Source organism: Panthera leo, chromosome B1 (assembly GCF_018350215.1).
Source record: "Panthera leo isolate Ple1 chromosome B1, P.leo_Ple1_pat1.1, whole genome shotgun sequence".
Lineage (NCBI taxonomy): Eukaryota > Metazoa > Chordata > Mammalia > Carnivora > Felidae > Panthera > Panthera leo.
The window spans coordinates 45,458,690-45,747,047 of NC_056682.1; the positions used below are offsets into that span (position 1 = coordinate 45,458,690).

At 39.0% G+C, this 288,358-nt stretch overlaps 1 protein-coding gene and 1 pseudogene across 1 annotated transcript; both read right to left on the reverse strand.

The window, feature by feature from the left end:
- Nucleotides 1-55,301: 55,301 nt before the first annotated feature.
- LOC122218365 lies at nt 55,302-72,538 on the reverse strand (annotated as a pseudogene).
- A 753-nt stretch (nt 72,539-73,291) lies between these two features.
- KCNU1 (potassium calcium-activated channel subfamily U member 1) lies at nt 73,292-222,115 on the reverse strand. Its single transcript, XM_042936667.1, is given in 28 exon segments — nt 73,292-73,392; nt 73,395-73,702; nt 76,203-76,315; nt 78,090-78,281; nt 86,998-87,137; nt 89,819-89,890; nt 94,463-94,649; nt 96,020-96,244; nt 99,725-99,821; nt 143,996-144,110; nt 168,815-168,912; nt 169,047-169,136; nt 172,672-172,740; nt 173,094-173,206; nt 177,759-177,911; nt 180,963-181,032; nt 182,352-182,434; nt 183,523-183,628; nt 185,981-186,091; nt 187,945-188,036; nt 189,152-189,322; nt 195,379-195,454; nt 196,648-196,723; nt 197,711-197,822; nt 199,628-199,718; nt 200,808-200,869; nt 218,914-219,033; nt 221,921-222,115. Coding segments are annotated over 28 exon segments (3,390 nt in total). The 5' UTR covers nt 222,068-222,115.
- Between the last annotated feature and the right edge of the window lie 66,243 nt (nt 222,116-288,358).

Consider the following 288,358-nt stretch of genomic DNA (forward strand, 5'->3'; position numbering starts at 1 on the left):
ATACAGAAAGTTTTAGGCACTCTTGACAAGGATAATTAGAAAGAGAGGAAACTGAAGGCTGGGCACAAAGGGCATAAAGCAGAAGAATCAGCAAAAGAATAGGCATAGGGATTTCTAAACTGCTGCTTTAAGAGACGGAAAGAAAGTGTAGCTGAACTAAACCTGGCCTTTGGAGCACATTCTTGTCCTCCGAGGAAGGCGGGGTCTGAGACTCGGGAGAGAGGATAGGATGGGCGGGAGTAGGTCAGGGTGTCCCTCTCGTGCTCATGTGTGAAGTTAGCAAGGATGGAACAAAGCTCCACTGGGGAGCAAGGGGGTGGACTGATAAAGCCTGACTTTTTCCAGTGCAAGAGTCCAAGTTCCTCTGCATCTCTAGGTCAATGGTGAGGAAGTCAATATCTGAGTCATTAATAGATGGGACCTTGACCGTCTGGATAGAGGAGGAGCCACAGAGAGAAAAATCCTGTTGATATCTGTATTATCTGTGACTAATTAGAAGACATTTATATGCATCCCACTGAAACAGAGAACCTGAAAATATTCCAGCTTGGGGTAGTTGGGGGTGGAGGGAATGGTAGAGTATATGGAAATCAACTGTAAAGTAGCCAATCATAATAATTAAACATCTGCAAAATTTTTTTGATAGTTTCTTTAGTCTATTGTCTTTGTTATTTTAGCAAATCTAAAAATAGTCTTAAAAAAGGCCTCCATTATCTTCCTTGTCCCTTCTATTTTTCTCATAATATTTTAAGCCTCTCATTTACAAATTCTCTTACTATAGAGATTTTATGGCTTGGGGAGGAAAAACTACAGACGTCTGCCCTGTTATTTTCTTGGTGGCATAGACGGGTAACATGCTGCTGAACAGGTCACCCAACAGCTAGTGGAAAGGTAGATATGTCACCAGCCATCCTTAACCTTCTCTGGACTAGGCCTATGACCTTAAGCCAATCATTTAACCAATCACCCCTCTCCCTGCACCCTCCCCAGATACCAAGCTTCGGTCACGTATTTTAAAATCCTGATATACTGCTTTCGCGGGTTGTTGAAAAATGCATACAAATTTCTTAGCAGTGTCTGGCTCTTCCTAGAAATGGTTTCTATTCTTATTATCACATTCCTGTGACAGCAGTCATCAAGTACAAATGGCATGTCTAGAGCTGATATGTTTTACTTGAGGGTGAGTAAGAGAAAAGCCAAGCGGACTTGGGCATTGAGGCAAACCATCTCAGGAAGACATGCTACCATAATTTATTTCCATACAGCAGTTAGCTGATCTCTCTACCTGGTGCCAGGGATGTGGAGGTGAAAAGATACAGACCTTGCTTTCACAGTCCAGTGGAGAAATCAACACAAACGTGCATCCCTTTTGGGGATAGGCACAGAAGAAGAGAGCAATCCGCAAAGAAACACTGCCTACAAAGCCTCTGGGGCTGTCTCATATGGCCCTCTCTTTGATCTTTGGACAGCTAGGAGTGGTATGGTCATTTGCTACCAAGAAAAGAGAACTCTCTCTTGCTTTTAGCCCAGAACTTCTAAGTCCTTAGTATCCTCCTGGGACAAGTCTCCATTAGGCAGGCAGCTTGCTTCTGGGTCCCTGAAGTTCATTTGGTGGACTCAGCTGTTTGTGAAGCCCAAGGGAGTTATTCATTAATGCCAGTAAGAAATGCTTGACTAACATCTGGCTTGTTGGGGGCTGGGTTTGGTTAATTCTACTTGGAACAACACCAATATTAGTTCTGCTTGGATTAACACCAGAACTAATGATGACATAAGACTCTTACTTCATTAGCCTGATGAAGGGAAAATCTTGCATGTTCAGCCCGAGCCAAAGAATAGAGCCCAGGTCCAAAACTCAGGAGCTGAGCCTAATGAGTGAATCAAGCTAACTGGACAGACGAAATGACCCAGCATAGAGGGAGGTACAGTGCTATATTGCAAGGGATACCCTGAGCCCAGACAGATGTGTTCGGGACACCTAAGTGTTTTAGAAGTTAGAGGGATTGAAGGCATACTGACCAAGTCTCATTTTTTTGAGGATAGTTACAACAACCAGAGAGTTGCTTTCGTTTTTATTATCAAGTGTTCAAATGCCTACTGACAAGGGGAGAAATGGCCTGTGCTCAGGAAAGAAAACCGTCAGCAGTTTGGATTTGGAGTCTTTCTCTTCCTCCCTATGCCCTCTCCCTACCACTGGGCTCAAACACGTATCTACTTATAGACACAGTTTGCCCATTTTCCACTCAGACTGCAAGTATTTACCAGGCATGTGCCGTAAGTCTTGGGAGGTACCAGAGCTATAGAGACAGATGAGGTAGATGTGGTGCCCTTGATGGAACTCAGACTAGAGTCAGGGGTGTACTGACAAGTAAGCAGAAAACTGAGCATATCGAGGTCCTGCTGATGGAAGAGAATCTCGCTCAGACTTGGGCAGGACAAGGACTGAGAGAGGGAAACCCCTGAGGCTGGGATGAATAGGAATTATTCAGCAGAACGATGTCCTGGCAGAGAGAACGGCTATTGAAGACCCTTCAGAAAAGGGTGCCCGGGGGCTGTGGGGACAGAAAGCCCTCCAGTGGGTTCTGAACCAGAACTGGCAATAGTGAGAGCAGAGTGGAAGAAACCAGCAAAAATCTAATCATAACCTGCCAGTTGTATAGGACAGTTTATCAACATATTCATCTCAGATGACAGCTTTGAGACTCTCTAACCTGGAAGCAAGGTCATAAATTCATTTCAGAGACGATCTATGAAGTCTTAACCAGCCCACACGTTCCTACTATTCTTTCTCATGTTTCAGATATTTACTAAGCTTGTGGCTTTGTGGTTTGAGTTCAGATTCTGCTATACTTCCTTCTTTGTCCCAACCTGAAAAATGACAAATGTTGAGAGCAGTGGTTGTGGTTTTGCTGTCATTCTGACCCAGGCGTGAACAGGACACTCACCAATGGCTGCCAGACCAAGATGGCTGCCAGCCCAGAAAGCACTCTCAGGTCAGGGGCTCCCCTTGGAGAAAAGAAGTCCCTTCCTTGGGGTTTGGCTACTTTCCACCTGATACTCAGCTGTCCAGAGTCACCCAGCGCTCAGCCCCAACTTAATCAAGTTTTATTCATCTCAACTGTTTACATAACACTTAAGTCTCTGCTGCATGGCTTTTTTTTTTTTTTTAACTTTACTTATTTTGAGAGAAAGAGGGAGAGGTGGGGAGGGTCAAAGAGAGGTAGAGAGAGAGAATTCCAAGCAGGATCCACAGTTTCAGCGCAGGGCCTCACGTGGGGCTCTATCCCATGAACCTTGAAATCATGACTTGAGCTGAAATCCAGAGTCAGACACTTAACCGACTGAGTCACCCAGGCACCCCACTTTCTTTTTTCTTTCTATCTTTCTTTCTTTCTTTCTTTCTTTCTTTCTTTCTTTCTTTCTTTTCTTTCTTTCTTTCTGTTTTCAAGTCTCTGCTGCATGTTTATGCAAAGATATAACTGGGCCACTGTTTAAGGAAGGGAGACAGTCAACAAACTGGCTGTGACCATTTTATCTGCTGCCATTAAGTGCTTCCAATGCCACAGAAAGTATTTCCCCTTTTGTGTACATATCGCATTGAGTCACTAGCTATAAATGAATCAAATAGCCCCACAAGCTCAGCCTGGGCTCCAGATCTATAGCAGCCAGAAGAATTCATTAGCTCAGGGAGAGGCTGCAGTCTTTTTCCAGAACCAAATATCTAGTTACAGCAGGATTCGAAGACTACAGCTTAATTCCCCTGAACAAACAGAAAACAGTTTGCTAGTAAAACTTCGTTGAGTTTATTGCAATTGACAATATTAAAATTAAAAGAAAAAATTGTTTTCGCTGGCTTTGCTTTTCACTGACCTGACAAAATGGAAAGGGACAGTAGGCAAAGGCTGGCGATTTTGTTTGTGTTTTTGTCTCTGAGGCAGAGAGCTGAGGTCTGAGGCCTTTGCCTGTTCCCTTGGCAGTGAGAGGACTGGGAGGGGGCTGCTGGGAGCAGTCACGGGGTGAAATTCTGGGCTCTGAGTTCTCTTGCTTTTTCTTCCCTTCATTGGCTGCTAGTCCCTGAACAGGAGGTTTCCACTGCCCTGTGGCAGCCCCAGGTAATAAAGGAAAATGGCTATAAATGATTAGTGGGGTCCCTGCAAATGTAAAATTTAATGAAGACATCAAATGAGAAAAATAGAAAGTCCAGTTTTAAATCTGAGTTTTCTTGGCAGTAAGAAAATCTGTTCTATGAGGTCTGGTTTAGGAGGTGAAAGGATCAGTTTAGATTTGGAACAAGGAGCAAGAGGTTTGAAGGAGGTAATCGCTGTTGATTAAGGAGAGCAAGGTCAATTCTGAGCTTCCCATTTACAGAAGGCCATCTCAGATATTACTTGGGTTCCACGTGATGCTGAAGCTAATATTGCTTTCCAGGAGCTCTAACGTTGATTGAGTGTGTATATGAAATGAAATATATACATCATTTACTTAGTTCTGAAACTGTGTAAGTAGACACAGGCCATTCTTATAGAAGAGAAAGGTTGGGCTCAGAGAGATTAAGTAACACAGAAAAGTACTGGAGCTGGGACTTAATTTGTCTGATTACAAAACTTAGTCCTTTTTCACTACACTTCCCAAAGGGCAAGGGGTGATGTGACGGGTTTTAATAAATACTTTGCTTTTTAGGTAATCTGTGTAACCGCCCTTTTTATGTTGTTTTCTGGGGAGAGAAAGTGGAAGGACCAATGCTATGGATTGTCCCACTGGATTGACCTTTGTGGGTAGACACCCCCTCCCTCCATAGACTCTGGAGGGGTTCACCCTGTCCCTGTTCCAGATACTGCCTCGGCCACCCGCTTCTGCAAAGGGAATGCAGACGTGCACGCATGCACAGGCACACAGACACACACAACTCTGAATGACATTTCACAATCATTTTTCATTAGTCTGAGTTCTCCCAAATCCCTAGATTTCTCCCCTGGCTGCAGGAGAAGATATCAAAGGGGTGTGCCTTCGAGGGAGGTGTAGAGATCATAGTCCCATCATGGTTATAATCCTCTGCTTCCAAAGTACCCCAGAATTTTAGTTCCCATGCTTTGCTTTCATTCTAGTGTCCCAGGAGAACTCAATTTGGAATTACTTTCTGAGTCAGCTAGTGTAAATCTGAAGGTATTTGGTGTTGCATATCGGATGTTCTCATGATCTACACATTCTGGATTTGGTCAAGGGTTAGATCCTCCAGAGTCTCCCTCTCTGCAGACTTTTGGTACTTGACTCACATGCTAATCTCACCCATCTGTATGACTTTCCTAGAGCTGCTATAAAATACACTACAAGCTTGGCATCTTAAAGCCAGAGAAATCTATCCCCTCACAGTTCTGGAGGCCAAGAGTCTGAAACCAAGGTGTCAGCACGGTCATACTTCCTCCAGAGTCTCTAGGGGGGAGCCTTTCCTTGCCTCTTCCAGCTTCCGGTGGCTGGTGGCAGTTCTTGGCTTGTGCTGAATCTCTCTTTGTTCCATCTTCGTTCACCTCTCCTCTGTGCATCTGTCTCAAAACCTCCTCTGCCTCTCACCTAGGAGGATACCCGTGATTACATTTAGGGTCCACTGCCCTCCCCGACCACCCCCCCCCCCCCGCCAAAAAAAAAACCAGGAAATGCTTCTCCTCTAAAGATCCTAAGTTTAATCACATCTTTTGCCATATTAGGTAATATTCTTCGGCTCTGGGGGCCACCATTCAGCCTACTACACCATCTCTGCTTCTTGCATTATCCCCACCTCCCGCCATCAATCCTTGCAGCGTGGCACGTCTGCTCCTTCTTGAGCCCCATTGTTGAGTGATTTACGATCTACTGCTCCAGGGGGCAATGGAGCACATGTGTGCCTGACAGTGGTGGCCACCCTCAGTCTCTTCATCTGTTTGTTTTTCTTTCTTGTCAATCAGATGTTGCATTCCAAAATGCAAAATCAGAACCTATGGTCCCACATCCATAGGGCTGTGATATACTGTATCTCCCCTTCACTGATCCATCCCATCCTTTGCCCTGCAAGAGAAATGGCCATTTTCCATGGCAACACCATCCAGACAATACGAAATACTGCAGTACTAACCCAAAATATCCTTGGTCCCAGAGGAGGAACATCAAGAAAGATTAGGAAAAGAAGCAACAAATATATTAAAGACCACTTTTATCTTCCTTAAAGCCAATGATTTCCCCTGAACTAAAATGCATTAGACACAACGTGTAACAAATGTCTAGTTCATGCAGAGCTATCAGGTCTTAGAAAATAAAACCCTGGCCGGTGAAGAATTCTCAAGGTAGACAAGAAGTTCTCTAAGATCAGGGATTGAGGAGAAGCACAATCCAGCAACAACAATTTACACCCAGCATCAAGAGACCTGGGTTCTAATCTTAATTCTCTCACCAGTGAGTTATATACCTGGTAAAGTTGCTGTCTCTTTCTGGGTCTTAGGTGACCCATCTGGAAAATGGGGTTACTGGTGTCAGCCTTGCTTGCCCCACAGGGTTATGGTGAGACTCAAATGACAGATGTAAGAATGCTTTGAAAACACCACATATGGTGTGTGTCTTCCTTCTAGCAAGCAGACAGGAGCTTGGGCTTGCTTCATGTAGACCAACCTCCACTTTGGCCTTGGGATGCCTGATGCCTCCTATCCACTTTTTCCTCAGTCGGTCATTAGATTTGGAGTCTGCAGGCAAGGATATGAATCCTTGCTCTTAAAGTGTGCGTGAAACTGCAGGTGAATATGACTATATTTGAACTTCAGCTTTTTCTTCTGTAGAATAGGGATTCTCATCCTTCTCCAATTTAACCACATAAAATAATGTGTGGAAAAGGCCCTTTTTGAAATTACAAAGCACTATGCAGGTTGAAGTTCATGTTATTAAGATGACTGAATGCCCATCCTCCTTCTCTTCTGATGCCCAAAGAATTGAGACAAGCCAAGGGATATAGACCTCTTACCCATGCTGGCCCCAGGAGCTCATGGTTGGTGCCATACCCCTCCTTTACTCAGCATGACAGTGGACATGGCAAAAGGGCACACCCAAGATTTGTTTTCTTTTGTGCATCTCACCAACTAAAGTGGTATGTCAGTCAGGCATACAGAACAAAGGACTATTTCTTTCTCGTGTCACAGTCTAATGCAGGGTGGGGAAAGAAGGCAGGGGCTATGACTGCTTCCATCCCGTGGCTCTGCCACACCCTCAGACCTCAAAATCCTCCAGTTTATTCTATGCATCCAGCCTGCTGATGAGCGAAGGAGAGAGTCTAGAAGACTATATGGGACGATTTAGAGGTCCATCCTAGGGATGAGGGACATCACTTCTACCTGCACCCCACAGGCCAGAACTCAAGTACATGGCCTCATCTCACTTTAAAGCAAATGGGAAACATAGCCCAGTGATGTACCCAGCGGGAAAAAGAGAAATACGTATATTGGTGAGCCCTAGCAGTCTCGGCCAGAATGGAATCCTTTAGGATGATTTAAAGACATTTAAACTAGGATCACTTTTCCCTGGTGCACAGCCAGAGACAATAGACTAAGTCTAAAAGGTATTAGGCATTACTCAAAGCAAGTGTATGTGTGTGGACACACGCACATGCATATTCCATACCTAATGGACGGGTGAGGTTCTTAGGATTTATGCGTATATAAGTCAGTTTAAAATGTAAACACATTTCGTATAAAACCAGAGTAAGTTGTAGAGTGTATCAGTTAACGTAGGAGACTTGGAGTCAGATCGCCTCGTGCAAATCCCAAATCACCATTAACCAGCTGAATAGCCTTGATAAAGTTACTTAATCTAGTGGCTTTCAAACACTATTGGATATGCATACACACACACACACACATATATATATATATATATATATATATATATATATATACCGTATATATACTTAATACATATACATGTGTATGTATATATGAGTATACATAAATACATGTGTGTAAATGTATATATATGCTGTAATGCATATAGACCTGGTGGAGTCGACGTAATTGACTTTATGCCTAGTGATTGGTCATGACCTTCATCTGAAACAATTGACTGGATCTCATTCGTTTCAGTTTCCTCAAGGAAAAATAGGCTTATTTCGCCAAACAAACTAATGCTTAGAAAGGATGACACAAAGTGAGCATTTAATACTTGTCAGCAATTATTACAAGGATGCCATTTTTACGCATTTACTTTTTAAAGTTTATTGATTTTGAGAGAGAGAGGGAGTGAGCGGGAGAGGGGCAGAGAAAGAGGGAGAAAGAGAGAATCCCAGCACAGAGCCCAGTGCGGGGCTCAATCTCACGAACCACGAAATCATGACCTGAGCCAAAATCAAGACTCGGATGCTTAACCGACTGAGCCACCCAGGTACCTGGATGACACCATTTTAAATGATAGCTTGCCAAAATTCACACAACCAGTGAGAGGTAAAGACAATCCAAACAAGGAATTGTTGCCCTCTTTCCATGTTAGCATAGTAGGATCATTTAATTAATATTCCTTTTTTCCTCTCTTCATTCAGCCAAACGGGAAATATTTATTTAGTGCAAAATATGCTCCAGACATTGTGATAGCACTGGGAACAGATAATGAATAATCATGGCTGCTGTTCTTATTCCGCTTGAATATCTAGAACTGTGCTGTGCAGTGCAGTGGCCATTCACCATATATGGTTATTTGCATTTACATTTCAATTAATTAAAGTAAAGTAAAATTTAAAAGGCATTTCCTCAGTCATACTAGTTATATTTCCAGTGTTCAACCACCATATGTAGCTAAGAGGCTGCCATATTTGACACCACAGGTATTTCCACCATCACGGAAAGTTCTGAAGTATGATCAAAGTGCCTTGATAGGATAGGTATTTTCTTCAAACTGGGAGGATGAAGACAAAGAGAACTCATGTGAAATGGCCTTCACCTTCTGGGGAGACTTGAGGACTTCTCAGACATTTCAGAATGTCGCCCATGAATGCGGCTCAGTGCAGCTCTCAGTTTGCCCTGGTCCCACATACCCAGACAGGTACTTCTGTTGTGTGAATCTCTTCAGCTCTTTGCTGAGGGAGGTATTTCTCACAATATCTGAGCAGCGGTACCTGGGTTAGAAAATAGAGCCCTATGCAGGAGGAAAGACAAAGACACGACTGATTCTAGATACAGATGTTGCTCACAGTTGGAGTCACTATCTGTGTGGCCCTGCCCAGTGGCTGGATAGAACAAATCCCTTCCTCTGAAGCAGTGAAAGCCAGACCTGGTGTTTCCCTGGGAGCATCTTGTCCACCAGAGTGAAGGGCTAAACAGTGTCCGCAGTTGAACCTTACCCGAGAAGCTTGCCGAGCATGGGGCTATAACCCCCTAACCATCACTGTGTGTCAACAGAATGACCAGATCCTGGTTCCTGTGGGAAATGAAACTTCCCTGCTCAGCCAGTGAGTTTGATCTCTGCCTGACAACTTCCATCCCTTGCTTTTAAGGGTTAAAGTCCCTGGCTATTCAGCAGCCAAACCCCACATTAACTTGGACAATTTTCCCTGGACATGTCATCCTGATAGCTTCCTGATACACAAGCCTACCAAAGCCTAGAAGCATCTATCCTGATATGCTATCCCCACCTGAAGAGAGCAACCATGTCAGGAACTACCAGGGAGCAGAAACGAATCCGATTTGGGCATGGTGACTTCGTGTGGACGGGATCCACTGTATCTAATGTAATGGAAAGAGTGAGAATTTTGGAAACAGGCCTGGGTTCAAAATCACAACAATTTATGAACCGAGAGCTTAAATAAGTTACCCATTCACTCTTACCGTTAGGCCCTTGGATCTGTAAAACAAGGATCAATGTGGAAATGCAAACTGTCTGGGATTTAATGAGGTAAACAGGTGTAAAGGGGCTTACACATAGCCGGTATAGCTTTCTTGTCCCCTTCTTCTCTTCTTCCTCTCCTAGAGGCTCTCCTATCCTGGCCGTGGCTTACTCTGCCTTTGAACCAGCTCTCCCCATGTGCTCTGTTCCCCGGTCCCTACCTTTCAGACAACGAAGGGGTAGAGTGATGCAAAACCCCATCTAAGTGAGGGCTGGTGTTTCGTTGCCTAGCACAGTGGGGGGAAGCTCTGATCTGGGCTAAGACTCCGGCTGGTTTTCCGTCTTTCATGTAAAGGATAAGAGCCTTTTACCTCTGACGGCAAGTTCACATGAGACCGTAGAGCTTGTGAACCAGGAAAGCAGATTATGAGAAAGGAACCCTTATGGTTTATACAAGCCGTCTGTTTATTTGGAACTCTGCAGAGAACAGACCTTTCATGTGGGGCTGAGAAACATAAATGAATTCCCCTTTGGAAGGAAGTATGAGAGGGTTGGCAGATGCATTACTAGGGGTCACGCTGGTCCTTGTTCAAGTCTTTAAACACCCAAGCCCTTTCCTACCACACGATCCTCACATATGCACCAACTCCTTCTGCCAGGCGAGTTCCTCTTCCCCCCATCCCACCCCAGTAGGTTTTTGGCCAGCCTCTAACCGACACTCATTCCTCAGCTTACAATGCCGCCAATTCAGATACTCCAATAAAAACCATGCCGCCTGCCTATTCTACCTCATACCACACGCTTTCTTCATAACACTGATGAAAATGTGGAATTACTATATGTGTTCATTTGCATTATTATTTGATTTGTAGCTCTTAAACTGTACTATGAGCTCCATGAGACCATGGAAACATGCTCTAAGCATGAGATCATGCTTGGCTTTTTCTCTTCTGTATACGCAGCAGCATTGTTCTGGTCTCAAGGCGTGCTGGTCCTTGACAGCAAGGCGGCCGTGGTCCAGGTGTCCTTTGGTCTTTTTTGTCCACTCGCATTCTGAACTCTGAGCTTTGATATAAAAAAACTTAGAAGGGGTGATCCAGGATCCAAGAGTGAATCGATGTAGGTGTTGATAGGCAAATCTGGAGGAAGATTTCATGGGATATAGAATTAATGTGTCAGATGATGACCTTGCAGGGAATTGGCGATCTCAGTTAGAGCTTAGGAGGAGCAGCGTCACTGCACATCAGTGAGACTGTGTGGGGGGCAGCTTGCTAAGGGACAAGCTTGGTTTGCCTGCATTTACTAGTGGGAGAAACACATTCCTCCTGGCCGTGTCCTCTTAAACCTATGACTGGGAGTGTGCTTGACCTGATAAATATTTGTTGAATGAATGGTAGAGTTCAAATGGCCTTGAACTAAACTAAAAATTATGTATACTTTAAAAAGTCCGCGAAAATAAGGGCAGAACAGAGGTTTCACACACTTTGGCATAGATGGGAACATCCAGTCTTGCACCACCGGCTGGCTTTTTGAGGGAGGTGGGACTGGATGCTTTCTGAAGGCCTTTCCACTCAAGTCCTTTCCAATCGTATCTTACATTCATTATAAACACTGTTTCAGCGAGAAAGGGATTCTGAGTCCCAGCTGAGGAAACTAGAGCACATCTCCTTCCTGTGGAATAGAGGCATTGATGAGGCTTCTTCCAGGAGGAGTAGAGGCTCTGTTTGGGCATGCCCTGACCCAGCTTCCTCCAGTGAATTCTGAGGGATAAAGAACTATTTCTCGGAGGTGTTAATGAGGGGTGTAGATGGGAGTGAAGGGGGTGGCTCCAAAGACCAACTCTGACTCCCTTCTCCCTCAAGAGCCATTTACTTGGTGTTTGTATGTCTGGGGATGCCTCTTCAAGGAGTGCAATGGAAGTGCTGGTATTTCATGTTTTTAACTGATGACTTCTCATCAAGCTCCATCTGGGACCCAAGGAAGCCAACTTCTCCCCCATCCTTCCAGATCCAGTTCAGTTTGCTGGCTCTTCTTTTGTGATTGCTCATCTCAGCGCTTCCACACAAGGTGTTCTCTCCCTCCCCTGACGTCTTAGCATTTGCTACACCTCTTGGTCTTTCACTAGATCTTAATCACAGACAACCTCGTGGCAGCGTTTGCCTGGTTGAATCATACTGGCCAAGGGGGCTACCCACTCAGGACACTGAAGCAGACAGAAGGGTGACCGCCACTGGTGTCCCGGTCCTCTTCCCTAGAGCCTTACATGACAGATGGTCTTTGTGGATTATGATTATGGTAAAGATTATGATAAAGATTATGGTAAAGATTATGGTAGAGATGGCGAGATTATCCTAGCTTATCTGTGTTGGCTCCAAGTAATCGCACGGGTCATTCTAAGAGGGAGGCAAAGGGATGAAGTCAGGAGACAAGATGGGGCAATGGAAGTAACGAGCTTTAAAGATGGAAGAAAAGGCCAGGAACCAGGGATATAGGTGCCTCAAGAAACTGGGAAAGGCAAGGAAACAGATTTTCTAGACCTCCAGAAGGAATGCAGCTCTGTTGACACCTTAATTTCAGCCCATAGGGTCCATTTTGGACTTCTGACTTCCTGAAGTATAAGATAAAAAATGTGTGTTGTTTTAAGTCATTAAGTGTGTGGCAATTTGCTACAGCAGCAATAGGAAAACAAATACAGACATGCTCAGCAAACACTTGTCTGCCTGGATTAAAGCCTTGTGGGACAGTCTGCAGGCTGATATGCAGTTTAAATCTATTTGGAAAGCAATGAAATGGATGTGAAATTTTCATGTAATCTATAAGGAAAGGGTGGTTGACTATGAGAGCCCCAGAGGCTAAGGATGCAGGCAGCCCAGCTTTCTCTAAAGAGGCTACAGACCTTAGCTGTTCCCCTGGCGCAAGGGGCACTTGGTAGTTTCCGAGCGCTTTACAAAGAGAGTCTTATGTAGCCACTGCAAATCTGGGAAGGGGACATAGTTCATAATTTAGCTCAAAGTGGGCAAAGTCTCTGCCACTGACATCGTGTGGCCTGTCTTAGCCAAATGGGGCAGCCTCTCCTTTCCTGCTGGATGCTCTCCAGGGCTTTGGTAGAGGCAACGCTGTTATCCCTGTGGAAGAAAAAAGCCAAACTGCACTAGTGTTGAAGGAATCCAGTTCTGTCTGGCTCCCGAGTGAGATGGTGGTAGTTAAGCAGATTTCCTCCAAGCCAGAGAAGCACAACTCTGCCAGGGAAATCAAATTAAAACAGGAAGGTGGAGAAATGATCTTCATTAAAAGCATACCTGCCACACTATTTCTCCAAGCCAATTTGGCACGGAACCTGCCTCTACTGCTTTTAATAGGTGTGAACTGATGTTTTATTTAACTGTCCACCTTCTCTTGGCTCCTGATACTGCCTAGAAAAATAAAGGTTTTAAAATTTATTTCTGATTTAGCTGGCCATGAGTCCAGGCTATTCCCAGTGCTACAGCCTCGGGAAAACATTAGAAAGAATCCTCTTTTTTTTTTTTTTTTTTTTTTTCAGAATTAGTTATTTTCATTCAAAAACTACTGAGCTCCTATGAATCACATTTGGAACTGTCTGAGCTCTGTCTTTTTTTGAGGGCGTGTGTGTATTATTTTCATTTTTGCAATACTCTTGATTTTTTCCCCCAGGGGTTATTAATCAATTTAAATGTTCTTACTTTCTTGAACTAATTTGTGTAATTTACATTTCTCAATAAAATCTTTATTTGCATCCATTCTTCAATTTTACTAGTGTCGTATCATTTTTCAAAACGTCTTCCAATTTCCATTAAATCTGTGAATATACCTCCTTTATTTTGTCCAGTATTGTATATTTGTCTTTTCTTTTTTAATTTCTTGATAGACAAGTTAGTAGATTCATCTGCTTTGCTGTATAGATCTTATAAAACCCTAATTCATTGAGCTTTTAATTTATATATTTTCTTGAGATTTTCCTACTTATTCTTACAACTTTTTGAATTAAATACTAATTATTTATATCAGCTTTTGTTAAGTAATGGTGTTGTTTAAGGCTATATATATAAATCTTTCTCTGAGTACAATTTTGTGGCTGTTCAGTAAGTTTAAATGCGAAAGTTTCCTTTATTGTTATTTAATGTTTTAATTAAGATATTGACATTCTATTTGACCTGACGTGTTTATTAGAGTTAAAATATTTCAGTTTGTGAATTATTTGTACCTGTGTTATTTCTCTTCTTGGAGCCTTGTGGTCAAAGAGGATGTGGAGTTCTTTGGCATTTAATTAGAATTTTCTTCACATTTTATATAATCAGCTTTTTTAAAAATGGAGTGTTTACACATAACAAGTATATATATTTTTATCAGATATGGAGTTTGATATATAGAACTTGAAATGATACACATAACTCTATTGATTATATCATTCAGAATAGGTATATTCTCCGGAGAACATTAGTTTTTCATATTTGACTTGAAACAGTATTTAAAGTTCTCATTCCCATTGAGGTTCAGTAAAATTTTCCTTGCCTTTTAAACAAATTTTTATTTTATATAGTTTATTTTATGCATATAGTAGAAGATTGATACACACACAGTGTGTCATGTCTTCATCGTTAAAATAGGAATCTCTCTGTCCTATTTAATCCTTGGATTTTGTGGGGTTTTTTTTAAATGTCTATTTATTTTGAGAGAGAGAGCACATGGATGCATGTGAGCAGAGAAGGGTCAGACAGAGGGGGAGAGAGAGAATTCCAAGCAGGCTCCACTCTCAGCCCAGAGCCCAATATGGGGCTCAGTCTTGCAAACCGAACCATGAGATCATGGCCTGAGCCAAAGTCAAGAGTCAGACGCTTAACCGCCGAAGCCACCCAGGTGCCCCTAATCCTTGAATTTTGAATTCCGCTTTCCAAGATGTAACTCTTGAACCTCTGGTTCCTCCTGTTTTAGTTGTATATGGTTTTGTTTCACTTTTCACTTATCTGTGATGTATTTGCACATCATTTGGTTTCAGCCTTAATAAATACCTGTTTTCTCGGCATATGTTTTGTAGACTGAAGTTATGTCTTTTTTTAACCCCAATCTGGGAATTTTTCTTTGAATAGGTAAATTATCAGTTTACATTTAGGCTTATAAAATATATGTTTGATATTATTCTGTTATCTTATGTTTCTGCTCTCTTCTCTTCTCTTTTCTATGTTGTGCTATTCCTTCCTTCCTGCCTATTAAAAAATATATTTACCGTTCCCCATGATTTGCATTTGCTTGTGTATCTTTTGCTATATATTCATGATCCTTGTTGGGTCTTTTTTTTTTTTTTTTTTTAAGGACTGTATGCTCTTTCTTCTGGTTGTGAATATTTGATGTGTTTAACTAATGTGCCCAAACTTCTAATGGAATTGAGACAGTGAATAACATTGATATTTTCCCTATTAAAGGTGCAGAAATTCAACCTTTTAGACTTTGCTGTCTGGGTTTTGTCATTATATTCCTGTGTGGTTCTCTTAGCAAAATTATTATCGCTACATTAAATTATTAAATTATATTTCAGTTATTATTTTCTCTTATGAAGAATTAGATACCCAGTCTTCTCCTTCAATATATCTGGCAAAATTACTTGAGCCCAACTAGTGTTTCCATACATTAGATGTCCAGCATTAGCTTTTCCCAAATATTCTTTATTCATGACCTCTTTATTTTGATTAGTCTCTTAATTGGTTAGACTCTTTCCTCAGGAAGGTTTCTCAGGAAGTGCTATGCTTCAGTCTTTGGGTTTTTCTTTCTGTTGTCAACACCCATGAATAGAAAATTGGCTGCATATAAAAATTCTTGGTTTCCATTCTCCCACCGCTTTAAAACTCTACAGATATTGTACCGTTTCCTTCTGGAATATTTTGTTTTTGAGGTTTGGCTTTGAGGTCAGTCTGATTGTTTTCCTTTGTAAGTTATTTTTGCCTCATTCCTTGTAGCTTTTTTTTTCCTTTATTTTTGAAATGCGAAAGATTCTTTAGCACATGTCTTGAAGCTTAGTGAAAATTTCAATAAATTACGGTAAATTCTTTCAGTCTGCAGATTGAAATCTTCATAAACTCCAGGGATGTTTTCTTCTGTTATGTCTTTGATTGTCCCATTTCTTCTGTTGACCTCTTCAAGTCCACTTGTCACTTGCATGATTATTTTCTGTCTATTCTCCACATATATTTCTGTTTTATAGTGTTTTGTGATTTTCCTCTATAGTTTAGGTGTTTTTGTTTTTGTTTTGTTTTGTTTTGTTTTGCAGGCTTACCCTCCATATCCTTGGTTCCATTGCTGTATTATTAATTCCTACCTTTCCTGGATCTTATGCTATTTAAATGCAATGGCATTATCATATTACCTTTTATTATTTCTTTTTTTTTTTTTTAAGTTTATTTTTGAGACAGAGAGAGACACAGCATGAACGGGGGAGGGTCAGAGAGAGAGGGAGACACAGAATCGGAAGCAGGCTCCAGGCTCTGAGCCATCAGCCCAGAGCCCGACGCGGGGCTCGAACTCACGGACCACGAGATCGTGACCTGAGCCGAAGTCGGACGCTCAACCAACTGAGCCACCCAGGCGCCCCATACCTTTTATTATTTCTAATAACACTCTCTTTAAAAAACTGAATCTACTAATCATCTACTAATCTACTAATCATCTCCCTTTTAATTTGTTACATAGTTTATTTTCCTTTTCCTTGAAAGTGTGATGCAGTCTGTCTTTTTCTTACAGTTTCTTATTAATTTCATTTTCATTTCTGGGGTGTGCATTTACCACCGCGGGATTTTTACATGGGTCTTGTGTTTGCTAGTTTGATTCGTTTTACTGGTCAACATTTTTTAATGTGAGAAATTTCTGGCCTTGCTATTTGCCCAACTAAAGTGAGTTTCTCTTGTTTCCATTTTCAGTGTACTAGCACACCATTTTAACCTTCCCTTTATATTTAATCTGGGGTCCTGTGTGTTGGCTTGAAATGATAGGTTTAGCTGTTCAGGAGTCCATGGGTGAGGAAATCAAACCATGGGCAGCTAAAGAGCTTGGTGTGTAAATTCGGACTGTAGTATCTGAATAACCGTCCCAGGGTTGTTTTTGCTTCAAACTGTATTTATCCATATTAGAAGGCTTGTCTGGGTTGCAGAGTCAGCCTACAAAGTCATGTTAGAGAGAAAAACATCTGGTATGATTGTGCAATCTTGTAACCTAACTGTTGGGTTTATAGGGTACATTTGACCTCAGTCAGAAAAGAAAATCTGTGTGTTTAGTTTTTTGCCTATGGCCAGTTCAATCTTCGTTTTAATAAATTGGGGGTTTGAGACTTTACAAAATTATTATAGGGGCGCCTGGGTGTCTCAGTTGGTTAAACATCCAACTCTTGATTTTGGCTCAGGTCATGATCTTCTGGGTTGTGAGTTCAAGCCCCGTTTCAGGCTCTGTGCTAGCAACATGGAGCTTGCTTGGGATTCTCTCTCTCCCCACTCTCTTTCCCTCCCCTGCTCATGCTGTCTTTCTCTCCCAAATTAAATAAACATTTAAAAAATAAAATAAAAAATTATTATATAGAATCTCCTCATCTTCCCACAACACTTCATAGATCTCTTGGCAAGAGAGATCTTGTCAACACCCAAGGGGGTGGGTTGTCAACCTCTGATGATTCATTGCAATTTGGACCAGATTGTATCTAACACATATTTCTCAGGGCTTCATAATATAAAGTAGGGATCATTTCTTTGGTGTAGCAGTAATAAAGTATTTTTCTCTACTTTGCTTCTTTTTGTTTTTGGGGGGCAGTATACGGGAGGAGGTTTTGTGAACCTTCATTTACGTTACCATCTTTGCCAAAAATTCTCCATGGGATTTTGCTCATTACTCTTTTTTAAAGTTTATTTATTTATTTTGAGAGAGAAAGATAGCATGTGTGGTGGAGGGAAAGAGAGAGAGGGAGAGAGACAGAATCTCAGGCAGGCTTCGCACAGTCAGCATGGAGCCCAATGTGGGGCTCAGACTCACGAACCTTGAGGTTATGACCTGAGCCAAAGTCAAGAACCCAATGCTTAACTGACTGAGCCACCCAGGTGCCCCTATTTTTTCTAATGTTTGTTTATTTATTTATTTATTTATTTATTTATTTGTTTTTGAGAAAGAGAGAGAGAGAGAGCAGTGGAGGGGCAGAGAGAGGGGCAGAGAGAGGGACAGAGAGAATCCCAAGCAGGATCCATGCTGTCAGCCCAGAGCCTGACACAGGGCTCAAACTCACGAACCTTGAGGTCATGACCTGAGCTGAAATCAAGAGCCTGACACTTAACAGACTGAGCCACCCAGGAGTCCCTGCTCATTGCTTTGCTAATCAGCTATTAACACAATAATCTCTAGCGCCTTCTCTCTTCTCTTAACTGAAACTCAATGCCTTTTCCTTTCCCTTGACTAACAACTGCCTCCCTTCTATGTCTCCACATTTCACATGTCACACAAGACCCTAACAGAGTCTCGCTTACTAGGTGAAATCTTTCTTGAACCCCACATCTTGTGTTCATTTCTCCCCCCTCCAACATCTTACGTTATAATCGTGTGTGCCTGGAACATACAAAGGTATAATATCTTTCTGTGTGTTCTCTACTGTCTCCCAGCTATATTTTAATTGCCCACCATAATGCTTTGCACATAATAGGTTGAGATAAATTTTTGATGCTTCCTAAGAAACAGCTTTTGAGCAGGTAAAAGAAAAACTGTCTTTTCAGATCCCTCTCCAGTAATGACCCTTGCTCAACTCTTCTTAATCTGACCACCTGGATGAGTTCAGTGTCTAGAAAATAGTCTTCATTGCTCCAAAGTTTATTTGGTTTTAAAATTTTCTCTGAAATCTCAATTTAAAGGGTCATCCTCAGGTCAACTGTTTAAATATCTCCACCAGCAATGTAAACAGTGAATCAAATTACCTATTCACTCAGGAGCCCCTTAATTTCTTCTACCCCTTCATCACGCCTTTGCTTTTTATTGTTCTCACTCATTTTATCCCTGTGGCAAGAAAAGTTAAATGAGACTGAAAAAAAAAAAAATGCAGCTGATTAGGGCAGATGAACAGAGCCCAGGGAACTATCTTCCTAGGCCCCATCAAGTCTTTACAACAGATCAATTTTATTTTCCATAGACAGCCTGGCACCTGAGGTATGGGTGACTTTAAAACCTCATATGTTTTTGCTTTCTGGCTCAGCTTCAGGTTTCTAATGCCAAATTGAGTAACGGCAAAGAATAAGGAAGAAGCAACATTTTTTCAAGTATTAATACTTTTCTGATTTCCTATACCTCACTCAAAGATCTCTCAATAAATCATTTCTAGGGGTTTTTCAATGTGATGGCCCCGAGGGAGCTGATGATTCATAGCAAGATCAGTCAGAGAGGGAATAGAGATGGTGAACATAACTCTATACTCTATTTGCAACACACACACGCACGAGAGCAACAGTGTAAACCAACTTCTCAGTGACCTGATGAGTCAGGACCAATCCTAAGATTACTGCTACTGGCTTTGGGATCCCTTTGGTAGTTCGCAGGCACCTGCTACTCTTGCACAGAAAATATTTGGGAATATACATTCGGCCTTTCTTTGTCTGTCCCAGCCAAAGGCCTGCATTAGGATCTGGCACTCTTCAGAAATTGTGTGCCCAGGGTGTTGAGCACGATCTTTTCTCAGATGAGGGAGGGGGTGAATGAGACCACAAACTGGTGATGCTCACACGTGGAGATAAGGCCTGGAGCTTCTGATGGCGCAGCCAGCAGAGAATCTCAAAGCCCCATGGACAAACTGCGTGTGGAAAAACCGCAGGCTCAGGGTCCACCATTCACCACGTACAGATTGCCTATCAACAGCCACTATGCTGAGGCTTCAGGTGCCCGCACTGGCTAGAGGAGAGAGGATATACAAGGAACTACAGCCTATAAATAGCATGTACGAGGTAAAGTCTCATCAGATGTATGTGTATGTAGCCATAAGTGAAATTACGTTCTGGGGAAGAAAATATGCAAAACAAATAGAAAAACAAGTCTCCGGTGATGAAGTAGGGTTCCCCACCCAACCAGAGAATGTCATTGTCCTTCCTGATCAGTGGCTACAAGTTTCTGTCTCAGTATTTCTGGGACCCCCTCAAATGGACAAGGTCATTATCAGGGGGCTCTGGAGAGATGATAAGGAAAGTAGGAGCTCCCCAGTGACTGATTCCTGAGATTGTGGGAGGGGGAATCCGATTATGGCTATTTTGGTGTTCGCCTTCTACCCTTCCAGGCAAGACTTGACTTAAATATCCCAGGAAGGTCATAGGGCAGCAATTCCAATGGAGCTGAAGATGATGTGTCAGAAGTGAGGAAGAAATCAGATTTCAACAATTTGGAGCAATAAAGTGTGGCCTCTGCTAAAATAGGCAGGTTGAACAGGTCAGGGCAGTCACACCGAAGATCTCTTGAGCAACAACATCCGGGATATGTTATGTGCTCAAATGTCCTGGAACAGTGGAACCCTTCTGAGGCTCAGTAGATGAGTTAGAGGTGCTGACATATTCCCATCTTCATGGCTTGCTGTTATTATTATTTATCAGTTCTCCTTTCAATTGCTCGCTCCTTATTAATACTCATTATCTCTTGCTTTCCCCCTTTTCCTGTTTGTTTCTGCTTGTACATTTGCCTAGAGTGGTAATTCCCAAGTCTGGTTTCCAGACCAGCAGCATCAGCATCACCAATGCAAATTATCTGGCCCCACATCAGACTTACTGAATAAGAAACTCTGGGGCTGGGTCTCAGCAGCCTGTGTCTTAATAAGTCCTCCAGGTGATTCAGATGCCTGCTAAAGTTGGAAAACCACTGGCTGGGAACTGGGGTTATCCTAGGCAGTAGAAGATCGTAACTCTCAGGAAAGGAAGCCTGCCTGAAGGTATCAATGAATATTTATCAATGGACTTTCTGATATTGCCTGTGGTGGAGACTGTTAGTTGCCTTCCAAATATTTGTTTTAATCTTTCCCTCTATCTTCCATAATTTCTCACAGTAAATTTGACCTTTAGCTAGAGACACTGTTCCCTGACTAAAGACGACATTTCCTGATGTCCTTTGCAGCTAAGAATTGTCATCTCAGTTTTGACCAAAGGTCAGCAAGTAGATGGATCATGTGGAAGAGAGCATGCTTTTCCAACTCTCTTTGTCTATCCTGCTACTTGGAAATGAATGTGATGGCTAGAAATATGGCAACTCTCTTGGACCAAGTGGACAAAGACTATATCCGGGGTTTTGGAGGAACTGTAAGTAGGAAGGAACTTGGTCCCATCCAAACAACTTTGGAACTATGGTATGGGTCTTGGACTTAACCTACCTCCAGCTTCTCATACGTGACAGAGAAATACACCTCTACCTTATTGGAATTACTCTTTTCTGGGTCCCTGTTACTTATAGACAAATATGAATGTGCAAAACAATGCCCCTTCTTGTACTTCTGCTTCCCCAGTCCTTAAAAAAGAGGAGGTGATTTCATATTACTTTGCTAGTTGTCTCACAGGAATGCAGAGCATTTGGCAGAAAATTGTCTAATTCATCCATACAGTTTGGGTTTAGCTTATTGACTGTTAAATGAAGCAGTGGATAAAAGTAAAAATAATTTCCTCATAGGTTACTTTTCATTCTGCAATGCAGCACAGGTTGCCTTGACACATACGGGAATATTTAGTTTCTCAAAAAAGGATGACAGTTGTTTTGACTAACAGATGAACAAATCAAGGCTGAGGACATTTTAGTAACTTTTTTTGAGATGACGTAACTGTACTATAAGCTCCTTGGGGGTAAGGATTGTGTCTTATGTCTTGCATGCCTATAAAAAATGCTTGGGAGATAGTATGTCTTCAATAAATTTTGTTAAATGAGTTCATTAAATAAGACAGAATTAGAACCAAGGGCACCTGAGTGGCTCAGTCAGTTAAGCATCCAACTCTTGGTTTTGGTTCAGGTCATGATCTCACGGTTCATGGGTTAGAGCCCCTCAGGGGCTCTGGGCAGACAGCAAGGAGCCTGCTTGGGATTCTCTCTGCCTCTCTCTACCCCTCTACCCGCTCACATGCTTTCTCTCTGTCAAAAATAAATAAATGAACATTAAAAAAAAGAGGGAGAGAGAACTAGGGCCAAATTCAGTCAATCAATTTCAGTCAGATAAATCAAAAAGAGATGAATTCTGGTGACTTTCTAAACAGTTTTAGCCTTAACTTAATTTTAATTTGGAGTACTGGGGAAGAGGAGAAAGAAATAATAGGAAATGCAGAATTTCCAAGAGAATGGATCTGGTAATTTTATTATCATAACAGTTGAGGATCTCTTTTTTGTCTTAGTTTTGCCTGTAGTAAGCTCTGGTAATTGAGATGTTTCCAGAAGATTTGGTCTAAATTTTACTTGTTTAGTCAGATGCTACTCTTTCACTTTTTTTTTATTGTGGATTGTGTCAAGAAGAAAAAGACATTTTGATATTATTCGTCTCATCCTTAACCCCACCTAAGCCAACCCCATTGTGGAACTTTGTCATTAGCCCATTCCTCTCTCTCCATCCCTTTTTAGGGTGAATTTCCCTTCATTTGGAAATTGCTTCATTGATGTGACACTGTGCCAAGATCGTGAGCCCAAATCTTTAGTTCTAACTGGTAGGCTAGTTGAGAGATATCTGGTTTTTATTTTATTTTATTTTATTTTATTTTATTTTATTTTATGTTTGTTTTTGAGAGAGAGACAGAGACAGAGAGAGACAGAGAGACAGAGTGCAAGCAGGGGCAGGGCAGAGAGAGAGGGAGACACAGTATCTGAAGCAGGCTCCAGGCTCAGAGTTGTCAGCACAGAGCCCAATGTGGGGTTCAAACCCAGGAACTGCAAGATGATGACCTGAGCCAAAGTTGGACAGTCAACCAACTGAGCCGCCCAGGTCCCCCTAGAGGTATCTAGTTTTAAATGCTGGCTTTTAGCTCCTAGCTTTGTGTCTTTGGATGAGGTATTTAACCTCCTTGGATCTCTTTCTCCTCATTTTTCATGTGCAAATAATTATACCACGTTCACAGGGTTGGTGTAAATATAAACTAAAAAACATTTTGAATTACTGATTAAGGAATTTTTTTCAGCTTCCTTAACGTGAGCAAGACCCAGAGACTCCATGTTGATAACATTTGTGCCTCTGGAGATGTGTTTTCTCCTTAAGGACTTATCACTAATTTCTACTGCCACCACCACTACTCACTTTTAATTAATGCTTAAGCCTAAACTCATAGGCTAAAATATTTTTAAACAACCAAATAAAAGAGGAGGGGGGAATGTAGCATAAAAAATAATGTGCAATTACCTCGTATGGTCTAGCTTGTCTGTCTTCATACACTTGCCCATACTTGTTCAGTGTCCACCAGTTGTCAGACACGGTGTGAAGTCCTTGGCTGCTAAAGCTCATGGATGTACAAATCTTTGATCTTATGGAGCTTATGCTCTGATTGTCTCCCTATCTCATTTTCAACCTGTCCTTTGTGGGAGGGATCATCATTTTCCTACCTTCTGGAAATACAATACAAGTAGAGACTGAAGAGAATGAAGGACAGGGGAAGGAAATTTCCTTTCTCAGTAGTTTCAGACAGGTTCCGGTTTGCTTTCTTTTTATTTTTGATTTTTTTAGATTTTTTAAAAAAATATTTACTTATTTATTTATTTTGAGAGAAAGAGAGAGAGATATCAGGGAAGAGGCAGAGAGAGGGAGAGAGAATCCTCAGCAGGTTGCCACGCTGTCAGCACACAGCCCGATGGGGGTCTTGATCTCACAAACTGTGACATCACGACCTGAGCTGAAATCATGACCTGAGCCAAAATCAAGGGTCAGGCGCCCAACAGAGTGAACCACCCAGGTGACCCCCCCCCCTTTTGCTTGCTAAATCTGCCTCTTACACTGATAACTTGACATTCAGAAAGTCTACTTGACTCAGGTAGAGACCCACCCTCAACCAAAGGCTACTCCCTATATTTTACAATTGTCATGTCAGAACACAGCCAAAAGTAGAACCACAGGTTATTTCCATTACATGTCGTCCTGAGCTCACCATGTAACCCAAATAATGGATTTTAGTTCCATTGCTCATAAGAAATTAGAATCCACATAACTTTGCTTTGGAGTCCTGGTCTACCATCTGGTCTACTTGAACTCTCTGGGTTAGCTTAACTGGGCTACGTATTGTCCCTTCATCAAACTGTTATTTTTGTTCACATATTTATTTCCCTACCCACAAATTCTCTCATTTTTTATCTACTTCTTTCTTTCTTCTTCCATCAAGATCAGCTCAATGTTTACTCCTAGGAAGACTTTCTAAACTGTCAGTCTGGTAGGACCACATCCTGCTCAGGATTTGTGATCATATCACTTGGTCAATATTTATTTATATTGTTGCATACTGTGGTTTATCTGTTATGGTTAAGACTTATTTGTCCAAATGGACTATATCCTCCCTGAAGGCAGATGACGAGTGTAGGGCCAAAAGAGCAATACATTCTCAATAAATTTTATTTATTGATGTTGAAAATAAATTCTTTAATTTTTTTTTTAAAATATTTTATTTTATTTTTGAGAGAGAGAGAGAGAGAGAGCACGAGCAGGGGAGGAGCAGAGAGAGAGGGAGACACAGAATCCAAAACAGGCTCCAGGCTCTGAGCTGTCAGCATAGAGCCCGACGCGGGGCTCGAACTCACAAACCGTGAGATCATGACCTGAGCCAAAGTCGGACGCTCAACCGACTGAGCCACCCAGGGCTCACCCCTGAAAATAAATTCTTAGAGTGTTGTATGGTGACAGATGGTAGCTACACTTGCGGTGAGCACAGCATATAGTATATAGAGTTGTTGAATCACTATGCTGTACATCTGAAGCTAATGTAACATTGTTTGTCAATTACACTTCAAAAAATTATAATAGCTCCCCCGAAAAAACTACATAATTAGAGATGGTCAAATATCCATCACAATCATTTGACTTCTTGTCCTACAATAGAGTATTATATCCACAGATATGAATAAACGAGAGCTGCGAAAAAGACAATGGATAAATCTTAAAATATTGAGCGGAAAAATTAAAATCAGAGATGACCTACAATTTGCAACCATTTTTATAAAGCTCAAAAACAAGCAGGAGCAAACAATATGCTGTTTGGAGAACATATATGTGATAAAGATGTAGTGAAAATAATGTTAGATAGCCATCAACACATAATGGAGGACAATGGTTGCCTCTAGGGCAGGGATGCTGGGAGTATGGGAAAGAAGGGAAGATACAGATGGAAGCAACAGTCTTAATAATGTTCTAATTCTTAACATGGGTGGTCAGTCCAGGATGTTCATTTTGTTTGTGTGCATTAGTACTTCAATGCTATTTATGGCATATATTATTTGTATATGTCAGTCGCAACATAATACCTATTTTTTAGAAGGAAAAAAATCCACTGGCGAGACTTAACAAATTGGAGATGGTGTCTATTAAAGATAGAGCAATAGGGGAGCCTGAGTGCCTCAGTTGGTTAAGCATCTGACTTGATTTTGGTTCAAGTCATGATCTCACAGTTCATGGGTTCAAGCCCTGCCCCGGGCTCCACGCTGACAGTGTGAGAGAGATTCTCTCTCTCCCTCTCTCTTTTCCCCTCCATCCCCCCTCTCTCAAAATAAATAAATGAACAAACAAAAAGAGCTGTAGACAATATCCAATCTGAATAAGACAGTGAAAACAAAACAAAACAACCCTCCCCTAGCAGAAACTTAGTGATGTGTGAACCAATGCAGCATTAAGAGGTCTCACCTTCTTAGAAGAAGAAGAGAAGAGAGAGGAGAAGGAGAAGAGAGATAACGGAGCAGAAAAAAAAGATATGTGAAGAAATAATGGTCGAAAATTTGCCCAGTTTGGTGAAAGACATAACTTTAAAGATCAGGAAACTCCATGAACTCCAAGCAGGATAAATACCAAATCAAAATAAGTAAAAATAACCATATGCTGTATTCAAAATGCCGAAAACCAAAAGAAAAGAGGAAATGTCGTTGAGGTAGTACCATTATTCGTCTGTATCAGCACGTTACTTTTTGGAAACTCAGATTTTGGGTATCAGAGCTGAAAGGGAAGGGCGAACACAGCTGCTAAGAGTATGGATGCAGTTGTGTGTCTCTCTTGGTATTCTCTCCGATTCCTACTTCACCGCTTCTTGTTCTCCGGTTTACAACATGGCTCTGGGACAAAGTCAATTTGCTACATCCAATAGGTAGTCTGTTCTCATCAATTATCATAAGTAAGGGGGGAAAATACCAGAATTCAGAGACGTCATGACGTCTTCCCTGTCTGATCTCTGCAAGAACGAGGTTAACATCCAGGTGTTTCACAGGATCCCTGGAAATCCTCAATTTATCATGGGGCTTTCATCTGGATCCTAGGAATTCAGGGAGTGTCCGTCAAATTAACCTCTTGTGAGGAGAACCAGGAAATATGGGGTCTGGCCATACTCAACCTTTCCCCAACTCCTAAGCCACAATGACATCATAAATCTTACTCTGCCTTTCCTTGTTTTCTTCATCACTCCAGGCCTTTCATTCTCCAAATTCTTTATAATTCTAGCAACACTTTTCCTTCCCATATGGCTGTATGGTACTTAATGGCTGACACTGAGTGGGCTGAAAAGGCCCTGAGGGGCCAGAGAGGGCCCAGTGACTGGCATGACCATGGCAGAGTGTAGCAGAGCTGGAGATGGGAACCAGGGGGTGAGTGGGGCCAGAAGGAAGCAGAAACCAACCTCCTCACAAGATGCTGGCCTGTAGCCCGGGGGGCTTATTGACTTTGCTTAAGTCTTCATATCAGCATTGGGTATTGGGTCCAAAGTTCTATTTCTTTCAATATGCATATTATGAATTTTATCCCCCATTGTTGTCGTGACCGATGTGTCAGCTTCTGTGAATGTTTACGGGCGGGGCATGCAAAGAAGAGAACTTTCATTGTGAAGGCACACCCCAGGGCAGCTTATACTCACTTCCCCTCACCTAAAACTTCCCAGAAGCACACTTTCTTCTTTCCCCCACCTTGTCAACCACTCCCCTCTTCTGCCCAATAGCTCGCCTCCACCACCCTGAGTGAATGCTTCTTTCAGCGAGGGGAGTTTTCCACCTGGTTGACTTGATGAAAGCTTTATGAGTTGACATTGTGAAAAAAGAACAAAGTGAAGTCTGTGTGTGTATGTGTGTGTGTGTATGTGTGTGTGTGTGCAGGGGCAGGGGTTGCAGCAACTAAAAAGAGCTGCTGAAAACTTTATTACAAACTAAGAGACGTTAGAAGCAATAAATCACTCATGTGTCTGCCACAAGGCAACAGAAAACAGGGCTGGCTTTCAGGAAGATTGGACATGGATGTACCTCTTCTGCTAACAGGGGTCCCATTTCCCCTTGCAGCTGGCCTGGGCATTGTTGCAGACCTCTTCCTTTTTCCAGTTCTCACTCTTTTCTTAACCCAAAGAATAAATAAAATCACTAGAAAAGCATGGCATAAAAGGAAAAGCCATTAGCTGCCTGGGATGTGGGGCTTTTAGTCCTCCTCCCCCCACCTCCCTGGCCTGCCTGCTGTGGGAAGGTTAAGAGATTAGGCAGTAGGCAAGCTTCCTCAATCAGCTGTAGGTTTTTCGATTTGTTTCCATGGGCATGTGAGCATGCGAGCGGGCTTCTTGTGGTTGAGTCTTCTTAATTTTTTTTCTTAATGGGGAAGACAAAAACACTTTGCCCTTACATCATGGCAGGTCCCTTCCAAAGAACACCAGTCTTCCTCATGACCTTCACCCAGACTTTGAAACAATCCATAGAAGTGATCGAGAGAGAGTGCCACACGCATTATTCTCCTACTCATCTGTCACCCCTTGACGTGGTCCCATCTCTTCCCTTCAGGCTTCTGGAGAGATCAACACCAAGGAAGATTTACTCAGCTGATTACAAGGGACCAGGGGTTCTGTTCAACGTTCCTCTGTAGCTCATTCTTCAGAAAAGTTCTAAGCCTCCCTGGACGCCAATACTCTCATCCCATAGGGCTCTGGTTCTGTACATTAACTAACCCACCTGTTTAATTAAACAAGGAAGCCATTAGGCTGAGATGGCTTTTGTGCCTTAAGAGCCCACAAGAGTAAATCAACGCCTAAGCCTGAAATGCCTCAAGGTTAAGAAATCAAAACCTAAGGGCTGCCAGTCACAAACAGCCAACCAGACTTTTCCAAATAAGGCAAATGCTTAAGCTGTAACCAAATCAGATCATTTCCTTGCTTTGCTTCCACATCTTCATTATAAAATCTTTCCCCTAGTTCCTGTCTTTAGAGCACTTCCCACCATTTCCACTTTGCCTTATCCGATTCAAAATGATTTTTGCTCAAATAAACTCTTAAAATGTTTCATATGCCTCAGTTTACCCTCCAACACACCTCAGGCTTTCACCCTTCTCAATCCCTTCAAATTCTACTCACTTGAATTTAAATAAATAAATTTATTTATAAATAAAAAAGAAACTGAAAGGGGAAAAAAAAGGAAAAAAATCCTTTCCTAGTGTGCTTGCCATTAGGAAACTGGTATGTGTTCATATTCTTCTCTGATTTCTTCAATTTCCTGTGCTAGCTGAAGACTGGCTGCCCACAGGGCACGGTGCTCTTAAGTGGGGGCTGCTTTTTTCCTCCCAGCAGAGCCTTGGGCTTGACTACGAGCCACCTTCCCCACTTTGCAACTTGCAGGCGTTTGTTTTTACCTGCCCTTGGAAGCACACACCATCTGCCCTTCAGTCACAGACTGTGCTCTGGAGTTTCCATTTTCATTTCTGAAGATTTAGCACTGCTTCCTCCCTGCCCCTCCCCCACCAGGGGGGGCTCCCCTCCCCCACTGCTTTTGTTTTCATTCTTGGTCACTTCAACTTTAAGGTATGAATATCCATCTAGAACCCTGGCCTCTCGGTTCCTTATCATCCTCCTCAATATGGAGGCATCTCTACTCCCTTTCAGCCACACACTCCCTTGGTCATGGCTTAGTCTTTATCATGATCAAGGATAGTACTATCCCCCAATCTTGGCATCCAGCCTCCCACCCTTTGATCACCACTTCCTTCCACTTCTGCTTGTTTCTTCTAAGCAACTTAATTCCAACAAGTCTTTGGGTTAATGAGGATTGCCAATTTACTGAGCCCAGTGCTCTTTTCACTAATTCTTTTTTTTTTAATATTTATTTATTTTTGACAGAGAGAGAGAGAGACAGAAGCATGAGCGGGGGAGGGGCAGAGAGAGAGGCAGACACAGAATCCGAAGCAGGCTCCAGGCTCCAAGATGTCAGCACAGAGCCCGACGGGGGACTCGAACTCAGGGACTGTGAGATCATGATCTGAGCCAAAGTCGGACGCTCAACAGACTGAGCCAACCAAGCGCCCCTTCACTAATTCTTTAGAGCCCACGACCCACAGTAAACTCATTTTACTGTTACCAGCTTAGATTCCAGGGTCCATCACTGCAATTACTTTCTTGTATGCACCCTTAATGCCCTTGCCTTCTCTCTCTTCATAATATTAACCCAGCAACACCCAACCCTGAGGCGGTTCTACTTTATCCGTACTCCAAGCACTTCTGATTTTGTGCCTGATTTTACATTGATATAAAATAGGCCCTTACTCTTTGGCTAAAGATCTGTAAAGGAAGGGGAAATACAAAACTATTACGGGTTCTGGAAGAAGTGAGTGGCTCTCTCAACTGGCATTTCCCAGATATCTTTAAGGAAATGGACACCTCAGGAAAAGACTCTCCTTTGGGTTAAAGGGCCACTGAAGGCTTTGAGTTAAAAAAGAGACATAATTGTAATGGAGAGAAGAGCCTATCCTTGGACAAGATATGGGCCTAACTCAACCACAGCTAGGGACAATTTTTTTTGTTTTTAATATATTTTTTAAGTTTATTTTTGAGACAGAGAGAGAGAGAGAGAGAGAGACAGAGTGTGAGTGGGGAAGGGTCAGAGACAGGGGGAGACACAGAATCTGAAGCAGGCTCCAGGCTCTGAGCTGTCAGCACAGAGCCTGACATGGGGCTCGAACTCACTAATGGTGAGATCAGACCTGAGCTGATATCGGACACCTAACCAACTGAGCCACCCAGGCGTCCCCAATTGTAATGTTTTTTTAATATAATTCAAAAGAAAAATACATGCTCATTGAAGAACACTTACAAAAAAATTACATATACATATTTATTTACATATATATGTGTGTGTGTATATATATATATATATATATATATAGTGCCAAAAATCACCCATAATTCCATCGCCAGAGATACCCATTGTGTCTCTACAACATGTATTGTATGTTGTACGGCCATAACACTTACAAATATAATATTTATTTATTTATTTATTTATTTATTTATTTACTTTTATTTTTTATTTTTTTTTAATATATGAAATTTATTGTCAAATTGGTTTCCATACAACACCCAGTGCTCATCCCAAAAAGTGCCCTCCTCAATACCCATCACCCACCCTCCCCTCCCTCCCACCCCCCATCAACCCTCAGTTTGTTCTCAGTTTTTAACAGTCTCTTATGCTTTGGCTCTCTCCCACTCTAACCTCTTTTTTTATAAATATAATATTTAAACCAATGCTACAATGGAAATCATTTTTGTGGTAGTCTCATAAAAGACTGCCCAGTTTCTTTCAAAACTTTTCTGACGCCCTCTAGAGACGCTAAAAAAAAATGGTAAATGAACCAGAGTGAGTGACTCTTCACTGGACAATTTTAAAGGATGCAGTAGAGTTTGGTTCAGAACTTTGACATCTGAAAGTGCCATTTGTAGCTAGTGTGAACGGAACACTGACCCAGCCAAGTCCATCATGGAAAGGGAACTTATGGGAGAAAATTCTTCAGAGTCAAGAAGAAAGCTGAAGTTGCTGGAGAATGTAGTTCCTTTTTGACAGGAGATTTATTTTTATTATTACCAATTCATCCTGTAATTGTTATTACAGTTACAACCTCCATTCACCTTTCAAGTGTGAGGTTGGGTTACAAGGTCTCACTATATGCCAAGTGCAAAGCTAAATCTTAGATCTTTTTGTTTTGTTTTGTTTTGTTTTGTTTACAGAACCAGTGCTTTTCTGTGACACACCTGCCTCACTGGATTAACACATGACAACTTCCAAATTGCATTTGCCCATTTTATCTAATTTAATTCTTACAGAAGTTCTTTAGTTATGCATTACTTATCCTGGGTTCTGTCTGATAGGAGCGTCTGAGACCTGTTACATTAAGTGCAAGAGTAAGCCAGTGACCTTCCATTTTATGTCAAGAAAAACTCCCTTCCACTATTAAAAAAAAAAAAAAAAAAAAAAAGCAATGTGCACAGGACATGTGGATTATCTCCTAAAACTCTGTTCAAGGTTTATCCTTGGCTCTCTGCCAGCTCTCCCAATTCTCCAACAGAGCCAAGTTACCCCTGGAACAGCTCTCTTAATCCAAATGTCCATCACTGTCCCTTCACTCCCAACTTCCCTGCCCTGTAATTATCAGCACAGCCAAATTGCCAAGCAAGGTTTTCTACAACCCTCATTCAAGGCCCCTCCCTCCTCCTACACAGGGTCAGGCTGCTGTGCTCCATGTTAGCCCCGCCTGCCTTCACCCTGTTCCTGGTCTCTGGGGCCCTCCTCTCTGGGATGCATTTTGCGACATAAGCTATTCTCCTGCTCTGTGAAGCAAAGCAAAGAATTAAAGACAAGCCCGAAATTAGAGCTACCACAGCACTGGGATTCAGAGAATCATAAAATCATAGGTTTTTTTTTTTTTTTCCAGTTGGAAGGGACCATAGAGGTCTTATCAACCTGCTGATTTTACAGAATAGGGAAATGGAGGTGGGTACAAAAAAGAGAGTGTGGAGGGAATCTTAGAACCAGAAATATTCAGTCCTAGTGGTGATAAGTTGTGGACCATGGGGTGGGAGACCAGGTTGGGAAGAAGAAGGATAAACATGCCAAGTATAGGAATTTTCTAGCTAAAGTCTGAGCGCTTAGTCGTTCATGAAGGTTCTGTGATGGAGAGGGTAAACATTTTATTTTATTTTATTTTTTAATTTTTTTAAACGTTTATTTATTATTGAGGAACAGAGAGAGACAGAGCATGAGCATGGGAGGGGCAGAGAGAGAGGGAGACACAGAATCCAAAGCAGGCTCCAGGCTCTGAGCTGTCAGCATAGAGCCCGATGCGGGGCTCAGACTCACAAACCGGGAGATCATGACCTGAGCTGAAGTCAGATGCTTAACCGACTGAGCCACCCAGGCACCCCTAAAGGGCTAAACATTTTAGAGCTGGAAACTGAATCACTCCCTTACTTGCCCACCACACACCATTTTCCTTTAAAGTAAGATGGTTGAATGTTTTCATCCTTTAGATCTGGGTAGAAAAGGGAAATTTTCCTGAATATCATAGCATATTAAGATTGCCTCATTTATTTGTGTTTTCAAGCAAAACTGGAAAAGTAAGGAGAATGCTCTAAGGGGGGGGGAGTATTCTGATGTTTGCAAAGATAAAAAAAACACAAAGATTAATTTTTTTTCTCCTAAGTTAAGGGACTGAAGTTACTTTCAGGGAATGTGGCTTCCTTTATTTTCAGATTTTAACTTTTCCTAAAGGCATTTCCACAGAAATGTCTCACTATCATCTGAGATTTTATTGCCTTTCTGTTTCTGCCTCATGAAAAATCAAGTAATCAACTAAGCTTCCAGAAGGCCTCAGGACAGTGAGAACCCATAGGTAGGTCACTGAGGCCCTGAATGGTTTATAAATTTCTGTATATTTCACATTTTCCCAGAGAGTCTTTAGCTTTCAGCACCTTCTCAAAGGGGCTAAAAGAACTCTAGCTCAGACCTCCTTGTATTAGTTTGCTAGGGGCTGCTATTTTGGGTTCTGGACTCAATTCCAGCTTGTGGAGGGCGGGTTCTCCACACACACAACCAAGCTGTACTCAGGACACCAGTTGTGTGTCCTACATTTAACTCAATTCTGACACTATCTACCTAGAGCCGGCATCAGATGCTCACAAGACTGCCCCCACGTCAGATGGCAGTTGCAAGCCCAGGTTGTTATCTGTGCTTCTGACCGACTGGCTATAAATCAGAGGTTCCTGTGACCCCCTCCTTGGGTTCAGTTAATTTGCTAGAGCAGCTCACAAAACTCAGAAAACCCACTCACTCACTAGATTACTGGTCTATTACAAAGGATATTAAAGGATACAAATCAACAGCCAGATGAAGAGACACATAGGGCAAGGTCCTGGACAAAGAGCTTCTGTCCTTGTGGAGCTTGGGGTCTGGCATGGTGGCACATGGAAATATTCTGGTTTCCCAGCCCGGAAACTCTCTGAACCACTTCCTTCTGGGAGCTTCGTTACACAGACATACTTGATTAAAAATCGTTGACTATTGGTGATTGAACTTAATCTCCAGCCCTTCTCCAATTCACTGAAGTCAGGAGGTAGGACTGAAAGTTCCAACCCTCTCTATTCATGGTTGCTTCCCCTGGCAACCAGCCCCCAATAGGTACTTTCCCCAAATCATCTCATTAACATAAACCCAGTTGCGGTGGAAAGGGTCTGTTATGAATAACAAGACATCAATTTCACCTTTATGGCTCTGAAGATTTCAGAATCTGAGAAAAAGACACCAGATATTATATTAAAAAATGCTTCCATTGTCCTTATTTTTTAGGAAATTCCAAGGGTTCAGGAGCTGTGAGCCAGGAACTGTGGATGAACAACAAATATATATCAGAAATACGTTTTGGTCATCTGAAAAAATATTTCTTATAGATCACAATTATCTCAGCTGCCATATAAAGTACCACAATTTGGGTTGCTTAAACAGTAGAAAGTTATTTTCTTAAAATTCTGGAGGCTAGAATTCCAAGATCAAGATGTAGTAGAGTCTGAATGTTTGTGTCTCCTCTGCCCTCCAAAACTCATATGTTGAAACCCTAACCCCTAAGGTGATGTATTAGGAAGTGGGGCCTTTGGGAGGTGTTAAGCCAGGAGGGTGGAGCCCTCGTGATCGGGATTAGTGCTCTTAGAAAAGGTCCCAGAGAAATCCCTATCCTTTCCACCACATGAGGACACCAGAAGTCTGCTGCCCAGAAGAGGGCACCATGTTGCCACCCTAATCTTGGATTTCCAGCCTCCAATAGTACAAGAAATAAATTTCTGTTGTTTAGAATCCACCCAGTTCATGACATTTTTTTTATATATACAGCAGCAGAAACGGACTTAGGCTTGGTTTACTCTAAAGCCTCTCTCCTTGACTTGTACATGGCCCTCTTCTCCTCCTTGTATCTTACATAAATTTCCCCCTGTTTCCCTCTGTGCATGTCTGTGTCCTAATCTCCTATTCTTATAAGGACACTAAACTAATGACCTCATTTAATCTTACTTCCTTTTTGAAGACCCTATCTCTACATATAATCACATTCTGAAATAATGGGGTTAGAAATTCAGCATAGAAGTTTAGGAGAGGACACAGTTCAGTTCAGAAAATTCCCCACTTCTTTCCCTCATTGTGTAGGTGGGGACACTGAGTCTTGGAAAGGCTCAGGAGTTGACCTTGAGCATTTGGTAGAATCCAGGCCAAAGCCCAGGCTCCCCACTGGCCCACACCCATCCTCAAAGCCCCGGTCTTCAAGGGGGTCAAAGTCTAATAAAGAGTGACTGCCAGTGCACACTATAGAATGCCATCGTGTGTGTGATGCTGACATGGGTAAGACTTTGCCGCAAAGGGACCAGGATGACTCCTGAGAAGGCCACAGGTCCAAAGTGCTCCTGAAAGTTACAGTTACTGGGTCTCCTTGCTCCGTGGGGAGGCAGGATATACGATGAAAAAGAAAACTGGGCTGAAAAGCTGAATATCCATGTTCTGGATCAAAAACACCCCTGCCATGGCACTTTCTGGAGACGGGCTGTTGAAGGTGGGAGTGGGAAGGAGTGCGGGGAGGGACAAGCAGGCCTCAGTCACTAGCCAGGGTGGCACATTCATACTCCAGGCTTGCTGACAGGTCCCTGATCCTGCAGCCTGATTTCAGGAACTTGTTCTTGGCTTTCGCTTTTCTCAGGGTAATGAGCTTCAGCCTCACGCTTGCTAACACTAACAAATGAGGCCAATCGCAGCTCGGCTGTGCATCACCTTTCAATAGTGGGTTGACAAGGAGAACAATGCGTTTGTTTGCGGCTGTAGAGTCTTCAGGGAGGATCTGTCATCATTGTGGTGAGTGTCAAAGGGGTTTCAGGCTTCCCGAGACTGTCAGAATAGAACAGAGAAGGAAGGCGAGTTGGAACCTGCTGACATTTCTCGGGTGAAACTCGCAGCCACCTTTTCCTCTTCTGAGTTTCAACAGGAATAAACTTTGTTCTAGTCAAAGAGGCTTTTAATTATAACAATTGCACACTGCCAATTAGTGGTTGGTTTGTTGTTTTTTTTTTTTTTTTTCTCCTGAAGGGTAGCTACCCTATACAACATGTACACATTCATGGCTCCATGAGGAAGGGTAGCTGCCTTCCATATACAGAAGTATACATTAATGCCTAAGTAGAGCAATTGTTCTCACCTTGATGCATCTGTTGATATTTTCTGGGCTAGAGATGGTCTTGTGCCTCTTGGAAGATTCATTCTGGCCATTTGGAGGGCAATAAGCAGAACGGCATGCCTACTACCAAGCCTCTGGTGCAGCTGCCCTTCTATTGGCCGGATGACCAGGTGGAAGAACCGGCAGGGGTCTCAATTATTAGGAAACTTGCCCTGAAGCTCTGGACATAACCCACTGACATGAAGGATCCTCAGCATTATTCAGAGGACGGGAACTTGACGGCATCTGCAGAACTGTACAGAGCACCTGAGGCAGGGACCTCCTCAGGTGACATTCCAGCCTCCAGTAGGTTATCTATTGGCAACCCCCAGAGGGAGGCATGGGGAGCACTATTTACAGTGAAGCCCCTGCTCAGAGGGCCTCTGTCTCCCTGTGATGCTCTGAGGCAACTGTGATATTATTCGTGAGTTGGGTACATTATGTCACGGTTCCTGCTTTCAGATGCCATTTCTGCCAGCTTCCTATATGACCTACTTTTTTTGCAAGACCATTAATTTGAGTGTCTCACAATTCCTATCCAGTTGGATGTGACAGCACCTGCTTATCACTGAGGGATGCATTTTAAAAAGATGGAAATCGAGAGAAAACACAAAAGATGCTTTGAAGTCATTTAAATTAATCCCACACTTTCTCTCCCATCTACTTTTATGAGGTCACCGTTCAAAACAAGTTGGGTGTTTTTTTTTGTCCTTCTAGATTTGATGGAAAGAAACTTCAGCATCCATCAAGAAGAGATGCTGCACTATGGAAAGAAGAAGAAAAATTACTGGGATGATCTACAGGCAAGCATTTCTAAAAACTAAAGAGGAAGAAAAGTAATTTTGATGATCCAGCTCCTGCATTAGGTGCAGGGTCCTCTTGGGTGGCACTTGGCCTGCCTTCCACAATTCAATCTAAAGACTGTTTATCCTGCAGAGGAGCCTTAACAACCAAAGCTGTCGTGGTTCCCTTAGTCTGAGGGTGAGATTGTCCAAATTTTGTCTCTCCTGATAAAAGAGCAGCCTTCAAAATCCCTCTCTTTTTCCTCCCTCCAGTTCACCAAAGACAGGGCTACCTCGGAAGCACTTTATGTTTCAACAATCATAAAGTACAAAACTTCTCACCTCAAGCAACTGAGGCACTGGCTAAAGGTCCTTTGTCTATTCTTTATTTTCTTGAAGGAGCATTCCTTTAGGAAGTCAGGGGATGGGGTCTGCCACCAATTCACGATCATGAAGGTATTAAATAACTCAGTTTTTCAGGATTTTCTCACCACAAAAGTTCCATCAATTCCCCTCTCTGAGTGCAATTTAACCCCCATTTTTCACTCAGTTCCAATCCCAATCCATTAAGTTGCCCAGGCAGTGTGCCCTCGCAAGTCCCCTTTGTTTTGTGTGCCCCTCCTTTTTGACATGTCCTATCTTTTCCCCTGTAGTATTTAGGAACACTAAACACATCTGTCTTCTCGGACGATCAGCTCACTGGTCACTGGCAGCTGCCAGCTCTGCCGAACATGTCTTTGACGGAAGGGCTTCGGGACTGACCCTGTGGAGATGTGGTGTCGGAGGCGCAGGGGCTGGTGTTGCTCATGCTCTTCACTGTCGATCTTCATCCGTTCTGTCCTCCAAACAACAGCAATGTCTTTCTCCACCTCAGGATCACCACGTTTGCTCTCACTAATGAAAACTGACTGGGAAAAGATTTTGTAAGCTCTCTGAGACCGTAGGATGACAAGTGCCTTGGTGGTGCCATTTGAGGGCCGTCATTGTTTTTGAGGAGAGAAATGCCCTTGCAAAAGAGTCCAGGCATAGGAATGAGATAGGAAAGCATGACGACCCGAAGATGGACGCACAGCTTGTTAGGATTTACATCTTCTCTGGGCCCCCACTTACCTACTACCTGAAAGTAAAACAAGGGAGGGCTCCAGTTACAGGAAATTCCTGATCAACAGCTTGGAGAGGACTTCTGAAGGATGTCTCCATTGCCTTTTGGGACTGCTGCCTTCCTGTGTGTCTGAATGGCCACAGGCCTGGTGAGCCTCAACCCCAGCAACTTTTTTTTTTTTAATTTTTTTTTCAATGTTTTTTAATTTATTTTTGGGACAGAGAGAGACAGAACATGAACGGGGGAGGGGCAGAGAGAGAGGGAGACACAGAATCGGAAACAGGCTCCAGGCTCCGAGCCATCAGCCCAGAGCCTGACGCGGGGCTCGAACTCACGGACCACGAGATCGTGACCTGGCTGAAGTCGGACGCTTAACCGACTGCGCCACCCAGACGCCCCAACCCCAGCAACTTTTAAAGGAACCTGAAACTTCTTGCTCTCAGGGTTGGGTGGTTGTTTCTGGGAGGGGTGGATAAACTGATTTCCATGCTGTGACTCTAAAGCGAAGCTTTATAGGGGCACCTAGTTTTGTAGGGGCACAGTTGGTTAAGTGTCTGATTCTTGGTTTCAGCTCAGGTCATGATCTCATGGTTCGTGAGATGGAGCCCCAAGTCAGGCTCTACCCTGACAGTGTGGAGCCTGCTTGGGAATCTATCTCTCTCCCCCTTCTCTCTGCCCCTTCCTTGCGCTCTCTCTCTCTCTCTCAAAATAAATAAATGAACATTCAGAAAGTGAAGCTATATTCTTCTAAAGAAAACATTTATAGTATTTTGCTAAGTGATGACTCTTTTTGTGTTTCCAAAGTAAAGGAGTTTGGCCAAGAAATCCTATAGAATAGGGGTTGGAAAACTTTTCTAGAAAGGCCTAGACAGTAACTAATTTAGGCTTCCAGGCCACAGAGTCTGTGTCACAACTACTCAGCTCTGCCATTACAGCCCAAAAGCAACCATAGATTATGCGTAGATTGAATGAGTGTGACTATATTCCAAAATACCCTTCACTTATGGACACTCGCAGTTGAACTTCATAAAGTTTCCATAGGTCATAATGTATTCTTCTTTAGATATTTTAAAACCATTTTAAACTGTAAAAACCATTCCTTGCTCATTGCCCTTAAAAAAATTAGGCAGCCGACCAGGTTTAGCCCATGGGCCATAGTTTGCCCAGCCCTGCTATAGAAGAAAGCCATTTGCTGTGGAAATCTGTGTCTCCAAGCACTGGGGGCTTACACTAGCCCTGGTCCTGACAGCCAAATTACGGTGTCTCTTCAAATCTGTGCAACTAAATAAATGAGGGCAGGCCCCTCTTACCATCTAGAATGCGATGTGCGTACATTGGTGTTATTTCACGTATCAGATCCCTGCACGGAAAACACTGTCATGCCATTAATAATCTTCCGAGGAACACCTTGAAACTTGACTCTAGGAGGGCACATTGCAAATGGGCTCTAATGGCTTTTATTTCTCATTCTTGTCACCTCAGATTTAATCAGCTGTTTTGTCATTTTTAATTCCCATTTGGCGGGATTCCCCCACTTCCCTGGCCTTGTAGGTAGATGCTCAGAGGAAAATGGGGCCCTGGGCCTCTGAGGGCTTGGGGGACACAACAGGGAGATGGGCGTGTGAGTAGATGGTGACCTTCGATCCTTGGCTGAATCAGGAGGACCAGGAAGAAACCCAAATCCCAGGATAATCTCCAGTCCTGCCCTCCACCTCTCTTCTCTGGTTCACTCATGTCCTGAAAGTGCTTTCTCGGGGGGGAGAGATCTCCCACTCCTCCATTAGGAATGAAGCTCAGAACTTATTGGCTGGGAAGAAGATGGCGCTCTGAACTGGAGGGCTCTCAAATGTGTGGCTCTTTCTTACACAAAGCAACTGAGCTGTGGTCCAGTTCCCCCGAAACAGAAACATACACCCCCATCTAGCCTTGAGACAACAAAGAGCCACCTTAGACCATGACTCTACCTCCCTTGGAAGGCAGCAAGGCGTTGTGAATAATGAAAAGTAATCCATTCGATAAAAATAAAATTGCAATTAAATATGTAACAATTAAAATCAATCAATCAATCAATCAATCGAAGAAGAGCTAAGTAGTTTCTAGTGTTTGCATGATGTTAAGCATCTTACTTATATTAACAGCTCATTTACTCCTTATTGTAACTCAAGAATGTTACTGTTTTCATTTTGTAGGTCAGAAAAGGAAGCCCAGAAAGCAAGCCGTTCCTCCTGGTCCACGGTTGGAAAGTAGCAGAGCAGTTTACAAATGCAAATATATCCTGCTTCTGAGTCTGAGTCCGTAATTATAAACACCCACCCACGAGGTGGCTGTGCATCTTTGCCAAACCAAGTCACCTCTCTGAGCCTCAGTCCTCTCAGCTCTGAAGTGAAGCTTAAGACCATAAAATCTCTAACCTCACTTTCAAATCAAACTTCAGATTCCATTATTTTCAGCGTTCCCCTTTCAGGAGGGGAAAAAATAAACAAATAAATTCATATGGTAACTTTGTTAAAAAAACAAGAACTAAATTTCCAGGGTGTATCTTTGAGTCAGTATTTACTCAGTACAATCTCCTATACCTTTTCTTTTCCTTTTTCTTTTTTTTTTTTTTTTTTTGTTTAGTTTATTTTGAGAGAAAGAGTGAGTGGGGGAGGGGCAGAGAGAAAGGGAATGAGAGAGAATCCCATGGAGGCTCCAACGCGGGGCTCAGACCCATGAACTGGGAGATCATGACCTTAGAGTCGGTCACTTAACCGATTGAGCCACCCCGGGCACCCCAATACCTTCTTTATATAAACCTATGGTACAATTAGTACTCACTCTTTCCTAGACTTGGGGAGGAGACAAAATGGGGGTCTCCTTAGATCTTTGCTTGCAAGAAGCTTATAAACTATCTTGAAGGTAGACATAAATCAGAGCATAGAGTTTTTCAATCAAAAATTCAAGATCCTGAATTATTTAAAGAAGCATTATGCTTATTACACTATATTTATTAACACAGAAAAATAGTTGATAGCAAGGTTTTACACCAAGGATTGAAGCTTTAGGCACTTTGGAGTTTAGCAGAAACTTGTTTAATTCATCGTTTCAATAAGGAGTATTTCTGTTTAATTCCGAAACCTAAGTAGCCAATTAACTAAAACTCCCATTCCTGGGGTGTTCCAATATTGAGTGTCAGAGACAGATGAAAGGATCAGGGCTGGGGTGATAAAATCCAAAGCCCTCCTCTGAATACTTGCTGAACAAAAGATTGGAGCAATTTCTTTCCAACCAATTAAACCCAGAAATCCAGATCTGTCCCAGCGGAGGCATGGGGGACATGAGGACAGTGAGATCCCTAAATCCAACCCAGTGATGCTATAGCCAATTGGCTCACAGGGAGAAAGCATCACCAACCTCCCCGTAGGGTATAAGCTGTGGCATTAAAAAGAGTCAAGAGTATCTGGAAGAAAGGCAGCCCTCCTCCTTCCTCCTTCCCTTCTCTATCTTACGGGCCCTAGCAAGAGTGACCTGACCCAAATTCATTTATACGCCTCATTTTGGTCTTTCAAATATTGATTTTCAAAATATTCTTCAGGAGAAAGCCACTCGGGGACCTTTACGCTGGGGTTCACAAATGACGCATGCCCAGATGCGTTTATTGCAGGATGGAAATAATAGACTTTTCCCTCTCCTCCTTTCTCTCCACCTAAGTATCTCTTTATTCATTACTTTAATTACCTAATCGTAAATTTCTTTAGGGGTTACTTAGAAAGAAAATTAGCATCAAAGCTTGGCAGTAAATTCTGGGGCTTTTGGAGACAGTCCAAGCTGTTTCACCTGTGATTAATTAGATGGGTTTTTTGTTTTTTTTTTTCCCTTTAAGTGCCAGAAGGCTGTTGAGGTCTTTAAGCAGTTACATGACTGCTGGCAGTGCTGCAATTATGATGGATGCATGCGTCTGGAGTCTGGGGCTGCAGCCCAGCATTTATCGGGATGTGTGCGCACGCGTGCGTGTGTAGGAGAGAGACAGAGACAGGGACAGAGACGGGGACAGACTTGGAAAGCACAAGTTCGGGAAAACTCCAAGGGTTTAAAACACACAATGAGGTGCTTCTTTAATACTCTTGCAAGTGCAAGTCTAGAAGCTCCTGGCCAGGATCTCCTATCAAAATACCTTGGCAATTCCAGTAATGTTGGCTTAGCAGGCCTCTTCCTCCCCATTAGTCACTGAAGTCCTCTGTGGGTCTTTGCATAAGCTCTTTTATGGCATGCACTAAGGAATGCACATTTTCAGCAATCCTTTTGCTATATATAAAGCAGAGCAGTCACACCTGTTTTAACATTTTGCCCTGGTGAAAATCAAGACGGGGAGAATGCTGTCTCTTTGGGTAATTCGTTGGGTATAAAATGATCCCCAAACACTGGCATAAAGGCAAAGCTACATCTTGGTGTATTTGGAAAAAAGTTAATACTTCCAGTCACAATGAATATGCTATCAAGGATGCAACAGAGAAATGTGGTGACTGTTTTATTACAAGTACCAGATTATCATTTTCTTCCTTTATTCTCTGGGTGAGTGAGGGAGTGAAAGAGCCATCTGACTCCGTCAAGGTAGCAGAAAGTTTAAAGTTTTTGCCAACTTTTGCTGAAGTGTCTGTGTAAACTTAGAAAACTCCTAAGCTCCCAGAATTGAGATCAATGTCATCTAACATATATCGCTCCGTCTGCCTATAACGTCCACCACAGTATTTAAACAGCAAATTAATATCTGGTACTAACTTGCCCTCCAAGGGCTGACAGGCATGTTAGCCACATGGGCTGGTTACAGAGATTCCTGCCTAGAGCAGGGGTCTGCCGGCTCTTTCCGTAAAGAGCCGGAGGGTAAATGCTTTAGGCTTGCGGGACATTAGGTCTCTGTTGCAACCACTCGAACTTGTTGTTGGGTGAAAGCAGAATAATCAAGAGGCAAATGAATGGACGCCCTGTGTTCCAATAAAACGTGTTGGCTGACCCCTGGCCTACAGCTTCTCAGACTTTAACGGGCCTACAGAACACCTGGGCATCTTGTTACAATACAGATTTCAGTCCAGCCGGTCGGGAGCGGGCCCTCGATCTGCATCCCTAACACCCGACCGAATGGCAGTGATGCCGCTGGTCTGCAAACCTCACTTTGAGCGGCAGTCCTCCAGTGTCTCCTTGAAATGCATCCAGGCTATTTCCAACAACACAGGCTCTGAGAACGGAGATGGGCATTTAGCTCATTAGGAATATTGCTGTAGGAGTAGTATTAGGTTTATACCCTTCAGTCTATGCGCTTCAGAGAGTCTTCTGGCACGCACCCCTTGGGAGAGCCCCGGTTTTCCTCTCCTGGATGCTATCTTCCTTCTTTTTCACCTTTAAGATTGGTTGTTAAGGTCTTGCATTCCTAAGCAGACAGATGGCTCCGGCTGTGGTGCAGATGTACACACAGTTCATCACGGTCATTTATACCGTCTCTGCCGCCCAACTGCCAGCACCTTCCCAGCCTCGGCGTGGAGGGCTCTAATGGCCAAGCAAAGGGCCCTCTGGCCCCCGCCTAATTGGCTGCAATGCAAGAGCTAATGTAGGTTGAGAGACCAATTAACTGGGCTTGTTTCTACCAACAGTGCATCTGAACATCAATTATGCTAAACACCACGCTATATTAAGACATTTCCCTGCCACTATCATTTGCTACGGGACACCTCCGAGCAGCGCGGAAAGGAGTTGCCTCTTACTGCCTGTCTGAAGGGTTTCTCTCCATCAGTGCAGGGGAGCACAGCTTTAGAACCAGAAAAACCACAACTCAGGGACATATCTGACACTAATTGGTTACCTTCTCTGGGCGTCAGTTTCTAGACTATGGGGATTTAGGTCCAAGAAGCCAGAGAACAGGATGGGTGAGAGATCATGGTAATCCTGTATGACCCACTGATCCCCTCAAGAAATAGAAGACATTACACACTGGGATGCTCAAAGGATACTTCCCCTAGAACTGGAAAAAAGCGAATAACTGGAAGCTGTTAGGAGGAGGAAGTGATACTTTCTTCTATAGGTTTAGTTAGGTTTGCATTCCATTCCTCCTCCGTTATTTCATTGCGAGCTTCTCCCTTGGAATGACCTTCTTCACTCACTTTCACATCGACACTTTGGTCTTGAAGCAGCCCAGTTCATTTCAATTCATCCTGATTGTGCAGCTCCTGTATACTGAAAATGCTGAGGCCCGCCCAAATTTATGACCCAGCGGAGTTTACAGTTCAGTTGGGAATATTGGGCTAATGCCGATAAGTACTCATTTACTCATTCACCCGTGAACAAATATTTGTTAATAACCCATTATACTTCAGGCACTCTGCTAGGCTACAAGTACTGTTCCTCCTCCCGTCTAGGTTTATTGCAACATGGAAAGGCAGGTGATCAAATGAGCAACAGTGACGTGGTGTGAGATGTGCTATTATGTCTGCCAGAGTGCAGATGCTCTGGAGGCACAAACTGCACCAAAAACAAACAAAAACTCTGGAATGTAATTATACCTCTGTATTAAAGCATTAAAGTGTAATGTATGCTTAAAATCCCCCATTCCGCACAGTGCTTATTCTGAACAAGAGAAAACAGAATATTAGGTACAAGCTCCCTCAAGTTCCAGCAATCGGAAAGCTATGTTTGCATTTATTCTTGAACCCATCCTCCTGGTCTTGCAGGAAGAGATGTTATTTCTCTCATTAAGGTCCTTCCCTCCACCTGTGCTCTTGCCCGACCCTCCTGTCTCAGCTGGGACCTTCCTGCATCTGGGACTCCCTTCCTCCTTCCCAGATCGGTGACTTCATCTCAACTGGTCCCTTCTGCATAGTGTAAAATTATGATCAAGTCTGTTGTCTATCTTAAAAATAAAGTCCTCCCTTGATCCTGCATCTCCTTGCCCTTTATTACCTCCCAAGCCCAGAATGCTTGCTTCTTCGCTTGTTTTCTATTATTTCCATCCTCTTCTCCCTTGTTCTTCAAACACCTGCGGTCTGGCTTCCTCTGTCCCTGCATGCCCAGACGCTGTTGTGGCAAAAGGCTCTAACAATCTTCCCAGCTAAACCTGATGCATTCTTCATCTGATGTCATATTTCTTTATCTTGACCCCAAATTTCACATTAATGACTATCCAGTTCTCTCTTTTCCTTCTTTGCTTCTGTCCTCTCTCCACTACTCCACTGACCAATCCCTCTCCTGTCCTCTGTTGACTCTTACTTCACTGTGTGTACCTTAAATGTTGTGTTTCCCATTTGTTAATCCTTGGGCCTCTTCTCACTTCATACTATCCCTAAATGGCCCCTGATCACCCCTGTCACCTGACACCATCTGCTGACTGTCAAAACGCATTCTGGTCAACTCTGCTCCTCTGAGCTTCGGCCCCCTCTACCTGCCTCCCAGGCATCTCTGCTGGTTCTAAACATAAGTCTTCGGTTTTCCACCAAAGTCTGTCTTAGTGAATGGTGAGATCGTGTGCAACCTGGATGTTGTCGTCTACTCTTCTTTTTCTCATCCCGACACCCAATCGATCGATAAGTCCTGCCGACTCCGTTTCTCTACGATTTATTCATTATATCTGTCCTCGCTTCTCCTATTCACTGCTCCTGCCTTAGTTCAGGTCTCATCATCTTTTATATGGACAAAGGCAATTAGATTACCATCGGATTCTTTTGCCTCTGCAAAAGATGTTATCTCTGATTTTATACCCTTTCAGTCTACCCAACACACTGTAGTCAGGGTTACCTTTCTAAGATACAAATATGATTGAAAATAAAAACACACACAAAACCTTCTGTGGCTGGCCACTGCCGGAAGCAGTTGTCAAACTATACAGGAGAGGTTCGGCTGAGACATTTGAGCAAGGCTCTATGATAGGGGATAGAGGGGTAATTAAGGACTTTGAAATCCAGGCTCCCACGTTCTGCTCCTTGTACCTCATCCAGCATTGTGCTGGCAAGTGTTTACCAACCAGCCCTCAAACGGTAAAAACAAAAACCCCTATTTGCAGAGTTTGATGATTTCCATGGTGCAAGTACTCCCACTATGGCCGGTTTCAAGCTACGAACATCCCTGGAGCTGGGAAGAAATGTTCACCACTACATTTCACAAGACCACAGCTCTTGTTTCCTTCCCACACTCTATGGTGGGGAGCAAGTGAAAATGCTTCCCTGCCCATGTCTGGCCCATTGTGGGGGAGGCCTCTGACAAGCCTCACCTTGCTACAGACTGTGCTGGACCTCAGAGAGGAGCAATGGCATGCAGAAACCAAATGCAAACTGACGAGATGCCCAGACTCCATAAACAGAAGGTGAGGTGGAGCTGATGCCCACAGCAACGCCATGCAGCTGCTCATGGGAATGCCCACTTCTCGACATGGAGGATGGGGGGACTGGATAAAGGGATGCCCTTGCTCATGGACTGGCTCACCACATGCTGACGCCCTGCAGCTGGCCTGCCTGAAAGCCACCCTCCCAGATGGCACTGCCTCTGTTCCCCAAAGCAGCACACATGGAACTTTTTTGTAACCGTGACCGAATGGATTACTCCTTTCTGCACAAGAATGTATGTCGTTGTCAACATCAAAAACTTCCCTGCTCTGCTCTGGCAGCACCTGCCTTTTAGATTGGGTGCCTTCTGAACAACTCACACAAAGCATTTAAACCTGTCTGACTTCAAAAGTAAGGTAAGACAAGCCACGCTGAGCAGTATCGCACACACCTAATATGATTATTTCTCCTCTCCCTGGCGATAATAGAATTATGCAAAAGCCGCCCTGACCCAGTAACGGTTTGCTCTTCAGAATCAAATCTCTGCTTTCCCCAAACTCACGACTCCTCCCCTTGACCCCCATCCCTGCTTGCTTTCTACTCCTTTGGCATTGCAGCAAGTGTCTGTGCAGCACACGTCTGTGCACTATCCTGCAAATCCAAGAGTGTCTCCCTGGCAAAGTACAGCAAACTAATGAAAGATGTGGCCAGATTTATCTAGTAGGTAAATGATGAAGAAAAACCATCCACCTCCGTCTATTAATTCATTCTGAAATGTTAATTATCTCCGGTGTGACTTACTCCGCTCAGCCACGTTTCATTTAACGAGTGAGCCTTTTTACAACTTTCTCAGGATTCCTCCAGTTCTTACTGTCCTCACGTTGTCTGAATCCTGGGAGGGGGCATGTTCTGCTACTGGGCTCGAGTAACAGTTGATTGACAGACAGCAAAATAGAGCCCTTGAGGGAAGATCCAGAACAAAGCAGCCTCCAAATACCAACCACCTCCAGGCACGGGGCCTGCACTTTACCTATGGACACCGTCCCAGAGAGAATATGCCTATACTTCACAAGCACCTTGTCAGGGAGTCATTATTAGCAACCTCTCTTGGGTCAAAAAATGTTCTGAGAAGTTAGGCCACTTCTCCAAATTCATGCCAGACAAATCAGCAGAGCCAGACCTGGAGACTGGCCTCTCTACCTTTAAAACCAGATTCTTTTCTTCATCCTGCATTTCACACATAACTGGTGCTCAGACTTTCTTTCACTCCAGGAGGAAGACAACGTTTGCCTAATGAGGGTTTATGAGGTTATTTTGTTTGGTGGGTTATTAAGAGGCAAGAATAAGATGAGAATGCAGTGAGAAGGGCATCTGGGAAATGCTGGAGTGACTTAAGAAAGCGGTAGGTTCTCTTAACTGTAGAGCTTTTAGTAATCTACTCTAAATGTATGGATTACAAAAGGACACACTTCTTGAAAACATTTATTTATTTATTTATTTATTTATTTATTTATTTATTTATTTATAATGTTTATTTTTGAGAGAGAGAGAGAGACAGAGAGAGACAGAGCATGAGCGGGGGAGGGGCAGAGAGAGAGGGGGACACAGAATCTGACACAGGTTCCAGGCTCTGAGCTGTCAGTGCAGAGCCCGACGTGGGGCTCCAACTCACCAGCTGTGTGATCATGGCCTGAGCTGAAGTGGGACGTTTAACTGACTGAGCCACCCAGGCGCCCCCAGAAGAACATTTTTAAAAAAACAATTCTTTCCAGAATTCTTGGGGTATGAACTTCAAGCACCGAGTTACGAAGACTTCCTCTGAGTCTCAGGTTAGAAGCCCATGTGTGCAGATGCCCAGACCCAGAACATCTTTGGCAACAACAAAACAATGAGTCTCTATTCTTCTGAACTGCTTTTGCTCATGCCTTTAGTGGTATCAAACTTCAGGACATATGTTCCAACAACAAATTATAAATTTATTTGTGAATGAAGTGAGATTTCTGTAAAGCTAGGCAAAGTTATTCCTTTGGTATGAAATCTCATGTTTATTATTAATTTCTCCATCTAATATCCATTCAGCACCTAATGTGTATGAACCGCTAGTCTAAGTGTTGAAAACAAAGCAGTGAATGGGGCAATGAGTCTTTTAAAAAGATCTCACTTAAAACAAATTTACTTAAAATAAGATCTCTTAGGAGGCCAGGAAACACTGTGAAGTGAGGACCTAGGTGGTGGCAACAGGGGGGCAACAAGTAGATGAAACCAAGACATGTTTTAGAGGTAGAAGTGACAGAACTTGCTGATGGATTGGATATAGATTGGAGGAAAGGAGAGGTGAGGATAAGGCCTTCCTCATTTGGCCTGAGCAACTGGGTACATGTGGGTGGAGTGAACTGAGTTGCAGTCCCATGGAAAAAGAAAGGACTGGGGCCAAGGGAATGGTAGAATCAGTAGTTTTCTCTTGATCATATTAAAATTCACATACTATCAGACATCCTGGTGTTGAAATTAATAGATGCATGGGACTCAAGACATACAAACGGGTTGAAGATACAAATTTTAAAGTTATCAAGATCTTTAAAGTTAGAGACTTGAATGAGGTTACTAAGGAAGGTAATAAACATAGGGAAGATGAAGCAGCTTAGGTTTGAGCGCTGGAACTTTCCTACACGAAGGAGTAGATAATGGGACCTATTCAATATGACTGGAAGGAGTGACCAGTGGAAAAGGCAGAAAGCCCAGGGAGTGAGGTGTCATAAAAGTGAAGAAGGGGTTTTCAGAAGACAATGATAATCTATGTAAAATGATGCTGAGAGATCTTATGAAATGAAACAGGAAGTTAGCCCCTCTACTGAATAACATGCAGGTCACTTGGGACCTTGAGAAGAATCGTTTCTAGGGTGTCATCTGGCAGGAAGGCCAACTGGAATGAGTTGAAGAAATGACTGGGAGTAAGGAAATAAGTCAAACAACTAGTAATTACTTTGACGGAAAAAATTATGAGGACTCTCAAAAATCTCAGCCACATGATGAAATAAATATCCCATATGTCATCTGGAAAGTGATAGAGACTTCTAGAGAAGCCTCTCAAAAAAAAAAAAAAAAAAAAAAAAAAAAAAAAGAACTGGTCTAGTGTTTAACAGATTGGAAAGTTTTGTTCTAAATGAATGGCAAGTACCTTAGATTTCTTAGAACCAGATCTGATATGTGGTTAGTATGTACTTGTCTGGCGATACTGTTTGGTACAATACTTCCATGGTGGTTGGTAAACAGTCATTACCTTAAGTAACCCCATTCCCCTTCCACCATACCAAGTGACCCAGCCTTCTAGACCTATTCAAAATATAATAATGATGTAACCACTAGCAATGTCTGTGATCAAGGGCCCTGTTCCCTCTATGTAGACAACATCTGATATGATTTTTGGTGTCTGTAATCTACATTTTTTAGATAACATTACTGCTTAGATCCATGATTTCAAATGCCAGTAGCAATACTAAGTATTGATAATTTTGTAGAGACAAGTCTGTTTCAGTGTATGTTACTTTCTGAATGTCTCTCAGTGGAGACTTTTACATCAAATCTCTAACTACACAGGCCCCGTTAGGAGTCAGAGTTTCTTCTTTTGCCCCAGATCAAGCCTCTGGTCCCTTCAGGAAACTCCAGGGCTTATTGGGCATGTGTTTTCTAGCTTTACAATTGAAGTGAAACTTATGGCAAGGCCAAGAAGCCAGGACAACAAAAATTCAAAATAACAGAACAGTTCTTGCTGTGGTGGAAGACAGCCAGATATAGGGTGCCATGAACTTAGCCTCTTCCTAGCTGCAAAGGCACTAGTTTGCTCCTCCAATATCAATTCCACTCAAGTCATGGTGAAGAGACCAATAACCTGGAACACACAGCAATGTGAGAATTATATATGTACAGAGTTATAGATGCAAATAAACAACTTTATGGCATAAGCTGTATGTGCTCCCTTTACAAAGTCAGTATTCAATCTGACTAGCGAAGTCACTAAGCCACTATCTGTGCTACAAAAGCCTTCTATAAGAAGGTCCATGTAGATGCCAAGAGTGTTTTTTTCTTTCCTAGTCTCTCAAACTGTCACTCCTCATAATGCCAGATAGTTTTGAAATTCACAGATAACTGAATTCACTGGCCTCAACCCACACCATCCCTGTGTCATACTTTCACCTGACCCCTCCATAGCACTGCTTTTGGCCAGAGTCTATCAGAGCTACTCATGAAAACAACTCATTTGCTTTTTAGCCAAAATAAACTAGAACTCTTGCTTCTGTCATTACAGTTGATAGGTGTTCCTGAAGGGCCCTTTCACTGCAAAAACCAATACACCTTGCATAGGAACTATGCGTTGAGGCATTGCTGGCTGCATAAGAGATAGAGGAGTTCTCCACAGACCACACCTTAAAACAGAGACACAAACATACAAATAAAAATCTGTATGTTACATTCAGGAATGCAGCAGGTTGTTGAGACCAAATACTGGACATCCTGCATGGATGCAATTGACCTAAATAGATGACTGTTACAAAGGTGCTATCAGGAGGTAGAAAGCTGAGCTTGGAATTATGCACTAATTGTTGTGTGTGTGTGTGTGTGTGTGTGTGTGTGTGTGTGTGTGTATGTGTGTGTGTGTTGGGAGAGAAGAGTGGTTGATAGGATTGAAGTGATTCCAGTCAGTGGTGCTTTCTAAATACTGGAAATGTTAGAAACAAATTCTTTCTCGAAGAAAGTTTCACAATTAGATCCAAATGATTCCACAGACTAAGATCAATAATAAGCTTGAATGAAATATCAGCAAGACCAGAGAATTCAGGTGATGATGAAAGTCAGAAGAAACAAAAAACAAAAATTAGATTTCTAAGGACTAAAACATTGACAAAACATTGTCAGGCATTGTATGTATAAAATGTTAACCTAAAATTAAAGGATACAACCACAAATATGCACAGTAAAAAGGATACTATCAAAATTAAATGCACAGAATTGAAAAAGAAAACAACTATAATGTGTAGAAATCAAACATTAATAGCTGGCTTTTTAAAAGTCTGAGTAGAAGAATTAAATAGAGGCTATTAATAGGTGAAGAGACAATTAGTAAAGTGAAAAATACAGTCAAAGAACTACTCAGGGTACTGCATAGAATGAACAAAATGAAAGACACATTATAATATATAGAAGCCATGTCTTAGTGTAAGGGCCAGAAATAGATAATAACAGGGAAGAAGGGTAATATCTAAAGAAACAATGGCTATAAATTTCCTATTATAAACAAAAATCTCACTAGAACAATGCATTCCAGGCAAAATAAATAAAAAGCAATTCATATCTGGGGCCATAATAGGATAAACAAAGACAAATAAAAGGTCTTAAGAAAGACATCAAGAGCAGATATTTGGAATTACATCACACTCCTTAAAAATAACAGTGTAAGCCAGAAGACAATGGAATAATAACTTCAAAGTATTTAGAGAAAATAACTTTCAACAAAGAATTTTACACCTAAGAAAGTTTTTTCCATAATGAAGATGAGATATAGATATTTAAAGAGACATAAAAAACTTTGAGAGCTTATCACCATACACTTGCTAAAAGAATTTCTTAAGGTATACATCTAGAACAAGAAAAATGATTATGGAAGAACATTTTGAAATGCAAGATGATGTGGTACAGATAACCTAGATAAAATAGATAAATTCCTAGAAACATACAACTAAGACTAAGTCAAAGAAATAGAAAATGTGAACAGACCTAAAACTGGTGGGGAGATTTAATTAGTAATCAAAAAAATTCCAACAAAGAAAAGTGCAGGGCCAGATGGCTTCACTGATAAATTCTACCAGCAACAACGAAGAAACAAAAAACGAACAACAACAACTACAAAAACCGCCCAGAAAACCCTAAAAACCAAAATGACAAAAACAAAACAAAACAAACAAAACAACTCCAAAACAATAACAACAACAACAAAAACAAACAAACAAACAAAAACGAAAGGCAAAAGAAAGAAAAAAGAATTAGTGTCAATACTTCTCAATCTCTTCCAAAGAACTGAAGAGGACAGAACACTTCCAAACTTGTTTTTTGGGGCCAGTATTACCTTGATACCAAAGGCAGACTTAAAGACACTGCAAGAAAAGAAAACTTTAGACCAACATCTCCAGTGAACATGGATGAAAAAATCCTCAATGAAATACTAGCAAACCAAATTCAGCAGCACATTAAAAGCATCATACACCATGACTAAGTGGATTTATCTTGGGATACAAGAATGGTTTAACATACACAAATCAATTAATGTGATATACCACATTAACAGAATAAAAGATTAAAACCACATGATCATTTCAATAGATGCAGAAAAAGCATTTGACAAAATTCAACATCCTTTCATGATAAAAACTGTCAGAATGAACAAGGAATAGAAGAAAATTACCTAACTGTAATGAAAGCTATATATGCAAGGTCCATAGCATACATCATACTCTATGGTGAAAAACTGAAAGTTTTCAGGAAAGCTCAGGAAAAGGCAAAGATGCTCATTCTCACTTTCTATTCAACATAGTACTGGAAGTGCTAACCAGAACAACTAGACAGGTAAAAGAAAGAAAAGACATCCAAATTAGAAATAAAGTTATCTTTGTTTGCAGATGAAATGATCTGACATGTAGAGAAGCCTGTTGGAACTAATAATAAAATCAGTAAAGTTGTGGGATACAAAATCAACATGTGAAAGTCAGTTGCATTTCTATACACTAACAATGAACAGTCTGAACAGGAAGTTAAGAAAACAAACTAATTAATGATAGCATCAGAAACAGTAAAATACCTTGGAATAAGTCTAACCTAAGAGATGAAAGATCTGTAGGCTGAAGGCTACAAAACAGTGTGAAAGGTTGAAATCTTTTCTTGAGATCAGGAAAAGACAAGAGAGCCTATTCTCACCACTCCTATTCAACATAGTACTGGAAGTCCTAGCTATATCAAATGGGCAAACCAAAGAAATAAAAGGCATCCAAATAAGAAAAAGAAGAAATAAAACTGACCCTGTATGTAGACAACATGACCTGATATATAAAAATCCCTAAAGACTCCACTAAAAAACTATTAGAGCTAATAAGTGCAGTAAAATCGCAGGTTATAAAATCAACATGGAAAAAATCAGCTGCATTTCTTTACACCAACAATTTAACATCTGAACGAGAAATGAAGAAAACAATCCCACTTACAATAGCCTCAAAAAATGGACTGAAAACTATAAGACATTGATGAAAGAAATTGCAGAAGACATGAATAAATGAGAAGATATTCCATATTCATGAATAGAAATAATTAATACTGTTAAAATTTCCATGCCATCTAAAGGTCCTTATCAGAATTCCAATGGCATTTTTTACAGAAGTAGAAGAAACAATCCTAGCATTTGTATGGAACCATAAAAGGATGTAGATTAGTGCAGCCACTATGGAAAACAGTTTGGAGGTTCCCCAAAATAGATAAATTCTATTTAAACATAGAATGCCATATGATTCAGCAATCCCAATTCTGGATATATAGCCAAAGGAAATGAAATCACTATCTTATTAGTGATTAGGGATTAGTGGAGAGATATTTGCACTTCCCCTTGTTTGTTGCATCATTTTATGAGAGCCAAGACATGGAAACAACCTAAATGCCCATCGACAGATGAGTGGATAAGTAAAATGTGGTACACATATACAATGGAATCTTATTTGGTCATAAGAAAGAAGGAAATCCTGCCATTTGTAACAACATATATGAGGGCATTATGCTAAGTGAAATAAGTTCAGCAAAGACAAACACTGGACGACCTCACTATTATGCAGAAACTTAAAAAAGAAATCATAAAAACAAGGAGTGAATTGGTGGTTGCCAGGGGCTATGGGATGGGGGAAATGGGTGATTGTGGTCACAGGGTACAAACTTCCAGAATAAGTAAGTTCTGGGGATCTAATGTACACTATGGTGACTCTAGTTAAACATAGCGTAACATACAGGTGAAAGTTGCTGAGAGAGCATGAGAGAGTAAGTCTTAAATATTCCCACACACAAAAAAGAAGGTAACTCTGTAAGGTGATGCATGTGTTAATTAACCTTATTATGGTAATCATGTTGCAATACATATGTACATCAATATATATATGTATATATATGCGCACATATACTTTAAACTCATACAATTTTATATATCAAATATATCTCAATAAAGTTGGGAAAGAAGTTATTCTTAAAATCTCTAAATATCTCCATTTATATGGAAGCTTGTTTCACTTTTTTTTTAGTTAAACGTTAATTCTGGACATGAAGAGGCTATTTACTAGGGTGACTATATTCTGGGAAAAAGGAAATACTCAGGCCTACCAAAAATTCCATTGTGGCCCATAGTGGAGGCTTACTATGATCAGGTAATGGATTCTTAACTTGAGCCCAACTCTCAACAGGCCTAGTTAGTAACTTGATTCAACCTGTGCTTTTCTCTCCCCACAGTTCCTTTATACATGGTTGGAACAGACAAACTTGAGAATAGGCAAGATCCACACATTGGCACTCTAGACCCATGGAGGTGAGTGTCATTAAGGCAGAAAGCACTAAATGGAAACCTCTGGAAATTCCCCTCATTACCAAGATAGTAAACTAAGAATAATACCTCATCCCTTAGTGAACTGTAGAAACTAATACCACAATAAAAGACTGGAACAAGGTAGGGGTGGTGATATATGTTATATTCCCACTTAACCCAATGGGGGACTTTGTAGCCAATTTCATCAGTACCTCCTAACTCTCTACTAACTGATTTTCCAGGTCACTAATTTTACCTTCTTCTTTACTCAAACATCTGTTAAACCCATCTTTTACATACAATTTTACTTCATATACTTCTTAAATAATTTTTGACGGATCATCATTTTCTGGTAACTTTCTCCATCTTGTCACCCAATTTTTCTTGTGTGTGTGTGTGTGTGTGTGTGTGTAAACATTTTTATAGAAATTCAAATATTCTTTGTTTTCCAATAATATTCATTGACATAAAAATATCATAATATAATAATAGTAAATGGTAGAAGTTAATATAAAAGATTATAGATACAGTTTAATACCAATTTTGACATTATTTGGGGATTGTTTCTTATCAGCACATATACATGGCTGGCTTTTCTTTCCTCGTCTTTTTCATTTCTCTGAATGACTTCAGACTCTTTTACTAAGCAGCAGAGTTTTTAGAAGTCTTACATGAAAAAATGAGCAAAGGCCAAGAGGTGAATGCAGGCAGGGGCTCTTTCCCTCCACATATATTTTCACCACTGTGATAAACAATCAACCACAAGGCATTTCACATCAGAATCTTGCCTCATAAAGATGTTTACAACAAAAATGAGAATGCTTGAAGAACAGAAGAGTACTTGTTCTTCAAGAAACCATGTCCCTGGGCACTTCACAAATATGCTTACCAGAGACAGGTACAAGGGACTAAAACATCTAATGTGACCCCTGGAGAGTCACTTTTGCTTTAATATATTTCTGAGGGTGGGGATGATGAGTGCAAACAATGTACATAAAGCTAAAAACCAAAGGTTACTTGAAAAGCTTTGTCATGTTCTACCAGCAACTGTGATTTCCTTGAAGATGGGCATGTGGTTTGGATTCACCTGCATCGGATTCTGTTCCAGGGTCTTGAGATGGTCTGCTTCATGTCCTGCCAGGCCAGTGTCCCCTCACTACCAGCAGCATGCTGACCTGGTCATCTGTGAAATCTGGGTGTTGCTAACCAGTCAAGACATCCAGATGAAGCAGAGAAGGGTCAGTGAGCTTAGTAACTTCTGCAGTGGCTATGATGGTGTCACCGTACTCACCTGTATCTTTACCAAATCCAGAAGCCACGTTCCCAAACAGGAAGTGGAACTGCCCAGCCTCCCTGACCACCCTCTTGGCACCCTCCCTATGCTCCCTGATGCTCCAGAATGTGATGCGCTTCGGCATGATGGCCCACGGGGATTCCACTTGTCATCCTCCTCTTTTTACATGGCTTTTAATTTTTGGAAAAATCATTGAGATATTCTTCCACAGTGAGACAGATGATATTCCAGTGTTTGAACCTAACAGCCACTTTTTTCCCATCAGTTCACTGAGAGGTTGTTCTAAATCCAGGAAGACCTCCCGAAGCAGGCTCCTGCAGCCCTCCTTTGCAACGGTGTCTGAATTCCACCCATGTTTGGTTGGCTCAGAGATCTGCCCTCTTGCACTTCATTCTTTGAAATACTTCCTTTTAAAACCAACTATAAATTAAAGCTCTGACAGTAGTTGTTCATGGCTCTCATAAACTGAACATAATGTGGGCACTGCTGACTTCTTGGCCGTTCTCGATACAACTGAACTTCATCTTTGGATTTACTTAAAAATGAATCCATTTGCTAAAGGCACAGACTAGTTTGTGTAACAAACTTTTATTTTCAAGTCTTCACTTATCTGAGCAGCAACTTCAAGAATCTGCTCAGGACTTAGGGGAAAATGGCGGCGTAGGAGGACGCTGGGCTCACCGCGCGTCCTGCTGATGACTTAGATTCCACCTACACCTGCATAAATAACCCAGAAAGCCGCCAGAGGATTAGCAGAACGGAGTCTCCGGAGCCAAGCACAGACGAGAGGCCCACGGAAGAGGGTAGGAAGGGCGGCGAGGCGGTGAGCGCTCCACAGACTAACGGGAGGGAGCCGGGGCAGAGGGGCGGCTCACCGGCCAAGCAGAGCCCCCGAGTCTGGCTGGCAAAAGTGGAGGGGCCTGATGGACTGTGTTCCGACAGCAAGCGCGACTTAGCGTCTGGGAGGTCATAAGTTAACAGCTCTGCTCAGAAAGCGGGAAGGCTGGAGGACAAAGGGAGGGAGAGCTGCTGAGCCCCCGGACGACAGAGCTCAGTTTGGTGGGGAACAAAGGCGCTCGCCAGCGCCATCTCCCCCGCCCATCCCCCAGCCAAAATCCCAAAGAGAACCAGTTCCTGCCAGGGAACTTGCTCGCTCTGTGCAAACACCCAACTCTGTGCTCCTGCAGAGCCAAACCTCCGGCAGCGGATCTGACTCCCTCGCTGCCACAGGGCCCCTCCTGAAGTGGATCACCTAAGGAGAAGCGAGCTAAGCCTGCCCCTCCTGCCCCCGTGCACCTTGCCTACCCACCCCAGCTAATACGCCAGATCCCCAGCACCACAAGCCTGCCAGTGTGCAAGTAGCCCAGACGGGCCACGCCAAACCACAGGGAATCCCACCCCTAGGAGAGGGGAAGAGAAGGCACACACCAGTCTGACTGTGGCCCCAGTGGTGGGCTGGGGACAGACATCAGGTCGGACTGCGGCCCCGCCCACCAACTCTAGTTATACACCACAGCACAGGGGAAGTGCCCTGCAGGTCCTCACCACTCCAGGGACTATCCAAAATGACCAAACGGAAGAATTCCCCTCAGAAGAATCTCCAGGAAATAACAACAGCTAATGAGCTGATCAAAAAGGATTTAAATAATATAACAGAAAGTGAATTTAGAATAATAGTCATAAAATTAATCGCTAGGCTTGAAAACAGTATAGAGGACAGCAGAGAATCTCTTGCTACAGAGATCAAGGGACTAAGGAACAGTCATGAGGAGCTGAAAAGCACTTTAAACGAAATGCAAAACAAAATGGAAACGACGACAGCTCGGATTGAAGAGGCAGAGGAGAGAATAGGTGAACTAGAAGATAAAGTTATGGAAAAAGAGGAAGCTGAGAGAAAGACAGATAAAAAAATCCAGGAGATGAGGGGAAAATTACAGAACTAAGTGATACACTAAAAAGAAATAATATACGCATAATTGGTATCCCAGAGGAGGAAGAGAGAGGGAAAGGTGCTGAAGGGGTACTTGAAGAAATTATAGCTGAGAACTTCCCTGAACTGGGGAAGGAAAAAGGCATTGAAATCCAAGAGGCACAGAGAACTCCCTTCAGACATAACTTGAATCGATCTTCTGCACGAAATATCATAGTGAAACTGGCAAAATACAAGGATAAAGAGAAAATTCTGAAAGCAGCAAGGGATAAACGTGCCCTCACATATAAAGGGAGACCTATAAGACTCGTGACTTATCTCTCTTTTGAAACTTGGCAGGCCAGAAAGGCTTGGCATGATATCTTCAGTGTGCTAAACAGGAAAAATATGCAGCCGAGAATCCTTTATCCAGCAAGTCTGTCATTTAGAATAGAAGGAGAGATAAAGGTCTTCCCAAACAAACAAAAACTGAAGGAATTTGTCACCATTAAACCAGCCCTACAAGAGATCCTAAGGGGGATCCTGTGAGACAAAGTACCAGAGACATCACTACAAGCATAAAACATACAGACATCACAATGACTCTAAACCTGTATCTTTCTATAATAACACTGAACGTAAATGGATTAAATGCGCCAACCAAAAAACATAGGGTATCAGAATGGATAAAAAAACAAGACCCATCTATTTGCTGTCTACAAGAGACTCATTTTAGATCTGAGGACACCTTTAGATTGAGAGTGAGGGGATGGAGAACTATTTATCATGCTACTGGAAGCCAAAAGAAAGCTGGAGTAGCCATACTTATATCAGACAAACTAGACTTTAAATTAAAGTCTGTAACAAGAGATGAAGAAGGGCATTATATAATAACTACAGGGTCTATCCATCAGGAAGAGCTAACAATTATAAATGTCTATGCGCCGAATACAGGAGCCCCCAAATATATAAAACAATTACTCATAAACATAAGCAACCTTATTGATAAGAATGTGGTAATTGCAGGGGACTTTAACACCCCACTTACAGAAATGGATAGATCATCTAGACACACGGTCAATAAAGAAACAAGGGCCCTGAAGGATACATTGGATCAGATAGACTTGACAGATATATTTAGAACTCTGCATCCCAAAGCAACAGAATATATCTTCTTCTCGAGTGCACATGGAACATTCTCCAAGATAGATCATATACTGGGTCACAAAACAGCCCTTCATAAGTTTACAAGAATTGAAATTATACCATGCATACTTTCAGACCACAATGCTATGAAGCTTGAAATCAACCACAGGAAAAAGTCTGGAAAACCTCTAAAAGCATGGAGGTTAAAGAACACCCTACTAACGAATGAGTGGGTCAACCAGGCAATTAGAGAAGAAATTAAAAAATATATGGAAACAAACGAAAATGAAAATACAACAATCCAAACGCTTTGGGACGCAGCGAAGGCAGTCCTGAGAGGAAAATACATTGCAATCCAGGCCTATCTCAAGAAACAAGAAAAATCCCAAATACAAAATCTAACAGCACACCTAAAGGAAATAGAAGCAGAACAGCAAAGGCAGCCTAAACCCAGCAGAAGAAGAGAAATAATAAAGATCAGAGCAGAAATAAACAATATAGAATCTAAAAAAAACGGTAGAGCAGATCAACGAAACCAAGAGTTGGTTTTTTGAAAAAATAAACAAAATTGACAAACCTCTAGCCAGGCTCCTCAAAAAGAAAAGGGAGATGACCCAAATAGATAAAATCATGAATGAAAATGGAATTATTACAACCAATCCCTCAGAGATACAAACAATTATCAGGGAATACTATGAAAAATTATATACCAACAAATTGGACAACCTGGAAGAAATGGACAAATTCCTAAACACCCACACTCTTCCAAAACTCAATCAGGAGGAAATAGAAAGCTTGAACAGACCCATAATCAGCGAAGAAATTGAATCGGTTATCAAAAATCTCCCAACAAATAAGAGTCCAGGACCAGATGGCTTCCCAGGGGAGTTCTACCAGACGTTTAAAGCAGAGATAATACCTATCCTTCTCAAGCTCTTCCAAGAAATAGAAAGGGAAGGAAAACTTCCAGACTCATTCTATGAAGCCAGTATTACTTTGATTCCTAAACCAGACAGAGACCCAGTAAAAAAAGAGAACTACAGGCCAATATCCCTGATGAATATGGATGCAAAAATTCTCAATAAGATACTAGCAAATCGAATTCAACAGCATATAAAAAGAATTATTCACCATGATCAAGTGGGATTCATTCCTGGGATGCAGGGCTGGTTCAACATTCGCAAATCAATCAACGTGATACATCACATTAACAAAAAAAAAGAGAAGAACCATATGATCCTGTCAATCGATGCAGAAAAGGCCTTTGACAAAATCCAGCACCCTTTCTTAATAAAAATGCTTGAGAAAGTCGGGATAGAAGGAACATACTTAAAGATCATAAAAGCCATTTATGAAAAGCCCACAGCTAACATCATCCTCAACAGGGAAAAACTGAGAGCTTTTTCCCTGAGATCAGGAACACGACAGGGATGCCCACTCTCACCGCTGTTGTTTAACATAGTGCTGGAAGTTCTAGCATCAGCAATCAGACAACAAAAGGAAATCAAAGGCATCAAAATTGGCAAAGATGAAGTCAAGCTTTCGCTTTTTGCAGATGACATGATATTATACATGGAAAATCCGATAGACTCCACCAAAAGTCTGCTAGAACTGATACATGAATTCAGCAAAGTTGCAGGATACAAAATCAATGTACAGAAATCAGTTGCATTCTTATACACTAACAATGAAGCAACAGAAAGACAAATAAAGAAACTGATCCCATTCACAACTGCACCAAGAAGCATAAAATACCTAGGAATAAATCTAACCAAAGATGTAAAAGATCTGTATGCTGAAAACTATAGAAAGCTTATGAAGGAAATTGAAGAAGATATAAAGAAATGGAAAGACATTCCCTGCTCATGGATTGGAAGAATAAATATTGTCAAAATGTCAATACTACCCAAAGCTATCTACACATTCAATGCAATCCCAATCAAAATTGCACCAGCATTCTTCTCGAAACTAGAACAAGCAATCCTAAAATTCATATGGAACCACAAAAGGCCCCGAATAGCCAAAGTAATTTTGAAGAAGAAGACCAAAGCAGGAGGCATCACAATCCCAGACTTTAGCCTCTACTACAAAGCTGTCATCATCAAGACAGCATGGTATTGGCATAAAAACAGACACATAGACCAATGGAATAGAATAGAAACCCCAGAACTAGACCCACAAACGTATGGCCAACTCATCTTTGACAAAGCAGGAAAGAACATCCAATGGAAAAAAGACAGTCTCTTTAACAAATGGTGCTGGGAGAACTGGACAGCAACATGCAGAAGGTTGAAACTAGACCACTTTCTCACACCATTCACAAAAATAAACTCAAAATGGATAAAGGACCTGAATGTGAGACAGGAAACCATCAAAACCTTAGAGGAGAAAGCAGGAAAAGACCTCTCTGACCTCAGCCGTAGCAATCTCTTACTTGACACATCCCCAAAGGCAAGGGAATTAAAAGCAAAAGTGAATTACTAGGACCTTATGAAGATAAAAAGCTTCTGCACAGCAAAGGAAACAACCAACAAAACTAAAAGGCAACCAACGGAATGGGAAAAGATATTTGCAAATGACATATTGGACAAAGGGCTAGTATTCAAAATCTATAAAGAGCTCACCAAACTCCACACCCAAAAAACAAATAACCCAGTGAAGAAATGGGCAGAAAACATGAATAGACACTTCTCTAAAGAAGACATCCGGATGGCCAACAGGCACATGAAAAGATGTTCAATGTCGCTCCTCATCAGGGAAATACAAATCAAAACCACACTCAGATATCACCTCACGCCAGTCAGAGTGGCCAAAATGAACAAATCAGGAGACTACAGATGCTGGAGAGGATGTGGAAAAACGGGAACCCTCTTGCACTGTTGGTGGGAATGCAAATTGGTGCAGCCGCTCTGGAAAGCAGTGTGGAGGTTCCTCAGAAAATTAAAAATAGACCTACCTTATGACCCAGCAATAGCACTGCTAGGAATTTATCCAAGGGATACAGGAGTACTGATGCATAGGGGCACTTGTACCCCAATGTTTATAGCAGCACTCTCTACAATAGCCAAATTATGGAAAGAGCCTAAATGTCCATCAACTGATGAATGGATAAAGAAATTGTGGTTTATATACACAATGGAGTACTACATGGCAATGAGAAAGAATGAAATATGGCCCTTTGTAGCAACGTGGATGGAACTGGAGAGTGTGATGCTAAGTGAAATAAGCCATACAGAGAAAGACAGATACCATATGGTTTCACTCTTATGTGGATCCTGAGAAACTTAACAGAAACCCATGGGGGAGGGGAAGGAAAAAAAAAAAAAAGAGGTTAGAGTCGGAGAGATCCAAAGCATAAGAGACTGTTAAAAACTGAGAACAAACTGAGGGTTGATGGGGGGTGGGAGGGAGGGGAGGGTGGGGGATGGGTATTGAGGAGGGCACCTTTTGGGATGAGCACTGGGTGTTGTATGGAAACCAATTTGACAATAAATTTCATATATTAAAAAAAAAAAAAAAGAATCTGTTCAAACATCTGGAAGCACCTGGTGGTACCCACTTTGGTCAGCTTCAGGATCAGTCTCTTTTATGTAGTCTTCTTGTTTGTTTCTAGTGCTTTTTGCAGCCAGGTAATAATGTCTGAAGTGAGAGTTGACATGTACCTGTGGAGCAGCTCAGAGACCACGTTTGGAGAAAGTAAAGGTTCCAGGGCATTGACATCTACTTCGGGGCCAGCTCCATATTCTCCATCACCTCTGTGCTTGTGTAGGTATTTGAGACCCATGTCAACAAGGCTCTTGCTCTCATTTGCTTCTAGGTCTTCTGACTTGAGCTCCTGCATCCATGTTCTCAGGGTCTGGTTGTACATGTTCAGATGGCTTCCGAAAATCTCACACTGGGGAGGGAAACACTCAACCATTAGGTTTGTGGCAATGATGGGTCATCCAGGACATACTTCCTTATGATTTCCAGATGGCAGATGAACCACGTCTTTTTGGACTCCCTGGGGTCTTCCTGTGTGTCCTCAATTCTAGCAGTCAAGTTTCCATCCAAGTTTCCAATTTCTCCTTGCAATTCTTGGGCCCCTAGGGAGATATAAAGCTAGTTTGCCTTTTTTGGTCAGATACACATTGGTCAATTTTTCTTCCTTTTGATAATCCTGACGACTGAGACTAGCAAGTGGGGTCACAGGAGATGATGACCAGCAAATTCTGCAGCACCATCAACATCTGCCTGACCAGCTCATCTGAGAGCCCCTGCATGCTCCCAAAGTAGCCATGGGTGAAGGTCATGTTGTGCATGTTCCCACTGTCCATGTGGGACTGCTTGAATGTCAACCGTTCTTGAGAGTGAGCACTCCAGGTCGATCAGCTTCTGGGAGGCTTGAAGAAAAGCCCCTTGTTCAATGAGATCATGGGTCTCCCTCACAATCTGGGGGCCTGAGATGTTCTTGAGGGTCTCTGAATACTTCATGTCCTTGAGTGGCACTGAGGCTCTGTCTCCAGTCTTTGCTGACATTGGCAAAGGACTTCTGGATGTGTTTGACATCGTTCCATGCCTTGTGGAGCTGGTTCAGGCCTGTACAGCACCCCATCCAACCACAAATAGATAGTGTCCTTCCATCTGGCCTCTGTGGAGGCCTTTTTCTGGGCCTCTTTTCTGCTATCTTGCTCCACTTTGTCCAGCTGGTTCTGGGCACTGAAGCATCCCAGCATCCCTTTGGACTGCTTCAATAGCTTCCTGATCTGTCACATTGGTGGTTATAAACCAGGTGAAATCCCTGTACCTGTCACACTAGAGTTACCCATCCTCACTGCCCCCAGCGAGGAAGAAGCATCACCCATTTTCTTGGACCCCATCTAAGTGTCACCCAATTTCTTGGACATATTCATCACAGTTACTTTAAAGTATGTCTTCTCTATTCTATCTAGATCATCTGTATTTTGTCTCCATTACCTGTTTCTTTCCTTTGGGTTTTTGGTCATTTGAGTCTCTGTATTGTCATTCATGGTAATAATTTAGATTATTATTTATTTCTTGAAGGTAGAAAAGGAATAAAAGAGACTATCAGTGTTGCCATATCTCAGCAACTAGAAGGAAGCAAGGCTCGGGAGCCTATCTGGAGGCTAATTTGGGTTGCTAGAAAAAAGCATAAATTAAGGCAGAGATAAGACTGACTATAATCATTTTTATAGAGTGCTAGATACTGTGTAGAAACTCTGAATAATACTAACTTCCAGCAGAGAGGGTTTATTTATTTTTTACTTACAGGTAGTTACAATAGGGATTGATCACCTTGATGTAATCAGGGAAGGAGAGGCACTGAATCTGACTTCAGGCTTTATGAGAACTATTCTATTTCTAGTTTGAAGTAATCCTGAAGTAGGACCTTTCAAGAACGTCAGCTGAAAGCAAAGGTTGTTTTTCTAGGCCCATCCTCTTGCCAGGCCTTGAATGCCAATTTTCCCCTCCCCAGCAGAATTCTCAATTTCTCTGAAAAAATAATCTGGAAATTTTTTTTTTTTTCAGTAGATCAGTATACTGATCAGTATATGCTCTCAATTTTCTTTAATTATCTGGATTGCTTAGTGATTCCCGCGAGTAAAAAAAGAAGGAGGTCCATAATCAAGCTTTGAGTAATGCTAATACCTAATTGTGTTGTATAAAAGGCAAGCTGGAGGTACCATGAGAATGCATATTCAAAAAAGCAAAAGGAAAATTAGAAGATTGTCTTACACGAAAGTCAAGGGAAGACAGTTTCAGGATGGAGGGAGAAAAGTGTGATTAACTGTTCTAATTCTCTATATTGAGTGACTTACGTGTAATTAGTGATCTTGAAAGAGTATTTTTAGTAAATAATGGAGATGACAGCTAGGTTGGGGTGGCTTAAGTAGGGAAACAGAGATGTGGAAATAAAGTAGCGAATGTAGACAGCTAGTTAAAAAAGACTGCCTGTGACAAGAGGACAAGAAAAAGGATGTATCAGGGGAAAGATGGGGTTGAATAATAAATTGAAGATAAGAATGGCCTTTCTTTACTGCCTTCTTCTCAGTACCATTAGCCAGCCTTTCCCTGCTTTCCTGAAAGATGAAATGCTGCTATTTTCTTGAAGGCAAGAAAGAGTGAAAGATGGACAGCATTTCCATACCTCAGAAAGAAAGAAACAAGTCTCGCTGGGCTATCTGGAGGCTGATTTAGGTTGCTACAGAAAAGAGTAAATTAAGGCAGAGAACACGCTGACTTCAACCATCCACCTGACCTGAGGAGTCACTGCTTTGTCTGAAGTTGCCCTCTCTCCTGCCTTTACAAGAAACAGTCAGGAGACAGCCACACAAAAGCTGCTTTTTTTCCTTTTCAAAAACAAGAGGAGGGCTGGGACATTTCCCCCTAGCTGCAGGGATCTGTTAATTGGCTCCCCAGTAAAATTACAGAAGCAGCCTGCCTGATAATGATTGTAAATGACAGAGACGATCAGGTTTACCTTGTGACGTCCCCAGGGGACTTGTAGTTAGTTTAGTCTGAACTTACCATCAGCTGCTCAGGTAGCTTTCTTCTCAGCACGCAGTGGCTAGACTCATCCTGTATTCTTTCAAACCTAATTAGCATTAGGGGCCTTTTCTCTTTCTCCCTCCCATCCCTGGAAGCCTCCTTCTTCTTACTGTCCCCCCTCCTCCTCCTCACTTTCCATGTCTCCCTAAGCATGCCAATCGAGAAACTGAGGATTACTTACAGAGGTTGGGCTCTTTTGTCTCTTGGCCTGCAAGAAACAACTCATGGCTTTGAGCTGTAGGCTACTGTCCCTCCAGGAAACTATGCACCAACTTCACTGAACTCCAACCTCCATTGACTCCTTTACAGTTTGAAGGTACTCAGCTTGAGGATTTTATAGTTCATTGTAGGTGTTTGGAATGTACTATGGGTCTTAAATAGAAGCTAATATGCCAAAGAGCTAAATGTTGAAGGAGGCAGCTTTCATTAAAACCAAATCTCCAATCTTTTTATCTTCCAGAAATATGTGGATGTGGGTATAGTTACATATGTCTGCATATGTATGTTTGTATGTGAATTGTATGTATGTGAATATGAGGATATTTAATATATATTAGATATACTATTATGTACACATATAAAATACATGTAATCTATGTGTGTGTGTATATATACATGTATATGTGTGTATGTGTGGGTATGTAACATATATTACAGACATATATTACATAGTACATATACATATATATTAATCCAAACTGTAATGTATGGGTCACTTATGGATCTTATTAAAATGCAGACTCTGATCCAGGAGGTCTGGGACAGAGCCTACTTTCGGGTAATGTAGGTGTTGCTGGTTTGGGGACCACACTTTGGAGAGCAAATCTTAGAGAGATCTTTGCATATTCTCCTCCAGCGTCATCTTAAACCTAACTGCCCTACTCCTCAGTTCTGTGCAAATGTCGCTCCGGTATTTCTTTAAGGCTAACAGTCCACTTGATAGAGGGCATTTTTTGCTGTTTCTCAAGATGAAATTAGCAGACTGTGAACTGGTGTTCTGCTTTCCTGTTCCAGACAAGTCCACTGGGAAGTGCCAAAGATGATGTGAAATCTCTTTAGATTTTTATTAGTTTACTGTTATTTGTTTAATTTGCTAAATTGAGCAAGTTATGTCATGAATTTTTAGGTAATTTTTATCTATTACACTATGTGTATTTATCTATACGCATATGTGTATAAGGTTATAAATTCACTTTTGCTATTTTTTTTTCTCAGCATTTTGATGTTACTGGTCCATAACCTTTTTTTTTTCCCCTTCAATTTCTCAAGGGAAATCCCTTTATAGGGAATCTGCTTTTCTGTCTAAGTATAGCTATGTCTATATGTAGACTCATTTTACATATAGACTTCTTGCTCATGACTCACTGGACTTCTGATATCTCAGGATTCTTGTATTTTATCAATTCTAAAAATTTTGTGACTTTTTTTTTTTTTTTTTTTTTTTGCATCTTCCCCATTATCTCCCTGTCTGGAAATTGAGTTCTTTATATATTAGCCTTTCTCATTCTCTCCTCCATGTTCCCTAACTTCTCTTTCATATTTTCCATTTGTTATATCTTTATTTTACATTTTATGCAAATGATTCAGATTTATCTATATGTAACATTGCTTAAGGCACATACTGAATTTTAATGTAATCAACATGTCTAGAAGTTCTGATTCTTTTTCAACCCTACCTGCTCATTTTTTCCCCACAGTATCCTTTTCTTTCATCATGATTTATAATTATATCTTTTTAACCTTTTTCATCATTTTAAGTGTATGGCCTTTTTCAGATTGTTCTAATATCCAAAGTCTGGGGTCATGCTAACTCTCTTGTTTGATTTGTCTGCTGATCCTGATTTATGAGGATAATTTCTCATTTTATTTCTAATTTTTTATTGTGGGCATATTGTCAGTTTTTAGAAAGTTTTGAATTCATGACCACCTCCCCCTCCCCCCCCCCCCCCCCCAAACACCAATGGAGTTTTAAAATTCTTTCCTGCAAAGCATTATTCATTTCTTTCTACCAGTTATCTCAAGAAGTTGCTTGCCTGGAATCAGATTCTTTTTCCCATTCCTTTCTCAGTTTTAAATTCCTGCCACATGGCATATAAATGGGGATACTACATTTACATATAATGTGAGCTTGGGGCTTCCATTTCTCATGATAGGTGTTTTTCGCACCAACATCCCTAAGCAGAGATAAATTTTCTTGTTCCTTTCTTGGGTCAGTATGAGGAGCCTGTTGATTGCCTCTTACACAGATAAGCTGAGCTTTCCCTGGTGATGGTTACCTTAGGTCTCAGTTCTTGTCTGTATTTCCTGGCTCCACGTGGCATTACAGTCACAGCTATTGACGAAATAGTCCTATGGATGAGTCTTCTATCTCTCACAGACACTCTTTCTGACTATGACCTCCTTGCTTCTGGCTGGAAGCTTCTACTTCTTAAAAAAAAAAACTTTTTTAATGTTTGTTTATTTTTGAGAGAAGGAGCGTGGGTGGGGGGTGGGGCGCAGAGAGAGAGGGAGACACAGAATCTGAAGCATTCTCCAGGTTCTGAGCTGTCAGTACAGAGCCCGACACTGGGCTCAAACTCACAAGCCGTCACTGGGATCGAATTCACAAGCCGTGAGATCATGACCTGAGCCGAAGCCGGCCACTTAACTGACTGAGCCACCCAGGTGCCCCGCTTTTACTTCCTTTAAAAACTGCTATATGTTTAAAAATTCTTGTGTTGTAATTTACCTAGCATTTCTGAGAATTTGTAGCAGGAAGAAAATCCACTTGAATTCAGTTAGTCATACTGTTGAAACCATAAGTGCCCAGAGTGAGCTTTCAAAATATAAATGATGACACATCATTTTTACAGTGTTTTAAAATTGTTAAAGAGCTTCTCATTGATAGAATAACATGTTAGAATAAGATGTAATCTGTTTTTCATGGTCTAAGAATCTTTCTTAATCAGGTCCCACCCATTCTCCCAGTATCATATCATGTAACTCTTCCTGTGGCTCGTTCCTTATCCTGTAACCATACTGGCTTGCTTTCTTTTCTTGTACATGCCAAGTTCTCTCTCCTAAAACAGTGTTTCCACAGGATTCTTCCCACCTTTCAGTGGTCCTGGATCATCATATTCTCGATCACATCAATATGCTTAGTTCCTTCCCAGTATTTGACACAATACATAGTTATCTTGCCCATTTACTTATTTATTTTCTGCCTCTAAATAGAGTGTATGCTCCATGGGGAAAGCAACTTTGTCTTGCTCTATCCTCAGCATCTAGCACAGTACCTGATACACAGTAGACAGTGAATGGATATATGTGTTCAATGAAAGAGTATGGAAGTAATGTTCAGCATCCTGTAGTTTAACTTTCTGCTTTTATAAAAAAATAAAATGAGCTGGGAAAGTAGCTGAGAAAAGTTTAAGCACTTGTCCAAGATCATAAGTGTTTAATTAGATACCTGAAACAAGTATTCCTGTCTCCTGACTCCCCTGCCCTATTTTCTTTCTGGTCACCACTCCAGTGGTTATAGAAGGCCCATATCAGGGATTTAGAAAGACAATGGATTAATAGGCTATAGGGTGATCCATGACCTCCCTCCCACTTATATGATGAATTTTGTGGAATATACACACATATTAATTTTCTGAGGAAGAAGCCTGTACCTTTCATTCAATTTTCAAAAGAGTCAAAGCTTCAAAAAATCTTAGCAACTACTGGCCTACATACATATTGTTTATGAACTATTAAGTTCCTTGCATATTTTCTCTTGTCTTTGTATCAGTTCTTCTATAAGTAATAATTGAATAATCATTAAGGAAGTGAAAGACCTATATTCTAGACACTAGAAAAGATTGACTAAATAAAGTGAAGATGATACAAATGGAAAGATAGTCCATGCTCATGGATTGAAAGAATTAATACTGTCTTTTTTTATTTTATTAAAATTTTTTTTTTAATGTTTATTTATTTCTGAGACAGAGAGAGACAGAGCATGAGTAGGGGAGGGGCAGAAAGAGAGGGATACACAGAATCCGAAGCAGGCTCCAGGCTCTGAGCTGTCAGCACAGAGCCCGAGGCGGGGCTCGAACTCACTGTGAGATCATGACCCGGGCTGAAGTTGGATGCTTAACCGACTGAGCCACCCAGGCGCCCCAAGAATTAATATTGTTAAAATGTCTGTACTACCCAAAGTAATCTCCAGATTTAATGCAATCCCTATCAAAGTACCAATAGCATTTTTTTCACAGAAGTAGAACAAACACTAAAATTTGTATGGAACCACAAAAGACCCTGAATAGCCAAAGCAATCTTGAGAAAGAAGAACAAAACTGAAGGTATCACCATCCCAGATTTCAACATATACTACAAAGCTACAATATCAAAACAGCATGGTACTGGCAAAAAATAGACAAATGGATCAAAGGAACAAAATAGAGAGCCCAGAAATAAACCCACACTTATGTGGTCAATCTATGATAAAATATAATGACAACACATCATTTTTACAATTTTTTAGAATTGGTAAAGAGCTTCTCATTTATGGGGCAAAAAGTCCCTTCAATAAATGATGGTGGGAAAACTGGACACCTACATGCAAAAGAATGAAACTGAAACACTTTATTTTACCATACACAAAAATAAATTCAAAATGAACTAAAGACCAAATGTGAGACATGAAACCATAAAGCTCCTAGAAGAAAACACAGGCAATTTCTTTGATACTGGTCATAACATCTTTCTAGATATGTCTCCTCAGGCAAGGAAAACAAAAACAAAAGTAAACTATTAAGACTACATCAAAATAAAAATTTTAGGCACAGTGAAGGAAATCATCAACAAAACAAAAAGGCAACCTACTGCATAGAAGAATATTTGAAAATGACATATCTGATAAAAAGGGCTAACATTCAAAATATACAAGCTACGCAGCTCATCCCCCCCAAACCCAAAATAATCCAACTAAAAACTGGGCAGAGGACCTGAATAGGCATTTTCACAAAAACATACAGATGGCCGACACACAAAAAGATGCTCAACATCAGTAATCATCAAGGAAATGCAAATAAAAACCACAATGAGATATCTCCTCACACCAGTGAGAATTATTATTTTGAAAAAGAAATAACAAGTGTTAGTAAAGATGTGGAGAAAAAGGAACCCTCTTCCACTGTTGGTAGGAATGGAAATCAGTGAAGCCACTATGGAAAATAGTATAGAGGTTCCTCAACACATTAAAAATAGAAATACTCTATCATCCAGTAATTCCACTACTGGATATTTACCCAAAGAAAACCATAACACTAATTCAAAAAGGTATATGTACCCTTATATTTATTGCAGCACTTTTTAAATAGCCAAGATGTGAAAACAACCTAGGTGACCATCAATAGATGAATGAATAAAGAAGGTATGTTATATATGTGTACAAACATGCACACACACACACACACACACACACACACACACACGCACACACACACTGGAATATTACTCAGCCACAAAAAAAGAATGAGATCTTGCCATTTGTGACAAGACGGATGGACCTAGAGAGTATTATGCTAAGTGAAAATAAGTCAAAGACAAATACTGTATGATTTCACTTATATTGGAATCTGAAAAAACAAAACAAATGAACCAAGTAGAAACAACCCATAAATACAGAGAACAAATTGGTGGTTGCCATAAGGGAGAGGGAGGAAAAAGGGGTGAAAGTGAGTGGAAGGTACAGGCTTCCAGTTATAAAATGAGTAAGTCATGAGGATAAGAGGTACAGCATAGGGAATATAGACAACGGTATTGTGGTAGTGTTGTGTGGTGACACATGGAAGCCACATTTGTGGGTGAGCATAGTATAGTATTTAGAGTTGTTGAACTACTATGATATACACCTGTATTGTAATATTGTGTGTCAACCATACTTCAGTGAAATAAAGGTCTGAATAATCATTATCAATTAAGAATCTACTATATTGCTAGAGCATCTAGTGCCATGATTTGTATTAAAATGTTGCCATTTATAAGTAAAAGGTTTTGTTCTAGAGCTATGGAATCACTTTGCACAGGAGTCTAGGGGTATTCTGACAATTTTATTTATCAAGACTGGCAGTAACAACACTCAAATGTTGGCTGTAGTGCATATACCTCAATGTTTATTTAGCCATATTTCTGGTAATTGTTCCCCTAAAATACTAAAAAATAAAGAGTTTCTCATTCTAAATTCTCTGCTGTGTTGGAAACGAGCTCATTTGTGGGATCAGCTTTGACTCTGGAGAAGTGAGATTCAGATGCTGAACAGATTGGTTGATAATGTGTAGAGCAGATTTGTGGATTTTAAATATGCAAAGGACTAATCTATACTTTTCTTTCTCAGCAATATTTTTTCCTACCAAATCTATGTGTAAAAGATCCCGCAGAGAATGGGGAGAAGGAATGATCCTGCCTTTGCAGTAGATGTTTGGTGCAGTGTCTTCCCAGACCATGAACCATTTTCCCTTTCATCCCTGAGAAAAGTCCTTCATTGGAGATGCCCTGCTGCTCAGCCATTGATAGCTGTGGTTGAGTGGCCAAAGCTGAACCCACTACATACTGTCTTTCAGAAATTAGGATTTGAGAGACAGAGACAGGCCAGTTAAATCTCTGATGCACCTACAACTCTTATCTATAAATGTGGAATTGCAAGAAAATATACTTTGCCACGTGTAATGAAAGGCAACAAAAAAAGCCAGTCTGTAAAAAGTGAAGGTAAAGATGACTCAGGTAAGCTTAAACAAGAAAAAAGAAAAGAAAAGAAAAGAAAAGAAAAAAGAAAAGAAAAGAAAAGAAAAGAAAAGAAAAGAAAAGAAAAGAAAAAAGAATCTCCTTGGTCTCTGACAACTTTCCTTACAATTACTCCTTTTTTTCCCCCACATAGACTGAGTTAATTTTATTACAAACTAAGTTTAACTAATATAAAATTTTATTTCCTGTGGATGAATGTTCTTTCTTTTTGGTTTGTTTCATTTCTTTGATTTGTGTGCTTGGATGCAGAATGTCTGCAAGTGCTGGAGTCAAGTCAATTAGGTTCAAATGGTGATTTGATCACTTGCTAGCAAAGTATAATAATTTGGATGCACTCATACTAAAAATTTACTGGTTATCTGAAAGTTCAAATTTAACTGGGTATCTTTTCTTTGATCTAGCAACCCTACTTGTGCCATAGCTGCTTCCTTTGTAAAGTGGAGGTACTAATACCAAATTAGCAAAGGGGTTAAGAATGTCAAGGATATCACAAACATCATTTAAAATAATATATCAGAAATACAGTTTATTATTTTCTTTCCTCTTCTCTTTTACCTGTGTTGTATCTGGAACACAAGAAGGTGTTACATACAAAGGTCATCGTTACGAGACCACCAATTGGGAGTAAATGGTTCATTTTGGAACATGGGGAAGTTTTGTATGCTTTTTATGCAATGATGTCTTTATTCTCAGATTAGAGAATGTGGAAAGTCATGTATTTCTATCTGCGTGATTTCACCTTGGCACCCTATCTCAGGATATGCTAATATTCATTCCTGTGCCAGGCATATACCTAGGTCCTAGTTACACACAAACTGGTTTCTGATTCAAACTGGTGTCTCCCCATCTGATCTTTCTCACCTCCTATGGACAGAGATGAAGAAAGAAAAAGCATGAGGAATAAAGAGAAGGAGAAAATATACTGGTTTACTATTGGCCTGCTTGAGGAAAAAGAATGTAAGATTCTTCATTTGAGGGCTCTTTTATTTCTTGTCTCCTGTGTCTAGGTCGTCATTGTTTTTATCTTGCTCACTTTTTATCCCCTGACTGGAGGAACCCAAGTCCTGAAGGGCCTCTTTAACACAGCTCATTCTAACATATTTTCTGTTCGAGGGACACAGAGAAAGGAAATTTTCTTACACAGCATTCGTCATGTATTTCTTTATTTATCACTCCAGACCCAGTGGGATTGGATCAGACTTTTGCCTCTCCCCCGTGTGGGCTTGCTCATCAACCACGAAGCAATGGGCACAAAAAAGGCATCTTTCCATTTTTATTTTCCTGTCCAAAGTCACCATCTCTGGAGATGCTTTACAAGTAGCAAGCTAAAGGCTTGTGGAGAATATCAACAGGCCTAGTTTGATTTTGAAGAGGCAGGGGCATTCTCCTCTGTGGTTTCCTTCATTTTTCCTTTCTCATTTTCTTTCACGGTTTCAGTTTCACCTAAATGTGGCTGGGTGGCATTTTACTGCTGTGAGCTACGACGGTTTGCTTAGAACCACTAATGGAAATGGTTTTTGGCTGCAAATGATGAAGTGATGTAGTCAAAGGTGGTTTTGTAGTCTGGTTAACTGGGTCAACCATAGGAGAATCATTTATTTCTGTAACTGTCTCTGATGCCAGTGGCACCATGTTTATTATTTCATACGGACTCTGAGATGAAGTACCATCCATTTTGTAACAAGAAGTGCCATAAGGGATGGCACAAAACACAAGATCCGAGGGCAGTAGCTTAAAGTTATTGGGTGGCCGGGTAATCACAAACCTGTAAGAAAAGCCAAAGATGACTCCTGAGCCTCTCTGCAGCCAGGATGGCATGGCTACGGGTGATGGCCAAAACAAGGAAGTCTTTCTGCTGGGCCAGAGGAGGAAATGTTTTTGTTCTGCTTTGCCTCATTGGTTTCTGAGTAATAGTGAATACCCCTGGCACAGTATAACTGAAGCCTCAGACTAGGAATCAGGAGACTAACATTCACTTCTGCCTCTGAAACCAAGTGTCTCGGACCTTGGTTAGGCATGGCATCTCCCTTCTTTGGGCCTTGCTTTTTTCACCTCTTTAATGGGAGAGGGATAGGATGGAGGTGTGGACTGATTGATCTCTAATTGACTTTTGGACTCCAAGTTTCCCTGTTTTTAATATCCACTACACTAATGAACTCAGTTGGCACAATAGTGAGCACTTGGCCAAGCTTTATCAAAAGCAGATTACATACATTCCAGCTATTTCTATTCTGGCTTAGGCCTACCCTAATACTTACACCACCATCTTTCACACAGAATGTAGTGTGGCCAATGGAAAAAAAAAATAAACCAGTTTTATTGGAAATTTTGACTAGTAAGCAAATAGTGAATGTCAGTGAGTCTTAAAGAACACCCACAGCCTGGTCCTGTTTACAGGGCAGCAGGATGCCTTAGCACAGTAGCAGCTACATAGCAAATCCTCAATAAATGTGAGTTAAATGAATTACTACACGAGCATTCATGTCAGAACACTGAGGCAGAATAAGGCAGAATAACTTTTCATGTCTTTCATCCTGTATTTCCTCACCACTGCCCCAAATAGTCACCTCGTATTTCCTCAACGCCCATCTCAGTGCACCTCTGACCTCCTTTCACTGAACAATCTTCCCCTTTTTACCTTTCCTACTGAGTTCCCTGTGATATCTATAATAGTTTAAATAAGATCTACTATAGCCACATATTCCCTTTGAAACAGAAATATTTCCTTCCAGAATGTCCTCTCAAAGAGGGGCTGCACATTTTCCCTATTACCATGTTCCATGGGTTTTCCAGAAGTATTGGAGCAAGGGCATGGAGTTCAGGCAGAGAAAGAGAGAAACCAGCATCATTCATGCTTCCCAGTGCTGCTTCCAGAACATCACTGCTCCCCACCATCTTTGTAATGAATACTCTATAGCCAGATCACCATCCCTCTTGATTCATCAGTATCATCTATAGACCTCCATGTTTATTTAGGTCTCTTGCACTTGGGATACTTTTTCTTTCAAGCTCTAGGACCACTATCATTTCATGTGCCTGCAATGTTTATGTGGCTTACAACTCCAAGAGCTAGGCGCCTTTCCACTACCCAAGAATCTTATCTCCAAACCACTTTCCTGAGCACATACTGGAAGTCATCATTTCTTGACATGTCCCACCTCTCAAATATCATGCTTCCAGAAATCACTCTCTGGCTGTCACTTCCCATCATTCTGTCCCCGTTCATTCTTGCACTCTAAGTACATCCACTGTTTAACGTCATCAGGACTTTCAATCCTTTGTCCTTTCATTTTCGAGTTGGGTATTGCTTCTACAAACCTACAACCAAGTTCTTCTATTACTCTCAGTAGCTAACCTACACTTTTACCTCTTTTCCAACTCCCTGTAATACTTCCTCCATCTTTTCTCTCAGCAACGGCCATGGCTATGCTTCACTGAGAGATCCTGGTGTTACATACAAATTCGTTTAAGCACATGGTATGGCAATGTTTGCCTTGGCACCCATTCTTTTCCTTCCTTTCTCTGATGAGCAGAAAGTTTTCTTTCCATTCAAGACTACTCCACTTTGAGGAAGTTGGTTTCTTTCTCCCTATGAACGAGAGCAAGGTTCTATCTTCTTCCACTCTATTGTTTTTAATTTCTCCTTGGAGAAATTAAAATGGACTGAATCCTGTCCATTCCCACTGTGAGAATCTTAGTTTGGACCTACATTATTGAATTGTCGGTAGACTGTACCCTCTCTTTTCCCCTTCTGCCTTCCACATACATTTCCTTTATGTTCTCCTATGCTGCTATCAAGTGGATCTTAGTTTTAACTGAAATATGAACATAACATTCCCACAATTTACACATACCAAGCCAAATGGGCTAGAAATGAGGCAGTCCATAAACATTTACCCAAGGAGCCCAGCAGAAAACAAGTAAATCTTTCCAGTGGCTTTTAGCTTTAAAAAGTTGCATAGAGATGGATGAGGGGTAAGTTACAAAAGAACCCTGATTTAAAATCTGGGTCTACATTTTAGCTGTCACTAGGGACACAGACACCATTCTCCTTACATAGTCAGTAGTAATTGTATCCCAATCATCAGTTCATTCATGTTATTCAGACCCATGCTTCCTTATTCCTACATCACTCTCTACTCCCCCTGGACCCTTCTTTGTAAGCATGGACCCTCAGCTCTGGACTTTTCTTTCACATAAAATAAAGTAGCTTTGGCTCCTATGCTTGGATAGATGGGTACCACTTTCCAAGGTAGCATACTCCCCTTTTTTCTTCCGGGTTGTTCTCCTCTTCATCTATCATGCGGTATAAGCCAAGGCACAGGATTCCAAAATTATCTAATGAGCCACAGAACACTTGCCCAAATGTCTTTCTTGGCTGGGGAGAAAAGAGAAAAACATGTGTCTATTGGCACTTTAATTAAGCAATAACAAGCACTTACTGGAAAGTTATTATCTTTCTTTGCAGTAAAAGTTTGGAAGACCCAAAAGCCATTTCCTAATATCTTTTATGGTGGCATTGTCAAGTAGGAAATTAGGTTTATGAATAGTTTTGAGCCTCTAATCCCAGTGATTGTTTTTATCACTGTGGCCTTCCAGAGCCCCTCGTGGGTGTGGTGGAGCATGTTGTTATGCTAGTTTTTATTACTACCGCTGTTTTGGTAACCAGTAAGAAGTAACAATGAGTAACAGGTTGGGAAATTCAGTTTTCAAGCTATATAATGGGTTGGGATGTAAAGTGACCTCAAGAGGGTGTTTTTCTTATCCTACTCCCCAAATAGCACACAGTCCCGAGCCTTCCTCCTGACACTGTTCTCAGGCTATACCCAACAAGGGCATCATGAGACAACATGGTCAAAGTAACAGCAAGGGGATTCAGTGAAGTCACTTGAGAACAGTTCGTTTCATTATGTGATGCTATGGGGTAAAGAACAAAATGAGGACAAGATATAAGTGGAGAAAGGAAGGACAGGAGTGTTGACCAGTCCACTGTCAGCTCTGATAGTAACAGGCAGTTGCTGGCGGCAGTTATCCTGGGCTGATAGTCACTCGTAAGTCATTCCCAGGTGAGGAACCCAAGACCACAGAAATGCCAAGGACCAGACTATGCTAAGGGAACTTGGCAATGTTGTTTGCACCTGGAATTCAGATGTACAGAGCATGGGCTTTCCCTTTTTGGCAGTATCTATTAAGACATATCAAGTATAGACACCTAGAAGAAATTGCTTCTTGTGAAGGGGTTTCTCTTTCTACTGATGTCCTCTGAAAAAACGAAAAATATTTCCTTATAAATTCCTGCCCCTGCTAACTGGTGGGGAGCTCAATGTAATGTCAGTTAAAGCTAAACCAAAAGGCACTGATAAGTTGATTACTCATTCCCAGGCTAGACCCCAATCTGATCAACAAATACCCAGATGCCTCCCTGGAATCTTCCTTCATTAGCTTTTCCCCTTGCCATAATCTACTGCTCACCAGCTCAGTGGGCTAGGAAAATTCAAGCATTTCCCACTACTTAGCCCAATCAGAGTCTTAGACTCAAACACAGAATCCTTCTGCCTGATTTCAGCTGGCATGATCAGATTTCTTTATCAGCTCAGACATAGGAAGAGTGGGCAGACCCTGGGTCAGACTGCCTTGGAGGGAACCCTGCTTTTCCAGTGGGACAAAATGTGATCTCAGGTAAGTCCTTGTTTCTCTGGGTCTCAGCTTCTTGATCTGTTCAATGCAATTAATAACAATACCTACCATGTAAATCCTTGGACAGATTAAATAAACAACAATAACAAGAAAAACAAAGCAGACAGGCACAGAGAAAATGTTCAGTAAATATTAACTATTAGAGTTATTATTAATACCCTTGCTAAGGTACGAAGTTATTAGACCTCTCAGATGCTTCCTGCAGACTTGGATTTTTTATCTGGAAGATGGGCATGAAAACGACTGCCTTATATACCTTTTGCAATTGTTGTAAAAAATAAAGATAGCACATGAAAATGCACTGCAAATTATAAAATATGAGTATAAGGTTGTATTATTGCTCATTATTATTTTTATGCTATAGGCTATCTAGGAACCCAAATAGCCTGAGTCATTTTCAGAAACCCAGAATGGTAAGGAAGGGGGAACCTTTATTAAGGTAGGAGTAGACTCACTTCAATGTTGGACAGAATGGTTTGGTTTAAGGACAGAAGCCCCAGCTTACACCGCGCTCTTCCAGACACAACCGAAGTGCAGCTGTGGATCAGCCCACAGAAACTCTTATCCAAAAATTGTTCCAGCTGGGAACTTATCCCTCCTGTCACCAGCATCTGAAGTAATTCCAGGACGTGATAATTGTAGAAGGCCTGGAAAGCAACGACAAAGCCACGTGCAAAGTCAGAAGAACCAGCATAGAAACTGTGGACGTGTATAGCCTTGGAAATTTAGGGGGGGTATCACTGTTTGAAATGGATCAAATGACACAAAACAGGGTCTCTCATTATCATTATTTTTATTTTTATTTTTTATCTTATTTTTGAGAGAGGGAAAGACAGAGCATGAGTGGGGGAGGGGCGGAGAGAGAGGGAGACACAGAATCCGAAACAGGCTCTAGGCTCCGAGCTGTCGGCACAGAGCCTGACTCGGGGCTCAAAGTCATGAACCGTGAGATCATGACCTGAGCCGAAGTTGGACGCTTAACGGACTGAGTCACCCAGGTGCCCCTCATTACCATTATTAAAATCAACTAAAAACTGGCAGTTCAGGTAGGGCACTGGGTTAGGCCAGGTGCAGAGTGACCCAGTTCTTGCTCCCTCAGGGCTTACACTGTAGCAGAAGAACAAAATGGGAAATGATACTGACACCAAGGATGTCTTCCAAAAATAGCAGAGGAGTATGTCAGGCCACAGATACCCTAATAATCATCAACAGACATTTAAAACTATGTATTTAATGAGACTTCCATAGATTCCTCCCTAGGGACTACTGACATGATTACTGTCATCTATAATTGAATCTTCTGGATGTGAATCTACTTATATTCCTTTTGATTGTGACCCACTTGAGGACAGGTATTGCCTTGGGCCTTACTGATATTTAGATCTCCCACAGTTCTTGTGTGGAGCTAGAACACAAAATTGTAAGGGTTGGATAAATGGATGGAATTTTTGGAATCTCTGGCATCAAAATAAAACCAAAGGAAGACATGTGGGACAACTGCTTATTTTGAAACCACCTGGAGTCCGAATAACTCTAGCTATTTTATTATTTTTAATTTGTTTTTAAGTTTACCTATTTTGGGGGAGAGAGAGAGAGAGAGACAGAGACAGAGAGAGGGAGAGCACACGTGGGGTAGGGACAGAGAAAGAGGCAGAGAGACTTCCAAGCAGGTTCCATGCTGACACAGCACAGAGCCCGATGCAGGGCTCGAACTCACGAACCGTGAGATCATGACCTGAGCCGAAACCAAGAGTTTCGCAAACGCTTAACTGACTGAGCCACCCAGGGAGCCCCTGGCCCTAGCTATTTTCTTAAACTTCTTTTCCAAAGGATTCCTACCATATTCAGTGTAAACTGGCCATTGGCATACACGTAAAGAGCACTGGAATACATTACCCATCAGATTTTCTCAAATCTGAATACATAGAGTTTTAAGTGTTATGCTTTTTGTTTTATCGAAATTAGGCTTTTACTCCAGTAGACATGATAATTCATAGGTTTACATAGTACCTATAGAAAAGCTAGTAATTTTTTTTATTAAAAACAATGGGGCACCTGGTGGCTCAGTTGGTTAAAGCATCTGACTCGTGATTTTAGCTCAGGTCATGATCTTACTTGCTTGGGATTCTCTTTCTTCTCTGCCCCTCCTGACCCCCACCCCCAAATAAGCAAATAAGAACTTAAAAAAAATAATAGTAATGAACTCAATTGTTACTGTCTTAGAAATGTTGCCATTCACTTTCTCTACTCTCAGATTCAAGGACTCATCTTCTGCAGACTGAATTATGATAGCAACCTGTTTACCTGTCTTCCCGTCTTGTTTTTCTTCTCACTTGGAATCCTTGTTCGAACTGTTTCCAGAGAGATTCTCTTGAACACAAATCAAATCATGCCATCCACCTCCTAAAACTTTCAGTGTCATAACCCTTGCTGTAAAACCAAGCTCATCTCCTCTGTGAATGGTGCCCTCCAGTGCTCAATAGTCTATCTGTTGTTGAAGCTACATATTTACTCCTTCATGCCTTTGCTTTAGAACATCTGATCGCTCAACTTGGGGATCTCTTCATCAGAATGAAGTTTTCCTTTCTTTGTGATCCCACAGCCACTGGCTTTTGCTTCATTTCATCTTTCTGTATTATAAGGTTGGTAGTTTTTCTGAAACATACTTGACTTTGAATCTTGGACTGGTATGTTCTAGCTGAATACTTTTGGAAAATTCATGTGCTCCTTCTCAGAAACCAGTTTCAAAACCTTTACAGTTGACATGATAATACCACCTTTGAATATTGTTTGTGGGATGAAATAGATCTACTGCACACATTATTAAGTTCTGTTCTCTTCAACATTGGTTCTCATGTATCTGGATCACCTGGAAGGATATTCATGAGTGTGGGTTTCTGGAATCCAAGATTTACTGGATCAGAATTTATGGACAGGAGTGGGAATCAGAAATTTAAAGGCCACCTCTAGTGGTTCTGCCACTGGTTGGTGCTCAGATCACTCTGGGCAACATTTACTTAAATGATGTGCTCTTTCCGAGGACGGACTTTGTCTCCTTAACATTCATGTTCTCGGGGGTGCATTGAACAAAGCAGGTGTTCAAAGCTGTACGAATATTGACTGCAATTGGCTGTTGATTTTTAACAAATAAACAAATATTTCTAGCAAAACGTAGAGGTCATTGGGACAAGAGGGCCTAGGAAATAATACAAGCTATATGATTTAAGAGAGAATAAAAGGAAAATAAGTTCTAAAGTAGTTTTCAGACTAAAAGATGACTTCAAATGTCCTGACTGAGGGGATCCCCTGACTGACGGTCTTCTCCTTACATTTCTTTTTTGTTCCATGTTGCTACCACCTAGAAGGGAGCTTCCAGAATTGGCTCACGGAAATCCAGGGGTGAACAGGGGACGTAAATCCAGGTTGAGCCACAATCCGTTTAAGAACAACTGGCCGTAGTGTACAGTGATCAAACATAATGCTGTTAGAATAATTCTCCACTGATGAAAGCAAAGGTCTAAATTCTAGGGCTGTTCTGGTGTCAAGGGCTCTCGGGAAACATGTGCTTTGCATATTTAACAGAGAGAGGCTTAGCTGTTGAATATGTCATTTCTTCAGTTTTGACTTCAAAAGGATTGCAATTCTATGTTGGGGAAAATAATGGGATTTACATGTCACCCTTATTCTGAGAGCTCATCTAGTATTCTTATTATCCTGGGTTCTCTCCTATTGGCCTCTTCCCCACCCCCCTCACTCCCACTCTTCCTTCTTCCTTTCTTTTTTTTCTTTCTCAAGAAAATATGAAAGTTGAAATGTGCTTCACATATTTTAAACTTGGATAGTGCTTCTGATATAATCAGATTTAGTAGAATTTGGACTTCCAGCGTTAGAAAATGTTGAGGCCCAAAGTGTTTTCACTTTTAGCTACAATGAAGCTTGAGGTCTCTCTCATAACCTACAACATTTCTTAATAACATAGATAGTAACACCCTAGATACTTGCTGCTTTTTATTCTGAAAATCCATCTCCAAAGGCTTTAAGACCAACCATTCTTATCAAATATTTCTAATTGAAAATGAGGCTACATGGTAGGAAAACTGCGAGTAACCAGCAGAGGGACCTTAAGGGAGTCACATACCTTCTGTGAGCCACAATTTTCTTACAAGTAAGGAAATTGCTGCCTACATTCATGTCCAGTTCTGAAGTCCAATTGTTATAAAGCCATACAGGAGTCCTGCTTATGGATCTGAGTGTCTCTCCATATATTTTTTTAAAGTTTATTTATTTATTTTGAGGGGGGCGGGGAGAAAGAGAGAGAAAGAGCATGAGTGTGCACGTGCAGGGGTGAGGGGCAGAGAGAGAGAGAGAGGGAGAGAGACAATCCCAAGCAGGCTTCCGCACTGTCAGCGCAGAGCCTGATGTGGGGCTTGAACTCATGAACCGTGAGGTCATGACCTGAGCAGAAACCAAAAGTCAGACACTCAACTGACTGAGCTACCCAGGTGCCCCTCCACATTCGTATTTTTTTTACAGTATTGAGCTGAGAGAGGATTAAATGTGAATATGAATTATGTTTCACCGGACTGTTTTCCCATCTGGGGCAGTTTACAGTAGTATACCAGAGGCTACTTGAAGCCGTAGTGTCAGCTGTGTCCGATTTGGAAGGAAACACTATTATTTTACATTGGAAAGAAAAAAATCACTGGTGTATCAGGGGATAGAATGAAAAAGGACATGAAATCCAAAACAAAACTTCAGTTTAAGCAGTGACGACTTCACAGCACGTTATTCAGGCTTTGTTCCATCCTTGGGACCCACACCTTCATTCCTTTGTGTTTATTAAGGGAGGGCAGAGGAAAAGGTGGAGAAGTCCAGACTGGTGATCTAATCTTGTTTCAGACACAGGTGCGGCGTGTCCTGAGGGGAATCTGTTCTGAATGCATCTGTTTTCCTCTTTGCCCTTCTGGGTAGTATGGGCATCAGGGGAACAAGCTCTGACTTGTGACCTCTGACCATGCAGCAGCAGGAAACAGATCTCTTGGTGCCCTGAGCTGGGCGGCAGGTCCAAAGAACCGCTTGGAAGGTGTTTCTTGGGAAGGGGCATTATGAGGCAAAAGGCACATGCTAAATGGGGTGGGGTGGTGGACCCCTGTCCCTCACACAGGACTCAGGACCGGAAACTGGATATCTTGTCTCAGAACAGCAGATGGGATTCTGTTCCTTCCGTTTCATGCCTCTCTCTATGGGTCCCATATTCTAACTTCTAGGAGTGACCTTCCAGATCTTCTTAACAACAGAAATCCTCCTTTGAATCAAATTGGAGGCAGAGCATCACACACAGTGCAGATGAAAGCTGAGTTGTTCTGACTGGGGGGAGGGGTACAGGTGTGTGGGGGTGCCCTGATGGGGTGAGTGTGCCCAGGGGGACCCCCCCGCTGCTTGTATGCTCAGCAGCTCCTGAGCACGCTGGAAGGCAGATCTCTTTTGGCAAAACTTGAAAGTCAATGCACTGGAAGGCTACTCATAATCACAAAGATTTCTGGAAGGACAGGACTTTGACAGCAAGGTCTGACTCTGGAATCACAGAAAGTAGGGTTTGAAAACCAGCTTGTCATCTGTAAGTGCTGTGACTTTGGCACTTTATGTATCCCTCTAAGCCTCAGACTCTTTATCTGTAAAATGAGGCTCATAATTATATTCTCCTAATTGGGTTGAAAGAAGAATTAAACATGGTATTGCAGGTAATGCGCTTAGCAAAGACCTTGACCCAAAGTAAGTGCTTCAGAGATGTTATTATTATTCCTATCACAGTTATTGCCCTGATTCCTAATATTACCCTAACAACAGAACTTATTCGAAGAAGTTGCCATGAGGTCTGTGCTGAGAAAGAGCCGCAGGTGTGATGTGCAGGCAAAGAAACTGACCATTAGTGGCGCCTGCCGTGGGGATGGCTTACAGGGAGTGATAACCACGGACGGAGCTTGCAACTGCCATCCTAACTTTAAGGGGAGACCAAGATCTTTGCCTTTCTCCCCAGCCTCTGAGTAAGAAGATGCTCTGATAAGAATGGAGAATAAAGCAGAGTGGTGACGAACATATTCAGAGGCCACTGCTCTCATTTCCGCAAGACCAAGGGTCAGGTCAGGAGGCCAGCCAACATCAAATGGTACTCAGAAGAGTGGAGACGATAGAATTGGAGGCTCAGGTCTGACCTGTGGCCTCTTTCTTTCTATGTGGCTAGACAATGGGAAGTCACCCCCACCCTTAGAAAGCCAGGTGGACCCAGCAGCACCAGACGTCAGGGCAAAGGAAACAAGGGTGGGCAGTTACCTGATTATTTTCAAAGGTCTAGTTCAGCTTCTCGTGGTCAGAGATTTGGGGTTGGAGCTCTAAATAGTATTAAAGTGTGTTCATTTTGTTGTGTTGTACATCATTAAGGATTCAAGAGCTGGGGCGGAAGGTCACTAGGTAGATACGCAGAGGGTCAAGATCCAAGCCAGCCCCTTTGACATAAAAGCTTCATTGCTATGCTCACCCTATGTTCTGTTGACCAAGTGCTAGTCTTTTTAATTTTATTTTTTAATTTTTATTTAGTTTTGAGAGAGAGAAAGAGAGACAGAGTGCAAGCAGGGGAGGGACAGAGAGAGAGGGAGACAGAGAATCTGAAGCAGGCTCCAGGCTCTGAGCTGTCAGCACAGAGCCCGACGCAGGGCTTGAACCCACGAACTGTGACATCATGTCCTGAGCCGAAGTGGGATGCTTAACCAACTGAGCCACTCAGACACCCCTGTCCTTGCACACAAAGTGAGGGTCCAGTGTGGCTTGTGACCTCATGTGACTCAGTTGTGTGGCTTTTTCTCTCTTCCACAGACTTCACTGTAGGGCCTCAGAAAAGACTCCTGAGTTCTTACATAGCTTATTTCCTTTTCCAGGAGGATGAACTTGTCCTTTCCCACTGAGAAGCCCAATGGTACAATACCTGAAGGTAGCCTGGGAGGAGGTGGTACTTCTCAGTGAGGTCACAGGTCCTGTGGTAAGTGGTAAGAGGCCCAGCTGCTGGCTCTCATGACCAAGTTTGTGTTTCCTATGCTGGCTTACGTTGTATGTTCATTTGTTTTTATTTCTATTCTCTTAGCCCTTCTCTGCCCATCCCTTTCTTCCCACCAGTTCTAAGCAGAGTCTGTGACTTTGTTCCTGCTGCTGTGGGCCAGTGGAGTTTAATTAAGGCTCCAGTTGAATTTAAGGCACAAAGGTGCCTGTCATCTAGGGATCTCTGAAGAGACCTGGGACCTTAACCCCATTGAAAATGTATCCTGCAGACGGTCCAGTACATCCAAAGTCACCTCCTGCCTGATACTTCAAGTCATTAATTACCGGCAAGGGAACTGACATATCAATGACAGACAGTGATAAAACCCTTTCTCTGACAGAGCCATCTTCCCAGCAAGGTCACCTGACTGGGCTCCTGGCTCAGTCAAGGCTGAATGCTGCCTAACCCTTTGGGAAATTCATAGTCTACCAACTTGTTTAATGTTAAGCTATCACCGACATCGTTTTCTCTCTCTGAGAACCGGATGGGATTTATGACACCCCCTCCCCACAAGGCTTAGGGAAGCAGAGGCCAAGGCAACATAATCCCCTGCTGCCATGAGGGCAGTGCCTATGGCCCAGCCACACTCCCCTAAAAAATGCAATCTGTGCCTTTGAGGCACCTGTACAATTCAGGAATGATGCCCTTTCCACACGGAATTACAGAAGGCTGCAAGCCTATCAAACTGGCTCCAGAGCCCTGTCCGTCTAACCACTGGTATTCAGCTGCTCCGCAGCCCTTCCCTTGGAAACTCTGGGGAGGCGTCTGTGAGGCAGCCAGGTTTCCGGTGGAGGGGTTCTTGCAGTCGTTCACAAATGGTGACGTACAGATTTTGTGTTTTAGTCCAACTCCCTGAACATAAGAGCACTTGCACCTCACTGCCTTTTCCCTTCTCCTCTCTGCCTGCAGTGTTTCTTCTCCCAAGATCAGAATGACACCAACTCCCTTCTTCCCCAGAGCTGGCCTTGCATGCCTCGACTTCAGTGCTGCCTTCCTTCTCTGGCCGCGCCATTGAGACTTGCAACTCCTTTCCTAACCCTCACATTTCTTATCTCACATTGCCTTAGCCCTTATATCTGACATGCCACATATGGCCCTTATTTTTCAGGTTCGTGTTTGGTTTTGTTTTGTTTTAAGTTTTATTTACTTATTTTGAGAGAGCACAAGTGGCGGAGGAGCAGAGAGAGAGGGAGAGAGACAGAATCCCAGGCAGGCTCTGCACTGTCAACACAGAGCTCGATGTGGGGCTGAAACTCATGAACCGTGAGATCACGACCTGAGCCGAAACCAAGAGTTGGACACTTAAGTGACTGAGCCACCCAGGCGCAACTATCATGTTTACGTTAATCTCCTCCACTACCCTAAGCTCTACGTGGGCACACAGACTTCTGTCTGTTTCATCACTGTTGTACACCTGGCACCTAGAACAGTGTGCCCTTCATAGAGTAGGTTTTCTCACAGTGCATTTAATTCTACTTATGGAAATGCTGGAGTGGAGGCAAGGGACATGCTCAGAAGCTAAAGAAGTATTGAGAGCTGAAGACCAACCACATAGTCAGGCGCCCAGGGGGCACCCGGGTGGCTCAGTCCTTTGAACATCCAACTCCTGATTTCTCCTCACGTCCTGTTCTCACGGTTTGTGGGTCTGAGCCCTGCATCGGGCTCTGCACTGGCAGCATGGGGCTGCTTGGGATTCTCTCTCTCCCTCTCTCTTCCTGCCCCTCTCCCACTGTCTCTCTCTCAAAAATAAACAAACATTAACAAAACAAAACAAAACAAAGCACCCCAGGAGAGGGGTGACATGGAGGGAGAGTCAACATAGCTCTGAACAAAACTCATATCGCCAAAGGCCAAAGCTTTTTTTCCTAGTCCCCCTGTCCCTTTATGGCTGAGTCCTGCATAAGCTGTTGAAGATATTTTAGAAAGAGGAGAAAGGAGTATCTCATAAGTTCTGACACCACAGCTTGGTCTGCCAAGATGCACTTGAAGCTCAAAGGTAGGTACCCTCCTCTTTAGGTGCTCATTCTTCCTGGTACCAAGTGATCTCGTTCTAAGGGCCAGAAGACATTTGTAATTTTGAAAATGTGAACATTTGGCTCCCGTTGCCAGGTAGTTGTGAAAAAAGATGAAATAATGTATCTGAACAAGATTTTTTGTGAAATTCCAAGAGAACTCAGAATTGTGAGGAATTCTCATCATTTCTCTAAGCCCTAACCATCCTTTCTACCCTCTGCAAGGGGCTTGGTTCACAGGTTCAGCTCAGCTGCACTTACTGTGGCCAGGAGGGAATCCAAGAAGCTGCCAGAAAAGACGGTGCCAGTGGAAAAGGATGTGCTGAGATGCAGGTTTGTTCCTGAGAATGATTCATCCAGTCCACTCAGCTGTTCAATATAGTGGATATTGGAAGGATTTTCTGCAAAGCAAAGAAGGAAAAAAAAGAAAGGCAGGCAGACAAGCTTAAGAATATGAGACTGCCATACAAAGCAGGCCAAGGGGTGACCACTGATCAAAGGATCTGATGTCTACTCTGGGGCCAATGTGGGATCTGCCCTTACTTTAGTATATCTAATCTATATTATATATATATTATATATATATATAATATAGATTAGATATAGATATAGATATAGATATAGATATAATTTTTTTTTCTTTCCAAGCATCTTCCTCCCCTAAAGACATGTATCTGTCTTGGGTACCTTCATCATCAAGGGCATATCCTTGACCCAGTTCCTCCAAACAAATGCCTCCAATGTCACCTTTATATAATTTACCTTTCAAAGCAGGACACTTTTGGAAGTAAAAAGGGGCACTCTCAATAACTGCACTGGGACAACAGGCATAAATGGGAACATATGATCACCCCAATTAAAGGCATTTTTCATAACACTACATCACAGATACCTTGGTATTCACTTGGGTTTTTAGAGTTATCTGGGTCCAGGATAAGCTAAAGCAGTAACACTCAAAATTTAATGTGTGTATGAATCACCTGGGGATCTTGTTATAACACAGATTATGATTCACTAAGTCTGGGGGTAAGAACGGGATTCTAGGCGTCCAACAAGCTTCTAGTTTCCAGCTGCTGATTCATGGACTATACTTTGAGTAATAGGGCTTAGAGAATCCTCCTAACTGGGGCCCCTGTAGAAGTGGCCAAATTATCTACTAGCATGTCTATACTTGCCCCAGCTGCAACTCAGATCCTTGTAGGAAGCCTCTGAAGGAAATGCAACTGGTCATTGTTGGGAGTACAAACAGAAGCCCTGATTGCCGTTGTTCCAAGATTATTGTTTCAAAAATGTTTGAAGACCAAATAGCTTTGGATGACAGAGATAATATCTCCCACCAGAGCAAAGGGAATCAAGCTTACTGCCTGTTATAAAAGATTCTGGTTCCCAAAGCCCATGGTTTCTCTCCTACAAAGCAATCCATTGTTCGTACAGGTATTATTTGGCCCTTGTCATGTCACCCTGTGGGAATGAGGCTTTGGGCAAGCAGCACAAAATTGATGGTACTCTGGCTATTGCCACTGCTTTGAGTAACAAACTGTTCTTTATCTCTGTCCCAGGGGTCTTGTGTCTTCTTCCAGTATCCATGAAACTGAGGCAGGTCAACTTAATGGTTTGCAAGTAACATAAGGTCTTACTTACATCCTTCACAGTTCTTGACAGTCAGATTACAGATCAAACCAAACTTCCTGGGCATACAATGCAGAATACATTCCTAACTAAGACTGGATTATTCCTTAATTCTTCAAATCACTCCATGGTTTTATAAAAGATGAGCAATGTCTGACTAATATCTACCCACCTTTCTTATGCACATACACTTTTTTCTCCTTGCATTCTAACCCTCGACACACACACATACTCCAGGAGCCCTTGTCCAAATCTCGCTGTGTCTTCTTAAACTACTGGCCTCTGCTTTCTTAGCCATTTTCCTGTATGCCACTGGACATTCTGTACCAAAGTGCTGACAGTCAGGCCTGCAGCTCTCATGTCATTTTGACCTTTTCCAGCCAGCCAAAGAACAAAAAACTGAGGGAGCTGACAGGTGATTTGTTATACTAATTTGACAAGGGCTACCTGATGCCAGAAAGTCTTTAGTTCAACAAAGCTGTAAGTCCCTGGATGGTGACCAGATGTACTTTGGGGCCAGGGAAAACCTTGCTGGTCCTCTCCTAACCACTCCAACTTACATCACAGTTTTCTAATCAATGTCCTTAGTGTATCTACGCCTTGGGTTAAAGATGGTTCAAAAGGGTAGAAAAATAAAATATAAGTAAAAACTGCAGTTGACAGCTTCAGGTTCTAATCTGTGCTAAAGACACCATGCCCCTCTTTCGTATCTTCCCCTTTCATCATCAATTATTGCTATTATTAAATCCCAGTGTGTCCCCTGTTGTCTTAAAAATGTATCCCCAAATGCACAGGTACCTTCGCTGCCTTCCCTACTCTTCCCACCCTCAGAGCTCCTCACATCCAGGAAAGTCTCATGTATGTGCATTTTCCATATGGTGTTGGTGAGAGATAACAGCTTATTCTGGTGTTTCTGCATGAAGTATTTTCATTTTAGAAGAGCATCACTCAGAGCCAGGATTCAGATGACCCAAGGGAGGTACCTGGGACACAAAATTTAAGAACCCCAGGAGTGGACACATCCTTAAAATCTGTACCCCAAGTGCCTCATTTGCATCACCCTGGTATCCTGGCCCCGGTGTCACTACAGGAAAGGAAGATGCCTGATTTAAAGTCCCATGATGGGTAGGTAAGTGAGTATTGGGAGATCCTTCCTAGAAGTCTTCAAATCCATGGTCCCTCCCACAAAAGATTTCCTCCAAACAGACTGAGCCAGTGGCTGATTTCCTCCTGGTCACTGAACAAAAGGAGAAGGCAGATGCTATTCCTGCACCCTGACACCCAGATACAACAGGCTCTGCTTGATGATGTCACCAGCTGTGTAAAAGCCCAATGTAATGTCCAAACACTTAATGTTTGTCTGGGCCCCATTCTGATTCTTCTGTCCTTTGACTGTGGATTCTTAGATCACAAAGATTTCTCCCTTGAATTTTATCCTTGAAACACAACTTACTCAGTTCAGTGAGGATGGGGATTCTTCGGAATTTTAGTTTCTCAGGAAATCTGGTGAAACACTCTGAAGTCCCTTTTGTGAACACACACAACAAAGAAAAGAGATTGATAAATGCAAACAAAGTGGCTTTTAAGACTTGGCAAGGATGTAAATGCATGCCATGTTACTTGATGCTTTATCTTAACAAAGTTAAGGGAAAGAAAATTGGGGCCTCCTCAGCATTTCCTTTTGAGAAGTGGTGTGTGTTTTAAATGGCATTTCAAATGAACTACAAAAAAGTGAAGCTCTCCCAGTCGTTGCTTATTGATGACAAAGTAAAATATGATTATTCTGCATGGAGTGGTAGTGCTGGGTAATGGCTCAGACAGGCTGTGCCTCAATCCACATCCATTTGCTTGCAGAACTTTTAGGGAACCATGAATAAATGGTGGTGCTTCCCCACCAGTGCTTCTGGAGATACTACCACTAGTTTCTGGCTCCTAGTGCTCTTGGCTTCTTTGCGATATTCTCTGGGTACCCGGGTGCCCATGAGGCAATGCTCATGTCTTCTTTCTTCTTTAGCAGAACTGGCTGCCTCCCATTTCTGGTTGGCTTGACTCAATCCTAAATCCCTTGGGACTTCCTTAAAGATGGGCAGGATGTGACTTGGGGCCTCTGAGCTTTGCTTTCAGTTTACAGACAGATTTCCCTCCTGTGTTAGGAGGTGAGCCTCGACTCACTTCCTCTGTGGGCCTCGACTCCAAAACACAGCAATACATGGCACCAGCCTGAAACACAGTGCTACCTTGCAGGGAACAACAGGAAGGTTCAAAACCCAGATGAACACCAGAGTTTCGGTCTCCGAGCCACACTAAAAAAATGTAAAGGATGAAAAGGGAAGAGAGAGTTGGGAAGCTGGGGTCCACTTAAAAAAGAAACACACGCACAATGATCTCATCAGAAGTGATGCTTTGATAGGGTTTGAAGAGAGGTCTCTTGGATGTTTGAATGGAGTCCTGAGGGATATGGAAGGGGAATGGGCAGAGGGAATGGGATAAGGGATACAAAGCAGGAAAGAGTCAGTATAAATAAGATGAAGTAGGAGAAAATTCAAACTCCCAATTGGCCTCCAAAACCCTGTGTGATTTTCCTATAATTGTCATGGGTCACCATTATAGGGTGTAAAGTAGGGAACTGACATTATCTGTTAAATATTTATAAAAGATCCCTCTGGCTGCTGTGAGCATTGGAAACTATAGAGCAATCAGGATTTTACCACAGTCCTATCAAATCTGTGAATTAAGTATATATAGTCAGAGGCTTCGATCTCAAATGTTCTTACTAGGTGCATACACATGCTTATCAGTTGAAATAACTGATTTGGACACCAGCTGAAGGACAGCAACTGAATTTCTGCCTTAACTCCCTCTTGTCTTGTAGAGCAATGGTTAATTTGAGTATGTGTCAGATCATAGCCTGGATATATTTCACTAATTGTCAATATTTTTTGCTATGTAATAGTACATAGTATTATACCTGAAATCTTCCAGTCTGGCAGGGTGCTATTATAAAAGATTGCTTAATTGTAGATTACTACTGTACATTTAAATTTCAGTAGCATATTAAGTTGTCAGACTTAATTACCATTATATGTTTAGATTATGCCACAGATTATTTAGTTCAATACCTAGGTTTGCTAACCTGCTCTCCCTGTGATGTGACAGGGCAATAATTAGAACGTCACTGGAAAACCTAAAGTTTCCCACAGAAATGTCTAGGAGGCCTGGCGTTCTTACTGATCCTTAAGAAAGTCCTCACTCTGCTGTCCCCAACTCCCAACATCCCTTGGTGAATCACTGTATGGAATAGCCTTGGTAGTCTTAGATGGCCTTCACATATAAGTTTATCATGACTGCGAAGATGTGGAAAAGCCTGCTTATCCCACAAGAATCTCACCAGATATGCTAGGGCAAGGTTTCTGATTGGTACTATTGACATTTGGGGCCAAAAAGGTTTTGTTGTTATTATTATTTTAAATCATGCGGGGCTGCCCTGTGCATTATAGGATGTCTACCAGCATCTCTGACCTCTACTCACTAGATGCCAATAGTATCCCATCAAGTTGGGACAACCAAAACTGTCTCTAGGCATTGTCGGATGACCTCTGGGTGGAAGGGTGGCAGGGGAGAGGGGAACTGCCCCTGGTTGATAACCCCTGTCCTAGAGGAAAGGAGAGCAAACTGCCCATTGGCTAGTCTTATGTTGGTGCTCAGCATGCAAGATGTTTTCTGACTCCTGGCAGAATTTCATAGTCCTTTATACTGTCAGTTCTTGGAAGTGTATATTCTCATCTCTATCTCTTAGTGATGGTACAAGAATGGTATTCACATGAAATGGGAAGAATGGTTAAGAGAGCCAAACAGGCTTCTTCAAGGCTTCAGAATTTCTCTATATAAACTCCGAGTAGATTTCTATAATGCCAGAGTAATTGATGAAAAATCTGAGTAATGATCCTTTACTATTCTTGGGTGCTCATAACGTGACTTTACTGATGTTATAGCCAGCAGATAAGCAGACTCAATGACCTTCGTTAGGTGGCGCAGTAGAGCCTGTCTAGGTCTCCATTTCCTGGTCACACAGTTGGGTATGATGATATCCCTAAAAGAAACCTTGCAAGGCTCCCACAATACATTTTTCTCTAAACCTTTCATCTTTGGGGAAAGCATGTACTCATACTTCATAACAATTGAAATACTTTGATATGTCTTCATTTTCTCTGCCTCCTTTCCAAACCTTTTTCCTTCTCTCTTTTACCTCCTTCTACCAATTAATCTTTCTCCTTTGAGGGCATACTTCTAGCCTGTAACAGAGTACATGGCACATCATACCAAATCAATATTGTTTTGTTGAATTAATGAATAAGCAAAGGGATAAAAATCACTAGAAATAAAGGAAAGTGGAATTAAATCCATAGGTTTCTCTCTTTCTAGCCTATATAAGATGTGAGATGAAGTGAAAGTAATGATACGAAGGACAAGTCACCGAGATGATTAACTCAATGGCCAATGTCAGTTTATCCCAGGCTTAAGTGGGCATTTTCATTTGTATACTGATGACTTTGCCTTTAAAGTGAATACTTCTTCTTTGTCCAATTATAGAAAGTTATAAGCATGGTGGGTACACACACACACACCACTCACACATATATCACACACAAATCGTGTGTAAATCTGAGTGAGCCTAATTGCTAAGCTAAGGTTTTATGTGCAGAGCACAACAGCATTTTTTGATTTGCTCAGCAGAGATATGGTTCATACAGCCTCAGTCTGGATTTCTATGGCACTTTGATATTCATAAAGTGCTTTGTTATTAGCCTGCTTTGCAAAACACCCTGAAACTCTGGGTGCTGAGTGGGCTTTCATTGCTTAGTGAGGGTGTCTCAGGTAGCTGGCTCAGTTCACCTACCAGAGATTAGGCTAGATTGCTCATTTATTCCTCTGTCCCAAGACCCTTTTATGTTCTCACCTAGCAACAGCACCTAGGAGTCAGAGAGAGTTCTTTTGGTTTCCTAATTTGATTCATGAACATTTTTATCCAAAACAATAATCATGAAAGCCTTGCGATGCCGTTGATGTCTGACTGTTCCAAGTTCCATGCAAAGTGGTCAACAGCTATGTGGCTAAAGGACTAAGTTCCTGATCCTGATACAGAGGATCAACATTCCCAAGGGAAATGGCTAGATTCAGGGAACCCCAACCATGATTTACTTTTATTTGTTGAGTTGAAAATCTGTTTTAGATACAGAAGATTCTTCAGAAATAGTACTTTCATATTAGGTTGAGTGTCTAGTACTCAGTTTTGGAAACAAATTAATAGTAAGCCTTTTCCCATTTGGGAGGAGAAGGAAAACCACAATATTTAGTGGGAATTTACCTTGAACACTTGGGTACAGTCAAATATAAGGGCTCAAGAGTCCATCTTACTGGCTTATTTGTTGCAATTCAGTGTGTATGTGGTAAGCATCTAAGTGACCATAGTTGTACTAGGAACTAAGAGGAATACAAAGGAGGAAGAGACTTGATCCCCATCCTGAACAGATCCTGCTTCTCACCATCTCTTTCCAATCTGAAGCTGCAATACAACATTTTTAGTCTGTAGAAGTTGAAAGGGACCTTAGAGATAATCTTGTACAATTCATATATTAAAAGCATCTTCAAAGAGTAAGAGAGAGTTATACTTCATTCTCTCAAACATGAAACTAGGAAGAGTATGGAAACAACTCTAAGATCCAATGAGGATTGATACTACTACTGCTACTACTACTAAATTTTATTAATTATAATAATATGCCAATTTCTATCTTAACTAATATTTAATAACAGCAACAAAAACAGCACTAAAATTCAGTGATTTTTCTTAAAATTGGAAAATAGTGTTACATGCATTCCATTTAGAATACAGACATAGTTTTCATTTGACTTAGGATCCCCAAGGACTGAACTGTCTGCTACTTCCATTATAGAATTCTCAGAGTTGGAAGGGAACTTCAAGGCTATCTGGCCCAATGTCTCCTCCTCCCCATTATCAAAATACTTCAGAGAGGAGTTAATTCTCTTTCCTTGTTCCATTCTCTCTAGCCTCCTCCTGTCAGGGAGTTGTTCTTACATGGTTCTTCAGGCATATTGGGAGCGCAGCTAACCCGCAGTGATCCGATGTTGAGGGTAGCCATGATGGTCTCTGTGTCTACCAAAGCTGGGTTGCTCAAAGCCTTGGATGAGGAGGATAGAACAGCGCACATGGAACATTCCTCTATGTTGGCTGCGCGGAGGTCTTCAGGAAAGAGTGCAGATCCCTAATGAGAGAAAACCCAGTAGAGGAGGGACTTCTCAGATGGAGGGAATTTATATCATGGCTCAGGGTAATGGCTCTTTGTGGGTGATGCCAATTTTTCAGCCAAAGCCTCTCTAGCCTCCATTGACTTGGTTTCAAGACTCAGCTACCTGATATTTGAACACATTTAGCTTCATTGATCATTAATATCTTAGTGTGACTAAATTTCACAGGCCCTTTCTTGAGAGCAAGTCTGGATGAGCCAAAGGAGGGTGGAGACAGAAGAGCCCACATCCATTCAGATGACTCAAGTGGGAGAAGCAAATTAGGGATAACAGTAGGGATAACAGGAAACATTCAGAGAAAGGAGAAGTTATGGATCTAAAGGCAAATTTTGCATCCCCACAATTTTGTTTGTAGCTGACCTTTCCTGTTACTCTCTGGGTTAACTAGCATAGTGGTGGTTACTTCTTTCCCAATTTGGTGGAGACACAGGGATAGATCTGATCCCGCCCTCAGGAAGCTTAGACTAGAATACTGGTAATTCCTAACACTAGCTGGATCTGGAGATTTCCGGTTGTCTTCCTGTCTTCCTTTCTCTGGTCTAATAAAAGGGTGCAGTGCAGAGAACTTTGTGGTGCCTTTTTTAAAGGGAAATGAAATTTGTTCCTTGACGGAACCATTTTTGAAATTTGAAAAATATTACACGTTGCCAGCATCATTTCATGAAAAATATTACATGCTTTGGTGCATTTCACACTGCCATATTTTTTTTTTTAATCCAGGGAAAGAGAGGGATACAATGGCATACAGACCTATAAAGGTTCAGAGCAAATACAATTACAACCACAATGTCATATATGCAGAACCGATCCATTTCTCATAAATGTAAACCGAATTCTTCCTTTTCATACATCTATCAAGGACTGTGTGGCATTGTGTTCCAGATTAGATGTGTCTCCAGAAAAGACGAGAAAGTTGGAACACAAAGGCTTAGCTATTAGCTTTAGCTATTAAGTCAGAATCAGATTCAGAAATGCAGAGAAACTGTTATATAAAAACCATAAAACATAATAATAAACATAAAACATAACATGCAGTGGATCCTGAGCATAAACCCAGGAGCCAAAATGTCTAGATTTAGGTCTTAGTTCTGCTACTTACCAGTGGTGTAAACTTGGACAGCTTACTTACTCTCTCTGTGCCCAAAGTTCAACACTTTCACAATCTACCCCATAGGATTACTTTGAGGATTAAATGAGTTACTTTACGTAAGATGCTTAGAATAGTTTTTGATAGCAGTAAGCACTATATAACTACAAGCTATTATTTTGTTATTATTAATGCTAGTACCATTAGTGAATACAAATATTCACTCTATGTGACACTTACAGGAAGAATGTATATCTGGGGAAAATTCCGGAGAAACACCCATTCTCTCTTCAGGTAATCCAAAGATCCGATGAATACAATGTCCTTCAGCTCCTGCCGGGTATAGCTGCTAGCTCTCAAGGGTATTACAAAATTCCGAAGCCCCATCAGCGTGGAGTGGGCATCTCCAAAGACACATGCTACCACATGGTTCCGAAACTCATGTTTTGACTTGTCCATTCGTTTCTAAGCATAAGCAGGCCAGAGTCTGGTCAGTTTTAGAAACAAGCTGAGAGTCTCTCAAAGAGGGCTCCTTCCCCTCATACCAATACTTCTAGGTACATCCACAGGAGTACTTCCACAAGGATAATGTAATTCTGCAAATTGCTCATAAAAATGGAATTTATCTGCCTTGGGGCAATTCTACTTTTTATCTTTTTGTGGAGTTCCTTCTGACTCCACTGTTTAAAGTCTTTTATTAGCCTGGAGTACATCAATTAAAACTCAAATAAGTGTCATTCCTTGAGGTGTGACATCATAGAACCAAATGGGGAACACATCTTTTATTGTCATTACATGTTTTTGGCCTTGTATGTGCTATAGTGAGATTCGATGGAAAGCTAAAACATTACAAGTTCCTTTGCTAAATTTATGTTTTCTAGTGAGCCCTGAAGATCACGTCAGGTTGTACAAAATTCTTCAGTTTTCAGTGGATTTTTGTATATACGAAAATATCCATTAGTTTGGAACATGTGAAATTGCCTTTTCACGGGCCAAAAATGGTTGAATATTGGTCATTTTATATGGTTCCACCTAATACACCAAACTGATTCAACAGATGCTTTGCAAAGTTGAAGAAATTCCTATGCAAAGTGCACAAAAGAAATAAAAAGGTCACAAAAATTCCATCTGAGATCAAGCATTTATACATGTCCCACACTATCATCAACAGCACCAGTTGTTAACGTTTCTTTAATATCTCTAAGTTGAAAATAATAATGTACATGAAAAATATTTAGGTTAGGTTTCTCCCACATTCACAGAGACTTTTAAGAATGATAAATGTCACTTTAAAAAAAAGAGAGAGATGATATTCCTGTAGGAAACTCATGTTGAGCCTTTGTCTGATTTCTTCCAGGGAATGAGTCAAGGTCCTCTCTAGTGACACTGGGATGGGCTGGAAGGAGCAGTGGATCTGGAGGAAGACCTGATTCTGTATTCTTTTGTATGACTACGAACAAACTAGTTTCACCCTCTCACCCTCAATTTCTGTAAGTTTCAATGGTTTAAAAATAAGAGTGAGGGGCGCCTGGGTGGCGCAGTCGGTTGAGCGTCCGACTTCAGCCAGGTCACGATCTCGCGGTCTGTGAGTTCGAGCCCCGCGTCAGGCTCTGGGCTGATGGCTCGGAGCCTGGAGCCTGTTTCCGATTCTGTGTCTCCCTCTCTCTCTGCCCCTCCCCTGTTCATGCTCTGTCTCTCTCTGTCCCAAAAATAAATAAAAAACGTTGAAAAAAAAAATTTAAAAAAAAATAATAAGAGTGAATTCTGTTGTAGAAATTAAATACCATATTGAAAATGTAATGCTCAACTAATTAGCTGTTGTTCAATACCTATTAATCAACTCTGAATCTTATCGAATTCCTAGAGTTTCAAAGGAGGACTCTTGGAAGGTGGTAGAGAACAAGTTAAATGCATTTAAAAGCATTTCATGTATGAGTGTGTTCTACATTCGTCTGCTCATGAAGACTCAGAATACTTCAAATGGATACATCATCCTCCCTCACGTCCGTCCTTAGCTGGGTTAAATGACAAGCTTCTGTGAAACACGGACTGATAAAATCTAACCAGATAAATAAGTAACATCTGACATCTCCACAATTAGTTTGTCAAATTAGCATATATGAGGAAATACTCTCTTTTCAGAGGGAATTGCCCTGTGAGGGGAAATAAAGCTACTTGTCTGGAGAGCCTTCCTAGAGAGTGATGTGAATCTTAACCAAATCTATTAAATAATTGTCTCTCGCTAATCCGATTAGTTGTAACTTGAATAATGAAGCCTCTAACGGTATTTAATGTAATATGCCTGAAGTCCAACTATCGCTCTTCTGAGTAGAACTAAACAATTAGAAACAAGATGCATGGCAGAGTGCATTAATGGGCACAGCTACAGAGGCAATTTCTCCAACAAACTGTGGCACAAAACTGTCTCCCAATTGAGAAAGATGGCAGCTTTGGGAGGAAGTGGAGGGTGCACTATTTGTTCAAAGTAACTTAAGCCAACCACTTCCACTTGACCCTTCCACAAACCAAACCAAATTCGAAGACCCCTTGAATTCTGCAGTATGGATATTTCTCCTCTATGGTCACAAGTTTCAAACCTTTAGAATTTCTTAAACTAGAAGCCCTTTTAAACTTATCAAAAGACTTAGTTGGTGTTCTGAACTATATTCTACATCAAGCGTCAGAAAGGAGCTATCTATCATGGCAACCTGTCTCTGTGCTTAAGAAATAGGTATGATAAAACATCTGCCATTTCTATTTCTTGGTCTCTTGGATACCTCCATCTGCAACCAACTTCTCAACCTTTCTAATGATTTCCCTCCCACTGAAAACATGTTTATCTTCCTACTCAACGGAGTTTATTTTGCTTAGTTTAGAATAAGACATCATTGCTGAAATGGTGAATTTCAGCCGCAATCCTAATAGTGTTCTAGTTGATATGACAGTTCTGACAATTTTGTGCTTCTGATCAAATGATTGATCAGGCTTTTACAAAAATTGGAACATATTCTGTCAGGACACTGGTACCAAGCCACAAGAGCTCTCTCTCTCTCTCTCTCTCTCTCTCTCTGTGTGTGTGTGTGTGTGTGTGTGTGTGTGTGTCTAACAGAAGAAAAGTGAACTGAACTACTTTTGGAAAGCAAGAAAAAGATATAATTATCAATTAGTCATAGTTGAAAAAATGATATAGGGTTCATACAACATATAATCACTTTTATCAGTTATATTTACCAACAACTGCTTGCAAGTAAACCACTGAGATTATGCTAACTCTGGAAAATGAGAATAGATGAGGATCCAGAAAGCAGGTGTCAGAGCCTGGATTAGGATACAGACTTTTTACATCTTAGTTGCTGGCATTTCAGTAAATTGAGTTAGTTCATTTCCTTGAGAAAACAGAGGCAGGGACAGGATTCTAATATCTATTAGGATTCATCCAGGTTATGCATCTGGGAGATACACTCTTGCCTAATGTATTACGCTTAAGTACAGCCGGCTTTAAGAAAAACCACTATAGAAAATCCAAACTTTAAAACCAATAATTAGGATAATGTTTATTTACTTTTTAAAAAAGAAAGGCTTCAGAGTTCTTGTAAATGGTTTCCCTGGTGCACTGAAATTAATTAGATTTACTAGCAAAACAGCAAAGTGTCAGGAGAACATTATTCTAAATAACTGACTCAGCTAAACCCTGAAAGGAGGGAAAAAGTAGTTGAACAATCTGATCTGATTGCTTCAAATCCCAGCATATTACCCACATCGTCTTTGTCAAATGCTACATCTGTTACCCTGCATACCATTCATATGGGTGGAGAGGAATGTGTCCTTCCTTTGAAATTCACAGTGTACAAAGAGAAATGGCAGGCGCTTATAACTAGTGTAAGGACTTACTTTCCCTAGATGACTAGCTTTATTTTATTTGAGATTTGGTGCAAGATCACCTACCAGAATCACTCTGTCCAAAGCAATTGCTCTGCACCAGTGAAACATGCCGCTCTCATCAAGCTGGTCACAACCCGGTTCTGGTTCATACAGAAAAGTCCTAAGTAGGGAGAATGGAGAGTTAGCTGAGAACGTTTGGGGCACTAATGTAACAAAGCCAAGATGTCAGACTCATTAGAACCTTGCACTCAAAGTGCAAACAACACAAGGAAAGTGACCTTCAGTCTGTGAGAGTCCCGAATAAAGATTCATGTCTGAAGGACACCAATGAGTGTATCACAGCTGAAGACATACTAAGCCTGTTGTGTGTGTGTATTTAACAGACCTATCAGTCTCTCCTTTTACCTTACATTATACTGCCTTAAAGGTAGTTATTTTTGCTCTTAATTTTGCTACTGCAGTGATGAAGAAATCATGGGAGGTGTTTTGGGCACCTGAATATAGAATTTAAAAGGCTGTGAGATTGAGTCATGAATGCTGTCTCTTTCCTTGGCCTGTTTTCCTCCCCTCTCTTTTCTATATCTTTGTGTATGAGGCCCTGTTGAATATGAGGCCCTGTTGAAACATCCTCACTTACTCCATGTGTTTTGCATTCTTTACAGCTTCCATCCCTGGCCTGCATTTGACTAAACTCTGCTCTAATCTTGGTTTAAGTCTTGGCAAAGCCCTCCACGTGATCACCCCACACTGGAGTTGGGCACAATGCTTGTCATGGATATGCTCAACCACTGAAAGCGTTAGATGATCTTTGGAAAAATCTCCTCGCATCCAAAGGAATGAATATTTGCTCAGTAGAGAAGAGAGGAAACCCTTCTGGAAGCACAGAAAGTTCGGAGTTGAAAGAGACTGAGTCAGGAGAATCAAGGCTTAGTCTGCAGAAATAACCTCAAAATTCCAGGGGCTGAACATAACCCGGGTTCTCACTCACACCATGTATTTTCCTCAGGCAAGCAGGTGCCTGTAGTCCATGCAGCCATCCCAACCTTTAAGGGCACAGAGGCTATACCATCTTAGGTTCACACACCTGGAACTCACATCCTTCTCAGTCGTTAAGGCAAGGGAAAAGAACTGGAGAATCAAGACTGGGCTTTAAAAAATTTTTTTAACGTTTTATTTATTTTGGAAGGAGAGAGAGACAGGGCATGTGCCAGGGAGGGGCAGAGAGAGAGAGGCAGACACAGAATCTGAAGCAGGCTTCAGGCTCTGGGCTGTCAGCACAGAGCCCGATTCAGGGCTTGAACTCACAAGCCATGAGATGGCTCACCTGAGCCAAAGTTGGACGCTTAACCCACTGACCTACGCAGGCACCCCAAGACCGGGCTTTTAATTTCATTGGCCCAAAGTGACATGCCATCATTTTTGCTTACATTCCAGTGGCCAAACCTAGTCAGATGGCTCCTGCTAGCTTTAACAGAGCATAGGGAGTAACTGAAATACTTAATGATCATTGTAGTCTCTGCCAGACACTTTAAAGACCACTCCTTGTTTTATGGATAAAAGTCAAAGTGCTAACAAACAGTAAAGCTGGTGTTTCAATATACTGCTAAGGTTGACATTACTGGTGCTCAGAATACCCAATTTCCCTTTCCTTCCTTAGTATATGGGCAGCTGTGGAGTCACATGACCAGTTCTGACCAATGAAATGTGAGAAGTGATGGCTCAGGTAGTGACACACTCCTGTGTGATTCTTCAGGCTCTCTCGTAACCTGCTTAAGTGATGACCAGCCAGCCTGACAATATGAACACCCAAGTGGAGCAGAGGGCCCTAGTCTCACTGACCTGTGTTGGACGTGTCACGGGAAAAAGAAATACACCTTTGTGGTGCTAAGCCACTAAGATTTCGTGGTTGTTACCATAGCATAAATGCATCTTCTTCTGACAGAAATGCCTTTTCTAAAAGACATGTTGCACGGAATTGTAGTAACTGGAGAAGTCCTGAGGAAATGCTTTCTGCAGTCAAATAACCTTTGAGAAAGATGCCCTCTCTTTGAGATTCACACTGTGCCTTAGCGTATGAAAGGTTCAGAAAAGTCTCGCAAAAAAGAAATCCTTGAAAGTTTATATAATCCAGTGTTTCACACACTTGTTAGACCACACACACGTTTACCATTTACTTATTTGATATATTCATTTACCAATTTAAAAATTCCTGTCACTATCTCTTGAAACACCTTTTGGGACATACTGTACAATGTCACATGATAGGTTCGGCCCCAGTAATGAGTACATTATGAGAGTACTCTCCTGTGAGGTTTTATCAAACATCCTGGGAGAAATACAACATATTGCACTCTGTGCTGCAAGTGAAGGTTTTTTTTTCTTTCTGTGAATTAATACAGCTTGTTATTCAACACCTGGCCCAAAGGCTCAGACTGTAAGATAATTATCAAGCAATTTTGATGTCTTTAACCAAGTCAGTTTCTAAATTGCTATCTTAAGTCATAATTTTTCAGACAAAGGAACTTACTTAAACTTAAGATTGTCAGCTTAGAAGTGTCAGAAGACCCAGACAGAGAAGCTGCCATGGGAGAAGCGTTTGGAAATTAAGAGCTTATTGCCAGTGAGATTGGCCAAGACTGAGGTGCAATCCTTTATCTTCGTCACCATTTAAGACTCCCTATAAACCTGGTGGATTCTAGTCATTTACCTAGCCAGAGAATGTTGCAACGCAAGCCTCAAGGTCAGTTTAACCAAAATGGGTTATCTTGTTCTTTCAAATTAACATGGCTTTTGGTGGTTTAAATACGGCTCTTAGAATTTGTGTACAAATTCCATAACTCGTGAGCTCTAACTCCTAATTCTAAGAGCCATACAGGCTCTCTTAATGGTACTAGATAGAACCGTGGTGATGGCTTTATGCCAGGCTTGTTAAAGAAACTCACCAGGGGACATACCTAAGATGAGTCTGTTTTTGATTTTTATCAGGATCTGGAGAACTGGCTATGGTACTCATTCATACAACCTACTTTTCTCTCCACGTGTAGATAGATTCCTAGACACCATCCCTCAGATACTGATATAATATACCCAGGTTACCTTCAGGGAGGTGGCTTCCTGCTCTCCGCTCTCTTCATTCAAGTGTGCAAAAACTGCTACTGTTTTCCTTCTGGTCACTTTCTTCAGCCTTTTCACTTTTCCCCTCCTTCTCCCTCTTCCTGCCCCTTCCTCCATCGCCATAACGAGGACTCCTGGTCTTTTAGGCAAAAGGAGAATAATCTTCTCCCCAGCACATTTTAGCTTGACTCGGGATACCAAATCAATCGCTGTACACTTTTCTATCATAATAAAAGCATGATCTATGTACACAAGCTGTCACAGACAACATCTTTCTTCATTCTGATGTTATGGAAAACAGATATGCCTTAGAGGAAACACCTGTTGGAGACCTGCATAAAAGAAAAGGCTGGAGGAGCCCCACTTCATCATAAAGGCATCCATCTGGTGTCCTTGCCAAGCAAAACCTGATGCAACTTATTTCACCATCTCTTAACTAAAGCTCCCTTCTGTCGTATGCCTTGCAAATGACATGATCCTTGCAGAAATATACCTTCCTAAAGAGAATAATAAATCACCTATGGGAATGTGCAGCACTAGCAGTCTTATAACTAGGAAATGAAGATTAGAACATAAAGGTTGATGCTATTGGAGGCAAGAGGTGCCACAGAACACCATCCTGGTCATTCAGGGCAAAAAGGAAAAGCCACACCCTAACCAGAGGTAGAAGTTTCCAGGGTGAAGGACCTTTCTGTATAGGAGAAACTGGCAAGAAATATGGTAGGAGTTCCCTGAGAGGGCCCTCAGCGGACATGTTTAGGATGAAGGCAGGGTAGTTCACTGGTCACAAGATGGGCTTCTCTTTGTGCAAGCAAAGTAGGACACTTCCACCTGGGAGCATCCAGGAAGCATCAAATTCTGAATTCCTCTCAGAGTCAGGTCTCTGATTTCCATATTCAGAGGCTGACAGGTCTAGTGTGTTGGGTGAGAACAGCTTTTGTAGCCAGTCCACTGGTGGATGTCCAGAGAGCATGGGGATGAAGGCTCTAGCTTTCCTTGCTGATGACTGCCTTTCTCGGAGCTGCTTTCATATGCACGAAGCCAATTATCTTTTGCGTACAAGCGTGAACACGTCCCAGCTAAGGAAGGCAGGCTCTTTCCTCTCTGCTCCCTGGAACCATTCCGAAGAGTATTTTTATTCTTCCATGTGCATAGCAACTTATCCTACATGAATCCTATCACTTAAAGGAAAATAGAAGCGAAGGACCATGTGCCTTCAGTTTCCAATGGTGACATCTGATGGAAGAGAGAGATCAAGCCATGTAGGAAATCCTCTGTTAAGGTGGGGTAGGCGTCAGTGTCAGGTCAGGAAATACAGTTTCCAAGACTCTAAGTCTGCTGTCATTATTTCCTCAAAGTTACAGACTTGACTTAGATTGTTCTTGAAGATGATCTACTAGTGGATGATATCCTCCACTGTTCATTGGTATCTATTATAAAGTTTAAAAGGCACCAACATTTCTTTTTTCTCTCTCACTCTTTTGCAGGCCACATTTTTGGATGTGTTAGGAAACGCTGGCATGTAACCATTCTATCTGAAGCCCTTTTAAAACTCCATAGGTGGCTTGTAAATTCTTAGGAGAGTTTTCTGGCCTGGTTGCAGAACAATTTATTTTTTGCTCAAGACTTGAGTTAAATTAAAGTAACAAGTTTTAAAGGCTTAGCATAGAAAGGACAAGCCCCTTGGCTGAGCGTTGGGAAGGAGTGGGGAGGAATGTGTCAGTGTGCCCAAGAGTTTCAGTGCCCTTCTTGGTTCAGTCTTTGGAAAACTCTACTGAAACTGTACCTTGAAGGTAGTGATCAAGTTCCCACCAAAAATGGAGGGAATATCTTCTGTCCCAGGATCCCTTTGGTACTACTAAGGACTTTGTATCTTGAAGGCTACAGCTGTCTTCTCTCTGATGACTTCGTGTATAGTGACAAGGTGATTCAGTTTACACTTAATCTGAAAATACTAATTGCTTGTCAATTCTGACTACCACCTTTCATGTTCTAGGAAAAGGACAATCACCTAAAATTTGGGAATGTGAGGGCCAAGTTATATAACCAGTGCTTCCCACTCTATCCTGTGCCTGTCTCTTTCTCTCTCTGTCTTGCACACATTTACACATACTACACAGGTGTATAGTCAAATTTTCAAATATGACCCTTTATGGCCATGTTATGATTTCATTTTTCTGGGTTTCACCTTGTTGCCACTTATTCATAATAAGGCATTGTTTTTTACCTTGAGGGAAACTTAAGGTTTAAAAACATGGGTTATTTTTTTACAATCCATTCCCCTAGGAACCTATAGATGAGCAAATGGAGAGGGTTCCCGTGAGTTCTCAGACACTTTTGGGACCAAGAAACCAGGTAAGAATCTCAGGAAGGAGGAGAGCACAAGCCGTGTCCTTGTTAGAAAGGCCTCGGTGATCACTTCCTTTTTCATGAGAAAGGCAAAGTGTGCACCTGGTTCTGCACCTTAATGACCAGCTTGACCAGATATCCTTGCTGAGACTCTGTTACCACAAGGCAGAATGCAAGAAAACCTGCCATGAAATCTCAGGGGATAATCCATATGTTGGCAGCAGGCTGGTGGTTATCTCTAAATCATCATGCCCTCTTCTGCCTTCTGGAAAACCCTAGGAAAGGACGGGAGTGGCTGCTGCTGTGTGTTCAGAACTGGAGGTTCCCAGTACAGGAGACTTTCAGCACTAAAACTGGACCCTCCACTACCAGAATGGGAAAAAGCTCCCAGGGAGGGAGGAAAAGGGAAGGGAGAATAAAACACTTGAAACACTATGCCCAGAAAACCTGCCTCTTTGCTTGTAGGTGGATTTGGTTGATGTTCAGTGGAAGGAAAGACAGTTGGGTGGTCAGAGCCCCATATGTTTTAAGACAAGTAGGTTCCAGTGAATTCTATCTTCCAACTTCCTGCCTCTGGTTCCTGTCTCTTGATTCTTTGCATAAGAAATCATGGTGGTATTATAAACTTTAATAGTAAAGATTGTAGGTATGATTTGTTTTAAAAAAATCTGTGAATGGCATTTTAAAAAGGAGACATGATAAAATTCAGGGCATCATTGTATTCAGTGTAATCTTATTTCAGTCTACATAATCTGTAGACTGTGTTCTAATGTAAACCAAATCAGCTGTGAATAGAGTGTTCAGTTTGCCTTTAAATGCTGCTTTACAGATGGAGTCTATCAAATCTATGGCCTCTGATTTCAATGTTTACAATTTAAAATCTCCACAAAGCCGGTTTTTTCCCACCATCTTGCTTAGAAATTAGACACAAGTCAGAGTGGTCCCAGACCAGGTGAAGACAATAATAAGATGGTGCTTCTAGTAGATAAACCCACATCTGAGCTTTCACTTGAGCATCTCTCTGTTAAGCTTTGCTTTATTTCTGATGGGTATAAACTGACAGCTTTCTGCAGAGCATTTTCTGTGAAAATATACATGTAGGCACCTCAGAATTTAAATTGTTACCAGACAGATGATCAAGGAGAAAGATAAAAAAAGACAGTTTCCCTCTTCCTCACCCACTCCCCAGACAGACCCTCATTTAAATCCCTTTATATTTTATGGATATTGCATTTGGGATTTCCTACAATTTGAGCACAAATGAGGCATGACCCAAAGCAGTAGGTACCTTTAATAAAGGCTGGAGTTTGTGCTGCGGGTAGAGGAGCCTGGGGCTCAGAGCAAACCTCACATCTCAGGAGAACAGTCTCCACAGCCCATCTTTTCAGCATGAGGCTATACTTTTAGGGTGCTCTTTTCTACCCCCCCTAACACCTTCTAAATATCAAGTGACATTCTAAACACAGAGGTTGACCTAAATGAAAACTATTTTCCAGAGTTTGGGATACAATCTTCTCTGCTCTGTGGACTAGCAACGGAAAGATCAAGTCAGTTACTGATACTTTTGATCCTGACACACATTATTGAAGCAAATGAGAATTTCAGGCAAAAGACTTTTGCCTTTTTGGTGGGATATGGAGGTAGGAAGTAGGAATTTGAAATATCTGCAAACTAGCAAATTTTTCATTGTATTTATAGTTTCTGAGGTTTTATGGGATTGAGCCTGGGTCAGAGATTAGCATGACAAAAATTATTTCCTCATGCATTGGGTGAGAAGCTTGGTCTGGGCAATTATCAATAATAATAACAGCCTCCCCCGCCACTGAAGAAATTAGGACAGGAAAAAATAGCATCCATCAAAATATTACTGGTGTGTGTGTGTGTGTGTGTGTGAGGTGAGGGAGGGCTATCACATTGAAAGATACAAGCTGTGCAGAGGAAACAAAAATAATTGCAGGTTACATGAATGCTACTGGATTTTCTTTTTTAAATAGGAAGTTATTTGTGAAGTCTCCTTATCTACATTCCTTAGTTTCTCTGACATTCTTGTTGCTGAATGTCAACAAGGAGAGATTATTAGTGTGCTGGGGACTACAGGTTTTTGGAAACACTGAAAGGACCTAATGATGTGTTGAGGGTCACAGGCTTTTAAAATTTCCTCCCATCTGGAAGCCATCACTGGAGGGAAGGCTGTTGAATAAAGGCATCCTGAGTGTTGTAACATTTTACTTAGCACCAGTGACCTGTCAAGAAGCAATGGAGATAATGGCGGTGGAGGCCACTTGGGATCACTCATGACATGGGGCCCTCCTTCTGCTCAATGGACTACATGAAGGCTATTTTTTTTAAGTGGTGTGCCTTGATTAAAGGTGAAAAGTTAGAAGTAGGAGCCTCTGGGGGGTGGGAGAGGGAAAAGGCTGTGGGGCTGTGGTTAGTGTTCTTTAACAAGAAGAAGTGATTAAAGCGGGGCTGTTATTAGGGATGAAAGGTAGAGTCAGGTTTTTTTATTCCCTCACATGGGGGACATAGAAGGGGATCTGCAGAGTGATATGGCCTTAACAAGGCAGGAGGGTCACAAGCACTCTCCTTAGAGGTTCCCTATGTTTTAGCTCTTTAAGTTAAAGATGAATGAGAACGAAGGAGGAAAGAAGTAGAATGTTCCTCTTGTTCTGTTCACCTCTAATTTGAAATTAAGTTTCTGCAGCACATCAAGTCCTTAACTTTTCTTATATGTGACTATAAAGGTAACATTCACATCTGGATTTCCTGAAGCCAAGGCCTGTTGCATCAAGAAACCATCTGGATGCTCCACCTCTTACCTCTACTGCTTAAGCTCCAGAAGGAACTTTGCAATATTCTTTACTTAGTTCCAGCCTTTTAGAGGAGGGAGAGAAGGAGGGAGGGAGGAAGGGGGGAGGGGGAGAGAGAGAGAAAGAAGAGAAGAGAAGAGAAGAGAAGAGAAGAGAAGAGAAGAGAAGAGAAGACAGGAGAGGAGAGGAGAGGAGAGGAGAGGAGAGGAGAGGAGAGGAGAGAATGATCCTATAAACTTTCTGGAAACTTTGCTGTAATTTAAAAATCACCACCAAACATACGCACATATATACACATTTTGGCAATAAAATTCCTTTGTATGTCTCACCTAAATGTCCCCCGTGCCATGGAACCTGTGCATGTTGGTAAGTGAGTTTTGCCTTGTATCTTTCTTGCCCTATCTCACACTAGGGACAAGAACACCCGATGGTCCAACACTAGTCACCCAACAGGCAGAAGTGCATGCCTATCCCTCTTTGCTGCCCATGCAGACCAAGTGGAAGACCCCAAATAGTGCACTGTCAAAGGCTTCAGCTAAGAAACTCTGGCTTTTATACATTAGAATAAATTGGCATCTGTATACAATTACATAGACAGTTAATATAAATGTAAATGATATCTGCCTTCCTGATGAGTAGTTTCTTGACTATTTTGAAAGAATGCAACTGCCTTCCTATCATCTCTTTCTCCTCCACCTCAAAATCTCCATGGAAATAGGTTCCAAGTTATATCTGAGCTCTCATCACTCTGTGAAAGAAAAAAGAAATTATATGCTCTGTGAAATCTTCTCCCCATCTCAATCATTAGAGCATGTGAAAGGAGCCTATTCTCTCTCACTCAGGATGCTGGGAAAAGTCTAACAGTAACCACACCAGGTTTCGGGTGTCTTAATGGTTATTTTATTCTACTCTTTGATTCTTTAATCTTTTAAATTATCATCATCATTATTATTATTATTATTTTCAATATATGAAGTTTATTGTCAAATTGGTTTCCATACAACACCCAGTGCTCATCCTAAAAGGTGCTCTCCTCAATTAGATGTCTGGAAATAATAGGTAAAGATTAATTTTAGGATAATTTCACAAAGGCAATAATTCTCATCCCAAACTTTTACTAAAAGTTTTGAAGTTAAAAGGGTATTGAAGAGCTTGGAAAAGTAGAGAGGCAAATAAGGAGTACCCACATAAAGAGCAATTTGACTCTACTGAAACAAAATAATCTTTTAAATTTTCATCATCATCATATTATTTTGTTTGTTTCAGTGGAAAATTGAGATTATATAATTGTAGAGTCAAATTGCTCTTTATGTGGGTACTCCTTATTTGCCTCTCTACTTTTCCAAGCTCTTCAATACCCTTTTAACTTCAAAACTTTTAGTAAAAGTTTGGGATGAGAATTATTGCCTTTGTGAAATTATCCTAAAATTAATCTTTACCTATTATTTCCAGACATCTAATAAAATACTGGTCAACTATCTATCTAGAAAAGGATTGACAAATTTTTTTCTGTGAAGTGGCTGGGGAGATAGTATGTGAAATATCGCAGGCCAAGAAGCAAAAGTGGTATTTTGCAGGTAGCTATATAAGAGAGAAATTAAATTTTCACAATCTCTCATTGATAGTATTCAAAATATACTACTACTATTGCTACTACTACTACTACTACTAAATACAGTTTTGTATTACGGATCTACTAATCAAAACAAAGAAATTTTTAAAGGGATCTTCCTTAATTGGCATTCATAGTTAGTGTTCTCTGTCATCAAAATTAATTGCAAATGTTCTTATGTTAATGCTGACCCTAATAAGGTTTAACATATATAATCTTTGAAAATGTCTGTTTACACAGATAGGTACTACCAAATACTGATCGTACCCCATGAGCATATGATTCTAATTGAGCATATGCATCACTTAGAAGGCATTTACAGAATTATATTAAACTCTTCTTTCAATATTTGTCTTTTGGCAGGTCATTATATGGCAGATCAATCACTTACAATGGAAGTTTAGGTGGCGATGCCTCAACTGCATAGTTAAATAAACTTAAAAACGTAGAAATTTCCTTTGCACTTGCATCAAGGTAAAACAACAACAACAACAACAACAAACAAACAAACAACACAAAACACAAAACCAAAACCAAAACCAAAAAAACATTCCTGGAACTGAGATCAGAAAATATGCCCACTCCAAATGTGTGTGGAGATAATGATCTCACTTCTTGTAACTTCTGACATGATGGAAAGTATAGAAAGAAGTATGGGATTATTTGTGATTCAAAGAATGATAATTGTAAAGACTTTAGACAGAATAAGTTTTGCATATAAGCTTTGTTTTGTCTTTTAATTTGATGCTGGTTTCATTAAGAAACATTATAAAATCTACAGTGAATGCTAAGTCTTGAAGCCACTTAATGTTCTATGATAGTGCTTGAGGGCAGTTCTCCAGAAAAATTTGTTTTGACCCACAGCTCAAAAAATCACATTAAATCTTTTCAGTGCTAAGCTCTTGAACTGCTTTGTGGTAGGGCAAATCAAATACTGAGTTTATATTTCTGAGAAAAATTCACAGCACTAATAATAGTGTCCATGAGAGCAAATGAAATTCACCATTGACACTCTTGGCCAAACAAATATGATAAATTCATGTATTTCCCATAAAACACCTGCTATGGGTATTATAATGAATAACCACAGTGTTTACACACCTTGCACTCACAAGCTTTGTAAATTTTTCTAAGTAGGATTTTCTTTTTCTGTTCTACACGTATTTTTTACCATTATCAGTTGTAATACATCTTAGTGGGTTCCACTTCAAATTGTACTGGCTTAGTGTTTTCTCAACTTTTTTGAAGATATTTTCACAGGTAGTTGTGCCATGCAGACTATTCACAGAGGCTAATTTTTCAGTTACTTCAAATTCAGCATTGGCTCCCTTAATAACGAACAACTGGACAGTATCAGTAACATTTGTTGACTCACAAAGAGCCAAAGGAAACCACTCAAAATCTTTTGGCTTATTTTTTAATTAACTATTGTTATTGCTCCCAATGTCAACTCTTCAAGCAACTGTTTCTGCTGAAGGGCTAATAGTATTACACCATTATATTTTCTCTGGACACCCTTGCTGGCTGTTGCAAAAACAATTTAATTGACTTACCATCAATAAATGACTTCTCTTGCTTGGTTACCAAATAAGCTACTCATAAACAAACTTTGGGTGCAAATTTACTGTGATTAAACAGTCTTTTTAAATTTTCTAATTTTTTAAACCAGTGCTTTGCTGTAATAAGGAATACTGTAATAAGTACCTAATCTGATAATATCAACATATATTGCATTCTTTTAGCACAGCTATACTGTCACTGCAAATTAAACACACTGTCCTGCCATTTCAAGCCATACTAAAATAAGTGGTGGGCTGGATTTGGCCCTCAGGCCATAATTTTCTGACCCCTGAGCTAGAACACATCCTGGCATCATTTAAAAATAACTTTTGCACAGATCAAGGATATCACAAAGTCCCTATGGCGTTTGTTAATGTTAAATTTGTGCATGCTTATCTATAATTCTAAAATGTTTGGGTTTTTTAATTTGTAGATTAGAAATGATAAATTATTGTTGAAGAGAGTAGTTTCTGCAAAGAGATGGTTTATATCAGTTTAAAGGATCATGGCAATTTTAATATGAAGATGAAAAACTAGAAAAAGTAGCCATGGTGAAGTACTTCTAGAATGGCTGTAAGGACCTCCAAAAATCTATTCTTTCATAAAAGCAAGAGATATGGACAGAAACTTCCAAAGTCAACTTTTTTCAGAATTCTGAAAATGAACCAGAGGCTTCAAGTAATTAAGGAGTGTTTAGTTAAAGGAAAATGGCAGAGTCTTGGTAAAAAACAAACAAACAAAAAAACAAAACAAAACACAACAAAACAAACAAAAAACCCAGTGAATTTGTGCATTTAACTTGCCTTAATCTCATTACCCTCTTCCCAGCTCTGACGTAGCTTTAGAATCCAACAGCCTCACCATCTCAGTATCCACAAAATCAGCAGTCTAGCAGCCACTGGAGGGGGAAGGACAGATCTTGGGTTCCCCAAAAGTCCCATATAAAATGTCATTGAGTTTTATGGAAGCTTCCTGGAGATACCCACCCACAAATAAAGGTCTGCCTTCATATGACCTGATTCGGATTTTCCTCAGTGGGAATAGCTAGTACTCCTGAAGAATTTTCCAAAACTGGGGAGTAGCAGTTGCTTTAAATTGCAGATATTGAGGAAGAGATAACAGTGTAACAAACAAAAGGAGAGCCAAAAATTCCTTAAATGGCAAAAGTGGAGAAGGGGGAGTCCATGGGAGCTCGACAAGCTTTGATTTATTCATTCTAGGAATCTAAAAGGAAGCACATGCATGTACAGGACTGTGCACATGATGCCCAAGAGACTTGAGACATCCCTGATCTCTTATTTGTGGCTGCCCTGGAGAGTCTACACAGAGATGTAAACTGCTAGGGTGTTGAAGGCACTCCCCAACTGCACACAGAGCCCCTTGGCAAAGGTGGAGAGATTTATTGGTTCGAGGCATTTAAGGGAATCTCAGTGCAATCATTAGCTAACCAGAAAGTGAGTGTGTAAAGTCTTCAGTGTCAACATACCACAGAGAATACAGACTTTAAAAAATTATTTCAGAAAAGTTTTGTGACAAACAACAGGAACATGAACAACAGCAAACTCTAGGGTGAGGGGGGAAATAATTTCTAGAGTTGCTGCTTTCTATTATTAAGAACATGTGGCTTTTAACAAGATATTATGAGACACCAATATCAATGACCTATGGCCCATACATAGCAAAAAAAGTAGCAAAAAAGCAGTCAATAGAAACTGTCCCTGTGGAAGCCCAGACCCAGGACTTACTACGCAAGGATTTTAAAACAGCTATCATAAATACAATTTAAAAAATGAGGAAACCATGTCTAAAGAACTAAAGAAAATTATGAGAACAATGTTCACCAAATACAGAATATCAATAAAGAGATAGAAAATAAGAACCAAATGGAAATTCTGGAGTTGAAAAGTATAATAACTGAAAATATATTTTTAAGTTTTTTTTTAATTTTAATTCCAGTATAGTTAGCATACAGTGTTATAGTAGTTTTAGGTATACAACATAGTGATTCAACAATTCTATATGTTACTCAGTGCTCATCATGGTAAGTGTACTCTCAATCCCCATCACCTATTTAACCCATTCCCGCACCTACTTCCCCTCTGGTAACCACTAGTTGGTTCTCTATAGTTAAGTTTGTTTTTTGGTTTATCTCTTTTTTTCCCTTTTTCGTTTGTTTTGTTTGTTAAGTTCCACATATGAATGAAATTGTATGGTACTTGTCTTTCTCTGATTATTTCACTTAGTGTTACACCTTTCAGATCTATCTATGTCCTTGCAAATGGAAAGATTTCATTCTTTTTTATGGCTGAGTAACATTCCATTGTGTATATACCATATCTTCTTCATCTACTCATCCATTGATAGACACTTGAGCTGCTTCCATAGTTTAGCTATTATAAATAATTCTGCAATAAACATAGGGGTGCATATTTCCCCTTCAATTAGTGTTTTCATAGTTTTTGGGTAAATACCCCATTGTGTAATTACTGGATCAAATGGTAGTTCTATTTTTCATTTTTGAGGAAACTCCATACTGTTTTCCACAGTGGCTATACCAGTTTGCATTTCTACCACCAGTGCATGAAGGTTCCTTTTTTTCCCATATCTTCACCAAAATTTGTTGTTCCTCGTGTTTTTGATTTTCACCAATCTCACAGGTATGAAGTAGTATCTCATTATGGTTTTGATTTGCATCTCCCTGATGATGATGAGTAATGTATAGCATCCTTTTGTGTGTCTGTTAGACATCTATATGTCTTCTTTGGAGAAATGTCTGTTTGTGTCTTCTGCCCATTTTTAATTGGATTATTTGTTTTTGGGGGGAGGGAAATATTTATACTAGAGGGGCTCAACAAGAGATTTGAACTGGTACAAATAAATCAACAAACTTGAATATAGGTCAATGGAGACTATTTAATATAAAGAATGGGGGGAAATGAAGAAATATGAACAGAGATTCAGAAAACTAGAAAACAACTTACACATGAGAACCTCAGAAAGAGTGGAGAGAAAGGGGCAAAGAGAATATTTGAATGAATAATGACCAAACACTTCCCAAATTAAATGAAAACCTTAAACTATATGTCTAAAAATCTCATCATACTCCAAGTAGGATAATAGCTACATTATAATCAAACTTTGAAGACCAAAGACAAAGAAAGAATCTTGAATGCCAGGAAAAAAGAAAACAACAACAGTATGATTGGCACAAGACAAAAGTTGCCAACTCCCACCGTTTCTTTTTTTTTTTTTTAATTTTTTAAACATTTATTTATTTTTGAGAGAAAGAGACAGAATGCGAGAGGGGGAGGGCAGAGAGAGAGGGAGACACAGAATCAGAAGGAGGCTTCAGGCTCTGAGCTGTCAGCACAGCAGGGCTCACACTCACAAACTGTGAGATCATGACCTGAGCTGAAGCCAGATTCTCAACCGACTGAGCTACCCAGGTGCCCCAACAAACCCCACTGTTTCTTTTCAACATTGTACTGGAGGTTCTAGGTAGGGCAATCAGGGAAAGAAAGAAAGAGAGAAAGAAAGAAAGAAAGAAAGAGAGAAAGAGAGAAAGAAAGGAAGGAAGAAAGGGAGAAAGAAAGGAAGGAAGAAAGGGAGAAAGAAAGAAAGAAAGAAAGAGAAAGAAAGAAAAGAAAGAAAGAAAGAAAAGGAAAGAAAAGAAAAAGAAAAAGAAGGAAGAAAGGAAAGACATCTAGATAAGAGAAACAGAAGTAAAAGTAACTCTATCTGCATATGACACAATCTTACATTTATATGTAAAATCCTAAGGAATACACACACAAAAATCTATTAAAACTACCAACTTCAGCAAGTTTTCAGGATACATATCAATAAACAAAGATACATTGTATTTCTATATACTAGCAATCAACAATCTGATAATAAATTAAGAAAACAATTCCATTTACAACAGCATCAAAAAATTTAAATATTCAGGAATAAATTTAATAAAAGACATCCAGGATTTGTACAATGAACACTGCAAAATTTTGTTGAAAGATATTAAAGAAGATCTAAAGAAATAGAAAGACATCTCATGCTCATGGATTGAAAGACTAAGTATTATTAAAACGGCAATTCTCTTGGGGCGCCTGGGTGGCTCAGTCGGTTAAGCGGCCGACTTCAGATCAGGTCACGATCTCACAGTCTGTGAGTTCGAGCCCCGCGTCGGGCTCTGTGTGACCACTCAGAGCCTGGAGCCTGTTTCAGATTCTGTGTCTCCCTCTCTCTCTGACCCTCCCCCGTTCATGCTCTGTCTCTGTCTCAAAAATAAATAAACGTTAAAAAAAAAATTAAAAAAAAAAAAACAAAAAATGGCAATTCTCTTCAAATTGATCTGAAGTTTTAACTCAGTTTGTGTCAAAATTCTAGGTGTAGGGGTGGCTAGGTGGCTCAGTCAGTTAAGCATCTGACTCTTAATTTTGGCTCAGGTCATGATCTCTTGGTTGTGAGATCAAGCCCTGTATTGGGCTCTGGGCATGGAGCCTGCTTAAGATTCTTTCTCTCACTCTCCCTCTGCCCCTCTCCTGGTTGTGTGAGCTCTCTCTCTCAATCTCTCTCTCTCAAATAAAATAAAATAAGATAAAATAAAAAAGAAAACTTAAAAAAAATCTAGCTGTATTTTTTTTTAGGATAACTTGACAAGCTGGTACTAAAATTCATACGGAAATTGAGGAACTTAGAATAACCAAAGCAATCTAGACAAAGAACAAAGTTAGGGAATCACACTTCCTGATTTCACAACTCACTGCAAATTATATTAATCAAGACATTATGTTAGTGGCATAAGGACAGACATATAGATCAATGGAATAGAATTAATAATACAGATATGAACCCTTTCATTAGTGGCCAATTCATTTTCAAAAAGAGAACAAGCATAATTCAATGGGGGAAAAGAATAGTATTCTCAATAAATACTACTGGTACAAATGGATATCCACATGTAGAAGAATAAAGCCAGGTCCTTCTCTTATACCTTATACAAAAATTAACTCAAACTGGATCAAAGACTTAAATGTAAAAGCTAAAAGCTTAAACTCTTAGAAGAACACAGGTGTAAATCTTCAAAGCCTTGGATTAGGCAATAGTTTCTTAGACATAATACCAAAGAGCACAGGCAATAAAAGAAAATACAGACAAGTTGGATGTCATTAAATTGGAAATCTTTGTGGTTCAAAGGAGTCCGTGAAGAAAGTGAAAAGACAACTCATGAAATGTGAGAAAATATACGCAAATAATATATCTGACAAGGAACTTTAGCAGGAACATATAAGTAACTTTTACAATTCAACAACAAAAGGACAATCTGGGCAAAAAATGGATAAAAAGGCTTGAATAACCATTTCTACAAAGAAAACATGCAAATGACCACTAAGCAGATGAAAAGATGCTCAAAATCATTAGCCATCAAGATATTCAAATCAAAACAATGAGATACTTTACACCCACTAGAATGGCTATAATAAGAAAGACACGTAATAACAAATGTTAGAGAAACTGAAACTCTCAGGCATTGCTATATCCTATACTTTTAAGTCTATATCCAACAGAATTGAAAATATGTGTTTATATAAAACTTAGACACAAATGTTCATTGCAGCTACTCATAAGAGCCAAGGAAATAAACAGCCCAAATATTTATCAATGGATAAATAGATAAACAAAATATAGTGGGCTGATACATTGGAATATTATTCAGTGCTAAAAAGAATGAAGGATTGACATGCTAAAAACCTTGAAAACATTATGCTAAGTAAAAGAAGCCAGATACAAAAGGCCATATATTGTATCATTCAATTTTTATGAAATATTTATAATAGGAAAATCCAGAAAAGTAGAAAGTAGATTAGTGATTACCAGAGGGTATAAGGGGTATATGGGAAGTGACTGATAATGGTTATGAAGTTTCCCTTGAGAATGATGAACCTGTTCTGAATTTAGATATTTATGATAGTTGACAACTCTGTGACTAAAACCACTGAGTTATACAGTTTAAAGGGTGGAGATTAAAGTATGTGAATTATATCTCAATAACGGTTTCAATAAAAATACAAAGTAGCCACAAGAAGGAAAAAGTATTTTATTTATTTTGTACTCTTCATTAATTTTTAAGTGTATTATAGTACTACTATAGTATTCTATTTATTTTCTTAGAGGGCCAAATTCTCCGCCAATTCAATAAACTGTAACTGTACTGTGTGCCATAATACATATGATGACTACAGTCATAATGATAATTGAATAGCCTAGAAAAAGTTCAGTTATAGTCAACACATTCTTCCACAAAGAATCAGGAATTCCATAAAAAATCACAAATCCTATGTTTCTAGGGTTATTTCCATGTAAAGTTATTAAATGATAAGTAAGTTCTAGGCAAAGTTATCCAGAATGATTCATTCTGAGACTTCTGACTCATGGAGGTTGGAAAATCTTGTAATGAATATCTCATATAATGTTGACATTTATAGAAGATGAAACACTGTTCAAATTTCCACTCCAAGGCCTTACATGTTCGATTGAGTTCCATGAGAACAGAGATCACATGTGTGTCCAGGCACTCAGCATAGTGTCTTCCACATTAAAATTATTGGGGGCATCTATTAAATTTCCAGTAAATATTTGTTGACTTAGTGTTTAGAGACTGAATGATGACAGGCATTGACTGTATCTCCAAACTTGGCCAGTTGTGTTGCCACATTTTATTGGTTCAAGAGTTATAAGTCCAGCATCTCTCCTACAACTAAGGAATTTAAACTCAAAATAGAATTCAACTTCCTTATAGCTTTCACTTTCCATGATGTTAGGGAAATTCCAATCTATTTGTAGGTACATGGTGATTACAGTGAGATGGGCACCCTCACCAAACCATAAACTAACAGGTAAAATTTAAAGTAATAAAATACACACATGATGAATACCATTGGATGTATTAGAGGAAAAAAAAAAACCAAGAGATTATCTAATACCCCCAGATTCCAGGGGAAAATGTTCAAGATAGCAGGTTGAATAAGATTATAATTTAGTAAATGGATTTAATAAATACCATTTCTAAAGAAATATTCTCTAAATAAAGTCCCTTTAGCCTAGGAAATGAAGAGCAGCTGGAGCCAATCACTTATCTAAACTCTTCCCATAGGAAATGTTTCCTTCCCTCTTGGGCTCAAACTCATTTGGCAATAGGTTGGAAAGGAAGCTCTGGTCCTGACATGTAGATGCAACAGGCTGTGATTAGCCTAAGAATCATTCAACTAACTCATTCTGCTAAAATTTCACGTTTTTCAAACAAATTTCAGATTATACTCTGTTTTATAATAGGTACCACATATTGAGTAAGCACTATTTGGAAGGCACTGTGCTAGGCGATTCACGTTGATTATTGCTAATCCTGCAATAACCTTATTTTCAAATGAGGAATTTTAGGAAGCTAGGTAACTTGATCAAGATCCCACTGTTGTTCTGTGAATAAGGAGAGATAGACTGGCCATGCCAACTTGAGTATTTATGTACCTTGAGTATTGTAAAGTAACATATGACCATTTGGTTGGCATACATCCTTTCCTAGAAAGCCGAATTAAAGCCGATCAAACTGAAAAACAGACTCCATTGAATGGCAAATAACCAATATGATAAGAATACCAACCTATGAGAGGCCTTGAAAGCAAGCAAATATTGCCAGTTTCTCCCACTTAAACACTGATATCAGCATTCACAAAGGCAAAAGTATTGGAAATTCTTTGAAAAAAAAAAAAAGTGTTTCTGCAGCATAATGATTTCATGAGAGAAGAAATACCATGCTATGTTTCAAAACGTATTTTGTTTTAAACAAATTTTATCTTGTTTATAGGCAACCATGTAGCCTGAGTTAAATGGGTAGGTAATGGCTTTTGGTTTTACTATCATAGTTTTGCCTTTTCCAGAATTTCATATAATTTGAATCATAAGATATGTAGCCTTTCAGACTGACTTCTTTTTCTTAGCAATAATCATTTAAGATTCTTTGTTGTCTTTCTGTGTCTTGATAGTTTATATTTTTTAATTATGGAATAAAATTCCATTCTTTGAACAGCATAGTTTGTTATCCATTCCCCTATTAAAAGGTATCTTCATTGCTTGTACTTTTTGATGTTTATGAATAAGTGGCTATAACATTCACATGCAGGTTTTCATGTGTATATACATTTTCAAAGAAGTTGGGTAAATACTTAAGAGCACAATTAGTGGATTGTATGGTAAGACTATGTTTAGTTTTGTAAGAAATCTCCAAGCTCTCTTCCCAAGTGACTGCCATTTTACATTACCAAAACAATGAATGAGAGTTCCTGTTGTTACACAGTTGGAGGAATTGGTTTTGTTGGTTTTGTTGAATTTTAGTCAAATGAAAAGTTATATGATGGTATCTCATCAATGTTTTATTCTATAATGACAAATGACTTGAGCATCTTTTCATATGTTTATTTTCCAGCTGTATATCCTTTTTTTTTATTGAGGTGACTTTTGAGCTATTTGCCCATTTTTAATTAGGTTGTTTTTCTTATTGAGTTTTTTTGTTTATTTTGGACACAAGTCCTATACAAAATACGTGGCTTGCAAATATTTCCTGTGGCTTATCTTTTCATTTTCTTAACAGTGTCTTTCAAAGAACAGAAGCTTTTGAGTTTAATCAATTCCAATTTATTGACCTTATACTATTTCCTTTCCTAGATTGTACTTTTGGTGTTTTATCTAAAAACTCATCTACAAACCCGACTCCCCCTAGCCATTCTCTTATGTTTTCTTCTAGAAGATATATAGTTTTGCATTTTACATTTAGATATACATTTTGATCCAATTTTTGTTAAAGGTATAATTTACGTGTACATCTAGGTTTGTTTGGTTTTGGTTTTTGCATGTGGACATTGAATGGTTCCATTTCCACTTGTTGAGAACACCATCCTTTTTCCATTTAATTGCCTTTGCTCCTTTATCAAACATCAATTTATCACATTTGTGTGGACCTATTTTTGAGTTTATGTGTTATATTGATTAACATGTATATTCTTTTACCAGTACCATGATGTCTTGGTTAATGTAGCTGTCTAGTAAGCCTTGCAATTGGGAAGCATGAGTCCTCCAACCTTGTTCTTCTTCAATACTGTGTTGGTTATTGCAGACCTTTTCCTTTCCAAATGAATTTTAGAATCATTTTGTAAATATCTACAAAACAGCTCACTGGAATTTTGATTGGAATTGTGTTGCAGCTATAGATCAAGTTGGAAGGAACTGACATCTTAAGAATACCGAGTGTTCCAATTTATGAATATGGAATCATTCTGCATTATTTAGCTCTTCTTCAATTTCTTTCATCAGAGTTTTATTTTTTTGTATGTAGATCCTATACATATGTTGTGAGATATGTAATTTTCTTTTGATGCTATTGTAAATCGTATTTTTAAAATTTCAAATTCCAGTTGTTTGTGGCTTGGATATGAGAAAACAATTGGTTTTTGTATATTAGTCTTATAAGACTTTGCTATACTCACATAATAGTTGCAAGTATATTTTTGTAGAATCTCTGGGATTTTTACAGAGATAGTCATCTGAGAAGAAAGATAATTTTACTTCTTTCTTTTCAATTTGTGTAACTTTTATTTTCCCTTTTTTTGCCTTATTTCACTTGCTAGAACATCCAGTATGTTGGTAAGTAGGAATGATAAGAGGGTATATCCTTGCCTTGTATATGACCTTAAGGGGAAAGCATCCAGTTTCTGGTCATTAAATACGATGTTATCCATATGCTTTTCATAGATATTCTTTATCAAGTGGAGGAAGCTAGCCTCTCTTCACCTAGTTTGCGGAGTTTTTCCTTTTTAATCATGAGTGAATGTTATTATTGGGCCAAATGCTTTTTATGCATTGATTGAAATGATTATATGATTTTTCTTCTTTGGTCTGCTATATAGACAATTACATTGATTGATTTTTCAATGTTCAACCAGCCTTACATTTGGAATAAATCCTAAATGGTCATAATAAAAATTCTTTTTACATATTATTACATTTCAATTGCCTTTATTTTGTTGTGGATTTTTGCACATGTTCCTATGAGATACTGGCCTATAGTTTTCCTTTCTTATAATATCTATATCTGGTTAGGATAATGTTGGTCCTGAGTTAGGAAGTATACAGTTTATTTCTATTTTGTGAAAGAGATTGTGGAGAATTATTATCATTACTTAAATGCTTGGTAGAATTCACCAGTAAAAACTTCTGGGGGCTATTAATCATCGGCTATATTTATTTATACAGATAGGTCTATTCAAAGAGTTTTGTGTGAGTTTGGGTACTTTGTATCCTTCTTTTTTAAAAAAAAATTAATGCTTATTTATTTTTGAGAGAGACAGAGAGAGAGAGAAGTGCAGAGTATGAGCAGGGGAGGAGCAAAGAGAGAGGGAGACAGAATCTGAAGCAGGCTCAGGGCTCTGAGTTGTCAGCACAGAATCCAGTGCAGGGCTTGAACTCAAGAACCATGAGATCATGACCTAAGCCAAAGTCAGACACAACCTACTGAGCCACCCAGATGCCCTAGTACTTTGTGTCTTTCAAGGAATTGTTCCATATCATCTAAATCAAATTCTCTGCAGAGATTTAATAGAATTTCTAAATTATCCTTTTAATGTTCATGGAATCAGTAGTTAATGCCTCCTTTTCATTTAGTCTGGCTAGAAGTTTATAAATTGTACTGGTATTTTCAAAGAACTACCTTTGGGTTTTGTTGATTCCATTTTGGTTTTTTGTTTTAATTTTAATTGACCTATCCTCTAATTTCATTATTACTTTTCTTCTGTTTAGTTAATTTTTTTAAGGTAGAAGCTTAGATTATTAACTTTAGTTCTCTCTTTTCTAAACATAATTCATTTAGTGTCATAAAATTCCCTTTAGGCACTGCCTTTTTTCATGTCACTAATTTTGAGAATTTGTATTTTCATTTTTCTTGAAAACATTTTAACATTTCCTTTAGACTTATTCTTTGACCTATATGTTATTTAAAATTTGTTTATTTCCACATATGGGGGGCGGGCGGTTTCTAGCTCTTTCTGTAGTTGATTTCCAATTTAATTCCATTGAATTCTGAAAACAGATTTTGTATGATTAGGATTCCTTTAAATTTCTTAATGTATTGGCCCAGAATGTTGGATGGCCCTGAAGAATGTAGTTTATTTTGTATACTTAAGAATGTGCATATTGCTATTGTTGAAGTATCCTACAAATGTCAATTAGATCAAGTTGATTGATAATCCTGTTTAGAGCAACTATATTCTTACTGATTTTCTGCTAACTTGATCAATTACTGAAAAAGGGGTCATTAAATCTCCAACTTTAAGAGTGGATTTGTTTATTTCCTCTTTCAGTTCTATCAATTTTTTATTCCATGTATTCTGATGATCTGTTTTTAGGTACATACACATTTAGGATCATTATATCTTCTTGAAGGATTGACCTCTTTATCATTAAGTAATGTCCCTCTTTATCCATTCTCCTTGTTCTGAATCTTCTTTGATAAAATTCAAGCTTTCTTTTTCATTAGTATTAGCATGGGTTATCTTTCTCCATCTTTTCATTTTTAACTGGTCCAAATATTTATATTTAAACTGAGTTTCTTATAGTTAGCATACATTTAGGTTCTGTTTCCTTATTCACACTGAGATATGTCTTTTACTTGTTTTATTTATACCATTCTTATTAAAAGTGATAACCGAGGGGTGCCTGGTTAGGCATCCAACTCTTGTTTTCCGCTCAGGTCATGATCCCACAGTTCTTGAATTCAAGCCCCTCATCCAGCTCCGTGCTGACCGTGCAGAGCCTGCTTGGGATTCTCTCTCTGCCCCTCAACTGCTCACCCTCTCTCTCCCTCTCTCAAAACAAATAAACTTAATTTAGAAAAGTTTTAAAAATTAAAATTTAAAGTGATCACTGATATAGTTGGATTATCTACCATGTTTGTAATTGTTGCTATTTGTTGCATTTATTCTTCTCTCATACCTTTTTTTTTTCTGTCTTCTCTGGTTTCAACTGGGCATTTTATATTAATTCATGTTAACTCCTCCTTTAGGATATTGCTTGTACTTCTTTTTTTTTAATTAAAGTTTTTTTAATTTATTTTTTATTTATTTTTATTTTTTAAAATTTACATTCTAATTAGTTAGCATATAGTGAAACAATGATTTCAGGAGTAGATTCCTTAATGCCCCTTACCCATTTAGCCCATCCTCCCTCCCACAACCCCTCCAGCCACCCTCAGTTTGTTCTCTGTATTTATGAGTCTTTTCTGTTTTTTCCCCCTCCCTGTTTTTATAGTATTTTTGTTTCCCTTCCCTTACGTTCATCTGTTTTGAGAGACAAAACAAATTAAAAAAAATTTTAAATTGCCTTTAAATTTGCAATATACATTGTTGACTAACCTAAGCCCATCTTCAGATAACACTATAATGCTTTGTGCTGGTAGCTTATGACAGAGTATTCCTGATTCTTCCATCCCCTCTCTTATGACATTGCTTTTATTCATTTCATGTATGTATACGCCATCAACACTGATACAATTTTACTATCAGTACTTTAAACGAGAAACTGAAAACAAAAATGAAGTATTTTATTTTACCTTCATTCATTCCTTCTCTAATGCTCTTTAATGTAGATCTGAGTTTCTGACCTATATCATTTTCCTTCTTCCTGAAAAGACCTTCTTACTTTCTTACCTTCTTTTGATTCTTCTTAGAAGGCAGGCCTTCTGGTGATGAATTCCCTATGTTTCTGTCCATCCAAAAAAGTATTTTTCTCTTTACTTCTGAAGGAAAATTTCACTGCATATAAAATTTTAGGTTGATGGGCTTTTCCCTACCAATACTTTAAATATTTCACTTCACTCTCTTTCTTACCATAGTTTCTGACAAAAAGACCACTGTAATTCTTATCCTTGTTCCTCCACAAGTAGTCTGTTTTTTCCCCTCTGCTTTCCTTCACAAGTTTCACTTTGTTTTCGTTTTTGTTTTTTAGCGGTTTGAATATGATATGCATAATTGTAGATATTTTCATATTTATCACATTTGGTGTTCTCTGAACTTTCTGGATCTGTGATTTGGTGTCATTAATTTTGGAAATTTCTCAGCCAGTATTACTTCAAATATTTCTTCTGCTCCCTTCTCCCTTTTTATTCAAAAATGGATGTGCTACACAATTTCAAATTGTGTCATATTTCTTCAGTATTTCTCTGATTCTTCATTCTTCTTTCCTTTTTCTTACATATCACTTGGGGAAATTTCTGATGACATATCTTTAAGCTCACTCATTCTCTCTTCTGCTTTGCCCAGTCTACTAGTGAGCCCATCAAGGCATCTTTTTCAAAATTTCTGTTATAGTGTTTTTAATTTCTAGCATTTCCTTTTGATTCTTAGAATTTCCATCACTCTGCTTATATTACTCATTTGTTCTTCTATGTTGCTTACTCTTTTCATTAGAGCCCTTAACATATTAATCATACTCATTGTATTTATTTTTGTTTAGTTTTTTTTTAAGTTTATTTATTTATTTTGAGAGAGAGAGAGTGAGTGGAGGCGGGGCAGAGAGAGAGAGGGGGAGACAGAGAATCCCAAGCAGGCTCCATGCTAGCAACTGAGCTGGAACTCACAGATTCTGAGATCATGACCTAAGCCAAAATCAAGAGTTGGACGCTTAACTAACTGAGCCACTCAGACACTCCTAATCATACTCATTTTATTTTTTTTTAATGTTTACTTATTTATTTTGAAGGGGGGTGGGCAGAGAGAGAGGAAGAGAGAGAGAATTGCAAGCAGGCTCTTTGCTATCAGCACAGAGCCCAATGCAGGGCTCGATGTCATGGCTTGTGAGATCATGACCCGCGCCAATGTCAAAAGTCCGATGCTTAGCTGACTGAGCCCCATAATCATACTCATTTTAAATCTCCTGTCTGATAATTACATCTGAGTTTTGTTCTAATTCTTGCTTTGTCTCTTTAAATAGTGTTATTTCTTGCCGTTTAGCATGCTTTTTGTTTTGCTTTGTTTTTATAATGGGATATGATGTATTAAGTAGTAACAACTAAAGTAAATAGATGTGAGTGTGAGGCTTTATGTTAATCTGGCTAGCAGTTGCACTATGTTTAATACTCTCTGTGGCTGAAGTTCCCAGAGGCTTCAAATTCCTCTCTAGTGTCCTTGCTTTTGTCTCATCTGTCTTTGGGTTTCTCTAAGACCTGTTTCTTGCATAGTCTGCCCTTTGCAACATTTTCAACTATAATCCACTGTCATTATAGCTGAGACCTGTTGGTGTGGTAGTAATGTACAGGAGAGGGGAAGATTACATAATTTTGTGATTAAATCTGTTTTTAGTAGTCCTGTGATCTTCACAAGTGTATCTTAGTTGCACCCTGCTCCCCACACGTGAGAAAGAAGGCTATGCAGGGCTCAAGTGGGAGAAATGCCATTCCCTGACCTGAGGCAGGCACTGGTAAAACCTTTTCCCCTAGGGAGTAAGCCTGTGTTATGGTGAACCCCGGGGGTGTATTTCACTACAGTTACTCTTCCCTTTCTGCTGTCGGAGTTGTGGAAGTGTTTTTTCTGGCTCTTTACTGTGAGAATTTGGTAGAGTTCCTGAAGGTAAAACCCCCAAAAGTGTGGATGTTCCTATAAATGTGCAGCCCCCAGGAGTTTCTCACTCTTCACCTAATCCACACTCAACATCTGTCAATTCATCAAAATTACCATTTAAGCTCACACCAGTGTCTGGGTCCATTGGGTCTCTCCCCAGGTAGGTGTATCTCTGCCGTGACTCTCCAGATTTCAGGGTGATGGTTTGTCCTGTAAACCTCAGCTCTCGGATGGGTGAAGAAAAGTCTTTAATTTTCAGTTTGAATAGTTTTAGTTTTCCTGTTGTAAGGACAGGAGTGATGACTTCCAAGCTCTTTACATGTTGGAGCTAAAACTGGAAATTTGGCAATGGCTTTCCTTCTTCTCCATAATGCAAGTTTCAGAGGCTGGTTCTTCCAGGTCACAGAACCAGCTCAGTTTTCAAATATGGTTCATATCTTAGCACATCCCATCTACCTGTTTAATCTGAGAACTCCCTCTTCAGTAATTAAATATACTTTCTTCATGGGTCATTATGGTGTGATTTATGACATGTGTGTAATTGTCAGAATTACTGTGGGTAATTAAAATATGAAGTGAATGCTGCCAGAGGCTTCAGTCACTCTCAGTGCCCTCATTAAAAATCAGGAGCTGACCAAATTATAAATAGACTGGTTTGCACAAGTTCCAGGCAAAACCTAATTATGAAACTTATCCTTATTCTATCAGAACTCACTCCATTAGTCATGCAAATTCTGAAAATGATTAAGTTATTTTATGTGCCGGAATTGTGGAATTAATAATAAAGAGGTGAGTAGCAGTAATTAGACATTACTATGAAACTTTATTATGTCACGTCACTCTGGGTCATACTGTCTCTGTTCCTGACCCCACATCCAATACAACACAATACACACACACACACACACACACACACACACACACACACACACACATCTTTGAAATAGTTTAGAAAATGGCTTAATATTGAATAGTTTTAGTGGATTTATAAGAACTTTTTAAAATGGGAGCCAAAACAAAGAAGGATTTGTAAACTCTGCATGAGGTATTATCTTGGAGTTGGTCAAAGAAAGAGATTTAATAAGTATCATCAGGGGAATCCTTTCTCTCTACAAAAGGCAAAATACCACAAGGAGAAATCAGTTACTATGAGGATGTTTCAAGATATGGGAGCTGGACCAGGAGCAAGTGATAACTTAAAGCTTAAAGGACCTTTAGATGACCATGTCTACCTCCTTTCTAATTTGCAGACAGGGGACTTAGCCTAGAGACATCGTGTGGTTGCCAGTGAACAAGAGAGTCAGGTTTGAGCTTAGTGTCATGCTTCTTTTCTCTAAAGTGCGGGAGGACACAGACTGATGGGGAAATTGGTGAGCATCAGTTTTCTCATCACGGGACTGGGTGAAAGAACACTGAAGGCAGGTCCATACTAAGTTTCCAGAGTATGTAAAAGGTCATCTACTGGTGGTTTAGTTTGGTGAATCATAGTCTCATCTGAGACAATCTATTACTATATAGAAACAGAGATATCAAGATGCTTACTCAGAAGAGCCTGAGAACTTTGATGATTCAATCGACACATGTCTGGGAAAGCAAAAGTAAATAAAATTTAAAAGGTAAAAGAAAAAGAAAAGAAGGGAGGAATAGGAAAAGGAAAGAAGGGAAGGTGGGAGATGAAAAAAGAAGAAAAAAAAGAAAAGCACACTTCAGAGACAGATCTAAGATTCAAGAGTTACACATTTACATATCAGTTAGATTGTAGGGCCTTCAGCATTGCCAATCAGCTGGACTGGGGATGGGGCTTATGCAAATGTTCCTTTGTGGAGACAAAGGGGAAAATAGAGACTGTGGGTGAGGAAGAGAGAGGGGTAGTGGGAGGGAAGGAGAGAGGCTCATTTCTAACAGGAGTACATAAATTCAACTCTGCATAACTGACTGCCTTTATAAACTCAGTAGCTATTTGAAATTTACCCTTTGGTACTCTCTCCTTGGGTTAGGGGCAGAAAACTTTCTGAGATCTCAAGTGAAAGGCAGCAAAGCTGTGAACTTTGACCTGAAGCAGTTCCTCCCTCAGCCCCTGGTGGTTTTGGGTACGCAAGGCAAATGGCAACAATGACACGGATGTATCCAGATGGCATCTTCACACAAATGTGACAAATAAGCAAAGGTGGAAGGTCCTTGGGAAGGTGACAAAGAGGAAGAGATGGGGGACAAGAGGGCCAGTGGTACCGCATGAGAGAATGGGTCTGGTCTTGGGGAAGGGGCTGCCGAAGCTCACATTAGGTATCTACAAGTCACCTACTGTAAATTTTAAGAGAGAATGGAGGGAGATCTGACATTAAGGGATCTGGGGATGGAGAGATGAGTGAGCATGACTGACAAACTCAGGAAAATGTAGAGCTTTATCAGAGAGAAGGTAAGGGTCTTGCTGACAGGTGTTGGAGCCAATCAATTGTGTGTGTGTGTGTGGGGGGGGGGTGTGTTGTATGATTTGACTTCACAGCAACACCATGAGGTAAATAGTAAAAATATTCTCATCCACTTTTTATGATGATGAGAAATTAGGCGACTCACTCACAGTTAAGCTGTGAGTGTCTTAAGCTAAGACGTTAAGAAACAACTTGGATTCCCAACACCTGGACTCCGTGTCTATTACATGCTCCTCTACAACAGAACTGATGTGGTGGTAAGTAGGGAAGTGAGAAAAATTAACACGTACTTCCCCCCACTGCTTGGCTTTTTAGCGGGTTGTTTTTTTCTCTTGTCTCCAAGGGTGGCAAGGCCTCAGGACTCTGCAGAGGGGCTCATGTGACAATTAGGCAGCTGCCTGGTCCCATCAGAGGGGGACAGCTAAAAACTCCCAAGGGCACACCTTGCCTCACGGTGTCCAAGGCCTTCGAGACCTCTGTTCCTGCATCCTCCATCAGCGGCCGAAAACCCCCTTGGGGGGACTTTCATCTCTTTTATATGAGTTCCAAGGGCCCTGCTGAACAATTCAGACTGCACGGAATCCTTTGAATCCTTTGTGCACCCCACAGGATGCTCGCATATTTGTCACTCGCTCAAAGAACAGTAAATCCTTCCAATGCGTCTTCTTGTTCTGTGTGTTTGTGTGTGTGTTTCAAGTTTCTCAGCTTTTTAGGGTAAGAGTATGACACATTCACCTCCAAACATGGAAGTGTCTCAGCGAGAGGCACTCTGAGAAAATGCATTTGAAAATGGCATTTGTTGGCTTGCTGGAGCCAAATACGGCCACCTCATCTCTTGCTTGAAACCCAAACAGGGTGACTGCCAGTCAGGGATTCCAACCAGCTGGTGGAATTGGCCTGCACAATCTGACAAAAGGGATCCCTTTTCCTCAACAGCAGCTTCTCCACCTCTTTCTCTCCCCTTTTTGCTCGAGAACGCACAGTTTTGCACTTGTCCTTCATACAAATAACTGGAGGGTGGGAATTATTCAGAAAGCTCATGTTCGACACCCCATCTGTTCATTTCTGACAGCAATATATAATGTAAGGCTATAAAAACTTGAAAAATAATGCAACATAAAAAGGGATTGACTCAGCTCCAAGAGGCCATAAATGGTAACAAATACCACTGGATGATTTATTTCATGCTGTAATCTTTACAGTAAGTCATCTTTCAGACATTTCCTTGTGACAGGTTTTAATAATATTAATGCCCAGAGCAATCCAAATCATCGCCAATAGACGTATTTATCAAGCTGCCAATCCGAGTAAATGAAATTCTATAAGCAATAATGTAACATGTTTAAAGGAAGCTAATAAAACAAGTCAGCAGAGAAATATTACTTCAAAGTATTCTCTCCCTCTAATCCAGTCCTGTATGTTATACAGCCAACATGCAAATCTTTCCATACTTGATTTATTGCTCCAAAAATACCAATGACCTTTTCCCCAAGCTTCTGTATATTCACTCTCACACATTCATAAAGCCTGCCGTGCATCCTGCCAGAGTTGCTGAACACTGGAGTGCTTAGCATTTATTGTTATGTTTGTCTTGCTTTTTACGCAGGTACTTGATTGGCAGCTGCAGTGGATAACATCTAAGTTTCCAAGCCTTATTAAAATGTAACAAATATCCAAGCCATAAACCGATCTTTGCAGGACCCATTCTAGGCAGGCCGTCCAGAATACTTGAGAAAGTGACTTGAGCAAAGTCCCGATGGTTCACTAGTTGCCAGGTAAATTTCACATGAGGGGAAAGCCAACCTGTGTTTTCCTTCAATCAGGTTTGCTTCCTTTTGCATTAATTATTTGTTATTCATGCAGATCACAGTACGCCAGCTGTTAAAGCATTTGGCATTTCAAATGCAGCTCAAGATCTGCTTCCTGCAGGAAGCCTTCCTTATTAATTTCACTCATTTTCTGATCTCTAGCGCAATAACTTCTGCTAATTAATGAGTCCATAAAAGTATAATGCACCTCAAAAGCACTCACCAAATAGTAGATGGAAATACAAAGTGTATCCATTTATTTGATCCATTCTACAATGGACTGATACATCCTTTTCCCTTGCATATCACACATATGCTCCTTGGGGATAGATTTTTTTTTTTTATTGTTTAATGGGCATCACAAGTGTTCACCATGACACTGTGTACCCTGTAGGGGCACGGAATTATACATATTTATATCTATATCTATGTCTATTATAGATCGTCTATTGACATGATATTGGTTAAATGTGTTTACTTACGATGATTATGGTTCCTATGTTTATATGGAGTAGATAATGGGAGTAGATCCCATTATCTGCACTTCCCTACTTCTTTGAGAACTGCCTCATCCCCCACAAGTGGCCATGTTTGTTCCTGATGACTCTACTTCCTGGACATGATTGGGTAAGTCAGGAAACCTAATTTGAGCTGAGCAAATCACACCCTCTCTTCCTATCATCAGAAACTGGGATACTGGGAATCTTGTGACCTAGTTTATAATATCAGAACTGGGATGCGGCTTGAGGACAGGAGTAGCCAGATTCTGCAGAACAGGGATACAGAAGGCTTCTGTGCAGAGAATGAAGCCCACTACCCATTGGGGGTGCAGCTGGACAGCACTGGCGCAGGGCACACAGGTTCCAACTTATTGGCTCCAGTCTCAATGGAAAACATGCAGTGCTTTCTCCCTTATAGTTTTGCTGTTCTGTGATTCCTTATTAGGTATTCTTTTTGTCTTTCTTTAGTTTAAAATAATTTCTGTTATTTGCAAGTGATTGGACACTAATTACAATGTTTATTTTTCACTGATTCAGCTTTATAAAAGACCACATGAGAGACACACTTTGGTTTGAAAGGACTTCATTCCTTGTAATGGGAAGCCACATTTTTATTGGATATGAATCAAATACAAAGCCCTTTGTAGCTTGGTAATCCAGAGTATTTTGACTTGAGTTTTGGAGTGCCCTTAGAACAGAGTGAGATTTTATTAGACAAATATGAGAAGGGAATCACATTCTAGGAATATGCACAGGTCCACAGCAGGAAAAGGAGAATGGTGCATATTTGGAGAAGTGGGAAAATATAATACTGTTTGAGCCCAAAGGAGTTTTCTGAGAGGCAGGGACCTTAGGATGAAGGGTATTATTAAGGATTCTGATCTCATTCCTAAAGGTATTGACAAACCACTGAAAGGAAACAGTACTGCAAAATTTTCATGTTTGATACCTCATTCTAAGTGCAATAGAGGAATGGATGAGGAAGGACAAGGGAAATGGAAGGAGACAGGGTGAACCAACATTTTCACCAGTGGTCCAGGGAAAGAAGATGGTGGCTTGGGCTGGGATGAGGATTGGAGATGGAAAGGGTGGAGACACTTAAAATATTTTTAGGAGTTAAACAGAGAAAATGAGACAAATGATTGACTCCAGGACAGAAACCTATCTCCCAACTTCCTGACCTGTTCCTCTTACCTCTCACCAGGGTTGCCAGCCCAGACGTTGGCTACTGATAGATCTAGATCGGTTTACTGTTGGTTTTACTGTTTGTTTTGCCTTTGTTTTTGCCTACCTTAGAGTGTGTTCCTGAGTGCAGTGAATAGACACAGGTTATAAATCAGGCACTTGGGGAAAGTATTAATTTTAGAATTGTTTGCCCATTTGGTACAGTGAAATTGGTTCCAGAATTGTTACTTTTACTCCTTCTCCAATTCTTATTACTTCTTTTCAACTTCAGTGCTCCCGTCAATGATGTCTTGCCTTGTACACTGTGATTCTCAGAGTGAAAACAAGCCAGCCAGGGGTGGTATGAGAGTCACGGGTTGGGATACAGTTTGAAGAGGCCTCCCATCCCCTGAAAATTTCATTCTGTGCCCACATACATACAGCCACACTCCTGGGAATCACTGTTTTTATCTCTTCTCTCATCTTCTGTTATTTCCAGGCTTAGAAAAACATTATGATGAGATCCAGTGGTTAAAACAGTAAGATGAGGAAGAGTAAAGGGCGAGTACAAGAAGGAAAAAGAGCTGGTGACAGATGCCCAGATCTGGAGGTGGACCTGAGAATATCTGGCTAAAGAGTGAGAGACTGATGGGTTAGGAAAGGTGTTCCTTTACTTCTAGTGCCCTAACAAGGGAAATGTTCCAAGTGGGCAGGTAGGCTATGAAAGTCCCTCTGGAAGGAGGAATATAATCAGGGATGACAGAGATAATCTACTTATGTGGATTGTAAAAACGTTTCTCATGTGCTCTTCCTCCTGGTCCCAAATAACCTTTAAGATTTAGAGCCACCTGACATAGGCCCGTGACTTTGAAAAACAGATGAATGTAAACTCACCTAAGATGGTTTTTGCCTGTTTTGTTGAATAATATGTTCACCTTTCCCTCCTATAAATTAACTGTTTAAAAAAAAAAAAAGACAGCTAGAATCCATATAAAGAGGTCAGAAACTTTTGCCATTGAGTTCATTGATTTTTTTTTTCCCTACCTCAGAGTTTGTTCCTGGGTGAGCTTAAGGGATGCAGATGAAAATCAATGGCTTGGGGTGGGGTGTGGGTGCTGAGAGTTGTTCCTGGAAGACTGAACTCATAGGCCAAGCAGATACTTGACCTGACTCTACAAATCCTTCCCAGTTATCTTCTCCCTCTGAGCCATCTCTAAGTATCTTAAAACTGGTTTCTGGTGTTGATCCACAAAATGGATTTCTCAAGGATTAAAACAGAAATAAAGTGAGAAAAAAAGGAAACATATCACCCACCGTCCTGGCAGCTCAATACCTACATGGTGAGCAAAAACTGAAATCAGGGACATTTAATTTAGAAAGGCCCAAGAATATTTGGACCTACCCTACAAACAGTGGAAAGCCAGGCACTAGGCTTGGCTGACTGTAAAATATCACAGACTATTTCACTGGCAGCAAATCTAGCTAATCAGTATGAAAATGCTTTTCATGAAATATTATTTTAAACACTGGAAATATTAATGTGTTCTTACTTGTGGTAAATGCAAATATAAAAGTCTTAAACATAATAATCATATCAATCAATCAATAAAGACCGTGAACATTTTTATGTTGTTAGACCATCTACATTGTTCTCAGTTACTAAGACATACCTATGGTTTGAGATGCTACCCTAAATCAAAGTCTGTAACATCTGCCACTCCCCATTTCTGGCTTCTCTAGATCTTCCTGTAAATATGTACACATGTAATGTATGTATACATAGGTGTGTATGAAGTATAAATGTATAAAGTAAATCATATGTATATATATATGCACAGACATATGTGATTTACTTTATTGATTGATTCTCATATAGCCAACCCCAGAATCTTCCCCCAAAGAGTAATTTATCCACAATGTAGGCACAAGCAATTCTAAAAAATATGTATTAAAAATTTCTTCCATTATCTAAACTGAACATTTTACTGGAAGTTTGAGACTGAAAATGGCAGCTTCTCTCATACTTATAAATTGCTTTATGATTTTTTTTAACCAGCTTTTCCCCACTGGTACCTTAAACACAGATGAGATAAAATAATACCTACACTTCATTATGAGGAAACCAGAAAGCAGAGAGGCAGCAGCCTGTATGGGTTGAAAACAGCCTCCAGGCGAGGGCTAAGCCTTGCCTGATGGACAGAGGCTCCTGAGGCAGAGAAGGCCCAGCCGCCCAGCCTGTCAAGGGCCAGCCTAGCACCCTATGCCATCTCGTCTGAGGGCGGAGCTGTGTTCCCAACATGATCCTGGGAGTGGAGGAAACTCTGGGTTTTACAATAAACATAAGGGGTTGTTTCTTGTCTTTACTAAAGGGTTCTCCACAGAAGTATGTATAATAATCTATTCATTTAGAACATAAAACAGAATAACATTTAGGGGGAAAAAAAGTATGTGATTTCCACATGTTTTAAGCAATACGACTATTGCTTAAAGACAGATGGGCTTATAAATAAAAACAAGAATGGTGGCTACTCGGCTTTTCTCGGGGCTTTGAGAACGGAGTGGGTTTTCAAGGAGCCAAGTTATTTAGTTTACGTTTTAGCATTATCTGCAGCGATATTTCAGAGTGAAATAAGTAAAATATCTGTTCCTTTTCACTTGGCAGCAGCAAAGATCTCAGGGAAAAAAAATAAATAAGAAATATGCAATCCCCACGGTGTAATCCCAGGATATGGAAACTCACTTCTCTTAAATACCTCCCTCTGGCATAATTGACTTTTCATATGCATTTTAATAATGGCATTTCAGCAGGTTGCAAGGGAATTTTTTTTTCTTCTGTTGTTGTTGTAAATTATGGTTTAGAAAAAAAGTGTTATAAATCTAATTACATTTTCACTTATATTAACAAGTCAGCACAATCTTCCAGCATGTTTACCAAGCAATTCCAATATTTACAGCTGACCTAATTGGTTGTGGGGTAGAAGCAATGAACAGTATTTTATTGTCCTGAGAGCTGCGCATGTGCTGAAGACAGCTGCTGAGGCCTACGGCTACCCAGCGACCCTGAAGTTTTGCCTGCCTCGTGTTTGCTTTGCCATAGTTGTCAATTAGCTGAACAGAACAGGATGCGGGGAGGGAAAGGGAAGTGGGTCTCAGTGTAGGGAGAGGAGGAGTTTGGTAAAGATGCCTTTTTTCAATCCTCTCTTGACAAGAAAGATTTTCCAATTATTTGGGGACTGTTACAGACTCAAAATGAAACTGTTGTTGGCAAGTTTGGGTGAAAAGTTATAAATAACTGCATTAAAGTCAACGATGTGTTAGGTAAACATCTTTGACACTTGCGGAGTTGAGGACAATCATGGCCCCGCCCTTGACTTTCACGTGGTCTTTAGGAGCCCAGCACGGGACTAACATAGGCTGGAACTCTTATAGTCTTAGGTCTTTGGGGAAAGGGTTAAAAAAAGTAATTGTTCCACCTAGGCAAAGACCATATTGCTTCATGGGGAGACAGGGACTGGGGCTTCCTCTGTTACTAAAGGTGAGTTCTGCAGCAGCTTTATCACCCCTCAGATTTAAATTGAAATGACATTTATCTCTAAGTCCTCTGTCTTTCCTACTCATACAACTGGTGGTAACACAAATGAAGAATGCTAATAAGTTTTTAGCAGAAAGCTGCTTTGAGGTGAGTCTCCAGTATGTGGGTTCAATTATTCTGTGGGACAGTCATGTCTCCTGTGTCCTGATAATTGCTAACATTTATTGAGTGTTTTACTCTTGCCTAGGAACCTGGCCAAGAATCTTACACTTAGTCTTCTCATCAGCTCTGTGAGGTCGGTGCCACCTGTTTGACAGAAGAGGGGTCTGAGCCACAGTTCAGTAAGTGCCTTGCTCATGATCACAGAGCGTAGGAAATCACAGAGCTGAAGTCTCATTCTTGACAGTCCACTTCTGGCATGCCCACCTTACCCACGGGTCTGGTGGACTCCTGCTTTATCACTCCTGCTGCAACCTAAAAACTAAAATGCCATAGCACACAATAGGCTTTGATGCGTGATTTTAGATATACCTGAAAGGCCCTTATTGAAGGTCACCTAAAAACATATGTCCCCTTCTGGTTGATGCCTGAAATTCCCTAGTTAGGGAGATTTTCTTAGCTGAAATCCCTGATCCCTGATGGAAAAAAAAAATCTACCTCTGGAAGGGCTAATATTTTTTTGAAAGTGATGTTTGGTTCAAATAGCAGATGTTGATGGGGATAGTAAGTACCTGGGAAATACAAATCCCAGAAAAGGATGGTGGTGAGTGTCAAGCAGAGAGCAAAGAATCCTGAATAAAAAGTCTGTAACCAGGGAGCCTGGGTGGCTCAGTCATTGAGCGTCTGACTTCGGCTCAGGTCGTGATCTAGTGATTTGTGGGTTCAAACCCCATGATGGGCTCTGTGCTGACAGCTCAGAGCCTGGAGCCTGCTTTGGATTCTGTGTCTCCCTCTCTCTCTGCCCCTTCCCCACTCATGTTCTCTCTTTCTCAAAAATAAACATTAAAAAATTTTTTAAAAAGTCTGTGACAATTTTTCCTAGAAACTATGTAAGTCACGTCTCTAGTCTTTGAATAGAGTTTTATACAGAAAACTAAGCTTCCCATAATCTTCACCTTGTGTTGTTGGGTTGGTCTTTTATATACGCCCTTAAACAAACAAGGTCTCATCTCTGTCTTTTAAGAGATTATAAATGACAAGAATGAAAACATGTAAAAACTACTTAATGCAAATAAATATATACACTCCATAAATGATCAGCTGTCCACTGTAATTTTTATTTGCATATTAACAAAGCTGCTTCCTTATCTTCCCACCCAGCTACATTGATGGAAAGTTCCATACCCTCAAGTCCTAGAAGAATTTGACTTCATTTTTCTTAAGACCTGTCTACAGGTAACAGAAAGGTTGAAAAAAGGCCTTTGTCCCTCCTTTATTACAGCCTCCTAAGCTAGTCATATAGGGCAAAGAAGACAGGAATAATGGAAGGAATATGCTGAATTTTCCATGGTATTCCGCTGACATTTTTACAATGTTTATTTATTTTGAGAGACAGAAAGAGAGAGAGAATGAGCAGGGGAGGGGCAGAGAGAGAGAGGGTGAGAACCCCAAGCAGGTTATGTGCTGTCAGTGCAGAGCCCAACACAGGGCTCAGTTTCACAAACCGAGAGATCATGACCTGAGCTGAAATCAAGAGGTGTATGCTTAACTGACTGAGCCACCCACGCAACCCTATTTTTAAATAATAGCAACAAAATATTGTTTGATAATCTGAATAGTTCATTTATTTAATGAATACCTAATGAATTACTCATATATATATATACATACACATACATATATGTACATATATATACACATGTATATATGCATATATATACACACATATATACATATACATATATTTACATATATATATGTGTATATATATATATATATATATACACATATATATATATATACTTTTATAGTATTTTTGCTAGAGTTGTAGCACTTTGATTCTCAGAAATCCAATTTTTGGCTATAGGTACAAGGTAAGAACTAGAAGTTCTTTCCAAATTCTTATTCTTCTATTTACTAGCACCCTAACTCTTTCATTTATCTTTGGAATTCAGGCCCATTGTGCTTAAAAATATCATTTCTACCTGTGTAGGTGTATGTCTATCTTTATCCCTATCCCCATACCTATCTATACCCCTAATCATGCATGATGCATTTGTATTACCATTTTCCTTGTATTTTCTACTGAGACTCGATGAAGATACGTATTGTATTCACGACTGACACACGCCCCTGCTAGGGGTTCCGACATACTCAAATGCCATCAGTTGCAATGAGGAAGGCAACTTCAGAGGTTCTAGAATCTCCAAGAATGCAAACGTAAGTGCTATCTGGACTCAGAGAAAGGTAGATCAAATGCTGGCTTATACAGTATTAAGCACATGTGGATTTCTAGAACATGATTTGAAATCCTATAGTAAAGGCAAACTCAATATGCATATAGGAATGAAATAATCAAAGAACACTTTTGATTTACTAGTTATGGACTCCATTTTATTCAAATAAAGAAGTCTCTGATTATCTAGAGGGAAAGTCATTTCAAAAGCTTAATATGGAATGAAGAAAGAAAAGTACCCACTCCGGGCGCCTGGGTGGCTTAGTCGGCTAGGCTTCCAACTTCAGCTCAGGTTATGATCTCACAGTTTGTGAGTTCAAGCCCCGTATCTGGCTTGGCACTGGTGGAGCAGAGCCTGCTTGAGATTCTCTCTCTCTCTCTCTCTCTCTCTCTCTGCCCCTTCCCCACTTGTGTGCTCTTTCTCGAAAGAAAGAAAGAAAGAAAGAAAGAAAGAAAGATATCCTATCACTTAAAAAAAAAAAGTTCCTGCTCAGACAATCTTATATGCTTAGTTTCTATAGAAATCTCAGGATGTGGAGACAGAAGAACCATGTGTGGTGATTTATATCCAATATTCTGACTCTGGAAAGACCCTGAAAACTGGTCCTCGGTAGGAGTTCAGTCATCACTGAGGCTACAGGATGGTGCTTCTCTTGCCTGGAGAATCCGGGGCACAGAATTCAATTAGGTGTGTAGAACTGAGAATAAAACGGAAGGAAGGATCCAGCTTCCTTGCCTAATTCTGTGTCGGAGGGTAGGGTGAGGGTGCATAGTATCTGGAAGTGAGTGATCAGATGGGCAAATGTCTCAGGAGTCATCCCTGAGAATAATTTATACAAGGGCTGGGAGTGAGTGTGCCGAAGATAAACAATTTCTCCCAGTTAAATGGATTTCCCTATGTCCGTATGGATGATGTGCCTCTGATACTAACAAGCTTCTGGCCTGGCAGATGATATAATGGCAGTCCTTCTGGATGCTCTGTAATTTGCTCAGAAACTAAAGACTGCCATGAAATCAACTATTCTGGAAGGAGCTGAGAAACGGCCAAAGAGAGAGCTGGAATTGCCACGGAAAAAAGTGTTCCAGAGGGGGAACAGTGAGGTATGGGCAGATATGGACACGGTAAAGTGACTGTACCAGAGGAAGTTCCCATAGTACAGGTCTTCACTGAAAATCCTGATGATACACTCTGTTGAGCTGATGGGCTATGGATGGTGGGTGGTACACAGTGAATGAAATTGTGGAAGGTCTGGAACTTCACACCCTCTCCCCCTGAATGTGAAAGGAATTGGTTGCAAAGCATGAAAACCTAAGAGTCAGGGAAATAGTGGCAGAGGAGGATGGGGGAGCAGAACAACAACATGACCCATTTTACACTTGCTCAATTTAGGCTCTCCGTAAGAACTCAGCATGTTTTATCCCAATTATTTAGGTCCTAATAGTATCTCTATTTTGCAGATGAGGAAACTGAGCATAAAAGCTAAAGAGGATGGTGATCCAGGGTTCATGCCTGATATATGGACAATGCTCATGACCGATATCTGTGACACGCTTGACCTTTAAAGAGATAAGACTGGGTTGGATATTAAGAAAGAGAGAAAAAATGACATGCATGGTCTCCAGTCCTCTAAAAGCACATGGAGAGTATGAAGATGAAGTTGATACCATATTTACATATGATCTTAGTCACAAGTTTCACAAAGATATAGTGGGAAGGGAAATTATACAGGAAAGTTCAATATCTAGATTTCAATATAGTCTGTAGCAGTTGAATTAAAGCAGACCCAGAGGGAGGATTTCTAGGGAAGGGCTAATATACCCGAAGAAAACAAATCTTTTTTATAGGAAATGGTTTCTTATCCTGACCCAGGTCTATCATAAACTGCCTAGAAATTTCTGCTTCCTCTTGTTCATTTCATTAGGTATCTGTCAATATGTACTTGAGTTTATAAACACCTATTTTTAAAAATACTGAATGACTTAGTGTGGTTATTGTGTTACTGGTCAGTCACAACATGATATGAAATAATTGTATCTGAATCTTCTCTTTGTAATACCTCATCAAATCAGTTTTACTGAAGAAGTGAATTTTGATAGGAGAGGTAGAGTAAATAACTCAGTAAATAACTATAGAACAGTAAAATGGGTAGAACTCTCTCAAGCTCACCCAAAATAGGGTAGCCAATAAAGAAATTGGAAGTGAGGGCAAAGGGGATCCAGGAGCAGTTGAAATGTATTTTTATTTATCATAAAGTTTTGCGTAAGTCTCACTGGATCACCATGGAAAGAAAGAGGAAATATTCATCTTCACTCTCTCATGTTACATGAATCCCTTGATTTAACGACACAGAACAGAAGTGAATAGAGCTAGTGTTTGTTTACTTACTCAACAAATACACATTTAACTACCATCTATTAAATAGACTTTTGTGTGCTCATCTGAGAACCTAACTGCTATTTATAACATTGCTTATTCTATGGGAAGAGAAAGACCCCAGGGACACAATGAAATATTGGACTATAACTTTTGTATAAGTTAGGGCTGTCTGTACTGCTTCAGTACTAAGAATAGAAGATGGTAGTTTCTCAACTTACTGGAAAACCCACTGGTGGGCTGAAGATTACATCTTTAAAAGCACCAAGCCATTGTCAGCAAAACTATCAATAATGTTATGCTGTTTGGGGTATGTGAATGTAATACTATTAACACATCAAAAATGGATCACAAATAGCACACACCACACATTTTACATTTTTCCCCCAATCATAACTACTTAACTCTATTAAGCCATCAAATTTATTTTACTACTTGTTGTTACACAGAAAGTATGTTTATCAATTTAATAGCTGGAGTTATCTTTGCCCTGCAAAAAAAAAAAAAAAAAAAAAAAGGAGAAAAAGAAAAAACTAAAACAAAACAAAAACACACCCTATTTTATAGTACTAAGTGGGAGCAGGATCTGTCATTGATCCTATTAACACTGTACTTAAATCAACTGAGCTAACCAACTCCATTGATGAAATATCACAGAAATGTACCCACAAATGGCACTTACGTATATAGAAGTATATATCACTGTCTAACCAGCAGGACTCTGATTATTTTTTTTAAAATATGTAGCTCGGAGCACCTGGGTGGCTCAGTCGGTTGGGCAGTCCACTTCGGCTCAGGTCATGATCTCGCGGTCCGTGGGTTCGAGCCCCGCGTCAGGCTCTGTGCTGACAGCTCGGAGCCTGGAGCCTGTTTCAGATTCTGTGTCTCCCTTTCTCTGACCCTCCCCCGTTCATGCTCTGTCTCTCTCTGTCTCAAAAATAAATAAACGTTAAAAAAAAATTAAAATATGTAGCTCATGTGAACATATCTTGCTTTTCAATTAAGAGGTGCAGATGAATTAAGGATCATCTTTAAGAGATGATCTGGCTGGCTAACTTTCATGATCTCTGACCTTCTTTAGGAGCTTTTAAAGCATATTCAGGGATTTCCTGCCCAGATATAGGGCTGAAAGGCCCAATCTATGAATGGACCATGCCATCTAGACCAATTCTCCTTTTAGACGTCTGCTTTGAACAACTTCCTTATTTACCATAGACAGTGCAGGTATTTAAGACAATGGAAAACATACCAATAAGTGATTTTTTTGTAACTGACTAAAGAATAATGAGGAAAAGTCTGTGAAACTGAATGCCTACATTTACATTTAAGGATTTTCTATGGCTTTTTGTACCCATTACTTGCCAATCCTCTATTATCACAGAAGATGTGGAAAAGGATAAATAAGCACATAAGCATGGCTGAAGCACTTCATGTGTTATCCTCAATGTTGTCTTTAAAGTCTCAAAAGCAGTTTTTAAATGTGAATTATGTTTTTGTAACAATTGCGCATTAACATAAACAGAACATGGGGTGCCTGGGTGGCTCAGTTGGTTAAGCGACTGACTTCGGCTCAGGTCATGATCTTTTGATTCGTGAGTTTGAGCCCCACGTTGGGATCTGTGCTGACAGCTCAGAGCCTAGAGCCTGCTTTGGATTCTGTGTCTCCCTCTCTCTGTGCCCTCGTACTCTGTTTCCCTCTCTCTCTCAAAAATAAATAAACATTAAAAAAACCATAATCATCACGTATACACAAATACACAGATGCACAACACCAATAGCCAAGAAAGTATTCTTGAGAAATTTGAGATGTTCTTTCATACAACATGCTAGCACACATTCTCACCTCTGGTCAGGCTAGCTGGCACATGGAAGGCTCCGGGTTTCCCCCATGTCTTGCCCATGTCATGACCTTCACACAAGTTGAGATGCCCATTCTCTCCTACTTTTCCAAATCCCACCTGCCACAGGAAACTTTCTGGAACAATCCATCCACTCCTCACTGACCTCTTCTTCCTTTGCCCTCCTGCCCGAATTATCTATGTAGCACTTCAAGGAGTACTGTTTTATTTGAACTCTGATTTATGTTACATAAATTCAACTTGTTTACCCAACTAGATTGCATGGGGGTTGAAACATCATTTCTGTATCTCCAAACACATCAAGCAGAGTGCCTACTTAGCACATAGAGGCACTTAATAAATCCCTATTTACCAACCATTTAAAAAAGAAACCTGCAAACCTCAATTATAGTGAATAGCTGTTTTGTTGTCATTAAGAGTGTGAATTCCCGAAATTCCATAGCACTTTCCTCCACACAAAGTTCTTAATCCTTTCCCACAGATTATCTCAGTTTCCTAAAATACTGAAATAGAAGGCAAGGAAGGGCAGAAGCTATAATTCCTAGGCCTGTTATATTCCTCTTGGAAAATGTGGAAAATGCGCACACGAAGAGGTGGCACCTTTGGTGGCTCAGACGGTGACACCTGCCTCACCTGTGGGAGTGGTAGGGTGAAAACCTCTGTTAACCAGACCCAGCTCTCCAGAATCCCCAGTTAAACAGAAGCACGGTTCTTCATATATTAAAAGAAGGAGGTGAGTGGGGCACCTGGGTGGCTCAGTCGGTTAAGCGTCCGACTTCGGCTCAGGTCATGATCTCAGGGTCTGTGAGTTGGAGCCCCGCATCGGGCTCTGTGCTGACAGCTCAGAGCCTGGAGCCTGTTTCAGATTCTGTGTCTCCCTCTTTCTGACCCTCCCCCGTTCATGCTCTGTCTCTCTCTGTCTCAAAAATAAATAAACATTAAAAATATATATATATAAAAAAAGGAGGTGAGTTATTTAAAATAACAAGATCAAGGATTTTATTTAAAAATCTACATCCTTGATAGGTTATACACTTACTACATATGCAGCCCAATTTTGTGCACCTTCCCAGGTATAGCACTTGATAATCACAATAAGGAATATCTGATGAGTACTTGCTGTCAGCCAAGAATCAAAGAGCTTTAAATAACTAATCTCATTCAATTGTTACAAAACACGAAGTGTTTATGACTATCATACTCATTTAATATAGCAAAACTGAGATAACTAGACAGCCTTTGAACTTAACCCTAACCCTACCCCACACCCACATTATGTAATGCCAGTACATATTGACCACACTCTACTGTTAATACAGTATCTACCTGTAGATAATCACAATTCTCAATCATTAAAAATTTTTCCTAGTATAGTATAGGTACTAAATTGAAATGTTGCCAACATATTACAAAACTATTCACAATGAACTTTGAAGCAAGAACTTTTAGATTAACCTTCTATTTAAAAAAATTTATTTCTTTATAAGACAGGGAGAGAGACAGAGTGCAAGCAGGGGAGGGGCAGAAAGAGAGGGAGACACAGAATCCGCAGCAAGCTCCCGGCTCTGAGCTGCCAGCACAGAGCCCAACACTGGGCCTAAACTCACAGACTGCGAGATCATGACCTGAACTAAAGTTGGACGCTTAACTGACTGAGCCACCCAGGTGCTCCATCAACCCTCTATTTAAAATCAACTGAACAGATCACCCTCCACTGCCAACCCTGCATTCTTGTTAATCAAGATTTTAATGCACTAAAGAACTGCAGGGAAAAAGAGAGGGGGAGAAAGAATTTCTTGACCCTATTTTGCCGATCCAAAAACAAAAGCAACCTCATCATCAGTTTGTTGGAAATAGGGGATGGATTAATACTAGAAATTGGGAATAATTGAAATTTCACCCCAGTCCACCTGTCTAGGGTACCTGATCTGAGAGAACACTGGGCAATGACCTTTGGTTGTCACAAGTATAAATTTCTCTGAGCGATGTTGCAAGGAGGTATATTTGTTTAGCTTAATGATATTGGGAGAAGCAGAGATGAATTCATGTAGGTGGGGAACAATTCCACTGGCCACTATCAGGGCTGATAAAACCAATATTCTGGTTTACATCACATTGGTATTGCCCAAGGATCTTCGGAAAACGAGAGGGAATCGGTTCTCTGAGGCTCTTACCTGGTGGCAAAGCTCACGTTGCTCATCAGGTTTGCCTGTCCGAACGGCAAATCATCACTCTGTGTAGAATCAGAGAATTCCCTCATGCTGCCTCTCTTTACCAGAAGTGTTGTCCCTGCAAGAGCGCAGCAATCTTAATGAGCCAGTCTGTCTTTCTGCAAGGCATTTTTGAACCACTGCTACTGCCTGAGACAGTGGGCCCCCGACTAGGGAGAGGGTAGAGATCCTTAGCCACAGACTAATTCTAAGAGGATGGATTATAGAAATCTCTTCAATTTCCTTCTGCATGGTTAGAGAGTGGGTAGAAAATGATTGTGAGGATTTCAATACCATTTGGATGCCTAAAATAAGCACCTATTGAGTTGCTGCTCTACCTTTCTAAGACATCACTCTAGCTCACCCAAGTGTAGCATCCCAGGGAGCTTCCTGTTACAGACAGGGTCTACAGCCACTATGGGACTCCAAGAAAGGGTCACTATGCAAGTCCCTTTTCCCTTCTGCAGATACTGCACAGGCTATAATTTATTCTCCTCAGATACTGCCTCCTTTGCTTTACTTTTCCTTCAAGGAAGGATTCCTTTATGATTAATTTCAGCTTTTGAAGAATCTTGATCTTGCATGGGCGAGGGCTCAAAATATTTGTGAATTTCCAATCTGGAAATAATACAAAGGGAAATCACTTTCTCACCTGCAAAATGGGAATGATACTGGGACTTCAAAGGGTGACTGTGAAGATAAATGCAAGAAAGCTTGAAATTTAATAATGAAATGAGCTATTTGCAGCTGCTCTGAGATGGAAAAAAAAACTGACATATGGACCATTACTTCTCCAGTGATGCCATTTTTATTCCAGAACCCAGATTCGACTTAGGAATTCTTTCAACACACTGGGCTAGGACATCATTATTGGTCAATCAGAATTGGCACTTAGTATTGTGATAAGAAATATCATTCTAAAGGATGCCTGGAAGTTACATGCTTCTCTTTCACTCTTCAAGGACCCTGCATTATCTGCTTGCCTGAACCAGACTGCTGGGTGATCAGAGATTGGGAACTGTCTGAGAAGAAGTTATCAAGGAGATGGACAAAGTCAAAGAGTAGTTATCACTGTTACTCTTCCTCCTTGCTTACCCAAGTGGAGAAAAGAAACACAACCTTTTTCTCCTGTGTCAGTTTAAGAATTATCTGCGTACTCAGACTACTCAAAATGAGGAGTTCAATTAGAGCAAACCTTTAAACCCACATATCACCTGGTTTGGGACAATGGCCGACAGAAAGAGCCACAAAAACATCTTGGTATCCCTCTTCTTTTGATGTAATTCTTTCTGACCCATTCTAATCCATGGAAAATATCAATTGAGTGAAAACACACTTCTGGAAGAAGAGACACCGCCTTTGGATATGGGATTTGTCAGCTTCAATCAGCAGTAACTGCATCACACAGGTGTTCTAAGAGTCAAGTTTAAAATGAGACTGCTCCCTACCTGTAATCCCCAGATGCCTTCACTTACCTAGGGTGGGTTGATGGGGGTTTTCAGGTTGACTGGTGTTTCCTTATTTCCTGGTTACCTTTTGCCCTGGGGGGAATGGCTCAGGGACAGAACATCTGAAGAAAATTCTGAGTGAGGATTGGTGTGTCAACTGTCAGTCTTTAAAGGCTACCCACTGAGTACAGGTGATAGAAGCTGAACTATGGAATGCAAAAGGCAACATGCCCAAACTGGCTTAGAAATGCTGGAACATTCAGGAAGTCTCTGCTTTCTCAAAGCCTAACTTGGCAGCCAACATTTGCCAGGTATTAAAAAACGGTGGGAGGGGATAAGTGGGTGAGGTAAGTGCTATGTATGAACCCCTTGAAATTTTTGCTAAAACTTTGAATCTTCCCTTGCGTTATTTTTAACAAAATCTCTTCTGAAAACACATTAAATATCTGTATAATTTTGGAAACTTTCCCAGTTCTGGAAGTATGTGCATGTGGGGGTCTGAAAGAGAAGCCTGTATGGTGGCTGGCGACACCTCTGGCCTTGGGCTGCCTGCCTGAAAGTGAAAGGTTAACTGGCACACGTGACCTCTCCTGGTCCTGGTCCCTTCCAACTCGAATTCCGTAATCCTAATGACCATCACAAAATGTCTAGAAGTGTTCTCTCTACCAGGTTGCAGACAGGGCAGGTAAGAATGTGCAACATCTATTATTGCCCCTGCCCCCAGTTTCTATGCTGCTTCAAACGACTGAGGAAAAAGCAAAGAATACCATAGAAATCGGAAGCCAAAGTCCTCTATCTCAAGGCAGTTGATAAGCAACTGAAGTTTCTCTGATTACATTCTAAGGCAGTCTGATCATTTTAATATATATTTTTATCTATCTACAGATGACAATGTGCAAGAATTTTTTCATATTTTAGGCAAGAAAAGAACGGAATGGATTTTTGCCTTAACACTCTAGCTAGACTGTTAATGTCCCTTCATGATCTCCTATGACCTCCCTACAGATATTCCAGAGAAGGTTTATGGATAAAGCATCAGACCTCAAAAAAGGACATGGTATCTAATATATGTAAATTATTAAAAAAAAAAGTCCCTGTAAAAGGCCAACATTTTGATTACATTTCTCTCTTCTTCAAGAAGTGATACCCTTGAAAGCCACGGGCAAACATTTTCTTTTTTGGTTTACATGATAGGACTGCATGTGAAGACATACCTCATGTATGGATAGCAGTAACTCTAACCCTTTCTATCTCATCCAAGAAATCTTATCATCACCCAAATAAGCAAAAATAATTCCTATATTATTTGGATAATTATGAATCTGCCACAATTTCCTAAAAAGCTAAATTGTTGCAATTATTTACAAAATTTAATATTTGGCCACCATTGTGACACGCCTAAAGAGTGGTATCATGTATGCTGGATAGGAACCACTACTCTTAGGAGATAAAGAAGAAGCAGGACAACAGAACATGCCAATGCCTTAGTCTTGCAAAAGGAGGGATAGCATTCATCCATCTGTTTATTTTTTTATTTATATATCCATTCATGATCAGAAGTTTTTTCCAAGAAAATTATTATAGCCATGAAAGATGGCATAGATTGGCATAAAAAGAGGCTAGATCCAGGGAAACCAGCCCAGAAGCTATGGTAATCACTGGGATAAGAAATAAAGAGGGACACAGCTGAGGTGGAGATAGACACCAAAGGCTGGAGAAACAGAGCCCCACTTTCAACTACAGTATTAGAATAACAACTGTCACAAATATAGGAATACAAGATATTTGTACATGACCTTGCTAGGCTTATTATCAAGTTGCTTTCCTTTTTACTGAAATTCAGTGGGCATGTGGTCCCTGACCCTGCTTTAGAGAAGAAGAGTCACCTAAGAACCCCTTTTATTCTCTTGCCTACCTAAGGCCACTGGTGCAGGAGGAGAGCTTTGACCGGATTTCAGAATCGCTAGGTAAGCCAAGCCAGGGAGACCAGCTGATAGATTCATTAGGGGATTTCTATCTCAACCTTCTGGGTTTGCAATTCTCCTCCCTCGGAAACACTGTCTGGGGTGACTCCTGTCTTAACAAGGTCATTTAGTCTTGGATGTTTATGAAAAAAGTGACCCAGGGCCAAATCTAAAGAGAACTGTGAAGTAGGGTACATTCAAGTTTGGACCATGGATCCAAACCATTTCATATCATTGCTTCCTGTCCCTGACTTCTTTCACATCCTCTCTCCAATCTCCATTTAGTGATTCCCTTCTTCTTTAGGTGTGACTCCACTGCAAAAATTAACACTTTAATGAGGACTCTAAAACAGTGCTCTGCGGTAGAGATTAGGGAAATCTGGAAACAACTTTCCTCAGGGCCATTTTCATACTGCTCATTTCCTCCACCCCACTGCAAACAAAGATCTGTGAAAGCTCCTCCTTACCCTGGTAGAGGACACCTACTCTAAGACTGGAGGCTTCAGAGGTTTCAGTGGTAAAATAGCAGGCAGTGAACTGTATAGTTAGGGCTGGAGAAGTTCCTGCCCAATAATTTACCTAACTATAGTAAGCAGAAAAACAGAAAGACAAGTCCTCCTGATCTGAAGGCTAGCCCTACTGGTCTTCCTGCTCTGAACCCCAAAACATCAGGGAATGGGTTAAAGTAAGTATAATCTGCTAGGACTTCTCTGCTAATTCTTATTTCATCTGCATTTCATTGATGAGAAAAGAAATAATCAGATTCTTTTTGAGTTTATATTCCCACGGGTAATATGATAATTAACATACATATACTTACTATTTTCCAGGTACTGGTCTTAATGCTTTTTATGTTAATATACTCCATTTGTATACGCTTTATGTGTTAATATTCTCATTTAGTCTTCTGAGAGATGTAATATTGTCATCAGCATTTTATAGTAATCTGAAGCACAATGAGAGCTTAAATAATTTGCTTAAAGTCACACAGCTAAGAGGTGGCCAATGCAGAATCCATGTTCTTCACACTGGGCTGCCTCTCTAAAACGTTAAGCTTATGAATTTAAGTGGAGAATCTCTGGTGTGGTTCCAGTTTTAAAAAGCGGAAGTGGGGGCGCCTGGGTGGCTCAGTCGGTTAAGCATCCGACTTCAGCTCAGGTCATGATCTCACGGTCCATGAGTTCGAGCCCCGCGTCGGGCTCTGGGCTGATGGCTCAGAGCCTGGAGCCTGCTTCCGATTCTGTGTCTTCCTCTCTCTCTGCCCCTCCCCCATTCATGCTCTGTCTCTCTCTGTCTCAAAAATAAATAAACGTTAAAAAAAAATTTAAAAAAAAAAGCGGAAATGATCAAAGGAAAGAGGGATTATAAATCATGGAACATCAGAATTGAAAATGGCCACAGGGATGACAAGAACCGCCTGGCTTGGAAATAACACAGAGACTCCAAAAAGATAGCACGTCTTCCCTAAATCACAGCTAATCAGTGGTCGTTGGCATTCAGGTCTTCTGAACTCTCAATTAGCATAGTAGGAGGAAGAAATTGGTGGGACTGAGAAAACTCAATTAGCTCAAGAAAGAGATAGTTATTAGAAAAGAGTGGACTGGGGATACTCTTCATCTGGCTCTGAAACATGAAATATTCAACCTGAAATTTGTACTAATCCAAAGTCAGAAAATTTTTCTATTTTGTCATCTACTGCTAAATTCCTAAGCCCTTTTTGAAGGTTAATTCGCTGGGAGAATCTCCACATACTATCATGACTTTTCTATGAGGCCAAAGAGCCCCCTTCTATGGTGATGTTCTCTTCTGAACATTTCCTTGAGAGCTCTCTCTGGATTCAAATTCCCCACACAAGCCTACTCCCTAGCCTCCAGATCCATGAGCATTTCCTGGTACTCTGCTGCCATCGTCTGGCAAACAAAGTCAAGAACAGCTGCCTACTATTCGAGCATCTGTGTACCAGATAATTTGATAAAGTTCTCCTGGACACAGGGAATAGGCATGGCAGGAGTGGTGACTGAGGATTAGTGCTGGGCAAGAAGAAGAAATGATCCTATTATAAGAAAAATCAAATATTCTGAGAATTGTGATAACTACAGAAAAGCTCAAACATTAGAGTATAAGTCTTACTAATTTACTCCCTAGATACTATTAAATGCATGTTACAGAAGTGGGTAAAATTTGGCATATCTACAAATATGATCGCCAAGCCTTTCTATTTAGGCAAAAATCTTTCCCTCTTTATACTAGAGCAACTTCCTGTTTTAAAAAATATATAATAGGGGCGCCTGGGTGGCTCAGTCGGTTAAGTGGCCGACTTCGGCTCAGGTCACGATCTCGTGGTCTGTGAGTTCGAGCCCCGCGTCGGGCTCTGTGCTGACAGCTCGGAGCCTGGGGCCTGTTTCGGATTCTGTGTCTCCCTCTCTCTGACCCTCCCCCGTTCATGCTCTGTCTCTCTCTGTCTCAAAAAAATAAATAAATGTTAAAAAAAAATTTAAAAAAATATATATATAATAAAACCACACATAAAAGCTGGCTAAATAGAGTAGTGATTACTAATTTTTATAAAACAGTTTTGTTTTGCAAAATGACTGACAGAAGTGTGTGCACAGGAGTGTATACACTGTGCTTGCAAAAGTTTGTACACTGTGTTTACAGGAACACATCTACTACATGAAACCCTGCTAGATTTTCATATATTCTAAAGACATGTGTAGTGAAAGGATGCTTTAAACATATTGTTTTTTTCTCTTTCTTCACTCCTTTCTTTAACAGGATTATTTCTCCTATTTATTCAGCCTCATCCCTTGCCTCTGGAAAGATTCATCGTTTATAGGACACAGTAAGAGTCAGTGTTTAGCTTCTGAATCCAAAATAGGGCTTTGAAGTCTATTTAATTAGCAATCTTCAGACTTAAGCATTCAGTGGCAACCCTACAGACAACAGGGATTTCAGGAAATCACATAGGAATAGCTTCTTTTTATGCCCAAAATGGTGTTAGATTTTCATGCGGAAATTGAAAGATTCAGAGAAAATAAAGCCAAGGTTAAGATGGAGCCTTTAGTTCTGCACGTGGAATGGTAACATGAGCAGCTCCACAGATCTGTTCCTCAGTGAAACAACGTAAGTAGTGAACATTATTAAAACAAACGTGCGCGCACACATGCACACACACACACACACACACACACACACACACACAGATGTCAGACTCAGTAGACAAACTCTTCAGAGCAGCTGTTATAAATATGTTCAAAGAACTTTAAAAAATGATGATTCAAGAAGGAAAGCATGATGACAATGTCTCTTCAAAGAGACAATAACAATAAACAATTTTTTACAAAAAGGAAACAACGGCAATTCTATAGTTGACAAGTACGCTAATTGAAGTTAATTATTCACTAGAAGGGTTAATGGACTGAATAGTGTCCCCTCAAATTCATGTCCACTGGGAAGCTCAGAATGTGACTGCAGTGGACTGAATTGTGTCCTTCCCAAATCACATGTTGAAGCCCTAACTCCCATTGTGAGTATATGTGGAGATGGAGACTTTACGGAAGTAATTACGCTAAATAAGTAATTTAGGATTAGTATCCTTATAAAAAGAGGAAGAGAGACCAGAGCTCACTCTCTGCCATGTGAGGACACAGTGAGAAGGTGGCCAGCTACCTGTCAGGAAGAGACATCTCTCCAGGAACTGAGCTGGCTAGCACCTTGATCTTGGACCTCCAGCCTCCAGAACTGTGAGAAAATAAATTCCTACTGTTTACGCCACTCAGTCTGTGGTATTTTGTTATGGCCATCCAAGCTGCCTGCTATAGTGACCTTAAATCTTTGCAGATGTAATTAGTTAAGAATCTCAAAGTGAAATCGTCCTGGATTTTGGGTGAGTTCTAAGTCCAAAACCGGTGTCCTTAAAACAAGAAGAGAACACACGGACATGGAAGAGAGACACAGGAAAAAGGGCCATGTGAACATGGAGTCCAACTGGAGTGATGCTACCACAGGCAAGGGGTCACCAGCAGCCTCTAGAAGCTGGGAGAGGCAAGGATGATTCTCCCTGAGAGCTTTCGGAGGGAGTGTGTCCCTGATGATACCTCAGCTTCAGACTTCGGTATGACAGGCCTAGGAGACACATCAAGGAGCTTATGATAGGCACAAAATACACCTTCCCCCAAAGATGTCCATGTCCTAATCCCCAGAACCTGTGAATATGCTCAATATGGCAAGAGGGATTCAAGGTTGCAAATGGAATTAAAGGTGCCAATCAGCTCACCTTGAAAGATTTTCCTGGATTATCCAGGTGGGTCCATTGTAACCACAGAAGTTCCTTAAATATGGAACAGGGAGGCAGAAGATTCAGAGTCAAAAAAGGTAATCGTAATGATGGAAGCAGAATCTGAGCGATGCGACATGAGAAAGACCTGACCAGACATTGCTGGCTTTGAAGACAGAAGGGGGCCATGAGCCCAGGAGTGCTGGCAGCCTCTCCAACCTGAGTAAGCAAGGCCATTCATTCTTCCTTAGAACTTCCATAAAGAAACACAGCCATGCTGCCAGACCCCATAACATATGACAAATGTTAATTTATAACTAAGCCACTAAATTGTGGTAATTGGTTACAGTAGCGAATGGAAATGAACACAGGGCCCAACAATAGATTTCAACTGCCAGAAGAAAAAAATTAGCAAATAAAACGACAGATTGATAGAGACTGCTTTCCAAAAGAGTAAAAGCAAGAGGGAGAGAGAGGGAGACAGATAGATTGAGACAGGCAGAGAGAGAGAATAATGAAGAAAAATAAACAGTTCCAGAAAAATGTGGATTCACATTATATGTAACATATACATGTAAAGACAGGACCAATAAGAGGGAGGAGAGAGAGATGAAGAAGCAGAAAAAAAGACTCAAATAAATAATGAATAAAATCTTCCCAAATTTGATGAAAAATACTAACCTACAAGTATGGGCACACCTCAGATGTATTGTGGGTTTGGTTCCAGACTACTGTGATAAACAGATATCACAATAAAGCATGTCAGATGAATTTTTTGTTTTCCTAGTGCACGTATAAGTTATGTCTATGCTAAACAATAGTCTAAGTGTGCAACAGTATTATGTCTAAACAATGTACATACTTTAATTAAAAAAATACTTTATTGCTAAATAATGCTAAACATCATCGGAGCTTACAATGAGTCACAACGTTTTTGCTGGTGAAGCGTTTTGCTTTGACGCTGATGGTTGTTGACTGATCAGAGTGGTGGCTGCTGAAGGCTGGGGTGTCTGTGGCAATTTCTTAAAATAAAACAATGAACTTTCCTGCATCAACTGACTTGTCCTTTCACTTGAACATATAGAAGCTATTATAGGGTTATTAACTTGCTCAATTTCAATATTGTGTGTCAGGGAATAAGGAGGCCAAAGGAGAAGGAATGGAGTACTCATCAGTGGAGCAATCAGAACACACACAGTATCAATTAAGTTATATGTGTTAAATGGGCACGGTCCATGGCACCCCAAAACAATTACAATAGTAACATCAAATATCACTGATCACAGATCACTATATATATATATATATATATATATATATATATATATATATATATATTTATATACATAAAATAATAAAAAGTATACATATATACATACACAATAAAGTTTGCAATATTGCAGGAATTACCAAAATGTCACACAAAAACATGAAGTGAGCAAATGTTGTTGGAAAAAATAGTGCCAACAGACTTGCTGGATGCAGGGTTGCCACAAAATTTCAATTTGTGAAAAATGCAAAACCTGCAAAGTGCACTAAAGTGAAGCACAATAAAAAGGGGTATGCCAGTATTATTTTCCCATGAATGCTGTAACAAATTGCCACAAATTTGGTGGCTTAAAAAAGCATTCCTTTATTCTCTTACAGTTCTGGAGTTTAGAATCTGAAGTAATTTTCCCTGGACTAAAATCAAGGCATTAAATTCCTTTCAGAAATTCTAGGGGAGAATCCATTTCCTTGCCTTTTCCAGTTTCTTGAGGCTCTCTGTATTCCTTGCCTTGTGGCCCCTTCCTCCAGCTTCAAAGACAGTGGCACAACAATTTCTCTCTCTGAATCAGCTTACATCTGTTTTTACCACAAGCCCTTTTCTCTTGTGTATGTAGTTAAATCTCCTTCTTCTGCCTCCCTTCCATAGGCACCCTTATAATTATAATTAGACTACACATAGATAATGCAGGCTAATCTGCCCATCTCAAGATCCTTAATATAATCTGCAAATTTCTGCAGTTTCTTTTGCCATATGAAAATCACACTCACAGTTTCCAGGGATTAGGGTATGGATATCTTTGGTGGCCATTACTTAGTCTATTACATTATACATCTGAAGATATCAATGAATTCCAAATATGATAAACAAAGATATCCAGACACAAACATATCACAGTAACAATGCTGAAAGTCAAATATAAGAAGAAACTCTTGAAAGCAGCAAGGAATAAACAAAACTTGATTTACAAATGAAATCCAATGGGATTAACAGATGACTTCTCATCAGAAAGAATGAAGGCTAAAAGGAAGTGGGATAACATATTCACCGTGTTGAAATAAACGGTCAACCAAAAATTTTATACCCAGTAAAACTATCTTTCAAAAATGAAAATGAGACACCCCCAGCCCCAAATGGTAAAGACTTTGGAAAGTTTGCCTCTCCATAAAAACAAAAAATAAACTGACAAAAATGGTCAGGATAAATTTTTTTCAGAATTCTGAAAACTAACCAGCAGTGACCCAAAAACCATTCAATCAAGAAAAATAAATCTCAGTAAAACTAGAAATATTTGTGGTGTTTTAACTTATATTAGTCCCATCCCCAACTCTCTAGCTAATCAGTGTCCTTAAAAAGTAATGTCCCATATTCCTGGTGCCAGAGGGAGCAGAGTAGAACCGCATTTCTTTCAAAGCCTTATTTCCAAAGAAGAGTCCTTATTAGACCTGTGTGGTGGTTCCCTGGATGATCCTACTTGAATGGCTTATATTTTCAACCTTATTTGAACTTACCTAGTTCTAAAATCCTCTACTCAGTGAGCTGTATGACACATTTTAATATCACAGCTGCTTAAGGCAATGGATAAAAGATAGGGCAAACAACAGACTACAAGAAGTTTAAAGGGGAAACTGAGGACTGAGTTGTCCATACGGACTTTGAAAAACTCTGGAATAGTAATGTAAACAACAACACACATGCCCAGGACTTCAGGACTGTGTACAGAAGTATACATGCTGAGAAGGCCCTAGGCACTCACCTATAACTGACTTGATGTTCTGTGTAAGCAGGAGGCAAAAGCTGAAGCAGAGCTGTCAACTGCCTAGCTGAATATTGAGGGCATGCCTCAGCAAAAACATGGAATCCCTTGACAAATACTGGGAGACTTATTGGTTGCAGGTATTAAACAAGATCTCTGTCCAATTTTACATGGTTGTTCAACTAACACAGTAGAGAATTCAGTGGCCACAAATGATAAAGATGCAGACATTATAGGATTAGTTCATAAAAGTCACTGAACAAACAATGACAACTATAATAAGCAGTAACAACAAAAAACACTGGGGAAGGAGGTGGGTGAAATCGGATTTCCATAATTACCACATTATAGTATTTTCAATGTCTACTTTTTGATAAAAGTTATGAGACATGGAAAGAAACAGCAAAGTACTATCTACATACAGGATGAAAGGCTATCAATAGATACTGTCCCTGGGGAATCCAGGACTTGCATTTATTAGTCAACAACTTTAAATCTATCAAAAGCTATTTTATGTATGTTCAGAGAATTAAGGGAAATTACAGCTAAAGAAATAAAAATTACAGCTAAAGAAATACATAACAACATAAAACAGAGAATATCAATAAAAATTTAAGAGTTATTAAAAAATAGAAATCCTGGAGTTGAAAAGTATAACTGAAATAAAGAAAAGACAGTGTAATTTGAGATCAAGTTTGAGCATGCTGAAGAAAGAATCAGGCAACTCAAATATAGGTCAAGGGAGATTACCCAGTCTGAGTGACAGAAGAAAAGGAAAATAAAGAAAAATAGAGCCTAAGAGAGCCTCTGAGATGTCATATAAATGTACTAACACCTACCTAATGGGAGGTGCAGATGCAGAGGAGAGAAAGGGTGGAAAGAATTCTTAAATAAATCATGTTCAAAAACTTCTCAAATTACATGTAAAACATTAGTCTACACAACTAAGCAGCTCACAAAATTCTATGCAGTATAAATTCCAAAAGATCTACACCTAGACACCTCATAAACTATTGAAACCCAAAGAAATGGAGAGAATCTTCAAAGAGGCAAGAAGTGACTCATCATGTACAGAGGATTCTCAATAATATTGACAGCTAATTTCCCATGAGAAACAATGGAGGCCAGAAAGCAGTAGGATGACATATTTGAAGTCCTGAATGAAAAAAAAAAGCAAAACAAAAAACAAGAAACAATTCTATATCTGATAAAATTATCCTTCACAAATGAAAGATAAATTAAGATATTTTAAGACTAACAAAAACTTAGAGAGTTCATTGCTTCTAGACAAGCCCTATATGAAATATTAATAAGAGTCCTTGGATTTGAAATAAAAGGCACACCAGGCAGTAATTCAAATCTTCATGAAGAAATGAAGAGCACTGGTAAAGGTATATTTACATAAGTAATATAAAATAAAACAGAGGGGTTTTTGTTTGTTTGTAACCGCTTTTATTTCTGATTTAAAAGATGAATATACAGGGACACCTGGGTGGCTCAGTCAGTTAAGCATACGACTTCGGCTCAGGTCATGATCTCTCAGTTTGTGAGTTCAAGCCCCATGTCTGGCTCTGTTATGACAGCTCAGAGCCTGGAGCCTGCTTAGGATTGTGTCTCCCTCTCTCTTTCTGCCCCCACTTGTGATCTCTCTCTTTCTCTCTCTCAAAAATAAATAAACCTAAACAAAAGATGAATATACAAAGCAACAACTGCTAGGCTATGCTGATGGGTACACATATATAAAGATATAATTTGTAATGATAACCTAAAGGGAAGAAATAGAATTACATATAAAAACATAGTTTTTGTATACTACAGAAATTAATTTGGCATTAATCCAAACAGGATTACTATACATTGTTATGTTAACAGCAAACCCCAGGCCAACTACCAAGAAAATAATGAAAAAGAAATATATATGTAAATAAATGGCAGAGAATTAAAATGGTGGACTAGAAAATATCTAACACAATAGAAGGAAGTAGTAAATGACTTAAGAAACAAAACAGGTATGAGAAAGGAGGAGTTAAGATGGCAGAGTAGTAAGAGGACCCAGGACTTGTCTCCTCCTTGAAGACAGCTAGATGAATGTCAAATCATTTTCAACACCTAGGAAATCGATATGAGGATTAACAGAACAATCTGCATAATTCAAGGGAGGGAAAGCAGCAGGTTTGTGGTGTGGAGAGGTGAACTGCGGGAGAGAAGAACCACAGTGCCACAGAGGGGAGGAAGCCCTTTTTGTGGAAAGGAGAAAGACAGAGGGGGAGAGAAAGCAGAGCATTGGGTTTGCACAAGAAAGCACACCCCCTGAAAGTAGCTAGAGAAAAAGAGTGAAAACATGCACAGGAGATTGCACAAGAAAACTGTACCCCAAAACCACTGATGGGGGAAAAACAAGAGGATTTCAATACCACCAGATTTTTATGAATGGCAGAGCACAGAGTCTGAAGTTTCCAAGCTCATCTCCTGGTGGTGCTTCCTGAAGGAAGCAGGGCAGAGCCCTGGGAGTGGGCAGTACAATCTGAGGATCCCTTGGATCACACAAGGAGAAAAACTTCCCCTGCTTGAAGTGTATTTGGTAGAGGTGATATGCCTTTCCATGAGCAAAAGACCTAGCTCCATTAAGCTGCCGTTTTCACCCATACAAAAACAAAGATGCCAGCTGAGGAGAGTATGCCCTGCTGATGGCAGTGCGTTGTGATTTACCATAAACTCTGAGCCCCTGCCCTTACATGGATTTCCTAGGACAAACTGGTACCAGCCACCATATGTGAGAACCTTCCCCAGAGGATCACTCCAGGACTGAACTGTTGGGGGTGGAGGAGGGGGGTCTCTGAAGTGTTGGGTTTGAACCACAGCCACACCTAAGAAAAAACTCTGAAGGGAAGTGCCCCCTGGTAGGCCGACAGCTCAGACACAGACTGGAAGAAGGCACAGAGCTGATGGAAATGGGAGACACAGGAGGGGTGTAATTGACCTCTTGGCTGTGAGGGCGTGAACTTCCCACTCCAGAGACTAGAGAATTGGGCGAAGACATTTTCACCAGTAGCCCACCAACACTGATAGACCTCAGTGAACTGAACAGTGCCACCAAGTGGAGAATGGAGCCATTACACGAAACCTTGCTCCCTGTGCCTGCCAGGCACATCTCCTCTAGGGCAAGTCTACCTGAGACTAGGAACAGAAGGTCCCTCCCCCAGAAGACCAACACAAATCCCTTTCATGAGCTTAGTCTTCTGATCATAGACTGCTGCAAAGTTTCAGCTTTAGGGGAAATAGGATCTAGCTTCATTTGGGTTTTGTTTGTTTGATGGTTCATATGTTTGTTGGTTTTTGTTGTTGTTGCTTCTGTTTTGCTTTTGTTGTTATTTTTCTTTCTTTTTTTTTTTTTTTGGATACAGAAAGAGCAAAATCTTTTATGTTACTTTTTAAAATTTTATTATTTAAAATTTTTTATTTTTTTTCCTATTCTTTTATCTTTTCTTTTTGTTCTATCAAGCTTCTCTTAACAAGTAGACCAAAACACACTTAGGATCTAGTTTCCTTTATTTGTTTTTTTTTAATTTTTAAATTTTTACTTCATTCAATTATTGTTATTGTTGTTGTTGTTGTTGTTTCTTCCTCCAAAATGACAAGATGGAGGAATTCACCTCAAAAGAAAGAACAGGAAGAAATGATGGCCAGGGACTTCATCAAAGTAGGTGTAAGTAAAATGTCTGAACTAGAATTTAAAACAGTGATTATAAGGATATTATCTGGGCTTGAAAAGGGCATAGAAGATACCAGAGAATCCCTTTCTTCAGAGATAAAAGAAATAAAATCTAGTCAGGCCAAAATTTAAAATGCTATAACTGAGGGGCGCCTCGGTGGCTCAGTCGGTTAAGCGTCCGACTTCAGCTCAGGTCATGATCTCACGGTCCGTGGGTTCGAGCCCCGCGTCGGGCTCTGTGCTGACAGCTCAGAGCCTGGAGCCTGTTTCAGATTCTGTGTCTCCTTCTCTCTGTGACCCTCCCCCATTCATGCTCTGTCTCTCTCTGTCTCAAAAATAAATAAACGTTAAAAAAAAAAATTTAAAAAAAAAAAAAAAAAAAAAAAAAAAAATGCTATAACTGAGATGCAAACCCAAATAGAGACCATTAAAATGAGGATGGATGAGGCAGAGGAGTGAATTAAGGATACAGAAGACAAAATTATAAAATAATGAGGCTGAAAAGATGAAGGAAACAAAGGTCAGAGATCATTAAGGTAGATTTAGGGAACTCAGCAACAGCTTAAGGCATAATAACATTCTTATCATATGACTCCCAGAAGATGAAGAGAGAGAAAAAGGGGTAGAAGGATTATGTGAGCAAATTATAGCTGAAAAGTTCCCTAATCTGGGGAAGGACACAGACATCAAACTCCAAGAAGCACAGAGAACTCCCATTAATTCAATAAAAGCCAGCCATCACCAAGACATATCATACTCAAATTCACAAAATACACAGACAAGGAAAGAGTCCTGAAAGAAGCAAGGGAAAAAAAGTCCTTAACCTTTAAGGGAAGACAGATTAGGTACACAGAAGATCTGTTCATAGAAACTTGGAGGACCAGAAAAGACTAGCAAGATATATTCAACGTGCTGAATGGGAAAAGAATACTCTAGCAGCCAAGAATACTCTATCCAGCAAGGCTGTCATTCAGAATAGAAGAAGAGATAAAGAGTTTCCCAGATAAACATTAAATGAGTTTGTGACCACTAAATCAGTCCTATAAGAAATTTTAAGGGGGACCCTTTGAGTGGAGGAAAAAAAAAGACCAAAAGCAACAAAGGCTAGAAAGGACCAGACAGCATCATCAGAAATACCAACTCTACATTTAACACAATAGTGTTAAATTCATACTGGTCAATCATTACGGAATGTAAATGGACTAAATGTTTTAATCAAAACACGTAGAGTATCAGAATGGACAAAAAAGCAAGATCCATTTATAATGCTGCCTACCAGAGACTAATTTTAGACCTAAAGACACCTGCAGCTTGAAAGTGAGGGGATGGAGAACCATCTATCATACTAATGGACATCAAAAGAAAGCTGGATTTCTTAAGACAGCTGGATTATATAAATAGATAAATTAAGCATAAAGAAACTCATTGATAATAGTACAAAAATAATAAGGGACTTTAACACACCACTTACAACAATGGACAGATTACCTAAGCAGAAAATCAACAAGGAAACAATGGCTTTGAATGATACACTGGACCGGATGGACTTAACAGATATATTTAGAACATTTCAGAGAAGCAGAATATACATTCTTTTCAAGCACACGTGGAACATTCCCCAGAATACATCACATACTGGGTCACAAATCAGGCCGGAACAGGTACAAAAATATCAAGATCATACCATGCATATTTTCAGATCAAAACTTGAAGTCAACCACAAGAAAAAATTTGGAAATCCCTCAAATACATGGAAGTTAAAGAATATACTACTGAAGAATAAATGGGTCAACCAGGAAATTAAAGAAGAAATTAAAAAAAAATACATGCAAGTCAATGAAAATGAAAACATAACAGTCCAAAACTTTTGAGATGAAGAAAAAGTAGTCCTAAGAGGGAAGTATATTGCAATCCAGGCTTATTGCAAGAAAGCAAATAAAGCCTAAAGCCAACAGAAGAAGGGAATAATAAGGTTAGTGCAGAAATAAACGATACAGAAACAAACCGAAAACCAGTAGAACAGATCAACAAAACTTAGAGTAGCTTCTTTGAAAGAATAAGCAAAATTGGTAATTACCTAGCCAGATTTATCAAAAAGAAAAAAGACCCAAATACATAAAATCATGACTGAAAGAGAGGTCACAACCAACACCACAGAAATATAAACAATTATAAGAGAATACTACAAAAAATTATATGTAACAAACTGGGCAATCTGGAAGAAATGGACAAATTCCTAGAAATTCACAAACTACTAAAACTGAAACAGGAAGAAATAGAAAATTTGAACAAAAAGAAAAATTAATGCCTATTCTTCTCAAACTGTTCTGAAATATAGAAATAGAAGGAAAACTTCCAAAGTCATTCTACAAAGCCAACATTACCTTGGTTCCAAAACCAGACAAAGACTACACTAAAAAGGTGAATTAGAGGCCATCATCCCTGATGATAATGGATACAAAAATTCTCAATAAGATACTAGCAAATCAAAATCAACAGTACATTACAAGAGTTATTCACTGTGATCAAGTGAGGTTTATTCCTGGGTTGAAGGGCTGGTTCAATATCCATAAACAGTCAAAGTGATGAACCACATTAACAAAAGAAAGGATAAGAACCATATGATCATTTCAATAGATGCAGAAAAAGCATTTGACATAATATAGCATCCATTCTTGATAAAAACCCTCAACAAAGTGGGAACAGATGGAACATACCTCAACAGGCCACATACGAAAGACCCAAAACTAATATTGTCCTCTACGGGGAAAAACTGAGAGCCTTTCCCCTACAGTCAGGAATAAGACAAGGATGTCACCTAACCTTACTATTTAACCTAGCACTAGCACTGGAAGTCAGCCTCAGCCATAAGACAACAAAAAGAAATAAATGGCATCCAAATAGGAAAGGAAGAAGTCAAACTTTTACTATTTGCAGATGACATTAATATACTATGTAGAAAACCTGAAAGACTTCAGCAAAAAAACTGCTAGAAATAACACATGAATTCAGCAAAGTCACAGGATATGAAATCAATTCAGGAATCTGTTGCATGTCTATACACCAATAGTGAAGCAGCAAAAAAAGAAATCAAGGAATCATTTACATTTGCAATTGCACCAAAAATAGTAAGATACCTAGAAAGAAACCTAACTAAAGAGGTAAAAGATCTATACTCTGGAAACTATAGAACACTTATGAAAGAAATTGAAGAGGACACAAAGAAATGGAAAAGCATCCCATGCTCATGGATTGGAAAAACAGCATTGTTAAAATGTCTATACAACCAAAATCAATCTCCACATTTAAAGCAATCCCTATCACAGTAACACCAGCATTTTTTTTCAGAGCTAGAACAAACAATCCTAGTTTGTATGTAACCACAAAAGACCCTGAATAGCCAAAGCAATCCTGAAAAAGAAAAACAAAACTGGAGGCATCACGGTTCTGGATTTCAAGCTACATTACAAAGCTGTAGTCATCAAGACTGTATGGTACTGGCACAAAACAGACAAATAGTATAATGGAACAGAATAGAAAACCCAGAAATGGATCCACAACTATACGGTCAACTAATCTTTGACAAAGTAGGAAAGAACATTCAATGTAAAAAAGACAGTCTCTTTAAGAAACAGTGTTGTGAAAACTAGATGGCAACATGCAGAAGAATGAAACTAGACCACTTTCTTACACCATACACAAAAATAAATTCAAAATGGATAAAAGACTTAAATGTGAGACAGCAAGCTATCAAAATCCTACAGGAGAACACAGGCAGCAACCTCTTTGACCTCAGCCAGACCAACTTTTTACTAGACATGTTGCTGAAGGTAAGGGAAACAAAAGCAAACGTGAACTACTGGGACTTCATCAAGTTAATAAGCTTCTACACAGTGAGGGAAACAATGAACAAAACTAAAAGGCAGCCTACAGAATGGGAAAAGATATTTGTAAACAACATATCTAACAAAGGGTTGGGATTCAAAATCTGTAAGTAATTTATCAAATTCAACACCCCAAAACAAATAACCCACTTAAGAAATGGGTGGAAGATACAAACGGACACTTTTCCAAAGAAGATATTCACATGGCTAACAGACATATGAAAAGATGCTCAACATAATTCATCATCAGGGAAATCCAAATCAAAGCCACATTGAGATATCACCTCATACCTGTAATAGTGGCTAAAATTAACAACACAGGAAACAACAGGTTTTGATGAGGATGCAGAGAAAAGGAAACCTGCTTGCACTGTTGTTGGGAATGCAAACTGGTGCAGCCACTCTGGAGAACAGTATGGAGATTGCTCAAAAATTTAAAAATGGAACTACCCTACATTGCAGCAATTTCACTACCAGATATTACCCAGAGGTCCCAAAAATACAGATTTGAAGGAGTACACGCACTCCAATGTTATAGTAGCAGTATCAAAAATGGCCAAACTATGCAGAGAACCCAAATGTCCGCTAATGGGTGTACAAAACTGGAGTGTACACACACACACACACACACACACACACACACACACACATTCATACAATGGTAATATCACTCATCCATCAAAAATAATGAAATCTTGCCATTTGCAATGACATGGATGGAGCTAGTGTATTATGCTAAGTGAAGCAAATCAGTCAGAGAAAGACAAATACCATATTACTTCACTCCTTTGCGAAATTTAGTAAACAAAACAGATGAACATATGGGAAGGGAGGGAAAGAAGTCAGGGAAACAAACCACAAGAGATTCTTAATGATAGAGAACAAACTGTGGGTTGATGGAGGGAAGTAGGTAGGAGATGAGCTAGATGGGTGATGGGTACTAAGGAGGGCACTTGTGATGAGCACTGAGTGTTGTACGTAGGTGATGAATCACTGAATTCTACTCCTGAAACCAATATTGCACTGTATGTTAACCAATTAAAATGTAAATTTTAAAGAAAGTATTAAAAAAAGAAAAAAGATATAACATGAAAAAACATAAAATGTCAGATGTAAATACTAACTTATCAGTAACTGCATTAAATGTGAAAGGATTAAACTCTGCAATAAAGAAGGAGGGACTGGCAAATGGAAAAAAAAAAAGACATGATCCAACTCTATGCTGCATGCAAGATATATACTTCAGATTCAAAGACATTAACAGATTGAGAGAAAAAGGATGAAAAAATATATTTTATGACAATGGTAATCAAAAGAGGGCTAGAGTGGTTATACTAATTTCACACAAAATAGAACTTAATACATAATACAAAAATAGTAATTCAAAAATATTACTAAAAACAAAGACATTTTATAATGATAAAATGGTTAATCTACCATGAAGATATAACAGACTCAGAGGCACATAACCATAGAAATCCAAAATACATGATGCAAAATCTAACATATTTAAATGGGGAAATAGACAATTCAACAACAATAACTGGAACACTAATAGCCCACTTTCAGTAATAGATAGGACAACTATCAATTGTTCTATTAGCAAGGAAATGGAAAACTTTAAAAATTCTATAAATCAACTAGACCTGACAAATATCTATGGAACATTCCACCCAACAACAGAAAAATACATGGCCTTTCCAAGTATACATTGAATATTGTTCAGGATAGATCATATACTAGTCCATAAAATAAGTATCAAAAAATTTAAAAAGATTTAAATCATACAAAGTATTCTCTTAAACTACAATGAAATGAAATGAAAAATCAGTAATAAAGTAATTATAGAAATTCACAAATATGTGAAAATAAAAACAACACATGCCTAAATAACCAGTGGGTCCTCCCTCCCAAAAAATCACAAGTGAAATTATAAAATACTTTTAGATGAATGAAAATGAAAACACAAAACATCACAAATACAACATGTCCCTGAAGAGTGCTTAGAGAGAATTTTATTGATGTTAATTCCTTTACTTATTAAAAAAGAAAAAAAGATCGAAAATCAATGTAGTAATCTAACCTTTCATGTTAAGACATTGAGAAAAGAAAATTAACCCACATCAAGTTGAAAGAAGTAAATAATAACAATTATACATCATTTAAATAAAAGAAAAATAGTAGAAAAAATAAATTAAAAAACCCAAACAAAATTGACAAGCATTTTTGGCAAGACTGGCCTCAAAAATGAAGAAATACTCAAATAACAAAAATCATCAATTAATGGGGTGATGTTACTACTGACATGACAAACATGAAAAGGATTATAAGGGAATATATATGTATACAATACTTTGCCTGTCAACAAATTTGATAACTGATTAAATGAATGAATTCCTAGAAGGACAAAACCATCAAAACTGTCTCAAGAAGAAACAGAAAATCTGAATAGATCTGTAAGTAAAGAGATTGAACTAATAATAAAAAAATGAAGTTAGGCTTTACTGGTAAAATTGCATGAAATGTTTAAAAAAGAATTCACACTAATCCTTCACAAATGCCTCCAAAATATCAAAGAAAAGTAATGCTTCCCAACATATTCTCTGGGGCCAAATTTACAATGACACCAAAATCAGACAAAGAAATCACTCCCCCAAAGAAAGGAAAACTACCATCCAACATCTGTATTGAATACAGATGTAAAATTCCTCAACAAAATGCTAGCAAATCAAATCCAGCAGATATGGAAAGGGTTTTACAGTATGACCAATTAGGACGTTGGCTTAATATATAAAATCAATTAATGTAATATATTCTACCAGCAGAATAAAAGACAAAAACCACAAGTTTATCTCCAAAAGGAAAAAGCATTTGACAAAGATCAAAACCACTATAAATCAAGAAAAGAAACAAACAAACAAAAAAAAAAACCCTGAGGAATTTAGGTATAGAAAAGAATATCCTCAGCCAGATAATGAGCATCTATGAAAAACTTACAGTTAACATCATACTTAATGCTTTCTCCCTAAGGTCAGGAACAAAACAGGGATATAAGCTCTTATTACTTCTATTCAACATTGTCCTGGAGATTATTCCAGGACAATTAGACAAGAAAAAGAAAGAAAAGGCCATCAAAAAAAGTATTACAGCTAAAAAAACAAGTTCAGCAAGGTTGCAGAATATAAGATCAATACACAAAATTCAATTGTATTTCTATACAGTAACAATGAATCATCTGCAAACAAAATCAAGAAAACAATTTCATTTATAATAGCACTAAAAAGAATAAAACACTTAGGAATCAATTGAACAAAAGTAGTCTAAAACCTGTTATCTGAAAATTATAGAAAATTGTTGAAGGAAATTAAAGATACAAGTAGATACAAAGACATCACATGTTCATGAGTCAAAGAGTTACTATTAAGATAGCAATATTTCCAAAATTGACCTACATATTCAACACAATGTCAATCAAAATCCCAGGTGCCTTCTTTGTAGGAATTGAAATGTTTATCTGAATTTTCATAAAGAAATACAGGGACCCAGAATAATCAAAACAATACTGAAAAAAAATAACAGACTTGGAAGACTCATATTTCTCAATTTCAAAACTTAATATAAAACTACAGTAGTCAAGTCATTGTAGAGCTAAATGTACAGAGCAATGAAATAAAATTGAGACCCAGAAATAAACTCACATTTTTGCAATCCATTGTTTTTTGACAAGGGTACCCAAAACAGTTCAATGTGGAAATGTTTTGAGAAAATGGTGCTGGGCCAACTGAATATCCACAGTGAAAAAAATGAAGTTGGATCTTTTTCTTACATCAAACACAAAAATCAACTCAAAAGAGATCACCACCCTACATATAAGAGCTAAAAATACAAAATTCTTAGAAGAAAATATCAGAGTAAATCTTTATGACCTCAGGTTAGATATTCCACAAAAACACAAGCAACAGGAGAAAAACTACTTCATTGGACTTCATCAAAATGTAGGAATTATATGATGAAATAAAAAGACAAACCACAAAATTGGTGAAAATACTGGCAGAATATACATTTCATGTATTTAGAATATACAAAGATCATATACATCTCAATATTAGGAAGATAATACCCTTATATAAAAATGGTTCAAGGATTTGAATAGACATTTTTTCAAAGATATACAAATGGCCAGTAAGATCCTCATAAAAAGATGCTCGACCTCATTAGCCATTAGGAAAATTCAAGTTAAAACCACAATAAGATACCAATTTAAACCCATTAGGATGGCTATCCTTTTTTTTTTTTTTAAAGGGAAAATCATTTTTAAAAAAAGGATGTGGAGAAATTGGAGTTCTTGTGTCCTGCTTGTGCAAATGTGAAATGATGTAGCCACTATGGAAAACAATATGGGGGTTCTTCACAAAATGAAACACAGAATTAATATTTGATTTAGCAATCCTACTCATGGATATATACTCAAAAAATTGCAAGCAGGAACTCAAACAGGTATCTGTGCACCAATATTCATAGCAACATTATCTGCAATATCCAAAAGGTAGAAACAATTCAAATGCCCAGCAACAGATGAATGAATGAACAAAATGAAATATACCCATCCAATGTGATACTGTTCAGCCATAAAGAGAAATGAGGTACTGACACATGCCACAGCATGGCTAAGTGAAAGGTGCCCAACACACAAGGCCACATGCTGTCTGATTCCCTTTTCATGAAATGGCCCAAACAGGTAAACCTAAGACACAGAAAGTAGACTAGAGCCTGTGAGGAGTGTGGGCAGATGGGATGAGTAACTGCTATTGGGTGTGGAGTTTCTTTGAGAGGTACAGAAAATGTTCTAAATTTGTATTGATAGTTGCACAAATCTGCTTACGTACTAAGAACCACTGAATCGTTGTACACTTTAAAAGTATTTGCTTGATGGTATTTAAATTATATCTCAATAAAGCTATTATAAAAAATGATAAGAGACCGGATCTCTCAGATGGGACCCAGTCCCTTCCCCCCCATCCCCAACACACAGAGCTTGTGTCTCAGGTTGGTGAGCAGGGGCTAGACAAGGGAAACATGATAGTTTTGTGGTGTGCAAAGGGGAAAATGAGAAATGTGTTTCCATTTTCATATGGTGTTTCATATGGTGTTCATATGTTTCATTTTCATTGGTGTTGTGTCCTTGGAGGAGGGTTTAGGAACAGTGCAAGGTGGTTACTGAGGAGGAGACGAGCCAGCACGTGTGTTTAAGCAGAGAGAAGGCCTGAAAGGGCTCCCACCTCCTGACAGACATATGTATACCAGGAGACTGAAAAATCCCAAACAGCTGAGGGATCAAAATAACATATGGAATGAAAAGCCTAGGGATACAGGAAAAGGGATGCTTCAGACCTCAAGACCTGAGGCTATAGTAGGGATGATAGATTTTAGTAACAAATGACAGAAGGTGACCCAAAGCCAGGAGGAGCTGACACTGGTTATTGATGCAGAGGTCACAGAAGCTGACACTTATCAAGGGAATGAGGCACCTCAGGAACCGGTAAGGACTTGTATGAAAGGGTATCTTGCTATCCACTACAAGAACAACCAGGATGTTAAGCAAATTTACTCCTGCATTTAAATAGAATACTGGGGAGAAGGGGAAGATAATCTTAGAGATAAGAAAAGTCCTGATAGGAAATTCAAATTTTGAATTAAGTTTAATTGCTGAAACACTAAGGATTTTACTCATAGAATTTTACTGTACCTGGAAGAGACTAAGTTTTAAGCCACAAGGGAGGAAGTTACCATGAATGCTTGAGATTCATTTCTCTTTTACTGCTATTAAGTGGGAAAGGTTGTTGGTAAGCTATTGGGTTCATGTAGAGACAGAATAAAAAGTTACATTTCTTCATCACTGTGTCAAAATGAGTAAATTTTAACCCCCCTATTATCCATTAAGGAAACAGAATACTCAAGGGATGGTATTGTTCCCAAGGAAGAAATGATAATAATGTAGCACAGTAGAGGTGTTAAAGCTACAATGGCAATCATTTTGCAATATAAATATATCAACTCAATATGTTGCACACCTTAAATTTATACAATGTTCTTTGTCAAGTAAATGTAAGGCAATAATTTTTATAAGAGTGGCCATGAGGTGGCCTATGGCCAACCAAGCAGTCGGATACAGGCTGAATGAACTTTGAGACTGAAGTCGGGAAGCACCTCCAGTTAGCTCTGGGACTTTGCACGCTACTGAATCTCTTGGTACTCACTTGCCTGTGTGTGAAGGAGTCTAACTAGATAACTAGTAAGATTTCTTCCAGCTCTAAAAGACTGATTCTCAGGTCTTGTATGCCCAGTGGGGAAATATCTGCCCCTTCTTGGCCAAATTCAAGTGGGCATTATCTTTTAAGAGGGGGGAACCTCTCCTCTTTCCTTGGCCATGCCCCTGGAAGCTGGGCTGAGGGCAACCAGATATAAAGTGCAGTTACCTGGGAAGTGTCGCTGGATCTTGGTTTTGCAGTTACATTTTCCAATTAGCTCAGGAATGAAGACATCACCATGACATTTGGCACAGTAAAAGGCGGCTCTGGACAATGAAAGCAAATGAAGAATGACTTATGTGAGGCTTAACACTAAGGAAGCGTGGCACTGGCTCAGTCTGTCTGCCGTTAAGTTGCATTTGCCTTAGGACTTTCTCCCCTAAAGTAACAAAAAAATTACCTTATGACTTCCTTTGAAGATTCAGCAATAAAGAACCCTAATGTGTTCTTACGCAGTTTAACTTCTGCAGATGGATTTAGCATCAGACCACTGGAAATAGAAAATAAAAACACAGGAATTTCCCCCCTTTAATTTCTGTGGCAATAATTGGTGTTTCATTCTGTCATAACCAATGGATTCTCTAAGCTATAGAGTTAATAGGACCCCATCCGCAACTACAGCCAAACACAGTAGAAAAAGTGAATTTGACTATATTTCTTTGATTGCTGCTAAATATCTAGAAGGGAGCCACGTCACAACGCGATTGCTGAGTTGCACGCAGCTGAGCTGAGTCCAGCTGAGCTGGACTGCGTCCTGAATCTGAAATGGGCAAACCAACTAAGATGCATGAAGCCTTGCTAATTTAGGCTATCCAATGCCACGGCCACACAGTTGAAAATCTTACGGTCATGCTAGTGGTGTTTATCCTTAGGCTACTCGCCCTGTAAAAGTAAATGATGTCTAGTTAACCAGCTGGATTCAAAGGCTCCTTTTGCTTGCCTATGTAATTTTTGAACTTATGTATTTCTTTTGACTTCACTTTTTTTTCTATCTTGATTGCAAGATTTTTGAGAGCAGGAACCACCTGAATAGCTTCTACCGCTACATGAATGCTTTGATTTTCTATTTTCTTATGGTTTGTGTGTTTGAAAATGACATCTTACAAATTTTATCCATGATACTCCTTGATGCAGTACTACATTATGACTATTTGAATTCCTCACACTTCTCCCCATTTGTTGAGATATCCCGTTTTTATTTCCTTTAATTCAGACCTCCAGCACGGTGAGGTCTTATAACCCTGAAACTCCGATCACTTCAATTGTGCATAATGAAAGTACTTCTTCCCACCTTTAAAACGCAAACCTTTTATATTAACATTGGAAAGAAGTCAAGTCTTAATTTTGGAATGCTTATTCTGTTGTTAGGGCACTCCAAAGTAATGTGCAAATGTAAGAGCCTTACAAAAATAAAAGGGGTTTCACCACAAAACCTCTTCCACCCTATGCCAAGAGTAGAAAGATGCTGAATAGCTGTATTGAGGTGGTTTGTTACCTGAGATACTGGATGGCATTTTCAAAAATGCACTGACTGATATTAATGAGCAGAACAAACCATTTTAACTTTGAAAGGAAAAGAACATGGATTTGTGCCCCTACCCCAATAACCCTGGTTGATGTTCACTAGCCAGCAAGCATAAACTTAGTTGTATCTTCTTATCTCCTATTTTTAAAGGGGCATCTTCTGAAGTCATATTAAATAATTAGTTATGAAGATACTGTCATGATAATATCTGTGGTGACATTTGAAAGAAGAGGTGAACTCCCGTTGAAGATTTTTCCAAACTTTTCCCATACCCCCTCCATGAATCATGGCCAGTTGCTCTCTCAAAGAATGTTCCTTACTGGAACAAACTTAGAACATTATCTGACTGGGGCCAGATCCAGCTCTATCTCTTAGCAGATGACAAATTATCCTCTCAGACAAATCCTGATGATTATCGAGGGCTTTTCCAAGTTTTAAAGTCTATTCAAGTGTATCAATGAGAAGAGAAAATAAAAGATGAGAAAAGATAGGTTCCCCCCCCCCCCCACCAGTTTTTCCTATATACTAGTCTAAAACCCCAGCCATTGAGATACCCTATTTTCCTTCCTTTTGTGGCTGTGGTGGAGTTAGCACAGCATAGTGAGCAGAAGCACTGTCCCCAGAGCCAGGCTGAGTTCAGATTCTGGCTCTGCCACTTGGGACTGGTGTGAGTTTGGGAAAATTATTTAACTTTTCGGGGCCTCATCTTCCTCTTCTATAAAATGGGACTAAGAATTCTACCCATTGTTGTAAAGATTCAAGAGTTTATGTAAGTAAAGTGCCTACAGCACTGTTGGTCATAAACTAGTAAAGGTGTAAAGACAGCTATTATCCATATCAGGATTTAATCCTTTTGATTCACCTGACTCTTCGGTGAGAAAACAAAATTAAATTTAAGTTGGAGCAGGTTCCTCTTTCATGAGGGTAGTTGCATGCTGGGTAGTAAACAGCACCAGGACATTTGAATATATGTGGACATTAGCTACATAATAAATGGTCATGTTTCTGGTCTGTCCCATAGTCATCCTAATAATAAAGTTTAACAAAATCGAGGATGTTAAAGTTGGAAAGGGTCTCAAAGACCATTTGGTCCAGCAGTTTCCAAATCCCAGTGAATAAAGTGACTGTATCAGGAACTTTAAAAATTCTCTGGCTCCACCCTTGGAGATTTTAATTTTATAGAGTTAAGAAGTGGGATTTTGGAATCTATATGCTTTGAAAGTTTTGCAAATAATTCTACTACATAGTCCAGATTGTTGAAGGCCAAAAACGTTCAAACTTGATCAGGTTCTGAGCTAGTCTCAAACCCAAACTGCCTGGGTTATGGTTCTAAGACTCCCATCTTTTTTTACCATGACCTATTTCCGGAAGAAGAGCCATTTGTCCAAGGATTAGATTTCGAGACTTTCTTGAGTATAGCAGGATTGTTAATTAGAATATAGACAGCCAGACAATACTATTTGTTATTCTCTCTTTAGTGACTTCCTTCATACAGTACCCTACTCACTTCTTTAGCACAGTTACATTCTGAATCCTCTATACTTCAATTTTTCTTTTCAACGTTTCATATAAAATTAGCCCTCTGTAGTCCATCTGCTATCATTCAAACTTATTGAACTGTTAATATTTCCCTGTAATTCTAAGGCTCCTGGTAATGACAGTTTTAGAGCTGGAATGACTTCCTCATTTTACAGAAGATGGACACTTCTCCAGTGCCATGGGGCCAGCAAATCATAATCAGGATCAGAATTTATTCTGTTGATTCCAATTTAATTCAACTTAGTTTTCCACTAAAAACACACACACACAAGCCAGTATAATATTCTTTCTTGTTCCTCATCCCACTTAATCCTCTAGTTTTTCTTATTTTTTAGTATCTTTTATCTCTGTATCATTGTAGCTGATTCTCTGTTTGTTCTGGATTTTCTTTTTCATTACATGATAAACTATCTTACTTCTCATATTATCCATTATAGGTTTTCAAGAAATTCCATTGATCTAATAATGTTACTTCTTTCTTTTATCCACCCTACCAATAGCATACTTTGTTCAGTAGGCCAAATTCTTATTTTGCCATATTTTGTAGCTCACTTTCTAAGGCTACAATTTGTGGGAGCATCTTCTGTCATAAATAATTTTAACTCTTAGTATTATTTGATGGTCAAGACTTAGAATATCTGGTAATACATTAAAAGGAACAGATATGAGAAGGAGACCACTTCTCTCTCCTGCTCATGAGAACTTGGGGAGGGCCATAACAACAAAGGCAAAGTACCTGCTTACCCACCAGGATAACCATTCTAACCCCAATCATTAGATTCTAACCCCAGTCACTAGAGACAGTACTAAGTGCACCACAGCAGACTGGGTGTCCAACAGGCTGGCTCTCAACAAATGGCAAAACCTTAGTTATGGCTGTATTTTTGTAAAAGTCTTAATCATAAAGATTCTCCTTAAAAAAAAAAAAAAAAACTGAAGAGATTCAAAGTCTCATTGGTACCAGCAACCATGAAACAAGGATTTGTGTTCGATGGCTATCAGCATGAGTCCCATCTTCACAAAGCAGAGCCTAGGAAGGAAGACATGTAATTGTGAGGAAAGAGGGTGGCAGGGTGCTAATTCACAAGAACATGACCAACACTTTGTGCTCTGTGTCTAGGAAAACACTAGTACCTCAGCAGAGGAAGACCCTCCCAAATGTGGAATCCATTCTAAAGTAAGTCCCAGCCCACATGATGACTGTGACAGACACAAAACTGTCCCACACAGACTGCAAAGTTCTAGGTTGTAGAGACTCAGGCATGTTCATTCCCACATCTTCAACATCTACCATGGAGCCTGGCCTACAGTGAGCCCCGAATGAGCACTGTCAAAAGAATGTCACTTCAAGAAGAATGAGGAAAGTTATTTCTATTAACTTACCGGGAAACTTCAGGAAAACTCATTCCAGCAAAGTCATCAGAGAGACGTTGAGTCAGGATTTTGTTCTTCAGGCCATTCAAGAAATGTTTTTGCCAGGGCTGTTTAGGAAAAACCTGGAATACACAATCATGTGACATGAAGCACAATGCCATGCAATATGGGATATTATAATTCAAGTTGTATATCCTGCTAGGCAGCAAACCAGCGCTCGTTGTGCTTAAGTCATAAAAAAGAGATTTGTCCTGGGGTTAACTGAAGAAAGGAAGAACTTAAACTCTAACATACATCTTTACTATTTACACTAGAGAGTTCAGAATGAAGTAAAAGCATCATGACTTGATTTCTTCCCAGATGGCATTCAAGACTCCTTGTTGAAAACTGGAATTTTTCTAATAATTTCAGCAAGATAGACTAGTTTTTGAGTCAGTAACAGTAAGATAAGAAGGATAATATGGTATCTAAATTGTCTCTCCATGGATATGGCTATTCAAGATTGTTTTTTTTAACATATTAGTTTTCTACTGACTAGCCATATACCACAAAGAAAAAAATATGCATGGGTTCTGCCCAGCATCAGAAGTCTTCATAGCTTCAAATGAATTTAAGTGGCCATCCTGATCAATGGAAATGGGAATATAAAAATTGCGGGCAGCAATAGGTTTCTAGAGAAGAGGGAGATGGGAAGGGAAAAGGGTATCTCTCAAAAAGGCTAAATACAGCCTGTAAAGGGTGAGGGCTGCTGGGTAACTCATCCCTGGTATTTGTGTAAGAACTTGGAATTTTGTTGTGCTCTATGTACATCCCCATCATTCTCCCCATCTGCTGCCATAAGAATCTCCAGCACACTGCCCTGACATGGCAGGACAGGCCCCTTTATACCCCAGAGTCCCAGGTCAATGTCTGGAAGTTCTGGAAGCTCTGAAACAGTGTGGCTGTGGACAGTTAAGGCCAGTTCAAAAATACTCCTCAGATGGCCATCTTGCAGTTTCAAAAGAAATAAAACACACACACACACACACACACACACACACACACACAAATCTGCCTTACAAAAAAGGACTAATTTTATCAGGCAGTCCAGGCAGGCACTCTCCCCTGCAACTCCCTTTCCAAGATTCAGCTGAATCTCCTGCCTTTTTCCACTCTCTTAAATTCTTCTATTGAGAAGGGCTCCTCTCACTGGGTGGTCCCTATTTAAGTTCCAATTACTGAAAAAACTGGCTTGGCACTTCTAAGCCAAATGTTTCAGTTTTTGAAAAATGGTAAAAAAAATGATAAAGATGGAGAAGACTTCCTGTGCTCATTTTTTAAAGTTCAGAAAGGGAAACAAGAAGATGGATTTTGGATTTAGATAGTGGAGTCAGGGAGCTCAAGTATGTAAGTTGGAGTAGATCTAATTTAAATTTAAGCCTAAGGCAACGCTCTGTGCCTTGAAGCAACTGGAAATGCTCTTTGGACTATAATTTCTCACCATATAATTAATACAGGTGAAACACATACCATTGATCCAAGGTCTTTTAATCTGAGTACTCAGAAGTTTTACAGATATTAACATAATACTTACAAAAATCAGATTATGAGATTAATAGCTTATTTTATTTTACTTTATTTTTCAAGCCTAAAGAAAGTTTTTGGTTTTATTTTATTTTTTTTCCAAATTTTTATTTAAATTCTAGGTAGTTAACATATAGTGTCATATATGGTTTCAGGAGAATTCAGTGGTTCATCACTTACATATAACACCCCATTCTTATCACAAGTGCCTCCTCAATCCCCATCATTCATTTAACTCCCCCCACACACTAAAACTCCCCTGTAGCAACCCTCAGTTTGTTCTCTATCATTAAAAGTCTCTTCTGGTTTTCCTCCCATTCTCTTTTTTTCCCCTCCCCAAATGTTCATCTGTGTTGTTTACTAAATTTCACATGAGTGAAATGGTAAGACAAATGGTATTTGTCTTTCTCTAACTGACTTATTTTGCTTAGCATAATACACTCTAGCTCCATCCATGTCACTGCAAATGGCAAGATTTCAATTTTTTGATGGCTGAGTAATATTCCATTGTAAATATACACCACATCTTCTTTATCCATTCATCAGTCAGTGGGCACTTGGTCTCTTTCTGTAGTTGGGTTATTGTTGACAAGGCTGTTATAAACATCGGGTGTATTGACCTCCTAGAATCTGTATTTTTGTATCCTTTCTGTATACCTGGTAGTGCAATTGCTGGGTGATAGGGTAGTTCTGTTTTTAGCTCTATGAGGAACCTCCATATTAATTTCAAGTGTGACTGCATCCGTTTCCATTCCCACCAACCATATAAGAGGGTTTCCCTTTCTTCACATCCTCGTCCACATCTGTTGTTTCCTGAGTTGTTAATTTTAGCCATTCTGACAGGTGTGAGGCGGTATCTCATCATGGTTTTGATTTGGATTTCCCTGATGATGAGTGATGCTGAGCATCTTTTCATAGGTCTGTTAGCCACCTGGGTGTCTTCTTTGGGAAAACATCTATTCATTTCTTCTGCCTATTTCTTAACCAGATTATTTGTTTTCTGGGTATTGAGTTTGATAAGTTCTTTATAGATTTATAGATTTTGGATACTAACCCTTTACCAGATATGTTGTTTGCAAGTATCTTCTCCCATTCCATAGACTGCTTTTTAGTTTTGTTGATTGTTTCCTTCATAACTCTCATTTTATTGATGCAGAAACTGACAGAGAAAATAAGTGTCCAATGCAACAAAAATGGAACACAAGACACTGGAGTCCTGGCTGTTAAACCTAACTTAACAGTTTATTATGGAATCTATAAACCAGAGCAGAGTATAGAATTACAAAATCTGGGGCCCAGTTTAAGATTTCTGAAAGTAGGTTTTAGACATCACTTCCAAATAATCTCTCTCAATTCCTATATCCCAAAAGCCCTCTTATGATGAATGTTGACAGGCCATGTTCAGTGAGGAGGTTACAACTGCAGATTACACATCAAGAAGAACAACATAATACAGTGTTGGTTTGCATTTTTTCCTCCTCTATTTCCATGAAAGAGATGAAGTCTTCATAGAGGGTTCTCATTCCATTTACTTTCTCTAGCCCTGGAGATTAGTATCAGAGTCATTACAACAGATATCGTGGTTATCTTGCACTTTGTAAGGACACAACACAGGCAGAGACAATTTCCTCACGAGTGATTTTCGAAGCCTTACACAGTGACCACTAAGATAAGGCTAATGCAGGTTCACTGTAGTAGCACCAGGGCTCATTTCCTGCTGCCTGATGGTCATTTCTATTTATCTATATATGATATCTCCTCACATTCACAGAAGGAATTACAGAAGAAACCTTTGTTTTTCAGTTAGTGTTCTGATGGCCAGAGCATCTTTCATGGTGTTTATTTGTTTTTATATCGTACCAGGGATGAAAACAGAAAAGATGCAAAAAGTTTTTTGAATTTATTACAAAAGGAAATAAAATGCAAAAAAAAAAAAAAAAAAAAAAAAAGGCCAAGAGGGAAACTGAGTATAAAAGAAGTCATGTGTGGACTCATAATTAAATGAAGAGGAAATGTCACTCTCAGACTCTCTGAAGAGCCTCTGGACAATGGGATACCAGGCCCAGCTGAGGGTTAGAGCCTTTCCTGGAATATTTCATGGGAGTGACATTTCAAAGGCCATACTTGGTACTATAGCACCCTAATAGTCCCTTCACTTATTTTGACTCAAAGGTATCAAAGGACCTGATGTGGGAGATTGTGAGTAGATACCTAACAGCCACAGGCATCAAGCATAGTGGTAAGACATTAATTAGGTCAGACAATTCTACCTCTGCTACTCACTAACTTCCTATAAAATCAGGTTAGCTTCACTGACCTATTACTGGGATGCTATCTTAAAATATTATCAAGGAGAAATATAATGTATTTAAAATCAGTAACATAGGAGGCATTCATAGTGGTGACTATTATTATTACTGCATGGAATGTCCCCAAAATAACCTGAAAAATTAGATTGTAATTATTATTTGTATTATTATTTGTTCAATGAATATAATTATTTATTATTATATCAATTATTACATAGTTACTTTATATTTAAATAGATGATTTTCCATTAATAATATAGTCTTTATTTATATTCCTTTTTTTAAAGTTTATTTATTTTCAGAGAGAGAGAGAGAGAGAGAGCATGAGAGGGGCATAGAAAGAGGGAGAGACAAAATCCCAAGCCCCATGTTATGAGTGCAGAGCCCTACATGGAGCTTAATCTCACCAACTGTGAGATCATGATCTGAGTCGAAATCAAGAGTCAGATACTTAACCACCCAAGCTGCCCAGGTGCCCTTATTTATATTTCTATGTTCAGTAACTCCAAGTACTTCTACATTTATATTCCCAGCATCTTGGACTGCAGGTAGGAAGCAAAGATATTATTTCTATTTTGCAGATAAATATTCTTAGACAAGAATAAGATAAGTAACTTCTTCAAGGTCAGTGTAATGTCTGGGACTGCAGTCTAGATCTCTCAATACTTTGCCGTTCAAATGGAAGTCAAATCTGATTCCTTGGGGCTTTCTTGCCTTCTTCAATTTTTTTTTTTCCTATTTCTGATCCTAACCATGTGAGGACATGGGAAAAAAGCCAAGATTCAACAATTTACAAGGTTACCTTTTTGTTCTGTTCAATAAATAGAGTCGTTAGAAAGGTGCATAAACCTGGCACCAGACAGCCTTGGGCCATGAATCCAAGCTTCAATTCGGCAAAGCAGATGATGTTGTCTCCAGTAGTCCAGTTCCAGCTGGGAATCTTTGGCAGAAAAACCTGTTTCATAGTAGAAAGTAGGTCAAACATTATGAGTAAATACAATTCAAGAAAGTTTTTTCAGAATGAATGTGCTTTCTTGCATTTGTTTTACTTGAAAAAATTTGTTGTGCCTGTGTCAGTAGAAGGTATCAGAACAAATTCAGCTTTTAAAAATTATTAGTGGTCTACTGCTCCCACTTTTTAAAATAGAAATAGTGAGAGTTGCGAAATCAGGTCAAATGACTTAGACCTCTTATACTACCCTGAACCTACAACTTTTATTTTTGTCCTTGTTTTCGTTGAGATATAACTGACATATAACATTGTGTTAGCTTCAGGTGTACAAGATGATTCAATGTGTGCGTTGTGAAATGACCACCACAATAATTCTAGTTACCACCTACCATCCCAATAGTTACAATTATTTTTTTCTTGTGATCAGAACTTTTAAGACCTACTGTTAATAACTTTCAAATCTACAATAGAGTATTATTAACTATAGTCACCATGCTGTACATTATATTCCCATGACTTATTTGTTTTATAAACGGAAGTTTGTTCTTTTTTATCCCCTTCATCCATTTTGCCCACCCTCAACACCACCCCCATCCCTACCTCTGACAATCACCAATCTGTTCTATCTGTATGGATTTTGGGCGGGGGGGGTTGCTTTTTTTTTTTTTTAATTTTTAAAGTTTTACATATAAATGAAATCATATGGTATGTCTTTCTCTGACTTATTTTCACTTAGCATAATTCTCTCAAGGCCCATCCATACTGTAGCAAGCGCAAAATTTCCTTCATTTTTATGGCTGAACAAAATTCCATTATATAAACTATATATTTTATTATATATAATTAATATATATAATAATTATATATAATACATATAATATATAATAATTATATATATTAATTATATATATAATTATAAATGAGGGGCGCTTGGGTAGCTCAGTTGGTTGAGTGTCCAACTTTGGCTCAGGTCATGATCTCACAGTCCGTGAGTTCGAGCCGTGTCAGGCTCTGTGCTGACAGCTCAGAGCCTGGAGCCTGCTTCGGATTCTGTGTCTCCCTCTCTCTCTGACCCTCCCCCATTCATGCTTTGTTTCTCTCTGTCTCAAAAATAAATAAACATTAAAAAAAATTTAAATCATTTATAAATGGAGAATTTAGCCCATCTATATTTAAAGTAATTATTGATAGGTATGCACCTATTGTCATTGTTAATTGTTTTCTGGCAGTTTTGTCAATGCTCTGTTCCTTTCTTCCTCTTTTGCTCTCTTCCTTTGTGATTTGATGATTTTCTGTAGGTCTTAGATTCCTTTCTTTTTATTTGTTGTGTATCTACATATATTTTTCCTTTGTGGCTACTTCATAGTAGGCCACATAACTCATTTTTATAACAATCTATTTTAAGTCCTAACAACTTAAGTTTGATCACATTCTAAAACCACATTTTTATCCCCCCCCCACCCCATTTTGTTTCTGATATCACAATTTATAGCATTTGGTATATCCCTTACTAAGGGATCCCTTAGTGTATCCCTTACTAAGTACTGCAGTTATTTTTACTACTTTCGTCTTTTAACCTTCATATGAGATTCATAAGTGATTAGTCCACATTTACAACATTAGATTATTCTGAATTTTACTATACATTTTCTTTTGCCATTGAGATTCATACTTTCTTATCTTTTTCTGTTACTAATTGATGCCCTTTCCTTTCAGCTTGAAGACGTTTTTTTTATCATTTCTTATAAAACTGTCCTAGTGATGATGAACTCCTGTAGCTTTTGCTTGTGTGAAAAACTCTCTGCATGACAACATTGCCAGGTAGACTATTCTGGATTGGCAGGGCTTTTTTTTTCTTTCAATACTTTCAATCTATCAGGCCATTCCCTTCTGGCCTGTGAAGTTTCTGCTGAAAAATCTGTTGCTAGTCTTACAGTGGTTCCCTTAGACATTACAAGTTGTTTTTCTCTTGCCAACTTTAAGATTCTCTCCTTGTCTTTAACTTTTGACACTTTAATTATAATGAGTTTTTGTGTGGATCTCTTTAGGTTCATCTTATTTAAAATTATCTGGGCTTCCTAGATATAGACGTCTGTTTCCTTCTCCAGATTAGGGAAGTTTTCAGTGACTGCTTCTTCAAATATGTTTTCTGCCCCTTTCTTTGTTTTTCTCCTTCTGGGATGCCTATAATGCAAACATTGACCCAATGGATATTGTCCCATAAGCTGTCCCCACTCATTTTCATTCTTTTTTCTTTCTGCTCCTCTGATTAGGTGAGTTCCACTACCCTGTCTTCCTGTTTGCTGATTCTTCTGATTCATCTAGTTTGCTGCTGAACCCCTCTATTGTATTTTTTTTGGTTCAGTTACTAAATCCCTCAGCTTGTGATTTGTATTTGGTTACTTTCTTATATACTCCATCTCTGTTGAAGTTCTCATTTTCTTCATCCATTCTTCCCCATAGCTTAGTGAGCATCTTGATGACTGTTTTGAACTCTGTCATTCACCTCTGTTTCATCAAGGTCTTTTTCTGAGGTCTTATCTTACTCTTTCATTTAGAATATATTCCTGTTTCTTCATTCCCCTTGAAATTCTGCACTAGGTAAAATAGCCACCTCTCTCAGTTTTGAAGAAATGGCCTTGTGTAGGAGTTGAACCTTTTTGCTCAACCCTGTCCTAGCTTTTGGTTGTCTCTCAAACCTCTGTGATTGTCTAATCAGGGTACTGCATTTTTAGTGGCTCCAAGTAGTCATAGATGTGCCAAGAGAGGTAGGTCAGTGTCCCAAAGGAAATGATATCAGCATCTAGATTTAGGTGGATTAGTAGTTAGACCCTCAGGTAGCAGCTGCTAAAGTATGAAAGTATACCTCTTTATGAATTTGCATTTTTAAGTGATTAAAAATCTTAATGAACCTCCATATTTCACCTGTAATTGGCAAAAAATCTTTGAGTATAGACCTGTGAGAAATTAATAAGTTTTATTATTTAGACAAAGGAAGTTATTCAACTCCATAGACTAAAAGGGGATGATAGGTAGGCTAGATGGTTACTATACCTTGTTATGGGATTGAAGTATCTGTATGATGACTCTGGTATTAGGGTTATAGTTTTTGATGGAGAGAACCCTACATAAACAACAAATATGCTCATCAGTGATGTACAGTATGCAATAATAAAACAACATATAAAATGCACGATTATGCTGTCTTCTAATAATGTTCTGTTTAATTGCATACACAGTAAAGGATGATATTGTTTTAGTGACTTAGTAAATGTAATCTATGGAAGGGTCGGCTCTTGGTACTAGGAGACTGTGGTGTTCTGAAACCAGTTCTTGAGGAGAAAATCAGCAGTTTCATGTATTTTAGCCTTCAAATACATTAATTACAGAAAAAAAAAACAGTGATCGCATTTCTGTCTATAGCTTGAAGTAGCTCATAGACTGTCTTACCCAACGTTCTCATTATACATATTAAGAGACTGAGGTCCAACTCATATATACTGTATTATGCACAGTATATGTTCTCAACTGTTTCTTGCTGTTTGTAGAATCACCTTTAGCTATGTATGTTTATTATGCTCTGGGGACCATAAGTTCATATGGTTGGGCACAATGCCATTGCCATCACCATGATAGCTTGAAACTATCACCACAAGTCAAGTTCCCGCTCACAGACAGCTCATAGTTAAAGACAGTGATACCAATTCTAGTCATCTGGAAGATATTTGCCAACAATCACAAGCACATTATAGCAAATGATACACAATATTTCACCAGAACTACTGGAGAAAAACTCCAATAAATAAAGTCTACTAATAGGATTCACCAATCAGAAAATGGCATCTTTATTTTTGGAAGTTTAAAGATGTTATTTATTAACGGTGTTATCTGAACAGCTATCAGTTATTGGTATGCTTGCTTTTTAAATTTAAATACCTATTACCTGGGGTGCCTGGGTGGCTCAGTCGGTTAAGCGTCCGACTTCAGCTCAGGTCATGATCTCACAGTTTGTGAGTTCGAGCCCTGTGTTGGGCTCTGTGCTGACAGCTCGGAGCCTGGAACCTGCTTCAGATTCTGTGTCTCCCTCTCTCTCTGCCCCTCCCCAACTTGTGCTCTATGTCTCTCAAAAGATAAACGTAAGAAAAAAATTTTAAATAACTTTTACCCATATGAAACTTTAGGAAAGTATATGGAAAAGCACAAAGATACTCAGGATACTCTATTTTTGCATCCACACAGCTTTGGGGAGCAAAAAAAAGCAAAAAAAAAAAAAAAAAAGAAAGAAAGAAAAAATAGGCAGAAACCTGGAATATAATGAACCTAGTGCTGTAATAGATGACATCTTCTCCTATTTGGTCCCATGCACTGGGCCACTGGGCTTTATTTTAAAAGAGGTAGAAATAAAATCATCTTGAAGCATATAAAACAGTGCCAGCTTCTTACCTCATAATGTTGGAAGTGTCTTCAGCATGCGAATCACTGCACAAAGGGTTGGCTATAATCAGGCATGCTTCTGCAGATTCCACCTATTCTTCAAGATTAGACAGTAGCCATCTTGTTAATTACATAGGAAATGCTCTGGTGTTCCCCCTCTGGGTTTCCCTGTGGTTTTATCATAAAATTTTCCATAAGAGAGAGAACACCCTTGGGAAGGAGTGGTGATAAGGATGTCCTTACAGCAGGATCAGAGTCCTGTAGATGCTGTATTGGCTGGAAGTGCTGTAGGGGACAGACCTGGGCATAGGGTCTCCAACACAGATGCAAGACTGCTTTAAAACAGGCAAAGTACATAGTTATATTTTTCCTATTATCCAAAACGAAGTTTTTAAGCAACTTTCTATACATTGATTTGCCTCTCAGGACAGCAAAGAATGGAAGAACTGGAAGTATGCTTGACCCAAAGTAATCAGTCATTCAGTATTTGTGGATTCTGAATCTTAAGGGTATAGAAAATTATTGAAGTGGCACTTACAATACTGAGTTGCGGGAAAGAGAAAGATTATTCTGAGTCTGTCATTTTCTATTTCAATTCTTTATGTTAACTCTAGAGATCTCTGATTTAAAAAAAACTACAGCCCTTGGTTTATGTGATTCTATGAAATCTAAAACATGGGAGGAAACCTGCTTTGATCTTAAATGAAAGCTGTCTAGACTCTTGGCCTTTGCTCATTATTTTTCATCCATCCTTAATGGGATTTCTGCTATTTTCCTTTCTGTTTCTCTTATCAGAAAGTGGATCAGTGTGTTTAGAAAAAGTTGGGAAATCTGTGTCTGGTAAGGATTCTATTCAATGATAAGATTAAACACACTTTTGCCATCCATAACTTTTTCAGATTTCTTAGACTGCTAAAATAAAACTGCTCTAGATAAGTAGAGGATTTAGTGAAATAAATAAATGTTAAGTGTAGGTAAACAGTGCTGTCTACTTGACATTTATCAAGGAGGATTTGGAGATTCAATAGCTACATTTCCTTTATGATCAGTTTTTAAAGTTGAGGAAGTCTTATTTCCACCAATTTAAGCATGTGGACTGATACTTTTGAAAGAGAAATACATCCTATCATCTTAATTGTTGCAGCTTAGGATAATCAGAAGAAAAACAACTAGTTCTTACCGCAACTCGCCTCAGATCCTCCCACTTAAGTGCCGATCCAGAAACAAAAGTCGTATAGGCCATGTAGCACTTAAATAATGTTTCTAATTCCAAGGAAGGAGGAACCCTGGGCAAAGAATATAGTACCAAAGATGTAAAATGATGACTGACTTTGGTTTAGAGTTCATGGTATTTATTTAGTGGCTTTAACAGAACTTCGAATCCCCTGTAGGAAAACATCCATCCTCTATTACTAATCCATGTGGTTAGGTGATACTAACATCTGGCCTTATTTCTGAGTGCTGAAGAATAAGAACAAACCAGTCATATAACAGCAGGAGAAGAGTTTCTGAGAAAAAGGCACAAATCAATAACGTGGTCTTTCCAGAACTTAAGGAGATACAAAATATTAACTGAATAGGATATGGAGTGGCAGAGACACAATTAGTATTTCTTTAGGAGACAAAATTATGATATTGATGCAAGTATACGTAAGGCGTAAGGGAGAGGAGCAGCAAAAACAATGCCTTGCTTTCTGTTTTTAGGAACTGCACTGATAAGGTCCAATTTGCTGAGACAGAAAGTGCCGTGTTCTTTCCTTCTTTTATGTATTTGCCTTGTTAGCTGGAGAGAGAGATATAAGATCATGAGTTTGTTTTTTAAAATGTTACGTCTGAGGGGCCTTTGAAGCTCTGGGATGGAGATATTCAGTAAGCAATTTAGTTGTGTGAATATGGAGCCACAGAGAATGTCTGGTGGAGGATATGAATTGCAGAGTCATCAAAAATTATAGGTAATGGGAAAAATTCTAGATGAGTGCTTCCAACATTTTGCACCATTTAAAAAAATCTCACATTTCTGTTTTAGGGGCACCTGGGTGGCTCAGTCAGTTGAGCATCCACCTTCGGCTCAGGTCATGATGTCTTGGTTGGCGGGTTCGAGCCCCACGTCGGGCTCTGTGCTGATAGCTCAGAGCATGGAGCCTGCTTCAGACTCTGTCTCTCTCTCTCTCTGCCCCACCCCCACTCGTTCTTGGTGTCTCTCTCTCTCCCAAAAAGAAATAAACATTAAAATAAATTTTAAAAAATTTCATTCGTTCTCTTGACAAGTACCTATAATAACCTACATTAGTCCATACAACAGTAAATACATCTAATGATTTCCTTTTTGTCTCAACTGGATTATAATTATTAGCCCCTTATCACTAATTTTAGCCCGGTTTTTGACTATTTTTTAAAATAAGGATTCAAGTAACATACAAATTACCGAAAAGACAGGCAGGCAATTACACTGAAATAGAACTGTTGGCTGTCCCTCAATGTAGCACCATGAAGGAGTTCAAAATGCTGGTTGGTCATCTCATACAGGGGAGCCCAAAGTTGTATTGGACTGGACATGCCACAATGTACAAGGTACAAAGCGCTGAACTATAAAATGTGTGAAGGTGGAAGTGGCGGAAGTGATCCTGTATATGATCCTGTACAAGATCAAAATGCCCTTTCCAATCTGCCTGACTTATTTGGTGGTGTGTGGATAACTGATAAACCATTTGAACAAAATAAAGAAGTGAGTTCCTTACACTTTACACAAAATGAATTCCAGGGAGCTTAAATACAAAATATTTCAATATGGAAACATAGAAACGCTAGAGAAATACTTGCTTAATTCTAGAACAGAGAGGCCAAAGAGTGTCAGAAAAGCCAGATGCCACAATGAAAGAGTCGATGGGTTATAGTACATGTAAATCAAATGCTTCTGCGTGCACACACACAGGCAAAGAGAGAAAAATATTTACAACAAATGACACAAAAAGGCTAATATCAAAATATATTAAGACCGCTGAGAAGTCAGTAAAACAGCAGATAACCATCCTCATAGAAAAGCAGATATGAGAAATGAAGACAAATTTCTTCATTCATCAAAAAAGGAAAATCAAATGGTCAAAACATACAAAAATTGTTCAATCTCACTGGGAACCAAAATTGTAAAATAAAACGATAAGAAATCATTTTGCCTACTTAAAAACCTTTTCATATTAAGTATGCATTTTCTAGGGGGTTCACAAAATAGTTGACTTGGACTCTACTTGTGGAAATGTAAGTTTCATAGAATAAAAACATCATTAAAAACAATCCTTTCTGCATCTATTTGAACTCACATTTCCAATTCTGAGAATTAACAGAATAGCAATTAGAAAGAATGCCAGACTTGTGCACAAAATCACAGTCACATAAGAGTAAATGATAGGAAATCTCTTTAACAACGTTAGTATATATACAGATAAACATCAGGCAAGATATATTCCAAAATATTCTCTGAGGTTAACTCTGGTCGTAAGATTGCCTTTTCTTCTCCTTTTGCTTATTATTATTTCCTAATTTTCCTATGAATATTGCGAGGGTAATTTTTTTCCATTAAAAAAATGCACACATATTTCAAGGATTAATTTAGAGCCCGTGAATGGTACAGATAAACTTACTCTCCCAGAAAAACAATCTCAATGTTGATTTGCCCTGACTTATGGCGGAGAAAATTCCGTAGGAAAGCTGTCACACTGTCAACCGTAATGTTCCCACAGACCACGATGAACCTAGGGGGCAAGAATATGTGAGGTGGATCATCTGAGAAACAGAAGTATCTTCCTGTCAAGACGCAGAGCTAAATTTAGCTTAAATTTAGCTTTAAATCAATCTGGTATTTGAATTACCCAGATTTTTAAAATAGAAACATTGAAGACTGCATCTCCAATAGAGAAAAGAAACATCAGATTTCTATGGTCCCTAGTTCATTCCATGTTGGGTATGAATCCAAACATTTGAATAACACGTAGATTTTCAGGAATACAATAATAACTATTGTAATTGTGACATTTTTCATAGTTATTATAACTTATAATGGACTTGCACATGTGTTACTTCACTTGATTTCTTTCACTTGACTCCTGATTAGCTGATCTAGTCTTTTTCAAAGGAACAAAAGAGGCTCAAAATACTTCACTGATTTTCTCATAGTCAATACTATGGCAGAGGTGGCAGTACATTCTGGATTATTTTGGTTTATCTTCCGCACTGAAAATTATCTAGTAGCTACTAAAAAGTGAGTCCAATGGAGAGTCTTCAAGGACAGGTGTAAAAATCTCAACTTTTATTGTGAAAAATAGCTATCAACTTCCTTAGGTAATGCACTTAAATAAGCTATTTTTCCCTCCATTACTCATTTAAGGAAACTAAAAGCATACATGTAGCCTAACCTAACCTTAAGATTTCCAGACCTTTTGGGCTAATTTGGCATGTGTCCCGCATTGCCTTCTTGTGATGAACTGCGTAAGACTTTGGTTTATCTAGTTCATTTCCATGTTTTCAATATTTATTTTTCACTCATTTTATTGTTGTTGTTATTATTTTATTTTTATTTTTTTTTACTTTCCTCTTCAGACTCCTAAGTCAATCTTGGTTTTCATCCAATTGTGCTAAGAGACCACTCCAAGGGAGTTTATCTCCACTGGATCTCTTTCCTCTACAGCAAATAGAGACTAAAAAAGAGTTGCTTCCAATTTAAGATCTCCAATCCATTCCCTCCTTCTCGGATGTAAAAACCATAGTGGATACTGAAATAACACATCACAGAGAAATATGATAAAAAACAACTTCAACTCCATTTTCCTCCCAGAACAGGTGGCTGTGACATGGACAAAACAGGTGATCTATGAAGTGTTGTAGAAGACGTGGAAATTTCTCTTCACTCCAGCAAACCTCTGCCTGTGAATGAGCCCCCATATGATGTTAGTGGAATTTTGGCTGAGACCACAGAGTCGAAGTAATTATTTTAAATTTGAACTGCGGCTGTAATTTGATCCATTATGTGAAATTAGCCGTAAGTTAACCACATGATTAAAATGAACAGAACAGTAATAGATGTTAAAAGCACAGTGATGAGGGATGCAGAAATATTGCCACACTTAATATTTGATAGGGAATGATAATATTATCTGTCATTTTAGTTGTTTTACTGCTCTTACCAGCATCTACATAGTTGTTTTTTTTTTTTTAATTTTTTTTAACATTTATTTATTTTTGAGACAGAAAGAGAGCATGATCGGGGGAGGGGCAGAGAGAGAGGGAGACACAGAATTGGAAGCAGGCTCCAGGCTCTGAGCCATCAGCCCAGAGCCCGACGCGGGGCTCCAACTCACGGACCGTGAGATCGTGACCTGAGCTGAAGTCGGACGCTTAACCGACTGAGCCACCCAGGCGCCCCCTACATAGTTGTTTTTAATCAAGTACCAAATATCTTCTTATGGTATTTATTTTAGCACAACCCTCTTCAGTAAATGAAGGACCTTGCCAATATATTCACTTTAGGCCAAGCAACAGGCATTTTTAAAGAGATATGTGACTAGTAGAATTTCTCAAACTGCAGAAATTATGCTTGAAAGCTACTTACTTCTTCCCTTTGACCACCTCATAGGGACTGGTGTATTTCCTCTTGTTAGCAAAAATTTCCACCATTTCAGGGACATAGTTCGCAAATAGGATCTAAAATGATCAGCAAATAAAATCTTAGATTTCATTTTTTTAATGTTTGTTTTTGAGAGAGAGAGAGAGAGAGAGCGAGCGTGCACGAGCAGGGCAGGGAGAGAGGGAGTCACAGAATCTGAAGCAGGCTCCAGGCTCTGAGCTGTCAGCATAGAGCCCAATGAGGGGCTCGAACCCATGAACTGTGTGAGGTCATGACCTGAGCTGAAGTTGGATGCTTAATGGACTGAGCCACCCGGGCACCCCCAGATCTCATTGTTTTCAAGGACATTCTAAAATTCTGAGATTATAAAAGAGAAAGAAGGTGCATAAGACTTTCTCTTATCTGTGAACTGTATTTCAAAAGGCAGGCCGTTTTTCTTCCTTGACCTTTGGATTTGGTTTAAATCAAATAAAATGCTTTGCAGCATTCCAAATTATGAAAGCAAAGACAAGTGGTAAGGCACACTTCCTGTCCCTTTTGTCCTCTAGTCACAACTAACTGCACTTCTGACTCTTCTGATGTGATACTATGTGAGGCTTAGAAAAAAAATAAAACATGTGGGACAGAGAGAGGTTTAGGGGAAATGACTGAAATGAGGGGATGTAATAATATGGACAGGGGAATATCAGAAAGGTGGAGGGGAGAACTCTGTTACCAGTTTTTAAGGAGCTGAAGTTAAAGTAACTAAAAGAGGTTTCCTTTGTCCATGATACACTCTTGAACCAAGCACAGATGTTCACATATATGAAGTAGAATGCTAGTTCAGAGAGAGTTACTCATTTGGCTCATTCAAATCAAATCTCAAATGCCCTTCCTCATTGGAAGAAAGACTTCAGTCTGATGGGCAAGAGGTAAAGGAATATAGGATTGCTCAATTCAATGCAGACTCATAAATAAAGTCTGCTCTCCTTTGTCTGCCATCCTCATCTTTGGCAATCATGCAATTGAAGCACGTGCTCCAGAGGATGCAGTTTGGAAAACATGGGATCTAAGTATCTTTCCATTATCATTTCACACTTGCTCTGAATAATGCAACATTCACTCTCAAACCTGTATTGCTTTATTTATCACCATTAACTACATGTGTTGGGTTAATGTAGCTATATTCAAAGATATTAAAAATATTCTTCACCAAACTCCCCAGGGTGAAAAACATGATGAAGGTCCGTCCTAGGGATGTCTTGGCTACCACATCTCCAAAGCCAACAGTTGACGTTGTTGCCATGACCAGGTAAATAGATTCAAAATATGATATGTTCTGTGAATTTCTACCTTTGAGCCAGGGATCACCAGAATTTTCCACCTGTTCAAAAAGAGGAGATTCAGGAAAGGTCTCTGAATGGAATCCAACGGAATGTTTATAAAGAATAGGAAAAACATTGGCTTAGTTTCACTTAATTCAATCCAAATGAAGTATTAATGATTCCTAGCCTGTGTTAAAGGGTTTTCAAAGTGTGTGTAGAGATCGTGAAGTCTTGTTTTCTTCACTGTGATTACTGCTGAACTCTGAGGGAGGATGTAGCTTGGGCCCACATTTGGAGAGCTCCCCAGGGGTACTGGCTGCCTGTATCTCTTTCCTTTCATTTGGGCAAGTCATTGCATTCTAGAGCCATGAGACTCAGATAAGCCAGGTTCTGAAATCGAGCAATTATTATTTATTCTTATTTACCAGTAGCTCAGGGTTATTATTGAAAAGGAAGCACTTACATGAGCACTTCACTTCAATGTGCTTAAGAGAATGAAGGCTAGTGTCTAAGAAAAAGCAAACAAATTTTCCACATTATTCCCCACCGCCACTCCCTGCCAAAAAAAAATAAATTTTTTTTCCATGATTAAAAAAAAAACTCTGAAGAATATTTCCTCTGATTTCTCCCTAAGTCTTCACATTTTAAGAAAATTAAACTCATTAGATTACCCTTTTATATTAAAATGAGTAACTTAGGCAATGGCACTATGTATTTGTGGTATATATAAACTTATAAATATATGATATGTCATATATTATTATATGTTATAAATGACAATTATATAATGTATACAACTTTCCTTTCTTTTTCCATTTTTTGACATTTTTTCCCAAATATCTTACATATTTCTTGGATGTTTTCCATTTCTATTTAGAGCAAAAATGTTAAGATGTTAGAGATGCCTGGAAAAGTAGGTTTTTTTGTTTTGTTGTTAAGAACTGAAATAGAGGGGCGCCTGGGTGGCTCAGTTGGTTGAGCATCCGACTTTGGCTCAGGTCATGACCTCACAGTCCGGGAGTCTGAACCCCATGTCGGGCTCTGTGCTGACAGCTCAGAGCCTGGAGCCTGTTTCAGATTCTGTGCCTCCCTCTTTCTCTCTCCTCCCCTGCTCATGCTGTGTCTCTCTCTTCTCAAAAATAAATAAATGTTAAAAAAAATTCTGAAAAAAAAAAAGAAAAAGAACTGAAATAGAAATTAGAAATAACATAGTTCGCTCAGGTATTTGACCACTTTTTAAAAGTGACCTTTTCTTAAGTTTGAGGAGTAGGTTAAGAGTATGGACTCCTTATAATACCCTATTCCAAAATAAGAAAGGGATCATACATGTACACTTAACTCCCAAAGCTGGCAGAGGGTTTTGTTGCAAAGTCTACTAATCTCCTTCCACTAACTTCTGGAGTCTTCACTGTTGTCTGAGACTAGTACATTCTAAGAAAACCAGTTTAAAACACACAGATTATGTCATATATATTCCCTCAGGATTAAAAGAGTTGCCTGAGACAGTTTTAAGCTGAAACCCCATAGTGTCTGTTAACAGCATCATAGCACAGGGATTAGATCATATCTTGGTACAACCTGTTGTATAAACTAAAACTAAGTTTATTGCAACCTGGAATTCTCCCTCACAATAAATTAAGTAACATTTTTAAGGTTCAGCTCACTCTCTTTGGGGGTATTTAGTGTTTCAAACCTCTTCCCTCCCTCCCTCCCAGCACTCTCCAAGAGTTGGTGGCCTGCTGCTGGCTCCCTTGTCCACTCTGCTCTTCCTCCAAAACCATGTGAGCAGAGACCCAGATGGGAGATAAGATAAAGTTAAGGTAAAGGATTTTGGACCAATGTTAAGATACTGAGTTATCATCTATTTTTAACTTCATATTTCAGAACTGAAATTTTATGTTTCAAGCTTGACATCGTTCAACTTCAGATAAGAAATGCTATGGAGGACGCTAGGGGGATCCCCCCTCTCCTCTTACCTTGCCATCACTCACACAAGTTATGTTATCTTTACATGGTACATGTGTGCCCTAGTCTGTAGCCATAACGCCTTTGGCTATGCCTTAGCGCTGTTTTTAATTCATTCAATAATCCCCACCATTACTTTATATCATGGTTTCCTCATTCCTGAGTTCCTAGTTTTGATTCATCTCCTATATGGCTGGATTTTACCATCAAGGTACTTATTTTTTAAGTTTATTTATTTTTATTTTGAGAGAGAGCACATGCACATACAAGCAGGAGAGGGGCAGAGGGGGGTAGAGAGCGAGAATCCCAAGCAGGCTCCACATTGCCAGCGCAGAGCCCAACGTGGGGCTCAATCACACGAACTGCAAGATCATGGCCTGAGCTGAAACCAAGAGTCAGACACTTGATCAACTGAGCCACCCAGGCGCCCCTTGAGATATGCTTTTAAAAGGGACTCCTGGGTACTATTTTCTCTTGAATATTTAAAATGACAGGATAGCTTATACTTTCACACCAACTTTGCAGACCCTACTCTATCACCTTCTGGTAACGATGGACATTGACAAATTGGAGGCGAGTTTCATTTCTCCCCCTTTTATAGACTTTGCTTGGTTCTGCTTGGATTCTCTCCTTATCCTTGAAAATCAGTAAACTGCTCCATAATATGGTTGGAATAAATAATTTGTGTCATTTTTCCTGGTATGATAGGGAAAGATAGGATTCAGTAGGCAGAAAGGGAGAGGCTAGGGCTTGAAGGTCCCTGGGAGCGAGCAAACCACATATTTGAAAAGAATGCTAGGAACATCTACCCATGAGAAAAACTACCTCGGAAAAATCTCTCCTGGGGCCTGACCATGAGGAAACCTCTCTCAGACACAAAGTTTTCCTTATAAATGTAACAAGCACCACCTACTCCTGCCCCAGGTTCCCCTCAGGAATAAACAAGTCTGCATTTATAGTTATCAGACCAATAAAAAAAAAAAAGAACCTAAAAAGAAACAAAGGGAACAAAGAAAAAGGAATGGGCCAAAACCCTATAAAATAAAGTCCCTTGCCTATCATCTGGGGCATTCACTTTCATGTGCCCCTTATCTTCAAAGAGAGCTTTTGTACAATCCTTGCTTCCACTATTCTTACTTTTTAATAAAAACTTTTGCCTGCTGCTCATTTTATTCTGTGTTCTCCTCTTCATTCTTCGAAGTGGCAAGACAAGTTTCCCTGGGTATTGAGCTAAAGAATCCTGCAACACTGGGACATGATATACCCTTTAACCCACAGATTTAAGGGGTGCCTGGGTGGCTCTGTTGGTTAAGCATCCAATTTCAGTTCAGGTCATATCTCACAGTTTGTGAGTTTGAGCCCTGCATCCGGCTGTGGGCTCGGAGTCTGGAGCCTGCTTCGGGGGCTCTGTCTCCCTCTCTCTGTTCCTCCCCCACTCATGCTCTGTCTCTGTCTCTCTCAAAAATAAACATTAATTTTTTTTTAACCCACAGATTCAAGACTTTATTTTGGTGACTTCTTCTGGTGTCACCTGTCTTGTCCTTTGCTCTAGGAACACTAATTTTAGAGTATGTTCAGTTGACGTTGCTGGAATGCCTTTGTTCTTTTCCATGTCACATTGCTGCAATCCTGTCCACTATGTTCCTGAGCATGTTTGTGTTCCCTTTGATTACATTTTGGTTTCCTCTAATGTCATTTTCAGCTCTGTAATACTTTTTCCTCTGATATCATTCTTCTTTTTCTCTGATATCATTCAGCCTGTTTTCCAACTCCTGCTACTGTTTAATAGTCTTTTATTTAAAACCTTATATATTTTGTTTGAATTAGTATTTTTAGTTTTTAAAACCCTTTTATTTGCATTTTTTCTCAAATATGGATTTTTTTTTCTTCTCCGTTTCCTTGGACAAATTATCTTGTAATTATTGTTCTTTTAAGTGTTATATTAAGTAACTGTTGTTATGCTGATGTCTCTCTTTTCTTCTTTTCTCTCTTTTCTCTATTTTCTCCACTATACCCCCTTGTTATTTTTGGCAGAATTCTTGATTACTTCTGGTTAACACTCACCTTTTGAGGGTATCAAATTTAAAAAATTTTTCTTTAATGTTTATTTATTTTTGGAGGAGTGAGAGACCGAGTGTGAGTGGGGGAGGGGTAGAGAGAGAGGGAGACACAGAATCTGAAGCAGGCTCCAGGCTCTGAGCTGTCAGCACAGAGCCCGACGCGGGGCTCAAACTCACAAACCACGAGATCATGACCTAAGCCGAAGTCGGACGCTTAACCGAGTGAGCCACCCAGGTGCCCTGAGGGTATCAACTTTTAGGTGAAGGCCAGTAGTTATATGTGCAGCTGGTGAGTTGGGACAATTATAGTTTTTATTTTGGTTTGTCATTTCAAATATCCTCCCAAGCAAATCTGCCATTTTCTACGCTCTGGGATATAGCTCTTCTAGGCTATCAACATTCCAGACATTGGGGTGACTCACAGTGGATCCCCTTAAGTCACAAGCCATCTGGTTGCTTCTTCTTTCTCTGCATATATCCTTGCTGGAGGTCTCCTCACCTGGGTGACTAGCAAGGTTCACATGCTTAGAAGGGTTAAGCAACAGACTTTGATTCAAGTGAGCCTGGCTGTGTCCAACTCAAGAGCACATGCTGTTAACAGAGAGCATCAAGTCTACAACTAGGACTGGTAGTGGCCTTGAGAGACTGGATTGCGAAACTTTGTGTTTTCCCAAAGAATCCAGAAATCTGGGATTTTATGTGAGCTCTCTGTAAAAGTTAGAAAGCAATAAAAAATTAGAACAGAAAATACAAACATAATTAGGTCAGACAAAATAGGTCTATAGGCCACATTCAGCCTAAGAGCCCTTCATGGGGAACTGCTATTGATGACAAAAAAGTTTCTCCTTGAGCACTCTTGCCTACCATTCTGTGATGGCCAGCAGGTCTCCAAAAAGACACTGATGACTGCTGCTCCCATGGCGGGCCCATGCACCTAGGTGCAACCCTCTAGAGCCAGGGATCCACTTGTACTACTGTGATCTTCTTTCAAGGAAATTTCTCTCCTGCTTGAGGATGGAGGAGGGATGTGGCTGGTTTCAGATTTTTTGAAGGCTCGGATCATGGTTTACATTTGGTGTTTGGCATTTTTCTTGATCAGCTGAAGATGGTAACTTTAAAATTCTTTTTCCGTTTTGCCATTAATGCTTTAATTAATTTTGAGAGGACTCAAGTGAAAAAGACTCCTGCTGTGCTTTTTGTTTTGTTTCCTTTTCTCAAAGACCTTTGCTTTCAACATCCTATTTCAATTTCTGCATTTTCAATGACTGCTCCTCAACTGTCCTCAAGCAATGAAGTCCAAGAGTTTGTTCCTTATTGTTGAAATCCATTTATTATAACTCTGATTATGTGAGATAAGAAGGAGCCTCAGGGCACCTGGGATGACTGTGTGGCTCAGTCGGTTAAGCATCCGACTTCAGCTCAGGTCATGATCTCACAGCTCATGAGTTCTAGGCCCGCATCAGGCTCTGTGCTGATGGCTCAGAGCCTGGAGCCTACTTGGGATTCTGTTTCTCTCTCTGCCCCTCCCCCACTCAAGCTGTCTCTCTCTCTCTCTCTCTCTCTCTCTCTCAAAAATAAATAAATTTTTAAAAACTTTAAAAAAAAATGAGCCTTTCCTACAGGCAAAGGAGGCAGCTATATATGCAGATGGATTTCGGGAGAACTGAGAAAGCCCTAAAGCTCCCCTTTGTAACCTAGCAATTTGTCTCTCACAGCTCTCCTAGTTCATAAGTGTGACAGTTCTCACTGCTTTCATTTCTTTGACTTTTTTTTTTAAATGCTGAGACTCCTATGAAGATACAACAATAAGGTTCACCTACTGCTTATAATTTTGAAGTGTAAGCTTATTAGATCCTTTCTTAAGAGCAAGTTTTGAATGTTGAAGGAAGGAACATAGATACCTTGAGTGCAGGAAACACGTATTTGTGGAGAATATGGGAGTGCAGAAGACCAAGAAAGGGGAGGTAAAAAGATAAACTGCACACTGGTTACAGTGAAAGAGACAGGAGTTCAGAAGGTCTGCCTGCATTTTTTAAAGGAAAGATGTTCATGCTGACCAGAAACACTTGAGAGTTTGAGAAAATGCTTACCAGATGAATGAATCCTGCAGCAGTGAACCAGGTACTGAGGACTATTGATAACAGTTTGGAAAACTTCACTGAACTGCTAGAGGAAGAAAGACAAAAAGTTTTTGGGTTCAGACAGATTCCAGAACAACACAAGTCCTCTAAAATCCGACTATTCTAAGTGTGGTTCATGGGCCAGAAGCAATGGTGCGCTTACCTGGGAGCATTATTAGAAATGCAGGATCCCAGCCCCCACCCCTGATCTACAGATCTGCATTGTTGTAGGGATCCTCTGTTTGATTCATATGCACATTAGAGTCTGAGATGCCCAGTTCTGAACATACCCAGTCACACACGCTTGTTCAAAAATTTTACACTTTGCTATGCTATCCACCAGCCTGATATTATATTGTTTTTACAAATATATATGTATCATCTTAAACTAAATTTAATAGATTGCCACATTGTCTAAAGTAACAGTACAAAGTGCAGTGTCCTGGGAATCCAGAGAATGGGTCTGCAAAATGGAATTTTGAGTAGATCACAGAAATGTCTCGCTAAACTCATACCAGGCTCTTTCAGTGAAAAGGATTGGACAAGCTCCTATGTCCTAAGTAAAGTTCTAGAGTTTAGCTGAAATCTCTGTGGTTTTCAGGTAGGGTTACCTGTTACACAAGAACAGCCCTTTCTAATCCCAACTGCTCCATGATGCACGAACGCCTAGCAGCGAAATCACCTGGCCTATAAAATTTGATGTTTCTGGGGAGAACATAGAAGCATGAAGATTTTCAGTGGGTAACATTAAACCAAACTGCATAACACTTTAGAAGTATTTCTGCTCAAAGGTAGTTTGCAATTTTTTTTTTGAGACATTTAGGCAGCTCTATTTTTGTAAGCGATTTCATTGCTGCTACTGGGTGCCTCACGGTCAGAAAAACTGTCTCACATTCCTAGATAGAAGAGACGTGATTCATGATAGCAAGTATATAGAACCAAAACCTTTGGATTGCTTTCATTTTAATTTTTTGGGGGGGAGGAGGCAGAATTAAAGTCTAAATGGACTTACACAATGTAGCTCTACAAAACAGACTCAAATGATTGTCAACTTCCTAGTCAGCATGTGATATTAATACAACAGGAGTAAGGGGATGAATAATATCTTAGGAGCTAAGGGATTTCATGGGGTTTACACTGAAATTCCGATGGGAAAGGAACTGAAGGTTCAGTTTACATTTTTAATTTCCTAATCCAAATCAGCAAGCAAGCAGGACTTACGGCAGGGCTAGCATTTACCTGGTTCTGATGGCTTGGAGAATTTGCAAGATTTGAGGGAGCTCTAGCAGCCGCAAAGCTCTTAAGAACCTTAAACCTACAAAGCAATCAAAAGGACAAATCTGCCAAAAGAAGAGGGTCACTTCCGGAAGTAGTCAGGGTTGTAACACAATCGGGACCACTTACCTTCTTTCTATCTCTGAGATGCTCACATACAATGTAAGGCCACGGGTTTAAGGGCATGAGCTCTAGTTCAGATCCTGGCCCTAACACTTAACAGCTGTTGTAATCTAAAGCAATTCCCTTCATGTCTCTAGTTCCTCATCTACAAAATGGGAATTAAAAGTACCTAGCCCATAGGGCTGTTGAACTAATCATAGAAAGCATGTGGGAGCAGGCCTCGCATATAATAAGCACTACTCACATTTCACCCTATAGAATTCCTCTTTAGAACAGACAGTAAATTAGTTATTAACCACTTAAACTCCTGATTATAGAATCTCTATGGTCTGTTCCTCAGCTTTCCCATGATATTTTACTTTACGTAGTTTGATAATTCCAACAGCAAGGAATATTTGATAGGTAATAAATAATAATATAAAATTCCATAAAAACTGATAGAAGCCACTTAATGTCCATGCACTGCCCATAAAGACAAAGTAAGCAGTTAGATAGATATATAACATGTCACAGCCTGTCTGGATATGATGATTTATTGCTTTGAGAGACCAGTGGAGACTTTTCATCTCTTCCAGTCCACATGGGATTCTAGCATATAGGTGCCTCAGGGGGACGGGGGGTTTGGACCTTGCCTCTCAGACAGTGGATGAATCAGTCCACAAACAATAAATAACCAGTGTCACCTACTGTGCATCAGGTACGTTACCAGGTACTGAGGTTTAAAAAAAAAAACAGGTTTTAAAAATATATTACAAAATCATATAATCATGGTGAAAAATGGTTTTAAATGGCATTTAGGCCATTTAAAAAATGGAAATGAAGGATACTTATGAGTGAAAGTGGAAGACTTAAATTTATTTATTTATTTTTGAGAGACTACACCTGATTCCCACAATGCACTTACCTAGCCAGTTACTCTTCAAATAATAAGAAATAAAGGTTGGTGGAATGGTAAAGATGTCTACAATTGAATTCATCTCCAACCAAAACTTGATCTTGTCATCCGCTGCCACAAACTATGAAATGGAAACAAAAGACTCCATATTCTGTTACCCTCGAGAATTTAAAAATGAACATACCAGTGGCTTTATTAATTCATCTCACTCAACGGACGCTTTGATCTCAATCTATTACATACCTATACATACACACGCATATGTACTCAGATAGCTATATACTTGAATATATATTAGTATAGACATGTAGATAAATATGTATTTACATAAAGACTGTACCTTCAGGGGCACCTGGGTGGCTCAGTCGGTTAAGCAGGACTCTTGGGTTTCGGCTTAGGTCATGATCTCATAGCCCGCATCTGGCTCTGAGCTGACAGCATGGAGCCTGCCTGGGATTCTCACTCTCCCTCTTTCTGCCCCTCTCCTTCTCAGTCTCTCTCCCTCTCTCTCAAAATAAATAAATAAACTCTAATTTTTTTTTTTTTACAAAGAACTTCCTTTAATGGGTGTTCAGTAAATGAACATGAACCCATTTTACTCACCAGATCTTAACACTTACACATCAGAATAAACACTTTGAACCTATTGATGCTCTTAGAGCTTTCTGATATAATTATATAATGCCTCTTTTAAAAAAATTTTTTTAACGTTTATTTATTTTTGAGACAGAGAAAGCATGAATGGGGGAGGGTCGGAGAGAGGGAGACACAGAATCTGAAACAGGCTCCAGGCTCTGAGCTGTCAGCACAGAGCCTGACGCGGGGCTTGAACTCACTGACCGCGAGATCATGACCTGAGCCGAAGTCGGCCGCTTAACCGACTGAGCCACCCAGGCGCTCCTAAAATTTTTTTTAACATGTATTCATTTTTGAGAGACAGAGACAGAGTGTGAGTGGGGGATGGGCAGAGAAGAGGGAGACACTGAATCTGAAGCAGGCTGCAGGCTCCAAAGCTGTCAGCACAGAGCCTGATGCAGGGTTTGAACTCATGAACAGCAAGATCATGACGTGAGCTGAAGTCAGATGCTTAACCAACTGAGCCACCCAGATGCCTCTAAAGCCTCCTACTTGTGAACAAAGATACATGATTTAAAATGGCCCTTAATGGAAAAAGTACAACTTTCTAGAAGTTTGGCTGGCCAAGACCTGTGTCTATGAGCTTCCCTATTTGGATTAAGAAAGCAAGCATATATAGAGGGATAAATTACTATAAAAAGATTTTGATGGTCAGTGTGGTCAGAGTTAAGTTTTGAAGGAAGGTCATAAAAATACAGATATATGTGTGTGTGTGTGTATATATATACACACACACACACATATATACACACACACACACACATATATATATATAGTCTCCCATAAACATGTGATGGATAAATACATTGAAATCTAGACCTATGATGGATCCTCAATAAATGCCTATGGAATGATAGAACTATTTAATAGATGAGTGTAACAAAAATGAAACAAAGGTATTAAAGTATTTTATACAATTATATGGCACATGTCCCATCAGTGGAATCGGTTGAGCCAATGACATTTCAGAGGCTGTTCCTCAGGTTTCCTAGCTTGTGATTATTAGTAAAGCTTTCTCAGTGGTAGGTTGGGAAGCCAATAAGGAGGACAGTGTGACAGGGTATCCAAAGGAATCATTTTCATTTGCACCAGAATTTTTGGCCTAGATACAGTGTTAAGTGCAAGGGAGAGTTTTCATGTCTCTTTATACATTGGACAGGTTAGGGCACACACCCTCTAGCTGTAGAGCCTGAAAACAGAGGCAGATTGTACAACTAAGGCACATAAAGACCTCTTTACATTGCACCTGTTGTGTTCATTTGTTTCCTCCCACTTTCCATAGATACTTACTCTCAACCCAAAATAGAAACTAAAGAACACATTGAAAGTCAAATCAATAGGGATCGTTTTGTCTTGGTATGAAGAACAGCTTCCAACAGGGCTGGAAAAGAAATAAGAACCATTTATACAGATGTACATTTTAAAAGTTTTACTATAGAAGACCAAATAAAGAGTAGGCAATGTTCTATTTATTCACCATGAATGGTTAATGCAAGACACTTACGTTCACATTTTAAGGAAATTACTTTTCCCTTGGGAGGAAAGGTATGCACAAACAAAACCACAGGACTGCATGTGGAGCTGAAAATAACAGGACAATTACCTGTTCGTCCTTTCATAGAGTTTATTGGTTCTATTTCTGTTTTATCGATGAGGATTCAGATGCACAGAGATTATGTGGCTCCTCTTGGTTTGCAAAACTATCTGCCCAGCCAGGACATTTTGACATCTGTGCCCTTCTCATACAGACCTACACTAAGTCAAATGGACTGATATGAACCCAAATGTAAAGAAAATTTCCTAAAAGGTCAGTAAGGAGTTCACAAAGCAAAGACTACTAGTTTCCCTAGCATTTCCAAAATTGCCTGACTTCTGTGGCCCCATAATACCAATTTTACTTCAGCTAGAAATCCAGTGTAATTCCCAGCTGATCAGCGTGGAGCTCAGATTAGATTAGGCTGTGTCCAAGAAACCATTCTAACTTGGGTATAGAAGATGAGAATGGCTTCAGAGAAGAGCAGACAATAACTTGCTCCTTTATCCCAGGTGAGATCTAGCATGTTCCATCTTCAAACCCATCCAAAGTTGTTTGAAACCTATGACAAACCCTGAAACAACTATAAAGATTCTGTTTCGACACTTAAGGATTCCAAAGACACAGAACACCCTCAGGAGTGGTCCAAGGGTGGAGACCACAGCTGGAGGCTTCTAGTCTCAGAGACTCTAAAATAGATGTGTATACAGCACCACAGCCCGTAGCAATGCACAATGACAGGATACAGGGGAAACTCATGCATTTTCTGGTGAAACTAGATTTAGTGCTTCATGGGGGGAATACTCACCCTTTTTTTAATGAGTTTATATGTGTGTATGCCTGAAAGCATATTAAACATTATTCCCGGCAGAAAATTCCAAATTAGCTGGCAACCTAATGACACAGAAGACAAGGATGACTGGGGATTTTACTCACTCAGAAGAGTTGATGAAATAGATTATGAGAGACCCAATGCTTAGTACAAATACAAGGATCATCTGGAAAAAAAAAAACAAAACCAAGGACCAAATAATTGTATTGATATATAGATGAATAAATAAACCAACAAAATTGTGTTTACTCTTTTAACCTTGCCTATATATGCAGCATTTTTCACACATTCATTTATGTTAGCATGCATGCATGCATGAATTAATTCATTCATTCTTTCACTCAAGAGAAACTGATTGGACCTTTACTAGGTCTTCAATAAATGACACACACTCACTCATTTTACTTATGTAATTTTCATTCCTATATACTTTAGAATAAAGTTTGTCCCTCCTACCGCTCATAAAGCTTTCTGATCTCAAGAAGTCCCATCGTTTATTCATTTCTTCACTCATCAAACATTTATTAAGTGCTTTAAATGTGTCAGGCACTTTATTACATGCTGGAAATGAGGGCTATTGGACATAAACTGTGGACTTGAAATGTCTGTGATACTGGAGAAGAAACAGTCCCAACATGTCCATGTAAAAGGATGGTCAGGATTTTGACAGGAGGGAATGTGCTGTAAATGAGGAAAAGAATATGAGTGCGTTTAACATGCGAATGTGCCTGGTTTATGGAAGAAGCAGAGCTGGTGGAATGTTATCAGAAGTTTTCCCATTCCAAACCCTCAAGGCATTTGGATGAAACCTTTTGCAGCCTCCATGACTTTTCAGGTCAACTTTAGGTAACTAAACATTCCTCCAGTCATTTACAGTTTTCCAGCCATTCTTTTTTTTTTATGTTCAGTCCAGTATATTATTAGTAATACTAATAGTAAAACTGAATTTTAGTTACAATTAAAGCTTTACTCCCTTCCAGCTCAGGTGTTCCTTGGGCAGGTTACCTGTACTGGGAAAAAGGTCAGTCTCCTCCCTATTAACCCTTTTTGAGTTTTTGTTTCTAGTTGCACACTGACTAAGCCACCTCCAGCCTCTCCAGAATTGTAGGTCAAGGTTAGAGAATGAACAGACAAGGGAGATCAGAGAAGGAAACGCTGGACTTGACTGCTGTTAGATCACTATGCTCTCACCCTGGGGGTCTGGGAAGGGGAGGTGTTTAATATTTACTTGCATGGGCTATTCCATTGCTCTTTGGAGATACCAATTCAATTCATATTCAAATTAGGCAAATATATATATATATATTTTTAGTACCTATCATGACCCAAATATCATTCTGGTGATTGGGAACTATCAGTGAACAACATGTACAAAGATCCCTGCCTTTTTGGATCTTAGCATCTAGAAAATACAAAGATGACTACGGGGCGCCTGGGTGGCTCAGTCGGTTGAGCTTCCGACTTCGGCTCAGGTCATGATCTTGTGGTCTGTGAGTTCAAGCCCCATGTCGGGCCCTGTGCTGACAGCTCGGAGCCTGGAGCCTGCTTCTGATTCTGTGTCTCCCTCTCTCTGCCCCTCCCCCACTAATGCTCTGTCTCTGTCTCAGAAATAAACATTTTAAAAAAAAAAAAGATGACTAATCTGTAACTTACATGGTATGTTAGAAGTTACATGCTAAGAAAATAAAGTTAAAGAAAATAAAGGGGATCAGAAATGCAAAGGGAAAGGGCAGAAAGGGTTGCAGTCTGGATAATACTTAATCACTAAGGGTCCCCTTTGCGATTCCCTTAAATTGGGTGGAAGCATGTTCTTGAACTGGTTGCTCACAATTCTTTTCTCAGTACATCTCACATGCCTTTATTTTGCTGGAACCCCTACCCCTCCAGATGCCTAGTTGAGCAGGCAAGAGAAGACTCTCACATGTGACCCCTATCTGGCAGGTGGAACAGCTCAAGCATTCTTTGTCCCAACAAATAGTAAAAGGACAAACTATCTTCAGTGTGACAACTTCTCCATAGAGCAGCTAGCCCAACAACAGCGCCTCTCCACAAACGAACCAGATGTCAGTCCTCTGTGTCCTCAGAGTTCCCAGAGATGCAAACTGAAAATTCTGAGTGGTTCCTCTTAAGCCTTTCCTTAGGCTTGATGTGAGAGGGAAGCACTCCCATACCTCTGCTACAACAGAACTTGTTCCAAAAATCCTCTGCTATTTCCAACTTACCCTAACTTTTTAAAGTTTTTATACTGTTTTCAAGTGTACAATATCTTGATTCAACACTTCCATACATCACCTGGTGCTCATCACAAGTGTCCTCCTTAATCCCCGTCACCTATTTTACCCATGTCCCTACCTATCTCCCTCTGGTAAACATCAGTTTGTTCTCTATAGTTAAAAGTTTGTGGGGCACCTGGGTGACTCAATAGATTAAACATCTGACTCTTGATTTGGGCTCAGGTCATGATCTCAAAAGTTTGTGAGCTTAAGCCCTGTGTTGGGCTCTATGCTGACAGTGTGGAGCCTGATTGGGTTTCCCTCTCTTCTCTCTCTTTGCCCCTCTCCCCATTTGTGCTCACTCTCTTGCGCTCTCTCAAGATAAATAAATACACTTTATTAAAAAATTTTTTTGTTTTTTGGTCTGACTCCCTTTTTCCTTTGCTCATCTATTTTGTTTCTTAAATTCCACGAGTGAATTCACACAGTGTCTTTCTCCGACTGATTATGCTTAACATAATACCCTCTAGCTCCATCCACGTTGTTTCAAATGGCAAGATTTCAGTCTTTTTTATGGCTGACAAGTATTCCATTGTATATATATACAATACACCTTCTTTATCCATTCATCAGTCAATGGGCACTTGGGCTGTTTCCATAATTTGACTATCGTAGATAATGCTGCTATAAACATCAGGTTGCATATATCCCTCTGAATTAGTATTCTTTGGGTAAATACCTAGTAGCGCAATTGCTAAATCATATGGTAGTTCTATTTTCAACTTTCTGAGGAAACTCCATATTGTTTTCCAGAGTGGCTGCTCCAGTTTGCACTCCCACCAACAGTGCAGGAGGGTTCCCCTTTCTCCACACCCTTGCGAACACCTGTTGTTTCCTGTGTTGTTGATTTTGGCCATTCTGACAGGTGTGAGGTGATATTTCTTTATAGTTTTGATTTGTATTTCCCTGATCATGAGTGATGTTGAGCATCTTTTAATGTGTCTCTTGGTCATCTGGATGTCTTCTTTGGAAAAACGTCTATTCATGTCTTCTACACATTTTAATTGGATTATTTGCTTTTTAGGTGTTGAGTTTTATAAATTCCTTAAATCATTTACCATGATCAAAGGATATTTATTCCAGGGGCACCTGGGTGACTCAGTCGGTTAAGCATCTGACTCCAGCTCAGGTCATGATCTCACGGTTCATGAATTCAAGCCCCACGTCCGGCTCTGTGACAGCTCAGAGCCTGGAGCCTGCTTGGGATTCTGTGTCTCCCTCTCTCTCTGCCCCTCCCCAGCTTGTGGTCTATCTCTCTCTGTCTCTCAAAAATAAATAAACAGTAAAAAAAAATTTAAAAACAAGAGGGATTTATTCCAGGGTTGCAAGGGTGGTTCAACATTTACAAATCAATCAACATGATTCACCACATTAATAAAAGAAGGGATAAGAACCATATGATCATTTCAATAGATGCAGAAAAAGCATCTGAAAAAGTACAACATCCGTTCAACCCTCAACAAATTAGGTTTAGAGGGAATATACCTCAACACAATAAAGGCCAAATATGAAAAACCCACAGTTAATAACATCCTTAGTGGGAAAAACTGAAAGCTTTTCTTCTACAGTCAGGAATAAGACAGAGATGTCTACTCTCACCACTGTTATTTAAAATAGTACTGGAAGTCCTAGCAATCAGACAACAAAAAGAAATAAAAGGCATCCAAATAGGCAAGAAAGAAGTCAAACTTTCACTATTTATAGATAACATGATATTCTATATAGAAAACCCAAAAGATGCCACCAAAAATCTGCCAAAACTGATACATACATGAATTCAGTGAAATCACAGAATTCAAAATCAACATACAAAAATCTATTGCATTTCTATACACCAATAGTGAAACAGCAGAAAGAGAAATTAATGAACCAATAATAATTTCAATTTCACCCAAAACAATAAAATACCTAAGCATAAACCTAACCAGAGGTGAAAGACCTGTACTGAGTAAAACTATAAAACACTAATGAAAGAAATTAAAGACAACACAAAGAAATGGAAAAATATTCCATGCTCATGGATTGGAAGAATAAATATTATTAAAATGTCTATACTACCCAAAGAAATCTACACATTTAATGGAATCCCTATCAAAAGAGCAACAGCATTTTTCGCAGAAATGAACAATCCTCAAATTTGTGTGGAACCAAAAAAGACCCCCAAATAACCAAAGAAACCTTGGAAAAGAAAAGCAAAGCTGGAGACATCACAATTCCAGACTTCAAGTTATATTACAAAGTTGTAGTGATCAAAACAGTATGGTACGGACACAAAAGTACACACAGAGATCAATGGAACAGAACAGAAAACCCAGCAATGAACCCACAACTGTGTGGCCAATTAACCTCTTACAAAGCAGGAAAAAATATCCAACGGAAAAAGAGTCTCTTCAACAAATGATGTTGGGAAAACTGGACGGCAACATGCCAAGGAATGAAACTAGAACCCTTTCTTTCATCATATACAAAAATAAATTAAAAATGGATTAAAGACCTAAATGTGAGACTTGAAACCATCAAAATCCTAGCACAGAACACAGGTAGTAACTCTTTGACATCAACCATAGCAACTTCTTACCATGTATGTCTCCTGAAACAAGGAAAACAAAAGCAAAAATAAACTATTAAGAATTCATGAAAATAAAGTTTCTGCACAGTGAAGGACACAATCAACAAAACTAAAAGGCAACCTGCATAACGGGCGAAAATATCTGCAGATGACATATCTGATAAAGGGTTAGTATCCAAAACATATAAAGAACTAACTTACCATAATTTACATGTCATTGGGTAAGAGCCAAGAGCTTCAGATGGTTTTCTTCCAACAGCTTTGTAAGTGACAATATTGCAGCTTATTTAATACCTGGGAGTTACTGGCATCTATTTCCTTGGGGTCTCACCATTGACTATAAGCTCCATTTTAACATTTACATTAGGTGTTGATGGAGATATTACTAAGTCTGTGGGTTTAACAGCAGTTAGAAATGTATTCTGAGGCTCAGGAAAGATGTTGGGAGTGGATATTAGGTACTGATAATGATTAATAGCTTCCACGAAATCTTTTTCTTGTCTTTACGCATGATTTTTTTCTCTTTCACTAAATCTCTTTAGTGATTTTTCAAGTATAAATCATATATTGCAAAGCTTCCAGAAAGATGACGGCAGGCCGTATGTTTACAATCCTCTAAACTGCAGAAATTAACCCCCCTCCCACCCCAAAAGAGAAAATGTTAGTTTCATTGAAACTAAGAAAAATACCAACCTCATGCCACAAACCTAAAAAATATTATCCAGAAATAATATATAACAAACAGGAAAATGTATACCCAACCAAAAGTAGGCACTGGGAGCTAACATCTTGTGAACACTGTTCACCGAGTCAGACAGATATTAGGAGGGATTTCCGAGGGGATGTGTAAATTTTTCTTGGGTTGGAGGGGCAAAATCTGGAAGCATTGGTTGTTTGTGGGGTAGAAAGCCCTCCACTTGAGCCCACAGACTAAAGATGAAGCCACAAAGCCAGAGAGGCCTGGAGGAGACTCTGAAGCCACACCATCACTGCTGGGGAATCTCTTGGCTAGCAGCGGCAACACTATTTTTTTTCCAGAAGCATCCGGGAAAGCAGTCAGAGAAAAATGTGAGACCTGTTCCAGAGAAAGCCTTGTTTGCAGAATTGCTGGCCACAGCATGATCTCCCATGTTTGTCTATGTGGGAAAACTCACAGTAAATTGAGACTGATTTCCACAGTGGGGCTTAAAACCGCCAATTTACTTGGTAGATAGTTTTGTGTACCTAGAGAACACAAGTAACAGCCAACACAGTAAACGAGGGACACTGAATCTCTAAATCTTCATGAATGAGTATTAGCAGACAATAGAAAATGCCAGTTATGTGGGAAATGTAAGAAAATAGGAGAATCAAGCAGAGGAAAGAGATGAAATGACCTCCTATGAAAACACTAATACAGAACATGTAATTAAACTTGGTCAAATTACAATTAGTGTTCCTAGTGGGATTCTAAAAATCTAATAAACAGCACCGGAGGATGGGAAAGGTAGAAGGACAATATGGGAGTTATAGGGAGGTAGTAACTGAAAGAAGCTGCACCCTGAGGGTTGTCTGGGAGATCAACAAAAAGGGGTTAAATGAGTGATGTGCATTAAGGAAGGCACTTTTGGGGATGAGCACTGGGTATCATATATAAGAGATGAATCACTGGGTTCTATTCCTGAAGCCAAGACTATACTGTATCACTGTGTGCTAACTGACTTGAATTTAAATAAAATAAAAATAAAAAATAAAAGGATGAATCAACTCACACAAAAAAAATCACAAAAGTAACAAATATAAGACAGACTGTTGGTTGCCATGGTTGAAGAGTGTTAAGATGGGAAGGAAGTGGATCTGGCTGTAAAAACAAAACTAAACAAAACAAAACAAAACAAAAAACAAAACCAAAAACATGAGGGATCTTTGTTATGGAAATGTTTTGTAGCTTGCCTATCTCAATGTCAATATCCTGGCTGTCATTACACTGTAGTTTTGTGAGATACAACCATTGGGGGAAATTGGGTAAAGGGTAACTGGGCTCTCTCTATCTTATTTCTTTCAACTGCATGTGATTCGCCAATGATCTCAAAATACAGAACTTAACTGAAAAAGTTACCAACAAAAAAGGAAAAAGAGGTCAGCATTATCAACATTAGATCTTAAAAGAGGTGCCCTTTGGAATTGAGTTGCAGACCTTGGAGGAGGGGTCCTAGCTGGCCTGGCTGGTGGTGGCACCTCTGAGGAGGAGATGATGTGAGCCTGATTTTGGCAGTGTTGGAAAAACTGGAAACCAGAACCACGGACTGCTACCAGAGTGAAAAGCTATTGCCTGAGTGAGGCTGAGAAAAAACAGATGCAAAACATCCATCCCTAGGCTTTCTGTCTCCTCTCACACCCTTGTTGGCAGAGCTCAACTATGAGCACAAGCAAGCTGACAAAGGACACATGTAATAACCGAGGCCTGGCCTCACATCACAGAGCAGAGGGCACGGGGTAGATTTGGAGCTGAGAGACCTGAGCTTTGTATCTAGCAGGCAGCCTTAAGTGCTAGAAGATACTGGAATAGCATTTATAGAAATTTTAGGAAAAAGGACTGAAAGCCAAAAATCCTACACCCAAGAAAACTGGTGTTCACTCGCGAGAGCAAGGAAAAAACTATTTCTGTGTGACATTCAAGGTATGAAAGTATACTACCCACACTTTCCCTTGCAAATGAAAATGGGAAACACTCAAGAAAAAGAAAACATTCAGAAAGATAAAACATGTTACATTAAAAAAAAAAAGTACCTAATGAAACTGGTAAAGTTAATTTTTAGCTCTAAAGCAAATATTAAAAAAAAAATCTTACCAGACGTATAGTGCTAAAAACAAGCAAACAAAAAGCCACAACAGCAATCTGGAACTGAATGTTCCGATTCATTCACAATTTCTGGAAGGAAGGACAGGTGGTATGGTGGAAAAAAACAAAGATCTCCTGCACATGGAGGATACAGACATAAAACATGTTGAGACAAATTATGGAAAGAGCCTAAATGTCCATCAACTGATGAATGGATAAAGAAGTTGTGGTTTATAAACACAATGGAATACTACTTGGCAATGAGAAAGAATGAAATATGGCCTTTTGTAGCAACATGGATGGAACTGGAGAGTGTGATGCTAAGTGAAATAAGCCATACAGAGAAAGACAGATACCACATGTTTTCACTCTTATGTGGATCCTGAGAAACTTAACAGAAGACCATGGGGGAGGGGAAGGGGGAAAAAAAGTTACAGAGAGGGAAGGAGCAAACCATAAGAGAATCTTAAAAACTGAAAATAAACTGAGGGTTGATGGAGGGTGGGAGGGAGGGTAAAGTGGGTGATGGGCATTGAGGAGGGCACCTGTTGGGATGAGCACTGGGTGTTGTATGGAAACCAATTTGACAATAAATTTCATATAAATAAAAAACATGTGGAGATACACAGAGGAAATATAGAATGGGAAGTCTGTTCTGAACTTGGTTTAACCTAGTGTGTCCGTGATATCCTATTAAAAAAGGAATTATACAAAATATGTAATAAACAAAAATGTCAGCCAATGGTCAATGCTTAGTATACCCTGAATGGTTTATATTTATTATCATATACGTCTCCCTACAACACTTTAAAGGAGGTTATTCATATTGTATGACTGAAATCTAATTTAGAAAAATTAATTTGCCCAGGATTACACAATAGGAAGTGGAGGAGCAAGTGTCTGAGTCCAGGTCTCTCAAAATTCAGTCACGAGGTATCTCTGGCCTCTCTAGTAAGATAAGAAACCAAGGCTGGGACAGAGCTCTTACCTGCCTAACACCCATTTTCCTTTTCTTTGCTAACTTATCTACCATTTGTTTTTTTTAATCCACTGATATTTAGATATTCTATTATGTAGCAAATTCAATCTCTAAGTATTATGAAGACCAATAAAACAAATTACCATAAAGGAGAATAATTAAATTCCTCTGATAAATCAACAAATAAATGGATTCTTAAATCAATAAGAGAACAAAAATCCAGCTCCATGTTATTTATAGAGACACAGTTAACAGGAAATTAGAGAAAAAGACTGACAGATAGCTGGGCAAAGACATCCCAATCAAGTATGAATAAAATGAAGGCAAAGTATTCAAAAATATTCAAGCCAAAAACAAAACAAAACAAAACCCAAAACACTAAGTGTGAGAACCATGAATATTTCATATAGATAAAAGGCACAATAAAGCAAAGACTTAAAAGATAATGTTATGCACTAATTGATATTATGTAAAATATATAATTTAAAATGGGTTAGAAATGCAAGATGAATATATTCGATAGAACTACAAGATATTCAATAAAACTACAAAATCATAAATAAAAATGTTTGGCATGTCCCTTTCAGTCAGCAAATAATTAAGGGGTATGGAAAACACATATAACACAATTAATAGTGCTTCTATATCAAACATAATACATATTCTTTCAAAAGTCCATTAAGTAGTAATAAAAATTGAACATGCACTAGGCGACAGTGCATTTCCCCATAAATTTCATAAGCCAGAAATCATAAAGGCAGTAGTATTCTTGGACCATAAATTTTACCAAAGTGGAAAAGATAGCCACTCTATCCCGAGGAAATAAAAGCTTATACATACAGCATTCCTCTAAATGGATGATGACTCAAACAAATCAAAATTAAAATTTCAAACAACTTACGACAAATTAGGCATTCATAAAAATCATAATGCTACTTGCTAAAATCTATGAGACATGGCTAAGAAAGAACTCATCGGAAAATTTTTTGTGAAACAAATACCACCGAAAAAACCGGAGAGACTGGGCCGGCCCAGAGCGCGTGCGTGCTGCGTGGCAGGCTGCGCAAGCGCGGTGGGATCCCGGGCCTGCATGCGCAGTGCCGTCCTGCAGCTTCCAGGCTGGGCTCCGGAAGGTGCGCGCAGACGTAGTGGTTTCAAATACCGGGCTTCCCTGATGGACGCGGAATATTATCGCAAAACTTAGGCAAAGCTGACTGAGGAGGAGGTATGAGTCCAGCGCAGGAAGACTCAGCTCATCAAAGTGGCCCAACAGCGAAAATAAACTCTGTGCTGGGAGACCCAGTGACCAGTAAACTGACGAACACGAGGAAACAAGTACTGGCCAGAACCCTAACGATGGAGCTGTGCAAAGAGAGCAGATTGAGCTGTGCCGCGCTGCTTCTGCAGAGGTACAGCTGACCATTGAACATAACTCCTAGGCCGCCTTCCACCAGATCCTGGAAATCCCCAAGCCTGTGGGGGCGGTCCCCATCCTCAAGGGTGGCCTTTTCTACCTGGTCCCTGCGCGGGCAGCTGACCCAAGTGCGGCCCGTCTTCCTGTTCTGGCGTGCTGGGAGAAGCAGCTTCAGCGGAGGAAGGGGGCCTGAGAAGCTGTCGCGCCAGCTGCTGGCGGCTCTCCACAACCAAGGCAGGTGATTAGAAGGAAGCATGAGCAACCTGGGATGGTGGAGGCCAGCGGCACACCCTGGCCTGAAACCGCTGCTGGTAGAGGGCGGGTAGAGGCCCCAGGAAGAGCCCAGGGCCCTCTGCCACGTGGAGAAATAACCTGCAGCTTGAGGATGTTCCTTTTATTTTTTTTTTTAATTTTTTTTTTTTTCTCAACGTTTTTTATTTATTTTTGGGACAGAGAGAGACAGAGCATGAACGGGGGAGGGGCAGAGAGAGAGGGAGACACAGAATCGGAAACAGGCTCCAGGCTCCGAGCCATCAGCCCAGAGCCTGACGCGGGGCTCGAACTCACGGACCGGACCGCGAGATCGTGACCTGGCTGAAGTCGGACGCTTAACCGACTGCGCCACCCAGGCGCCCCGAGGATGTTCCTTTTAAAGGCAAGGTTCACAAGGCGCAGCAGCGTGTTGATTGCTCCTTAAGCCTTCTTTTGGGGCTTGAACTTGCTCTCCCTGACTCAAGTCTCGCAAAAGAGAAACATGTCGTTGAGGGGATTTCTCCCAATAAACTCAGAGTCCATCCAGTCAACTCTTCCCTGAGCTTCAGGTGGACTTTTGGCTGATAGGAAAAGACGCAGATTTGGGAGCAGAAAAGGTTTATTAAAAAATTCTCACCCTGAACAGGTAGGGTACCCTGTTAGGTAGTATCCTCATTTATTAAAACTGACTGGGGGGGGGGGGGGTAATGAAATTAAACAAATGGGAAAAATGGGATATTGAAATTAAGAAGGATAAAAAAGATATTAATTATATATGCAAATGTGTATGAAATATAAAAGTCCCCAGCAAAGCTAAATAAAACCAAAGGAGAGGAACATGGCCCATCATGGGAGAGGAATGGTGTTGATTAGGGACAGAGAGAAAAGAAAAGTGTTCTTTCTAAACAGAAGTGGACTTTGGTCCTTACAGCAGTCAAGAAGACCTTCAAACTTTCATTCCTTCTACTGGCTCCTTTTCCTTGGAAAATGACCTCTGGCTTCAAAAAAAAAACACAAAACTTTTCATTTAAAACTAAAGAGACTGTATTTTTTATCATACCAAGTATGCAAACTTTTAAGAATGAAAGTGATCCTATAAGCAGGTACACCAGGACAACTGGCAAAAACCTGGGTTTAGGATTATCATGCTTTATGATGTATATTATATTGATTCAGTAATTACTGCTTAACACCTAGAACAGGTTTGTAATCTCAAGATAGGTGCAAGAAACTAAAAGGGCATCTAAATTTTCTGACACCTTTCTCTAAATGTGTTTTTTACTGTCTTCCACATTGAATTATATTGTTTAGACACACCTGAGGAAAGCAATGTAACTATACTACAAATTATGGTAAATACTGCATGGAAAGTTTATCCAAATGAGGTAGATTTTTTTTCAATTAATTAAAGGTATTGTTGCTAAAATGAGAAAGGGTTCAACCTCAATTTTAATCATTTTTTTGTTTATAGAGACAAGTGCTGAGTATTGTTTATAAAAATATTAATAATAGTTCCACCTATATATGTATTATACGCTAGGCATACATGTATATTATTAACTAGTGAGTCTTGTAATTATTATATGTTAGTTCATTCTCATATATTAACACAATTATTCATTGAAATTACCCATAGATAGTATTTCTCATTCCCATTTTATAATTTTTACCTTTTATTTCTCTATGCATCAGATTCTTCATTTATCAAAAAGAGGTAATGGTAATACTTCTGTTTTGCAAAATGGCTTTTAAAAGAGTGATGGAGAGGAGAACTGTTGTGAGAAGTCCTAAAGTAAATCCATTTTAGGAACTAGCACCCAAAGAAGAGAATTGGGAGAATTGATCTAGAACAAAGCTGGCCCTTTAGAAGTCTGTTGGAAACTCCTATCCCACTTGCTCAGGCTGTATTCCAATTTAAAGACACAAGAGATCAACACACCTGAATTCACATCTCATTTTGCCTTAGCTGGCTGCTATTCATTTTACTAGTCTTCACAAAGGACTTGCCACAAGAATAACAGCTTCTTTTATTTCAAAATTTAAATTTTAGAGATACAACTTATGGAGGAGAAAAGTTGTTTTAAGTCACTGAAACACCCAAAGAAAATATATCTGACAATGTTACTGAGAATCTTCAAGTTTGAAGGAAGAAGCCCGTAGCAGTGGATGGAGATAGGGGTAAGGAAGAAATTAAGTTTTCACTTCTGCATCCTTTGGTATTTTTTGAATAATGTGCCATATGCATAAAAAGGCAAACAATGTAACCATGCACAAATAATCAGTGTGAATATTGTGTGGTACTTCCTGTCAGTCTTTTCTCTATTCATATGATAAAGATCTCTAAACTATAGTCTCATACAAAATAGGTGTCTGATGCTTGACGGTATATTAAATATAAAATATGAAATAATGAAATGCAAAATAAAACATAAAGAAACAACTCATCTCAAGGTGGTGGGAAAGATTTTTAAACTTTATTTTTGTAACATAAACAATGGATACAATGTATGAAGAAACAGATCTAGTATTTTTATGTTTCTTTTCCCCTAGAACTATTACTGCATTATGAAAATGAGCAAAACCCAGGGAAATAAGTTTTTAGTCAGTTTTTCCAGCATCATTTTTTAAATATTTTTTTCTCATTTCCAAACAAACGGTGATGCTTTCTTTGCTCATTTATATACTTTGCTCATCTGTATACTAAGATTGACAACTATTGATCTAGTTAAGGGCTTATTTACACATTTACAGAAGGGATTACATATTCACAGAAAAGATTACACATTTTTGGGAAGGAGTTAAGACAATACAAAGAAACATAAAGTGCTAGATTGCCTGAAAAAATAGAAGCAAGGGAAAACAGGATAACAGAATGTGCACATAAAATGGTGCCTAGAATGATGTCAAAAATAGACACACTTATTAAAGATAAGCCACATTTTTAGTTCTAATCTGTTCTAGCCATCTAAGCAACAAAGAAGCAGTCAATTACACAATTAGCCACAACCCCCCTGCCCACTTCCACTCAAAAAGGAACAGCTTGTTTAGGGATAGGACTATATTTAAAACTTAACAGAGGGATTCCTGGGTGGCTCAATGGGTTGGGCGTCTGACTCGGCTCAGGTCATGATTTCACAGTCTGTGAGTTTGAGCCCTGCGTCAGGCTCTGTGCTGACAGCTCAGAACCCGGAGCCTGCTTGGGATTTTGTGTCTCCCTCTCTCTCTGCCCCTCTCAGCTCACGCTTTGTCTCTCTCTCTCTCTCAAAAATGAATAAACATTAAAAAATTTAAAAAAAACTTAATGCAGAAGAAAAGATAGTTGTAAAAACATAAAAACTTTGTGATGACTAAAACAACAAGCCCTTTGATGCTGCAGTGTTGATCAGTACTTTGCCATGTTTTAATCTACAGAGGGATTTCTAGAAGGTGTCCTGTTTTGAAGATACTATATTTTCTCCTTTTGACTATTGGAATTTTTCTCCTCATTTTTCTTCTTTTTCTTTTCCTTTCTTTTCCTCTTTTTTTTTTTTCACCTTCTGCTCTTTTTCCTCCTCCTTCCTCTTGTTCTTCCACTGGGTGGTTGGCCAAGTATCCTCCCTCTAAATATCAAGGACATTAATCTGTAGATTTTTTTTTCTACTTGTTATCTTTAGGGGTTTTGATACAGACACTGTGCCTTCATTGAAAAAGAAAATTGAATGTTTTCTTTCTTTCTTTTCTGTGTCCTGGAACTGCTTAATTTGCATTAGGGATATCCATCCTTGAAGATCTGGTTGACTAGACCTTAAGATCATCTAGGTCTCCCATAGATGGAGGGAAGAAGGGTGGTGGTGATGGTGATGGTGATGCAGGTCTTTGACAGCATCTGTGTTTCTTCCAGATATTTGATGTTTACGTTTCTTTCTTTTGTGATAAGTTTTGGTAATTTATATTGTCCTAAGGAATCATCCAGTTTTCAAATTTAATTGCCTACATAGCATTCAGTTTCCTTCTTATCAATGTACTTATTCCTCACTTAATGTCTTATTTCTTATATATTTGTGCTTCCCCCCCCCCCCTTTTTTCCTTGGTGAGGCTAGCTATTGATTTCTCGTTTTTATTGTTTGTTTCAAATAATCAGCTGTTTTATAACTCGTTAATTTCTGACTCTTTATATTTATTCTGTGTAGATTTAATGTGTTTTCTTTCTCTAACTTGTTGAGATTGATGATTCATTGATTTTAATTATTTTTATTTATCAAGTTTTTATTGTTAGGCATTTAACTCAGAACCACTCCCATCTTATACTCTAGGTGCAAGGGGTATGTGGTGTTTTCATTATTTTTATGATCTAAATATACCACAAGTGTTATTTTGACTTTTCAGAGTTAAGCGTCTTTTGAGAGAGGGAAATGTAACAATTATTAGCTGTAAGATCTTCATTTTTCTTTCTTTTTTTCTGGGTTGTTATTTTCTTATTTATTTATTGTGCTGTATTCAGTTAATGTTGGCTGTCTGTACTTTGTAAGTTTCAAAATTCTGGCTTTTTTTTGTGGCCTGATAATATGCTGAATATTTATAAATAGTTCATAGACACTTGTAAGTTTAATTTCTGTTTTCAGCATAAGGAGTTTAATCATTTCAATCAGCTTTCTGTTATTAATTAAGTTACTTTGGTCTTCTTTATGCTTATTATTGTTAAAAACAAACAGGTGCAAAATGGAGTCACTTATGTTAAGACCCGTAAAGACTTAATACCTAACCCAGTAGCAGTTTTAGCCATTCCAGGGAATGGAATATTAAACCAGTCTGGAATTTCCCGACCAGCACTAGCGAGGTAATCTGCATGATAAGACCCCCTGCTCTAACCCCTAAGGGAAGGTGATCTTGCCTGAAACAATTTTTCTTTTCTTTTACTAATAACTTCCTTGCCCCACTCTCCTTCCTATGAAGATCTTCCATTTTGTACAACTCCTCGGAGCATCCCTCTGCTTGTTACATGGGATGCTGCTCAATTCATGAATTGGTTAATAAAATCAACTACATCTTCAAGTTTACTTGGTTGAATTTTGTTTTTTAACATTATTTCTTTTCAATTTGTGAAGTCCTGATATGAGGAAGGTGAACTAAAAGCTCCTACTACCAATGTGTTTTTAATATTTCTTTTTTATTTCTTGTAATTTTTATTTATTTATTATCTTAAAGTCATATTTTTGGTGTGGTGATATTCATGATGTTCTATCTTGGTTGAGGGTTGTTAATTTATCATTATGAAGGTTGTGTGTTGAATTGTGTCCCCCCCAGCCCCCACAAAGGATATGTTGAAGTCCTAACCCTCAGTCCTGCCTAAAGTGACCTTGTTTGGAAATGGGGTCTTTGCAGATGTATTCAAGATAAGATAAGGTTATGAGGATGGAGTCTCAATCACTGTGACTGGTGTCCTTAGAAAAGGGAAATTTAGACACAGCCATGAATAGAGGAAACATTATGTGAATGCCATGTGAAAACAAGGTCAAAGGTGTGGGTGCATGTATGAGCCAAGGAACACCAAGGATTGCTAACCAACCAGCAGAGCGAGGAGTGAGGCATAGAGCCACTTCTCTCTTACAACCTCAGATGCAAACAACCCTTGACCTGAGACTTCTCACCACCAGAATTTTGAGACAAAAATTTCTGATGTTTAAGCCACTGAGTGTGTGGTACTTTCTCATAGTGATCATAGGAGACTAAGACAGGTTACTTGGCTTCATTTATTGTTTTCTTGCTTTGAATTCAAACTTATCTGATATTAAAATGTACTCCTGATTTCTATTGTCACTTGCCTGGTATACCTTTGATAATTCCTTTATTTTTAAACTTTAGTGCCTCTTGAATTTTTAAAACATAATTAGACCATGTTAACCACATGCTCAAAAAACCCTCAATGACTTCCCTTTGCATTAGAGTAAAATCATTCCATTTGAATAGCCTAGTTCCTTACTATGAAGTACAAAGCATTGCTTGGTTCTCCTGTCTCCTCTCTGACCTCATTCTCCTCTGCCTTCCGTGACCTCTAGCATGCACGTCCCACTGTGGTATTTGCAGTAAGCTGAACTTTTTATTTCCATAAACCGTTCTGTCGATAACCTTGTTTCTTCCACTCTTTAATTGCTTTATATTTTGATTCTTCATGTCTCAGAGAATTTCTCAAAACCTTTTAAGAGATTTCTTTTCTGATCACTGTATCTGATACGATCTAATAACTCCATTTCCACCAAGACTCTCAAACACATCAGTCATAATCCCAATACCATTCATCACCATATTAATTTTATCTTATTTGTTTATGCACATATTTGTCATCTCTATTCCCCACCGGAATTTAAGTCCCAGGAGTGCAAAACTCTTGTCTGTGTTTTCACCATATCTAGAATGTCAGCCTTGTGTGTAGTTGGCAAACAATATCTATTGAAAGAAGTAAGTAAGAGAATTACAAAGAAAGGAAGAATGGAAGGATGGAAAGGAAATCTACAGGCTCTTTTGTTCTCTTCTTAGCCTTTCATAGAATACTTGCTTGGCACCCCTACTGAGGGTCTCTATTATGCCTTTCAATAATCAATGCCTAGAGTGTTTATTCTAATCTAACCTTTCTCTAACCTTTACTTCTGTTGTTCCAACTACTTAGTCATCAGCTATAACAAATTGAAAAAAATTTTTTTTCCATTATTTTAAGAAGTAATTTTTATTGGTACGTAATCAATGATCGATCATTCCTTACTCACCCATTCCCCATATGCAATGCGTATATGGTGGATGGTATAGGTTCTCTTCTCCCTCACCCCAGAGACCTTTAATATGTTATTCCAAATATTATCCTCATATGTCACACATGATTTGAGCATTTGAAGAGATCCTAGCTAAGAAATCACTGATATAATCAGAAAGAATCCTTCTCTAACAGGTCATACTGATAGGGATTTCAGAAAAGGGAGCAAAACTAGAAGAAAGAAAAAGCAATGTTCAGATGATTCCACATTCCCTGTAGATTTTATCAGAATTATGTACTTCCTAATAAATTTTAAAAATAATTCTATCTGAATGAACATTAACTAGAAAAGAGCACTGTTTTCACCAATTACAAAAAAAAACAGAGGATAATCTCTAGCTCACATCTACTCCACCATACCACCATCTGATGGCAGCATACCCTCACACTATAGATTCTATTTTCTAATATTTCAGATCAATTCATTCATTTATAGGGCATCTTCTGTTTCCAGACAATGGAATATAAGCATTTCCGTGGCATAGTCTGTTCTCTCAAGGAGCTCACAGTACACTAGAAGAGACAGGCATATGTACAGGTAATTTTAATAGCAGTGTGCAATGAATATATAGAAGGTTAGAGATGGACTCTTAGCCTATTATGGAGATAAAGTAAGATTTTCCCTATGAGATTATGTCTGAATTAAGTTTTAACATGTATGAATTACCTAGGTTAAGACAGGTAGTAAAACACTAAATACCATCATAACGAGGCAAAAAGACTAGTTTGTATAAGGAAGAAAAAAGCTATTACAATCAAAGGAGGGGCTAACAGTTACACATTTCAGGCCAGATGACCCACCAAACATCATATTTATGCGAGACATTCATCTACATTCGAGGCAACAAACTGAACGCAACCTTTGTGCTAATAAAGCTTCTCTTCTAGCATATCCCCTGATGATCAATAGGAAATACAATGCCAAGTAATTATATTCAGATTAAAAGACTAATGGAAGAGAAGGTAGACAAAGGGAGATGGCTGTGGGGAGGCAGTGATATTTTAGATAAAGCCACCAGGGAACACCAAATGCTTACCTGGGCGATAGAATTATATATACTGACAATTATGTTCATGGCTAAAGTACATTAGCAAGCTAACCATGAAAATGTACTTACCAGCACTTGCCCCACAAAGGTCTGTGCTGAAAGCAACATTTCTATACGATTCCGAAATATTCCATGGAAGTGGAGACTTTTCAAATGTTTATTACCGGTGCTTTTTGTCAAGAGTAGTTCCTACACACAAGAGGAAAGAATTGAGAGTGAGCTGAATCTCAGAGAAAGTAATCTGTTTTATGTATGTTGGAGCCTCCTGCTGTGATATAAGCTGGAAATCGTTCCACCTTGTCCAACCCAGAGAACGCTGAAGTTGCTTGTTCAGCATCTCATGAAATGAATTTTACTGGGTTTGCATTTGATTCATCTTTTGCACCGCTTTTTAATGATGAATTCTGAAGTCCTCACCATGCCTTCCTCACATACACTCAGTCCTAGACCCTTCAAGCTGACATTATCGTAGTGGTCAGGATTGAGAGTAGCATGCTTCTTCATGCTGTGGGGACGTGTCTTACCCTTTTCTATCAAGATACGCGGACAAAGACAAAAAGATCATAAATTGATTTTTAGTGATTACTTAAGTACCTAATTTTTGTTTTGAGAAAGAAGGAAAGTTTCAGCAATTTTATGTTGCTTTTAGTTCCTTATCTGGTATCACATCCTGCTGATATAATCCTTCCTCATGTTTATAAAATGCCTTAATTGTTATATTTAAAATTGATAGTAACCCTATGAGGTAGACAAAGTAAGTGTGATTAAATCCACTATCTATTGATAAGGAAACATAAGCAGGGGATGAGGAGAGGCCGGAGTCTGAACTGGTCCCCATATCTGTTGATAAGCTACCACCAAGAAAGATAGAAGTGAGCTAGGATTGATCACACCATGCTGACCCTCTGACTTTTGGAAAAACTCATTGTATATGGAGCCAGGATTTTGAAATGGCTTAATTTTTCTACTCATAATTTCTGAGTGGTAGGAAGAGAAGTCTCATTAAATAACTATTTGATAGAATCCATATCTTGATCAATGATTTGCCCTCTAATATGTATGACTCATGTGCATTCCTGAGATGTTGTCTGAGAATTGATTTTTTTTTCAAAAAAGTATTCAATATAACATTAATATGGAACACTCCTTTGAATTTCGTTATGAAATTAGAGCCTTCTGTGGGAAAACAAATTGACCCTAAGATATAATAAAATCATATTTATGAATGTAGTAAGCCTTTTAAAAATGCACATTTAAGGAGAAGACTATGACTCCAAATAACTTTTAAGATAACTTTGACAGTTGTGACATTTTTTGCATTAGGCCATTTTCCCAAAGGCTTAGAGAAAAACTCTCAATTAAATATAACAAGTTGCTGAGAAGTCACTCAACTTGTATCAAATTCTCTCCTCAGGATTCAAAACCATAAAAGTATAGTATTTTGGCTGCTTTGGACCCTACTTCTTTACATTTTGTTGTATTTGCTTCCTATTAGAAATTAAAAGACGCCTCTGGACTGAAGGGTAGACATGAATTACATCCAAAAGAAGTGAAATATACAGCAAATATTTAGGACAAATGGGTTCTCATATTTTGTAACCACACAAAAATAAATATAATAGGGGAAGAAGATATATTTCCTGGAGCAGAAGCCTAAGGAGATTTAACGAATCTACCAATTCATTTGTGCATTGGGAGAAAAGAAAAAAGGTGGAAGGCAGATTCACCACACTCATTACTCATTTGTGTACTCTATCAGTCTTGTTAAGAAGTAAGTACACCTGAGAATTCTTTCCATACTTTTTATGCCACTGCTTAAAGTCTTTACAAATAATTAATATTAGTATATGTGCTGCCGAAGCAAGCACGAACAAATAATTAATATTAGAAGGAACTTGTTTAACAACAAAATGTCTGGACTTCAGTATTGGTACATCTTAAATGAAGAAACCTGAATTCCATTTTATGATATTGCCAATGACCTTAGAAAGTTACCAAGTTATTACAAATAATGTTATTTTATGTCAACGTTTACAATGAAGAGAAATTTTTTTAATGTTTATTTATTTTTGAGAGATAGAGAGAGACACAGAATCTGAAGCAGACTCCAGGCTGTGAGCTGTGAGCACAGAGCCCAATGCAGGGCTCTAACCCACAAACTGTGAGATCATGACCTGAACTGAAGTTGGATGCTCAGTCGGACGACCGAGCCACCGAGGTGCCTCTGCCGTTTAGAGAAATATTCTAAGCAACTCTTCAGTATCAATTACAATGCACAAGTGAAATGTGTTCTATTATGGAAATTACAATATCAGAAAAACAAAGTTTGGGGAAAAAATTGGAAACAAATCACACAGGGCATAATAAAGCCCTTTGCCTTTGACCGCTGGTAATAGAACAGCCATTATCTAGCATTGGAGAGTTTTATTTCAAGCTCTTAAGCAAAGTCTTATCTGGGTACGATACCATTACTCTCATTATGGTCATTTGCCAGCTGTTGCTCACCACCACCCACCCTTGCAAAGCTTGTTTGCTTGTGAAAAGTGTCTGCATTTGTGACTGTATGGCATGTGCATGTATGCATGGGTTTCTGTATGAACTCAGTGTATTGGGTTAACATGGTTTATGAAAGGCAGTTTACCTGCGTCAGTGCATCTGTATCCTACAATGCACGATTTGTGAAAGTAAGCTTGACTTGATGTTCATTTTTGCCTCCCTCATACATAGTACCAAGCGCAACCATCATTTTGAAATTCAGAATAGTGACATAGACATACTGTTTGTGGACATTTTTTCAGAATAGCGACCTCTGTTTCCAGAGCTACCATTCATCGTCAGCCATTCAAAGCATTTGCTTCTCTGAGTGGTGGGAGGAGAGGCGTAGCTCTGTACCTGCAGGTTTTGGAATGGTGACCTGCTGTCCTGTTTTCCACCCCAGTGGAGGATCAGCACCAAATTAGAGCTGGCCCTGCTAGCTCATGAAAGCTGAGTGAAGCTTAAATTGTTTTCTAAACACAATCACTTGCCAGACCTGTCTAGATCTTCTTACAGTGCGATCCCAAATAAGGAAACTGACCAAGATAATTCCTGTTCCCTTGATGTTTTGCCATTTTTTAATGGTCCTCCAGATTAGCCTGAATATGAATAAGATGAGGAGTCCAACGAAGAAGGTCACAAAGGAGGAGAGAATAAATGCTGCTTGGATCTCAATGGAGCAGGCCATTTTCTCAGGTCTTCACCACTCTACCACTCTGCAGCTTGGTTTGAAAAATCAGCAGACGGAACTGTTGGGCTTCTGTGATGTCACGATCACATGGTAATGATTCCAGAAGTTAGAGTTTAGTGTATTACTGAGTCCTAATGCCAGGGGTAATAACAATGAGTGATCCCAGGAATAAGGGTCAGCTAACCACCACAGTGCTGACTCAGAGGATGCAAATGAATGAACAGAAGGAGAAGACCAGGGTCCACAACATGGGTCTTCAGAAGACCAGAATTCTAGGTCTGATTCTGTTACGGACTTTCTCTCTGACCTAGAGGAAATTATAGCCTTCATGGCTATGGTCAATGGGCTATATATTTGGTTTGTTGCAGACACCTTCAGAATAACTTAGAGTGAAATGGCATCCAGCAATCTGTGTGTCAGTGAATTGATTCTTCACTGGAGCAGATGCCACATTCTCAGTGATCTTGGACAGACAGATGAGAGAATACTTCAAGACTTGTGTTTAGCTCGTCAATAAGAAAGGCACGATAGTGCAGGTATTGTAGAAGGTGATTTTACCAGTACAAGCATTGGTCAGTTGTTAAATATTTGAGCCCAGGAATGTTCCCCTTATCTCTTCTTTAGGGAACCCTCCCCTTTCTTGCTTTTATCCCTGCCCTGTCAGCAAACACTTTGGTCCAGCAGAGGTAAAGTTCAGAATGAGAACTATTTCCTTTATTTTTTATGATGTTTTCAAAGGTGTAGGAAATGTCATGCCTTTCAGTGCACACAAGTGACAGGCAAAATGTCAGCCTGATGGGGGGCCTAGTCCCCCCCACCTCCAGTTATTGTGAAGATGGCATGACACAAGGTGATGAGACCCAGGAGAAATGTTATTGTCCTTTGGAGCTCGCCACGCTTCTGCTCTGTGTGGAAGACTATTTCTAGAAGAGAATTATAACATTTCCTAGAACTGCTGCCACAGTTCTAGTTCCTTATTCTAGGCTGAGCTATAATTTTCACAAAATCTAGTCATGAAGCTAGCATTAGGGAAATATTAGGAAGGACTCTGGTCTAAGAGTTGGGAGCCCTGAATTCAGTTGCTGTGTGATGCCTAACAAGTCACTTTACTTTTCACAGTCTTATGTTGAAAGTAACATAATAACATACTTGATGGAGTTACTATGGGGATTCAACAAGGTCGTATTATCGTATTTTGAAAGGCATAAAACACAAAACAAGCAAGGATAACCATTAACTATTTCAGTTCCTTTTCTGAATGGCACTAATTATAAAGAAAAGAGGAAGGAAGGAAGGGAAGAAGGAGAGGAAGGAAGGAAGGAAAAATTATGTGTTTATATCACATGCACACACGGGTGCAGGCGCCTGTAGGTATTTGGAAAATAAGATCACAGTTTCCAAGTTAGAGCTCATTTACTTAGTCTGATTCATCTTAAGTAGTGGTTAAGCTATCATCATCAATGAAATTTTCTTAACTTTCTCTATTTAATGTTGTCAAAGTATTACCAGTTCTTTCCAAGATGCTATCTAGACATCTTTTCCCTTTTCCCAGAAATTGTCCTGTGAGAATAAAAAGATTCAATATCAATGAAACAGCCAGCTAGTTTGGCCCTCTAATTTTATGTTATGGTGATGGTAATATTAGTTTCCACAGCGGAGTCAAGAAATATGAAGATGGTTTCAAAGTCAGTCTGTCCAAATTTATCTTGAACTTGGGGTGTCTGGGTCATCTGGTTTCCCTGGGACTATCCCAGCTTCAGTATTGAGATTCTAACACCCTGAGAGCACCCTTGGTCCTGGGTAGATTGGGATAGTTGGTCCCCCCGCACCCTACACTTGCACTTTCTCATCTGCGGAGTGCTCTGTCCACACGGCCTCATCTTGGCTACAAGAATGTGCAGAGCCTTTTCTTTCTCCAGGTCTTTCCAACACACTGCTCCCTCTGCGTAAAATACACACCCGTGTCTCCAGCAGCTGCTCTTTACAGGTCTCCATGTAAATGTCTCATCACACTCTCCTGACCATCCTACAGAAAGGAGGGCCGGTCAGTATTCTTTACGGCCCTTTCCCTCATAGCGCTTCTTACAATTACAGTATTTTCCTGTCGCCTGGTTTATTTTCTGTCTTCCCTCCTAAGAGTAAACTCCACAATCTTAGGAATCATACTTGTTTTATTCATTACTGAGTAGATTGTGTCAAGTAATGCACATGCCACATGCCTGGCAAGTCACTTGATCTTAATAAACATCTGGTGATTGAATGAGTAAAATCCTAGATCCTTAAAAATATTTAAGTGGAGGAAATGCTGACTCTACATGGACCTTAACCCAAGTTATTTCTCTACTGCATATTTCCCACCTCTCATTACAAACTAGTTTCATGAAGGCAGCGTGCCACCTGCAGTGCGTTTATGTACGCACGGTACACGGTGTGCGGGGGGTGTGGACGTGCGCCCTGAGTGTGTGTATGTGTGTGTTTGTGCGCATGGTGACGTGTGTGCTTGTGTGAGCAGTGTATGTGTGTCGAGTGGTATAGTATGTGTATGTGTAGCGGAAAGGGCATATGATTTAGATCAAGTGGCATTCAAAGCATTAATATCTTTGTAACAGGTTCAAATTTGATAACTTTTCTGAGTTACCGAGTTATTGTGGTAGAAGTGTGCGATGAAGGAAAAGCTGCCATTTGTAGCTTGGTAGCAATTAAGCGTTCAGAACTAGAGACACGGACAACTTTGAAACCACTTTACCTTTTATAACAGCTGAGAAAGGAGTCTCCTTGCACTTGATAGTTTAACGAAAAAAATAACTGCTATGTTGGCTATCTCTGTCAGCCAGAATGTTTGTCGTGTGTGTGTGTGTGTGTGTGTGTGTGTGTGTTGAGTGTGTACTATGTGCTGAGCACAGTCAAAGCACAATGGTCAACAAAACAAACCTAGTTCATCCCCTCAAAGCGTTTACAATTAACTTGAGGAACATGTTTATAATTAGCAACTGGAAAAAGTGGGGGACAAAAACAAGGGGTGGAAGGAAGATCCTAATCTAGGTGAGAGGCCAGGAGCTGCTGTGAGCACGTTGTGCGTGAAACTGAGGTCTGAAGCGTGACATGCATGCTACTTCAGCCCGATCCCCTGGGGGGCAGGAGAGGCTGGCAGCAAGCACTGGCCCTCCCGTCAGTGCTCACAGCACCATCGTGGGCCAGGGTGGGAAGGAGGACGGCATCCTGAAGGCGGTGGTTGGATGGAGAGTAATGACCCCAGAGAAGGCCAGCTGCCTTTGAAAGGAACCAGATCATGCAAGGCCTTGTCTTGTGTTCCAGTTTAGGATTAGAAAACACAAACAGACAAACAAACACCCCAAAAACAAGAGGAAATATTTGAAGGGTTTCAGAGAAGGAAGGTAAGTGACTGAATCCCAGTTATAAGGGGGTCACCCTGGCTTACAGAGAACACTCTGCTGCAGGCGAGATGTGTTGGCTTCTGGAGACAAGCTGACGGGCGTCCGTCCGGTCCAGGAGGTAACATGTGCTCACGTGCCTGTGGGAGACAAGAGCGAGGACCTTCCAAAGCTACCTTGCATTTCCAGCTGGTACTTCTGGGTTGTTCTTGGGACCATTCATGCTGTGCCTTTGAAACTCCGTCTAAGAAATGAAGACTACATGACTGAAGAACTTTTTTTTTTTTCCCATTCAGATCAATTTTATAACGTAGCAGTGATTTGATTAGAAAAACAGCTTCACTTTGTATACTTCTCTGTAATTTACCTCTGGGCACTCAAATATTCTGGAAAAATTGTAAATTTATAATGGGATTGAATAAAAACATTAAACATTAAAAAATTTACCTTTCAAGAAATGTGCCAGATTTGACAAACGTCAGTAAGAACTTCATTTTTTAAGTAAGTAGCAGGACTCATGAGTGTGTGTGTGTGTGTGTGTGTGTGTGTGTGTGTGTGTGTGTAATGCTTGTCAAAGTAATAATCATATTATAATGTTATCTTTTAAGGGCCTAAATCCACCCATCGCAGTGAATTATATACCTTCTGTCTCTACAAGCAGAGATTCATTTCCTACCCCAATGAACATCCTCCCTGTCTGTCAAACATAGTGGTTAAGAAGTACTAGGCTCAGGTGGTGCCTCAATGGCAGAACATAGTCTCAAGTCAGGGATGAAGATGGTTTCAGTTCCACAGAACACTCACATGCTAGTGAAAATATATCAGGTTTCTGGGGTAAACATCTTCTTGTCCATTTAATGTATCTATAGCTTGGGGAATGTTACTTACAGATTATAGCCTCAGTCTCTCAAGGTGTTTACATGAAGCTTTTTAGTCACTGATTCTTTACCTTTCACCTTCTTAAGTTTTCATTTTTACTTTTGGTTTAACTCTCCTCAAGTGTCATGCAATAGGAGGGATAGTCAATGAACTACTTTTAGAAAAGGCTTATTTTTAAGGGAATATGATTCAGATCCATGACTCGCGCTTTAAAAAATTCACTGTTCTTTTTAACTCACTCTGTTGTCCCCTATTTATTCTAAGTGGACAGACCACAGCAAGACGTTCCACTGTGGTAGGCACTTTTACTCAATCTAATATCTACATTATTTTGGTGAGTCTGTGGGTTTGTATTTAGAAACTATCAGCTCTGGAGAGGCTGATATTATAAACAATGTAATCGTAGTGAAAATCCATACAGAAACCTTGAGTTATGTTTTTCTGTTTTCATCAGATTTGTTGGTTACTACTGAAAGCCTAAGCCTTTGGACAAACTTCTTATGCTTCCCCATCTTAATTTTCTCATTAGTGTAACAAGGGGGCTACTACTGGTATTTGAGATTGTTACCAGCTTCAAAACATGAATTTTTGATTCTATAATCCTAGATTATGACTCGACTAGATTGTAAACTCTTTTCCACATACCAAGTGTCTAACCGCATCCTCTAGATGGAGTCTTTAAAAAAAATGAACAAAAAGGAAGAATTTCTGAGTGGCTTTTTACTGAGGGGGTGTCCTCTCTGATAAATTAACTTGGAACTCACTCAATTTGATTTCTTCTCAGGTCTCACAGAATTATTTTTCTCCGTAGAGGGAATATGGTTATGTTGGTCACAGTCTCTGATTCCATCTTTGCACCCCAAGCCTCTTTCCCCGTGTGATCTGACTAGAAATATGCTAACCGGTTTGCCAGAGACACCCGCTCTTCTTCTCCCTGTCCAACCTCCCATTCCTTTTCTCACTAATTTGCTTTCTGTGGTACTGCAGTTATGCCTCATTCTGGGTGTTTGCAAACTGCATACGTGAGCCCATATGTATGTCAAATATATTAGAGGATTTCTAAGTGCAAAGTGGAGAATTTCCTCAATCTTTTTAATTTTCTCATTTGTGGTTCCTAATTACTGCACAAAATGTTTGGAGGGTGGTCTTCAATCCTGGTACAAGTATTAACAACCAAAATTTAAGACGTGAGCCTTCTCCATTTGGCCAGTAGATGGAAGTATTTCACAGGGAATTAGCAGGCAGCCAGGTTTTGTTTGTTTTTTGTTTTTTGTTTTTTGTTTTTGTTTTTGTTTTTAAGAAGAATGGGGGACCCTTCTGGAAGAGAAATAAAAAGGAGAAAACAAAAACAGAAACTTGAGAACGAAGAGAGGAACACCCAATCATATAAAATACAGGGCTTCCAAACAGTCTCACCAAAAACCCATTTTCTGTTCAGGCTCTTTCTTACTCTGCCCCTTTGGAAAGAATAGAAGGGATAAATTAAACTGTTGGTAACTCTGGAGTTTTTGTATTTTTTAAAATATAATCTCTATGGATCCTCGAGAATACTAAAAAAATCTTTCCGTGAGAATGAATAATGCAGTCTCTCCAGCAATCAGGCCAGCTGAACATGAAGCTGGCGATTTCATCAGAATGCTTAATGCCCACCAGGCAAAGTGGTGTGAGAGACACACAAGCGGAGGCTCACCGTTGGCAGCTTGAACCAGCAATTCTGGCCAGGGATTCAATGCAGAGGTCACTAGGTCATCCCTTTGCCCATCTTCTCTACTGCTCCCATTTGGAATTATTAGTCTAACATTGAAAAGATTAAGGAGAGTCATCAAGCATTGTCCCGGCAGCTGGTTGCCAGGTGAGTGTGTTTCCAAAATGATAATTTCAAAGAAATGTGTGTTTCTTTGAGTCTCTGGGCAGTCTTACCCAACTTGAAGATTAGGTTGAAAAACGGAGTTGTCACCAAGGGCACAGGAGATGAAAGCTGTCTCTTCTGAATCGGCTCCCATTGAATTGACACATTCGCCCAGACACTCATCTCCAAACCCCACTGTCTCCTTGCAAGCTTTGGCAGGAGACGAAAGAACAGACTGACCTCCTGCTCCATCTTTGGTTTGAGGAGAGCCCAGCACTTTTCCAGTTATTCTCAGGAGAGAAACTAAAACTCTATAGATACAAAACTACTTTGTAAAGACAAATTTATTTTAATCTACATGTTTTAAGGAAAATCCCAACGAATGGTACAAGGTACATACACGAGGCAAATGAAGTCCTCTGAAACTGGTTACCATCTTCTAGGACACAACTTTGCATATTCACTAGCTCTATTATTTCTCCCCTGAAAGAATAATGTTGCTCTCTTTATTGGTATTTCTGACTTTCTTCATCAGTATTGTGATTTTAATTGCATTTATCTAAAAACTGCCTCCATAAGCAATGCCCTTGATATAGAGAGTGAAAGTAACTGTTGCATTAATACATTTACTTTCTTTTCTCAAGATGTCCTTGAAGTAAAGGCCCTTTGGAATATAATATGCAAAAACTATGTAGATGAGCACTGAGGCACAAGAATTACTGAACATTAAATCAGTTTATCCCTAAGTCCTCCTCATTTATTTTTAAAAACGAGGAAACTAAGACCAGGGCAGAGGAATTTATTCTTTAGTTTGTGAAAATAGAGCTGCCTTAACCCATGCAAAGACATAGGATTTTGGAGAAAAATGATAAGCCTGTGATGTTGAGTAGTCATCAAAGACTGGTGGTGAGCTTGTTTGGTAAAATCTTTGGAGCTCTTGAATATTTAAAAATATCTTTTAATCTCACTTCTAACAGGCACTGAACTGATGGTGTGAAAACTAAAAGTGCTATAAAAGAGATAAGGATCAAATCCTTTCTGGCCAAGAGAGATAGTGAAAGGAGCAAGCGTAGCAATTTGGCTGCAAGAATTTATTTGCTAGTTGAGAAAGTCAAACTCCATGGAATAGCCATCGTTGAGAGAGTAAGAGCACTCCTCTCTACGTTTACACTTGCCTGTAATCAGTGGTGTCAAGGGCCAGGTCCTTGCCTTGCAAGTGTCAGTGCAGTTATTCACCAAAGATTGCTCCTTGGAAATCTTGCCACTAGGGAGCAACATTAACTAACTTTTACCCTGAAGAGTGTTTTTGTTTTTGTTTTTGTTTTTGTTTTAAAGGGAAAGTTAGGCTTCTTAGCCCTGGGATACATCCAAATAAACCCTTGGAAAATTACACCTGTGCAGTTCCTGCTCACAGTAAGAGGAAGGAGGGAGTCCTGGATAACATCAAGATCAAGGAGAGCCTGTGGCTGTCCTTTGTTTGCAAATACCTTGGCTCACCTCAGTGAAGTTGGAGGGAGTGAAGTTAGGACTGTGCACATAAATCTTAACGGTTTGGGAAAGGTTACTCAGGATGCCTTTACTCCCTGGATTTTGTATGTCAGGAAAACTGTAACTTGTGTTTGCAAAAGTTAATCCTTGCCCTGAAGCATCATCCGTGGATTAGTCAGTTTGGGAAAAGAACAAAAATAATAAATGGTATTACTTCTCCACTCAAAATATCTTCTTTAGCATGAGCTTTTTTGTAGCAAAGACCACCTTACAAGAATGATCTCAATCAGAGGCAGAGTTCACCACAGAAATCAAGAAATTGGCAAGAGAATCTTAAAAATGTTTCCCGTTTAATTTTATGATGCAGAACAAAGCACAGAAAGATAGGAACAATTGAACTCATTTCTTCCAGAAAGGCAGTGGTTCTGTAGGAAAGATGGACCCTCTTACTTGGCTTTTTGGGTTCCTCCTGATCCCCTCTGTAGCAGAAAAATTAGCTTCTGGGAGCCCTTTTGATTTCTAGACTCTTCTTTCTGACCCTGTCACACACTGGTTGTCAGTCTCCCTCATCCTACTATTCCATATGTGTCTTACTTCTGGAACAAGGCAACAGTAGGTAGTGGAGGTGTGCAGAGTTTAGTACCCTAGCCTGGCCAGGCAACACCAGATCATCAGATCATCACATCACTAGCCTTTCTATTGGGTATGGTGTTGGGGATAAGCCTGCTCTGCTTCCCTATTTGCTGAGAGTTCCTAGTTTGAAAAACATGCATTTCTACCTAATGGTCAGTCTATCACTAGCCTTCTAATCTTTTTTTTTTTACATTTATTCATTTTTGAGAGACAGAGACAGAGCATGAGCAGGGAAGAGGCAGAGACAGGGAGACACAGAATCCGAGGCAGGCTCCTGGCTCTGAGCCATCAGCACAGAGCCCAACACGGAGCTCAAACTCACAAACTGCAAGATCATGACCTGAGCTGAAGTCAGTCGCTCAACCAACTGAGCCACCCAGGAGCCCCTGTCACTAGCCTTCTAATAGAAATCACCTGCTTCTAGAATCATTAAACCGACAGCACATAATAGCTGGACTTCTTAGCTGTAATACTGCCTGGCTGAATCAAGTAGCTGGAATTAAAACAACCGAAACACACTACTACACATTATTTAGAAACATTATTCACAAGGGAATCATGGCCTCTGTAGATGGTGTCTCCTCCCCTGGAGAATCAAGAGGTCTTTTGTGGCCAGGGGCAAGTGCCCTGGACCCTCAAGGGATGGCTTTGAGTCTTGATTTTGATACTTACTGCATCTGGGGGGAAAAAAAAACAAAACAGAAACAGAAACACCCACCAGTCTCCTGGGAGATAATATATCTACCCTGTCTGCCTCATAGATTGCATGAGGGTGAAGATTGCTATGAAGAAAGCAGTTTGTAAATTAAAGTATTAAGCCTCCAGTGGGATAGCACTTTGAACACTCAATAATAATAGCTGTCATTTACTGAGCATACGGTTCCCTATTAAACATTTTGTGTAGATTGTCTTACGAAATCATCACAACTGCAGAGATTAAAAACTTGAGGTCCAGAGAAATCCAGCAATTTGTCCAAGTTTTCTGAGCTAACAAGTGGTGATTTTGATTCAAAGCCCAGTCTGCAGTCTAGTAGACTCCAGAATCTGTGTTCTCACTGATGGGGTTCAGGGCATGCTGTCTCAAAATATTAAATACTGTTAGGAATTTTTTTTTAAATGACAGAAGCAAGAAGGTCACTCTGACCTCCCATGCCCCTTGCCCTTCTCTCCCCTGCAACAGGTCATAAAACTCCTATGTGAAAGCTATCTTCCCATTTCTGGAGGAAAGAAGATATTCTTATCACCAGAGACAGGGAATTCACCATGTAGTTCACTGTTTATTACCTCTAGCCCAAACTCCTTCATCTTGTCAATTCTCCACACATGTATTTTTCATTGTTCAAAAGGTATAAAAGATTCCTGCTCTGGTCACTTCTTTGGGCCTTCATTCTCTTGTGAGGGCTCCCCTGTACATGTAAAAAATTCAATTTTTATTGTGTATGCTTTTCTCTTGTTCATCTGTGTTTATCAGTTTAATTGTCATACCCAGCCAGAGACCCCAGGAGTGTGGAAAATTCTTTTCCTCGTCTACATCACCGTTAAGCAACACTGCTCTGCAGACTGGTTTGTTGCAAGCTGCCACCTTTCTGTTGGGCGGTGAAATCTTCAGCATCTGAGGCTCTTCCCTGCAGAAAGGTTAAACCTCCTTCCTCCTTCAGGCCCTCAAGGTTCCTTACAAAGGGGACTTGATGCTAATGAAGGATCTTTTATGGCCTTGTGTAACTACCCCATCACCTCCAACACTCTAATTTGGAAATTACATTGTATCTAAGGGAAGACCTTCAGACTAAGGAGGAAAGAATGGAGCTGGGAATGGAGAGAAGAGAAGACAGGGCACACTGGAGAGACGAGGCCAGTCACCACACCTAATTAGCATTTTGCAGCCAACACAGAGGAAAGTTCTCCTAAGAAGTCGGATTAGGAGGTTGTGGTGTTTGAAGATGCTGCCGTCCTCTAGAAGACAGGAAGGAGTGGAGTGTGGAAGGTGGGCACAGGTCATCTGGAAGGTCTCAACTCCAGAGAATGTGAGCAGAACAGGGAAATAGCCCCATAGCTCCAAGATGCATCAGGAAGGAGTTAGAACCTATAATACATCATTTGCCATCCAGTGTTTGGTGTCGGTGGCTGGAATAAGATTAACCCTTCTATACATATGTTTTTAACGTGCAAGTTCCTTGATTGGTTGGCAGTAAGGATTAACCTCTTCTATATTGATTTTATCTTGATAAATCAAAAAAAATCAGCTGAAATTTGTATATCTTCTTTTGCTTCCTCCATAGCATCTGGTAAAATCTGTCCGTATTTTAAAACATGAGTTTAGTGGAGGAGATAGGTGTACAGGGGAGGAAAACATACAAAAAACCAGTGAGAGACTCTGAAGAAATTGATGGGGGACCTGAATAGAAAATGATCATCAGGGGCACCTGGGTGACTCATTTCAGTTAAGCATCTGACTCTTGGTTTTGGCTCAGGTCATGATCTCATGGTTTTTGAGATTTACCCCCTCCTCGGGGTCTGTGCTTACAATGTGCCACCTGCTTAGGATTCTCTCTCTCTCTGCTCCTCCCCTGAATACTCTCTCTCTCTCTCAAAATAAATAAATATTTAAAAATATAAGAAAAAAGAAAATGATCATCAAAGTCCATGTCAGAGAATATGGCAGTGTGATATTCAATAATGCTGGTACAGTCAGAGAAGAATGGACAGATGTATATTTAAGAGGTAAAATTGGGAGGACTTGGTTACCACATGGGAACAGTGGTAAAGCCTGCATAGTATTTATCAGGTAAATAAAGTGGAAGTTTATTTACTAGACTTGAAGAGTTACAGTTTCTGAATTTTATTATAATCATTGAAAACAACCTTTAAAATATTCCTTTAACCAAAGCAAATTTATACCAGAAAAATATTAAAGAGTAAACTCAAATCAAAGTAATTAACTTGTTCAAATCCCCAAGTATATGAGTAGCAATGGACAGATCCCAGCTTGGTGTCACCTGTAAGCAGTCTAGGTTTCTGGCTCACTGGACCACAAGGTAGACACTTTCACAGTCTTCAGCATGACAAAGCCAGACTATGTTTTGACATGCCTGTCGAATAGTTCTGAGGTGAACTGGTATTTCCCGCAGAAGGAAGGAAGAACATGACGATTAGAGTGTTCATCTGAACTTTATTGCAAGGGACCATGGGACTTGATGCCTCCAGTATACATTAAAGATGAAATTTACCCCCTTTCATTCATGATGTTAAATGACATGCTTCTCATTCTGTTTTCATTGGTGAGAAGACTTGATAGATCACGGTGTATTTTAATCTCTTATAATATAGAGAAAAGCATCCCCTTTGGGATAATGTGGGAAAGCGAAGGTTTGTTTGTGTAAGATCTAAGAACATGGATCCCAAGAACATGGATTTTAGACTTTCCTTTCTTGTCCCATTAACAATCTGAGCCAGCTTCGTTTGCAGAGCTCATGTCACACAGCCAAGTGGGCAAGTCAGAGCAACTGTTTTATGCTGGAAATGGGGTGAAGAGAAGCAAAATATCTATCTACACTAATTGGAAGGGGAATAAGCTAGGCATAAGATAGTAAAAATAGACTATAAAGTGTCTTACTGGGAATCAAAACCCATAAGAAAACAGAAATAGAGTAGATTCTTGGCATTCAAGGAGAACATTTTAAATTTCAATTATTTAGGAACATGTAGTAGTAATTAGTAACTTAACAGCGCTCGTAAATTTGAACTTAATGTTCTAGAATGGGCTAAGATGGCGAGTCTCTTAGTGGATGAACTTAGCGGGCTTCCCAGTATCTAAATCTTGACTAACTCATTTCTCTATGTAGCACCATCTATTTACTACTGCCTGTGATTGAATTAAAAACAAACAAACAAACAAACCTAAACTAAACTGAAACCCCACATTCATATATTTTGAAAAATGACCTTGAAAGAAAGTCAACAACTAGGGTTGGGATGAGAGTTAAGTGACTCCACAGTTTATGTTTCTCAGCCGGAAAATAATATTAAGGAGTCAAATGGTGAGTTCAACTCAGAACTGTGATGTACTCTTCGGAGAAACAAGAGTAAGCAAATCTGTGAAACTACTTCGGCAATTGCTTCCACCAGAATTTATTTTAATAGCTATATAAAATACTTTAGTACTGAATTTATGGAATCATTAATTGTCTAAGGGGGTCACTTAAAATTTTAAGTTATACTTTATGACATTTTATGGAGGAAATGCTATGTAATAGCAGTATTTTCAAACTTGTGAATTTGAGATGGCTTTGGGGCATTTCCCTCAGGAATGCATATTTCCTAAAGCGTTAATGATATGGTACAGATAAGAACGGAATAATTTAGAGAAGAGACAATGCAAAGTGGCTAAAAAAGGATTCACTTTTTTCCAGTCAGATATGGATTTAGAGATAAGGCAGCCTGATTTTGAGTCATAACTGGCTGATAAGGGAAATGCCAATGAGAGAGAGGTGTGGCAATGATGGTGGAGGTTAGAAATCCCTAAAACTTCGAGTCAAGAACTTGATGGGAACAAATTCCGTGAACTATGAATGAGGAGTGGGGTAGAACTTCCGGTCCCTGTCTGCTCTGAACTCCCTCTCTGACTTTGGGGGAAGTCATTTATCCTCTCTCATCCTTACTTTCTTCTTTGAACCTTAATTTCTTCATCCATAAAATGATTGCTGGGGCCTGGGTGATGTCTGAGGTACAGTTCAGTGATTTTATGGCTTGTGGGTAATCATACTATACAGTTTTGCATCCTATTTTCTCCTTCTATTGTACATTAGACATTAAATATTTTCACGTCCCTAAAATTACTTTAAAACATTGTTTCAATGGCTGTGTAATACATATTATATTATCTTAATTATTTCGTCATTCTCTGTTTAGGTTTTCAATGTTTTTATTATAAAAGTGCTGCAGTAAGTGTCTTTGTAAATATTTCTTCCCTCTCTAGTGATTTTCTTAGATTGAGTCCTAAAAGTGAAATGACTATGTCAAAGAATATGAGCATTTTTAAGTGCTGGATATTAATCGTCAAATCTCTTCTTGGACAGCTTGTATTGTTTCACTCCTACTAGATTTCCTGGGTCTTCTCTCTTTCACCCACACTGTCATGTTGAACATGTTTCAAATGTTTAGTGTTTTTTTATCATTTTAATTTTTATTTCTTCTTTCATTTAAAAAAAAATAACGTTTATTTATTATTGAGAAACAGAGACAGAACATGAGCAGGGGAGGGGCAGAGAGAGGGAGACACAGAATCTGAAGCAGGCTCCAGGCTCCAAGCTGTCAGCACAGAGCCTGATGTGGGGCTCGAACTCATGAACTGTGAGATCATGACCTGAGCTGAAGTCGGACACTCAACCGACTGAGCCACCTGGGCGCCCCTTCTTCTTTCATTTTCAAATTGAGTATTTATGGGGCGCCTGGGTGGCGTAGTCGGTTAAGCGTCCGACTTCAGCCAGGTCACGATCTCGCAGTCCATGAGTTCGAGCCCCGCGTCGGGCTCTGGGCTGATGGCTCGGAGCCTGGAGCCTGTTTCGGATTCTGTGTCTCCCTCTCTCTCTGCCCCTCCCCCGTTCATGCTCTGTCTCTCTCTGTCCCAAAAATAAATAAAAAAACGTTGAAAAAAAAAATTTTAAATTGAGTATTTGTACATGTGCACTCATAAGTCATAATGCTTCAGGTAGGGCAGAAAAAAGGTTTTCTCCACCCTCTTTGTGTCCCTAGCTGGGTATGGAAATGACACTGGTGGAGACAGATGAACAGGAGAAAACCATACAAATTTTATTGAATTTTTACATGTGCATGGAACTTTCACAATACAAAAAATGAAGACCCAAAGAAGTGACCAGAACAGGAAGCTTTATAAACAATAAACATGTGAAGAATTGACAAGACAAAGGGTTTTGTGCTATAGGTAGTAAATGGTGAAGAAGTAACTGGAAAATAAAGGTTAGTTTAACTAAGGTTTATTTGCAGACTCCTCTGGTGCCCTCTCTGGGCTGATAAGAGTTTATCTCCAGTGAAAGAAGAATTTATATCCTGCCTTTAACTAGAAAAGGGGAGCTTTTTCTGCATTTACTGTTTCTTAATTGCCTTCAGCTTAAAATTTTTGTGTCAAAGAAGCATGTGTTGGGGTGACATACTCCAGTTTCCTCCATTCACTAGGAAATTATCTGTGGCTATCCATTGACATTTTTTTCCCCATTGGAAAGGCAGTCCTTTCTTTGCTTCAGTGTTAAGAATATCTTTTATATTAAAGACAGTATTAACCTTTCCACTCTTTCCTTTGTAACTCATAGATGTCCTGGCCTCACCTACCAGCAATTGCAAATTTCTGCCATTCTATAAATCTTAATGTTCAGAGCTTCACCTTCTTGATGAAGCACTTCTGGGGCTTCTCTTGCCACATTATTTTTTAGGGACTTGGATGGGGAAGAGGAGGAACTAACATAAAGATCAGACATTTGTATGTTTCCATGGTGGTTACTCCTTATGTCTCAGAGTACTTGACAAAGAGCCCACTGCTGTTCCCCACATTCCCTAACCAACATGGAGGTTCTTCTCTCTCGTTGGCAAGCAGGTAGGTTTCTCTATGTTTTTTAACCAGCTCTTCGGAAAAGGTTTCCCATACTAGATAGTAGTTGAGTTTGTCAATTATATCACAGGCCGGGCCTTTCCTCCTCAGACAGCATCGGTGATCCAAGAGTGGAGGTATTTCTATGGCAGGCAGTGAGTAGGCCAGCTTCACACTTTTCTTGGACCCAGTTTTCTCACTGATCTTTAGGTTCTGGCACTTTCTTTCCCACATACTCCTTAATGCTCTGCTTTCTGTCCAGTTTACCAGTCATTTGAATGCCGTCAAGCTTCCTGTTCTCCCTTTCAGACCAATTCCCAGATCCTTCCAAGTAAGAGACTGATTTGAACATCTATTCCCTCTCCTAAGCATTCCGTGGCAGTTGGGCAGCCTGCCAGCAGGTAGGGGCTAGAGGGCTCCAGGGGAATAGTATGACCCAAGGTTATGAGGATCATAGCATCTGCCTGACTCCTACACAAATACTGCTACATATTGTTTAAATACTTCTCCAACATTTGTTTCTGATGTTTTCCCATGTATAGAAATTTATATTTTTATGTAATCAAATTTAGGGTTTTTTTAAATGATTTTTTTCCACTTTTATTTAACATCAAAAGTACCCTAATAGTCTGAACTCTAACGTTCACCTGGAAAAGACTTCCTATGAAGAGTTTAAAAGGGGAAAACTAATAATTTGCCCTATCCCGTTATTACAACGTTTATAAAATTACAGTGATTAAAAATAGATTGGCAAAACAGGCATATGTATACATCCAAGTGACAGAGTGGAAAATCATGAAATAGAACTTAGGTAAATATATAATATATAATAGAAAAAACACTGCATGTTAGGGAACAGGAAGCCTGTTATTCCATGAATAGTATCTGAAAAATTGGCTATTTAGGTAAAATATGAAGGTAGAACTTCATATAACTATGAGGTACATGTATAGCTATTTAACCCAATTTCAGATAGGCAGTTTTACTTGAAGTGTTAGATACTATTCTAGGTACTGAGGATATACCTGTGAAATAGACAAGGACTCTCCCTTATTTTAGCAAGAGGAACGTGCACTAAATGAATGGAATGACAAATTAATAAAACATCTCACAATGCAAGTTCTATGAAGGAAATGAGCAAGATGAGGAGTTAGAGAAGAAATGGGGAGGAGGGAGGGTGACTTCTGATGTGGCAGTCATAGGAAGCTCTACTAAGAAGGTGGAATGTGAGTAGAGGCTTCCAGAATGGGAATGAGAGAGGGTAGATGACAGCAATAAGGAGAGTGGCACCTCTGGGATATCCTGATGGCCAAAGCATGCGAGGAGCTGGGCTATCGCAAGAGGAAGGAGCAATGGTGCGAGTGAGAACACTCATACTGCTTCCTGGCCCTGCAGGGTGTGGGAATGAAAGAGGGAGACAAGAGGCCTCCAAAGAGAAAATGGAGTTCTTTGCAGAGAGTCAGTTTTCCGTAAAGGCAAAGTCATGAAGAGTCAGAGGATTTACTGTTCCTAAATGAGGGGATTGAAGTTGCAGAGTAGAGGCTTTGCAGGGGCAGGAAGGTATGGGGAATGGATGTGGAGGTAGCAGTAAAATGACAAGAGTATGGTAGAGGTGGTCCTTAAGTAAGCAGGGATTACCTGGGATTAATCGTGGGATTACCTCTGAGGATCCCCGGGAGGAAGAGGAACAACTAGTTCCAGCATACTTCCAATAAATTAACTAAATGATATGATTAACTAACTCTTCTCTGCAGCTACGGATGATATTTATCTTATAGTCTTGACTGGGGATAGGACTGGGGGAGGGCAAGCAGGCTGGGAGTTTCTCATTGGGAATGAGAAGCAAAGTGCTGGTCTTTGGGTACATATTTTGTCAATTGCTTTCTATTATAATGGGCATGCAGGAATATAGGAAATAGTTCATAGAGTTATAGACATTGATGCCACAAGTCGTAGATGGAGCTGTCTCAACAAGGAGACGGAGGTAAAAGCTATCTTTTCTGCTAAAGAGTTATGAAGAAAGATATTTGTAAGCTTGTCTATAAGCTGTGGTTATTTGTAAAAGAATTTTAGGCCCTAAGAAATTTCATGCAGTACTTGTCAACAGTGCTGGAAATCATGTGTATCTTTACACATAAGGACCTCACAGTAGCTTGAGTAGCTGAGAGTGCTGGATAACGGAGCTTGTGGACCACATAGCCAAAGTAAGAGTCAGAACAGTGCCACACATCTCATCTGTTGGGATACCGACATTATTGCCAATTGTGGCAGGCAAAATGGAGCCATTAGAATGTCTACATCCTAACCCCCAGAGCCTGTGAATATGTTGCTCTACATAGCAGGAGGGGCTTTGCTGATGTATTTAAGGTGTTAGACCCTAAGATATGGTCTACTATTTTTATCCAGGTGGATCCAGTTTCCTCATGTGAATCCTAAAATAACTTTTTTTTTTTTTGACTGGATGCAGAAGAGAGTGGCAGGGGAGAAGTCAGGGAGATTTGAACCATGAGTGGGACTCTGCACCGTTGTTGGTTTGAAGATGGAGGCAGCAACATGATGATGGGTACAAGTGACCTTAAGGAGCTGAGAGAGGTTGCTGATGACAGCTAGCCAAAACATGGGGAGTTCAACCTACTACTACAAGGAACTCGGCTAACAACCTGAATGAGTTTGGAAGTGGATCCTCAAGCACACCAAAGACAAGGCAAGGTCAAGATTAAGACCAGTCTGTTTTTACTGGTAAAGATACAGTGAGCCTCTTTTGGATAGCAGTTTATTACCTGCATAAACAGCAAAAGGAAGATTAGCCAAAGGATCTGTTCTCCCATGGTGTTTTTTTCCACACACCAAAAAAGACAATGTCTAAGCAAAAGGGACCAGATGACTATAATGTGAATTGTGGAATATCTCATTGCTGAGGAGCAAATTTTAGGGTATAGATAAGCAGTTTTATATCCTACAACTCTGTTTTTGAGGGGAGAAGGTGGAAGGAAAGAAAGTCCCATACCGCATCATAATCTGGAAGATGCTGAGCAACTGTGTTATGAACGCCTCCCAGGGGAGATAGGTCCAGTGGGAAATGGCCTCAGAGATGCTTCCTATAATCTTCCTACCCTCGTCGATTCTAGGAGGCATTCTTCCAAGGCTCAGATAAGCTGTGGTTTAAGCCCTTGCTGGCATGGCCTGTGTGGATACATACAAAATCAACAGGGTGCTGTGGCAGAGCCATTCCAGACTCTCCCCAGAGCCTCCAGATAACAGCACAAGTGGGCCACCACCTCAATTCCTTCCTTATGACCCTCAGAGTGGAGAAATCAGTCAACCACCCACACTTCTGACCTACAAAATTGCATGAAAATAAACTAAAAAGATGGTGGTAATTTGTTATATGGTAGTAGGAAACTAATGTGAACTCCAGGTGCCATAGTGATCCTGGCCTTTGAATGAACTCTATTGCTGGCACTCCAGATGCTGGTGCTTTTGGAAACTGGATGCACCCACATCTACTTTCAGAGAAATTTCCTCTGATCTTACTTTTTTGCTCTACCAGTTCTGTATTCAAGTTCGAGAATGAATGCTTGTTATTCGCTATTTGATCATATGCCCATGTGCTAATTACAAAAGGATCTTGAAAAGGAAATACTTGAGCTTCTATAAACGGGTGGTAGGCTTTGCCTCTCTTTGATCATAATGTGAGTAATTCCCCAAATATTGAAAGGAGGCTCAAATAATGGTCAGGAAAAAAAGTGTTGTTACTGCTATATATCACTCTTTCTGTTGTCCAGTACCAAGATAGACCCTGGGCTCCCACGGTTTGAAGATTTTAGTATTGCAGGAGAATAGTGCTTCCACTAAACAGCTAAACAGTGGTTCTATTAAATCTGAAGCTATAATATGCACCTGGATATCTTGGGGTTCTCCAGGAACTGATTAAACAGGAAGAAGGGAGGTTTGTGATATTGGAATATTGGTCAAGGAAATTGATGTTGATTATCAAGGGGGGATAGGTTTGCTGCTTCTCAAGATGAAATTTTGTGAGAGGGTCATGTGTGCAAAACTAAGAAAGGATCTTTTCACTCTGACCTCTTGAATCCCATACCTGTACCCTCAGGAAGAAGAGCTCCATTGTTGGTTGCTGGTATAGAGTGAATACCAAATCTATGTACAACACCCCTGTCTTGTTTGGTGTTTTCTCCTAGTCAACATTGTGTCTGTTTTATATAGCATCGGTGAACATTGCATCTTACTGAGCCATTCTGCAGTTTTACAGAGCTAGCCACTCCTAGATGATGGATTGGATAGTAACATGGCCTTGGTTTCTTTCACTGTAAAGTGAGTTTACTGAAAAGTGAATTACTTGGCTAAAAACAGTACTCTAAAATTTTATTTGAAGTGCTTCAGTTTGAAGGGTGAGGTGTATATGCATGTCTAAATTAACATTAATCTATACTTCAGGGGTGGTCACATAAGGTGAAGTGTGCTACTCAGCAATTTACACTTCAGAATATTTCATAGGTGATTGGTTAGAATGTGAAACCTTATTCCACAATTCACGCTGTCTTCAGAGGGGACTATAGAAAGTGCTTCACATATCATAGTCTGGTTTGGCATCAGAGACTTTATTAATTAACATAAATAATATTAAATTATGTCACTGGAGAAATGAATAGTGTCAATATATGTCAAACAGAAAGATTTGTACAGAAAAATCTACCATTGCATGATTAATAGTCTGACAATCCCAGCAGGCTAATATTTTTTCAGCAGTTCCCTAAGTCTAGAACTCTACTTATTTCTGAATTCCCCACTTTATAGACAACTCTTTGCTCTAATCAAGCCAGACATGTAGCTGGTTTCACTATCCAAATATTTGCTATGGCAGGACGAACCTTTCATGCATGGGGCATACCTACAGAGGCAGAGTGGAAAGAAGGGGAGTGAGGACTTCAAATTTGCAAGATTGGTTACGTGCGTGTTTTGATTTTGCTTGCTAATAAATGTTGGTACTTGTGGCAGAATTAGGTATGGTGCTTGCTTTTTAGAAAAAAAAAACATAATATCTAATAATGACACTGCAAGAGGGAGTAACTGTGTCCGGTCAACACTAATTCCTGGAGGCAACCAGTTTTCACCAAAAAGAACCTATCGACTCTGAATGGGTATATTGGCTTAGTTCAGTCTAGTAGATGTCATTAGGGTGAATAATGCATTCAATAGGGCAACAGATGGCCATGGTGGCAGGTATATCGTTTCAATTTTCTGGTTGTTTCCTGGCTGGTTTCACTGGTCTGCAGGAATGAGTTGTCTTATATCGACTCTGGTCTCTTTATAGGTGGTAGCTGCTGCCAGGTGACTCAAAGTAGGACATTTGTCACTGCTACTGCTGCTCTCCATAAGGTGCTGAATCCCTGACCCCAACCCACTAAGGGCTGCAACATCTTAGAGGTGCCAAATGAAGCTGTACTTTCTCTGAGTCTTCCAGGTAGTGGAACCATGTGATAATCTGAAGAGAAATAAAGAGAAATAAAGAGAATGCACCTCACACCCTGGTTCTGTGTTAAAAACTTTCTCACTTGGGCACTCTTTGGGTTCAGAGTCTCACCAAGGTCTCTTAAAGAATTGTTTCATCCCACGGTTTTAATTCCATTCTCTGCAAGAGCTGAAACACTGTGGTTCAGGAGACACTGAGAGTGGTAGTCACTGCTCCATTACCTTATTACACCCAGTATCCCTGTATAATGTGCCCTCCTCCAGCGAGAAGCAAACTCCCATGTATTTAAGTCATACAAATAGACTCTCAAAGGGAAAAGTATGTGCATGTTTAGGTCTATGTGTGGGGAGAGGGGTGTTGCTGAGCCCCCTATCAGGCTGTCTTTAGGATGAGGTCATAATACACTAATGTTTACCAAGGTGAAAAATTATATTTGGTAAAGAAAGATTTATCACTATTCAGTCTAGGGCAATTTCCTTGTTGTGCTTAAAGTCTTTTGACACTTAGAATACTTCCGAATGTTTATGACCGAATGGGATTTTACAGAAGCAACATAGCATCTGCAGATACTTCAAGGTAGCTTATAGGACAGTCATATTCAAGACCAGAGAAACATACAGTTGGGCCCAAGGATTTTTTTTAAGTTTTAAAAAATGAGTTAACACTTTAAAATCAGGAAATTTCACTTTTAAATGTCTGGATTTCTGGATGTATTTGAAAAGTCATACTACACCCTCCTTCCTAAATGGCAGTAATATGCTATGACTTTTAGAGAGGGCACTCTTCTCCAGTTTTTTACACTTTCCACTTGCTCACTTCATTCTGTAGGTATTGGTATTTGTGTTCTCTGCTTTGGGGCCTCATTCAAATGGTATATTTATGGAAGTGCCCTAATGAATTCTACAGAAATTAACTTACTCTACCAAAAGCTCTACAAATACAATTATCATAGAATCTTGACTTTAATTTCATCTTGTCCAGCAGTTTCCAAAAATCTGGTCATGAACTAAAATCTGGATGGCTATAGGAAAATTAACTGGGGGAGTTTTCTGAATCCAGGTTATCAGACCCCACCCTCAAAGATGTCTACCTTGTTTATGAAAATATCTAGAGAAATTCTCCTGTATATGTGTGTTGAGAACTATTGGTCTCCTCCAGCCCTTTTTACCTTGGAGTGAAGGAGGGGTGGGGAAGGCCACGGAAGTGCATTCACTGACTACCCAAGCTTGGCTGCTTGATGGGTCAGAGGAATACTGATAAGTATAATTAAATTTGTTGGCATTAATAATTTTATTTTGATCTATCAGAACAGTCCACTGAATGCAAAAATCAATATCTAAGAGAAAGGTGGCTGAAGCCAAAATGAGGTCAGAAGCAAAATCAGGCCAGATGTCTCTATCCCACTTTTCTTCTGTTTCTCTCCAGTCTTTTCTCTTATAACATAAGCATCTCTGCCCTGCACATCCTCTTCATTCCCAGCCTTCTTCAAGTTTTTCAAAATGCTTAGCAGAGGGGCAAGCAATTTAGTGATCCTTGGGTTTGATATCTCTTTTATTTTACCTCTTCTACTTTTTTCTTAATCTCTGTCCATAGATATTCTTTGAGGCTCTTGCACAGTATCAACACATTCCAATGGCGGGTTACATAAATATCTCTTTTCTAAGTTTTGACACTGATAAGTTTTTTTTTCTGGTCTTTGTCAGTATTTTTCACTGGAAAATGTTCATCATTAATTTCCTAATACACACACACACACACACACACACACACACACACACACACATGCTCAGAGGAAGTATATGGTGAGGGTAGAGGAAGAAATTAGGAGCTTCAGATTGGAGTCCAGAATCCATGTGGCTTCAGGAACCTGATTATTATCTCTCTGAAAAAAAAAAATTACCTCAGTTGATATTGTCAACAGCCTTAAAAAAGTAAAGCACCAGTATTCTAATAGGCACAAGAAAGCAACGCTGTTCTGGTATGGGCTTAATCAAAGAGAAAAGTGCTAGAAAAGACTAAGTAGCTACCGTTGCTGGAAGATCGATGCTGCTTCTGTGCATATGAACTAATAGCAAGTGAAGACATTTCTCCTGAAATATAATTACCTCTTTTATCTGTGTGGATATTTCAAATCTGAAGGTTAATAAAATAGAAGAAATGCAACATAACTTTTGTGACTTTGCAGAATGCTACCAGTGCAACAGCAGCCCTGATTAAAAAATACAGCATTCAGGACTTCCATGAAAAATCTTATTCATGTGCTCAGGCCCTTTTGTTTTTCCCTTCCTGACCACTTCTTCCTCTTCTTTTCCTAAATCTCTCCCCTTTGTCCCTTGCATTAGTTATCTTTCTCTATGTAAAACACCATCTCAAACAGAGTGACTTAAAACTACAAACACTAACTTGCAGTTCTGTGGGTTGGCAATTCTGCTCCCAGCTTGGTTCAGTAATGCAGCTGTGGTCAGCTTCTGGTCAGCCAGAAGGCATTCCTTCTAAGGCTGCCTATTAGCTGAGATATTAAGGACAGTAGAGCAAGTATCTTTTAATACACAGCAGGCTAGCGTATGTCAGTTTCCATGGCAGTCGAAAGGGTTCTGAAAGACAATGAAGTATGCAAGACCTCTTGAGTAGTAGGCTCAGGACTGGTACACCTTCATTTCTACCACATTCTATGATCAAAGCAAGTACAGCAAAGATACAAAGGATTAGGGGATAGGTTCTGCCTCTCCCTGGGAAGTCCTGTAAAGTCACATTGCAAAGGGAGATGGATAAAGGACAGAGTAGAGAACTGTGGCATATTTTGTAATCTGTCACCTCCCTCCTGCAATTTTCATGAGTCATGTGTATGCATAGGTACTATAAGGGAGTGACAAAAAGAACAAAAAATTCTGTTGCTATATTCAAGTTGCTTATAATCTAGTGGGAAGAAAAACATCACCTTCATCACAGATTACAGGTACAAGCATTACCAGCTTGTAACAGTCAAATCCATGTATACTAGGAAAACGTGGATGGAAAGCTATTGGTAGTGGAGATTATCAAAGCCCTCTTTAATTGTTTAATACAATTTAGATAACCTCTTGCATTTTCAGCATTTAATTCCAACAATTTTAAATATATGAAAGTGGGAAAAACAGTACAGTTACTCCCCCATATACCCACCACCTGAATCAAACAATTGGAAACATTTTGCTATATTTGTATCATATATATACATGCATGCATACACATAAGCACACATATATAGATATATGCATCATATATTAAATGTTGATGGTGTTAGAAATACTACCACATGGATTATTTCCCAACTGTAAGGGGAAAAATGGAGAAATCTGATTATCATCATTATGAATAATGAAACAACTAGTCATTTTGTGACTCCAAATATGATGCAACATGAAGTACTCAGCATCACCAATGAGCTATTTTGTTAAATTGTGGTAAAATATACATAACATAAAATTGATTATTTTAACCATTTTAAAGCATACAGTTAAGTGGCATTAAGTACATTCACATTGTTATGCAGCCATCACCACCATCCATCACTAGAACTTGTTTTCATCTTCCCAAACAGAAACTCCCTACCACTAAACACTAACTCTCCCTTTCCCCTTTCCCCAAGCCCCTGGCAACCATGCTCCTAGAATTTGGCTACTCTAGAAACCTCATAAATGTGAAATTACAATATTTATCCTTCTGTGACTGGGTTTATTTCACTTAGTATAATGTCATCTAGACTCATCCATGTTGTAGAATGTGCCAGAGTTTCTTCCTTTTTAGGGTTGAATAATATTCCATTATATATACCATATATAATATGTACTGTATTATATATAATATATATGTATATATACTACAATATATACATATATACACATATATATGCCATATTTTGTTTATCTATTCATCCTTTAACATATGTTTGGATTGCTTTCAGCTTTTGGATGTTGTGAATAATGCTGCTATGAACATGGATATATAACTACATGTTTGAGTCACTGTTTTCAATTATTTTGGATACCCTTGAAAATGTTTTTTCTTTTCAGATTGTTCATTTTTAGTATGTAGAAATGCAGTTGATTTTTGCATGTTGATTTTGTATCCTGCAACTTTGCTGAGCTAGTTTATTAGTTCTAACAGTTGTTTGGTTTTGTGTGTGTTTGTTTTAATCTTAATGTTTCCTACATATAAGATCATGGCATCTGTGAACTGAAATGATTTTATTTCTTCCTTCCCAATTTGGATGCCTTTTCTTTACTTTTCTTGACTAATTTCTCTGGCTAGGGCTTCCAGGTCTACATTAAGTAGAAGTAGGCATTTTTTTTTTTTTTTGTCTTATTTCCAGTCTTAGAGGGAAAAATTGCAGACTTTCACCATTGAGTATGATGTTAGCTATTGGTTTTTCATATAAGACTTTTATTCCATTAGGGTAGTTTCCTTCAATTTCTCATTTGTTGAAAGTTTTTATCATGAAAAGTTGTTGAATTTCTTAAATGCTTTTTCTGCATCAAGTGAGATAATCATATGGGATTTTTTTTTCTGTTAATGTGGCATTTTACATTGATTTGTGTATGTTGAACCAACTATGCATTCCAGGTATAAATCCCTATTGGTCAATGGTATACCATTTTAACATGCTGTTGCATTTGGGTTGCTAGTATTTTTTTTGAAGATGTTTGGATTCATACTCATAGATAATATTAGTATGTAGTTTTCTTTTCTTGTAGTGTCTTTGGCTTTTAAATCCAGATAATGCGGACCTCATAGTAAGAATTAGGAAGTGTTACTTCCCTTTCAATTTTTTAGAAGAGTTTGAGGTTGTGTCAATTCTTCTTTAAGTGTTTGGTAGAATTCACCAGTGAAGCCATCTGGTCCTGAACTTTTCTTTTTTGGGAGGTTTTGATTCAATATTTTTGTTCCTTACTGGTCTGTTCAGATTTTCCATTTCTTGATGATTCAGTCTTAGTAGATTGTGTGTGTACAGGAATTTGTACATTTGCTTTTAGGTTATAAACCTTTTTATTTCTGTAAGTCAGTAATAATGTAAGCTACTTTAATTTCTGATTTTATTTACTCTAGTCTTTTTAGTGAATTCAGCTAAAGATGGTTAATTTTGTTATCTTTTTGAAAAAATAAGGATCTTGTTTTCATTGTTTTTCTCTATTTTTCAATTCTCTATTTTATTAATCTCCACTTTAATTACGTTCTTCCTTCTGCAAGCTTTGAGCTTAGTTTTTTCTTCTTTTTCTAGTTCTTTAAGTTAAATTCTTCATTTATAACCCATGTTCTTTTTAAATATAAGCTATAAATTTCCCTCTTAGTGTTGCTTTTGCTGTATGGCATATCCTTTCAAGGATACACTATTTTTCTAAAAATCATGAGTTTACATAATTTTCTTCAACACAGCAGAAAATTTACTTATTTATGAACTTTGTATGATTGTGTCTCTTTTTCCATACATTGAAATCACGCATATAATGTTGAAATAATTATTTATTTGTAGCGTAATACAATGTTCACAAGTATCAAAATAATAAATATTAACACTGAAATTAAACTACAGAACAAAGTTTAAGGTTGTTATTGTACTTATTTTTTAAAATAGGATTATCAGGGGTTTTTTTTAATTGTGGCAAGAGCACTTAACATGAGATCTGCCTTCTCAACCAATTTTTAAGTGTACAATGCCATATTGTTAATTATAGGCACACTCTTATAAAGCAGATCTCTACAATTTATTCATCTTGTATACTGAAATCTTATATCCATTGAATAACAACTTCCAATTTTACCTCCCCCCACCCCCTGGAAATCACCATTTTCCTTTGTGTTTCTATTTTAGATACATTATATAAGTAAAATCATGCAGTGTTTTTCCATCTGTATCTGGCTAATTTTACTTCACATAATGTCTTCAGGCTTTATCCATGTTGTTGCATATAGTAGGATTGACTTCTTTTTGAAGGTTGAATATTCTATTGTATGCATATATTCCATTTTCTTTATTCATCTGTCCATAGACACTTAAATTGTTTCCATATCTTGACTATTGTGAATAATACTGCAATGAACATGAGAGTGCCAATATCTTTTTGAAATCCTGATTTCAATTATTTTGCTTATATAGTTGGAGGTAGGATTGGTAGATCAGATGGTAGTTCCATTTATAATTTTTTGAGGAACCTCCATGTTTTTCTTAGAGGTTGAACTATTTTGCATTCTGATCAACAGTGTTCAAGGATTCCAGTCTCTCTGCATCTTTGCCAGCTATTGTCATTTTATGTAATAATAGCCATCCTAACCGTTATGAGGTGATATCTCATTGTGGTTTTGATTTGCAGTTTCCTAATGATTAGTGATATTGAGCACCCAGATTTACAGTTAAAAAGTAAATTACGAGATCGAATAAATTTAGTTTCTATTTTTGTCCCTGAGCCCCATATCCCTTTACCACTTCTATATAACCATTTCTTTTTTTAGTTTTTGACTGTTTCTTCTGATGAATATCTTTGTAAGTGTATATATTTATATTTACATATAAATAATATAGTATATATGTGTATTATTACTTCCTCTCCTTCCTCACACAAATGTTAGCATGCTATATACAGTGCTCTGTATATAATTAATTAATATTAATTAATTATATTAATTAATGTATTAATATATTTATTTGTATTAATTAATTTTTAATTAATGGTGTTTTTTCTAGAGATTTTCCCATGTAAGCAATATAGTTATCTTTGGCATTCTTTCTTTTTGTGCCTTTTATTTATTTTTTATTTTTATTATTTTTATTTTTATTTTTTTTTCAATATATGAAGTTTATTGTCAAATTGGTTTCCATACAACACCCAGTGCTCATCCCAAAAGGTGCCCTCCTCAATACCCATCACCCACCCTCCCCTCCCTCCCACCCCCCCATCAACCCCCAGTTTGTTCTCAGTTTTTAAGAGTCTCTTATGCTTTGGTTCTCTTCCACTCTAACCTCTTTTTTTTTTTTTTTCCTTCCCCTCCCCCATGGGTTTCTGTTAAGTTTCTCAGGATCCACGTAAGAGTGAAACCATATGGTATCTGTCTTTCTCTGTATGGCTTATTTCACTTAGCATAACACTCTCCAGTTCCATCCATATTGCTACAAAGGGCCATATTTCATTCTTTCTCATTGTCTTTGGCATTCTTTTTATGTTACTGCATACTAATTCAACATAGAAATACATCATGTCTTATTCAATCACTCCCTTAACAGAAGACATTTTGTGTTTTTCCAGACATTTACTATTACAAATAATGCAATACTAAATAACTTTGTGAATGATATTTTGGACTTCTGCAAGTAGGTGTGTAAAGTAAATTATATAAGCAGAATTATGTATGAAAGCATGGATGCATCTGTAATTTACCTAACTTAATTTTACCAGCTTTCAAGTGCCTGCTGCTTTTTCCACATAAGTAGAGCAATGCAGTGAGAATGCTTAGGATTTGGAATCTCACTGGCTTGGATTTGAATCCTGACTTTATAACTTATTAATAAACTTTGTGGCCTCGAAGGTTAATAATACCTACTTCACAGGGCCATTAAAATTAAAAGAAACAATGTTTAAAGCATCTTGTATCTTGTCTTGCATCAGAGATGCTCCCCAAATGTCAATTCCCTTTCAGTCACTGAAGTCAATAACATCTTAGTGACTTTGGCTGTTGATGCATTTTCAGAATTCTAGATTCTTCGCTTTTGATTCTTTTGTGACATCTCTTATTAACCTTCACAGACTTAGTTTTGCCATGAAGTATTCTGAGATTTCTCCAGAAATCTTCAGCCATTTTTTTGTTAGCTTAGAGTGCCTATTGCTGAACACATATTTGTGAACCATAGGACACTATTCTTCTCTGTCTCTGTGTTGGCCACTGCTTTTCAATAAGCTGCTTTGCTTGGTAATCCGTGGAAAGAAGGGGGCCTCCATCCACACCTGGCATCCTCTTCTGCATCTATTCTTAGAAATCTAGAAATGAAATCTACATGATTGATTTCTACCTTAAAATATGTCATCATTTTGAATCATAAAAATTTTCTGCGCTTTAGTTTATCAAACTTTCTCTGTTCTTCTACTTCTAATTGTCAGAGCAATTCTCATGGCTCCTACTTGAGTCCACACAGCCAGCCTACATCTGAAAATGTGAGGTTTTTAAAGTGCTTGGATCATACTGGCTCAGCAGCACTCATGCATTTAGGCATGAATCCCCACCAAATATTGAATCAGAGGCCATGTTGCTAAAGTAGTGTTTCTAATTTGAGAAAGTAATTGCTTTTGGATTATTCCACTGACTTATATGATTCAATACAGTAGGATTTTTGGCTTTTTAAAATCTATTTCATATTTTAGGGCACATGAATTTTAGTTTTTTTTATATTTAATGCTTTAAACTTTAAGTGACGAATGAATATCTTTTAGTAAATATTCTCTTTTTCTGTGCAAATATATGTATTTTTAGCTAAGAGTTTGTTTTGGCTATGCATGGGGGTTCCTAACTCTTAATATCAGCTGTATAATCTCATGTGTGGAATTTAATAATATCGAGCTCATAGAAACCAATAGTAGAATGGTGGTTGCCAGGGGCTGGGGACAGAGGAAATGGTGAGATGTTGGTCAAAGGGTATGAACTTTCATTTATAGGATGAGTAAGTTCCCAGAATCTAAGGTACGTCATGGTAACTGCAGCTAACCCTGTGCTGTATTTTAATGTTGTCCTGAGAGTAGAGCTTTAATGTTTTCACCATAACAACAAAAAGAAAATGGTAATTATGCAAGGTGAAGGATGTGTTACATAACCTTATTGTGGTAAACATTTAGTAATATATACATGTATCAAATAATCACATTTTACACCTCAAGCTTACACAAAGTTACATGCAATTATATCTGATAAAGTTAGAAAAAAATTCAGGAAATTTAAGTAAGATGTAAAAATAATTGTTAATGTCAACATTAAAGGACATTGCATTATAAAAGCCTTTATAATTCAGCCAGAGACAGTACAATCTCAAAGTCTTGAGTACTTTTTTTTTAATAAAGAAATTATTCAATTTGGTCTCCCCCCAACCCCCTCCCCACCAAAAAGTTATGAGAATCAACTTTTAGTAGGGGTTGCCCATATTCTGAGGAACAGACAATCTACCTACACTAGGTTTCTTAATCCTGCCTTCTTGATAATTCTTCAAATTTGATGAAAACCCAAATGAATTCTAAGGCTGGAAAATAGAGAAGTTGAGAAAATATCAAATGACAGGACAACCCAGAACTGTTTCCTAATTTGGCAACTGTTCTGGGATTATGATGTCTTCTAGATTGGGCAACATTTTGAATAAACCAAAAATACCATTTTATGTAAGAACGTCACTTCCTACCTTGGTCTTTAATATCTTTTGTTTTGCAGCTGAGAGTCAGGAGACAAATGAGGAGAATTAAACCCATTCAAAGCATGAGGAGATCTCATTCTTTCCCGGTGAATTATTTTAAAGAGGATAAGACACATTGAAAGAGATTTATAATGTTAGTTTATTTGAAAGAATGATACTCAACATTTCAACCTATTTTTATTAACATTTCTGAAGATAAATACCTTTCCCCCCTTTTAGTGAATTAATCTCTTTGGTTCCAAATCTTATGACCATGTCACAGATATCTGATGGCATCTTAGAGAGTAAATGCAAACAAAGGAAAGAACTGTTTCTTCAATTGGATTACTTACAGTGTTGTAACTGAATATATTGCTTTGCTATTTATTTATTTATTTATTTTTAAATTTATTTTTTAAAATTCAAGTTACTTTACATACAGCGTAGTATTAGTTTCAGGAGTAGAACCTAGTGGTTCATCACTTACATATAAAACTTAGTGCCCTCCTTATGTATTTAAGAGTCTCTTATGGTTTGTCTCCCTCTGTTTTATCTCATTTTTCCTTCCCTTCCCTGCTGTTCATCTGCTGTGTTTCTTAAATTCCACCTATAAGTGAAATCATATTTGTCTTTCTCTGACTGACTTATTTTGCTTAGCATAATACACTCCACCTCCATCCACGTTGTTGCAAATGGTAACATTGCATTCTTTTTGAGCACCAAGTAGTATTCTGTTGTTTACATATATCACATCTTAATCCATTCATCAGTCGACAGACATTTGGGCTCTTTCCATACTTTGCTATTGTTGATAGTGCTGCTATAAACATTGGGGTGCATGTGTCCCTTAAAATCAGCATTTTTGTATCCTTTGGATAAATACCTAGTAGTGCAATTGCTGGCTCATAGAGTACTTCTATTTTTAACTTTTTGAGGAACCTCCATACTGTTTTCCAGAGTGGCTGCACCAGTTTGTGTTCCCACCAACAGTGCAAAAGTGTTCCCCTTTCTCCACATCCTTGCCAGCATCTATTGTTTCCTGAATTAATTTTAGCCATTCTTACAAGTGAGGTGGTATCTCATTGTGGATTTTATTTGCTTTTTCCTGATGATGAGTGATGTTGAGCATTTTTTCATGTGTCTGTTGGTCATCTGGATGTCTTCTTTGGAAAAGTGTCTATTCATGTCTTTTGCCCATTTCTTCGCTGGATTATTTGTTTTTTGGGTGTTGAGTTTGATAAGTTCTTTATACATTTTGGATACTAACCCTTTATCTGATATATCATTTGCAAATATCTTCTTCCATTCTGTTTGTTGCCTTTTAGTTTTGTTGATTGTTTTCCTTTGCTGTGCAGAAACTATTTATCTTGATAAGGTCCCAATTGTTCATTTTTGTTTTTGTTTCTCTTGCCTCCTGAGACATGTCTAGTAAGAAGTTGCTCTGACCAAGGTCAAAGAGGTTGCTACCTATTTTCTTCTGTAGAATTTTAATGGTTTCCTGTCACACATTTAGGTATTTCATCCATTTTGAATTTATTTTTGTGTATGGTATAATAAAATGTTCCAATTTCATTCTTCAGCATGTCACTGTCCAGTTTTCCCAGTACCATTTGCTGAAGTGATTGTCTTTTCTCCATTGGATACTCCTGCTTTGTTGAAGATTAGTTGGCCATACATTTGTGGGTCCCATTCTGGGTTCTCTATTCTGTTCCATTGATCTATGTGTCTGATTTTGCTCCAGTACCATACTGTCTTGATGATTATAGCCTTTTAATTACAGCTTAAAGTCCAGAATTGTGATGCCTTCAGCTTTGCTTTTCTTTTTCAATATTACTTTGGCTATTCAGGGTCTTTTCTAGTTCCATGAAAAATTTAGACTTGCTTTACTATTTTATTTATTTTTGAAAAATGTTTATTTATTTATTTTTGAAAAATGTTTATTTATGTATTTTGAGAAAGGGTGGCAAGTGGCAGAGAGAGAGAGAGAGAAGAGAGAGAGAATCCCAAGCAGGCTCTATACTGTCAGAGCCCAACAAGGTGCTCGAACCCATGAACTGTGATATCATGACCTGAGCTGAAATCTGCATTTGGACACTCAACCGACTGAGCCACCCAGGTGCCCTTACTTTGCATTTTATACTTTACTTCAAGCTTCTGATATGCCACATAAATTCTCTTACTACTTATGCCATCTTGAATGGCAATGTGGAACACAAAAGAGATCTCCTGGAGTCCAGGAGGCTAGGATTGTAGCTGTTGACACTTCTTCCCATTGGAAAATTACCTCCTTTTTCATCTTTAGTCCCTTGGTCTTTGGATTATCCAGATAATCCAGTAGAGCTTCAGAATAAAGACTATGACCATGTTCCATGTGTTTCTTTCAAGTTGTAAGGACTGTCAGCAAGCTGTTGATAGTGAGGTGTCTCCTGATTTTGCCCTTGGAAGTAGGTTCATCTTGGCAGAAGTCCCTGGGGAGTGGCTGGAAGTCCCTACATGTCTACCTATTTTCTCCACAATATTTTGTTTACCAGCAGGTGTTAACTTTGGATTAAGAGATTTTCTTTCCCAGGTTCTCTTGTTAAATATGACATCTCTCATAAGAATATTCAATACTAATGAGTTGCTAAAGAATTACAAAACTATTTTGGGAATTATAAAACAGAGATAAAGGGAAAATTAGAGTGGAGGGGCATGCAATACCATTTCAGGAGTGTCCTGGAACAAGTGACTGACACACTGAGAGCACTTAGTAAATAGAAGTGAGCAGGTCTGAGAGGGAGAGTTGGAAACTCTCCAAAGGCAAATTGGCCAATTATTGGCCCCTCCAATGTCTGTATGGTGTAAGTCATTTTATGGGTGGAGTTGGGTGCAGAATGGGTTTTTCCTTCTTCCCCATAAATTAGGGTGAGAAAGCATCAGCCTTGAAGAGGAAAGAGACCTTAACTTCATTTAATTTTCTCTTTAGGTTAAATAGATATGGCCATTTTTGTTTAATCCTGTGGACAATTTTCTCCTAATTCACCACTGTGGGTATTTAATGCAGCTTAAGCATAGAACAGAATTGAAGAATTATGAATAGTAAGTACACAGGAATGTCACATTTCCAAAAAAAAAAAAAAAAGTGATAGGAGGTGAAAGAAAGTTTGAGATCCTTACTGGATAGCAGAGCTTGACATCAGTGATTTATGAATACTTGGGGCCCTTAAGCTGCCCTCACATCTGACTGTCTGCTGGTCTCTAGCACTGACCAGCAAAAGTTGTGGCTTTTGCTTTCCTTCTCTTCATGCCTTCTATGTCCTCATACATGGGCAGCAGCATGTTTTTCTGCAGTTAGAATGTTTAGATCTGTTTGAGCCCCCACTCTCACACATTTCAAATGTACAATGTCAGGGAAATATCTTCATCTCTCTGAGAGATAGTAGCACATGCTTAGCACTTACATTATGGAGACACCAGGATGCTATTCCTAACAGCTGGATAGTGTTTTCCAATTGACAGGGTCTCTTCCACTCTTATTTCCTTTTTTTTTTTTTTCTGCCCTTGCTCTCACAAATTGAAGTATACTAAAATATTTTCTGATTTATCTTTAGTGAAGCTTTGTTACATGAAATCTATAAATTATACACATATATGTATATATATGTATGTATATATATGTATATTTGTGTGTGTGTGTATATATATATATATATGTGTGTATATATATTTGTGTGTGTGTACATATATATATGTAAGGAAAACTAAAATGATATGTTTTACTCCATGTGTGCTTTATAGTTTTAATGTGGTTTTATTTATTTATTTATTTCTGGCTTTGAAACAAAAAAATCCTCTATTGCACATTTATGGCTTTATGAGTTTTCATTTAACAATTTAATGTGGCTGCTTTTCAGCCCTTGGAGCTCCCATACTGATATTGCACTGTTTTGGGTGACGCAAAAAACAAAACAGAACAAAACTATTGGTCTTGTTCAAAATTCTTACAATATGTGGCTCTTCTTCAAATAGCTATGCTGCTCCAGGACTGATGAACTGCCCTGGAAAACTTTATAGTCACCTCTATACAGCTGTCAGCTGTGAGAACTGAGGGACTTTAAGCTCAGGAAATGCAAATATATTGATATCAACTATAGTATCCTGACTGCCGTTGAGAACTTCCCTCTTAGATATCCAGAGCGATGGGACTGACATGGGGGAAAATAAAGCCTATGCCCTTTGTATCAGTGAATTAGATCTAAAATATCACCCATTCATATTGATCAGGATGATAAGTGAGAACTTCCAAGTCAGCCTTATGAAGAGGGTGGGAAGGAAGGATCTGTTGGTTAGTGCTGGTATTTTCCAATAGTTCTCAATATGCAAGTACTGTAGAATTTTTGCACGTATACTTGGTGCGTTTGACTTTGCAGTTTTCCTCCTAAGAAAATTATTGCTATTTATTATTATTGCTATTCTAATATTTATGGAATCAGGAAATAAATAGGGATTGGGTCAGCCTCCTTCAGACTTTGGGATCTAATAAGATCTTGAATGTATGGTAGAGATTGCTAATCCTTCCCCTAACATCTGGTGCCTTCTTCATTAGATAGAGAACCTTGACTTTTAGCTGAGCACATTGCAATGTAGAATAAAAGACTATATTCTCAACATTCTTTGCCAGTTAGAAATGCAAAGGGGTGAATCTTTACCAGGAAAATTCTGTGCCTTTCTGTCTGTCTGTGCTTTTCTTCCTCCTTCTTCCTCAACACAGTTATGCATAACTGCAAGATGACCTTGAAAAGGGAGCCATAAGCTGAAAATGTTGTAATAAACAGGGAGGAGTCCAAATTTCTAATAGTGCCATGTAGCTCTTTTCCAGCCTAGAGCTGCTGATTCAAGACTTCCTCTATTCAAGAAAGAAGTTAATTTTTTTCTGATTTAAGCCACTGGTTGTTGTTTTCTTTGTTATATGAAAGTAAATTCTAAGTTTTTAAATATAGATAGGATCAATAACAGTGCTGTAATGGGGCTACATTGGAGCCTGAGATAAGAAGAATACTATAATACTAGTCTTGTCTTTATTTATAAGTTTTGAGGTGACTTTTTGGTTAAGTGGCAACTCTTGATTTTGCCTCAGGTCATGCCCTCACGGTTTGTGAGTTTGAGCCCCACATTGGGGCTCTGTACTGACAGTGAGGAGTCTGCTTAAGGTTCACTCTGTCTCCCACTCTTTCTGCACCTCCCCCACTCTGTCTCAAAATAAATAAATACATTAAAATTTTTTTTATATTTTGTTTCCATGGATTTTTGCATGAATTTTTATGTTCTAAAAATATTACATGGGATTTCCACTCTGGGAAGATAAATTAGACATATTTTTCTCTATTTCTTCTAAGTACAACTAAAAATGTTTGATATTATATGTAATTATATGTAAACTATGGACTTTGGGCTATAATATGTCAATGCAGTATCATTGACTATAAAATGCAGTTTCATTGACTATAAAAAATGCACTGCTGTGGTGGACAATGTTGCTAATGGGGGAAGCTGTACATGTTGTGTGTACAGGGGATAGATGGGAAATCTCTGTACTTTTACTCAATTTTGCTGTGAATCTAAAGCCGCTCTAAAAAATAAGGTATATTTTTAAAAAGCTGATAGAACTTCAAGCATAGATAAAAACCACAAATATATTTGAAGAAATCAACCTCCTTCTCTCAATAATTAATAGAACAATTAGACAGAAAATCATCATACATATAGAACTCAATACCATGAATGAAGGGGATGTAATCCACTGTCATAGAAAATAAACCATATTTGGAACATAAATCCAACCTCATCAAAGTTAAAGAAAAAAAACCCTCAGATTGAGTGTTTTCTAACAATTGAATTAAAGTAGAAATCAATAACAAAAAGATAACAGAAAAATCTATAAACATTTGGAAACTAAACAACACACTTCTAAATAATCTATGGGCTGAGTACAAGTCTGAAGATTAATCAAAACATGGTGAACTGCATGAAAATGAAAATGCGTATTAAAAATGTGTGACACAGCAAAAGCAGTGCAGAGAAGGGGAGCGATAGCATTAAATGAATGCTTTAGAAAAGAAGAGAAGTCTCAAATCAATAATCTATGCATTCACTTGAAGAATCTAGAAAATGAAAATCAAAATAAACCAAAACAAGTAGAAGGAAAGAAATAATAGTGATAAGAGCAAAAATAAATGGAACTGAAACAGAGGAGCAATAGATAAAACCAATGAAACAAAGAACTGGCTCTTTGAAAATATTCATAAAAGTGACAAAATTCTAGCAAAACAAATTTCTAATGTCAAGAATGAAACAGGATGTCATTAGAGAACTTGCAGACATTCAAATGATAATAAAGAACTATTAGAAATAATTTTACATGCATGAATTTAACAAATTAGATGAAAAGGACTAATTCCTCAGAAAACATAAACTACCACAACTTACAAATACGAAACAGATAATTTTAATAGCCCTATAACTATTAACACATTGAATTCACTATTTAATAATCCCCCAACCCCTTCCACCCCAAATATCCTCTAGGCTAGATGGTTTCATTGGAGAATTGTGGCAAACTATTAAAGAACCATTTCCAGAAAATAGAAGAGAAAGAAACACTTCTCATTTTATTTTATGAAACTAGGATTAATCTGACCAGAAGAAACCAGATCCCAAGTACAAAAAAATAAAAACTACAGAGCGACATATGTCATAAATACAAACAGCAAAATCTTTAACTGAATATTAACAAATAGATACCAGCAGTTTATAATAGGAATTATACCTGTGACCAAGTGGGATTTATTCCAGGGATACAGGATCCCCCTAAGATCAGGAACAAGCCAAGGATATCCACTCTTATTAAATATGGTATTGGAGGTCCTAGCCAGTGTAATAAAGCAAGAAGAGGAAGTAAAAACCAAGAGATTAGAAAGGAAGAAATAAACTGCCTTTTATGTGTAGATAACAAGATATCTACACATGGTTAAGTTGAGGAAGATTGCAGGATACAAGATAAGCATAAAAAATAGTGTTTCTATATACTGGTAGCAAACACATGGATACTGGAATTAAAAATGAAATACCATTTATAGTCACTTAAACAACTAAATACTTTAGTATAATTCTAGCAAACCATGTATGAGACTTGTATCCTGAAAACTACATAATGCTAATGAAAGAAATTAAAGAATATCTAAATAAAGGAAGAGACATACTGTGTTATGTGTTGGAAGACTCAGCATAGTAAAGATGTCAAGCTTCTTTAAATCGATATGCAGGTTTAATACAACTATTACCAAAATCTCAGAAAAAATTTTTGTATGTTTAGGTAAGACTATTCTAAATTGTGTATGGAAATGCAAAATAACTTGAGTGTAGCTAAAATAAGCTTTCAAATGAAGAGTAAAGTCAAAGGATTCAGTCTACCTGATTTTAAGACTTATTAGATAGTCACACTAATCCAGTCAGTATGTGATTGGCATAGGGACCAACACATGGATCAATAGAACACAAAGTGAACCAAGAAATAGCCCCAAATATGACTAACTGATTTTTCACAAAGGGGCAAAGGTGATTTAATGGAGAAAAGATAACCATTTAATACAAATAATATTGCAGTAAGTGGACATCCATAGGCACAGGAATGAAATTCAACCAAAGTCTGACACTTCATGCAAACATTAACTCAAAATGGATCATGGACTAAAAAGAAAACAGAAAAATATAAAACTTTCAGAAAAGAAAGTATACGAGAAAAATCTTTAGGATTTAAGGCTAAGAAAAAATAAACTTGACACAAAGTGACTTGAAGATCCATAGACTCGATGATCCATAAAAGGAGAAATTAAATTGGACTTCATCAAAATTAAACTCATTTTCTTCTTGAAAGATCCTTCAAGTAGATGAAAATATGTGTAAGCCATATGTCTAACAAAGAACAAATATTTAAGATAATAACTCTTAAAATGCAACAATAAAACAAAAAATACAAGAAAACAGCAAACAAAATCCAATTAGAACATGGCAAAGGACATGAATAGACATTTCATTTCAGTTAAGAGGATAAACTGATGAAAAATAAACACATGAAAAGACATTCAACATCATTGTCCACTAGGGAAATGCAAATTAAAACCATAATGATTAGGCTGATAATTTTCTAAATCTCAAGTTCTGGTTCCTTTTAGCTTTGAGATTTATCTTCTAGGGGCTCTAGGCTCTAAATCTATCTTCTAGGGTGGCTCCTTTGGTTAAGCATCCAACTTCGGGTCAGGTCATGATCTCACATTTGTGAGTTCAAGCCCTGCGTAGAGTTCTGTGTGGACAGCTCAGAGACTGGAGTCTGCTTTGGATTCTGTGTCTCCCTCTCTCTCTGCCTGACCCCCATTCACACTCTCTCTCTCAAAAATAAATAAACATTTTAAAAATTTAAAAAATTATCTCCTTTCTCTTGTATCTTACTACAAACCGCAAGGAGAAACCAGGTCATGCCTTCAACACTTTGCTTAGAAATCTCCTCAGCTAAATATACAAATTCATCACTTACAAGTTGTGCTTTCCACAAAACATTAAGACACAAATAAGCCAAATTCTTTGCCACTTTGTAATAAGGATCACCTTTCCTCTGGTTTCCAGTAAGATGTTCCTTATTTCTTACCAGAAGTACCTTTAATGTTTACATTTCTACCAACAGCCTTTTCAAGGCAGTCTAAGCTTTTTCTAACGTGCACTTCTAACCCTTCCAGCCTCTACCCTAATCACTCAGTTCCAAGCCACTTCCACCACTTGTTACAGCAGCAGTACCCTACTTCACAGTACCAAATTCTGTATTAGTTTGGCCGCCATAACAAAGCCACCACAAACTGAGTGGCTTAAATGACAAAACTTTATTTTCTCACAGTTCTGGAGGCTAGATTCCCAAGTTCAAGGTGTCAGTAAGCTTGGCTTCTTCTTCTTCTCCACTTAAAGTGGCACTTTCCTAGTAGATATCAAAATTCGCTATCATGTTTCATAAATCACTCTAAACAGCTGAAGCAAATAGAAGACACGAAATCTGAATGATCTTAGTACTCTAGACCCTATCGGACCTAACTGAAGACACTGTTTTTACCCATGCACAACAGGACTTATTTCAACTAATTGAGCCAGACACATGGATTCATTCTGTTCTAACATAATGCTAGTCTTCAATGATTAAGTAGCATAGCCTCTATTAATACCTTTTTTCTACCATTTAAAAGCCCTTGATTTCTTTTTCTAACTGGTAAACAACTCATGAATTTCTTCACTGCGGTATGTTCCCTTAGTGGAAAGTTAGTAGACATAGAGTTGTAAATCTGTCAGATTCTAAACCGGATTTGACTCAAGGTCTGTTAGATTCCAAACCCAAAGCTCTTGCATTCATCCTATGCTGCCCACAACTTACAGGTGCCCTGAATAATGTAAACATTTTTTTTTTTAGTTTTATTTATTTATTTTGAGAGAGACAGAGACAGCATGAGAGACAGCAGGAGGGGTAGAGAGAGAGGGAGAGCGATTGAATCCCAAGCAGGCTCTATGCTGCCAGTGCAGAGTCTAACGTGGGGCTTGAATCCCTAAATCACAAGATCATGACCTGAGCCAAAACCAAGAGTCAAATGCTTAACTGACTGAGTGCACCAATAATGCACACATTTTTATGAAATACAGACCTGATTCCTCAAGAAGCTATGGATTAGTTGAGGTAAATAAAGATGAAAATAATGTGAGCAATATTTCAATAAAAAAAATTTAATTGATGGAGAATGGCAGAAGCCAAAAACACTGGGACCTGTTAGGTGGGAGAGCAGGGTGAAGAAAGAGACTTGAGGCAGTGATGTAGAAACTCTGTACACAACATTGAGTGCACTAATGTTCCTGTATCAGGGGTTGATAAAGCTGAATGGCTGTGTGGTCAGGCATGGCTGCAGTTTGTGTAAGGAAACTGTATTTTATTATCTATCCTAATAGTTCTTGGAAATGTGCCCTACTCATCTCAATAGCAAGAGCTGACACAACAACAATCCTCAAAAAGGGGTGGGATGGAAGAGGAAATTAAAAAACAACCACAAACTCACCACAGTAAGCCATGGGGATCTATTGGAGATTTTTGCACAGGGATAGACACCTAGTGACAGTGGCATTTTCTAAGAGATTAATCAAGAAGATGAAAGGAAGAGGGGAAATAGGAAGGGGGATGTAAAAGAATTACATATTTTAATCAAATCCCACATTTTTGTGAGTTATTTGTATTGCTTGAGAATTAGAGGATGAAATTAAGTGCTGAAGTGAACTGAAAGAATGAAGTCCTCTGTGAGCTCTGTGAGCACAGAAATGGGTTGGCTTATTCACAGCTGTGTCTTCAGAACTTGCCTCAGTGCCTGGCACAAATTGATATGCAATAAATATTTTTTAAATGAATAAAAATTGAAATGATCAAATTAAAGCAAGCTGGAGAACTTCTAAATTAGGATTGTGTATGAAGACTTGGTAAATCCAGGGAAGTTGAGAATGGTCTACATTGAGCTTTCTTTATTACTGTTGTCATTAGATATTTGAGTAGGAGCTAGATTTGGGGAAATAGTGTGTGTGTGTTTAAATTTTAAGTAATTTCTTATCCTGATTCTGACGTTCACTTTATTTTTTTCCCTTATTTTTTTTTAAACCTTTACTTATTTTGAGAATGAGAATGCATGTGAGTGGGGAAGGGCAGAGAGAGGGGGAGAGAGAGAGAAACCCAAGCAGGCTCTGCAGTAGCCCGACCAACTGTGAGATCATGACCTGAGCCAAAATCAAGAGGCGGACGCTTAACTGACTAAGCCACCTAGGTGCCCCCTGATGTTCACTTTACTACAGAGAATTAGGAAGTGTTTTAACAACTACAATAGCTTTTGGCAAAAGCTAGATTCTTGAGTCATCAGATAAAGTTTTCTGTCTTAAAGTAAGTCTTAAAGTAAGGCTACCTGCTCAGAAATAAATACTCATTAAATATTCAGGATCTGATCTTGGATCAGATAAATATGATCCAAATACACTGGTATTCAACCTTGTACACAAAAACCACTGAGAGAACTCTTAAAATGCCCATGCTGCAACCACCCTGAGATTTCCAGGTATAATTTGGTCTGGAAGTGGAGCCTGGATATGAGTATTTTTTTTGAAAGTTGTGTGGGAATTCTAATACACAGCCATAGTTGAGGACCATTGCTGGTAAAGTCATCTCCTGATATCCCACTTTCCTGCTGCACACACAAAAATGCACCACATGCTTTAACTTTCTCTAAAGGTTCCAAGCACTTTTATATTTTTGTGCCATTGCTCATGTTGTCCCTTGACTCTCCTACTTCATCCAATGAACACATACTTCTTGTCCTTGTGACCCAGATCAAACCCATTTGTTTTATAGCATCTACTGTCTTCACATGGCCAACTCTGGCATAATCCATTCCTCTCTATTTGTGTTTCCAGAGTTCTCAGTTGACTTGTTTACTATTGTTCATTTAATTTACACACTTATATTGTGAGCTTGTTGGAAGTAAGAAATATGGTTCATCTTTCTTAATATTCTGATTGCTTGTCACATGGTAAACAATTAATAAATGTATATTTGATGGGACCAAAATCACTTGAAAATACAATACAAAATAATTTCCAAGTATGTTGAAGTCCCATCCAGAGTTGTGGTTTTTTGTTTTTTTGTTTTTTTGTTTTTTTTTATGTTTTTTTTTAAGGCATCCTCTGTAAATGTATTGTGTATATCAGGACATAGAGCTGCAAACTGAAAGTCTTGTTTTTTCTAATCTGGGCAGTCTTTCTGATTTCCTTGAGCTTTAGTTTCCTCATCTTTGAAATGAAGAGTTCTGCCAGATGGTTCCTAGGTTCCCACTGATTTCAAAAGCAATTTGTAGCTTATAGAATATCAAATTGTCAAATGTCCTAATGGGGTGGTAACAAGACACACAACTTCATGTTTGTAAATTTTTCATATGTTAAGTGAATGTTCACCTCGTGAATGCATATCTTTGTAGGCTGGAACATTCTTTTTTTTTTTATTTTTTTTAATTTATTTTTGAGACAGAGACAAAGCATGAACAGGGGAGGGTCAGAGAGAGAGGGAGACACAGAACCTGAAACAGGCTCCAGGCTCTGAGCTGTCAGCACAGAGCCCAACGCGGGTCTCGAACTCACAGACCGCGAGATCATGACCTGAGCTGACGTCGGCCGCTTTACCGACTGAGCCACCCAGGTGCCCCGGCTGGAACATTCTGAGAAGCACAGGAACTCAAGAAATGTCCTGACCTGCCAATCCTTCAGTAAGCATTAGTCACCTAATGGATGCCTACCAAACATCAGGAAATTCACATCTGGAATGGTATTGTACGTGTCTACCTCATTTATTGGTCGTTTATCATTAGGCTGCAATAGCACCACCATATGCTACATTCATACTAATAGGGTTTGTTTGACAATCACCATTGATTTACCCGTCATTACTCTAAAAAGATGAGTGTTAGGTGAAGTGAAACAAATTTCCAAAACCAAATTATTTATTCTACATGAGCAAATAAATCCTTATTTTAGAATAGAAAATCCCAGTCAGGGGATAATATTATATAGCACTTGCTGAGCACCTTCTATGTGCCTTGCATTGTACTTTATTTGTTCTCTCATATGTACAATTTTATACTCACTAACATGGCAAGGTATATTTATCTTACATTTATCTTTAAATTTTATTCATTTTATTACATTTTAAATTTATTTTAAAGTTTTAGAATGAAAAAACTTCATCATCTAGAAAAGTGGGCAGTATAATGTTATGAGCATCCTTATGCCCATCACCTAGACTGAATCATTTGCTAACATTTTGCTATATTTCATTTGGTTCTAGGTTTTTAACAGTCAATTGCAGGTATCATGACATTTTCCCTAAATTCTTCAAAATGCATTTAAACAATAAGCATAGTTTCTGAAATAACAATTAACAGTACCAGTAGAGCACCAAAATAGCATCTAGCATCAAGCTCATATTAAAATGTTCCCATTTGTACCCAAAGTGTGTGGTATTAAAAAAACATATTGTCTAAACAAGGATCCAATAAAATAACACAAATTTTATTTGATAGTATTTATGTTGATGATGTCTTCCTTTAGAACAGGCGTCCTTCCCTCTTTTTTGTATGACATTAACTTTTAAAAGAGACTGGGAGACTTCTAGTTTCAGCTCTGACATATAAAGAGCTAGAAGTCGGGGTGCCTGGGTGGTTCAGTTGGTTAAGCGTCCACCTCTTGGTTTCGGCTCTGGTCATGATCTCACAGTTTCGTGAGCCCTGCATCCGCTGGCAGCACAGAGCCTGCTTGGGATTCTCTCTCTCCCTCTCTCTGTGCCCCTCCCGCCCTCACATTGTCTCTGTCTCTTTCAAAATAAATAAACTTAAAAAAAGGAACTAGAAGTCATCACTCCTAACCTCACAACAACAACAACAACAACAACAACAACAACAACAAACTAAACAAACTTGAAACTAATGACTTTTTTTTGTTTTAACCTATGGCAGAGCTGAGGTCTCAGGATGAAACTCCACACCAAAATTTGGAGACACAGGAAAATCCAGAGAGTCAGTCAAAACCTTCTCATGTAGGATAGTGGTCACTTGAGCAATAAAGTGCTTAATGGTAATTTGGACAGATTGGAGGAGGCTGAATATGGGCTAGCATGAAAATTAGAAGCTGCTGGAGGCCACAGTGTTATGGGAACCACCACATTTTAGTAGGTTTTGCCTTCCAGACGCCCAGAAGATTCACACACTGAAGAACCAATAAAGACTTTCATAGCTCTGGTAGAGGGAGCAGAAAAGTTCCCATTTTGAAACATATTCTGGCTATTTTCCCAAAGGCCTACTTTCTAGGATAAAAACTACTGCAGGAGGGATGACCACACGCATTCCATCTTGGGCCCTGCATTCTTGTTCATGTCTGTGCAATGATCTCTTTCAGGGCTGTGAGTTCCAGGCCCTGTGGAGGTTAATGTATGCCCTGACCAGAATGCAGGAAGGCTTGATCTGATCTGCCCTAAAGTGATGCACAGAAGGCCCTCTTTCAGTAACTAGTAGAGATGACTGGCTCACAGAAGGTCCCACTTTAGATAACTACCCTGTGACCTCACCACCATGCCCCTTGTTTTATAAAAGTTGGAGATTAAGGTCCAGAGTTAGCAGAGAATAAGGCAGAGAATAGGTGCTTACCCCTGGTTCGCCTGCCCACCTGATCTCCCTTGTTAGTAAGTTACCCTGAATAAAACTGTGCAAATGGTATGGATGGGCTTGCTTCATTTTTTTTTTCAGTCTCAAAATGCCTTCTTCTGGAGGGTGCTTTACTGTCCCTCTTCCACCTTCTAACATACTACCTGAGACTTATGTCACCTGGAAGAAGGGAATCTATCCAACTATAGTCCTTTCTAGGCTTCCTGTCTCACATAAGATAGGCAGAATTGAGGGGGGGGGCAGATAGAAAGAAACATTTGTAAAGGTCACAGATCAGGGACACAGGCTCATTAAAAGACTGAGACTTAACCATAGATTATAGAACAATTTTCCTCGTTCACAATTTACCACTATACCAAAAGCAAGGTCACTAGAGGAATCTGAAGCCTCTGGAAAGGACAACTATAGCAAATGTGAAACAGAGACCACCAGGCCAAATGAACATAAAACACTACACAAAAGGCCCATGTTCCTCAGTTCCTATTATCTGATACATCATATCAGGCTTTCAACAAAAATTAAAAGGCATGCTAAAAGAAAGGCAAACATACAATGTGAAGAGGGAAAACAAGCATCAGAACCAGACTCAGATATGATTAATATTTTGAAATTATCAAACAGGGAATTTAAAATACCTATCATAGTATGTTAAAGGGTCTAATGGAAAAAATAGACAACATGCAAAGATAGATGGATAATGTAAATGGATAATGGGAAACTCTTAAGAAAAATCTGAAGGAAATGCTGCAAATCAAAACTACAGTAACAGAAATGAAGAGTGACTTTGATGGGCACCTCAGTAAACTAGACACATTCAAGAAGAGAATCAATGAGCCTGATTATGCCGAAAGAAACTTAGCAAACTGTATTGCAAAGAGAAAAGAAATGAAAAAAAGAAAAAACATCCAAGAGCTGGGAAAAATCAAAGATATAACTTCCACATTATTGGAATACAAGAAGAAAGTGAGAATGGGACAGAAGAAATACTTCAAATAATAATAGAATTTTCAGAGCTAATGACAAATATCAAACCACAGAGCCCAAAAGCTAGGAGAACACCTTATACCAAGGATAAAGAGCAGCCTAGCCAGATGACACCTAGGCATATGATATTCAATGAGAAAATAAACAAAAAAATAATCAAAGAAGTGAGAGAAAAAATAACCTTATCTATTGAAGAACCAACATAAGAATCATAGCAAACTTCTGGTCTGAAACCATGCAAGTGAGGAGAGTGAAGTGAAATATTTCAAGTGTTAAAGACGAAAGCCATAAATCTAGAATTTTATATTCAGCAAGATGACTCTTGAATGTGAAGGAGAAATAAAGACTTATTCACACAAATAAAAACCGAAGAATTCCTGACCAGCAGATTGGTCCTGAAAGAAATGTTACAAGAAATTCCAGTAGAAGAGAAATAACATAGGTCAGAAACTTGAATTCATATAAAGAAAGTAAGAGCATCAGGGAAGGCTTAGGTGAAGGTAAAACACATCTTTTATTTTTCCTATTTTAATTGCTCTAAAAGACAACTTTGTCTAAAATAATAGCAATTTATTGAGTGATTATAGCATATGGATAGTGAAATAAATGACAGCAATATAGTAACTGGTGAGAGGGAAGAATTAACAGTACTTCGTTATTGGGTACTTGCACCACGTGATGCAGTATAATGTTTTTGGAAGTGAACATGGTTCATTTGTAAATATATATTGCAAATGCAAGAGAAACCACTAAATATTTTTTTTAAAAGAACTATAATTGATATGCTAAGAGAACATAAAATGCTCAGTTAAAACCAGAGAAGGAAAAAAAAAATAAGGAAAAAGAAAACAACAAGTGTAACAAATAGAAAAGTTACAACTGTGAAAGATATTAATACAATTATATCAGTAATCAATTTATATATGAATGGTCTAAATGAATCAAGTAAAAGAGATTTTCAGAATGCGAAAAAAAAAAAAAGAACTAGCTGTATGTTATCCACAAGAAACCCACTTTAAATATACTCAGTTTAAAAGTAAGTGGAAAATCCCCCAAAATATGTAGTAATTTAACAACACACTTCTAAAAAGCACACAAGTAAAAGGAAATTTAAAGAGAAATTCCAAAACATTTTGAACTAAAGAAGATGGAGCACAATTATTCAAAATTTTTGGTATGCAGCAAAAGCAGTCTTTAGAAGGAAATTTGTGTCATTGAATACATATATTAGAAAAGAGAGATCTAAAATCAATAACTTAAATTTCCACCTGAGGACATTACCAAAAAAAACTAATATGAATCCAAAGTAAGTAGTAGGAAAGAAATAATGAGAAAGCAGAAATCAATGAAATTGAAAACAGGAAATCAATAGGAAAAAATCGACAAAACCAAAAGCTGGTCCTTTGTAAAGATCTATGAAATTGACATGCCTATAGCCAGGCTAACTACATAAAAAAAGGATGGGGTAGCTGGCTGGCTTAGTCAGTAGAGCATGCAACTCTTGATCTCAGGGTCATGAGTTTAAGCCCCCACATTGGGTGTGGATCCAATAAAAAAAAAAGAAAAAAAGGCAGACAGAAATTACTACTATCAGAAATGAAAAAAAATGAGCATTACACCAGATCTCATAGATATTTAAAATATAGTTAAGGAATACTATGGATAACTAAATGCCCACAAATATGAAAACTAAGTTGAAATGGGTCAATTCCTTAACAGACACAATCTGCCAACTCCCACACAAGAAATAGATAATCTGAATAGGCCTACACCTATTAAATTTAACAAAATTGAATCAATAATTAATAACCTTCCAAAGCAGAAAGCAACAGAGCCAAATGAGTTTACTGGCAAATTCTACCAAACATTTAAGGAAGAAATTATACCAATTCTTTACAATCTCTTTCAGAGGATAGAAACAGAGGGAACACCTTCTAACTCATTCTGTAAGGCCAGCATTACCCTGATACCAAAACCAGGTTTCAAAGGCAATAAAAGAAAACTGCAGGCCAATATATCTCATGAGCACAGATGCAAAAATGCTCAACAAAATATTAGCAATACAAATCTGACAATGTGTAAAACGAACTATACACTACACCAAGTGGGATTTATCCAGTTATGCCAAGCTGGTATAACATTCAAAAATCAGGTAACATAATCCATCACATGAACAAGAAAAAGAAGAGAAACCACATGATATATCAATAGATATTGAAAAAGCATTTGGCAAAATTCAACACCCATTTGTGTTAAAAATTCTCAGCATTAGGAATAGAGGGGAATTTCCTCAACTTGATAAAGAACATCTACAAAAACCCTACAGCTAATAACATACTTAATGCTGAGAAACTTGAAGCTTTCCCTCCAAGATCAGGAATAAGACAAGGATGTCTCCTCTTATAACTCCTTTTATAATTCAATCTGGAAGTCCTATTTAATGCAATAAGACAGAAAAGGAAATAAAAGTTATAGACACTGGAGAGTTTTAGAAGTAAAATGTCTGTTCACAAATGACATGATCGTCTATGTAGAAAATCCCAAAGTACTGACCAAAAAAACTCCTGAAACTAATAACTGAATATAACAATTTTGCTGGATACAAGATTAATATTCAAAGGTCAATTGCTTTTCTATACACCAGCAATAAACACCTTGGATTTAAAATTAAACACATGTCATTTATTGAAGTACTCGAAAAATGAAACAAGATAAACCTCACAAAACCTATACAGAATTTGTATGCGAGAAACTACAAACTCTGGTGAGAGAAATCAAAAAAGCTTTAAACACATGCAGAGATATTCCATGTTAATGAACTAGAAGACTTAAGATATCAATCCTTCCCAACATGATCTATAACTTCAACCCAATTCCAATCAAAATCTCAGCAAATTATTTTGTAGATAGTAACAAGCTGTCTCTAAAATTTATATGGAAAGCAAACCAGCAGGAATAGCCAATATAATATTGAAGCAGCAGAACAAAGTTGGAGGACTCACTCATACTTTTCAATTTCAAGATTTATTGTCAAGCTACCGTAATCAAGACGCCATGGTATTGGCAAAAGAGCAGATACATTGAACAATGGAACAGAATACAGAGCTTACAAGTAGGACCACAAAATGTAATCAAGTGATGCTTGAAAAAGGAACAGCAGCAATTCAATGGAGAAAGAATAGTCTTTTCAACAAGTGATATGGAACCATTGTCAAAAAAAGAAACTAAACCCAGACATTTACAACTGTCACAGAATTAACCCAAGATGGATCATGGGCCTAAAATGAAAATGAAAACCTATAAAACTTCTTAAAGAAAACATTGGAGGGGCACCTAGGTGACTCAGTCAGTTAAGTGTCCGACTTCAGCTCAGGTCACGATCACACGGTTCGTGGGTTCAAGCCCCGCATCGGGCTCTGTGCTGACAGCTCAGAGCCTGGAGCCTGCTTCGGGTTCTGTGCCTCTCTCTCTCTCTGCCCCTCCCCTGCTCATGCTTAGTCTCTCTCTGTCTTTCAAAAATAAATAAATGTTTTAAAAAATTTTTTAAAAGACAACATTGGAGACTATCTAGACTATCTGGATTTGGTGATGACTTTTAAATAAGCCACCCAATAGATAATCCATGCATGAAAAAAATTGCAAGATTGATAAATTGGACTTAAAAATTAAAAACTTCTGCACTACAAGAGACAAAAAGTTTTAACTTCTTAGTGATGGGAGGTGCCAGATGCAGTGTCTCTTTTACTTTGGAAAGGATATCTGAGCACACGCAGACTACCAACCCCCTCATAACGTTAGTAATATGGTAGGGCTTGAGAGTGCTCAGAGTCTATCTTCCTTCCAACCAAGCACATACTTAGCAAGGTCTCCAATGTAATTGCCATTTTTTGTTCACTTTGATCATTAGTGTTTTATAAATAGGAGGGACCAATGTAATATTTTGTTAAAAGGCCAGATGGTCCAGGACCACTTGGAGGGTGGAAGAGATAGCAGATGTGACTGTAAATGCATTTTTTAAAAATAAATGTTTATTCATTTTGGAGACAGCATGAGCTGGGGAGGGGCAGAGAGAGAGGGGGACAGAGGATCCAAAGCAGGCTCTATGCTGACAGCAGCAAGGCAGATTGGGGGCTTGAATTCAGGAACCCTGAGATCATAATCTGAACTGAAGTCGGACATTGAACCGACTGAGCCACCCAGGTGCCCCTGTGAATGCATTCTGTTGTCCAGTCCCAGGTGAGCAAGAACTCCTTGGGAACTTCTTTTCTGATAGAGAGGGCAAAGAACACATTTATCAGATTAATAACATGAATGCTCTTTGGAGGTGGCCGTAGTCCTCATCCTGGAAGGAGGCAGAAGTCGTAGGTGTGGCAGTTCCTGAGGCCAAAGGCAATTCCTTTAGAGGAAGGCAGGTAAGAGCAGTCAGAGCTAACATTCCCTCAGCAGCAGCTGGATGGGTTATAAGTCCTGGCAGGGAGATTTGAGTGGAGACCACCAGATCCATTACAACAACTAATTCCCATCGTCTTATTGAGAATTAAGTTATGTAAGGTATGTGGGAACCAGAAAGCATTATTAGGATTTTAATATTACATTTTGTTACTGCAGTGGAAGGGGAAGGAAATCTAAATTTATTAAGTGATATGTGCTTTTGGAAGGTTTACTGTTACTGTCAGTGGCTTTTTCCATAGGGAAGTGGATCAGGAACTCAGAGGATTTAGCAAGATCTTCATGTGTTTCCCCACCCCCACCGCCCCGTTGCTTTACTCTCTCAATGTGTGTGTTTTAAGTTAATTTGACTTTGTCACTTTAAGAGTGTTCTCACTTGGCTCCTGGAAATCAATTTATAGACCTGAATAGCCTTGTTCATACACAGAATACTGACACTTTCCAGTAGGGGGGAAGACTATTACCAATAAGAATTCAGCACAAGGTACCTGGGCAGACTTTTGCAGTTACAAGGAGCAGAAATCAGAATGAAGGCTTGTCTGTGGTAGTGTTCGAGCCAGGACTAAATGCAATAACACACGTATTGATTGACCTCGCTCCTTCAGCCTTGCTGTTTGAGTCACTGTGTAGGTTAGAAACAATTTGATTTCTTTGTTTCTGCCTTCCCTAATGTAGACAAGTTCGCCTGGCCCTGGGATAGGATTTCTGAGGGGGAAAACATCTCGTCTTAAAAACTTATCCTCAAACTTTGCCTTGGTGCAAGAATGAAATCACCCTGCCCATCTTTCCTACATGCTTGGGATCTAAATGTTAGAGGAGCAACACACAGCCTATCTGGGTCTCAGTTCTACTTTTCTAAAATGAAGAGATTGGACAGGGTGCCTGGATGGCTCAGTTGGTTAAGCATCCAACTTCAGCTCAGGTCATGATCTTGCAGTTGAGTTTAAGCCCTGAGTTGGGCTCTGTGCTGACAGCTCAGAACCTGGAGCCTGCTTCAGATTCTGTGTCTCCCTCTCTCTCTCCCCCATCTCCACTCATTCTCTGTCTCTCTCTCTGAAAGATAAATAAACATTATAAATTAAAAATATATATATTTAAAATGAAGAGATTGGAATCAGTTTTCATTGTGGACACCTCCACTCTGAAATTGTCGTCTATCTCCTGAGATCAAATCACCTTTCTGTACTTAGATTATCCTAAAATTAACTTTCACTACAGTGGCCAATGCATCTCACATTCAGTTGTGTTTAAAACAAATTCATACTATTATTATATTATTATTTGGTGTAAAAGTAACACATGATTTTCAGAAATAAGTTTCTCTGTGGATCCAACCACTTAAGAGTGATAGGTAAAATATGAAGTTATAAGCTGAAACCAGGCCTGGGGTGTGGTATCCCTTTTCCCCGACTGCTTTGTGAAAGGAAGCTGAAAACTGCCAGTGCTGGCAGTTGCTGGAATCTGTGGCTTCTGTGGGGCTGTATTTCTAGGGAAGGGATGAAGGGACATGGATGTAGGTTTGAGACCAAATCTGAACCAACACACTCATCTCAGTAGGTAGGGCTCAGTAGGTAGATCTGTACTATCTTCAGATCACCAATATCAGACTCCGTTCTGACCCGGGAGTCTGGTGGAGACTGAGTACAAACAAATACGGCAACTAGAGAGTGGGTGTTAGTGAAGAGAAAAAAGGAGAAATTCTCTTCCTTAAATTTTCTCTACATGAGATTAAATTAATAAAACTTTCTGAAAACTTCCATAAAATGTTCATATAATCAAGGAGATAAATGTACAGGAACTATTAATAGAAAAAGAAAAATACAGAAACAAGAACTGATAGAAGATATTTTTTAAAACATTAGAAATCTTGGAAATAAATGTAATAACTGAAATAAATATTGTTTTAAAAATATTTAAACTCTAAGCTGAGCACAGGTATAAAACTAATGAATTGAAAGGCACTACTAAGTACTAAATTACAAAGAACAGCACAGAGACAGAGATTTTTTTTTTAAATATGAGTGTGTAATTAAGAGGCATTGATAGATTTTGAGACACCAACATGTATATAAGATGATTTTAATATTGAGGATGGAAGGGCTTTCCAAGAAACCGTATTCAAAGACATAATGGGTAAGGGCTTTCCATATTAAAATACGACTTGAGTTTCAGATTGAAATTGTACTCTATATGATAAGAAGGATAAATAAAAATAATATGCAGGTACATTGCAGTGAAACTGCACACCACCAAGAAAGAGGACATTTTAAAAAGCTACCAGAAAACTGAATGAAAGGAGAGGAAATTGGCTCTCTCCTTAGTGGAGATGGAAGGGGTCTTCATCTGTTTTGGAGCATTTAATCATATTTTTTGTAAGCAGGAAAAACCATGCTATATTGTGTAGAGGTACATGTAAGGGATAAAACTGATCTTAATTAAAAAACAATCAGTGCATGACCATCCTAAATGTAAAGATATTGGTTACATCTAGAGAAAAGAGAAGAGATGTGGTTGAGAAGGAGCACACCATAAGCTTCCAGGATGGTGGTGATATTTTATGGCATGGCCCAGTCACGCCCCAGACAGTAGTGATATAGTTTTCACCTTGCAATTAGTCCTTAAACAGTATACAAACAAAACACTTTTCAGTATGTGTGATATATCTGATTTTTTTTAATGTGGAAATGAAAATAAATTGATACTGAAAATGGCAGATTTTTAAAACTATTTTTTAAGTTTATTTTTGGGACAGAGAGAGACAGAGACAGAGACAGAGAGTGAGCAAGGGAGGGACAGAGAGAGAGGGAAAAGAGAATCCCAAGTTGGCCTCAAACCCATGAATCACAAGATCATGACCTGAGCAGAAATCAAGAGTCAGATGCCACCCAGGCACCCCAGAAATGACAGATTTCTATCTAGAAACAAAAAAGTAGACTGACCATAGATTTCTCAGCAGTAATAATGGCAGAAGACAATGAAATAATGTCTTTCTAGCTTGAAGGGAATATACTTGGCAACATGGAATTCTATACCCACCTAACCTATCATTAAAAAATAGGGGAGAATATAAAGACACTTGCAGATAGACGAAGGTTAAGAAAGTTAACCATTCATAATTTACTGAAAGATGTTTTAAAAGTAATGCATGAGGAAAAGTGAATGCTGAGGAAAAAAGCAAGATGCAAGAAATAACAGTAACAGAGGCATTAAATAAAATTGAATCTAATGCAGTTAAATAGTAAAAAATTGTTACTTTTATTAGAAAGTACCAATATATCACATCAAATGGATAAAGAAGATGTGAGAAATATATATATATATATATATATATATATATATATATATATATATATATGAATATACTCTGGAATATATATAATGGAATATTACTCTGATCAAAAAGAATGAAATCTTGCCATTTGCAACAACGTGGATGGAACTAGAGTGTATTATGCTAAGCAAAATAAGTCAGTTAGAGAAAGATAAGTATCATAGGATTTCACTCATGTGGAATTTAAGAAACAAAACAGATGAACACAAGGGAAGGGAAGGAAAAATAAGATAAAAACAGAGAGAGAGGCAAACCATAAGAGACTCTTAAATACCCAGAACAAACTGAGGGTTGCTGGAGGGGAGGTGGATGGGGAAATGAGTTACATGGGTGATGGGCTTTAAAGAGGGCATTTGTTGGGATGAACACTGGGTGTCATATGTAAGTGATGAACCACTAAATTCTACTCCTGAAACCAGTATTAAACTATATGTTAAATAACTTGGATATAAATAAAATTAAAAAAAAAAGAAATTACCAATAGAATCTCTAAACAACTAGGATGATGCAAGTGGGAGTGTTATTTGATTTAAAGGTCATTAAAGTGTGCTCATGTTCTTTCCTTTACAGAGGTTAGCTAGACATGCTTAGTAACTTCAGACTTCATTAGAAAAGTTATAGTTAATGTATGTATTAAAATAAAATTAATTGTAGAAAATTTGAAAAAATAAAAAAAATAGATAAAGATAGAAATGAAAATCTCATATAACATCATCCCCAGAGAGACAACCATTATCAATCTTTAATATAATTCCTTCACACACAAAAAATAATTTTTTCGCATAGATGTTCACATAAATATATAGTTTATATATATGTAAATACCTTCATATGTATATATGTATATATATGTATATATATATATATACACTCGTGTGTGTGTATATATTCACATATATCTATATTTATACACATACACAATTGTACAATTTTGTTGTACTGTGGTCCAAATGTTTAGCTGCTCCCTGCCCTGCCACCACTCAAAGATCCGTGACACTGGGCCCAAATTCCCAAAGCAGGACTGACCATCTTTTAAAGACCACTTATTATTTCTGTGCTTTTCCCAGTTTTCTGTCTCTCTATTTCTCTCTCTCTCACTCTCTGTCTCTGTTTCTCTTTCTTTCTCACTGCTCTTGAGTTCTACGATTTTAGCCTTTAGTCTTTACAAAATTTGGCAACTCCTTGAATACAAAACCCAGTTAATTATATGATCTTATTAAAGAAAAAAAAAAAAAAAAACTTCTTTCAGGGTGGCCTGGGTGGCTCAAATCAGTTAAACGTCTGACTCTTGATGTCGGCTCAGGTCATGATCTCACGGTTCTTGAGATCGAGCCCTGTGTCAAGCTCAGCATGGAGCTTGCTTAGGATTCACTCTCAATCTCCCTCTCTCTCTGCTCCTCCCCTGCTTGCTCTCTCTCTCAAAGTAAATAAATAAACATTTAAAAAAACCTTCTTTCAAGTTTTGTGATCTTTTGTTGAAGATTGGGGTAAATAGTGTTGGAGGTGATGGTTACAAGACAGTGTAATAATACAGTATGTCAGACCTCTCATTTGCTGGCTTGCTTGCACATCTGCGCTCTCTCTCTCTCTCAACTCTTTTTGTCCTTACCTGAGTTACAGCCTTATCTCTACCTATGTTCCATGCAGCACAATGCCACCATCACTCACGTTTCCTCACAACTGATCTTTTTAATGCCAAGACTTAAACATATATTTTTCCAGCACATGCATTGACTTTCTCACTTTGTTAATTTTTTGTAGTCCTCCCAGCACCTATGTTTAACTTGTTATATTAGAAAGAATATTACTTAAAATTATGGTTTTTGTTATTAACCACACCATAATTGAATCAAATACCACATTTGATTTTATCCCTCACCACGACACGCAAATGTTCATGTGCTTTCATCCAGTAACCTCACTTCTAAGGCTTCTGCCACATGTCTAATGCTTTCCTTTCTCAAGTAAGGATTCATAAGCATCTAATTTAGCAGTGAGTAAACAGATATCTTCATTTCTGAAAAGCAGTTAGCCCTACAGTAAAACTGAGCAGCTCTCTAAAAGTCAGGCCATAAGCCCGAGGAAACCATGGATATAAAGAATAAAAAGATAATTAACAAAATTTCCTATGTCCACTTGAAATGCTAGAGTTACTTTAAGTAGGAGTTCCATTATCATCCCATATGTCTTAAAAGACCCCAATTCAGTATTGTCAATGCACACCTTCAAACACACCTAGACTTATGTACTATCCTGAATTCATAAGAAATATGAGTCCTGTCTCTGAGCAGCTTAATATCAAGGATAAATCTGAAGTAGATTTATCCAGAACCTCGCAACCAGTATGTCTACTTCTAGGGGGAAAAAAAGGGCATAAGATAGTTTTATGAGCCTGTAGCCAAAATTTCATTTTATGATTCATCCAAAAGGGATGATAAACAATCTTGTCAACATGTGAGTTCAAACCACTTCAGGGACTTTATGTAAACCTCGATTATATGATGTTGGGAAAGCTTTAAAAAAATCATTCATTCCAAGAAGCATTTGGCTCATTATTAATAAACAGATTGGCTTTCCAATATAGGTTATAAATACTAGAGTTGACTAACTGTTATCTGCTTTTTTTCACTCCTAAACTTCCCCCCACCCCCAATCAGATTACCATGGAAATTGTAATAAAATTTGTATCTGGTGCTTCATTCATATTTCAATATTATTGTTACTATTCAAGCCAGTGAATAGAAAACAAATTTACATCATGATAAGAGTACAGGCAGATGCTATCCATAATGTTAACTACTTGTCATACGTGGAGATGTATTTTCTCTCCCTTGGGAATGGGATTTCTCATTTCTCCTTACGGTAGAGCAGTAACATTTATTGTCTCTTGGCAAAAGCTACAAGGCATTCATTGGATGATGTGTTTTCTCAGAATAGAGTTTTACAGTTTATAGTTTCTCTTACTGGCCTCATCTCTGCCTAAGGCTGATGTGACAGAGATTCTCTCTGGCAAGGAGTATGGAGAGTGAAGAGAGGTTAAATCATGCAGCTACAATCTGCTCTTTCCTGTGACAGTCCACAGGGACCCCATATGAAAGGTTTGGGTACCCTTCATAGAATCCCCAGTGGGCAGGGGTGGAAGCTGCTAAAAGTTCCAGAGGCCAAAAGATGGAAAACACTGACAAGTGGAGTTTTATCAGTCAAGCCTGATAGAATCCACATACCCGAACTCTGTTCCCTGAAGTCAAGTTTAAACCTAAATTACAGTTTCTGGCACTTCCTGGAAATGCCCTTGCTGACAACTTTGGAATTCTCATTCTCTACTCTCCATATTAACTCCCCTCAGTGACTACCAATAAGAGGCAAGAAAACTTTTGTAGAAGGTATTAAAATATTGTTGAGGGACTAATGGGGAATAATATCCGTGTTCTGTACTCTTTTATAGTAATACTGACAAAATAACTTCTTCTTAAGGTTTGCAACCAGGTGAACTGAGCAGTTACGTATGCACTGTTGACAGTGTAGCACTACTGCGTGTTCCTGGCAGGTGGACTGGGAAGCGTTTTAGAAATAGGACACCTTAGATTTGGTTCTGGCTCAACCATTGACTAACAGAATGGCTTTTGATGAGCCACACAGCATCTCTGGAATCTAGTTTTCTTATCTGAAAAGTGTAAGGGTCTAAGACACATTGCTCATTCTGTGATTCTTAGATTCTGTCCCTCCAACACATGCATATGGATAGAAGCAGCATGGAGTGGGAGAGAATGAAAGGAAAAGAACACAGACTTTAGAGCTAGAGAAATTTATCCTGTTTTTCTTTTTTCTTTTCTTTTCTTTTCTTTTCTTTTCTTTTCTTATTTATTTATTTTGAGAGAGAGAGAGAGATAGCACAAATTGGGGAGGGGGGGAGTGAAAAGGAGAGAGAGAGAGAGAGAGAGAGAGAGAGAATCCCAAGCAGGCTCCACACTGGCAGCATGGAGCCCTATGTGAGGCTCGAACTCATGACACCATGAGATCATGACTTGAGCCGAAACCAAGAGTCAGATGCTTAACCTATTGAGCCACCCAGTTGTCCCTATGCTGTTTATTTTCAAATTCTGCTTCTACTATATGTAAGTGGGATAGACATAGTCCCTTCAACAATTTTTGTGCATGTCTCTTCATTTGTAGAGAGGAGATAATAATGCATACCTCCCAAGGTTGTTGTGAATATTAAATACAAAAACCTAAATAAAAAAAGAAAAAGCTTGACCATTTATTGGCACAAAATATGCAAACTGAAAATGGCAATTTTATTCACTTTTGTATCTGAATATTTTCATGTAAAAGTTTGAATACTGCTTATTTATAGGTGACAAAGAAATAAAGAATAGTATACTTTATACTTTTTTAAAGAATTCTAAATGAGAATAAAAGATTCTGGATTTAAATTTAAATTCTGCTGTGTGGGTGACAAGGAAAATACAACATACTAATACTTGAGGTATGAAAATTACTTTTAGAGCATAATTCGTGGGAAATATATCTTGTAAAAGAAAGACTAAAAATCAATTACCTGAGAATCAAAATCAAGATGTTAGGAAAAGGACAGTGTAATAAATCCAAAGGAAGTAGAAAAAATGAAAGAATCAAAGTAAATGTAGAAATGAGTGAAATTGAAAACAAATATACAAAAGACAAAAATCAACAAACAAAATGTTGGTTCTTAAAAAAACTAATAGTGGGGTGCCAAGCTGGCTCAGTTGGTGGAGCGTGCAACTCTTGGTCTCAGGTTGTGGGTTTGAGCCCAACTTTGGGTGTAGAGATTACTTAAAAATAAAAATCTTAAAAAAAAAAAAAAAAGACTAATAGAATTACTAAAGCCTGAGCAAGGCAGATCAAGAAGAAAGAGAAAAAGCACATATTACCAATACCAGGACTGGAAAGAGGGATATCACGACAGAACCTACAGATACTAAAAAAAAAATAAGATACTGTATATTAACTGTACTGGAATTAAAATTAAATACTTAATAAAAAATATCCTTTTAAGAATGTAATGCTGACAATTTAAAAAATTTAGATGAAGTGGACAGAATGCTTAAAAAACACCAAACTCTCACTGACTCTTTTAGAGAATTGAATAAAAAGGAAATGTTCATATGAAACCTGGATAATTTTATTACCAAAATATTGGTACAAAAATATTGTACCAAGAGCAATACAGAAAAAAAATTATAGATAGCAAATCATGAGCATAGATGCAAAATCTTAAATAAAATATTATCCAACTGTATTTAACTATATCTAGGAATGTTTTCTTATAACACAAACTAATTGGAATTATTTTATGATTGCGTGTTTGATTTAACATTAAAAATGTCATTCAATAGAGTTTACTACATAAATACAACAAAGACAAAAATAATGTACTCATTTCAAGAGATATAAAAAGAAGTATTTGATAATAGCCATTCATAATAAAAAGAAATTGGTGATAGAAACAAACATTCTTAATCTTATAAGATCAGTGTTTATCAAAAGATAGCCAACAATAATGTACTTAACAATGTCTTACTAACAACTAAAAGTGAGAATGAGATAAGGATTTATACTATTCCCACTTATATTCAATATTTAATAAAATCTTAAGCAATGCACAAAGGTCAGAAAACAAGATGAAATCGTAAGGATCTGGAAAGATTAATTAAATTGGTATTATTCATACAAGGTCTTAGTGTGTGAGTAGGATAAACAGATAAATCTATAGAAAACTAAAAGAAGTAATAATTTTTTTTTAATTTTTATTAAATTCCAGTTAGTTAACATACAATGCAATATTATTTTCAGGTGTATGACATAGTGATTCAACACTTCCATACAACACCCGGTGCTCATTACAACAAAAAAGAAGTAATAATTTAATGAGGGTTCAAGGTCAACATACAAAATCAATTGTATTCGATAAATCATCTAAAATAAATCTTCTCTGAGATTTATTTAAAAATACTGCATGTAGTGGTATAAATAATATCAATTATCTAGGAATAAATCTGGTAAAATATAGACACAAATTCTATGCTGAATGCTACTTGCTGAGATAAATTATAAAAGACCCAAATTAATGGAAAGAATTATTATATCCATGAATTAGAAGACTCAGTATTTCAAAATGTCAATTCCCGACAAATTAATTATTTAAATTCAGAGCTGTCTTAGTCAAAATCCCAGAAGGATTTTTGTTTTGTTTTGTTTTGGAAGCTGAGAATTTGATTCTAGAATTTATTTTCACAAGTCTAAGCCTAAGAAGAGACAAGACAAACTTTAAAAGACAAAAAGTAGAGGACTTTCTCCAATAGATATTAAGACTTAGCATGAAGCTACATAATTAAAATACTATATTATTAGTGTGAGGAAAGACATCAAGATGTTGGAATAAATTAAAGAGTCCAAAAAGAGACCTATACATACATACACACTTGATTTATTAAAAAAAAATTGTCACTGCAAAGAAATGGTAGAAAAGTAGGGTGTTTTTTTTTTTTCAGTAAATGGTATAAGGTTAATTGGATTTTCATATGGAGAAAATGCATCTTAACCCCTACTCCACACTATACACAAAAATCAATTTTAGATGAATTGTGCATCTGAATGTGAAAGATAAAATGATTAATCCTTTTGAGGAAAACAGGAGGATGATTTCGTGATCTTAGAGTAGGCAACAACTTCTTAAATAAAACAGAAAAAGTACTTATTGTAAAAGAATTGATTTTTAAAAGGAAACTTATTAAAATTAAGAACTTTTATTTATCAAATATATATTTGAAAATAAAAAGGCAAGCCATAGAGTGGGGAGAGATATTCACAGTACAGAATTCCATCAAAAAATTCACATACAGAATATACAAAAATCCCTGGCAAAGCAATAAGAAAACAAATTCACTGGAGAAAAAATGGACATCACTCTTGAAGAGGAAGTTCACAAAAGGGTAATCCATATGGTGAATAAATATATCTACAGGTGTTCAATTTCATTAGCCATCATGGAATGCAGATTAAAACTACAATGAAGTACCATAGCACACTCACCCTAATTGCTAAAATGCAATTATCAAGTGTTTTCAAGAATGTGGAACAACTAGAACCCTCATATACTGCCAGTGGGGGTGTATGGCAATCATTTTAGGAACCTGTTTGGCAACGTCTCCTAAAGCTGACTGTATGCATACCACAGGACCTAGCATGTTCGTACCTAGGTATATACCCAGTAGATACACACACATTTATGAGTATTCATAGTAGCATGATCTGTAATACATTCAAACTGCAAAAAACCTAAACATCTATCAGTAGTAAAACGATAAATAAATGGTGGCATATTTATAATATAATACAACAAGCAGAGTGAACAAGCTATTCCATGGACAACACACATGAATTTCACAAACATCATGTTGAGTGGACCAAGCCAGTCACAAAAAAAGAACATGCTGTATCATTCCATTTTAATGAAGTTCAAAAGCAAGCTAAACCAATCTATGATATTAGATCTTAGAATAGTACTTAATTTATGGAAAAGAACTTACTGAGATGGAACATGAGGAAGGCTTCTGGGGTGCACAAAATTTTCTATTTTTTGATCTGGGTGGTAGTTACATAGAGGTATTTGATTTGTGATAATTTATATAGCTATGTACTTATGACACATGGGCATTTCTGTATGCTTATTAAATTTCAGTAAAATGTTGACATAAAAATAGTAAGCTCTATGACTTACTAGCTTTTTGTTCTTTGGAAAAATCACTCATCATCTGTGTCTCTTAAAAGTTTTCTCTTTTAAGAACAGTGTGGTCTATTGGTCACTACGTTCCAGGTACTGGGAATAGGATTGGTGAGATAGATAGTTTCCCTGTCTTCAATGAAGTTGCAATTTGTTTATTCTGAGATATGAAGGCAAGGATCACATTTGATCTAACCTGAGTTCAACCTTCTTTAAACTTCCACACAGAGCATTGCTTTAAAAAAGTGGCAAAAGTGGTAAAATTCATACTTGAAGAAGACAAAGATGACATGAATTTCATGTTATTTCCCTCTCCTATTAACCAATAAAATGGATAGAGTATGTATAAGGTAGCTGGGACAAAGTTGAGAGCAATGATGTTGTTATTAAATAGTGAAGATGAAAGTTATCAAGGTAGTGTATTTAAGAAGCTTAGAAATATTGATAGCACCAATATATTCTTCAAGCCTAATCTTTGTAGAGTTTTACTTTCTTCCAGGTTTTTGTTTTGTTTTCTTTTTTGGGTTTTTTCTTTGTTTGCTTGTTTTTTTTAAAAATCATTCAGTGAGGACCTAACTCTCAAATGCAGTCACTTGTACATTCCCACCCAAGACGCAGCCTGTGGCTACTTTGCTTGTGACTTTCTTGGCCGGTCCCCAGTACTCATAGCACACATCCTTTTTTACCATGGCTCCAACCTAAAGAGAAACTTGAAATTGTTATATTTCTGAGGCCCCCTTTTATAGGATCTCTGGGTCTCAGCAGCAATCCGTACGCCATGAAGGTGAACCACCTAGCAATAATAGAGCACCATGGTGTACAAGTAAAGGAGTGAAGAGAAGATAGTTTTTCTCTTGTATAATACCTAGGAAATTGAAACAATTGCTAAAACATGTGGATTCTGATAAACCTTAGAGCTGGGCTAACTTCACTTTCAGTTCCCTAAGAAAGAATAGAACATTCAGGAACTTTTGAATCTCACTCAGAATTCAAGGTAGGTGGAAAGGGAAGATGGTTGGGAGAGAATTTAAACTTCTGAGCTCAGTAATGCTAAACTATTGTGTCTCATTAAAGTTTATCAAGAGCCTTCCTTGGTAGTAACAATTTGACTTCACACAGAACAGATTCTATTTTCCTAATATACTTCTCACATTGTGAAATGTAGACATGAGAAAATGTTCATTGGTCAGAGTTAGTTTTAAATCTTTGCCCTAGATTTTTGTCCACTCTGTTGTGATTGAGCAGTGACATACGAAGGCAATTGCCACAGGAAGTAGAAAGTAGATCTTTTCAGATTATACTTCATGCCAGCAATGATTCTGTAGCATCCCTAATAGATAACAATAATAGTAAGATCTTAGTGTGTATTGAGTGCTTGCAATGTGTCAGATGCTGTTCTGAGATTTCATGTCTGAAATCATTTATTCTTTACAACATGCCTTTACAATATGATGCACTTTTTAAAAAAATAAGCTCTATTGTGATATAATTGGCATACAGTAAATTGCACATACCACAAAGTTATAATTTAATAAGTTATGACACATGTATATCTCCATGAGCACATCATCACAATCAAAATTAAAAAATTATTTTTGATCACCTCCAAAAGTTTTCTCATGCTCTAATTCTTCCTTCTTATGTCTCCTACTTCCCATCCTTGTCCAACCACTGATCTACATTCTGTCACTATAAATCAGTTTGCATTTTCTAGAATTTCACATGAATTATATAATTTTTTAGATGGTCTGGCTTATTTCACTTAGCATAAATATCTTGAGATTCATCCATGTTGTTGTGGGTATCCACAGATCATTTTTATCACTGAGTAGTACTCCATTGTATGGATATACCACACTTTATTTATGCATGTGTCTTTTTGTGGATCTTTGGGTCATTTCCAGTTTTTGATTGTTACAAATCAGGCTGCTATGAACATTTGTGTATAAGTATTTTTGTACACATATATTTTTATTTTTCTTGGTAAAATATCTAGTAGCCAAATAGTTGGATCATATGGTTTATTTACCGTTAGAACACCACCAAACTGTTTTATGAAGTGGTTGTGGGATTTGGTATAGAATTTTACTTTGTATCAGTATATGAGAGTTCCAGTTACTCTACATTGTTCTCAATACTTGTTATTGTCTGAATCTTTTTTCTTTTTCTTTTTTTTAGTTTAGCCATTTTGTTGGGTATGTTATAATATCTCACTATAGTTTTAATTGGCATTTTCTTAATGAGTAGTGATATTGGGTATGTTTCCATGTGCTTATTTGGTGAATTGTCTCTTCAGGTCTTCTGCCCACTTGTAAGGGGTTGTTTATTGTATACTTGTGGAGCATAAAACACATAGAGGGGTCTGGGAAATGAACAAACAAACCCTAGTTATAAAAAAATAACTTATGTTCGAGATCTCTACCATCAGTCTCCTTTATCCAGGTTAATATAGTCTTACTTTGCCCCCTTTCTTTTCCAAATTCAGGTAACATTTTATTGATTTCATAATATATATGACAACATTTCTTACTTAGTCTTTCCTTCAACAAGGTTGAGCCTGGGACTTTTGCTATAGAAAAATATTGAGTAGAAGGAAAAGCTTTTGTTACATAGAACTAAGGTCAAGTGTCGGTTCTACGACATGCTAGTTGTGTACATTTGTCTCTGAGTCTCAGTTTTCTCATCTGGAAAACTAGGGCTGAACACAAGGGTGGTAATATCCCCCTTATAGAGCTGTCATGAGGATCAAAGGCACTAAGGAAAGATAAGCACCCAGGACTATGCTAGCTTTATTTTTTACCTTTTTTGTCTTTCTTTTTTGACTCTGTAAATTAAGTTGAAGACAAGCCAGGGATCTGTGTAGAGTTTGAGAAAACAAATATATGACATTCTTGGGGAGAGTCTTTTAAACACTCTTAAGTAAATGCCTTTATAACTCCACACATAAGAGTAAAAGTTCTTCCACCAAGAACTATAGGTTATGAATGAGCAAAACATACCTGGCACTGTGTATGTGTCAGATTTTGTGTAGGTCAGTACAGGGAGTATAGTGATAGCATAGTGATAGAATATTTTCCTTCAAGTATTTGAAACCTACCTGGGGATCCAGACCATGTCCCCGTAATTCTTATTTTTTATCATTTCAAGTTATATGAAATGTTCACTGGGAAACAAAGGATCTCCTCTGGCTAATGCTGAATGATGTTGATGTTTTTATGAAATATGGAGATGATACTGTTTGCTGCATTTAGGTGGGGAGTAGACTGGGAAATTGGGATTTGAGGACCTTCAATAGTGCTAAGTATTTGTAATGTATTTAAATCTGTTCCAAAGTACCTTGTGGTGGACTATATTATTTGCTCATAAGTACTCAGCCTTGTTTCCCTGTGATTAAAATATCCTTCTGTGTGGTGTTTTCTGACACCAAATATGCCATTCCAAGTCTCCAATTCTTCAACACTGACTGGGTAGCCAACAATTCAATTCTGACAATACCCACCCATCAATAGTGTAGAGCCCACAGGTTAAAGGCTCTGTCCTTCAAAACTGTCTCCATTTCAGATGTCAGCTGAAAATGGGGTCCCCAAGCTACCCGCACTTCTTCCTGCTGAGTACCAACTCAGGGGTTGAACACCCCCAACCCCAAGTTTTAATAGTTTGCTAAAATGAGTCATAGAACTCAGGAAGGTGCTTCAGTTATGTTGCTGGTTTCTTATAAGGATACAATTCAGAAACAGCCAACTGGAAGAGAGGCATTGGGCAAAGTGGGAGTGGGGAGACACAGAACTTCGTGCCTCACTGCACATCAATGCATTCTTCAACCCAGAAGCTTTCTAAACCCCATCATAGGAGTTTTTGTGGAGGTTTCATCATATAGGAACACATGATTAAATTACTGGATGTTGGTGATTGAATTCAGTCGCAAGTGTCTCTACCCTCATGGGGACAGGGCTAAAAGTTCTACTCTGCATTCTCATTGTTGGCTTTTCATGTGACCATCACCCATCTTGAAGCTACCTAGGGCTCCCCTTCCTCATGAGTCATCCAATTAGCATATAAAAGATAGTAGATTCTGAGAGTTTGAGGAAATCTATGCCAGGAACCAGGAACAAAGACCAAATATTTATTTATTATTATTATACTATATTTCCTATGTCCCATTGACATTGGGCTTGATCATGTGACCTGTTTGGGACAATGAAATACAAGCAGGGTGATATTATACCTGCTCCAAGTGAAACATTTAAGAGGAATTCTATGTTTCTGCTCATTGTCTTGAATTTCTGTCTTCTGTCACCAGCACATCCCAAATAGTGGCTATTCCCTGAGTTCTCCTTGAAGTTCCCAGGATATGACCAGCAGAGCAGACTTCAAGACAAATAGTAGCCTGGAGCCAAGCCCAGCTGAGCCCAGCAGAGCCACACCCAATTCACAGACCTGTGAGTAAGCAGTAGATGTTTGTGTTATTATCCACCGAGATACTGAGTTTGCTGCTACTACGGCAAAACCTGGCAAATACATATACTGGTATGTGTTACTTCATTTTTATCCTTTTCTTACTCCTGGATTTTGAGCACAGTTGTACAGCATGTTGGAAATAGACCATTTGTCACTAAGTTCAGAATTGACATCCATTTAGATTTTCTTTGCATCTTGGGTTTTAAGCAGAGCTGTAAAAGTCTTCATTGTAATTTGCTCCTATGGATTCAGGCCCTCTTAAATCCACAAAGGCCTGGAAATTAAAGGAATAAATAAGTAGTACACCTGTGGGGCAAAATCCGATGCAGACTTTGCAAAATCCAATATGTCTGAAAAATATGTTCCTTGAGTGGCTCAGTCCAAATGCCACTGGCTTCCTCCATCCCTGGTTGATAGTACATTATGTTCAGGACTTATCAAAAATGCAGCCAACCTGCAATTCAAACCTGCTTGCATGGAGGCAGAGTTCCCAGTGGGAGATGCCTCCCAGAACTTAGTCATCTCTTGACTAAGAATGGCTAGTCAGGGACGGCAGCTCTAAAAAGGAAAATAGGATTGAGGGTGAAGTACATGCTGAAGAAATGTATATAAAAAAAGCAACAAGAAGACAAGAGAGGGGAAAAAAAGAGAAAAATCTCAGGAAAAAAAAAACAAACCTGAAGTTTGCCCTGTAGAAATTCAACCTGATGTATGTTCGTGTGCAGTAAAAGACTTCAAAGCCCAGGAATCAAGGCAAAGAAAGGTGTTAGCTTATGGTAAGAAGCGCACACACGGCTTGATTGCTGCTTTGGTGCTGGGGCAGGTGCTGGCTTGGAATACAGAAGGGGTGGGGGAGGTGGGAGTAAACAAGAGCTGTTTCTGAAAGCCTTCCTTCAAGCTGCCTGTTTGGACTTTTGCGGTTTTGCTTCCTCTCTTTGGGGCGTTTTTCCTGTTACCCAGCCGCTGCAAACTCAGAGCTTGAAAGCAAACCTGACTCAGTCAAGTCTATAGGAAAACGAACACAGCAAAGTCTGTCTCTTTGATCCATGCTCTCTGTCATTGATCTTTTTTCCCCCCCACAGCCATAAGAAAAAAAAAAAAAAAGATCTTAGAATATCAAGAACATGAAATACATTTCCCTCCTGAATCACCCTTAATGATGGTTTTTATTAACTCATTTGTGGGTCTCTGGGCCTAGGCCTGTGAGTCACGTGACCTGTTGCTTGATCTCAAAAGTAAATGCAAAACTATTGACAAACTCAGGAGAC